The following is a 281,016-nucleotide window of genomic DNA, read 5'->3' on the forward strand; positions in this document are numbered from 1 at the left end:
GTCTCATGGAGCTGCCCCCTACCCACCCTCAAGCATCTTCCTGGGGCCAGTGAAAGAGCCACAGGTGAAGGTGACCCTGATGCAGCCCATTCTTGGAGCACTTGCCTGAGGTCCTCATGTGAGGTCCTCGGTTGGGTCTGGTGGCTCACACCTGCGATTTCAATACTCGGAGGCTGAGGCTAAAGGCCACATGAGACCAAAAGGCAGTGTGGGGAAAAGGTAACAGTAGAGGCGCGTGGCATTTCCTTGTTAGGCTGGATGACCCAGATGTGTAAAGCAAGCCAACAGTACAGGGTCGGTTTCCATGCTTCCACAGACCTTGGAGGAAGCGTTTCAGAGCTGGGGAGATGGTGGAGGGGGTGGATGAAATGTTGCCCTGCAGGTGTGAGACTAGGAGTTTGGAGACCCAGAACCTGGATAAAGCCGGGTGTGACCTGACGCCTGGGGCGAGATGGGATGCAGAGTCAGGAAAATCCTGGGGGCTCCAGGGCCCAGCCTGCGTGCAAAGCAGCGAGCAGGAGAGCCCGACTCAGAAAGCAAGGCGCAGGGCAAGCTCTAACACCTGAAGTTGCCCTCCGACTTCCACGTGAGCACCGTGGCACACATGCTTTCACACGCGTGAATACGTTGTACACACAGTGCACACGTACCATATACATATACATCATACACTTGTCATATACACACATCACACACATCACACACACATATCGCATACATGAACTTCACACATGCTATATACACACATCACACCTGATGGATACACATACCATACACACACACTATATACACAAACATCACACACATACCATATACACACATCATACACATACTAAACACACATACCATATACACACATAACACACACATACCACACGCACATACCATATACACAAACATCACATACATACCATATGTACATGCCATCCACACATACCATGTACACACACATCGCACACACATAACGGAAACCAGGTCTGCATGAGATCACAACAGCAGACTAGAACTTCCCTAAGGAAGAGGGGGAGGAGAGGGTGGCCGTGACCTGCGCATGACCTGCTCACCTTGGCTGGGAGACACAGCAAAAGCCAAACTTGTGGATCTGCAGAGGGAAAGCCCGTTCTGAGAGATGTAATTGCTACCTCAAGTAGAGGCGATAGCGTTTAAAACCCAGAATTAGAGAAATTAAATGGAGCCCGTAGGATGGGAAAAGCTGCCGTCCCAAACGTAGTTGAAAAAGTAAGAAAATGGCATCAGGATTACAAATCAAAACCTTTTGAAATGTTTGCAAAGAACAGCAAAAACTTGAAAAATCAAGCACGTGGCTGTAATGTAACCGTCACAGAAAACTCTGCGTTTGGGTGACGTGGCGAGGCTCAGTTTGTAGAGAAACACCTATTTGACCACACACCAAAATTCCTCCTATGAAGTCATTTTTCAGTTGGGTGTGGTGGCACATGCCTGCCATCCCGGCATTCAGGAGGCCGAGGTAGGAGGACCCATGGCCCAAGGCCAGCTCAAAAACCAAGAGTCCTCCTCCACCAGCCTTTCTCCCCTCCCTCACTCTTGAAGACCCAAGGGGGCCGCTGGGTTTGTGGGTGCTCCCGCAGTCTCCACTATTAGGAAGCTGAGGCTGGAATGTCAGTGGGGTTCAGAAATTCAGGTCCAGCCTGGACACCATGGCAGCGAGCTTTCCAGAGAGAAAGGGCAAACCTAAGACAGGCAAATTTCAAACTGCAGCAAGCCAGCAAGCCAGCATTTTAGGACAACTTTTGAGGTTTTTTTTTTTTTGTTTTTTTTAATGGTATCTCGTAGAATTCTTCATATGGAATAAGACACAGTTACTAAGAGACTAGATATATTTTTGTCTCAATAATAAAAGATCAAAAGACGTATTAGTATTCATAACCACACATTTTGTGAGTATCTTCAGCGGGCATAACGTAAGTCTTAAGATTTCAAATGACATAACAGCTTGTTTATAATACTGACTTGATTTAAATTCATTTAGTTTCCTCTTTTGGATTTATTAGCTTCCTTTTCTGTGTGAGTGTTTGCTTGCACTGGTGCCCGAGGCGGTCAAAGGTGGGCATCGGATCCCCTGTGCCTGGAGTTACTAGTGCATGTCATGGCTGTGAGCTGCCATGTGCGGCTGGGAACAGAACCCGGGTCTTCCGGGAGAACGGCAAGTGCCCTTAACTTAGGAGCCATCGCTCCCGCCACCCTCACCTTCATCTCGACACCGCTGCAGTCAAACCCCAGGATTGCCCCCACCGCAAACCTTTGCCCCGCTGCTCGGTCCCATCTCAGGTGAGCTTAGGAGTTCGTTTTTCAGGCGCTCGCATCTTAGCTAGGACAGGCTGAACGGCGCAGGAAACAGAAACTCTCCCCGCACCCCTGCAATTTGGCATTTTAGCAGCGGATCTGTCTATTTATTCGTGAAGTGTGTTGGGCACAACAACAAAAGCTTTAAGGCTGTTTTCTCAGGAGTTATCTGCTGTGGTCAGCCTTTCCTGGTCTGAGTGGCCGACGAAGCAGGTTCTGTTTTGATGAGCAGCGGGAATTTCATCTTTTGCTCTGAGTTCAAGGTTTTGACCTGTTGGCTCGGGGTGCTTGACTCTCATAAGCACCTGTCTTGCTCGTCCCTGTGGAGACTGTCAGTCTGGTAATTAACTGTTCCTCGCTCTAACCAGTCGTTAGCCAGGAAGGCCTAAGTTTACAGTTGCAAAAGGGATGACTCTGCTGTTGGGTGCCCCGAAGCTGCTGCGATTGGCAAAGCCGTTAATTACAAGATTAGAGGGCCTCTCTTTTCTTATCTTGGCTGGAAAAAGTCTAGGTGAAAAACTTCGAAGTAGATTCTGAAATTAGCAGTAATATATATATATATATATATATATATATATATATATTCTTGAGTGTTGGGATTGAAGTCATGTGCCATCACAGAAAGTCTTTGATTTAAAGAATATGTAGGAGCCAAGCATGGTAGAGACACTTACCTTCAGTCCAGTACCTGAGAGGCAGAGACAGGAGGATCACCGCAAGTTTGGAACTGGCTTAGGCTTCATACTGACATTCTGGCCAGGCAGGGTCACATAAAGAGACCCTACCTCAAAAAAAAAAAAAAGTATGCACTCCAGCTTGGTTAGTGGCATGCATTTGTAATCCCGGCAACTCAGGAAGCTGAGGCAGGCGGATTACACTGAGTGACACAGTGATGTCTGTACCAGCTCAGCTCAGAAGAGCAGCATGCATTCCTCACTGCTGTGTCATCTCTCTAGCCCTACTCAAAAAAAATATTATATCTATCTCTATATCTATATATAAATTAAAAAAAATTTTATTGGAGGGAGTACTTGTAGCCAAAGAACTATTCATTCTAACTTAAAATTCCCAAGTTGTGTGTGTGTGTGTTTGTGTGTGTGTGAACCTGGCACAGTGCATACAACTTTCGAGGGGGTTCTCCTTCCCCCAGGAGTCCAAGGATCTAGCTCAGGCCATTGATTTGGCTCTCACCCAGCGCTCTCACCCACGGCTGCCTGTCTGAGCAGAATGGCCACTGACGTGGGGCATTCAGCTGTGCCAGCTTGCAAATGATCATCCCAGCCAGCCTTGTCCCCTCACAGATGAGGGGGTCTCGGGCCCTCATCCAGCTGCCCCCCACTCTGCCCTAACAGTGGGGCCTGGAGTGTATAGGCCAATGAAGAGCAGGGGAGGGGGTCCATCTATGTGGATGGCGGGTAGAGGCTTTCCTATTTGGCCTGTGGGGGTGCAGGGGATACCCACACTTTAGTAAGTAACGCTCACCTGTGCTCCGTAGGGGAGCACTGCAGACTCACTGTTACTCGGCCGTAAACTGTGGTGGAGTTGTACCTCTGTTCGTCATCGGGATGGACCGTTAGGAGGAGGAGAGGCTGCCTATGGCTCCTCCGGGGAAGGAATTTTAGCAATAACCACTGAGACGCGTTGTCCTGCCCATCTCGTCATTGTAACAGGGTCTCATGCGGCATGGGCTGGCCTTGAACTCCGCACCGCGATGGGATTGCCTAGCTATGACACGATGCCTGGCTTGTACCTGGTGTGCTCATCTCACTGTGACCACAGCACCAGACAGAAAATACCCGAAGTTTCACTTCTGCCTCAGAGTTTCAGTCCGCTGTGGTGGGAGGAGGGCGTGAGGGCAATCGTGACGGCAGGAGAGCATGGCGCCTTGTATCGCATCGTGGAGGACAAGGCTGCTTGTATCCCAGCAAACCAGGGAGCAGGAAGGAGTTTAGAAGCAGAGGTCAGTCCATCGCCCTCAGAGGCCGGCCCTGCACAGCGGCCTGTTGCTATCAGCGAGGCGGCGTCTTTAAAGGTCTACACAGCCTCTCAACATGCCACCACCGGACAGGGACAAGGCTTCAAAGCCTGAGCCTGTGGGACTGCAGAAACCACTGCCTTGTTGCCGTGACAAAACAACCTGGCCTTGCTCTGCAGTCAGTCAGCAGAGAGCAGAGCCCAGTGGGACCCCAGCCCCCGGGAGGGGGTGCATAGTGAGACTCTGTCTCGAAAGCAAACAGCACCTTGCTGCTCCCTTTCTTCTTCTCCAGTCTAGGACGGAAGCCCAGGGGATGGTCCCACCCATATCTAGGACAGATTTTCTCGCCTCAGCTGGCTTAAGCTACAAAATTTCTCACATCCACGCCCAGAGCTCCGTTTCCATGGTGATGCTGAAGCCCAACAACTAGATAATCAAAATGAACCCTCGTAGGCACTTTTCAGGTTTAAACCATAGTAATCCCCCCCCCCCCCCGCCCAGGGTCCCAGAGGGCTGCCAGCCATTGCCATTGGTAATGCAAAATGCATTTATTCTGTCTCTGAGAGCCCTCATGGTCTTAGCTATGAACCTCTGTGAGGTGAAAGGTGCAAGCTTCCAACAAGCTGGTGCTGTAATGTAAACATGCCACTCCAAAGGTGAGGAGCAGGGGGAAGACAGCAGAGCAAAGCCAGCGTGACAAACACCAAGCTCTGTAGCTCTGTGTCCAGCATCTGGGACCTGTGGTGACATCATCTGGACTCTAATGGCTTGGGCACTCCTCGTGTTGCATTGCTGTTGAGTTCTTGCATGGCAGGGTCATTGCGCACAGCTGAGCAGGGAGGCGGGGTCATTGCATGCAGCTGAGCAGGGAGGCGTAGTTTATGTTTCTACAGCTGAATCAGGAGGCAGGTTTGGCTCATCTAGGTAGGAGCAGCCTCTGGAGGGAAGCTGTCTTGAGGCCATAACCATCCATGGGAGAAAGCTGCAGTGGAAGGTTTCTGTATGCACTGTTAACGTTCACACTCAGACCCCTGAGAAAGATGCTGCTGTTCCTCTGAGCCGATCTTGGCTTTGCCAACTCCCATGGGGCTGTGCTCGGTGCTGGAGTCCTTGACGCTGCCCACGTCAACAGCACACATCAGTCAGTGCTTGATTCACTCAGGAATCGCTGTATGCCCCCCAGAGCTGGCTCTCACCCTGCTTGCAGATCACCCCAGCGAACTCTCCATGTTCCTGCTCCAGGAACTGTGGGTGCTAGCGACCAAATCCGTGTCCTCTGGGAGAGAGGCTGGTGCTCTTCGCCCCTGAGCCAGCTCTCCAGCCACGGAGTCCTTTAAAAGCACTGATCTCTTGAGCAAATACCTCTTTGTCTGTAACTTTGAGTGTGTTCCTTTTCTGCCCACACTGCATGTTTTCACACCTTTCTGTTCTGCCTTTTCTTTTTTTTTAAATCTTACTTCTCAACATAAACTTTGTTAAAGCAGCTAGCAGTAGCCATGGCAGGCTTTTGAATTTAGCGCCACCCAAATGCTCACGACATGGATGAGTCATAAACAAGTGCTTTGCCGGAATGTAACGTGAACGACCTCTGGCCCAGTTTCCTTCTGAAACCTCATGAGATCAGCCTTTCCCCTCTGCACTTCTCTCGGTAGTTCCAGTCTCCAGAGCTTACCGGAATTGCCCATTACGCTCTGCTGACCGTATTCTGTGCTCTTCTAGCCTGTGTATGCAGGCTTTCCTAAAGTCTTCCACAAAGGCGCATGGAAGCCGTAGGTTAACCATAGCAGTGACCCACCTAACTTTTGGTACCAGTTATCTAGCTGAGTGACTTTTGTGTTTCTGTGACATCAGTGTCTGACAGAAACAATTTACGGGAGTCATTCGGACTTACGGTTTCAGCCCATCATTTCAGGGAAGGTGAGGCATGGCAGAGTCACAGATGGCCGTGAGAGCCTGTGGTGGAATCTGCTCACATGGCTGAGCAGGAAGCAGGAGAATGGTAACAGCCATGAACTGTAAAGGGCCCTGGTGGCTTACAGAGCATGCCCAAATAGTGCCATGAGCTGAAGAGCAAGCATTTAAAACATGAGCCTGGCTGGGTATAGCAGCTTACACCTGTAATTTTGTCACTTGGGATGCTGAGACAGGAGACTTGCTATAAGTGAATTGCTGAACAGGGAGTTCCCGGTTAGTTGGGTTATAGTGTGAGACTGTCTTAAAACACAAACAGGGCTGGGCGCTGGTGGCACATGTCTTTAATCCCAGCACTCAGGAGGCAGAGACAGAGTTTGAGGCCAACCTGGTCTACAGAGTAAGTTCCCAGGACAGCCAGGACTACACGGACCCTGGATTGGAAAAAAAACCACACACACACACACACACACACAAACACACACAAAACACAAAACAACACAAACACAAAAACCTAAGCCACCTTGTGCAGGGGGCAGAATTTCATATTCAAACCATGGCGTTACCAGTGCCAGCTGGGTAGAAGTCTCAGATCCCTGAGGAAAGATCTTTTGGGGACTCCCTCCTGTTCCCTGTGTTAGAAACTGTCACCTGCTAGGTTACAACTGTTTTTAGTCATTGATCGGAGTTGCTGGCACATGCTGTGAAACACCACTGAACCTGATTGCTTTAACCTGAGCGAGCTAGACAGACGTGAGCGTGAGCTGTCTCAGATTCTCCGAAATGCTGCACTTTTTAGTCCTGAGGAGGTGGGGTGTCTCAGGTCTGCCCTGGGGGAGGGTTGGACCACAACCTCATATTTTGCAAGTGTGGGGTCCCTTTCTCTGAGGTTATTTGGGAGGGCACCCAGAAACCGATCGCGTCGTCCTTTGGCCTTCACCAGGGTTAACCCAGAGAGGTTAACATACCCTGCCCAGGTTAGCAGGTAACTGAGGTCAGGCCTTTTGGGCTGGTCAGATAGGACATTTCCTCTAAGCCAGGAAGATCTGTCAGATGGCTCTGAAGCAACTCACTCGTTCTAGGACAGACGTTTCCCTGTCCCTTTGTGTAAGTAACCCTTTGGGGGACAACTTTCCCGACTGGTAAGGGATGGACACCCTCTCGTCCAAAGATAAGTTCACGATGTAGGTGGAAGCCCCTGGCATTTTAGAGGCCATTCTCTAATTTTCATCAATAAAGATTTACAGTCATGTTTACACAGATCAGATTCATCAAGGTGTCCCCAGGCTTTTGATAAATAATGGGGAGGGGGTGGATTTATTTGTGTTTTGAACCCAAAGTGCACTGTTGTGAAACGTTCTCATGGGGTGACACTGTTGCCAGGAGAGGCCCAGGAGGCAGAGGCCCACCAAGGTGGCCCTCTGGGCTCCCCCACTGATACGTGAGGTGATCAGTTTTTCTCTTGCTTCCCAATTCCCTGGCGGTGCTCCAGCATCCTGGGGGGCGGGAAGGCGGGGAGAACCCCTTGCTCTGTTCCCTGTGATGGCAGGAAAAGCTGGCCGAATCTCTGCACTGGGAACTTGGCCAAGCCAGGTGTTTCCGTGGCCCCTCCCCCGGCTCGCCCTCCCCCACCGGCTGATCTATCGCCAGCGCATTTTTCTCCCCGTCCAGGCCCCCATCTCCAAGGATTGCTTTACCCAGGCCTCTGCCTTTGGCTGGAGAGAGGCCAGGGGTCTGATTTTCACCTTCATTTCTTCGAGGCTTGATAGTCCAGGGTCTCTCCCATCCCCCTTCCCCTCTCTACCCTGTCACTCTCAAAGCAAGCCCAGGACCTGTGAAGCGACCTCTCTCAGGGCCCGGAAGCTGGAGGGTTGACGATGTTCCCTTCACCGTGAGGCCCCTGAGCCATAGAGGGAACCACGGGAAAGCAGTGTACAGATCATGGCGGTCGGGGATGGGGGTGAACCTGGAGCTGGCTCCCAGCCATCCAGCCACCTAGTCCTGGGAGTCTTAGTTACATAAAAGCTGGGCGCCTAGGAGTTGCTGGGTAACTGTTTGAATCAATGAAGCTAAGGATAGAAGGAGTCTACCAAAGAGGATTTCCATTCCGAGGGATGAAAAGGACATGTTTTGAATAAGAACAAACATTCCAGCCTTGTTTACAAGGCTGTGCTATGGAGTGGCAGAACTTGTATGTTTAAGGGACCCTTTGCTTACAAACAAGGACCCAAAGAATGTTCCTCCCCCAGGAGACCTCCCTGATATCTCGGGCTTGTCCTGGACTAATGTCACGGTACTTAGTACAAGATGATTCATGAGGGGGCTTTTAATGCTTCCTCCTCCTTCAGCCAGAGTCAGGAAGCCAGAATCTGTGGAACAGTTACAATGACTAGGCCCCAGACTCATCAGAATTAAACCTTCATGTCATCACTCGCCCATGAGGCCAGGTAGCCCCATTTTACAGACGAGAAAAATACTAGAAGACAAATAACCTAGGGCCGTCTGTCTTCAGGGCCCCCCCAAACAAAGGGCCACTAGGTCCCCTGTCCTCTGTGGCCTCATGGTTCTCCTCAGGACACTGTAAAGTCAGGTGTTTCCCCGTCCTCTCACAAACACTGCGGGGGATGGTGACAGAACCTGAGGGTGTAGGACACAGTCCAAAGTGGCAACTTCAGCTGGGAATATCACTGGGCTTTTTATTTCACAATGTATGGTTTGTATCGTTACTTTATTTTGGTAAAATACATACATCATAAGCCTTACCATCTTAACCAGAGTGCGTGTGCGTGCATGTGTGTGAATGCGTATGCTTGTGTGCACACGTGTGCATGTTACTGTGGACTGAACTCAGGGTTTCATACACAAGAGGCGAGTGCTGTACCATCAAGCTATATCTCCAGCGTGGTGCTTTTTTAAACTATTCATAATATATATATATATTTTATATATAAATGTGTGTGTGCGTGTAGCCTCTGCCTCCCAGAGTGCTGGGATTAAAGGTGTGCACCATCACACCCAGCATTCTGTTTGTATTTTGAGACAGGGTTTCACCCTGTAGCCACAGCTGGCCTGGAACTTACCATGTAGACCAGGCTGGCCTCGAAATCACAGAAATCGTCCTGCCTCTGCAGGACGTTGGGAGTGCTGGGCCAGACAGTATTTCCATTCCACTAGGAATGTTACATAGCATGGAGTTTTAATGGCTCCCGAAATCTGAAAACGTCTCAGCCTTTGGCCCCAAGAGTTTCATTAAGAGACTGGGACAAAGATGCTGAAACTTCCCTTTCTCAAGGGGAACACGTGTCAAGATCCCCCAAAACTGTCAGAAATTATAGCTAATTCCAAATGCTGTAGACTATGATTTTCTTTATGCATTTATACCTAGGATACAAACGTGTAAGCACAACAGAGCATAAACATAATAACATAACATAAACAAATCTTCAAAGTGAACAAAATATGTAAATAATGAAGATACAGCAGTGGTTGGGGTGAAGATAGTGGTAGAGCAATTATCTAGAATGCTCAGGGACTAACGTTTGATCTCCAGCACTGCAAATAAATAAATGTGTAAGTGGATACACACAGTAGAGTTCAAGATAACAGGTTCCAGTGGTGTTGGGCTATATAATGTTTATTATTTGCCTTATGACTATTACGGCGGTATTATTTCACCCCCCCCATCACAGTTAATAAGGCATAGACACCTGTTAAATTTCATAATTTCCTTAAAGCCTTGGGCTGGGCAGATATTATCCCCCTGCTATCTCAATCACCACCTCCCAGGCCCCATCCAATGCCATCTGCCTTAGCCATTTCTAGCTGGGCTACCTTCCATCCATAATATTACAAATACTTGCTTATATTTGGTGTTTTTTCCATCCACACCATCCTTGGGTTCCTTCCTCCCCGCCCATGTGGTTTCTTCTCCACGCTAACCCGTCACGGTGTCCTCCTTCCTCCTCTCTGCCCATCTGTGCTTTTCCCATGATTCTTCTGTTCTCAAAAGCCCGAGATCCTTAGCCAAGCCTTTCCCATTCTGCCCTGTCCAGGTATAGGCTGTTTAATCAGTCAGTCATGTAGGTTTACACCAGAAGGATAGATGTATCTAGGCAGTAACCAAATCTTGAGGGCCAGTAATTAACGTTAAGATACAAGCATCAGACCAACTCCCAACCCCCACAACACTAGGTAGGAGAAAAAGGTTAGAGGGGAAAGGAGGCATGGATATTGTTAGACTATTTCTGCCAATTAGAGGCGTCAGGTTCCTTAGGGCAGGTTTGATCTTCATAGTCAGGGTATCTCCAACCAGCAACCAGTAAGTAGCAATCTAGCAAACAGCAGCTGACAGGAACTAGCAGCAGCAGGAGCCCAGGCAGCAGCTGCCAGCCTCCACAACCCTTCAGGGTTTATCTTACTCATTCAGAAACCATCCGCAGCTGGCAAAATCACAACCCTGATGGAGGGTGAGGTAAGTCATAGTCAGCTGCCCTGACTATGCTTCACAAGGTGAAACAGCACCAATGCCCCGCGCTGACATCGAGACAAAAACATTCTCATAACATTTCTGTGTGTGTGGGGGAGGGGGGTTGTTTGTTTTGTTTTAAACAAAACTTCAAGGCCTCATAGCCTGAGTTCGATCCCTGGGACCTGCTGGAACACGGCCCAAGAGTGGAGTGCAGGGAGAATTCTCAGTGCTTGCGAGCAAACTTCAAGAAACCAAGACAAGAGTCTGGTGAACTCAGTTTCTTCAAACACGTGGGGTGTGCGCTGTGCCCCTCCCAGGCGTAGCACATGGGAGTATTCATTACAGCTGGCTAGTGTTACTTGTTTATATACCTTTATGAAAAAAAAAAAAACAAAAAACCTTTTTTCTTGTCACTTTCAACAAACTGAAGCCACGAGAGCTTTACTCAGGGGATGGTTCTTAACCCTCAGGGTGTAAATTGTCTGACGCTCTGAAGGAAGCCGGGTGTTGTGTGAGACTTTAGTCTGTCTCATCTTCGGCTGTTTTCCCCGGTCCAACCACCTCTAGAGCCTAACCAGGGACCCACACGGTAGAAGGATGAGAACCGAGTCCTCAGAGCTGGCCTCTGACCTCCACATGCCGTGACGCACATACAGTGAATGGATTTTTTTAAAAAAGCTGACAGTAAAATGCCTCCGTCACACTTATCTGTGGGCCTTAACGGAATGGGATGAATGGAACGCGCTGCCTTGGACATCACTGGTGTTGAGACAGACACTCCTTAAGGGACTTACATGCGCACAAGCTTAAGTAAACAAGAATCCGGCACAAAGCAAAGGCAGAGCTCCAGGCTTTTGTCCTGTACGTAGGTACAGATAGGTAAGTCCTTATCAAAAGCATTTCCTGAGCGTTTGTCGTATTGTCACTGAAGGAGGGGACTTGTGCCCACCTTAACACACGGGGCATCTCACCCGCTCTGGCTGCCTCTCAGGGCTGAGTGCCTACTGCAGCTCCAGGCTACCCTGCCCGGACAGAGGGGCCCTGCTGTTGCCAAGGAGAGGCCTGATGTAGGTGCCATGGGAGGTATCGGGTTAAGGTATTAGCAGGGACCTTTTGTAGTACCCACCAAGCTCCCAGATAATGACACAGAGATCTATTAGATTTACTCATCAGGCCTTAAGCTCCATAACTGGGCAGACAGCCTTCGGTTCTAACCCAGTTGTGCTAGCCTGGCTGCCTCCTGCAGGTAATGGGGTTTGGTTATACAAGGAACGAGAGAAGGACATTTTCTTACAATGCCCTTGGCTCGTTTAACATGGTGGGGGGGGGGCTTTACAATTTCTCCTGGAGCCTTTCTCCTTTGGTACGTGCTGTACAAGTGTGTGCAGATGTGTGTGAAGGCCAGGGCTCAGCCTCAAGCTCTCTTCCTTACACAGTTCCTTACCGCCTCCTCATCTGAGATGGCTTCTCTTACTGAACACAGAGCTCTCCACTGAGACTAGACTGGCTTGGCCAGTGAGCTCCCAGGATCCTCCAGTGCTGGAGTTTCATGGCCAGCTTCTGTATGGGGTCCTGGGGGTTTGAACTCGGGTTCCCATGCAGCCATCTCCCCAGATCTTTTTTTTTTTTTTCCTATGCGACTATGCTTGCACCAGTTAACTCCAGGTTGAGCACTGTGCTCTCCAGGTGTTTGTGAGCCCAGCAGATCAGTTCTGGTCTACAACAGTGGTTGATGGGAGAGGCCTGCTCCTTGACTCCGCTCTGCACAGGTTCTGCCTTCTCGTCACCAGAGCTCTCTAACCCACCAGAGACGAGGACTAAGAATTCGGATCTGGGTATGTGGTGGCAGCCGCAGCAAAGCCCTTTGGCGCCAGGTCTCACACCATTTTGTTGGTACAAGCTACCAAGGGGCCAGAAAGGCAGAACGCACATGGACTATGAATGTGCGAGTGGATGCAGGAGAGGTGTCTGTAAAACGTGTGAAGAACACCTAAGGGCAATGAATCCCTACAGCCCCTCCGCCACACCTGGTTTCAGTCAGTTGTTTGATTTTATTGGCGATCTGGCAGGTCTCAGCGGTCCTGTTCACTCAGCCGATACACAGACTGCATCAAAGAGAAGATCCTCGTGCTCCTCCGTCGACAGGCCCAACAGGCTGGGAAGCAGGAGAGCTGGAAGCACTGGGGGCTGGGCTGGGCTTGGAACAGGTGCATACAGTGTGCTGTAATGAACATTTTGTATGATAGTAATCCCGTTTCCACTTTGTTACACTAGAGCCAAGACTGAATGTAAGACATGAAACGTGAATGATCTTTTCATTCTGAAACCGCCATTGCCCCTCTTCGCCTTTTCTTTTTCTTTTTTTTAACTAAACGTTTTTTTTGATAATTCAAATAGAAAGTGTTTTTGCCCATTTAAGCTTGCTTCCGGTCCTTGAAACTGTTCGTACCTGCTTTATAGCAATGAGTGCACTAACCCTCCGTGGAGGGTGGGGTGGTGACAAGGTTAGTGATGTCCTCTGGGAAAGTCTTAGAGAAAAATAAAGAAATGGCCAGGTGTAGTGGTGCACACCTTTAATCCCAGCACTCAGGGAGGCAGAGGCAGGTGGATCGCTGTGAGTTTGAGGCCAGCCTGGTCTACAAAATGAGTCCAGGACAGCCAAGGCTACAGAGAAACCTGTCTTGAAAAACAAACAAAAGAAAAGAAAAAAAATGAAAGAAAAAAGAAAAATAAATGTTTTGAAGTGGCGTGCTGGCTGGTTTTCGGTCAACTTTATGCAAGCTACAGTCATCGAGAGGGGGTAGCCTCAACTGAGAAAATGCCTTCAATAAGATCATGCTTCAGACAAGCCTGTTGGGAATTTTCTTAATCAGTGACAGATGGCTCAGCCCATTGTGGGTGGTGCCATCCCTGGGCTGTTGGTCCTGGGTTCTATAAGAAAGCAGGCAGAGCAAACCATGGGGAGCAAGCCAGAAAGCAGCACCCCTCCATGACCTCTGCATCAGCTCCTGCCTCTGGGTTCCTGCCCTGATTTCCTTCGATGATGAACCCCGATACGGAAGTGTAAGCCAAATAAATTCTTTCCTGCTGGGTTATGGTGGCGGTGGCAAACATCCTTCATCCCAGCACTCCAGAGGCAGAGGCAAGAGGACCTCTCAGTTTGAGGCCAGCCTGGTCTACAGATGGAGTTCTAAGACAGCCAGGGAGAGCTACACAGAGAAACCCTGTCTTAGAAACCAACCAACAAACCCTTTCCTTTCTGATTTGCTTTTCGTCATGGCGTTTCATCACAGCAGGTAGTAACCCTGACTAAGACTAATAGTTAAAATAGAGAGAGAGAGAGACAGAGAAAGTATCCAGATCTGGGCTGGGTGTGGTCAGTTGGTAGACTGCTTGTCCGGCACGTATTTACGCTGTCCATATAAACTGCCGGTCTGTAACACCAGCCGTCAGGATTATCCTCAGCTACACAGTGAGGCCAGCCTGGGCTGCAGGAGATCCCACCTGAAAACAGAACAAAACAAAAGGACCCAAGGCACCAGGCACCTTGGTGGACTGGGGAAAACAAGCCCACCAGAATGGTTGCTTTTCGGTGCCCCCAGCCTTCAGGAGTGAGAGAAACCTTTGCCTCCCACTTCACAAGGACCTTTGAGCAAGTTCAGAAAGGTCCTGGATGGTGGGATGGGGGGTGGGGTTAAAGAAGAGCCCCTTTCCTTTTCTGGGGAGATCGAAGTAATTGCACTGCCTTTGCTGCCAAGCTTTATCTTTGCCCAAGAATCCCCACATCCCTGGGACCCTGAAACCAGGCTTCTGTCCCGCTCTGCTGGGGACGGTCTGAAGAGCCTCAGTCTAGCCCGAACACTCACCCAGCTTTGAAGAAGGCTGAGATGGCTGTTGGAAACTGCTCTGCCTAAGGCCCATGCCGAAGCGGCCATGTCAGGGCCAGCAAGGAGCCTCTGTGGCCTCCACAGACCCAGGGCCGGGACATTTTTTTTCTAGGGAGGAGTGAACTCTCTTAAGTTTTCAGAAAAGGAATGGCTAGCAAGGAACCTTTATTTTTTTCTGCCTTCGGTACAGGATAGGGTGAGGGGGACAGGTAAGGAAAAAGCAGGAAGGATATTAAAGTCACCACAAGTGGATGCGGTTAAGCACCTCCATGCTAGCTGGTGCCCAGGGCCACGGCCGCAGCCCTCAGGCAGACCTTATTCGGCTGCAATTGACAGCTGATTTGGGGTGAAATTTTTACCGTGATGCTCCACTAGACTGCAGCCACTGTGGTGGAGTGGGGAGGCAGGCTTCGGAAGGTGACATGTTTTGAGGGATGCGTAGAAGCAGAAAAGGTTGCGTGGTGTGTGTGTGTGTGTGTGTGTGTGTGTGTGTGTGTAAACTGATTGTGGCCAAAGTATAGAATTCAGAAGGTGGCTGTACGCCCCAGTGTGTCTGTGTGGGATAGGTGTGGTGAGAAGGGGTTTTGACAAAACTCTGGAGGGCTTGGGCAAGGGGAAGTGGGACTGAGAAGGTGGCTGGCTCAGACCCAAGACCCGGAGCCCACAGAGCTCAGAAGCAAAGCCTTGGCAGGAACCCAAGAGGAGGAGGCACGGGGCAATGCCGGGCACCCGGGGCCTCTCGGTGGGGGGTACTGTGCTCCTTCAGGGATTGGAGGTGGGTGTCAGCAGACTGGGTGAGGGAAGGTGGGGCGGGGAGGAAGCCAGCCAGCGGCGGGAAGAGAAATCCAACCTCTCCCTGCTTTCGTAGGTCCTGGCGAGGTTGACCAGGGCTGGGCACCGACGGGGCGGCTCCCGGACTTCGAGAGAGACAGGTAGGAAGGCAAGCAGGCGTCTTGGGCAGGGCACGCACGCCCCGGGGAATCTGTAGGCATCTGCCCCGCCTGGCTCGTGTAGGTCTCGGTGGTCTGGAAGGGAGAGGCCCACGGGGGATGCCGTCTCTGGCTGTGGGCACTGAGGAGGGTCTCAGCTCTGCAGCTCTAGCCTGGGGTGGGGGGTGGCCTGTATCAGGTACCCCACCCTCTCCTCTCCTGGAACAGCTCCTCCCCTCCCAGGCACAGCCCAGCTGAAGCCTGCAGACCCAGAGCACCCCCTGGGGACATGCCAGGCCACAGCCAGAACCCGCCAGGCATTCGGGGCCTCTGTGGGAACCGCCCCTTGGTGCCTCTAGGGTCACGCAGCGCCACCCGGTGGGGGGGAGGGACGTGAGGGTTGGAGGAGTCTTCCTGACTCAGGGGTGCTTTGGGGACTTGGGAATCGCAGGGATGAGGTCGTAGTGGGTGGGGCTCTTCCGTCCTCTCTTCAGTCTCGCTCTGGTCCAGCTCGCCATCTGGACTAGTCCAGCAGGGAACCCTCACGCCCCTCCCCGCCCCTGATCGCGGCCGCACCCGCATCCCTACATCCTCTCCCGAGTGCGCTCCCGCCCCACCTCCCTCCTCTGTGGGGCAAACTGCAGAGCGTGACTTTTGAACGCTGTGCCCCGAAAGCCACGTTTGATTCTGAGGGAATTCAGAACGTCGGGCTGAATTACAGACTTTAATAGGAAACTTACCTGTCGGCGCTTGCTTAAGGCTCTGCCCTCGAACTGCGCGCTGCCTACGTGTCTCCGTGACGGGGGCGTGTGTGCACACGCGCGAGCACCCCGCGCTGCTCGCCCCACCACCGCGACCTCGGATGCACACGGGCCCACCTTGCACATGACTCTGGGTTCAAGGGTGCACGCGCTCGTTATGAAGACTGGGAAGGCGGCTTTCCTGTGTGGGCAAGGGTGGGCTTTTGCTTGTGTGTGTGTGTGTGTGTGTGTGTGTGTGTGTGTGTGTGTGTGAGAGAGAGAGAGAGAGAGAGAGAGAGAGAGAGAGAGAGAGAGAGAACAAGAGTGGGTGCTGGGTCTCAGCACAGTTAAGAGGAGCCACACCCTGGGCTTTAAAAGCAGTTGAATTCGGAGTGGGCCTCTTGGCCCAGACCGGCCTTGAACTCCTGGGTTCTTGTGGTATTCCTGCCTCAACTTCCCGCCAGCTGGAGCTGCAGGGTACCCAGCCCCCCTAGCACACCTGGACAAGTAACTGAAATTTTAAACTATTCTTAAACACAGTTCCCCCTGCCCCACCCCCGCCCCGTATTTATTTGGAGGGGCTGGGAGGGTAACTGTCAGGAAAATGCTGTTGCTGTGCAAGCTCACGGGGCTCTAAAAACTCGGGTAAAGCTGCAGCAGCAGCAGCAGCAGCAGTGGCGTGAGGTGTAACCCCAGCCCTGGGGGGTGGGGGGGAAGGGAGGCGGGTCCCTCCTGCCCATTGGCCAGCCAGCCTAGTAGAAAAAGCTGAGCCACGAGTTCAAAGAGAGACACTGTCTCAAAAAATACGGTGGCGAGTGCCCGGCCGAGGAAGACACCCATGATCAACCTCGGGGCTTCACAGGCCTGCACACACGCAGACACCACACGCTCCCACACACACAGACACACACCCTTCCTTATTTTGGGTAATGAAAGCTGACTGCGAATCTATTTTTGCCAGTTGTCTTTACATGGGACGAAATGGACTTTTAAATTCTTACTGAGTTTGGCAGTCTGTTTTTGTTTTTGTTTTATTTTTTTAATTGTTTTTTAAATTGTAAACTGGGTTCTCCAACAACATAGCAGGATTTTTAGTCACTCTTTTCCCCCTCTGGAATCCCAAAACAAGTCGTCCTGGTTCTTCTGCCCGCTGTGGCTCCCCTCCGGTGTGAGTTGCCTGGCACGGGGTGGGGGTGGGAGGGGAGACCCCATCGGTCTCCGTGGGAGGGGCATCCCTCTCCCCGAGCAGGAACCACCACTCTGGGTAGCCAGCCGTGGTGTCCCCTCTGGCTCTAACCGGTGGCTTCTCCTGCAGACAGATGCAGCTGTTCCTTCTCACGTTCCTGCTGCTGCTGCTGCTGCTGCTGGCCTCCACTCCTGGGTCTTGGGTGAGTGCGGAGGGCCGGTGGGGAGGCCTGGGAGGTTCCTTCGGGAGAGGCGGGGGAGGGGCGGCCGGAAGACTGAGATGAGAAGAGTCGGGCCTGAGGGGGCTCCCTGGAGGTCGGACCTCCAGTGTCAGGCTGCTTCCTTAACTGGACGCAGGGCAGTTTGCAAAAAACGACATTGTCCCTCCTTAGCCCTCCTACCTGAAGGTGCTGGCTACAGTCCCCTGGGCCCAGGCTAGTGCCACAGACCGATTATCATGACTCCTCCCCTTTAAAGAGAAAAGACCCATAGATGGACGTCCGGAGCCAGAGCTCCAGCACATCAAACTCCTGCCTGAAGGAGATGGCTGGGATGCTCCCTCACTCTCTGAAGTCCAGCAGGCGGCCACTAGGCCTGTGTGTTTACTGGACTCCTGAAACGTGGCTTGACTTGAGCTTAATTTGCACTACGGGTGGCTGTCAGGATGACCGGTGAGCAGGTAGCTCACGTGGGGCTCCAGGGACAGGGCTCCTCGGAGTCATAAGGATAAGCAGGGGACCCCAAAGGGGACAGAGGGTCTGCAGAACTGGGTGATGAGCAGAACAGAGAGCACTGGTTCCATTCTGCCCTGAAAAACCTCCCCACAAGGGAGACCACAGGCTGCCCATCCCCAGGGAAGGCCCCAAATGAGAGAGGGAGGACTTAAGGGGCAAGAGGGGACAGGGCTGCCTCTGTGGTCAAAGGAGTGGGAGGTGAGAAGGGAAGGCAGGAGTGGGTGACAGTGGTTGGAAGCCACCGTCCCCCCCAAACTCATATTCTGACACACAGGCATGCCAGGCAGCTGGCGGGCTGCAGACCCTCCTCCTTTCCTTTCCGCATGCCACCTGTGCCAGCCTATAGCCCTTGTTCCCTGGTCTCCATGCCAGCATCGAATCCCCCGGATGAAAGCCCAGAGCCACTCCATAACAGCTGCTCAACTCTAGCCCATTCTCCTGGGGTTTGGCTGGTCTAATGTCCACAGCATAGGCCATCACATGGATGAACCAATGATTATGGAGCACACTGGGTCCTATGAGGTCCCTTCTCCCATGAAGGGAGCACACTGAGTGGCCTGCTGCCTTACCTTCTCCTCCCTTCTCCCCAGCATGAAAGGCCCAGACGAGGCTGGCTTCTTTCCCTATCCTCTGTCTGGTAGAGAGATGTGGTCCAGGTTCACTGCTCTACTGCTCAGCCTACGGGTAGCGGGGTCCACCATGGGGTCCCTGTCAGGGTTGACCTGTCAGCTTAACAAAATGGCTGGCTGGATGACCAAAGGCGTGGCTGTGAGTCCCTTCACCTGCCTCTGGTCCCTGTCTCCTTCCCACACTCATCCTGGTGTCCAGCAGGCAGCCGAGTGTTCTGGAAACAGACAGAAAAAAGGGGACTCCTGAGCTGGGAGCTGGAGCTGGAGGAAGGGTGGGGTGCTGGGAGCAGCATGAAGCAGGTGGGGACAGGCCCAGAGCAGGGTTGGGCCACACCAGCTCCTGGCTTCCTACCTCCACACAGCTTGGGGTTTAGATAATTATGGAGAACAAAATGTGCTCACGCTGCTCATGACCTGATGTGTGCAGAAAGGTGCAGGGACCCTGATTCAGTTTCACACAGACCAGGGCTCCCACGAGTGCTGGCAGAAGGCCTCTACCTTACAGGTGCTGGTCGCAGGAAGCAAAGAATGTCCTTAAGGGACACCTGGTGGGAATGTGGCCTCTAGAGAACCCTAAGTTGAGACCACTGCCCTCCCCGTCAGACATCCTAGAATGCCTTCCTGGCCAGAGCATCCCTATGGACACACGAGTTGGCTCTACCTTGCCTCAGGAAGGGTTGGATTTCTGGGGGCGGTTGTACAAGGAGTATAGACGAGTGTCCAGCAGGAACCCCGGGCAGCCAGCGAGGCGTGTGATCTCCACATCCTAGCAAGGCTTGAGGGTCACAGGAGCAGGAATCCCAGCCTGGAGAGTTACCCCCACCTGACAAGTAGCTCCCCGCTTCAAAATAGAAGCTCAAGCCGAATGAAAGCAGTTTGCATTTCATTGTCAGCGTACCTGGCTCCCTGCTTTGGAAAGCTTGGAGGTTCTGTTCTAGCAAGACCCAGAGGAACAGATAATTTGACAGTGAGAGGCGCGGCCTTTGGTCGGGCTGGTCTATATGTGCTTGGCTTTGTGTGGCTAGCGGGTTTAGTGTGGTTTGCTCTGCTTCCCAGTTGTGGTCTATAAAACAAGAGTAATGAGATATCCGGTGTTGAACAAATAGCGAACTTTCCCTTCTCACCTCAGGCTGGCTGACTGTGAGGCTCCAAGATGGGGAAGGGCTTGTTTTTCTTTGTTCACACTTGGCCTCCTTCTAAGTGATGCGAGTTATAGTTCCTGAAGGTTTGTCTGGCAACAGCTCAAAATTAAGTCCCCTTTCAGCACACGGGATCCGTTTGCAGTGTGTCCCCTGCCTCTCGGCACCCTTGTCCAGCTCCTTAGGATCCAGGGTATCACTTGGCTGCCTGTTCCCTCAGGCAGGTGGGAACACAGCCCCAGGCTGAGCGCCAAGGCCTGGAGTGTGTGGCGCCTTGCTCTTTTCTGCTTGTCACTTTCCTTGGGCCATGAGGATTAGAGGAGAGATGGCGGGTACCACGTGGTCACGTGATGCTGGCTGCAAGATATCGCATCCTCACGGACATTTCCGTTGTGTAAATGCAAGAAGGCAGGTTAGAGCTACCTCTCACACAAACGCCCAGGGGTCAGAAGTTCAGGCCTGTTTCATTTCACAAAGCCCTCACAGTCCGAGGCCTTCATTCCCAAGGCAGTTCCGGGTCGAAAGGGCAGTTCCACTCGAGCCATTACAACGGGTTTCCCAGCAAAAAGGAGTGTGGGAGGAAGAGGACGACAAATGCCCATTTATGCTCTTTCCCCAGAGTACTATAGCCTGCCCCCAAGCGCTTGGGTTTATTGCCATCGATAAGAATGTAGGGATGGGGCTTGAAAGACGGAGGAAACTTGAATATCAAGTTTCCAGCAAGTAATCCAGTTTTCGGGTTCTCTCGTCAGAGGCAGGGGAAATGGGCATTGGGGTTCCCCTAGGAGTCTCGGCCACAGATTAGCAGGAATTCCGTTGTCCCCTCTAACCTACACACAGGCTCTAGTTTAATAGACCAGGACCATAGAAGTTTCTGGAACTGAACTCACTCACATCCAGAGCAGGAGAGGTACAATAAGGCTCAGGTGGCCTTCTCCGGGGACTCCTACTGAAGTTCTGTCCTGTCTTGGGGTTACACTCTCTAAATAGGTAGAGCCCGCCCTCCCCCACCCAAGGACTTGCCGTGATCTGCCCCATCCCCTAAAGGCCTCTCTTGAAAGGGTGGGTCTGCAGACCCACACAGGCTCTGTGCAGGGGACACCAAGCCAGGCTCCAAACTGGCCTAGTCAGGGGAGAAAGCCTCTTCCCCACCACCTCTGGCAGACAGACACCCAGAACGCGAGGCTATCTGGATGAGTCGACCATAGCGGAGTTAGTTAGCTAACAGGCCCAAAGCAGCACATCGCGGTGCCCTTGTCCTAGCCCCCGCCTTTAAGATCCCCTCTTCCACATTACAGTAGACCCACAAATACCTGCACTGGGTGCCGGGCCCCCTCCCCGAGGGTTCCCCGAACAGCAGGCTCTTCCCAGCTGACTGAGCCCAGTCACACCTAAACGGCCCTCCCTCCCGCTACTTAAGACATTTCGGTGTTTCTGCGTCCTAAACAGGCAGTGTAGGAAGCCTCCAGCTCTTTGAACTAGTTGGGGAGCGGCTTGAGCAGAGGGCCCTGTGCGGGGGCTCTAGCCTTAAGTCCCAAGGGCAGGGAGGTGTGACGGATGCTGAGTCACACAGCCAGGGCCTGTCTTTCCCAGGCTCGAAATGTGAGGCGCCAGAGTGACAGCTGGGGCGCCTGGGGCGACTGGAGCCCCTGCAGCCGGACCTGTGGAGGAGGCATCAGCTTCCGGGAGCGCCCCTGCTACTCCCAGAGGTAGGGAGGGGAGGTCTAGAAGCAGCCAGTGGAGAAGGGCCGGCTGCCGGGTGGGAACCCGACCTCAGGGCCATTATGTGACAAACTCATTGCGGAAGAGTGATGGTGCGGACAGGAGAACAAATATTTCCCGTGCGTGCACCTTGGATTTCAACACCGAGACTGGCGCCCTGAGCCTCCTTGGCGCCAGCATCGAGGCGGTGGTGATGGTGGTGGTGGTGGTGGTGAGTTTCATTTTCAGGGTTAATGAAGAGCATCAGCCCGCAGTTCCTGGTTGCTGCGGTTTCTTTGCCCTCGCTTCTTCTCAAGCTCAGAGGACCCTCTCCTGACAAGTGACTTAAAGAATTTACTGTGCTGGGCTCTGCTGGGCTCTGCAGGGAGGGGGTCGGGGACGAAGGAAAGGTGAGGAGGCGCCTCCTGCTGGTGGATTCGCGAACAGGTTCCTGAGAAGCCGTGGGGGCGTGGCACAGTTCTGCAATCTTTAGCGCTTGGAAAGTTCAAGGTCATCCTCAGCTACAGAGTCAACCTGGGACTTTGTCTCACAAAATATAAATAGATTATTTAAATTTCTTTAATTTAAAAAAATTTCAGCGAGAGCGATGGTGGCTCACGCCTTCAATCCGAGCATTTAAGAGGCACAGGGAGGCAGATCTCTGAGTTCGAGGCCAGGCTGGTGTACAAAGCGAGTCCAGGGCAGCCAAGGCTACACAGAGAAACCCTGTCTAAAAAAGAAACAAAACAAACAGCCTCCCCCAGCATCAATAACAAAAAACCCGAAAACCCCCAAGACTTCTAACATCCTGGAGTATTTATTACTAAGCTGCGGATTGAATCCACAGGTTCCCGGTGTAGTACGTGAAGTTCAAGGCCCTTGTAGCCAGGAGTCAGGTCAAGGGTAGGGACAGTCAGCCTAAGAATGATGCAAACACAGTCTGGTTACACCCACTCAAGGGATCTGGGTCCAAGGACACCCCCTCCTCATCTCGCCTTGGACTCTGGTCCAGCCTTGCCCACCAGGGAACCCCGCAGAGAGGCCCAGGAGAGCCCCGGAAAGGGTGGGGACCTTGGGGTCTTCCCAGTGCGCTCTCAACCCGCAGGAGAGATGGAGGCACCAGCTGCGTGGGCCCCACGCGCAGCCACCGCACCTGCCACACCGAGGTAAAGCCTGCGTGCCCCCCCCCCCGTCCTCTCCCCCCCCAACCCCCCCCCCCCCGCTAACCACCTCCCCTCCTTGGAGCCGAATCCTCTACCAGGCACCAAGGGAGAGTGAGAGGCCCCTCCTGGATGGGTGGCGGTGGGGTGGGGAGTGGGTGGGGCAGAGGGGCAGGAGCCCAGGGCTCCAGGACACAGAACGTGGGTAGGGGAGGACCGCAGCCCCCCTCGCCAGGGCTCACGCGGGCACCCATGTTCCGGTGCAGAGCTGCCCGGACGGCACGCGGGACTTCCGGGCTGAGCAGTGCGCAGAGTTTGACGGCACGGACTTCCAGGGCCGGCGCTACCGGTGGCTGCCCTACTACGCAGGTAAGCGCCGCCATCCTGCTCTGCAGGACACACGCGCTGACTCCCAGGTCTTAAGAGCCCCCTAGGGATGCCTTGACACTGGTCCTTCGCACGCCCACTGCAACCCGGGGAAGGGGGTGATGCGAGCTCTTCCCGGCCCCTTCTCCTCAATGTGCCTTTTCAAAAGCAAAGCCCTAGCGTGCCCGTCTCCAGTCCCGCGTCTTTCAGCTCTGAACCCCTACCGCTGTGCCACAGAGGTGCGTGAAGTGAGGGGCCACTGGGAGGTGTGGTGGGGCCAACAGTGCCAAAGGCTGAAAGCGGCTTCGGTCCAGCTGTATCCCATCCCTCCATGTGGCCTGGGGAACACCGGGTAGGGTTCAGGAAAAGGGCTCCGCTGTGTGTGCAGCTGAGCCATTTTGGAGTTGCCAGAAGACCTCTTAGGAGCTAGAATGTAGCTCCATGGTGGAGCCTGTGCCTCGCGTGTGCAAGGCAGAACCAAAACTTAAAACAAACAAAACGGTACCTGTAAAATACCAGCCCTTGCGTAAGGGGATTAAGCTAGTCTGGGAATGCATGGGGAGTTCCGGGAGGCCTCAGGTCAGCCTGAGCTGCTTGGCGATAGATAGCTGCTCTAAAAAGAAAATACACTTAAAAAGCCAGCCTCCTGGGAAGCCTGGGGCATTGCTTTTCTCTGCAGATGGTCCCTAAACACAGCACACTCTGGTTGCCAGCATTAAACATTTTCCCCTTCTTGGCATCAGTATCACCGCAGCCAGAGAAGTGCCCCCCACAGCTCTTTGGCATGCGCTACTCCTGAGGTGTATGTTAAAAATTACTTTCACGTGGGGCTGGAGAGATGTCTCAGCAGGTAAGAACACTAGCCACTCTCCCAGAGGACACGAGTTCGGCCCCCAGTCACCCACGTTAGGCAGAATACAACCATCTATAATTCTAGTTCCAAGGAATCAGATACCCTCTTCTGGCCTCCCACCCTTATATGGCTTATTCTCTCTGTCTGTCTGTCTGTCTGTCTCTCTCACACATACACATCTCAAGAAAACTTTAATGCAATAGACTTGGAATAAGGAGTAAAAGCTAAAAAGAATAGGGAGGAAGGGGCTGGCGAGACGGCTCAGCAGGTAAAAGCTACACAAGCCACATGACTCAGGGGTCTCGGAACCCACAGTGGAAGGAGGACGGATCTGAGTCCTGAAATTTGTCCTCGGACCACTACACCCACAGACGTGCATGCACGCACGCACGCACACTAACGTACAGTAATGGCGATGATGGTAATGTTGGGAGGCGGTGCTGGAAAGGTGGGTAGTTAAAAGCGCTTGCTCTTAGCTTACAGAGGATCTGGGTTTGGTTCCCAGCATGAATGTCAGGTGGCTCGTGACCACGTGTAATCCCAGCTCCAGGGGATCGTACGCCCTCTTCTGGCCTCTATGGCACCTGCATTCACATGTACACGAATGCACACGTGTAAATAGTTAACTTTTATTTTTCAATCTTAAAGTATTATAGGGCTCAGCTGCCTTCTTGTGGTGGACATAAAGATGATCTTGCTAGTACCTTGGGGCTGTGTAAGGTCGTTCTTAGCCATAAAGGGAATTTAAGGCCAGCCTGGCTTGTGATTTTTTTGGGGGGAGGGAGTGGGGAGGGACAGGATCTTGCTATGTATCTGGCTTTCTTGGAACTCACTATATAGACCAGGTTAGTTTCCAACTCTGATCCACGTGCCTCTGCCTATTGGTGCTGGGATTAAAGGCATGCGCCGCCACACAGGGCAGGTGATGCTCACCTCTCATCCCAGCACTCAGGAGGCAGAGGCAGGCGGATCTCTGTGAGTTTGAGGCCAGCCTGGTCTACAGAGCAAGTCCAGGACAGCCAAGGCTACACAGAGAAACCCTGTATTGAAAACAAAACAGAAAGGTGTGCATCACCATGCCCAGCCCTTAAGGCTGGCCTGGCGTGGAGACCTCACCTCAAAATAATACAGCAAGGAGCAGGGTTTTACTCCTTGCAGAGGCTGCGGTTTGACTTGGTCTCCCAAGATGCACCGACATTCACAGAGAACATCCCTTCTTCCCGGGAGTCTGTGCTGTTTTGGGGATGGGGGAGCTGCTACTGTAAAGCCTTCTCTCCTGGCAAGATTGCGCTTCTGGCTGCCGCCCTTGCCTCCCTTGGGGGTTCTTACAGGCCTCATTCTGGGATCTCAGCTCCCCCACACGCACCCCTGTTTTGCCTACCCAGCCCCCACGGATGTTCAGGCGTTAGTTACTTTTTGTTGCTGTAGTAAAACACCATGAAAGGTAGCTTGTAAAGGGAGTTTATTGGGGATTATGATTCCAGAGGGAGAGTCCATAACGGCTGCTGGCTGGAGTGGGAATCCGGTTGATCCTATTTCAACCGCACACGATAAGAGAGTGCAAGCTGGAAGTGGGGCGAGGCTGTAAGCTTCGAAAGCGCCTCCTCCCCCCTCAGCGAACTATTTCCTCAAAGGACCACAACCTTCCCGGACAGAACCACTAACTGGAGACCAAGTGTTTACACACATGAGTTTATGGGGGGGGGCAACAGGACATTTTTCATTCAGACCATCACAGGTTTGTGTCAGGATGTCAGCTTTCTCCTCTTGCCTACACAGCCCCAAACAAATGTGAACTGAACTGCATCCCCAAGGGGGAGAGCTTCTACTACAGACACAGGGAGGCTGTGGTGGACGGGACGCCCTGTGAGCCTGGCAAGCGGGACATCTGTGTGGACGGCATCTGCCGAGTGAGTTATGCCCCTGCCCGCCTGTGAGCTGGCTGCCACTATTAGGGCTGCTGTCCTGCACCAGCAGGACCAGGGGGCTGTCAGGAGCTTGGTACCTTAAGCCACTAGCTCCCAGAGTGCAACGTGGTCATCGCAGGTGTTCTGAGCACCTCAGCTGTGCCCTCCCTCGAGAACATTAACCTCATCGAAGAAGCGCTCTGAGTGGCTGACCCTGACCTCAACCAAATGTAACCAAATGTGGAAGGGATGGCCGTGGCTGACGGAAAGATGCTAGAAATTTTTCTCTCCACCCCTTGTTTTCTCCTCCTCCGAGTCAGCTTCAGGCTCATGCAGGTTCTTCTCAGGAGCCTAAGACAGGATGGCAGCCCCAAGCCGATACCACACCAGCCTGACAGCTCCTGTGGGGTGGGGAAGGAGGGTCCCCCTCGCTTCCATCTTGGCCTCACTTCCCTCTGCCTCCCTGCAGGTCGTGGGCTGCGATCACAAGCTAGACTCGACCAAGCAGGAGGACAAGTGTCTACAGTGCGGGGGTGACGGCTCAACCTGCTACCCTGTCACGGGAACCTTTGATGCCGATGACCTCAGCAGAGGTGGGATCGTACAGGGGGCTCTGAGGGGTCTGTTGCCTGTCTGCCTTGGCTTGCCTTCCCTGCCCGAGGCCGAAGGCCAAGCCATGCTCACAACACTCTCAGGTCTGGCTCAGGTCACATGGCTGCAGAGTACAGGATGGGCCTTTCACAGAACCCTTCTCACGTGCCCACCTTGGTTGGGACGCTCACCCACTTAATGCAGCCTGATCTCACTGTGGATGCCTGCCCTCAGCTCTCCCGACCCCCATCCTTGTCCCGGTGCTGTTCCTTTTCCCTCCCAAGCCATCCTGGTACCCCGAGCCTGTTCCCTGCCCCCGCCCCCACCAGGAGCAAACCAGCACCCGCGTCACCCAAATCTTGTCCCAATCAGGCTACAACCAAATCTTCATCATTCCTGCTGGGGCCACGAGTATCCGCATCGAGGAAGCTGCTGCCAGCAGGAATTTCCTGGGTGAGAGAGGTTTGGGCGGCCTGGGGGCTCAGAGAGCCGACTCGCCGTCCCACGCCCCCTGACCAGTAGGGTGTCCACAGCCGTGAAGAGCGTCCGCGGCGAGTACTACCTCAACGGGCGCTGGACCATCGAGGCCGCCCAGGCTCTGCCGGTGGCCAGCACGGTCCTGCATTACGAACGGGGTGTGGAGGGGGACCCAGCCCCAGAGAGGCTGCAAGCACGGGGCCCGACCTCGGAGCCCCTCGTCATCGAGGTGAGTGGGCCGCAGAGGGAGGTGCCCTGGGCAGGTTGGGCTGCCCCGGCTACCGCAGGGAAACTTGAGCGAAGACGCCCTCCGCAGCTCATCAGTCAGGAGGCCAACCCCGGGGTACACTACGAGTACTACCTGCCACGGAACGACCCTGGCCGAGGCTTCAGCTGGAGCCACGGCTCCTGGAGTGACTGCAGCGCCGAGTGTGGCGGAGGTGACTGCTGGGGTCTGGAGGAGGGCAGATAGGTGACACGGGCTGGCGGGCTACGGCCCTGTGTTCAAGGCAGTGCTCCCGGGGAGGGACAACTGCATGAATGGAAGAAGTTAGAGGTCCCCATGCAGGGCTGTAACCCACACGAGGATGAGGGGATCTAAGAGAAGCGGCCCCCGGTGGTCGGCGCCCAGGCCTGGGGCTCATGCCCAAGGTCTGTCACACCTAAGACGCTTTGAGCCCCAATTTCCTCCTCTGTCAGCTGGGGGGTGATGGTGGTTCCTGGAACCCATGGGTGAGCTGTGGCCCAGCCCAGAAGGGTGCCTAACTAGTGAGTCCACTTGGAGAGCGGCTTCGTGTGACCCTGCCTCTGACAGGTCACCAGACCCGCCTGGTATTCTGCACCATTGACAACGAGGCCTACCCGGACCACATGTGCCAACACCAGCCCCGGCCAGCCCACCGCCGGTCCTGCAACCCTCACCCTTGCCCGAAGACCAAGCGGTGAGGCCTTGCCCCCGCCCCCTCCACCTGTGGTGGAGCCCGGGAACTTGGGTGGGAAGGGAGGGCAAGTCCCTGAACTGTTGTAGGCATAGTCTGAAGAGGTTGGGGGGCTGGGCAGAGCCCTTCAGCTCCCGGTGGCAGCTATCACTGAGGGAGGCAGGGAACGGACCTGAGCCTGAGCATGAGACCCAGGACCAGCGGTTTCCTCATGGTGTTCAGAACGCCCAGGCTGGGAGCAGGAGAATTTGGGGACAGTGGTGGTGGTCCCTGTCTGAGGCCACAGGCAGCTCGAGCAGACGCCTAGGGGGTCAGGCAGGAATTTGGCCAAAGGGCCGGTAGACTTTGGCAAACACCTTTGTTCGTACACAAAGGATCTCTTTCCTGCACCGGCCTGGAGCGTGGCGCCATGCTGGGGCCCAGCATGTGTGTGGGAACAGGTAATCCGGTGGGCCAGGGGGTTCCTGCAGGGCTGGTGTTGGTCCCCTCATCCCCCTGGCCTGGTGAGCTGGATGGTGGTGGGCTTGGCTTTGCATGGTGTGTTTGGGGCTTCTCTCCTTTGGTCCTTGTACCCCCAGCCAGGCAGGGCTTCTCTGCACAGGGGGAACACAGCCTTTCTGGAGACCCTCATCCTCACCCCCACACAGGATAGCAACGGATGGAGTCTGGCTGGGATGCCAGGACCCAGTGAGAAAGGGAAAGGGAGAATCAGGGCACAGATAGGAAGGCTGAGGGGCTGGCTTCAGGCAGGCCCTCAGTTATAGAGCCCCTTCAGGGGCCAGTGAGCCATAGGGGATGCCTAGGAGGCCTGGCTGGTGGGCTCTACAGAGTTCTTGGGGGAGGGTTGGAATGGGCCCTCAATTCTCTGCGCTGGGGAGCTGTAGCCTCCTGGGCCAGTCTTAACTGTCCCCATTTTTTTTTTCCTTTTGTCAGCTGGAAGGTCGGCCAGTGGACACCCTGCTCAGCCTCCTGTGGGGGTGGATTCCAGTCTCGCCCCGTCTACTGTGTGTCCTCAGATGGGGCTGGTGGCCAGGAAGCTGCTGAGGAGAGCCAGTGCGCTGGTCTCCCAGGGAAGCCCCCTGCCTCGCAGGCCTGCAACCTGCAGCACTGTGCAGTCTGGAGTGTGGCACCCTGGGGAGAGGTAAGGCCCTGCCTTGGAGTACGGAGCTGTGCCTCAGGCCTGGGCAGCAGTGGGACTGGGCTAGCAAGGCTTGTCTTCTGCCATGGAAGGAAGCTGTGGCCCTCAGAGGGTAAGGGACCTAGCCGGCCATCTTGGAAGATGTAGCCAAAGATGGGATGAAACGTAACTTCTAGACTCTGCTCCAAGGATCTCCTAGCATCCCAGGGCCAGATGGCAAAGGGTTTGCCTTAGCCAGGAGATAAAGCTGGATGTGTTGGGGGCTGAGGAAAGCATTTCATTGTGCAACCCACACGCATTCAAGTTGCAAATACAGGGCAAGGAGGCTAGAGGGACAGCCCAGCAGCTAAGAACACTTAATGATCTTCCAGAAGGACCTGAGTTTGATTCCTGGCACCCAGGTCTGGTTTTTCCACAGCTGTCTATAACTCCAGCTCCACGGGGATCAGCTCCTGGTCTCACAGACACCCACACACAAGTGGCACGCAGACAGAGAGACACACATATGCACATAAATAAAAACAGGAGTGTGACAAGTACTATTGCTGGAGCCTGTGTGACCTCAGAGCAGTGACTTGGCCTCTCGGGGGCTTAGGAGTGGGAAAAGGAGAGTAGAGTGCCCTCTAAGCCCGGCTGGTAGGCTTCCAGCTGTCCCAGCTGCCCTGGCTTCCCAGGGCTGGGGGGCCTTCCTACTGATAGCCTGTCCTTACAGTGTTCAGTCACCTGTGGAGCCGGCATCCGGAAGAGGAGCGTTACCTGCCGGGGGGATGGGGAGTCTCCCGTCCCTGCCACAGCATGTTCCTTGATGGACAAGCCAACCGTCACGGAGCCCTGTGTGCAAGAGGCCTGTCCTGTGTTCCGAGGCCAGGCCTGGCACGTTGGCACGTGGAGCCTCGTAAGTGTCTGTCCCCTTCGATGCCTGCCATCCAGCCCTGGTTCCTGGGGCCCTGGAGAGATGCTGAGAGGAGCATTCACCCTCCTTCTTCCTGGGTGTCCCTGGCCTCAGGGTCTCTTTCTCTCTCTCCCTCTCTCTCCACTCTCACCCCGGGGCCTCAGTGCTCTAAAAGCTGTGGTTCAGGCACTCGGAGGCGACAGGTCATCTGTACCATTGGGCCACCTGGTCACTGTATGGACCTGCAGTCATCCAAGCCTGCCGAGGTGGAACCCTGCAACAGACAGCCCTGCCATCTTCCACAGGGTGAGGAGGGGGCAGGGAGGATGGCACCCCTTCCCCCCTCCCCCCGGCTGCCAGTTTCGTGCCCTCCTGCCTGGGGCCTTTCCCACATCTCTGGCCATTGCTGCCTCTGCTGTTGCCAAATCCATCTACAGAATGCTGTGAACCTCAAACTCGCCCAACGTGTCGTCTTATGCCACCTTGATATTGTCCAATATGGCTTCTTAGACCTGCTAGCTCTGAGCTTCCTGAGGGCTTCCTGACTTTGAAGTCTTCCCCAGTGTACCAAAGTATGCAGGAGGTGCTCAACAACCCCTTGCTGAATGGCTGAATGATGGGAGAGAGAAAGCATGCCCATCTGCCCTTCCCTCCACCCCCACCTGGGGAAGAAGACCTCTCAGAGGGAAGGGTGCAGAGGCTGGGGTGTGCTTGGTGTGTGGACACGGACTTGAAGAAAGTCAGAGCCATGACTAAGCTGGGCTGGGAGGGCATGTAGCCTCTGATCCTGAAAAAAGTAGGTTTGTCCTTGAAATGCTGGTTTTTGTGGGAACCCACCTCTGGGTTGGGGACAACAGGATTCCAGGGGAGGGATGTGGCAGGTGTCAGAGCAGCATCGGACTTGGCTGAGTGCAGCAGCTTACTGACCACAGTGTGGCCCGGGGCAAGTGTGGCTCCTGCCACCTGGACACTGGGCAGCAAGGGTTCTGGTCCAGCCTTGAGGCTGTCACCGGGCTCTGTGTGTCCAGCATATGGAGCCCGTGGGAGAGCGTGGAAGCCATTTATGGTTCTAGAGGTAGAGAGACAAGGTTAGCCCGCACCCAGGGAGCTATCTGAAGTAGAGGTGAGAGACGGGAGCTCCAGGAAGCAGAAGGCAGGAATCATGAGCTAAAAACGTTGGCACCTAATGTGTGTGGTGCCCTGGACACTGGGAAAGGAGACACAGCGATGCTTTATTATTACCATTATTGGTTTGTTGAGACAGGGTATAATGTAGCCTAGGCTAGTCTCAAACTCACTATGTAGCTAAGGATGATTGAACTCCTGAAGGGTCTGTCTCCACCTATAAGTGCTGGGATTACAGGAGCACACCACCGCACCAGACCTAGGAATGTCTTTTTAAAATTACGTTTAAATTTTTGTTTTATCTTATGTGTATGGTACATTGCTTGGGTGTACATCTGTGCACCTGGTGCCTGAACCGAGGCCAGAAGAAGGCCTTGGTTCCCCGGAAGCTACAGATGTTTGTGGGCCGCCACGTGGGTCCAGGGACTTGAACCCCAGCCCTCTGGAAGAGCTCATGCTCTTAGCTGCTCAGCAATCTCTCCAGCCTCCCCACAATTGTATTCTAATTAACTCTCCTTCGGCTGATTCTCGCTGTGGCCCTGGCTGGCCTGGAACCCTGAGATCACTTTTTGTGGGTTTTGGGACTCCAGCCCTCACATCGGCCTAACACTGTCTCCACAGACCCGCTTCCCACTGCAGTGTTCTTAAGTCTTCTGTTAGTTTTATTTTTTTTAATTAATTTATTTATTTACTTATGTATATGCCAGAAGAGAGGGCACCAGATCTAATTTTAGATGGTTGTGAACCACCATGTGGTTGCTGGGAATTGAACTCAGGACCTCTGGAAGAGCAGCCAGTGCTCGTAACCTCTGAGCCATCTCTCCAGCCCCACCAACACTGCGCTTATCATGAAAGAGCAAGAAAGCTCCCTACCCCCACTGAGACTGTTGATGCTTTCAAGAGTCTTTCTTCTTCTGTCAATTTCTCTGACATTTTATGATAAAAAAAAAAAAATCTAGCAACCTTCTTAAGACTATTAACTACGAAATGCTGTAAACTATTTTTGCTCTTTGGGGGTGATGGTGTTAAGGCTCAGAGCCAGGACTTGGTTCATGCTAGGCAAGTGCCCTACCAGTTCAGCTGCCCGTGGCCTTCAAGTCTAGCAGGACAATGACTTAATCTTACTAGGTTGGACAAGATGAAAAAAACAATTCATAAATGTAGAAAAGCTGAAGGAAATCTTTGAACATGCCTGCAATCCGTACACTTAAGATGCTGAGGCAGGAGGATTCTTGTGAGTTTAAGGCCATTATAGTCACTAAGTCTCTGCTGCTTGTGTTTTATGGGGTTGGGATGTTGGGTTTTTTCCCCCCTCTGGTGTTGCTTTTTTCATCTGGTTCTGCCCTCCATGGCTGTTATTTGGCTCCCTACAGAGGTCCCTAGCATTCAGGGCTCACGGAACCACCCCTCAGACCCTAGGATGCATTCAGGCCCGCGAGTGTCTCCAGTCTCAGGTGAGAAGTCGTGTCCCTGCCCCAGGACCCAATCACCTGTGAGTCTGGGCGGCCTGGAGGGCCTGGAGACCTTGGAGAGTGGTTTGAAGGCAGATGTGGGGTGAAGGCAAGAGGCCTATGGGGCATCACAGTGGTCTTTCTTTCTCACACATAGATGCTAGAGACCAGCGGTGGGCTGCCCAGGAGAGACCCAGGGCCCAGAGTAACCCCAGGCAGGGGCAGGACCCCCACCTGTCACCTGCAGGCCGGGCCCCCACTCTGCAGCACCCTCTACACCGGCCACCCCCGAGGCCTAGCTCAGGGCCCCAGGACTGCAGACACAGCCCCCACGGGTGCTGCCCTGATGGCCACACACCATCTCTTGGGCCCCAGTGGCAAGGCTGTCCCCTGGCTGGGGCCTCATGTCTTCAGAGCAGGTGGGTTAGGATTGCTCTTCCTCCTCAGTAGGTGGGGGGGGGAAGGTGGGGCTGGATGTTTTGCTGGTGACTTCTCTGCCCCTGGCTTTCTCTTCTGAGAGCCAGGAGCAAAGGCTGCTGCCGAGGGAGGCTCCCCTCTTCCTTCACCTTGTTTTGTATGCTCTGGTTGGCGGGAGATAAGTGATGGACTGGCATTTTCCCCCGGAGCTCCTGGAAGGGTGATGTTTGCATCAGCTTAGATACAGCCCCTTCCTTCCCGGGCAGCTGCTGGGTGGCAGCGGGAGTGAGCAGAGCCTGGGGCACGAAGAACGGTATGCCCTCACAGGAGCAGGCTCTCCCTGACAGGTCTTTATCCCGACAGTCCCCTGACATAAGCAGCCCCGGAGCCTGGTCCCTCCCTGGAAGTTTAGGCATCGGGGTTCATGGGAGGGCAGTGAGGGTGGCTATGTATGTCTTCCCAGGTACGGGTGCTGCCCCGATGGGGTGTCTGCAGCTGAGGGGCCCCAGCAGGCTGGCTGTGCCAGGTCTCACAGCAGTGACAATACCGGGAACAGGCCAGGGTCCAGGGCAGTGGCTTCCAAGGTAAGTGGCTCCCATGGAGGAACATGGCTCAGTGATACCGGGGTCTTTGCAACTTTCAGCCTTGGGAAAAGGAGGACCCTCCAGACCTGGAGACTCAGGCCATCTTTTCAAAGACCAGAGCTTCAGAGATGGTCTCTGATCTCCCCCCTATCCCCGAGCCTGGGTGGGGTTCTCTGTCAATGACTCATAGCTGTGTCTCTTGCCTTTTCCTGTCACCCTCTCTCTGGTCATCCCAAGCTCACTCCCTGCTGGAAACAAGACTTATTCCTAATTTCCCAACCTCTGGCGTCTGTCCTCTCCAGGTCCCCAAGATCCACCAACCCCAGGCCCAGGAGGGCGAGCCCAGCGACTGCCGAAGCTCCCAGTTTGGCTGTTGCTACGACAACATGGCTTCTGCAGCCGGTCCGCTGGGGGAGGGCTGCGTGGGCCAGCCCAGCTATGGTGAGAGGGTCCCCCTTCTCATCCTTCCTGATGAATAGTCTGTGATATCTCCCTGGCTCCTCGTCCCCCTCCCGCAGCCAAAGGACCTCATTGATCGATAATTTCCCAGTGCCTGAGCACACCCTAGATACCAGGCCAGAGGTTTCTGATGCATGCTCCTGTATCTAAGATGTTTGTACTCTGCTGGGGAGGGTTATAAACGGAGCCGCCAGGGCTGTGGGTGTGGCTCAGTTGGCAGAGTGCTTGCCCGGCAAACAGGGAACCCTGGCTTCAATCCTCCCTGCTACGTAAATTCGATATGGTGGTGCAGGTCTGAAATCCCAGCACTTGAGGGTTAGAGGCAGGATGGCCAGAAGTTCAAGGCCATTGTCAGCTAAATACCACATTCAAGGCCAGCCTGAGACACATATAAAACAAAGCTCCTATTTTGTCTGGAGTCAGGCTCCTCCCAAAGGAAAGGCAGGGCAAGGTGGGCGTGTTGGCAGGGCTTGCCCATTCTCGAGATGGGGTGTGTGTTGCAGGGGGTGCAAGTTTTGGAGAGAGGGTGGGCACAGGGCGGTCAATGGGTGGTGCTTCCAGGCTCTGCCATGGGAATCTGCACCTAAAGTCAGACAGGCTGGCACCTGGGCCTCTGCAGAAAGACGGGTGCCACGTCAGGCAGCCATGGCCACTCGGAACACAGAGAGATAGAGCACACCAGCCATGGCCAGCAGGGCTGTGAGGACAAGCAGGCTAGAGGCTGGGAGAGGATCCCGGGGATGAGGACAAGGGTGGGCCTCTTCCTGGGCATGCTCATAACCCCTCAGGGGTGGGGAGGCCCAGGCTGGAAGGGACACGAGAGAGCTCGCTCAGGGAGCCCCGGTCTTTTCTTCCTGGGGGCCCTAGTTTGGTATAGGTGTGAGCTAGCCTGAGGAAGTTTAGGACAGATCCCGAGAGTGTCCCAGGCTCCTAGGAGAGGTCAAGGGTCCTGCCAAGTGTGAGGCTGTGCTCCATAAATCAGGACAGGCATGCTTCTTGCGGCGGAGGGGAGAGGGCAGTGTTCTCACTGGCCATCCACGTGACATGTTCCATCCCCAATCCACAGCCTACCCAGTGCGGTGTCTGCTGCCTAGTGCTCCTGGGTCATGTGGAGACTGGGCTGCCCGCTGGTACTTTGTGCCATCAGTGGGCCGCTGTAACCGCTTTTGGTATGGCGGCTGCCATGGCAATGCCAATAACTTCGCATCGGAGCAGGAGTGCATGAACAGCTGCCAGGAGCACCCTGGGCCCCGCCGTCCTGAGGTGGGGGCCTCCGGCCATCGAGTCCACATGGATGGTGGCCAGCGTGGTCCTGGAAGGCAGCAGGAAGCTGACTGGCACAGGATAGGAGCCACAGTCCCGAGACTGCCCTCGCCTTCTGGAAGCCCGTGGCGGAGGGAAGAGGAGGCTGGGCCGTGGGAAGCCCCCCACACCCCAGCCCATGGAAAACGGCCCGGAGGCCAGGAGCTCCGGCCCAGAGTCCCGGCACTGGGTAGAGACGCCAGACCACCAGTGCCACCCACACGAAGCTCCTATAGGTGAGGCCTGCTCCCCAGGCCAGGACATAGGGTGCCTGGGCCAGGGCCAAGCCCCCTCCCTACTCTATTTCTTTCTTTTTTTTTTTTAAAAGATTTTATTTATTATGTATACATCAGATCTTATTATGCCCCAGAACTCATTATAGATGGCTGTGAGCCACCATGTGGTTGCTGGGAATTGAACTCAGGACCTTTGGAAGAGCAATCAGTGCTCTTAACCTCTTAACCTTCCGAATTCTATCTCTGATCTAGCTACTGTACCAAGGTCTGTACCTAGCTAGAAATGCTTGCTCCGAGCTCCCATTTCTTTTTTTTTTTTTTAAGTTTTTTTTTGTTTGTTTGTTTGTTTTATGTATACAATGTTCTGCCTGCATGTACACCTGAGCGCCAGAAGAGGGCACTAGACCTCATTATAGATGGTGTGAGCCACCATGTGGTTGCTGGGAATTGAACTCAGGACCTCTGGAAAAGCAGACAGTGCCTTAACCTCTGAGCCATCTCTCTAGCCCCCCGAGCTCCCATTTCTTGACTTGTAAAATGGTGATAATATTTCACTCCCTGAATATATCATGGGTTTTAATATGGGCTCTTATTTATCATTCTTGTCCCATTGTGTTGATAAGGGGTTGGGGGAAACAGAATTAAGAAACCAAAGCACATGCTCTGAAGGTCGAGCATGTTAGGTTGGTCGGCTCCTCAATCACGCTGTGATGTGTGGCCTTTCTGGGCCTCCCCCTACTCCCTTGGGCTGTCTGCCTTGCTCTGGGGCAATGCCTAGGGGTGTGGCTGGAGGTTGGGAAGGCTGGGGTCTCCCACGGGACTCTAGCCCTACAAATGCCTACGAGAGACAGTTTCCCCGGCCCTGTTCCTGCGCCAGGAGGCAGAGCCAAACTTCCCATCTCTCCAGGATCAGCTTGGCAGGCCCAGAGCCTTCCCTGGTACAGGCAGCTGCAGGGCAGGCGGTACAGCTCTTTTGCCCTGAAAACACCCAACGGGAATTCCAGGCAGGATGGCAGAAAGAAGGCCGGCCCGTTTCTTCCGTCAGGTGCGTGCAAAACCGTGGTCCTATCTGCTGTGTGAGAGGTTCACTGGGGGATCGTGGTGAGCTGGGGCTGGGGAGATGTTTCAGGGCTGGGAGCGCTGGCTGCTCCTCCAAGAGGACCTGGGTTCAATACCCACACCTACATGGCAACTCTTACGTGTAACTCTAGTTCTGGGGGGGGTGTGTATTCATGCAGGGAAAATACCCATCATTTAAAGGGGTGGGGCTGGAGAGATGGCTCAGTGGTTAAGAGCACTGTCTGCTCTTCCAAAGAACTCAGGTTCAATTCCCAGCAACCACATGGCAGCTCACAACTGTCTGTAACACAGATTCCAAGGGGTCTGACACCTTCACACTAATGCATGTAAAATAAAATTAAATATTTTTTGAAAAAAGAGAGAGAAGGGGAATAGTAGCTACTTTCCATCTCCTGTATGTGCAGTGTCTGGCATCCCCCTCTGGCATTCGTTGGGAGCGTGAGGAGGCTCAGAGCGCCATGGGGAAATATGGTTTTCTCTGGGAGCATGGGAGCCACAGGACTCTACTGCCCTCAGGAGCCCAAGAGACATGTCTCTCCTCCCTCTCTTCAGGCACCAGCTCCAGTCAGACGGCTCCCTCATCATCAGCCCCTTGAGGCCAGAGGACGCTGGCGTCTATAGCTGTGGCAGCCACAGGCCAGGCCACGACCTCCAGGAGATCCAGCTTCGAGTCACAGGTTCCTGCCCCATCCCACCTACCCCCAGGATCTCGCAGAATACAGGGTGGGACTGAGGGAGGGAGGGAGGGAGGAGAATGTGGCAGGACTGACTCGCCCTAGAAAGGCCCAAGTTCTTCCTTGGGTCACTTCCTGCTGAGGCAGGAACTACATCCTGTTGTCCTCTGTTTCTCCACACATCCTTGCTGCTCACAGGTCCTTTCCTTCATTCCCTTCACAAAGCTCAGACCTTGCTTCTTTTGGCCTCGTTGACAGGGGGTGACATAGCAGTGTTGTCTGAGGTCCAGCCGAGCCATTTCCCTCAGACCAGGAACCCAGACCCTGGCCATGGGCCTCGGAACCCTGGAACGGGAACAAGAGCTGGGAACCACCGCAGGCCTGCCACCAGGTAATAACGCAGCACGCCCCAGTGCTCTCAGCCTCATGGTTCCTGGTCTCAGTAAGGGAAGGTTGGTGCTGTGATTGGGTTTTGCCACCCGGTGCCCTGGGCTCCAAGAGGTGACAATTAGAAAAGCCCAGCTCCTTGATCTGGCCTCGAGGACGGTTCCATCTCAGAGGACCTGGCAGAGGCAGGACCCTGGAGGCGGGCGGAGACTGGGTGTGTTCAGTCAGCCAAGGTGACGGCCGGCCCAAGCCTTTGAGACCTTATCCCCAGTTTTGGTTTTTTTTAGTGAGACGGGGTTTCTCTGAGTAACCTTGGCTGTCCTGGGCTCACTTTGTAGACTAAGCTGGCCTCGAACTCACAGCGACATCCCCAGTTCTTAACAGCAATGTTGGTGTTCTAAATTGAACTAAGGGTAATTTTAGGGAGCCAACACTGACCAGAGATGGAAAAAGGGCTCAGGCAGAGGACTCTGTTGTAGAGAGAAGCAGCAGCCAGGGCCTCTTAGCTGTGCACAATTTGTTTTGTAGGCTACGGCTGGACCGGACTCAGCCTGGGGTGGTGGATGCCAGTCCTGGCCAGCGGATCCGGCTTGCCTGCCGTGCTGAAGGCTTTCCGGTCCCCACCATTGAGTGGCAAAGAGATGGACAGCTGGTCTCTTCTCCCAGGTTCATTCAGCCCCTCTCCTGCTGTCCTGTCTCTAGCCACACCCCATCCTATGGAGGCCAGAGTGGGACTCTGGGTTCTGGAGAAAGGGGGTTGGAACACAGGGCTTCCGGGCCTTTGCAGAGTACGGCTGATGAAAATGAGGTCTGCCGAGGGCAGAGCAGAGTTTGCATGCCCCTGACTGGCCCCATTGCTGATGTTTATACCGACTTTGCTATGCCGCCCGTTCACTTTTGTGTAAGCTGCCGGGAGCCACACTGAAGCGTGTGCTTCTTGCCAGCGCTTTCCACACAGGAGCTCAGGATCACAGCTCACTACAGAATCAGGATCTGAGTCTGCTTGCATATGGCAAATAGTATCCATCTCAGCCTTTAACCCCAGCATGCTGGAGGCAGAGGGAACGTGCATTTCTGTGAGTTGAGGCCCGGCTGGTCTTCATATCAGGTTCCAGGCCAGCCAGAGCTACAAAGTGAGACACTCTCAAAATAAAATAAAACAAGCTAGAAATCTAATTTAAAATTGTGTGCATGCTCATATATGCATATCTGTATACAGGCCAGAAAGTCAGCTTTAGGCACTGAAAGGAAAAGCATTGGCTCAGGAGCCCTCCCCCCCCCCAAAAAAAAAGACCAAGTTCTAAGCATAAAGGACATTTATTTGCCTCAGAGGCACAGAGGCTAGGGAATAAGAGACAAAGACAGGAGATAGAGGATAAAGGAAAAGGGGAAGGGAACAAGAGATGGGGGCAGGGATATTTGTCCCACACTGGGACAAAGGATTGCCCTTGGATAGAAAGGAGGCAGACATGGCCCGTAGGAAGATGACAGTTTACAAAGATACAAGGGGAAGCCATGTGTTAGGATGAGGTGCTTAATTTCAATTGGGCATGCTAGTTAGGTGAGCCAAAGGGGTTGCTGGACTTTAATACTTTGATAGCTGGAACTTAGTAGTCAGCCTCAGGAGAAGGAAGTGGCCAAATAAGGGAACAGACCTTGGTGGCTATCTTTAGGAGTATGAGCTAATGGTTTTTAGGAAGGCAGAGGGAAAGGGTAAGAAGGCAAGTCCTGCCTGGGCCATGTTTGCCAAGTCCGCTAGAATCCTTCAGGCATCATTCCTTAGGGACCATCCACCTTGTTTCTTTGAGACAGAGTCTCTCTCATTGGTCTGAAGCTTGCCAAGTAGATTAGCCTGCTTGGCCAACCCAGGAATACTCTCTGCTTTCCCAGTACTGGTATTACAAGTGTGCCCCACCGTGCCTGCATGCCTGCCTCTTTCCCTTCCCCCTCCCCCCACTTTTAAATATGGATTTTGGGGGTTGAACCCTGTCCTCATGTTTGTAAGGAGTCCCTCCCTCATGTGTGTGTCTGTGTGTCTGTTTCTCTGTGTTGTCCTGGCTGACCTGGACTTGCTCTGTAGACCATGCTCGCCTTCAACTCAGACATCCAACTGCCTCTGCTTCCCAAGTGCTGGATTAAAGGCGTGCACCTCTACCACCTGGCTTTTCCCTTCTCTTTTTTTTTTGACATAGGGTATCACACTGTAGTTCAGGCTGGTATCAGAAACTCATGGCAACGCTCCTGCTTTCCCAGGTCCTGAGTGCTGGGGCTGCAGGCCACCACACCTGGCTGCAAATAGTTTTTAATTCAGAAAACAGAAAATGATTTGTTATTGAATTTTAAAAGCCAGGTATTATCAAGTGAATTAAGGTGCTGCCAGCTGGACTGTGAGGGGCTTGTCCGCAGCTCTTTGGCTGGACAATTTGAACAGTAGGGGCCCTGCTTAGCTCTCTTCCCAACTCCTGCCTCTCTCGATCCCTGCTCACTGGTTGTTTGGTTCCCAGGCACCAGGTGCAGCCCGATGGCTCTCTGGTCATCAGCAGAGTGTCTGTGGAGGACGGCGGCTTCTACAGCTGTGTTGCTTTCAATGGGCAGGACCGAGACCAGCGCTGGGTCCAGCTCAGAGTTCTGGGTAAGGAGGAAGTCCTGAGTGGGGTCAAAGGCCATTATGGCCAAGTGGTGTGCGGCTGGGGAGTGGTCTGTGGTAGCCACTGACGATGTCTTCTCATGCCTAGGGGAGCTGACAATCACAGGCCTGCCTCCTGCTGTGACTGTGCCAGAGGGTGACACGGCCAGGCTGCTGTGTGTGGTGCCTGGAGAAAGCGTGAACATTAGGTGGTCCAGGTAAAGTCAGCTATGCTAATCAGTGTACATCCTTACAGTCTCCTCTGTCAGAAATGTCACTGTCCCCACTGTCCTTATGCTGCTGTCCTCTGAGGCCTGGTGCCAGGGTTGGAGGCTGAAGCATCCTCCTCCTATACTATGAAGCTCCAGAGGACAGTTTTCTTCTGGCTGGGCTAGTTTCGTTTCTTTTCTTTTCTTCCTTTCTTTTTTTTTTTTTTTTTTTTTTTTTTTTGGTATTACCAAGACAGGGTCACACTATGTAGCTCTGGCTGGCCTGGAACTCACTCTGTAGACAGGACTGGCTTTGTACTCCAAGATCTGCCTACCTCTGCCTCCCAAGTGTTGGGATTAAAGATGTGTGCCACTACACCCAGCAACTAGTTTCTTAATGTTAGCACCACTCAACTGTTGGCCCAGACAAGCTTGCTGTTTCAGGCCTGTTCATGGCAGGGTATCTAGCAGCACCCAGAACATCCACTTGCTAAAGCCAGTAGCCGTCTCCCTGCCCAGGTTAAGACCGTGGACACCATTTCCAGACATGGCTCTGAGACATGGCTCTGTTTCTTCCATCCTGAGACCCACAGGGCTGTGGAGTAGCTCTGGAGACTTCAATGATTTTTTTTTTCAAATGTACTTAAGCATATGAATGTTTTTCTTGCACGTGCATGTGTGTATATACAGCGTGTGGAGGTCAGAAAGAGGAAGGGGGTAGGATCTCCAAGCAGAGTCGTAGATGGTTGTGAGCCACCACACAGTTCCTGGAAACTGAGTCTTGGTCCCCTGCATGAACAAGCTCTTGCCTGCTGAGCCATCCCTCCAGCCTCAGCTTCAGGGAACGGATCCCAGATGGGCTAGTCTTTTGAAATTCAGCAACTACTGTGTCTCCGCTTCTTTAGACTATATCAGAACTCAGGTCAGTGTCTTGAGAGCTGAGAGGCAGCCTTGGCCCAGGCTTCCCCCAAGTGCTGACTGTGCACAAAGGAAAGTGAGGCTTTGGATTGGGAGAGTCAGGAAAGAGTCCAGGGAGGTAAGGAGAGGGAAGGATGCTTTTGGGGGAGCGGTCAAAGGCAAGTATTTTCTGGCGGGGAAGGCGGGGGTATAAAATGAACTTTTATCCATCTGGTTCAGTTGTCTCAAGGTTTACTGCCTCTGTCTGCTAGCTAAGGCCTAGTCCTGGAAGCGTCTAGCCTCCATGAAATCTAACCTAGGCAGCCTCTGAGACTTACTGAATAAGCTTGTTCTTACTGGGCTCTGGGCTGGCTGGCTCAACTCGGCTGTTCTGGCTCAAACTCCTTTTCCAGCTGATTTACTTAATCTGGCTCCTTCTCATTCTCTGGCTCATCCTGCCTTCATCCTGTCTCCCTTGTTCTCTCATTCAACCTCTCTGTAACACTCTCCCAGTAAAACTCTCTCTCTCTGTGCATTGTCCATTAAGTAGCTTCTCCTCGAGAGTTCTGTCAAGTCTTTCTCTGACTGTCTTTTCGATATTTCTGCCACTCAATTAGACAACCCTTTTAAACATGGGTGCTTCCTTTTACAAACTAACTTTACCTTCACTGCTTGGGATTAAAGGTGTGTACCACCATGCCTGGACCTAAGCTTTTCTTTACCTGAAACTTGCTCTATACCAGGCTGGCCTTGAACTCAGATCTTCTTGCCTTTGTCTCCCAGATTAAAAGCATGTCTGTATTGCAGCCGGTCACACAGTCCTAGGTCTTTGGATGTGATCTCTTGCCAGAGCAGCCATGCTCCGAATTAAAATTCCTCTAGAGGGGATGCACAGGTCAGGGGTGATGGTGGCTATGGAGGTCAGCTGCCTCTTAGGCAGTCTTGAAGCCACGGGTTTCAGTGCTCACCGCCTTCACAGCATGGCTGTACATCCTGCTATCTCTAGTGATCACTGCTCTTCCTATCCAGCCCCTGCTCCTTGAACCAGCGAGGTCAGCAATCACGTCCCTGCCCCTTCCACCTCTGGACGGTATCAGTCCTGACCTCATCTGTGGTGGCATCCTGCTGGCTGCTTGCTCTTTTGCACAATACTCTCTTCCCATGGCTTCCCTAGTGTCCTTAGAGCTGTAGCCTTGGACAGCTTTGGAGCTGTACCTTCCTGAGGTGCATCTGGGTCTGGACTTTGCAGCTTCAGGTCTCAGACTTGACATCTCGCAGGCAGGCGCCTCAGGTTCAAAGCATCACCTCACTGTTCATTCTTCTCCATGTAGAGGGCACCAGTGAGCTGAGACCTGAACACTTATTTGTCCTCATGGGGAGGGAAGGCTGGCCTAGAATCACCATCACCCAGTTTAAGTCTCTCCACCTCCCAGATCTGACCTTCACCCATGTCTACTTCAGTGCCCTATATCTTCCCCATGCACACGACGAAACAACTTCCAGGCCAACCCGGCCACTCCCAGCTCCACTCAAGTCCCTGATAGCCCCAGCCTGCCTAAACACTTGCTGGGAGCCCAGGAGAGTCCTGACAGGCTCCCTCCCGCCTCTTCCTGCTCTGCCTGTGACAGCTTGTCCCTAAATTCCCAAATCCCCATTGTTTCCTCTTCTGTTGGCCAGCCTGCTGCTTCCCCCCCTCCCCGCCTTAGGTCAGCCATCCTCTTGTGGAAGGCTCCCTAGACACTGGCACCCTCTCCTTTGCCATGAAGGTGCTGTGTACCTTTCCCCCAACACAGGGCCTGGAGTCTGTCAATGACAAGATGGAGTAGGTTCCGTTGTGGATTGAGGGCAAACTGATAACTGATGAAGAGTGCATAGTTGTACCACTTTGTCTTTGCTAATGCCCTTCTACCAATTTAGTGTACCCGTCCCCACTTCCCTGAGGTGCCGTCTATCTGCCCTCGTGGCGAGAGAAGGCTGGCTCTAGAATAGCCTTGGCTAACGTCTTCCCCATCTCCCAGGCCTCTCTAGGCATGTCTCCAGCAGCCCTGGATGGCTCTCCCAATGTCCTCTCCCCTCCAGGAATGGACTGCCAGTCCAGGCTGACGGCCACCGTGTGCACCAGTCCCCAGATGGCACACTGCTGATCCACAACTTGCGGCCCAGGGACGAGGGATCTTACACCTGCAGTGCCTACCGTGGGAGCCAGGCTGTGAGCCGCAGCACCGAGGTGAAGGTGGCCCTGCCAGGTGAGAAAAACTCATGCTGGGCTTTGCTGTCACGAGGGCCAGCCGAGCACTGAAGGTCACAAGGCTCCACGAGGCTCTAGTTTTCATCTGTGCTCACGTTCTAGCATCTGGCATCGTAACTGGGGCAGATGCTTCTTACGGCCCCAGAGCCCCACTGTCCTGGGGCTACCCCACTACCTGAAGGTGAGGTAAAGATGTAGGAAAGAGTTCAGGGCTCTACCACTCAGACTTAACAGTTTTAGTCTTAAAAATAAGTTTGGCTGGGATAATGTTTAAGATGGATGGACTGCTCAATCCTATCCATTCTAATCAGGGTGGCAGAAGGCCCTGTGGGGCTGGGGATGTGGCTCAGTGCAGAGTTCTTGCCAAATGTATGAGGCAAACCCAGGCTTTTTTGACTCCTGGTTTTACTTATTTACTTATGTAGCCCGGGCTGGCCTTGAACTTGCTATGTAGGCCAAGACTGGTCTCAACTTCAATCTCCTTGCCTCTGCTTCCTAGATGCTACCATGCCTGTTTTGCTAAGTTACATCTCAGAACTGGTGAAACAGGCCATGTTCAGACTCACAGGAGCTCTGTGGTTGAGTGACACACCCACTCATTCTGCTCTCCAGGTCTTAAGTGTTTCAGGGAGTGACTGACCAACAGGTCAGAGCCTCCAGCCAAGCAGCCGGTTCTCACAGACCCAAGGTGGATCCTGGAGCAGGGTCCTGGGCTTGGAGGTAACAGGGCACCAGCTGCCTGGTCTGTATTTATGACAAGTGGCATTGCAGTGCCACCGGAGGAGGGCTGGCCCACTTGGGGCAGGCCAGGCTGTCTTCCTGGCTGCTGAGTGTGGGAACTGGCCAGAGGGTGAAGGTGTGTGCTGAAACGTTGCTTTGTGAGACTGACGGACACTCGGGCTTCTGGCTGTGTGCTCCCTAAGCAGTGCCTGGGACCCCTGGGCTCAGCCCAGAGCTCTGCAACACTGGAACTCAGAGCTGGCAGCTCAGGGTGTACACCATGACACCTTTGATGTTTCTGGAAAATCCATGCAGGTTTACTGCATTGTGGAGAGCAGTCATTATGAGGACTGAGCATCTGGGCATGGTGACCCCTATGAATCCTAGCACTTGGCTTGCAGAGGCAGGAGGACTGCCAGTTTGAGAGGCCAGTGAGTGACATACCCTGAGTTAAAACAAAAGCCAAACTAACAAAACCTACCACAAAAAACAACTCAAGGGGATCCGGACGTTCACATTGTGATCAGCTGTAGACGTGAGACGGGATGATAATCAGAAGCTTGTCTAGTGGGCTAGCGGAGTCGTGTGGCTGCCAGGCTGAACTCTTAGACCCCACCCATGGCCGCAGCGAGGCCTCTCTTGTTCTCTGATGGATGCTGCCAACCTTTACCTATTTTGGAGGCATCGCTCCAGAATTCTAGCTGCCCCTTCTTCCTGCCTGCCTTTCTTCCATTGACCAGGCTGCAGATCTATGCCATCACTGGTTGGTTTGGAGTCACAGCGACTGTCTCATGCTCCCCCAAGTCATGGCTTGGTGGCACTGGGGTTAATGTTAGCACAGGGTGACGGCTTGGGCTTCTTTCACACTGTGGTAAGGAGGGCACCTGAATTCTTTTGTCCCTTAGGGTTGAGTGAAGGACAGGAAATGCTGTACGGACGTAAGATGGTCTGTCACACGTTCTGTCCCTGCCATACTTTTGGAGGGCAAACACAGCCGTGGGGTCAAGACAGCACTCAAGTTTTTGCCATGGTTATTACATGCCTTGGTTGCTGCTCTAAGTGGTTTGTGTGTGTGACGCCCTCTATGACTGAACTATACCCGTTTGCCTCTTTTTAGTACTTTTAGCCTGAGATAAGGTCTCACTGAATTGCCTCGGCTGGCCTCGAAGCTGTGGTCTGCCTCAGCCTCCTGAGATTACAGGCCTATGCTGCCAGCCCAGCTGTTTTAAACCGATGCACCGTATCTCAGCAGAGTCCTTAGAATGCCCCCTCGAGGCAGATGCTTTCATTCTCTCCATTTCAGAGAAGGAAACAGAGGCTCCAAGAGTTGAGAAATTTGCCCAATGGGACCACCACCGATAGCCCGGGGCTGCAACAGCTACTAGTTGAAATCAAAGTCAGAGTTTGAGAAAAACAGCATGCACATGTGGATTGGCTACCCCACGTGTGCAGGGAGCCAGTCCTCTGGTGATGCTGGTGAGAATGCCAAACCTTTCAGAGGCCACTCGGGTGGTCTGGTCTTTTCATGGTGTCTTCTGAAGGAATAGAGAAATTATACTTAGCCCTGTATGCCTGGCTGTAGGGACAGTGGGGACAGAGGCTAACCGTGCGATGAGGCAGAGGAATGAAACTGACAATAGCCTTAGAGTGACGGGTAATAGAACTTTGAAGATTCGATACTTTCTCAGGTGCAAACCGGGTAAGACAGGGAACAAAGGCAGGCCGGGAGGCTGGAGGAACCCAATGGCAACAGGGAGACAATGGCTCTAGCTGACTTCCAGCTTTCCTAAGACTTGACCCTACCTACCCTTCTTCCCAATCTGAGCCAACACAGCTGTCACGTGGCTCTTAAGCTCTGGACAGTAGGGCAGGGAGTCTGGGAAAGGCTGTGTACTGGGCTGAGGCCACAGGTAAGGCTCACAGGAGGACTGCTGGTGAGGCAGCAGTGAATGGGTGATGGGTGGAAGCCATCGTCCCTTCTCGCGTGGTTAAGCATGAGAAGCCGCAGCAGGACGGCTGCCTCAGCCCTTTTTTCTCCTGTCGTTCTGCAGCACCAGCGGCTCAGTCCGGGGACCTGGGCAGGGAGTGCGTTGACCAGCCGGAGCTGGCCAACTGTGCCTTGATTCTGCAGGCCCAGCTCTGTGGCAATGAATACTACTCCAGCTTTTGCTGCGCCAGCTGCTCCCGCGTCCAGCCCAATGCTCAGCCTGCCTGGCAGCAGGGATGAAGCCTAGCAGAGGCGGGGAGAGGGATGGTAAGACATGGCCCTCTCAGAAATGCAGAGTTAAGCCCCAGCAGCTGCCATGCCAGCCTCCCCTATAGTCCTCAGCAGGGTCTGTCTGTTAAGACTCCAGGCTGCTGTGAAGAGGAGGAAACTGCCTACACAGAACTGCTCCTTTATGCCTCCCCTCTACAGTTTCTGCTGTGTTGAGGACCCTTTCTCTGAAACGCCTAGGACCAAAGTACTTTTAAACTTTTAAGTATTTGTAGACTTTACTAATTGAGCATCTCTTACCTAAAATTCAAGTGCTCTGAAGCCTGAAACATCTAAATGCCATGCCAGCCTTCAAAAATGTCTGGGTTTCAAAGCACGTTTGATTTTGGTGAGGGATGCTCAATTTTACAGAGGATCCACTCGGCACACTACAGATCAGGCTGGGTGGGAGGTGTGTGCCAGTGAGGGGAGTGGTAACTACTCGGTCAGACGAACTCTGTGTGAGCCCAGTGTCCCTGGGTCAGAGGGTGATCTGTCATTCAGGCCTTTTCATCGTTCCACACTGTGTGTGGAACGCACAGTGTGATGCTTGGGAAAGCCCTCGGCAAGGTGGAATACAACCATACGGCCTCAGTGCAGGGGCATGGGGTGAAAAAGCCAGATAGCCTTACAATCTGAGTGTGAGAAAACTGAGTAAGACCTACAGTGCAGGGGTGCTACCTCCTGGGGCCGCCCTACAAAGCAGGCTGGGAAGGTTCACTCCTTTACACAGCCCACTGGCCCACTCTGAGCAGCAAAGAGCCATGTTTCCTATGGGAATCTGTGGAGAAGAATATTTGCTGCTAGAGAAAAGTCAGACTATGCTGAGAACAGCAGCTGGGGGCTGGTGAGATGGCGCCGTGGTAGAGGCACTCCATGCCAAACCTGATGCCCTGAGTGTGTCCCCTGCAACCACACTGGTGGAAGGCAGAACTTGTGTACACACACACACACACAACTTTAAGAGTCTACAGTTAAACAGTAGCTGGGAGTGGTGGTGCATGCCTGTAATGCCAATGCTTGGAAGGCTAAAACAGGAATGCCACACTGGGAGCCAGCTTGGGCCACAGAGTGAAACCCTGTCTCAAAGTAAACAGCCCACCCACCCCAGCATGGGTAGGATGTGGGTGCAACAGTGACAATCGGGGGAGTGATTTTAGTAGTAGGCATCCTTCATCTTTCAGAACCTCTGATTTCTTAATGATGGAGGAAGAGGCCTGGATTTAGTGAGCTCTCAGGGCTCTCCATTTTAACTCCTCTAGAAGACGGTCCTAGTACCAAAGGAAACTAGGAAACCACAGTCCTGACATAGGCTGAAAAACAAAGCAGCATGTGTAGGTGGCACCTCAAGCTACCTTGCTCAAAAAAGAAAGAGGCTGAGAGCTGAGAAACCTCTTGGTACCAGCTGTTTGCAGGCAGAAGCAGAGGGCTAAGTCGAGGGTAAGGTGTGAGCTACTCCAGACCAGGGTATTTAACCTTATTCCATACAGAGTAAATAAACTCTTCAAAATCTAAAGCACAACCTGGGATCCTCCCCACTGAAATTTTGATTTTTGGCCCATGAACAGGCTGGGTATTAGATGGCTTGTGTGCATGTGTGTGGGATCTCACGCATGCTCAGTACACTGTTCCACTGAGCTACTCCTCAGGGAATTTGAATATTAATCCAAAGCTCTGTCAGGCTTGGTGGTGCAAGCCCTTAATTCCAGCGATTGGAAGACAGCGGTAGGTGGACCTCTGAGTTGAAGGCCAGCCAGGGCTACTTCGTGAGACCCTGTCTCTATGCACACAGCACCAGTCCACCCCTGGGCTGGGACCAGGGGTCTCCAGCTTCTCTGCTGTGGCTGCAGATCAGGAGCCAAGGTGCACCCGTGAAACTTACGGATATACTTGTCCCAATAAAACTTTACAGTCACAAGCTAGGAATCAGCAGGAGAGAGAATTAGATCAAAAAAAAAAAAAAAAAAAAAAACAAAAAACTGTAGACTCATTTACAAATAAGAACAGCCCTTCATGGGCAAAAGCTTCTACCACGAACATTTATTTTTGTTAAAGCAGATTATAAATTCTCATCAGTACAAATATATATATGTATATATAACTTACATTTGATTGTAAGGCCAACGTTCAAAAGTAAAAATGGGATGGGATCTCACGTTGTTACCCGAGGTCAAGTAGCTGCAACTGGCATGGGATGTTCTGTTCCCAGCGGGGCTGAAGGGGACACGGACACACAGAACGCATAAAATCAGGATCCTCATCCCTGTAAAACTTACGGGAACAAAACTTCAAGGACAGAACCTACTAAGACCCACACTACAAACCAACACAACAGCCTGCATTCCCTTCTCTGGATAGGAGTATGTCATTGTCACCTTAATGCTAAAGTATAACATAAGGAAACTGCAATGATACATGAAAGATAATACACATTCTCTAGAGCGTAGATTGACTCCATTAGGGTAATGACATCAGAATTTCACCGTAGGTTTAAAACCAGGACAACACTTCTTTTACTTAAAACTACAACCTAGTGACTGACTGGTCATCAGTGTGATTGTTGTTGCAATATGCTAGGTACGATGAGCGATCGCGAACAAGCCAGGGCTCCTGCCTACAACTGCCAACCCTTCCTCTTTTTCACTTCAACAGGCATCAATGATAGATCAATCTTATGTACAATTTCTTACAACTAACCCGCTCACTTTTGGCAAGATTACTTACAACTCATATTTTTAATATTCAGAACTATTTAAAATATTCTAGGTGCATAAAAATAAAGATTTTGGCTTTTTGATATATATATATATTTATAATATTTATTCTGTTACTCAAATGGAAGCTCAGCGTTCTCCCATAATACGGCTGTGCTGGGCTGCTGCTGATGTGGTCTCCTGTGAGCCCAGCGGCACAGCCTGCCGTGCTTCCCAGCCTGAGCGCAAGCCACACTGTTCTCCGGGCTAAGACCGGCCAGTACTGGGAGGGACAGGTGCCTGGCCCGAAAAAGAAAGGGAGATTGTTTTGCTTCCTGTTATGCTTTATATTCCAGTAAATGTGCTTTGAATACATATTCCTCTTCAGATACTCCTGCCTCTCTGTGCCAGAGATTTGTAAGGTAGGAGAGGGGAGGGGCCAGTGTGCTCTTGACTCTCTAGCCTAGCTGCAGGGCAGTCCTCTCGGGAACACTTTCCTCACTTCTGTGGACATCACCCCTCACCTGCTCTGTGCTTGGACTTGCTCCTTGGGACCTTTGGGATTAGTGAAAAGTGTACTGATCAGGAAAGCAAAGTCCCTTTGCTCCTCTGCCCTCCACCCCCTGCCCTCGCCTAAGTACATAAAAACACATGTCACAGAGATTGCCTAAAGTTCTATTTCAAACGTCTTCTGTAAGTCACTGGAGAAAGGGTTGGTAGGGGAGGGATTGGTACGCTGCTTGGACTTGCTTTCTAATGCAGCCCACTGGGCTTCAAAAGGATCCACTGGGCAGGTGCCTGGAAGGACCTCTGCATGCCTGCTTCCTGAGGCCAGCTTGCCATCGTCTACACCATTGAAAGCTGCAGAACCGTTGAGGTGCTGAGCAGGAGGCTTAAAGAAGGGGCTGGTGGTAGCACTACTTGCGTCATATTGAGGGAATGTCTGCTGCTTGACCAGGCTTGGTGACTGATGGGGATGAGTGACCTGAGGATGGCCTGCAGTGCCGAACACATTGGCTACCATCTGGGAAGGGGTGATGCCCACTACAGGCACATTAGAGGCTGGATAGGGCATCCCATTGGCCACAGGGTAGGACTGGGCAGGGACAAAGGCTGGTTGCAGAGGTGGGACCACACCCACTGGCACAGGCTGAGAGGTGAGGAATGCATTTCCTTGGAAAGGCGGTGCTGGAGGGGCGATGGCAGTGGGTGGAGGAGGCTGGAGAACAGGCTGCAGAGGGGCAGCTGAGGCCTGTGGCTGCTGGGCCCGGACACTCTTTGACACTTCTTCCAACCAACGGTCAGCCTCAGAGGGAGTGCGTCTGTGGCCAGCCTGGAAGAGACCTGGAGAGGCAGCGCCAGAAGACTGAGTCCACTCAGCCCCTAGAACCAAGAAGACAGAGACGGGCGAGAGTTAGAGGCCTTTCTCACTTGATAACCTTGGTTAAGCGAATGATCCTAAAACGTGGAATAAGGCCCCATGATGGGACACTGTGGTTCTGGTAGAGGGACTGATGCGTCACCAGCTTAGGAGCTCTGTTTCTGGTGACAAGTAGAACCTGTCAGAACATGCTGTTATCTTAAGGCATGCTGAGGCTCAAATGCCCTGAACCGAGGCAGCTGACTGGTGTCAGAACCCGTCCTGTTGCCACAGTGCAGCCACAGTAGAGAAATTGGCTTCTGACACTCTGGGTCAAGGAGCTGAACAATGGTGCATGCCTACATTCCCAGAACAATGAGTCTGAGGCGGGTGGACCAAGAGTTTACACAACACTTGCCTACAGAACAAGGATCTGTCTTAAAAACCTAAAACTAAAACCATGTAGAATTAAAAACAAAAAAAACAAAAGACATAAGCTGGCAGTGGTGGTGCACACCTTTAATCCCACCACTTAGAAGCAGAGGCAGGCAGGAGGTCTGAGTTCAAGTCCAGCCTGGTCTACAGAGTGAATTTCCGTGACAGTTATTTGATGAGACTACGTCTCAAAATACCCCAGAAAATCTAGTTTAAAAAAAAAAAAAGTGTTCTTTGTGGCACTTTTGATGGACTTGCCATGCAGGTCCATTTATAGGCAGCTGTGTTACTGCTAAAATCCAGTAAAAAGGTTCTCTGGGGTGGGGCAGGAAATGGTGGCTTATTAAAATTCTACAGTAGCTAGGTTCCACAGTCCTTAGAATGTCCATCTACTTCTTTCGTTCCCAAAAGTTTTATAGCCTTTTTTTTTTCACAGCCACTTGTGTCTAGAAAGGAATATATTTTTCGTAGTCCTCACTTAGGTAACAGGCTGATTGTAGAACCTGCTTCCAGAGTCTACATCTGTGGCCACCTTACCCGGATGTACGGCTGCAATTTCCTTGTTAGCAGCATCAGGGGCATGGGCCCAAGGGTTGGTTTCACGCACAGGCATTGCTACAGGTGCTAGGGCAGTATTGGCTGGCTTAGCAGTAAGCACATGGAAGGCTGAGTCAGTGCCATTAGCTACAATGGGAGCAAACAACATTGATGGAGTTAATTCATGCAGGGTGTCCAAGCTACCCATGGAGATGGGTCAGTCAGGCCAGTGCACAAAACTGGTGGAAGAGACAAGACAGATCAGTCGGTGCTGGGTGATCATGCTATCTTGCAGTGCGCACATGTACCTTCTGACAAAAAGACACTGTCAAATGACTGCTCTACGAAAATATGTACACGAGAGAGGAAATGAAACCTAATAAATACAATTTCAAATTAAATTGAGCATGGCTATTCATGTAACTAGGCTTTGGCTTAATTACATAAAGTATTTCGGTCTACAATTTTCCAGAAGATCAAATGAGGCCAACAATAATAATGGGTTATGCATAATAGATTCTTACTATGTTCTGGGCACCAAGCTAAAAGTATTTTACATCTCCAAATTTAATTCTCTCAAAAGTCTCATAAGCTTGGGGTTAGGGGATAAGTTTCCAGATGTTCTACAGATGCCTAAAACCAGATAGTAGCAAACCCTGAATAATACTGTGTTTTTACCTATACACTTGAACCTAGGATAAAGTTTAATTTATAAGCTAGGCACACTGAGGGGTTAATAACAATTATTCTAAGAATATATGGTAATAAAGTTATTTAAAACTTATAAATTTTTTATTTCTGGAATTTTCTATTTAATATCTTGAGATGATAGAAATTTCAGAAACAGAGACCATGGATAATAAGGAGGTCCACAGTATGCCTATACAACAGGTTATGAATCAAATTGTATGTGTTTTCATTTACTTTATTACATTTGTCATTTACTAAAAAATTAGTATTATGTCTCTTTCCCCATGTAATATTCATAATATCCAGAGTGCTGGCCTTTCTTTCCTCATTTCCTTTTACTCAGAGCTCCTAACTCTTGTCCCTTTCAGTCCTTTATCAGTTTCTAGAAGTCTGTCCTCCAGCTTCCATCATATTTAGCATGGACTCTGCCTCTTCAGGACTGGACAGCCACACTTCGGGTGATGGTATTGTTTACCTGGGGCTATCAAACAACAACACAAAATACCTCAGCTGTAGATGGGAAGCCCCTTAAAGACAAAGGACTGTGCTCTTTGGGTTTTCTACCTGGTGCCCTGTAAGCAGACAGGGCCAGGGGGATGGAACTGGACCCGAATTTAAATCCAGCTGTACAGCTTGTGCAATCCACTTAGGCTCTTTGAGCTTCCTTCTTCTTTTCTGTAATGGCTGCCTCAGAGAGCTATTTGAGGATTAAATAAAACAACACGTGAGCATTTTCCACTGGGGCAGGCACTGTTAGGTGCTCCATATATGAAGCCTATTTTTTCTTATTCTATAAATGTCTGGTAGATGAAAAGCTGTGTGATCATATAAAGCACACGATTATAAGCATTTACGTTTAAAGAGACCGAGATTGAGACCTAGAACCAAAACTAAGGTGGACAGAAGCTTCTTCCAGAGGTTACAGCATTGTCCTGCAGGGCAGCCCTTCTCCTCGCTCTCAAAAGAAATGGGAATGAGCAATAATTGGAGCTTTACGCTAGGGGCCAGTGATATACTGACTTATGAGTTAGGAATTTAATTTAGCATTTTGGTGGAAGGGGGAGATAGATGACTCTAACCCTGCATTAACTCTTGTTGCAAAGGCCAATTTTTGGACACTTGCTATAGACCACAAAATGAACCTCTGAGCCAGAAAAAAAAGCCTTCTACTTTATAAACTTCTCTCAGTAGAGAGATGAGTCCAGGTCTCAATGTTAACACCACTGGCATTTTGGGATGGATAATTCTTTGTTGTGGGTGCTGTTTTGCATGCTGAAAGATGCTTGGCAGTATTTCGGATGCTATAATAACGTCCCCTCCCAAAATATCTCCATCCCAATGAATGCCAAATTTTCCATGAGGTGGCAAAAAATTGTCCTTGGTGGGGAATCACTACCTACATGGCACAGAGCCTGAACCTATCCTGACAGCTGCTCGTTTGTAAAGCTGGCTGGCTGCTCGGACCCTTTAGTCAAGAGAAAATAAAGTAGTGGTCAGAAGCCACAGAAACTCTTACTTGGAGAAGACATGCCAAACGATGACAGTGTAGAAGACAAGAGGCAGAACAAAGCCCGAAGACGTGGCTGCACGGGGAGATGAGGGTAATGGCAAGCTCAGGGTGCCATGCTCCAGCTCACGAGCAGCATGCTAACATGATCAGTTTTAAAGAGAAAAACTGAGGTCAGAGGTCACCAACCTTGTAAGACAGGAGACTGTGGTGCCACCAATGTCACTGGTTTGGTCATTGGGGCAGAGGAGAAGGGGTCCTCGGAGGGTGTGCTGAAGGCACTGGTGATCTGTGAGCACAGGGAGCTGATGCTCTCTGCCTCTCCTTCCACCTCTGGCACTGCAAGGCAAATAGAGTGGTTCTAGACAGAAAGCAGAGAAACCCTGAAATACGACAGAACAGCCTGAGCTGACATTGTTTACTTTATCTCTTTTCCTTGAAGAAGGACAAGTCTCAACTGTCAGGCTACACAATCAGCTTCAGTAAATTAATTGATGAACACATCAATTTTTAGAAAAGGAAGTAGAAAACATCAGTAACTCATGCATTAAGTTAGATTATTGGGAATTTGAGGGGTTTTGTTTATTTTTTAATGTGAGGATGTTTGCTGGGTCTTTCTGGAAGATCTCCGCAACCTATTTGCCTTTCAACATTCCTAGAAACTCTCACCCAATCAAGTTCTAGAGCTGACAACAAGTCTCAGAAAAACAGGGTTAAGTCTAGATACAAAAGCTTTTCCCTGAATGAATTAGGGCACTCAGAACAACTTTCTTTCTTTCTTTCTTTCTTTCTTTCTTTCTTTCTTTCTTTCTTTCTTTCTTTCTTTCTTTCTTTCTTCCTTCCTTCCTTCCTTCCTTCCTTCCTTCCTTCTTTTTTTCTTTCTTCCTCCCCCCTCTTTCTTTCTTTCTCTTTTTTATGGGGGGGGAATGGGTGGGGCAGTTCAAGACAGGGTTTCTCTGTGTAGCCCTGGCTGTCTTGGAACTCACTCTGTAGGCCAAGCTGGCCTCAAACTTAGAGATCACCTGCCTCTGCCTCCCAAGTGCTGGGATTAAAGGCGTGTGCCACCACTGCCCAGTACTCTAATCTTCTTTAAAGTTCCTAGTATATGAACTGTGGTATCAAAGAAACATGAACTGAAAGGTAGGATGGTAGAGACTCTTAATTCTAATTCTGGAAAGACAAGCAGGAAGATTGCTTTTGCCCACAGAGTTTGGGTCCTAACAAGTTGGAGATCCTGTGTGTGTGTGTGTGTGTGTGTGTGTGTGTGTGTGTGTGTAAACTCTGAGAACACTTCCTTATTACTGAGCAAATAAATCATGTGTACTGAACTTCTGCTCACCTGTGAAAAGAAAAAGATTTTAATGTCTCATCTGCTCCAGAGGGAGCCTGCAACAAGGTACCTGTAAGCATCTGGAGTTTCTGTCTTGAGGGTGCTGAAAGCTGAAAAGACTTCCCATGACCACTTAACTCCAACTGTTCTTTAAGCTTAGTTTTATTTGTCTTCTCTGTACTTTCATACTGTTGTCAGTAGGAGTACCTACTGAGCCAGACCTCCCTCCTGTACAGTTGTAGAGATAACATGACGTCTCTGAGGGAAGTATATTTGGGCCAATAAAAGCATCAACCAGATCTAACATTTTAGCTGTAGCGCTTATAGGCTGGCTCAGGGCACACAGAGGTTACTAATAAATGCTAGCAACCTCCTGCTTCTGATGAACAATAGACCTTAGCTTGTATAGGAGAAACATCTAGAGTTTCTTCCCTATGAAGCCAACCTCCCACAAACATAAGAACACTTACCAAATTGTTCCCTTGACAGTGCTGCCATTAGCCTGTAAATGTCGCTAAAATCTATTTTAATTTTCCAGGAACCTATGCAGCATAGTAAGAATAGAAATCTGGAACCCTAGCCATTTGGAAATAGGCTGGCACACCATAGACCTTGTGGCTCAGGTTAGAAATTCCATTGTGGCTCTGTTAACTACTTATGGAAGAGAAATTAATTATTCATGGCCCTGCTTGGTCTCATATGAAATGACACACACTAGAACAGCTTCAGAGAGACAGGGTGACTCACTCAGGACTTGAGCACATTACCTGCATTTTTTATTGGGAAATCAGTCTTCCTCTGCATGGTGGAAGGCAGCTCATTGATCCGTAGGGAGAGCTGGCGTTTAAAGGGTGACATCTTCTGGCTGAGAGCAGGAAATCCCCGGAAGGAGCCTTGGCGAGCAAGCTGTTCAATTGGTGCATGGCGGCGTGGGATTGCGTGAGGATTGTTCATCTCTAAAGAGGCAGTGGCATCCAGGGTAGGAGAGGTGGGAGAGGATGGGGATGGAGCAGTGTTGCCAGGAGCCACTGATGGACCAACAACTGTCTTGTCTGTCTCAGCTTGAGAAAACCAAAGAAAAAGACCTTAGATCTCAACAGTGACCTTCAAATATCCTGAGCTAACAAAGCCAAGAGCTCAGAAATTCTCTTATTTCCCATGTTCAAATCTAACACACTCTGACAGATAAAGGTTTAACAACACCCTGGTTACTTTATCCTCTACTAAGACACAAATATTAGATTTTTCCTTGGATCATTTTTTATTCCTATGTAGTGATTTGTAAATTAAGAATGAACACACAGGGCTGGAGAGATGGCTCAGTAGTTAAGAGTACCAGCTGTCTTCCAGAGGGTGCAGGTTCAATTCCCAGCAGCCATCTGGCAACTCACAACAAACAATAACTCTAGTCCCATGGGATCCAATGCCCTCTTGTGGTGTGCAGACATACAAACAGAAAAATACCCACACAGTAAGTAAATGGTTTTTGTTTTGTTTTGTTTTGAGCGAGGGTTTCTCTGTATAACCTTAGCTGTCTTGGAACTCACTCTATAGACTAGGCTGGCCTCAGACTCAGAGATCTCCTGTCTCTGACTTCCCAGCATAAATAAATAATCTTAAAAGGGCTTAGGGCTTTTTTTTTTTTTTTTTGAAAAGATTGTGCTGAAAGGATGATGGCCTGGGAACTATTGAGATGACACAGTGGTTAAGAGTCTTTGCTGCTTTTCCAGAGGACCTAGGTTCAATTCCAAGCACCCCCATGGTGGCTTAGAGCTATCTGTAACTCCAGCTCTAGGGAATCTAATAGGTTTTCTGGCCTCTGAAGGCACCAGACACACATATGGTGCACAGAAATACAGGCAGGCAAAACCTTCAGACACAGAATCTAAAATTTAAAAAGAGACTCTTGAGGTTGGCCTTGGGCTTCTGCTCACTCTCACACATTGAGTATTCATACAAATGTAAAAACATAAACATTTAAGTGCTCACGTCACACACACAAAGACACATGCAACATCCCCAAAGCCATAGGCTTTTGTGACTAAAGCACTCAGGATTATACTAGCTCTAACCAGCACTGCATCATTAACTCTCAGCAAGCATCACAGCCAGTGTTCCTTTTGGATCCCTAAACCCTGGGACTCATGCTTCTTATCAGATGATAAGTCTGATGGTATTTGTGACAGAAGCATCCTGTTCCAGGATGGGCAGAGAGCAAAGGGATGTTCCTCTGCAGCTTCTTGAACTGCTCTCTCACCTTCCCCAGAGGAAGTTACTATAATGGAAAGCATACATGGAAAGCACTTTTGTAAGATTTTTAGTTTTGTCCTTAAGGTCTTCATGTGTTGCTAAGGGAGCTCTCCTTGAGTGTATGGTGTGGGTGGGGCACGGGGGTAGTGAAAGCAGAGTCCAGGACCCTGCACATGTTAGGAATGCAATCCCAAGGGTTCCTTTTGTCTGGAGCAAACCTGTCTCTGACAGCTTCAAATATAAACCTGTTGGGAAAACCTGCATTAACGAACACACCACAGTAGAACGCACTGCACCTTTCTTGGCATCTTGCAACTGTTTCATGATTTCCTCTCTCTCTGCTTGTTCAGTGGCAGTTGTGACACGGAATGATCCTTCTCTTGTAAAAGTGGTTCTACTGGCATCAAAAGTAGCAGTGACTCCACACTCCTTCTCCCGCTTCTGTTTGCGCTCTAAACAGGCCGCAAAAGCACAGCCCACGGCATGGCTCAGTCTTTCCCCCTGCAGAGAGGAGGTTTGAAAGCTCTGTGAGAGGTACAGCACAACTACAGACAAATTCAGCTGTTGCAATTCCAGTTTAAGTTAACATGCCAAAGTGTCTTTACAGTCAAGCCTCCAACTTCCCTTCCATTTTTTAGTGCGTGTGCATGTGTGTGGGTGTGTGTGTATGAACACAGGCACTCTCAGAGGCCAGAGGTGTTGGACCCCCTGGAGCTGAAGTTTCAGGAGGTTGTGAGGTGCTCAGGGTGGGTGCTGGGGACAACTCTGGGGTTCTCTGCAGAAACAATGCTCGCTGTTCACCCCTGAGCCCCCGTTGCTTCTTAACAGGGAACAGGAACACCTGCCGGACACTTCTAAGAAACCACTGGGGAGGCAGGGATTTCAGGAGCTCGACTACACGCTAACATGGGGTGGAGGACTGACAGATTTTAAAACAACTCTGGATTCAAAGGGACTCAAGTGCTGGGCCCAGTGCCGCATGGCTTTCATCCTAGCACTTGGAGGGCAGAGGCAAGCAGATCTCTGTGAGTTTGAGGCTAGCCTAGTCTAGAGAGTGAGTTCCGACAGCTTAAGCTACACAGAGAAACCCTGTCTCAGAAACAAACAGACAGAAAGACAAAAACAGGACTCAAGTGAAGGAGTTTTGCTCTGGTCTCTCTTTTCTAATGCTGGCAGCAGTAGCCTTTCTTTCATGCCTTCTCTATCTTCTAGCTCTTTCACAGTTACCCCTCCCAACCACACAGGTAAAAGTGCAAACAAGTTTTCATTTATGCTCTACTTAGAAATGAAACTGATTTGCTTGTGTGTGGCAAGAGAATGGAGCTTACATAAATCAATCATTATTTTATAGATACATTCAACTGGCAAGTTAAGCAATCCAAATGCTTAATGTGAAGAGTCAGGGCTACTCTTCACATCCTTACTGTAGAATAAAAAAGCTAAGAACTGGTATAAAACTATTGATATCGTTCATAGTGAGAAGAGTTCTTTGGGAACAGAGGTTTTTGTGGCATTCTCAAAATCGTACTATGTAGGCAGCTGTGAACAAGCCAGTTCACTGGATTTTATATTAGCTATGGAAAGGGGAAGTGATGTCTAAAATGTTCATTGTATGTAAGATATTACATAACCATGGACCTCTTGCTGCACATTTAAAGACTGGCAGATTTACTCTACCTCTAGGGTGTAAGGTCAGGGTGTGAAATCATGAAAAAGGAGAACAACTAGGGTGGGTGGACACTGAAGCTCTTAGGCCCATGTGTATCCACGCAGAGCTGTTATAAGGGCAAAGATGCTCTCAGATCCTTCCATCTCTTCTCAGTATGTTTATTACTTTTATGGTCTCAGAGAAACTTCTGTTTGTTTGCTTTTTGTTTTTCTAGACAGTGTTTCTTTGTGTAGTTTTGGCTATTCTGGAATGCACTCTATAGACCAGGCTAGTCTTGATTTCACAGAGATCTGCCTGCCTCTGCCTCCGAGTGCTGGGATCAATGATATGAGATACAACTACCCATCTATAAACTCAATTCTTTAAAAAAACAAAAACAAAGAAAAACCTCAAAACCTGCAAATCCTTTACTGATGAAAAGCTCCAACTAAAGCGTAGTAACATGGTGACATGCTGTGGCCCCCAACCCTACTTCGTCCTTTGGTTTCTTCTTTTTTTGTGGTGCTGGGGAATGAACCAGGGTATCATCCAACGAGCTCACTAGGGCATCTCTTCATCACTTTAATGACTCTGGATCTTAGCCAATTGTTTTGCTTTGTGATTTCCCGATCACAGGCTCAGACTAAGAGTGAGAATTACTTAAATAAAATCTTATAAAGAAGGGACTTGTATGAACAGCCCTTGCATCACGTACAAAAACGTAGTGGAAACTGCTTTGCTAATACTAGCCGAAAGCAGCTCGGCTAGAATCCTCATGTCAGCATTTTGGACTTACCGTGTCTTTGACAGCCATGAAGCAATGACAGATCCAGCGCCGAGTGGTGCCATCACGACATATGTAAGAAAAGGCTCTATCAAAGTTCCTATCAGGGGCGCAGAAAGAAACTTTTTCTATTGTCTGGTCAACTATGAGGTCCTAGAAAATGGAAGCACAAAGAGAAGGCTTATGAGGTTATCTGGTCTCTTTGGAAGCAGCATGGGATGTTTCGCAAGGCAAAATCCCTCCACAGGTTGCAGCCTGACTAGGAAGCAGCACTTTGGTCACATGGTTCCCTCACTTCATCGCCACACTCTAAAGTACGTGTGTCAGTTGGTCCTAGTTTGGAGCTCTTCTACAGTTGTTACCATCTGACAGCAGGCTTACATAAGTCAATGTTTAATACTCTTGCTTTATTTGCTAATACAGTCAAGACATATGATATGTGACTCCTCACTATCTTTGTTACGTAAGTTAGAATGGTAACACGTATTGTTCTGTACTTTCCCCCTTTCAACCAAGTCAATCGCCATCCAGTGGCAATTTTTCAGTTCAAGTATTTTCAGTTTAAGTATTGTGTTTTCAGATGTAGAATTTTCTCTTTTTCTTTCCTTTTTTGTAATTTTTTTTTTTTTTTTTAATATTGAGATAATGTCTTACTGTGTAGCTACAGCTGTCCTGGAACTCACTTTGTAGACCAGGCTGACCTTGAACTCACAGAGATCCTTTTGGGATTAATGGTGTGTGCCACCATGCCAGGCCTTAGAATTTTTATTTGCTTTTTCATAATTTCTGAGATTATCTAGTTGTTTATTCAATAGTAGCATCTTTCCTTTCACATAGCTCAGTGCAGTTACATAATGCCTGTTTTACAAGTTTTTTCTGCTTCTTCTATATTATTTTTGGGGTGGGATCTCTGCTTTCTCTGTGAGAATGAATCATATTTCTATTTCTATTTCTAATGGAATCATTCTATTTCTCTGTATGCTAGAGATTCATGCATCATTGTGGGGCAATATAGTTTCTTGTTCAAAGAAAGGTTAGGACCTAAAGTTCAGACTTCTATATCTATATTATTTTGTGCAAATCATGGCATGGTCTTGTCATAAGCACTAATTCCAACACTGTATTAGTCCCTGACAATAGGTGAAATATAAAGATAGGAAAATGGATCCAATAGTGACAAGCTGCCAATTGCAGTATGCATGTCCGCTCATGCCTGCAATCCCAGTGCTTGGGAGGCTAGGACAAGAGAACTAATGGAAATTCAAGGCCAAACTGGGCTGCTGCATAGTGATTTCCAGATGCGACTGGGCTATATAGAGAGAACTTGTCTTCACCTGACTGACCAACCGACTAACCAACCAACCAACCAATTCACCAGTTACTATTAACAGTGGAAAGAACAAAATTCACAAATGCAGGTGCTACAAGTAGCGTAGCCACCAGAGGACAAATCAATTTCCAACTACAGTGAAAAGCATCAGCTTTCTCATTATAGATGGTCGTGAGCCACCATGTGGTTGCTGGGATTGAACTCAGGACCTCTGGAAGCGCAGCCAGTGCTCTTAACCACTGAGCCATCTCTCCTGGCCAGGGTCACTGTCTTAAATACGAGATGCTACCCAGAATATTGTTTAAATCCTAAAGTAAAATCTTACCTCTAGTGCTTTTTAAACTGTCACTTCATTTGGGCTTTCAGTTGGCTAATTTATTTATCACTTTCTAAAATGTGATTTTTTAAAAAAAGATTTTATTTATTTATTTACACATATGAATGTTCTATCTGCATGCACCAGAAGAAGGCATCAGATCCCAGTGTAGATGGTTGTGAGCCACCATATAGTTGTTGGGAATTGAACTCAGGACCTCTGGAAGAGCAGACAGTACTCTTAACCTCTGAGCCATCTCTCCAGCCCTGATTTTTTTTTAAGCAACAAATTTTTTAAAGGGCAAATTTAAGATGTGGTCTATCAATCTAAAAAAATTAGTAAAAGAAACATCACTTTCTATATTCAAGGATCTGAAAAAAATTAAACAGAACAAAAATAGAACTCATATCTTAGCATTAAACATTAATGCTGGGTTACGTGAAATATGCTACATCATGTAGAACAAAATATTGAGAGATTTTTTTTTTTCATAAAGTAAATGAGTCACTAAATTAGTTTCCTGGACATTAAAACAGTCTCTCAAAGGGCTGTACTTTGGACACTGTAGCAGGATATTATAGAGCTACTACAACAGCTTAATGACATGAGAAGTAACATATAAACTCACAAAACTCTTACCTTAGTTTTTTCATCCACAACTCTGAGCCCATCTGCCGATACCCACAGAACAGCCTTCACTGCTTTCTTTCCCGTCTTTTAAAAGATAAGGGGGAGGGAGGAGACACATACACACATAATGTTAAAAAAAAAAAACAAAACTCATCTTCTTCAGAAAATACTGATTTCTGTCTTCCAAACAGTCACAAGGAGAGAGGAAGTCCAAGTTCAGAATGGATGCTCACAGCCAGATACTCAACCAAACTGCAGAGACATTCAGGAAAAAACAAGCCAAAGCTATTACTTCAGAGACACAGAACAAAACCATAAGATAAATTAAGTCAGGAAGAAGGGGCAGATAAAACTAAAAAAAAAAGGTAACACATTCCAAAAAGGGCAAAGAATTTACAACTAGATTCTTCACCCATTAAAAAAAAAAAAATCAGTGGAGAAAATGAAGAGTCAGATAATATTAAAGACATAAGGAGTTACACCACAAAAAGCTTCTACAGGTATGGAGGGTAACAGATAAATCTCAGTCAGTATGCTGACCATTCTGTTATCCTCTGAAAACTGGTATGACCCTTGGTTACCTGAAATTTTCAGTTAAAAATGGCAAGAAACCATTATTCTATGAACAATCCTTTAAAAACCCTCAAGATTTATCTCCTCAAGATTTAGCTTAATTTTTATTTAGTTAATTATTTTTTAAGACAGGTTTTCTCTGTGTTAACAGCCCTGGCTGTTCTGGACTCACTCTGTAGACCAGGCTGGCCCTGAACTCACAGAAATCCACTTGCCTCTGCCTCTCAAGTGCTGGGACTAAAGGCAGGTACCACCATATCCAGTCTTTAAAAAAATTATTTACAGATTTTATGTATAGATGTTTTGTCTGCACACCAGGCGGCTGTGAACGGTTTATGTGAGTGCAGTGAACTGAACTCAGTAACTGCTGAGCCATTGCTCCAGCCCCGATTTAGCTTACTTTTAATTTGACATTAAACACATGGAAACATTTTGAGGGCATAGAATGATTTAAATACTACAATGAAGATAAGGGTTGGTTTTATTTGTTTGTTTTTGTTTTTTGAGACAGGGTTTCTCTGTGTAGCCCTGAATGTCCTGGAACTTACTCTGTAGACCAGGCTGGCCTCTAACTCACAGAGAGCCACCTGCCTCTGCCTCCTGAGTGCTGGAATTAAAAGCGTGCACCACCATCACCAGCTTTTTTCTCTTCTTTTTTTTTTTAAAGATTTATTTATTTATTATGTATACAATGTTGTGTTTTGCATGTACACCTGCACACCAGAAGAAGGCGACAGATTCATTATAGATGGTTGTGAGCCACCATGTGGTTGCTGGGAATTGAACTCAGGACCTCTGGAAGAGCAGCCAGTGCTCTTAACCTCTGAGCCATCTCTCCAGCCCCTTTTCTCTTCTTTTTAAGTGGCTAGAAAAAGACCTTTCTTTTGAGTGGTAAACAAGAGCACTGAGAACTTACTTCCTCTGTGAGGGAATGTAACCCTACTTAATGTCCTTTCTTGCTTATGGAGATAAGCAAACTAAAACAATACACAAAGGCTGAAAGTGGCTATCAGATTGTCATAGAGGTACAGACAAAATGGAATCTGATGCTAAACTTGGAGCAGCAGCTTTTAGGACGGGAATAACAGAACTGCCATTCCCCTCTCCATATCCCCAAGCGCAGGAATCCTGGTTGTGGAAGCACACTCTCAGTTAAACGAGCTGCTGGACCCACTCTGTGCTCACCACCTCCACTGCTACCACCACATGCCAGGTGAGTGTCTGCAAGTTTTTAGCCACTGCAAATACAAGAAGACCTCACAGACCACTGAAAAGCGATACTCAAGAAAACATAAATAATACAATAATAAGTGCTAGAGAGGAGTGGAAAACAAGATACAATGATGCAGAGAGAGACAGTCACATCTATTTGTGGGACTGTGGAAAGCTATACCAAAAAGATAAAACTAAGTCCTGAGATAGTTCTTCTAGATGCCCTTAGGTAGGGTTAGGGAGGCAGAGCAATGGCATAGACATGCCAAATGGAAGAGAGTAGTCCAAGACATCCAGGCAAATGGTACAAAGGTCTGGGACACTGAAAATATTTCAGTACAGGTTGAAAGTAGACTGGCCAAGAAACAGCAGGGGAAAAACAGGACAAAAGGCCTCATCATGCAGGGCCTTGTAAGTCTTCTAGGGAACTGGATCTTAATTCTGTGAGCAACTGAAAGCTACTGAAAGAATTAAACACAACAAAATTGGTTTGCTTTTCTGGCCTTATTTATCACATTTCATTGTGTGCGTACTGTCAGAGAGCAACTTGCCAGAGTCAGTTCTTCCCTTCGACTTGGGGGAAACTGGAGATTAAACTCAGGTCACCAGGCTTGGCAGCAAGGGCCTTTACCCACTGAGCTATTTCACCAGATTTGCATTTTAAAAAATAATCCTTATTTTTAATTCCACCTATATGTCTGTGCATGGGTCTGTGGATGTCGGGAGGTGGTACTGGATCCTCTGAGCTGCAGTTACAGGTGGCTGTGAACTGCCTGATGTAGGTTCTAAGGGCTCAACTTGGTTCCTGTGGAAGAGCAGCAAATGTTTTTAACTACTGAGTCATCTCTCCAGTCCCTAGATTTGCATTCTGAAACATCACTTTGGAGCAGTGTACATGAAGCCAGAAAGAGACCAAGGTGGGGGAAAACCAGGGTTGAGCTACCCTGGCTGAGCTAGAAAAGGAGACTTTACATAGTATAGGGAGGGGATGGGCTCCTCTCCGGCCTCACAGTGACAAAGTAACTCTAGCTGAGCTAGAGAAGAGACACAAAACACAGTTTAGAGATTTCAAGAAGTCTAAGGTATGCATGTTAAGCGTCCAGCTAGGTGGGGTTGAGCCGACAACTGAATACACAGGAATTCTTTCTTTTTGGGAGTTGGGGGCGGGGAAAGTCTTTTATATAGCCCTGGCTGTCCTTGAATTCACAGAGATACTCCTCTCTCTGCTTCCCAAGTGCTTGGATTAAAGAAGTATGCCATCACACTTGGCAAAAGATAATGCTGTTTCTTTTTAAGAGTTATTTCTGTATCTCATGTGTATGCGTGTTTTGTCCAAGGGTACATCTGTTCAACAGAAGAGGGCACTGGATCCCAGGGGACGGCAGTTAGGAGTCACACACTTTGTAAATCTTGTTTGTCTGTTTTGGAGACAGAGACTCCTTTGGTCTTGCTGCCCTTGAACTCTCTATGCAGCAGTTGGCACTGATCCTTTGATTTTCCTGCCTTAACATCCTGGGATTACAGGAGGGTGCTACTATGCCTGGTGTATGCTGTATGGGAATGAACCTTATGCACACCACTCTGGCACTCTGCAAACTGAGCTATATCCCTAACCCTTCAGAGTGACTAAGCAGGAATAACTTTAAAATAAAGTGAAAACCAATGAACACAACAGGCTGGTCTTTGTAGACTAGAGGAGCCTTCCATTGCTCTCATCTTACACACTGATGCTAAGCTAGAAGAGATGAGTTACATTTCCAGGAATATGTTTTTTAGTTGCTTAAGTCAAGGACTGGCACTTTTTCTGTGAAGGGCCACAGAGCAAATAATTTGGGCACTGTCAGCCGTATAATCTGCATAGCAACTACTCAACTATCACCATAGCACAAAAGAAGCCACAAGTGAACAAATGGGCACAGTCTTGTTCTAATAAAACTTGATTTTAAAAGACAAATATGGTGGGCTATTCTCTGAAGATTTTTCTAGAGCGTAATCATTAACTGAATCTTTTGAAAGATCATTCATTATTATGTCTATAACCTATCCAATATTTTAGACTGTGATTCACATCTTGGGGTTTTGTCTAAATCTAAAATTTAGTGATTCCCAAGATGACTAATGAGATAAAAACTCACATTGCCATAAACAAAACTGATATTTAGATACATGATGGTTTGGGTAGCATATGACAGCTAACAGTAAAAAGAGTAAGCAGACATTCTCAAGTAAGTCAAAGTAAAGAAATGCCAAGGCCAGGGCAGCAAACGTGGCACTGCGAGGTTCCCAAAGCTGTACCTCCACCCACATATACTCAATCAGCAAAGAGTAATAGTGGCATACTGGCCAGGCAATCATGATGCAGTGTGCCTTGCAAGAAATGAGACCATTTCTTCCCACAGGAAACTTGGATTCAGTTGTTTTAAGTTTTATGTAAAATTTCAAGAGAAAGGCCTTGAAGTCCACAGCTCAGTATCTGAATTTGGGGAAAATGGCATGCTGAATAAGTATGTGTCTAATCTTCAAAATGATAAAGGGATAGAAAGACCCCCTCCACCCAGATTTGAGGTTGGATCTATGTCTAATGGTTGTTTCATTAAAAGTTCTTTTTGTTTTGTTTTTTGAGACAGGGTTTCTCTATGTAGCCTTGGCTGTCCTGGACTTGCTTTGTAGACCAGGCTGGCATCGAACTCACATAGATTCACCTGCCTTTGCCTCCCAGAGTGCCATTTGCCCAGCTTAAAAGTTTCTATTCTTTGCCAACTTAATTAACCAAAACTGAGTTTGAAATCTTGGCCTAGGTGTTATCTCCAGAAAGTTTTCATTATAATTTCTCACACTCAAATTTCCTTTCTGTCTTAGCAGCATTTGTTACTGTTAACAATTTGGTAATGTTTCATTAATTATAATTAATTAATACTATTATCTCATTAATTAATATTGGCTTGTTCTTTGTACTATAGAGTGAACTTGAGAGTATATATATATATGATATATATATGATATATATATATCATTTATTCATTCACTAAACTTGAATACTGTAGACTACAAATTAAAGACCACCTCGTACTCTAGGCACTAAGATTCTCACCACAAACTTAGTGAAGATCTGTGTCTCCAGAGAACTTGTTATAAAGAGACATATAAACACATAAGTAAAATGTAATGACTAATGAGATAATAGAAAGATAAAGCTAGAAAAGATAAAGGAAGTATGTGTACAGACAATGGGGGTGGATTTTAAGACAGCTGTAAATAAATGCCTTATTTAGATGAGACTTTTGAGCAAAGAATAAGGGGAATTGGGGCATGCATATATATGTCGGGATGGCATGTGTTCCACGTGAGTTATAGTAAATACGAAGGCCCTGACATAGGTGCATTCCTGTTGTCTTTAAGGAATTATTAATAAAGAAGTAGGATAAGATAAGAGGAACAAGGACAATCAATGTACATGACCTACAAAGTCCAAAATATTCTTTGGTAGAGACATTCCTGCTGAGGTAGGTGCTTACCACAAAGCCTCTAAGTCCCCGGGGCAGAATTAAATAGACGTGGCTCCAGATCCTGCCTTTGATTCCTACGCTAGAGCACTTCTGTGACAGAAACACCAGCACACCCCAACACTGGGTGCCTCATTTAGGGAGAGCTGCATGAAGAGAAGACTCCACAGTAAGAAGTGTTTCGGCAGAGAGAAGGAAAGTTGTTAGTGTACGATCCGCTATACTCTAGATGAACAACATCTCAAGGACAGTCAGACTGGGCCAAATGCGGAGAACTGTCTGGGCACAGGGTGATGGACTCGCTGCAACCATGTGAAAGACTTGAAAGAAGCAGTTTAGTGAAAAGCCAGAGGCCAAGGCATTGATAGTTATTAAACGGGATCCACAAAACCCAGGGTGGCAGAACTGAAGACATCAAGAAGCTTTTCTAAAAAATAGATCTTATCTTTAGGACAATCCACTAAAGAAAGAAAACTACTGAGGAAAGGGATGTGGAGTAAGAGCTGAAATGGTAAGAAACTAAAGGAAGCTGGGTATGGAGGAGCATGCCTGACAATCCCAGCATCCAGGAGGCAGAGGCAAGAGGATTCAAGAGGTCAGCTAGCCCTACCCGCAGAAGTCCTGTTTCATAACCAAACCGAACCAAAAGGAAGGAAAGAAGAACATGCGGGCTCAGATTACAGGCTGGCAAGTAAAGGAGACCCTGAGCCTGAAACCAGAACCTCGCTCCTGTTGGCAAATGCTCTGCTATGAAGTTACAAGCTTCAGCCCTTCCGGGTCAGTTTTATTTTCCCAGAAAACTGGGAAGCACGTTAAACAAAACAAAACAAACAAGAAGAATAGAATACGAAATTCTGAAGTGGTTGTTCTGTTGTGGTGGTATTTATTTTTACTTTATCATTATTTATATCTATCTATCTATCTATCTATCTATCTATCTATCTATCTATCTATCTATCTATCTATCTATCTATCTATTTTGAGACAGTGTTTCACTATGTAGCTTTTTAGCTATCCTGGAACTCAGTATGTAAACCATTGTGGCCTCAAACCCACAGAGATCTACCTGCCTCTGCCTCTCAAACACTGAGAAATCCTAAAAGTTTAAGGAAAAAAGTATAAAAGTTATCTAAAAACAAGGGACTAGCCTCTATGAAAATCAAGACATCTTATTCATCTTTGACTAGGGGTAGATGGTACACTCCCTAACATGCTTATATGCTAATGGTGACTTGAGAACTACTGAGATGCTATGAATACAGTGTGTATATGTGAGGCCTTCTGAAAAGTAACAATTTACCTAGCAACTTGATAACCTAGACAATCTAGAAAATGTCAGTGATGAAGACTTTTAAAAGACCAACTGATCTCTGCATAAGAAAAAAAAAAAAAAGACACAGAAGGTGCATAAAAAAAAAAACTTTAGTTACTCTTGCTTTTTTTTTCCCCTTCTTTTCTCAAGGATTTGTCTTAATGTGTGTGTGTGTGTGTGTGTGTGTGTGTGTGTGTGTGTTTGCATGCATGTGTGCGTGTGTGTGTGTGTGTGTGTGTGTGTGTGTGTGTGTGTGTGTGCAGGTGCCCACACAACTTTCAGGTCCTCAGAAACACGTCTACTTCCTTTGACAAGGTCTCTCACTGCTCTGGAACACAGCCCACGATTAGGTCAGCGAGCCCCAGGGATCCTTTTGTTTCTGCCTCTTCAGCACTGCTGTTAATGTCTGTGCTACCCAACCTGGGCCAACACTTCCATGAGTGCTGGGGTTCAAACTCAGATCCTCATGCTTGCTTGCCTGACTAAGCTATCTTCCCAGTCCCTGAAATGATCTAAGAAGAAACAGAATATAAAATTAACGTAAGGAAAAGTTCAGAATTTAAAAAGCAAAAGGAAGAGAACCCAGAGGTTGGGGAGACAGCTCATGCCTAACTAAAAACTAACTACTCTATTCTTAGTAATTTTTGCAGGTCAGAACAAATGACACAATAGCCTAGATAGGTTCACAAACATAGATTTCTACAAGGGGCTGTAATGAGGCAGGCCAAGGGCACAGTTGCTCAGCTCAAGCTTCCTTTTGCGAAGAACACACGCTGTTTCCTCTGCGACAACCTGGCTTTTATGTTAGAGTACGCAGCCTCTGCGATGTCTCCAAGGGCTGCAAACCATGTCTGTGGATCTATTCGTAGCCTTGAGCTATCTAGTGTTCTCCGTGTTACATCCTCCTCCATTCATTATAATTACATTAGACCTAGAGAAAGCAGGTCAGTGCTTTTGAATGAGATGACATCAACACGGGCCAGGTCAAAGATATCTGCACAAAGTTTTAGAAAAACATTTGACTTTTGCATATTGGAAATATGCTAAGTAGGCCACCTCTTAAGCTTGTCTTCATGTGTTGGTAAAATGCAGTCTCATGAGCTACCAGTCAATCTACACAACTGCTGTGGATAGCAAACTCGAAAGCTGGCCAGGGTATGTCATAAGCTCTAAAGCTCAAAGCAACTATTGATAAATGGCTTAATTAACAAGAGATCTAAGGTGTGACCTATGAGTTTTCATCTATAGAGTTGGTTTTCTCATAAAATGAGAATAGAGACTATTCTCGTGAGTTTTCTCAAATCTGGTAATACTGTAAACGTCTTTGAAATGTTTAAGTGGTATGTAGCTACTTCATCATAAAGTAGTTGTTGAAATGGCAGATACACTAACAGAGGAGCATACAGTAATCTCTCAATAGCTGAGTGTATTATGGACTGCAGAGAGCAATTAGTTAGTCTGGAAAAGTTAAGGCTCAGGTCTGGCTTCCCCTCCTTTTCTTTTTAGGCATTCATAGGGTAATTCTGCAACCAATCAGATATCTATGATTTTTATTACTGGAATTTCTGGAAATACCACTATCATCATGGAGGTAAGCAAGAGTACTTGAGTCATGAAGTGAAATTCAGGAAGAAGGCAGCTTCCTGACTATGACTAATGAATATGATACCAAGACTAACTTCTTTTACTTTTATGTAAAAGTGTGTGGTAGAAAAAGTTACTGTTGTTCTCTTTACCATGAGCCACTAAACCATCCAGGCTCAAAGACCAAACAGCATCATAATTTATGAGGGGCTGTACTAATAAAAACTCCTTATCATTTGTATTTTGATTTTTGAGACAGGGGCTATGTAGCCCAGGCTCACCTCAAACTGAGTATGTAGATGAGCCTTGAGCTCCTGATTCTTCTACTTCCAGGAACCTCCATGTGCTAGAATTGAAGATGTAAATACACTACTATCCCTCCTGCCATTGTGTCTGTGTCTGTGTCTGTTCTTGGGGATTGAACCCGAGGCCTTACACAGGCTGGGCAGGTACTCTACCACTGGGCCATTCCCACTGCCCATTTCCACTTTTAGACTGAGTCAAGGTCTTGCTAAAATGCCAAATTTTGAAATCATTCTACCTCAGTCTCCTAAACAGAAGGTGCCCACATGCGTGGCCCATCAAATATTACTTATGAGTCTTCACTGTTAGGGCCAGTGAGATGGTTTAGCAGATTAAGGCACTTGCTGCTAAGGCTGATGATCTGAGTTCCATTTCTGGGGCCGACATGGTGGAAGAACCATTCTCTGATGCCATATGTGCACTATGTCAAATCACACACACACACTACATGTAATAAAAAAGTTAAAGACATTCATTTTCAGCTTTCATTAAACAATAGCTCAGCTAGCAAACTCATCACATCAATTCTTTTCCTCCTGTTTCTTAAAGATTAATAATGTAGGGAAGAAAAGAATGGTAACAACTGTAAAGCCCAAAAGGCTCAAAATTAAAGAAAAGTTTTTAATAAAGCACCTTCCTGATAGCTGGGCATAGTGTCATACACCTTTAATCCCAGCACTCAGGGAGGCAGAGGCAGGCAGATTGCTGTGAGTTCGAGGCCAGCCTGGTCTAGGACAGCCAAGGTCACAGAGAGAAACCCTGTCTTGAAAAAAACAAAAACAAAAAAAATTGTTTTGCTATAAAACACCCCCTCCCTATAACTTAAAATTGTTTGTTTCTTTATTATATAACTTTGGCTCTCCTAGAACTTGCCACGTAGACCAGGATGGCCTCGAAAATCACTAAAAAACTTCCATTTGTTCGTCTTATTTTTGAAGCTGTGCCTTGCTATTGTAGTGCTAGGTAGTCCAGAGCTCACTACACGGCCCAGGCTTGACTTAAGCTTAGGCAATTATCCTGCCTCAGCTTCTCAAGTGTGAGAATTACAGGTGTGCACAACAACTGGTTGTTTACGATTAAACAAAAATCTCCAAATAAGCTGAGTGTGATGACACAATGTCTTTAATCCCAGAACTCAGCAGCAGGTGGATCTCTGTGAGTTCAAGGCCAGCCTGAACTACATAGCAAGTTCCAGGACAGCCAGGGCTACATAACAGAGACCCTTTGTCAATAAACAAACAAATAAAAATCTCTAAGTTAAAATGAAGTGTTAGGGCCCAACATGCTGATGTGCAGAAGAAGGCAGGAGAGTAGGCTCTGAGGAATTTAAGCACTGCCTGATTAACAAGATGCTGTCTCAGACAGAGGGAGGGGAAGGTGGGAGAGAGGCAGAGAGGATTATAGCTCAAGCTCAATGGAACAAGTACTTGCCTACTATGTGCTAGGCCCTGGATTCCATGACCTAGTTTAAACCACTGGGGAAAAAATTGTTCTTGAAAAACTATAATAAAAAAGAAGTAATTTAGTAGAAATAAAATCCAAAGACAACCATTACTCTTTAAAATGTAGCTCAGTTGGCTGAGTGCTTGCCTAACATGTATGACATCTGGTTTTTGCAGTACTAGGCATAGTGTACACTGTAAGTCCAGCACTCCCAGAGGCAGGAGAATTAGAGGTTCGAGATCCTCAGGTGCAAAGCAAGTTCTAGGCCATCCTAGGATGCATGAGACCCTGTTTCAAAAACCCAAAATAGAAGCCTCCCTACTCCTCCCACCCCTGAGAATGGAACCTTGGTAGCACAGGCCTCTAATCCCAGCTATTTAGAGGCTGAGGTAGGAGGATCACCACATTCAAGGCCAGCAAATTAAAGAGATCATGCCTCTAAACAGAAGGCAGAAAGAAAGAAAGAAGGAAAGGAAAAAAAAAAAAAAAAGCCATGGATCTAGTTATTAAAGCACTGCCCTGGTATGTGCAACCCCCAATACTGCAAAAGAAAAATAGAAAAACAAAAGTGATTGTACAGCACAGTGTTTAAAGGTATAGACTCTGGAGACAGATTATCTAGGTTCAAATCCAAGTTCCTATCACTTATTGTATCTGAGATTAAAGAGGCCACTTGACCTCTGAAAGCTCAACTTCCTCACTATATAAAGGACAGTAATTCCATGTTAAAGATTAAAAGGATTCATAATTTTTCCATAGATCATATAAATCTGCCATTGTCATCACTGGAATCTGAAATCACAGAGGAAGGGAGTCTAATTGAGGGTTGTCTAGATTAGGTTGGCCTATGGACATTGTGAGCCTCAGAAGTAGGTGCTGGGAAATGAACTCTGATCCCCTACAAGAGCAGCAAGCGCTCTTTGCCACTGGGCCATCTCTCTAGCCTCTTTCATTGTGTTCTAGTGTTGAAGGTGGAACCGTGGACCTAATGCATGCTAATGCTGGGCAAGCGCTGTCCTACTGAGGGACAACCAGGCCCTGGTACTTCTGAAGATCTGAACGGTGATCAAGCACTACTAAAAAAGGAGCAGAGTGACTATATAGATGGTGTCAATGCAGCAGATTTTGGAAGGCTATTAATTACAAGAGATTTTTTTAGGTCAGCAATACAGGTTAACGACCACAGTAGAATCTTCAAAGGTAAGTTTATGTACTTTCACTTATTCCACTTACATTTTTTTTTTAAAGTAATAGTATTGAATGTAAATTTTGGGGTACCTTAAATTTTTTCCTGAATTTAATACTTATTTTTCTGTCAGCCTTGGGCCCTAACTAAAACTTACTGGTTAAAAATATAGTTAATACACTAACAAAACAGTTTTGAAAGATAAAATAGAGTTTCTCTAACAGCAGGTGCTAAAGAGATCATCAAAAAAACTTACTTGATTCATTTATTGGGCTTTCCTAGATATTTGATATTTAGTATCAAAAGAAAAACAGGTAATACCACAGACAGAAACTAATTCATTAATTTTCATATATAGTCAAGTCTATCTCTGTTTTGTATAGAAATCAAGGTTTGATTCTTTTAGCATGTCAGTGCTATACTGGGGTGTAACTCCTTATATGAATAAGCACAATCATGGCATCAAACTTACTTTTCCAAAGAAGCCTTTGAAGAACTTCCTTTCCTGGAGGAACAGGGGGACAAGTCGAGTGCTATTATTGTATAGGCTAAATGTCCCAGTTTCATATCAATTAAGCACATACAGAAGTAGAAGAGAAGGAGAAGTGGGAAAAGGGGAGGGGCTGAGAATTTTAAAGAGTTATCCATACCAGGAGTGACAGGGAAAAAGGAGAGGTGCGTGAAAATGCAGGAAAACACACTGTACGACCTAAGAATCCATGGAAAAGAGATATTCAGAGCCTACATTCATGCAGTGCAAGTACATAATTTAGTAATCTGTATTTCTCCAACAGAGATTATCCAAATTTGGCAGCAGAGAAGATTAGGACATACTAGTTAGGCATGATTCTGCATTTAAAATACCTAATAGAAACAAATAAAAGCTAAATTTTACATAGATTTTTTTACTTAAAATCAATGGTAGTCAAATGTGGTGGAGTGTGCCCATCAGCCTAGCTCCTTATGAGGCTGAGGCAGGAGTGCCTGAGCCCAGGAATTCAGGGTCAGTCTTGATGTCATCGGGAAAGCCTGCCTCTTCAAGAAATGCAAACACAACAGGAGTCAGAGAAATTACTCCAAGTCAGCCTGGCCTTCATAGTGAGATTCCAGATCAAAAGCAAACAACCAACTTGTTGGTAAAGCATGCTTCCCCACTGTGTGAGGCCGAGTTTGATGCCCTGGCACTGCAAAACATAACAAAACACAACAAAAATGGCAACCCATAAAGTTAAATCCTAAGCATACACCAAGAATTCTTGCCACACCTTTTCTAAATCTGGAAGCTGTGTCTCAGGTGGCCCACATCTATCAGTATCAGTCTGTATATGTGTGTGCTCATCAATTCCACACAAAAAGAGAAATAGTAGGACTAGGTCAGAATAGATCATTTATGAAGGATATCATTTATGAAGGATACACTTGGGCATAGAAAAAAATAGTTAAGAACCACATTATGTTCATGGGTCACAAATGGAATTTAAGAAACAGGTTTTGTTTTTTTAACTGTTCTTTTTTTCCCATTTTTATATTTTTAATAACTTTCCGATTAAAAAATGATTATGTATACAATGTTCTGTATGTACATCTGCATGCCAGAAGAGGGCACCAGACTCACTATAAATGGTTGGGAGTCATGACGTGGTTGCTGGGAATTGAACTCAGGACTTCCAGAAGAGCAGCCAGTGCTCTTAACCTCTGAGCCATCTCTCCAGTCCTTAACTGTTCTTTTAAAGTAAAGCATCTTGCACTGATATAAAGACAAAATTATCAACTATTAGGATAAAGAAGTCATAACAATGTATGATCCTACCATCACTTTGTTTTGTTTTGTTGAGACAGGGTCTTGTATGTAGCCCAGAACTTAACTCTGGAGACCAGGCTGGCCGGAAACTCAGAGATCTGCCTCTGCCTTCTGAGCGCTGGAACTGGAGGGTTCACCACCACAACTAGCTCTACCATCAAATTTTAAGCACCATTTATACAAGTTGATTATTAAGTAAAACCTGAAGAGCTTATAAAAAGGAGATAGGTTCTAATTCTCCCAACGCAGCTTTACATCTGCCTCCCATGCTTGAACTCTACTTTTAATCCGTTACTTTTTATAAGCAATGTTTGTTGCTGCACGAATGTCTAGTAAAGACAAGTCTGATTAAATATGTGTCTCCTGGCTTATGAATGCATTCTGTGCTTTTAAGCACTAGAACATTTCCCCCTCAGTTTTGAAAGTCACAAATGGCATCAAATATTTCCACAAGATACTCTACTGAAGCTAGCTGTTGCAGCAAGACTAACATTATTTCTGCTGCCAAGTTTGGCGGCCCTAGTTTTGTTAGACTATGAGTAACAATTAGCTTTCAAGGATGCAGCCAAAGTTACAGATCACCATTCTCAAAGGGTCAGGAGGTGACAGTTAATATTTAATCAGCTCCTAGAAAAGCTCTTGTTAAAGACAGGTTTTCTTTTCCTTACAAAAGACCCCAGGTTAATGAAAAAAGGTGGCATGCAAAATGCATAAAAGACAGGTATTGGATTAGAGTATATTAACGTTCTTTTAAAAACAAATTATGATTCTTTTACCTGCTAAAATAAGAACATATATTAAAACAAATATATCAAATAGTAAATAAAAAACCCCCAACATACTAGAAACTAGTTATATAATGAAATGAATCTAAAACTAAGGTAGAGAAAGAGAGACATTCAGAAGACAATGGAATGAAATAACTATCTACAATGAAAGGCATTTTGGATCACAGTCAAGCAAAGCCAACCCTGATACCATCGTTATAGAACTTACTGCTGATTGGAGAATAGTCATCACCCTATAACATATAGGCAACACAACAAAAGCAACAGCCATTTCTAAAATTTAATCTATGAAATCTAAGTTCTGTAATAGCTAATTAGTGAATTACATCACAAAACAGATGAGTTAAAATAATTGTTATTTTATATACATAAGGGTAAGAAGTAAGTCTGAGGAACACATTTAAAAACTATCCCAATGCTGCTTTATTCACTTGAGGATGTCAACTTTGCTAATGACTTCTAATGGAAGTTAAAATAATTTTAAATTACAAGGGACCATGTAGGGGAAGGTCTCCATATAACTATATTTGCAAATCATTTTGAATTTCTCACAAGGTTAAAACTACTAGCGATAAATTTTTTTTTAGTTTATAAGTCATATAATTTCTGTTTTGCTGCTTAACTGGTATCTGAGCTATGTAATTTTTTTATATTTTGAAGCTGTGGCATGTAAAGTATTTTATTAATTCTCTGTAGCTTTATACACTCCTATAACTTGTTTCCATCTACTTAAAATTCTTTCAGAAAACTTTAGGCTAACAACAAAAAAATATACTAGTGACATAGCATTTGGTACTAGTAAGAATAGGGCACAGCATGTTATAGATCCTAGATAGATATCTGTTAAAAGAATATTATCAAACCAAAAAATGTACCTAATATTTCTACTATGAAAATACGAAAGTAAGACAAAAACAAAATCACAGAGCTTTGTGGACTCACGAGAAAATATCCCGAAGACTCTCTGCTTACTGCAAGGGTCTCAGAACAATCAAGTTCTTGTTTGTTTGGTTGGTTTTGGTTTTTAGAGACTGGGTCTCTCTGTGTGGCCCTGGCTGTCCTAGAACTGGCTCTGCAGAACAGAATGTCCTTGAACTCAAAAGATACGCCTGCCTCTGCCTCCTGAGTGGTGGGTTTCATGTGCCACTACCAACTGGCTTAGGACAGTGACATTTTACTCCAAATCCAACTTGATTTTTTAGCACATTTGCCAATGTAAGTCTATGTCCTAAATTCCTGGATATGCCGGAGGCTGATGTAGCGCTCCTCAGCTGTTCCTTTATCTTTTGAGTGAACCTGGAGTGCACTAGATCACCTAGATTGGCTGGCCAGTGAGCCTGAGAGAGCGTTGTCTTCACTTCCCCAGCTCCGGGATTAGAGCCTTATGTTTTGTAACTAGCTATTTTGTTTTGTTTTCGTTTTTAACATAGGTGCTGGGGAAGCTAAACTGAGGTCTCCACCCTGGTATGGCAAACACTTCACCAACTAAGCATGTCCCTGGCCCTGCAGAACTACAATTTTTAAAATGAAAATTTAGGTTTTATTTATGATGAATATAAAAAGCACAGTAAATGTTATCTAAACAGTCCTAGGCCTCAAACAGTAATCTTGTTTTAAAAGTAAAAGGTGAAATATACTCAACAAAAAACTAGATTTAAAGGAGGTGGTGAGCAGAGTGGACAGGCTTGTGCCTGCACTTTGCACACATGGGAGGTGGACGCCAGAGGAGTCAGAGTTTGAGGCTCTGTCTCAAAAGGCCAAAACCCCAACAGAAGCAGCACAGAAGCTAGGCATTTAAATATGGCAACATCTGGAATTGGAAGAGACCTTGCTTTATTTAATAAATATTTTAAAAATTAATTAATTTATTTCCTGTGCATGGCTGTTCTGCCTGCATGTGTGTCTATTCTCTTGGAAGCCAGAAGAGGGTGTCAAATCCCCTGGAACTGGAGTTACAGATGATTGGGTACCACCATGTGGTTGCTGGGAAATGAACCTTGGTCCTTCAGAAGAGCAGACAGTGTTCTTAACCACTGAGCCATCTTTCTATCCCCTACTTGTAAATCTTAGGTTCATTTGTAGTTTATACAATAAACATATTTTCCTACACAATAAAGAGATGTTTTAATTTTTCAGAGAAGTTAAGATCCAGATGAAGTATCACCTGCCTATAACCCTGGCACCTTGGAAGCTGAGGAGGATAATGGGCTGGGAGTTGAGACTTTCTCAAAAACGCAAATAAAACAGACAGACACCAAAGTTTAAGAACAAGATTGGACAGTAGTGCTAGCAGTGTGGCTTGTGCAGTCATGTGAGGCCCTATGTTTAACCCTCAGCATGGAAAAAGAGGACTGTTGCTAAATTAAATGATTACCTAAAGGCTAATTCCACCTATAACAAGCAGTGAGGGGCCTTATCACCCTAAGTAATGTAAACGTTTGGAATAACTAGTTTGTTTCAGGATAATCTAATCTGTTTGCCAGATTTTAAATTAAGATTTACTTTTATTTTAAATTATGTGTGTTTCTGAGTATAGGTCTGTGCTCATGTGTGTTGTGAGTTAAGCTGAGAGCCACCTTAAGAGAGTACTGGGAACTGAATTTTAGTCCTCTACAAGAGCAGCAAGCCCCTTTAACTGCTGAACCATCTCTCTTGCTGCCTGTCTTCCCCTTTCCTGGTTTGCCTGTTGTTTTCCATGTAATACAGTGCTATAAAATATTCTTTGCTTGGGCTACCTACTGAGCTATACAAAGAAAATATCTCAAAAAACAGAAAAGAAAGAAAGGAAGGAAGAAAGAAAAACATTCTTTAAAAAAGTTAAATATTTCTATAGTATCATTAGTTTATCATTATTCTAGAGGAATGTAGACTTTTATAAGAAAAAAATTAAAAGTTTTATTTCTCTTTTAAACTGAGTGGAAAACTAAATTACCTGAGTATTTATCTAGTTATTCACCAAACTACTTATGTATGTATGTATGTATGTATGTATGTATGTATGTATGTATGATTTTTGAGATAGGGTTTCTCTGCATAGCCTTGGCTGTCTTGGACCTGTCTTTGTAGACCAGGCTGGCCTTGAACTCACAGAGATCTGCCTGCCTCTACCTCCCCGACTGCTAGGATTAGAGGTGTGCAACATCATGCCCAGCTGAACCTGTATTTAATTAGGGAATAGCCATATAAGAGAGCAAATCTGCAAAACTAGTTTCGTGGACTACGGAACATAGACTTAAGTCCTCTTAAAATGATGGATTCAAGGAAACTTCCTGGGCTTCTATCATTTAAGAATTTAAACGTCCAAAATCTACGATAAGGGGTTGTACATATAGCTGAATGTACACGCGCCATTTGTACAGAGTTGCCATGTTTTGTGTTCTACAATTACTTATTTTCTACTTTTCTTTCTACAACAGATTCAGACATTTGTTCCAAAATAAAAACTAGCTCTTTGATATACTTTCACATTTTACATGCTTTATAATTGAGGGAATATATAAAGGTAACATAAACTATATCAATAAAGCAGAAAAGTTTTGGTTATTAAGCAAATTGAGAAATAAAAAGCACTCATTAGTAGCCAAACTTATACTAGCAAACCCAAAGGAACATGAATATAACGCTGTTTGGGGACAGGCACATGCAGAAGTGATGCTGCCAGCTTCCACAGCATCGTGGGCAATGGCTATACACCGAAGAGAAGGAGCTCTGAAGAGGGCTTCAAGAGTCATGGGACAGTCCTTAGGCACACTGAAAATAGGAAATTAACGCTCCAGTCTGAGTCTTTGTCAACTGCAAATAGTTATTCTCCCTTACTAAATACACAAGTGTGAATGTAGGATGTATTTTATGGTGTAACAGGCAAAGAAAGCATTATTTATCCTGAAAAGGAGTTATACATTTCAAGTTTATGCAAAAGGAAGAGAAAGTAGGTTGTTTGTGTCAGAGGGACATGAAAAGATAGATGTGGGAGTCAAGACGAGAAGTCAGACCTTAAACAGGTCTTTTCTACTTCTGTCCTGGGAAAGCTGTTTCTTGCAGATTTAAAATCAATAGTGTAGAATCCAGGTACCACAAGCTGTTAACTGTAACATTTCTGAGCTGGTTTTAGAATATCATTTTCTATCAGATTTCGTATTACTTGTTTCTTATGAGCATGTTTTTGAAAATGTAGGAGAAAAAGGTTGATCTTTCTAATCTTGTACTTTTAAATAGAGAAAAGATATTCTCCTCCCCCCCCCCCCCCACTAAGCCCACATCTTTTGCCTTGGGAGAACACACTGTTCTTACTGGATACTGGGGAGCTAAAATTCAATGAGCACAATCTTGTAATAGAACATTGACAGCAGATAGATCAGTACTAGCAACTAGCAAATACATACAGCTTTCAGTCTTTTCACAGCATCTTCACAGATGTGCATTCCTCTTGACTCATCAACTTCTACATGGCCGAGGTACTGTGGAGAGAAGGAAAGGAGTCAGCTCCACTGATGTGTTTTGAGAAGCTATTACCTAGTAGATAGCTGACAATAGAAAATTCAACTCCTGCATTTAAGAAACTCATGGCTACTGTAGAAAAGTGAAGCCGTATGTTCATAGAAATAAAATTTAGAATACTTCAGACTTGTTAGGGGAATAAATGAAAAAATACATGGTAAGTAGCTAAAAGTTACACCAATCTGTGGGATCACTAGCATACTAACCTAAGTGAAACACAATTCCTCTATCTCCACACATGAAAACAATCCTAAGACAAAGAATGTACACCTAGAAATAAAAAGTACAAACAAGATCAGCACGATGGCTCAGCTGGTAAGTGCTTGCTGCCAACCTTGATGACCTGAGTTCAATCCCTAGAACCCATATGGAGGAAAGAGAGAACCAAAGTCCACAAACTGTCTCTGACCTCTACACATGTAACATAGCATGCATGCAACACAGGGAGGGAGGGAGAAAGGGAGAGAGGGAAGGGTAAATTTTGAGAAATAAGAAATTCTAACTTTGCGAAATAAATTATCGTGGGCTGAGAGAAGTATACAAACAATTGCATATCATAGGATAACTAAATGCCAGGAAGTTTCCCTGTTGCCTGGAATATGAGCTATAAGAGCTTGGAAATTTTGGGTACTGAAATGAGCCTGTACTTGATCCTAGAGACAATAGGAATCTAAGAATAAAATTTTTAAAGGTATTTTTGATTCAAACTAAACCTTGTTATAGAACTAGTGTCAGGTCAGAACAGAAGGGATGGTGGCAATATGCTCCTGATCTCACGTTCTAAGGGTTCCCTCCCTCTCTAACTGACAAGACCTTACAATCTTGTATGCACGCCAGGCTGGCCTTGAACTCTCAATCTTCCTATTCAGCCTCTGGAGTGGCTAGGAGTACAGATGTACACCATCATCCATGACCCATAGGTGCTTTCCTAAAAGGCAATTCAGAATCTGGTTCCAGGTGAGACAGAGAACACTTAATACACACACCCTAAGCCTCCCACCAAATGAAACCATAAAATCTGGATAGCATGCATTGGAGCAGCTGCTGAGTTTCTGAAAACAGTAAAGAAGAAACAGAGAACACTGTAATTCAAGGTGTCACTAACTTCCAAGTTTCCTTTTCCTACTTACTTCTTTGGAACCTTCAGCATAAAAAAATATAGCCAGAACAGCATTGTTCTTACACAAAATCTCAAAACGTTTGGGCTGAAAGCCTATTAGCTTAGAGAGACAGAGAAAGCACCCGGGTGACTTTACTCCTCAGCCAACATCCCAAAAGGAAAGGCCATCTCTCCTTCTCCAATATTGTCTTAATAACTCCTTCAAACCAAATGTCCCTCCTTTCTATTTTCTGTGAGTTTGTCTATCCATCCTTAAGGCTTCCTCTCACTCTCTAAGTTTTTTCCTATGTTCATTCCCTGTCAACTGGTTGCTTACTCCGCATCTTGACCTATGGTTGACTTTAGTTAATCCTGTTTACAAAAAGCTCTTGGATTAAAGGTGTGTGCTAGGGCTGAGCCATACCACAGGTTTTTGCCGTGTGTGTGTGTGTGTGTGTGTGTGTGTGTGTAATATTGGGGTTCACAGTGTGATCAAATATCCTGCAACAGAACAGTGAGATGGGGCACAAGGAAAATTCTGGTAAAAGTACTTTGGTCCGACTTGAGGACTAGGAATGCAAACTCCTAACTCAGAGAACAGTTAGGGGCTGCAGGAAGCCTAGTGGTAATCTGAAAACACTGAAGCAATAAAAATAGCAAAACTGAAAACACCTTAAATTCAGGGTATCCTCTCCTAAAAGAAGAAGAAAAGAACCAGAGGATGAGATAGGAGACATCCAAGAAGCAAAAAGATTTTAAGGAACACAAAAGCTTGAAAACTGATCCCAGAGACTTGTTTTTGAAGTCTTACAATGCAATATTCAGCTGGCATATGGCAAAATCATGAATTTAATCCATCTCAGGGGAAAAATAATCCATGGTTACCAACACAAAGACTTTAAAGCAGTTATTTAAAAAAAATTCTAAGAAGCAATGGTGAATTGTCTTGAAATAAATGCAAAGTTGAAGGTCTCAACAACAAAAGTAGAATAAAGAAATATATATATATAATTGAAATCTTTTAACTTAGTAAGGAGAGTGGGGACAGTAACCTCTGAACCTAAAAGACAATCAACTGTAAATGAACTTCATACCCAGTATCATACATAGTCATGAGAAACCACATGCCTGGACCTTGATATGAAAATGCCCTAACTTCTTAGGTTTTCATATGAATTTGAAGAGTATATTGCTAGGTCATGCGGTAATCATATGTCTGGCTTTATAAGTTTCTTATAGAGTGAGCATTTTAAGAGCTCCACATTTTGGCCAGCAACTGGTAGTGTCTGTTTCACTAGAAGGTCATCCTAGCAAACATGTACTGGATGGATTATTTTGTTGGCTTTTGTTTGTTTGTTTGAGACAGGATCCCACTATGCAGCCCTAGCTGGTCTAGAACTAGATATACAGACCAGGATACTCAATCCACCTCTACTTCCTGAGTGCTGGTACTAAAGGCTTGTGCCACCACACCAGGCTCTTTTGTAAGTTTATCCTTAGCTACAGGGCATTTTATCAATGCTAGCTTGACTTTTGTCTGTTTCTTTCCTATCCCCTCAACACACACTGTTTGTTTTGAAACAGGGTTTTTACTTTAGAGGCCAGGCTGGCATTGACTTCTGGATCCTTTTGCTCCTGCCCCTCAAGAGCTAGAGTTATAGGCATGGACCACCATGCTTGGCTTTTCTATCAGGTTTAAAGTATTCTTGAAGTTCAAGTCTCTTTTAGACATGATTTGTAAATATGTACAGCTTGTTTTTTCTATTGTTTTTATTTTTTGTGTTTAAGATGAGTCTTTCTTTTTCTGTGGCCTAGGCTGTACATCCTATGTAGCACAGGTGGCCTCAAACTTACGTTCTTCATACCTCATCCTCTTGAGTGCTGTACATCTCAGCACTCAAGAGTACAGACCATGCCTGGCCCATTATCAGAATTTTTTTTTAAAGGTTGTTCTTTATTTTATGTATATTCGTGTTTTGCCTTCATATTACATATGTGCACCATACATGTCTGGTGCTGTAGAGCCCAAAGGGGGCACTGAATCTTCTACAAGTTACAGATGGTTGTGAGGTATAGTCTTGGCTGTCCTGGACTCACAGAGACCCGCCTGCCTCTACCTCCCTGAGTGCTGAGATCACAGGCGTGCGCCACCACAGCCAGCTGTAGCAAGTACTCTTAGCCACTGGGCCACATCTTTAACCCTCATCCAAATTAACAATGTAGACATTTTAAAAATATTTAATATTATTTAAATTTTTATGTGCACAAGTGTTTGCCTGCATGATATATGCGCACCACTTGTATGGCTAGTGACCATAGAAAGGACACTGGAACCCCTGGAACTGGACTTACGCACGATTGTGAGCTGCCGTTTGGGTGTTGAGATCTGAACCTGGGTTGTCTGAAAGAGCAAGCAAGCACAGCACTCTTAACCACTTGAGTAATCTCTTCAGATTCAGTTTAGCAATTTTTAAAAAAAGAATTTATTTTCAAAAATTTTATGTACTTTGGTGTTTTGGCTGTATGTATGATGAACAGGAATTAGACAGCTGTGAGCTGCCATGTAGATACTGGGAATTGAACACAGGTCCTCTGGAAGTGTGCCCAGTGCGCTTAACTACTGAGCCATCTCTCCAGCCCATTATAGCAATTTTAGAGAGTATAATTCAGAGGCGAGCAAGATGGCACAATGGGTAAAGGTGCATGCAGCCACCTTAAGAGCTGAACTTGACCCCTGAGACGCACATGGTAACCCACATGTGCAGACCTTGAGGCAGACACTCTGTGTACACAGGCATGCTTGTGTGCACACAGTAAATGGTTAAAAAAATTAAAAGCACAATTCAGTAGCATTATTATATTTAAAATGCTATTGTTCAGATTTACCTATTTCCTTAACCTTTTTAGATTATTCCACACACAAACTCCTCACTGTCAAGCAACGACTCCTCCCTTTTCCCTGTCTCCCAATTCACAGTAATTTCTGATGTACTTCCTGTCTTTATGCGTTGGCTAACGTGGGTATGTCACGTAAGTGAGAGCCTGCAGTGCTGCTCTCATGTCTGGCTTATTTTCCTTGGCTTGCTCAGCTACGTGGTAGTACACACCTGAGCTGGATCCCCTTCAATCCCAACCAACAAGCCGTCGCACGCCTCGCGCTATGCTTAGTCCTGACAACCAGCACCTGGCTGGCTCCCATATTTTGGTCACTGTGAATAAGAGTGCAGTCAACACTGGTGTGTGAAGATCTGTATGAATTCTTGGCTTTCATTCCTTTGGGTATCTGTCCAGAAATGGAAATTGTCAGGTGAGTTTTGTTTTACTATTAAGGAAGTGACGACTGTCTTTTACAGCCACATTGCTGGATGCTCCCAACAGTGATGGGAGTTTTCACGTTCTTAGAAAATTTTTCTTTTTCTTGTTTTTGTTTTAAATTGTGGCCACCTTACTAGGTATGAAGCTGTACCTCACTGTTAGGAGTTTTGGGGCAGGATTTTGCTACATAGCCCAGGTTAGCTTTGGCCTCACTATGCCTGGCTTCCAAACTGTCTCAGTCTCCTGTGTGCTAGGAAAAAAGAATAAACAATTATGCCTAGTTCACTGGCTTTGATTTGCATGTTCCTAATGATGTTAATTCTCCTCATTTTTGTGTAAATTAGTCAGTTGTATACCATCTTTGGGGGCGTTTCAATACTTCCTCCTGTGTACCGTCTTAGTCAGGTTGCACACCTTTACAGAGCTCTTTACACATCTGACACCAAACATTTGTAAGGTAAATGATTTCACAATGTCTTCTTCTAGTCTGTACTTTACTCTCTTAATAGCCTTTGGTGCACCAAAATTTATTTGTTTTTAAACAGGACATGTCACTCTAGCTCACGTCATATTCCAACCTGTGATCACCCTGTCTCGGCTTCCCAAGCACGTAAGTGCACAGGCGTGCACCGCCATTCCTGGCTCCTCTGTCAATTCTGTTAAGCTGTACTTTGTACTTCCATATAGTTTAGATCCCATTTGACTTTTTTTGTGTGTGACTGGTTTTCATATTTATTTACAAAGTCTCACTGGTTTATAGTTTCTTGTTTGCTTCTGTGATATCTTTATTAGGCTGATAAGTATTTTGTTAATTCCATTAACATATAAAACTGTCCATGTTTTCTACTTATTTCAATAAATTTAAATACTATAGATATTCTTATAGGGTTTGGAAACACTGGTCCACAGACTGTCTCTACTCAGTCCTTTAGAGAAGTATCACTTTTTATAAACAACTTTCTCCTTTTACCAACTATTCAACTTTTTTCTTTTCTTTTTTCGCTTTAGTCAATTTTAATAATGTATAAATCTAGGGCATTCTTACCTCATTAAAATTTTAAAACCATCAGCAAAGGTACAAAATGCTTACATAACTTATTTTCTCTGGGCCTGTGGTAGCAGCTCCTCACATTTTTATCTTTAACATGCATGTACACATTATATACATCTGTGCTAGCGTATGTATACATATTTATGCCCATACACACTTGTATTTTTTTCTTAAGGCTAATTTTTATTACTGCCTCCAAGTTATTCAATGTCTGTTTCCATTTTATGTAAAAAATGAGAGAGTAGATAGACCTTTATATGAGTTACCTTTAGGCTCTAGAAATAAGAACAAGATTTTCTAATCATTTTCATTCTACCATGTAATTCAGTCAATTCAACTAGCCACATGTGACTGTTCACGCCAGTAATAACAATGAAAGAAGACTTGGTAGAAAACAAAGAACAAAAATTTTTATATTTCTGCTGACTCGTTACCCATCTAGAAATATGAAAATAGAAAGCAGGCCCGAGTCTCAGCAGACTGAGGAAAACATGCCCATTGACATAAACACCATTTCAAAGGTCTCTTTTCTTCTCTGAGACACTATCTCACTGAAAAACTGCAGCTGACTTATGCTTTAATGGCTAAAATATTTGACACTGTAACTTTTGTTTATGCCTTTTCCAAACTGAGTAAGAGACTTTTATTCATAAAAATGTGTATTAGAAAAACTACTATGTGAAACTGCATTCTTCGTGAATTAAATAATTTTTTCCTTTCTTGAAAAACATTAAAAGAGCTCCCCTGCCCCAGTTTGGTAATGTTCTCCATGAAGAGGCCTGGAGCCTGATGTGAGAGACTACACAGGGAGTGGTTCCCAGCAGGAGCGAGAAGCGGCGCAGTGGCCGCACATTCGTAACAAGCTACGAACAATTTCATCATGCCTATCTAGATTATATGTTCATACAGCAAACATAGTATGCAAACGTACAGGAAACAGTATAAAAAATTCTGTCTTTAACCCATCCAAATTAAAATATTCTCATCTGAAGCATCATTCCATCTGAGTAAGTCATGACATAATCAGATTAAATATGATTGTGGGAATTCGGTACTGGAAAGAAGTTAAGAGATCCAAACTTTTCCTTTAACTAAGTGTCAATAAGCTAAGCGAGAAGAGTGAGTCATATTAGCTGTTAAAGAGCCAAGAAGAGAAACCAGACCTCTTGTTTTCTCGGTCTTTTCCAATTAGCTGACTCTACCTCTCTGAACTGTTTAAGCAACGGTTCATAGCTTACTGCTCTCACAGGCATTTACTTAATGTCACTCTTCAAAACAAAGTGGGCAATCAGACAGAGCAGTCTTCCATTTTTGTAACCCTGCTTATGGTGCAAGTAGGGTTTAAGTTCAGCATTTCCCTCACTATTGTCTTTGTCATACCTTTTTTTTTTTTTAAGATTTATTTATTTTATGTATGAGTGCTCTATCTGCATGTACACCTGCATACCAGAAGAGGGCATCAGATCTCATTATAGATGGTTGTGAGCCACCATGTGGTTGCTGGAAATTGAGCTCAGGACCTCTGGAAGAGCAGACAATGCCCTTAACCACTGAGATAGCTCTCCAGCCCTTGTCATACCTTTCTAATTAAACTATATCTAATTAAGATTAGATACAGGGAAGTGTACAGATGCTACATAGACCATAAGTGAAGATGGGACAGAAGAACTGGAGCAGCAGGCAGGTATAGTATTATTTCAAAGTATTAAACTAGATAATCTTTTTTACTTACCTGCTTTTATGGCTATCTGCTGCTCTGGTTCTGTACACAATGGTTTTCTTTGTACCTCTTGCTATGCCAGGAATCTTCCACTGAAGAGCCATTCCCTTGTCTACATCCTGTTTCCTTAGATTTTTTTTTTCCCTCAATTTCTTTGGGTGTTTTCTCAAACAACATTTTCCTCCCTAATGAGGACTTCTATAACCAACATATTTTAAACTGTATCTACTGCCATTTAGTCCCTTCATACACAATTCCTTTCTGGGATCTCAGACATTGTGTGTCTGGTACATCAGAATTCTAGTGTATTTTAATACACACTACCATGAGAACACTATGCAGAGATTTTGTCTGTGCTGTTCATTGTATACTCAGTACCTAGAATACTACCTGGCAGGCAGCAAATAGTCAGCAATTATCTGTCAAACATAGCAATGAATCAATAGTTCCAAAGAGGAGAAGTTGTAGCACATTCCTTAGATTTGCATGAAATTTAATAGCTAAGAATGAAAACTTTCAGAAAAAAAATCAATATATAGGAGATTTAATTGATATCTATAGAAGAGAACTGTAAACATTAGTGAACTGATATACCCTGATATAAACTTGAAAACAAGGGAAAGTAGCTTCATTTTTTATGATGAACATCAAGATAAATCATCTAGCATTAATGGAACAAGAAATTATAAATACAGGAAACCAAGAGTAGAACTAAAGTAATCTAATGACAGATGATGGGGGGGGGAGAGTTTACAAGTAAAGACAGAAAGAATACAAGGCTAAACCATGATAAAAGTGAATAAACTAAGACTAGACAAAAAATTACATTAGCTAAAGAAATTACAACATTATTAATTTAGCCCTTACTGGGAGTGGGAAGGAATGGTGTTTTGCTTTTCTTTTTTGGGGGGTCGTGCTGAAAATAAACCCCACACCCCTTGCCTAGCCAGTTGATAAACATATCTAACTGAAAATAATTTAATTCTTGGTAACTGAGGCTCTTTAGATGTTTTAGCACTTGTGTTCTCATTTATTTGGCCAGATCTGATAGTGCAGGCTTCTGGTAACCTCATCTACTTGGGAGGCTGAAGGAGGAGGATCACAAGTTCAAGGCCTACCAGGGCTACAGAGTAAGTAAAGTCCAAGGACAGCCTGGACAACTTAGAGCGATCCTTTCTCAAATAAGTAAAAAGAGGGCTGGGAATGCAGCTCAGCAGTAGAATGCTTGCCTAGCACACACAAGGCCTGAGAGTCAGTTCCCAGTACCCCCCCCCAAAGTGTCCTTATTTGTACTAATTCCAGACTATGTAACAGTAAATCTTACTGAAATAATTTAAATACAAAAAAGAAAATTCACTATCTGCAATATATTTTTCTGATTTAATTTTATCACTGAAGCAGAATATGAAGAGCTTAATTTTTGGAGGGCTCTTTCAGAATTACCCTGATTCATGGGCTTTCACATCCTATGGGCTATCAGTTTTTTGTCTTTCCCACAGTGAATTTTTTTTTTTTTTTTTACCTTAACTGGGAAGCTACACTTTCCAGTGCGGACTCCTTCTTCGTCCGTCTGCCACTGATGTGGGCGACTTGCTTCTGGGACATAAACATCTTTCTTTCTCCTAAAGCTCTGCCGTAGTTTGTTCATGTTAGCTTTTACAACCTGCAGACATAGTAAAAAAACAAACAAATACACAAACAAACAAAAAAACCGGTGAGGATTATGGCCTGGTACATTAGCATACTTCCTCTCAGAGTGACGGTAGGTTTAAACAGAACTCTCTCATACTTTTTAAAGACAACTACAGTTCCCTCCAATCACAGCTGACAAGCCCTTACCTGGCCTTGGTTCTTCTAAGCTTTTTGCTGACTTACCTTACTGTACTTATTAGAGCCTGGAGCAGCCTCTATTTCCTTAAGAGTGGGCTGCATCCTACTTGTTTAAACAGTAGTTACCCTGCATCCTAACACGGTTCCTGTCATGTACCACATATGAGAAATCTGAATAAACAAGAGACCTCCATCAAAGCAGAGGCTACTTAAGTAACATAACACTACACAATGACCAGAGAATCATCAGTGTTGGAAAAGACTACAGATGTAACAGTCCACCAATAAAAGACGACTACTTCTGCTAGCAGAATTTATTAACTTTCTAGGCACAGATGTACTAATGTAGCATTCTGGTTAGTGAAGAACAGAATGAAAATGTCAAAAACAATTTGGTGTTAATGTCTTACCACTGTCAGTACTCAAATGGTTTGCTATCAGCATTTCTGCCATGGGATATATATATATATATATATATATATATTTTTTTTTTTTTTTTTTTTTTGAGACAGGGTGTTTCTCTGTGTACCCTAGGCTGTCCTTTCTTGCTATGCCCACCATTGTAAACCTGTGTCACATACTTTGTTTAACTCCAATCAGTTCAGGACCTTGAGGGACTTGTCTTAAAACAAAGCAAGGGACAATGACTTGTCTGTAATTTCAGTGCTTGGACCAAAAGTAAAACAACCGAGATTTAGATTCCATTGGGTGTATTTAAACAATCTAGATTCCATTGGGTGTATTTAAACATGATCATTTAGGGGGCTAGAGAGATGGCTCAGTGGTTAAGAACACTGGCTGCTCTTCCAGAGATCCTGAGTTCAATTCCCAGCACCCATATGGTGGCTCACAATCATCTATAATAGGATATGATGTCCTCTACTAGCTTTCAAGTGTATACACAGACAGAGCATTCATATAAATACATAAATTAAAAATTCATCATTTAATTTCTTTCCTTCAACATGGGGGGCAGGCAGGTAAGCCATGGTTCACATGCAGAGGTCAGAAGACAACCTGCAGGAGTTGGTTCATTCTTCTACCACAGAAGTGAACTCAGGGAGTAAACTAGGTCACCAAGGGTAGTGGTAAGCACTAGATGATCTCACCACCCCTAAAGTTTAATTTCTGAGTCTAGCAGGAGTATTACAACAAGTTCCAGGCTAGCATGAACCACCGTAGTGAGAATTTTGGTTTCTTTAAAGACACAGAAATATTATAATATGTTTTTATTTTAATCCCAAGTATGGGGATATGAGACTGCTTCGCAGCAGCTATGATTAGCAAGCCATGATTTTGCCAGTTGTAGATAGTTTCTGTGATTGTAGGATGTTTGGAATTCTGGGGACTTTTCAGAGGGTATGTAAATGCTAGGGCCCTGAGTGGTGTGGTGGGTTATTGGTTGCTGTTTGTCATGTTTTTGTTTTTGTTTTTTTTGTTTGTTTGTTTTTTTAATTTTAGTTCTTTATATTAATTACAGTTTATTCACTTTGTATCCCAGCTGTAGCCCCTTCCCTCATTCCCTCTCAAACCTACCCTCCCTCCCTCATCTCCTCCTATGCCCCTTCTCCAGTCCACTGATAGCGGAGGTCCTTCTCCCCTTCCATTTGACCCTAGCCTATAGGTCTCACCCAGACTGGCTGCATTGTCTCCCTCTGTGGCCTGGTAAGGCCGCTCCCCTCAGAGGGAGGTGATCAAAGAGCCAGCCACTGAGATCATGTCAGAGACAGTCCTGTTCCCCTTACTAGGGAACCCAGTTGGACACTGAGCTGCCATGGGCTACATCTTTGCAGGGGTTCTAGGTTACCTCCATGAATGATCCTTGGTTGGAATATCAGTCTTTGCAAAGACACCTGTGCCCAGATATTTTGGTTCTGTTGCTCTCCTTGTGCAGCTCCTGTTCCCTCTAGGTCTTTCTATCTCCCCCTTCTTTCATAAGATTCGCTGCACTCTGCCCAAAGTTTGGTTATGAGCCTCAGCATCTGCTTTGATACACTGCTGGGTAGTCTTTCAGAGGCCCTCTGTGTAGGCTCCTGTCCTGTTTCCTGTTTTCTCCCTCTTCCAATTTCGGTCCCATTTGCCTTTCTGAGTGAGGACTGATCATCTTACCGAGGGTCCTCCTTCTTGCTTAGCTTCTTTAGGTATATAGATTTTAGTATATTTATGCTATATTATATGTCTAATATCCACTTGTAAGTGAGTATATACCATGTGTGTCTTTCTGCTTCTGGGATACCTCACTCAGAATGATCTTTTCTAGTTTCCACCATTTGTCTGCAAATTTCATGATTTCCTTGTTTTTAATTGCTGAGTATTCCTTTGTGTAAATGTATCACAATTTCTGTATCCATTCCTCAAATGAGAGGCATCTGTGTTGTTTCCAGGTTCTTGCTATTATGAAAAAAGCTGCTACAAACATGGTTAAGCAAATGTCCTTGTTGTAACTTGAGCATATTTTGGTATGCCTAGCAGTGGTACAGCTGGATCTTGAGGTAGCACTATTCCTAATTGTCTAAGAAACCACCAGATTGATTTCCAAAGTGGTTGTACAAGTTTACATTCACACCCAGCAATGGAGGAGGGCTCCTCTTTCTCTACATCCTCGTCATGGTTGTTAAATAGCGATGTGCAAAGAAGAAATTAGATACCCTGCCAGTGAAGATCAAACTTGCCCCAAAGGAGCTTGATACCCCTAAGCAGCAGGAAGTAGTCTAACAATAATGTTGTCCCCTTTCCTCTCCATCCTTTCTCCTATCTGTTGTTAGAGGGTTGAAAGGGTGGAATAAAAGGGGTGGAGAAGGATGGAAGAAAGAAGAATCCACAAAGTAGTAAAAGTCCAGTTACAGATCATCCATTAAGACCTCTGTCTCAGAAGACTCCTAGAGTTTTCTGGCTGGCCTGACTAGCACACTCAGTGAGCTCCAGATCAATGAGAAACTGTAACTCAAAAAGTAAGGTAGAGAGAGTGATTAAGAAAGACTCCAGACACTGATCTCTTGACTCATATGCATGTACACACACAGTCTCATATCCTCACACACTGCCAACAGACACAGCAACATCAAACAAATCCCAATGAACCAACAGCAAAAACAAAAAAACACCACACAACAAACCTATAAACCCTTTCTTAACTTCCCCTAATAACCAATACTCTGTCAAAGTGGTGTTCTCTCTTGATGCAGTAAATCAAGAAAATTCACTTTTTGACCAACAGGAATTTCTTTGTAGGGAAAGTTGTCTACAGAAATGGAAAAAGAAATCTAACTATGACTATTTTAGGTCTTGGAAACTACATAAGTGGTAAATGCTATATAGAAAAAGATAAGCAGGGGCTGAAGAGATGGCTCAAAGGTTAAGAAAACTGGCTGTTCTTCCAAAGGTCCTGAGTTCGATTCCCAGCAACCACATGGTGGTTATAACCATCTATAATGAGATCTGGTGCCTTCTACTGGCACATGCAGGCAGAATACTGTATAAATGATGAATAAATAAATCTTAAAAAGAAAAGAAAAAGATAAGCAGAATAAAGAGAGGAATTAGAAGTGCCTAGGGACATATAAAGCTTTACATTATAAAACAGAAATTTGAACTAGGGGTGTAACTTAGTGGTAGAGTATTGCCTAACACTTCAAAGCCATGGGTATGATCCAACACAAGTAAACAAATGACATTTAAGCAAGAACTGAAGGAGGTAAAAAGTTAGCCATAGCAGTAGGGTGACAAACAAATAAAGTAGTATTCTAATGAAGTACGCTTGCCTAGGGTGTCTGTGAACCTGCCCTCATGCGAGACACATTTATTGGCACACTGATGTTAAAAGTAAGCCACAGTGTTTTTGCTGTTCTCGTTTGATACTTTTCACAGTATCCCAACACTTCTGCACAAAATCCTCGGAAAATCAGGTAGACACTGAATCCTACTTCCACACAGCCTCTGTTACTTAATAAGAGAAAGCTATGTCAGAGTACACTGTTTGCACTAGAATTTGGAGCCCATCCTCACCTCTGTAGATGCCAAGGTTGAGGGACTTGTTTGCAGGGCTTAAGATTGAGTTGGACAGAAATTACTCAATGCCAAACTCAAAATTAAGCTTTAGGATCCATAATTTTGGACACAACCAAGGGTGATATCTAGATGCCCTCACCTGTTGTTTCACTTTCCCCTTACCCAATCACACAACTGCTTCAAACAGGAAATCATACATATATCAATAAGATGTCAGCTGCATTTTTATGGTTTACATGTGCTAAGTGAGCGCTAAGTGTCAATATGGCAAATTACATGTCCATACCAAATGCATCAGGCACAGTACATGTATGCACATGCACACAACTATGATCATGCCAAAAATCTACTCTCCAAAGAGAGGAATAAAGTAAAGAGATAATAAACACTACTAGCCACTATATGAATAGCACCACAAAAGGCATTTCATGTGCAAGTTTATTGATTGGCAAGATGAAACGTCTCAAAATATAAGACAGCCACATTTTGGAAGAGACTAACTGAAAATCAGTTTCAAAGAACTGTATAACACATAAACAGTCCAGGACAGCCAAAGCTACACAGAGAAATCCTGCCTTAAAAAGCAAACAAACAAACATAAACAAAACATAAAAACATCAACAGTGACAAAATACCAGTCGGGAAAAATAAAACTTGGAAAATGAATGTTGTACTGTAAAAAGACTCAATGAGCAAATAAAGCTTTAGGGATGTGCTCAGATCACCAGCTAAGGAGGTTAGGTTCCTAAACAATGTTCTATGGCAGTTTAGTCACGGCACACCACTAGCCATGGCCTCGCACAACTAACAGAAGATGATGAAAATATGCCTCACATACACATGCTACAAAGCATAAGAAAACTAAAGAGTTGAGGAATTGACATACTGAAGGTATAACCTAACTAACGAGCACCCAGGACGGTGAGATAGGAGTATCAGGAGTTTAAGGTGGTCTACACTTTGAGACCCTGACTTCAAACAGAAACAAAAACAAGCAAAATATTCCAGCAATGACAGAACTGCAATGTGATGTATGCAATTGGCTTTGAACCTGTAGTTATTTTGATGTTAAAAAAAAAAAAAAGGAGGGGTGCCCATGAGGTTCTATCTGTCTAAGGAGTGAGTGATAGGCTTCTGGGAGAGGGTGTCCTATTCCTCAGTCATGCAGCCACTGGTATCTTCCCCCTTGCTCAAATAAATAACACTATTATCCATGATTACCCAGGCAACCCTAACTAAATGAAGTAGGCCACCAAAAGCAAACAAAGACATGAAAGGAGGAAGAGCTGGGCCTGGTGGCGAATGCCTGTAACCCCAGCACTCAGGGAAGCAGAGGAAGGCAGATCTCTGTGAGGCCAGGACAGCCAAGGCTACATAGAGAAATCCTATCTTAGAAGAAAGAGAGAGAGAAGAAAGTAGGGAGGAAGACTTATGGGAGGGAGTGGAAGAGAGATTTGGAACAAGAGAAGATAATGGGTGTAGGAGAGGGAGATATGATCAAAGAACAGTCTATATGGATGAAATTATTAAATATTTTCCATTAAAGTGTTTAATTAACACTTGAATGAAAGCTATTGTTCAAGAACTGTAATTATATAAGGCTGCTTTTCTACCTTGATAATTCACACTGGAGGGGATTACTGAAGGCTCCTGTAAAAGCCTCTAGTTTCAAAAGCACTACTTAAAGGTTCAAGAACTAAATGTTCTACATGCCAAACAAGGTATTAGCTCTCACTGAAGAATTTAGCCTCATCTGAGAAAGGAATGAAGAGCCATCCACTTAAGAATGAGAGGCAAGTTAAGTCATGAGCTGGGAGCCACTGCACGCTGAACAGCTAACCCGAATGTTAATACCTGTCATGGCTTGGATGTGAGTGTTTCCCCCACTAAGAGGTGATTAAATCATGAGGGTACTAACTTTACCAGTTGATTAATTTAATGCTGAGCTCACAATTGCATGAAGCATTAGGAGGTGAAGCCTAGTTGGAGGGACGAGAACACAGGGATATGCTTGTCCCTGAACTCGTCTTCTCTCTGTCCTGCCACCATGAGGTGAACAACTGTGCCCTCCTTGCCAAAGGCCCACAACAATGGGACGAGGGCTACAGGACCAGGGTAAGAAATCTCCGAAGCCATGAAGCAAAATAAATCCTTCAGCCTTTAACTACTGTGTCACAGCAATAAAAATATAACATAGTATCCTCATTTAATGGAGTTTCTATATTAAAAAAATCAGCAAATCAAATATTTATTTAAAACAGCATTAACAGAAAATAGGCAAAATATATGTTTATTAATTTAAAATGAATGAGCTCAGAAAAGATAAATGCTCTTAATAACCAGCAAAATATAAATCAAAACCACTATATATCATCTTACAACTAATGAGTTTGATAAATATTAAAGAGCTAGACCATTAAATACATGAAGTGGAGGAAAAGGCATTCTCATTTGCTCATAAGAGCATAAGTTGGTACAACTAGTTTGGAAACTAATTGGGAAGCATCTAGGAAAGTTTAACATGTATATGCCCTTACAACCAGAAATTCCACTTCTAATAGACCTTAGAGAAATTCTTACACATGTATACAAGGAGTGATAATGATGCCTGTATAACATTACATAGCGTCTCTAATAGTAAATTAACAACAAACCTTACAACCTAAATAATCGCTGACAGAATAGATATATAGAATATTCATGCTAGAGTACTACACAACAGTAAATACATATGACCTAAAGCCCATCCATCATAAACATCATGGTGGGGAGAGGACCAAAGTAGAAGAATACATTATAATATTCTTTCTATAAACATCAAAACAAAGGAATGCAAATAAACATAACTTTAGGAAAAAATAATCGGAACAAAATGCCATGTGTCTGTTAGGCAACTGCTCTCTCAGAGTCTTCTGGAGCTTCTGGTTTGTTCACTTTTGGCTGTACAGATTCACACTTAAATTTTACAACTACAAATGTCTTATTTCTTCCTTTTGTTAGATGCTTTGCAATCGTGTGTACATGTATGTTTGCATTTTTATAAACATCCCATCCATATTCTCAGTTCCAGGAAGAACTTTAAACAACTTATTCTTCACTTAATTTGAAGTAAGAAATCATTAATCTAATGTTTTGTTTATCTGTTTGTTTTTTGAGACAAGGTCTCACTATGTAACCACTGGCTATTCTGGAACTTACTATGTGTACCAGGCAGGCCTTAAACTCACAGAGATCCTCCTGCCTCTGCTTCTTAAGTGCTGGGATTAAAGGCGTGCATATTGGTTTTTAAGACATTTGTCTTTCTGTCTGCTTTGTTCTGTTGTCACAATCACACTTCTAACTTAAGGTGTTTAAATTAGGTAAGATGGGGATATGCTTCAGAAAAAAAAAAAAAAGAAGAAAAAGAAGAAGAAGAAGAAAGAAAGAAAACCCTACAATATACATACAAGAGTAAAACACACACTCTTATCACAGTGACATTTAAAACTTCTTTCCCTGGCCAGGGAGAGGGCTCAGCAGGGAAAGGTGCTTGCCATCAAACCTGATGACCGGAAGTCAACCCCCAGATTGCATACGGTATAAGGAGAGAACCAAATCCTACCAGTTGTCTTCTGACTTCCATAAAAGCACCATGGTGCATGCATGTCCTCCCCCCTCCCAACACACACACACACACACACACACACACACAAAAACAAAATTGATTCCCTGTGAGAGGAAAAAAAATTCTACAGTCAAGTAACCAAAATTATTTTAATTCTTCCATTAGTTGCTTCCAAATGTAACAACACATAAACTAAAATATAAAATCACAGGCTGGAGAGATGGCTCAGCTGTTAAAGGGCTAGGTGCACAACCATGAATAAAATATAAAATCATGGACATCACTCCAAGTACATGAGAAATAAAGTTAACTCTCAAATTTGCTCAGCTAAGCTATTTCAGGAGACTTAGTGTAACACTAGCAGATCATACAATGAGATACAGGCAACCACACAGCTCAAGTTCATGAGTACAGCTGCAGAATGAATCATATAATCTACCTAATTTTATTCTTGTTTTATTACTGTTCTCTCAACAAACATGACTGAATATAAATATGCAGAATTCTTTTGTTTCTTTGCATGTCTATTCCAAAAAATTATAAAGCAAATTATAAGAAAACATCTGCACTGACTATTCAACTGCTCCAAAAGAAAAACATTATTTGTTCACTCACTTAAACCTAAGATAAAATGCCAAATTCAACCAAAAAATACAGACTATTTTACATATTTTTATTTTTCTTTGATTTCCTTTTTTTATCAATAATGAAATGATTTTTATTCTTAAAACTGCATGAATTTTAAAGCCAGGAGGGGTGGCACACACCTGTAATCCTAGCACTCAGGGAGAAAGAGGCAGGCGGATCACTGTGAGTTCAAGACTAGCCTGGTCTACAAAGTGAGTCCAAGATAGCCAAGGCTACATAGAGAAACCCTACCTCAAAAAAAGTAAAATCTGCTTAATAGTTGTCCTTCTTTGATTTCCAGCATTTCTTGTGATTGTTTTTAAGATTTTCAGCCAAGAATTTTTTTTCATTTGATGAAGATAAATAAAAAAATGTAAATACTATTCACTGCTGGCAGGAACATAAACTTGTATGACATCTACAGAAATCAATATGGAGGTTCTTTTTTTTTTTCAGTTTTAAAATCTTTTTTGAAATTACAGGTTATTTACTTGTATCCCAGCTGTAGCCCCCTTCCTCATTCCCTCCCAATCCCACGCGTCTTCCTTCATCTCTTCCCATGCCATCCAGTAGTCCACTGATAGGGAAGGTCCTCCTCCCCTTTCCTCTGATTCTAGCCTATCAGGCCTCATCAGGGGTGACGGCACTGTCCTCCTCTGTGGCCTGGCAAGGCTGCTCCCCCTCAGGAGGAGGTGAATACAAAGGCTCTTCAAACACCCAAGAACACAACCAGCACATGACCCAGCTAGATCTTTCTTGAGTACATCTTGAAGGACTCTTCAATCAACTTACCACAGAGATAACCTGCATCCATGTTTACTGCTGCACACTACTCATAATAGCCAGGAAGCTGAACCAGCCTAGATGCTGGGTAGAGGAATGGTTAAAGATAATGTGGTCCATATACACAATGAAATTTTATGCAGCCATAAAGAAAAATAAGATCATGACATTATCAAGAAAATGAATGCAACTAGAAAATCTATGTTAAGGAAAATAAGCCAGACTTGAAAAGCAAACTAATGACATTTCTTGTATACGAAGAGTCTAAAAGTAAAATTCTATGTGTGGGGGTCATAAAACTAGAAAAAGGATCATGAGAGGTAAGGAAAAGGTCTAAAGGAAAGTGGGAAATAGCATAATAGAACACACTTAAAAGGAAAATAGAAGGGGGTACTGAGGGAAGGGAGGGAACCAGCTGGAGGAGACGAAGGAACAAAGAGGAGGTGAGGGAATGAGATCAAAGTGTGACAATGAGATCAAAATGTAATGACACAAAAATATGAAGATGCTGTAATCAGATCCATTACACTTTGTATACTACACCTAAAATTTAAATTAGAAGCAAGAACTCCTAGATTCATCAAGGCCAAAGGACTATAGATAAGTCAATCTGCCTTCAATTATGACTAAAGATTTTATAAGCAGATTCAGGTAAAGCTACAGAAAGCAAAGGGTTTATTTATTTACTTTGTTTTTTTGTTTTGTTTTGTTTTGTTTTTTGAGATCAAGTCTTATATAGCCCAAACTGGCTTTGAATTCTATGTGTAGCTGAGGATGACCTCAAATTTGGATCCTGTTTCCACTCTCTCAAGCATTAGACTGGAGGTGTATGATAATACAACCAGAGACAACCAGCTTGATCTCTTTCTTCCTTCCTTTCTTTCTGAGTCCTACTTTTCAAAGAAAACATTAATTTAGCTCTCACATAAATTTAGCTTTTGATAAATTTAACTTTGCTATATGTTGGGATACCGTGAAAAATGTATTACTTATGTCAGGAAATTCTTCCACTTACTGCACTTTCAAAGAAAACAATGTAAGAGATTATTCTAATTTTTCAAAATAAAATAAAAATTACTTGCTCCATTAGCTGTTGGATGAGAGATTTTAAGACAAATTAAGCCTTGGCTGTCCTACAGTTGGCACTTAAGAATAAAGCAGTGACAGTGTGACTGTCCCAGTTCTCTACCCACATACTCTGCAGTCCTAGCTACCATTCAGACCACATTCTCAAGCAGTCGTCCATAACACACACCTCTCTCCAGTTCACCAGTCATTTAAAGTTATGTACAAATCTGAAAGTGTTGGGCACTTTTGTGCCAAAAGATTCTTACTTACAAATCAACCCTTGCTTTAATGGTAGTCTGTGATCTGACTTTTATTTTAGGTATCTTTCTTATGTATTTTCACCTTCATACTTACCTTGTTCACAAAATTCTTTGTTTAAATACAGGACTTCACTATTCACCCCTTAAAGATAATAAAGGCCAGACATAATGGCACAAACCTACAATCACTGCACCCAGGAAGCAGAAATAGGCAGATCTCTGTGAATTCAAGACTAGCCTGGTTTACAAAGTAAATTCCAGGTCAGCCAGGCGAAACCCTGTCTTAAAAACCAAAACACAAAACAAAAAGTTGAACCTAGAAATATTTAAGAAAAAAAAAATTTAAGGGCAAGGGTGGAGTGTCACTCAATGATAATGAGAGGGAGGAGGGGCACAAACCCTTTTCTGGGGAACTAGACTGGTATTAAGCATTGTTGAAGCACTATTAAACTCAGTATTATTACTAGGATTGTAATTTTTTAAGAGATTTATTTATTTATTATTTATACAGTATTCTGCCTGCATGCACTCCTGCACATCAGAAGAGGGCGCCAGATCTCACTATAGATGGTTGTAAGCCACCATGTGGTTGCTGGGAATTGAACTCAGGACCTCTGGAAGAGCAGCCAGTGCTCTTGAACTTCTGAGCCATCTCTCCAGGCCCAAGGATTGTCTTTTAACAGACAGTTTAACTACCGATAAGTTAGCACTGGCAGGGAGGGAGGGAGGGAGGGAGGGAGGGAGGGAGGGAGGGAGGGAGGACAGCAGAAAGCAGAGCAGCAGCAATGACAGAAACAGCAGAAGGACAATAGCCATGATAGCTAAGCAGTCAGCAGGTGAAGCTGTCAAAATGGCAGAGTGGCCAGGCACTGACAACTGCTAGGGGTGGGGCTTCAAGACTGGCAGCCGATAGTGGTGGAGATGGTGAAAGATGGACAGTAACTGCCTGCATGGCACTGGCATCAGCCACAATGGCCATAGCATGAAGAGACAGATGAATAGTTCAAGAAGGGAACAGGGCAAGGTGAGGATAGACAACTACAGGCTGAAGAAAATGAAAAGAACAGAAACAGTCAGAGAAGAGAAACTGGAGAAACTGCAGGCTCTGTCCTCCAGAAGAGTTATTAAAAAGAAGAGGAGGAGGAAGAAGGAAGAAGGAGAAGAAAAGAAGGAGGAGGAGGAGGAGGAGGAGGAGAAGATGACGACAACACTGTCAAATGCTGAAACCCCATGCCTGTCTGCCTAGACATGACCTCTAGCACTTGCAGACCTGAGAGCCTCCTTAACTATCTCCTACACACAAGCTATTAACACTAGAGAATATGAGCACTGCCCTAGTCTGCTGGCTGTCACCAAGTGCTACTCTCAAACACCGAGAGACATACAAGCTGTCAAAGGCAGTACCTGAAGAACTCCTCCTGGCCTTCCCTGGATTTCTGGTACTAGCAGAGCACTTGCCTACCAAGCTTGAAGCCCTGGCTTCAATTCCTAGCACTTCAAAAACTCCCAAACCAGCCAAACATGATTCTTCTTGTAATTAGGAAACCATTGTTAAAAGAGCTTACATTATTGTTATTATTGGGTATGTACATATGACATGTGTGACTACTGGTACACAAGCGCCACAGTACACTATGTGGAGATCAGATGTAACTTTAGGGAGTCAGTTCCACTGTGCTCTCCAGGGATCAAACTCAGGCCATCAGGCTTACACAGTAACGCTTTTACCTACTGAGCCATCTTGTGAGGCCCTATTTTTATATTTTAATTGGAAAAAATGAATTTATGATTCATGACTTATCTTAAGTCATGCTAACATTTTATAGATTAAAAAATGCATACATATATGCTCAAAGCAAAACACTACAGTGCTAGCACATCTGTAAGGATGCAATAGAAGGATCATGAGTTCAAAGCCAGCCTAGAATGAACAGGGAGACCTGAAAAAAAAGATATGGCCATCGCAGAATGATTTCATCAGGAACATACTCAGAATTTACTTAAAAACAAAATTTTATTTTGTTCCGATGTAGCAAAAACTGACTTAGCAAGGAACATCTTGGTGAGAAAGGGCAGAGTTCCTGAGAATGATAACCTACTTTTTACATCGACTTTCTTCTCCCCTAAAGCATCTGTCAAGTGTAGGAAGAGGAAAAGGTGCTAAAATCTGGAGACGCAGACTAGAATAAAAATATGCTTGGTTCCAAGAATGAGAAGTGAGAAGAGGGAGAAGAGAAGGAGCAGAAAGAGGCAGGCAGGCGGGGAAAGTGGAAAGCAAGAGGAGGGGAGGGACAGGGTGAAAGGGAAGCAGGGGAGAGGAGAGTATTTCACACACATCCTTCGGCTTTTAACCCACTCTGACCTTACTTTTCCATTTATCACATCCCTGTTCCCTAACCTAAGCTTCCAACAAACACTTCTAAAACATACCTCAATCTGTCCACTGCTCTATCTCCATCACCAGAGCCACCACAGCCCAATTCAACTACTGTAAAGTACAAGCTAGGACTTACTTCTATTGTTCCTCTCTGATCAACCACGCACATGGTAGCCAAAGCTTTATTTAAATTTACTGATTGTAGAAGTCTGTTTTCTCTTTCCAACATGAGGGTCCCAGGGATCAAATTCAGATCATTAAACTTGGTGGCAGGTGCCCTTATCTGCTGAGCCATCTCAAGCCCCCAGAATAATCTTTTAAAAATAGATTATGGCACTGTGTAACCATCCCACTGGCTTCCTAAATGTATTTTCAAATCAAGTTCAAACTAAGCATTTAGTGACTCAGATGCTTAAAACAGCGCCCAGATACAAATGCTCAGTGTATGTTCACATACTAAGGTAGAGCCTCCCCAACTCTGAGCTTGGAGTGGGCACCCTCCTTGAGGAGCTCTTATGACTCTTTTGTTTCCTGAAGCTTATTTGTTTCCAGTTGGGACCTATTGTTTCTTTCTCCTGAAAAAAAAAAAAAATTTTTTTTTCTATAGACTCTTCAAGGGCTTATTTCTTCCTCATACTTCAAGTTTCATCTTTAATGTTACCTCAGTGAGATCTTTTTTTTTTTTTTTTACTTTCTAAATACCTTTCCCTATAATTCATTTTTTGAAAAGATTTATCTACTTAAAAATTTACATTTATTTAAAAACTTCTGCACAAGAGTACCTTGTATGTATATATGTATATGTCATGCATGCCTGGCTCCCACAGATTCCCCTGGAACTGAAGTTACAGATGGTTGTGAGCCTCCATCTGGGTGTCAGAAACTGAATCCAGGTCCTCTGCAAGAGCAGCAAGCACACTTAATCACTGAGCCATCTCTCCTGCCCTTGATAATTCTTTATAAACAACAACAACAACAACAAACCAGGGTATCTCTGTTACATTTCTCTGGCTGTCCTGGAACTTGCTCTGTAGACCAGGCTGTCCTCATAGAGATTCCACCCTCTTCTGTCTCCCAAGTGCTGGGATTAAAGGCTTGGGTTTCCATGCCCAACCCCACTTATTACACAACTTTCATTTCTTTTCTAGTGCTTTACAAATTGTAACTGCTTTATTTACTTTTTGGTTTTATTAATTTGCCTTGTCCTTGAATATTTTCAGCTGCTTCAGAATTCAGGAAGTTCCCTAACTTGCTAGAAAAGTATCTTCTTTTGCCCAAATAGTCTTAACTAAAATATATATTTTTTTCTCACCAAGAAGCTGAGTAATTGGCTACTAACATAGATGTTAAAGTCTGTACTGTGATTCATCAGGCCTGCATACTTACCTTAATTGCTAGTAATACCCTGTGTCCCACAGAATGCTATGCTTGAATGGAAGAAGAGTCAGGATAAGAAGAACCACATCCTCGGGCAGGGGATATGGCACTTGCCTGCCATGGGTGAGACAGAGCTTGGGACAACCACAGTGTGGCTGTGTATGTGTACACATGTATTTCCTCCTTTAAAAGTTTTGGATTTTTTTTTTAAGATTTTATTTGTTCTTTATATATCATTCTGTCTGCGCATCAGATCTCATGATAGATGGTTGTGAGCCACCATGTGGTTGCTGGGAACTGAACTCGGGACCTCTGGAAGAGCAGCCAGTGCTCTTAACCTCTGGGCCATCTCTCCAGCCCAGTTTTGAATGATTTAAGTATAAGGTGACAAGAGGGAAAGGGAACATTTCAAGTAGGGTGAAGTATGTAAAAAGTACGTTTTATCAGAGGTAGTGGCAGCAGTTAGGAGCAATGCAACCCTCATTTGTAGGCAGTTAGTCAGGTTGCAGAGCCAGGGGAAACAGTAATCTATGTCTTGCTGAAACTGGCTGTCAGCACCAAGAACACTAAGATTTTAAAATGAATGACCTAACTGGTGAGCTAAGAAACTAAAACCCAAAAAGCCCTGATGCATCAAGACATGGTTAACTACCAGCCTCTGTTCATACTTGCTGCTTCGTCATTCCCCTACATTGATCTTTGTTTGTTTCCCCCCCATGGTGGGCTTTCCCGAGCCTGTACATGCTCTTCATCTGATCAGGACTCTCCACTTAGATATAAATTAATTGAATAGATGCATCCTGGCTTAATCCTGATTTGCCAAGGGATAGGCCCAAATTGGCCCATTCCCAGAACACGAACATTCTCTGCTCCAAAGATACATCTGGCAACTTGGAGAGCTGTTTCTTTACTTCTCAATAAACTTTGCTTGCCTGTCCCTCTCCTACTGTCCTCGTTCCTCATTCTTCTTGATCATGAGACAGAAAACTTGGCTCTGACTCAACTGGAAAGCAATAACACTAGATACCATCACTGCAAGACGCACCATTAGTTTATATTGCACTAAAAAATGCTGCTGAAAGTGTTAATAAATGCTCATTATGAAAAATCATCAAAAAGAGTGATGCTTCCTAGTCACAGAGATGTTAAAGTCTGTGAAGAAGAGGGGAACAGGTAGAGACAGGAAAAGTAGAGAGAAGGAGAAAGTGAAAACTACCATTCTATCAACGACAATACACGATTTTCCCAGAAAGCACAGTAAGTATGAAGACATGGGTCACTGGTTCTTCAAGCCTCATCAGCATGGGAAGCCACATAGCACCTGCTACTTACTGTCTTCATCGGCCTGCTCATCCTAGATCATTTCCTTGGCCCTAGCCTGTCCACATCACTGTGTTTTAGATGTATCTCTTCTTGTTTTATAATTCAAATTGAGTATGACAAAAAGATAGACATGTATATGTGTATACACACACACAGTAAATGTACCTGAGCAAAGTTTAGGCTACAATTTACATAAGCCAAAATTAAGCTTCAATAAATTAGACCTAGAGGAAAATCACTAATTTGATCAAATTCAGATCTGTGGTGAAGCAGCAAACATAGACAAGTAGGAAAGTCTTACACGCGTTAAATCAGCCAGTGTTCACAGCAATCTCGTCAGGTGAACAAACAGCTCTACCAGTGTTTTACAAAAAGGGAGACTCACATAGAAGAAGTTAAGTAACCTTCCCAGTGTCACACAAGTAAACAGAGAAGTTTAGACATCTCTACCCAGGTCATCTGTCTCCAAAACCCAATCCCTTAGTTACTACACTGTATTGCTTTTCACCATACTTAAAAGAAAAATGAAAAACTTAGAAAGGACATAAACCTCACCATTAAAAATGACCCAAAGTAGTTAAGGAACACTGAAGCAGTATTAATACCAATACAAGTCATCCTAGGTTGGTGCGTCACAGCTATTTCAAAGTGTCTTAGCCTTGATTAGTAGTTGTGAAGTTGGACAGACCTGGCTCTGAATCTTGGCTGTGCCTTTTACAAGCTGTGTGACTTTGGACAAATTTCGTAACTTCACCAAGTGTCAGTTTCCTCATCTGCAAAATGAGAATAATAAATGTCTTACACAATTGTCCTTAGTGACACGAGTACAAAAATAAAAGGGTTTCAATTTTGTCAGAACACGGCTCTACTGTAATGAGAGAATGAAGATTAGCACTCTTGAGATACTGAGCAGCTTCACGATACACACACTGATCAGAAACATAATAATCCCAGATACAAGGCAAGTGGATTAGGGATCTGACTGGGGCTTTGCAAACACACGCTACCACTGAGACACCCCCAAACCCAACCACTGGGCCCTGGAAATTAAACAGAAAAGAAAAGGTCAAGGGACGAAGATCAGCACCAAAAATTCGGGAGATTGTTAGGAAGAAATTTTTATGAGAGAAAAACAGAAAGGGTAGGGAAAGAGATCCAGGGTTGTGGAAGGCAAGGAAAACCTACCCAAAACGACAGAGGTATCTCTATGATTGATTCTAAAGTCATGCCCATTTTTCCCCTTTCCATCTCAACTAACACAATTTTCTTATTTTCTTGCAGCCAACAGAAGCTCTGCTATATGTTAAAAAGTCCTATTTCTTCCAGTGTCATAAAAGTACATGGCTAGTAAAGAATAAATATTATAGAATTATAGTTAAGAACTGGAATTGGATCTTCACAAATGAAACACGGTGAAAAGGAAATCCCTTTTCTAAAATTTTATTTCGATTCATTTCGTTTACTTTACGCGTGAGCAGTTAACCTGTGTATATGTCTGTGCAGCATGTGCTACCCGGTGCTTGCGGAGGTCAGAAGAGGGCACCAGATCAGATCTCCTGGAACTGGAATTACAGATGGTTGTGAGCCAAACTTAGCTCCTCTGCAAGAACAGTAGTCAGTGTTCCCGACCACTGTGCTATCTCTTTAGCTCCAAGAAATCTGTTCTTAAAAATATTAGGGGCTGCAGAGATGGTTCAGCGGTTAAGAGCACCTGCTGCTCTTCTAGAGGACCTGGGTTCAATTCTCAGCAATCACATGGCAGCTCACAGCTGTAACTCCAATTTCGGAGGATCTAGCACCTTTCCACAGACAACATGCAGGCAAAACATCAATGCACATAAAATAAATAAATCTTAAAAATATCTTACTAATTATTAGTGTGTGTGTTTATATGACGTGTGAGAGAAGCAGTTCCCCCCTCCTTCCACCTTTATGGGGTTCCAGTGACTGAACTTGGTCACCAGGTTTGTGCAGCAAGTTCACCTACTCTGACATCCTGCCAGCACTGAAATAAAAATCTTACATTGAAGGCCTTTGGTTTATGAGAACTATTATGCATGCAAAACTAAGCTATAAAGTGTTTCTCTTTCCTCTTTTTTAAAGCTATATTTATTTTTACCTATATGAGTGCCAGAAGAGGGCATAGGATCCCAGTATAGATGGTTAGGAGGCACCACGTGGTGCTGGGAATCAAACTCAGGACCTCTGGAAAAGCAGACAGTGCTCTTACCTGCTGAGCCATCTCTCCAGTCTATAAAGTGGTTTTCAAGACTAAGAACAATTCAGATCAAATATTTATGGGACATCTCTTATGTGCAAGACAATTATAATATTCAGTATCAGGACTACAGAAGATCAGTGATATCACCTCTCATCTCTAGGTTCTCATAATCTAGAAAATATATAAAAATAATAACCTATCTGACACTAAAATGTGTTTAGAGAGAAACAAATTGCTACCTGATTCAAAGGAAGATTAACATTACTGAGATAGAGAAAAATGAAGAAAGGTCTCTTCAATGATAAAACATTGAAAATTGGATAACCCTAGCTTCTGAATATAAGAAATTTGAATACAAAAGTTATCCTTTGGTCAAAAAGGTACATACAGACTACCAGTTACTATTAAGTACAAGAAGAGTGGGAAATAAAAATGTACTAAATAAATCTAAAAGAATATTTTTGAAAAGATGATTAACAGGGCCAGAGAGATGGCTCAGAGGTTAAGAGCACTGGCTGCTCTTCCAGAGGTCCTGAATTCAATTCCCAGCAACCACATGGTGGCTCATAACCATCTATAGTGAGATCTGGTGCCCTCTTCTGGTGTGCAGGCAATAATAATCAATGTTGTTAAATTTCCATTTACTTCAACTACCTTAAAATTTTATATTAAGAAACTTGTAAGACTAACAGAAAGCACATTTGAAATAACAGGCTACTCATTTACTTTTACTATTTTAGGAATTTCTTTAAAAAAAAATAACAAACCCTTATGAGCTAGGCCTGCCTCTACTGTCCACACCTCTCTTGGCATTCCTGTCTTTCATACTCCCACAAGAATGCCCATTACGCTCTGCTCAGAACACTCTAGCCTGGAGATCTACATTCCTCCTGCAAATGATACAAAAATCATGTGGTGAGGTTTATTGTGGGAGCCTACTCCTTGATAGCAATTTTCTGTACGAGTTTATTCTCTCACTGTTCTGACAAAAAACAACAAAAGCCACTTAAGGAAGGATTTATTTTGGCTTACAGTATGAGAGTACAGTCCATGGAGGAAGGAAAGCCTAATGTGGCCAGTCACATGAAACAGAGGAAGACGAATGGAATGTGTGCCTTCTTTTGCTTCCTCCTTTCTTTTTATTCAGTCAGGGACAGCAGTCAAATTATAGCATTACACCCATATAAGATGGGTCTTCCCTCCTCAATGATGTCACTACCCTCCCAAGGACACATGCAGAAATGTGTCATGTAGGGGACTTTAAATCCAGCCAAATTGATAATCAAGATTCCAGGGTTTACAAGGATTTAAAAAGATTTATTTATTTTATTCTCTGTCTGGGGGGTATTTTAGTTGCATCCATAAATATGTGTACCATGTGCATGCCTAATGCCATGAACCCCTGGAACTGGAGCCACAGACAGTTGTGAGGTGCCATGTGGGTGCTGAGCAGTGAACCCGGGTCCTCTACAGGAGTGCCCAGTGCTTCCAACCACTGAGCCATTTCTCAGCCAGTTTTTAACTTTTAAAAACCAAATGATGAAAAAAACTGGGCATGGTGGGACTCACCTTTGATCTCAGCACTCAGGAATCAGAGGCAGGAAGATCTCTGTAAGTTCAAGGCTAGCCTGGTCTACAAAGCTAGTCCAGAACAGCCAGGGCTATACAGAGAAGCCCTGTCTCAGGAAAAAAAGAGAGAGAAGAGAAAAAAGAGAAGAGAGAAACAGAGAAAGAGAGAGAGAGAGAGAGAGAAAAGAGATGGAGACAAATCTGAATTTGAATCCCAATGTCCATAGTAGCAAATATCAGATAACTAGAATTTTAACTCTTCACTATAAAAAAATAAAAAGATTATATAGTTGTGCCAGACATAGTGGTACATCCCTTTAATACTCATGTTAGGGTAAAACGGTACAGTGTCTGCAATTCACTTTCACTTAGTTTTAAAAAACAAATTCTAGGACTCAGGAGGCAGAGACAGGCTGATCTCTTGTAAGCTCAAGGACAGCCTGGCTACACAGTGAGCTCCAGATGACCTAAGGCTAAGTAGTGAGACTCCCCCACAAAAAAAAAAGGTATAAAGTTGTGATGTTTAAATAAAAAAGTCAATGTACAGTATTTGATATCCAATATGTGCCAAACTGAGAATTAAGTGTCCTCCTCAAAGTGAAGCTGTGTTGCCAGTAATCTCACAGCCCTTTTCCTCCACCCATTTGCTTCCCTTTGCCTTTCTGCCCTTGTCACACGTAACACACTCAAATCCTCTTTCTTGTTCAAGTTTGTCTCCCACCACTCAAACTATATTTATGTTACTTAACATTTTCTCTGTGTAAGCATGTCTCAACTACCTGCTTGAAAGATTGGATCTCATTCATTTTCATTCCTCTTTCTATATAAACCAAGTTTTACACATGGTAAGCTCCCAAATACTTGATAAATGGTAGTATTCAAGATTTCTCATTACAACTGCATATCATGTGCAACCCTTTCTGGCATCTTTTATAGATAAAAAGTTAAACTGTCACTATTGCTGTCTTCAGAATCTCAATTCTTCAGTAAGTAGAAACATTATATCTTACTTGTTTTTTTGTTTGGGGGCAGTTTTAAATGTAGTCTTCCCTGACCTCCTACTCACAATCCTCCTGAGTTCAAGGGTTACTAACATGTGTCACCAAGTCTCCGCTTAAAATTTTAAAAATAAATTCACAGAATTATTTGTGTAAAACAAAGGCCACCCTCCCCCCTTAAAAAAACAAAAACAAAAACAAAAAAACAATACAAAGTGTTCTTTGGTAAGAAAGCATATTAGTTAAATAGGAAATGTTTACAAAATCTTCAAAATACCTGTTTTATAAATATTTGGTGCAAAATATAAAACACAAGGTCCTTGAGGCAAAAACAGAACAACAAACAAAACATTCAGGTCTGTCTGTTCTTTTATTACTAATTTGGAATTTTCCTACATGATTGGTAATTCCTAGAACACTATTTTCTTTAAGTAATGAGAACAAATTTTTTCTTTTTAAAAATTAATTACAGGGGATGGAAAGATGGCTCAGAGGTTAAGAGCACTGGCTGCTCTTCCAGGGGTCCTGGGTTCAATTCCCAGCAACCACACTGCGGCTCACAACCATCTATAATGAGATCTGGTGCCCTCTTCTGGCCTGCAGGTATACACACAGACAGAGCACTGTGTAAGTAATAAGTAAATAGATCTTTAAAACAAACAAACAATTTTTGTATCCATTCCTCCGTTGAGGGACATTTAGGCTGTTTCCAGATTCTGGCTATTATGAATAGAGCTGCTATGAATATGGTTGAGCAAATGTCCTTGTTGTAACGCTGAACATATTTTGGATATATGCCTAGGAGTGGTATAGCTGGATCTTGAGGAAGCGCTATTCCTGATTTTCTGAGAACTTGCTCTGTAGATGAGGCTGGTCTAGATCCAGAGAGATCCTCCTGCCTCTGCCTCCCCAGTGCTGGGATTACAGTTGCTGACCACCACCCCCCAGCAATTTAGGAGTTTTAAGATAAACTTTTAGTTTTACATAACTTCAAAGTAGAAGAAAATTTATAAAACACTGTATTTTGTCCTATCTGCTTTATCACTGTGTGTGACACTTTATTTTTCTCCCTTGTGTTAGAGTGCCACTATGTATCCCTGGCTGGCCTTGAACTCACAAGAGATTCTTCTGCATCTGTCTCCTGAATGCTGGGATTAATTTCACACTTAAAAAAACAAAACTGTTGGGGGCTGGTCTGATGCTTGTATTTTGATGCTAATTACTGGCCCTCAAGACCTGGTTACTGCCTAGTTCGCCTATCCTTGGTATGTGAACCTACCTAAGACATTCCTAATTGGTTAATTAAAAGGCCTGTACTTGGGCAGGGCAGAAGGAGGTAGGCATGGCTAAGGTTCCCGGGCTCTGGGGACAGGAGGATCACAGGAAGAAGACAGACAAGAGAGGAGAGACGAAGAAGCTACAACGACTTATAGTTGAAAAGAACTACGTGGTCTGGGAGAAAGGACATGGAGATGTCATGAAAAGGAGTGATCCAGATGAAGGATAAGCAAGCATTTATAATAATATGGATGGGAGATAGGCCAGATAAGGTAGGTTAAGGCAGAGAGCATTGGATAGGGGCTGGGAGGTGGGTGGTGAGGTTATTGATATAGCATAGGGAGAATTATTTGCCCAGCTCAAAGTGTTATAAGGCAATTATAAAATCTAACAGGTGTATGTGTCTTATTGACTATGATAGTGGTTGGATAATACTGCTGTAATAATCATAGGGCTAATAATAACCATTTATTTACAGCAACATAAAACAAACAAAAACAACACATGACAGTGAATTGCAGACACTTAGCCTTAAGCATTTCACTGTATTTTTCTAGGAATGAGGATAGTTGCTTAGATAACCACAGTACAGCTAAACAAATCCATATTATTTGCCTTAGAATTATTTATTTCCCTGGTTCAGGGTATAATTCAGAATCATGGATTACAACTGTCAGGTCTCTTTAGGATCTAATCTTCTAAAACAGTTCTTCAGGCTTTCTGTGCCTTTTTGACTGAGATTTTTCAACAATGCAGACCAGTTATTTTGCAGAGTAACACTTCACTTAAGTTTGTTATTTCAGATTAAAAGAAACTACAGACTGAAAATCATGGCGTTACTTTCCATTCTGGTCCACAGGCAGAGAGACAGATACTGGGCCTGCTGTGGGCTTTTAAAACCTCAAGCCCAGACCCCCGTGACACACTTCCTCCAACAGGGCCATACTTTCTAGTCCTTCCCAAATAGTTCCACTAACTTGACTAAGCACTGAACCTACAGGGGCCATTTTACCAACCACTACAAGAAGGAAATCATTTATGGGGCTAAAAGGTTGTAAGAATGCTGTAACTTTTTTTTTCAGCCTTTTGTGTTTGAGTGTTCTGTGCATGTGTTATGTCTCGGATCCCCTAAAGCTGGACTCACAGACAGCTGTGAGCTGCTATATGGATACTAAGAATTGAACCCAAGTCTTTTGGAAGAACAGCAAGTGCTCTTAACCTTGAGCCAACACTCCAGCCCCATGTAAGTTGAGAAAGCTCTATATGTTATCTCTTGGGCAATACTTGGTAAATGATAAATCTCTCTCTAACAAAAATAATGAATGGAAAGTTACTGCCCACCTTTCCTTACTATATTCCTGTTCATGAATAAAGTAAAGCATCTACTGATTTGTGACAGAGATGGCTGACTCTCCATCCATATTTCTTGTACTGTTAGTATAGTTGTGTGCAGGGGTCATGTTGTTTCAGGTAAAAAGACATTGTTGTTTCCTAAGCTAATTATAAAGAAGCATGTGGATTACCTATTGCTGTTGGAGATAATTAAGCACAGTCCTTGTATCCCTACACAGCAAAAAGTTACCTTCTCACAATATGTTGGACCCCTAGAGCACCTATAATCACCATTATTATTTGACAGGGTTTATGTGTACATGAAATTCATGATCATATGCTTCCCCGGTTTTTCCTATTTGATGTTGGTCTGTTACAAGTTGCATGGTAGACCGTCTTCACATAGTGTGGTAATCCACTCTGTCTATCATTTATTCACATTGCAAATGTCTCCTATTATCGAAAAACTATAAAGGCCAGAGGACTGGGAAGAGTGCTGTACAACAGTGTCTGTACATGACACAGAAGACACACACTCATGAATGCACAGAAGCTCTGGGTACCTACTGAAAGCTGCAAAGACCAAAATTCTAGTATGGATGGCGAGGGCCTACCAAGGCCATAACCTAGACGAGGAGCTGATGGAAGCTGATGGCTGCTGGGGGAAACGAGAATCTTTCTTCTTTGGGGTGCTGGCTACTGATAAATTGTTCAACATCCAGTGAATGGTCCCACACCCATACTCATACAGGCAGCATTAGCTGGGTTTAACGGATTATTTAAAAAAAAAAATAGGACAAGAATTTGGAAGGGATTTGTATTAGGAGGAATCTGGGAAGAGTTACCAAGGAAAAAGATAGTGTATGATCTTATTTTATACATGTATAAAATTCTCAAAGAATAAATTTTAAAACTTAAAAAATAAAAACCATTTATTGATACCAATAAAAAGAAAAAAGAAAATCATGGAGTTACACTTAACATCAAACTCAGTTGATTCTAAAGCAACTATTTAGGCTAAGGACATGGTTATGTATGAGACTCTGGTTCGAGACCCAACATTGCAGAAAATCCATATTTTCTTCAATCTACAATAGTACCGAATTGGGGCTGGTGAAATGGCTCAGAGGTTAAGAGCGCTAGCTGCTCTTACAAAGGTCCCGAGTTCTATTCCCAGCAACCACATGGTGGCTACCAACCATCTATAGGGAGATGTGGTGCCCCTCTTCTGGTGAGCAGGCACACCTGCAGGCAGGATGCTGTATAAATAATAAATAAATCTTAAAAAAAAAGTACCAAATTTACCTTATCAATTAAAGATACGTAATATAATTCTATAGAATAAAGAAGTCTGTCTTGGACAGAGAAGACTAATGAAAAAGTAGAGTCAGATTAATGATTAGATTAGAGCTGGAAGGAAAAGGAAAACTATAAGAAAAAGCCTTACTATGGCTTACAAAGTTCAGCATGATTTAGCCTTTCCCTATCAGGCCAACCATTCCAGCCTTCTTTGAAGCTTTAAACCTTCCACGATTCTTATCTCAAAGTCTGCAATCCATAGCTCTCACAGGCCATTACTTTTCCTGAAATTAATCTGTATATCCTTCAGAGCTCTGCTCAAGTACCACTTCTTCAAAGTAGCTGCCCTTAACCACCTTGACACAGTAACCAAGCCAGCTACCTCTATAGTTCATAATACCATGACCTCCCTTTAATGTTTAATAAAAGTTAAATAAATGAGTATTCAATAACTGTTTTCCCTACAAGAATATAAGTTGTACGAGGGCAGGATGCTCATACAGCAAATGATCAACATATGTTTTAAACTGGTTACTTGATTAAAGTCGTGTACCACCAAGGGGCTGGCCACTGAGGGTCTGACCATGTTCCAATAAGTATATGGGCAACACAAATTGGACCTGAGTTTGTTTGCCCCCTCCCCTTTGGGATGGGGGTCACAAAGGTTGGAGGTGGACCCAGGAGGCCTGGGAAGTGAGTGTGATCAGGGTGCTTTATGTGAAAATTCCCAAATAATCAATAAAAATATTATGTTGGAAAAAAATAAAAAGAAAAAAAAAATTCCAGTAGGTCATGGGGGCTCACATGTAATAGGAAAGAAGTAACACTACAAATAAGAAACATGGGTAGAACTAGCCATGGATTATCTAAAATAACAATGAAATCAAAACAAGAAAGACTATAGGGACAAGCGGAATAAAAGGAAAGGATGTCAGGCACAGAAAATAACAGTAAACTGTGTGCAAAACTGGCCACAGTAATTCTTTACAGTGTAGCTTTGCTATTCCTTAAGAGATGGAATCTATCACTACTCCTTGAGAATTTTTGCTTGGTTGTGCTGACTTGCTATAGCCACTGAAACATTAGAAAATGTGATACAGTTGAGAATTGAAAAGCATTTACACAACTGAATTTGTGTCACCTGCTACTTCCAGAACTCAAACCATCAGGCAGATGAACTAGCCTGTTGGAGGACTCACACAGAAAGAGGAAAGTACTTCCTTACATGTACACTGGTCAAAAAAATCTACCAACCAGCAGACAAACGAGCCTCACTTTATTTCATCTGGCTTCAACCAGACTACCAGCAGATGAGAGATCAGCACATTCACACCGCACGCTAGACCATCAACTGTGAATGATCAGCCACTAAGCTTTAATGCAACAAAAGCGACAGAACTTAAATGTGTACTTACTGTGCTTGAATGTAGACCAGTGACCCTTAAACAGGGCCAACTGGGCTCCCCTACAGGTGCCTGGTCACTACAGTCTGGATCTTAAGTGTCTCTCAAAGGCTTAAGTGTCTCTTAAAAGCTTGTTCCACTTTTTTTTTTTTTTTTAATTTGATAAGAGTTTGAAACCCAGGGTCTAGCACATGTTAGGCAAATGCAACTGAAGCTGTGGGACTATGAGAAATTTTCTGATCACTGAAGCGGGTCCTGTAAGTGGATGACATACCAGCTCCTTCCTCTTCCTCTTTTATTTCCTTCCCAGCCAGAAAACAGGTGGAGGTACCATGCACAACCACCAAGATATTATTGCCTCATGCAACAGCTAATATTGACTGTCAACTTGACAGGATCTAAAATCATCAAAGAAAGAAGCCTTTGTACAGGGCTATGAGGGGTTATCTAGATCAGTTTAGCAGAGGTGGCAGAACCAAAGAAGAAAACAGAAGAGCATTCATTGCTCTCTGCTTCCTGACTATGGACACGCATGACCAGATACCTCAAGCTCCGGCTACCATGACTTCCCACTATGATGGACAGTATCCTCAAACTGTGAGCCAAAATTAATCCTTTTTCCCTTTAGTTGCTTTTGTTGGGTATTTTATCATAACAATAGTAATTAGAAAGGTAACTAATGTAGAAAACACAGAAGTGAGGTCATTATTGTACTAAATCTGACCTTGTGGTTTTCAGGCCGTTGGAAGCAGTTTGCAGAGAGTATGAAACTTGACTGAAAGCCCTTGAATACCTTAAGCAGAGCTTAACAGGCTATTCTGGTGGGAGCCTGGGAAGAGGAGACTGCTTAGAGAAGAGAAACAAGACAGTAGCAACCAGGCTCAGGAAGTTTCAGAAGGGAAATACTGCCCCATTCACGTGACACTCTGAAAAACGCTGCTGCATTCTGCTCTTGAATATTTGAATTTAAAAGCACTGGACTAATTTCTTCGGCAGACGGTAGCACAGTTACAGCTCTTACTCAGATCTACGGTGACAGAGCAAATAACCAAATGAGAAATTTGGTAAAGAAAGTTTCCGTAAGCAAGTTTAAAATTGCACATAAGGAGGCTGCCTACAACAAAGTGTGCTGGCCCGTTTAATGTCAACTCAACACGAGCTAAAGTCATCTGAGAGGAGGGAACCTCAACTGAGAAACGACCTCTGTAAGAGGGTGGGCAAGCAGGTAGGGCATTTTCTTAATTAGTGATTGACACTGGAGGTGTTAGCCCACTGTGGGTGGGACCACCCTGAGATGGCACTTTATGAGAAAGAAAGCAGGCTGAGAAAGTCATGAGGAACAAACCAATAAGCAGCACCTCTCCACCACCCCTGCTTCAGCTCCTGCCTCCAGTTTCCTGCCCTGAAGGACTGTTAACGTGAAGTGTAAACAAAATAAAAGCTTTTCCTTTCCAAGTTGCTGTTGGTCCTGATAGTTCAGGACCAAAGTCCCAACAAGTTCTGAGAGACGACTGTGTGAAGTTACAAAAGTGATGCCTAAACCAGGAATTATAATGAATGCCTTTAATCCTAGCAACACTCAGAAGGAAAAGGGCAAGGCCTCTGTGAGTTCAAGGACAGCCTGTCCTACAAAGTGAGTTCCAAAATAGTCAGGGCAGAGAATCCTTGTCTGGAAACAACATCAACAACAAACCAACCAAACAGACACAAAAGCCTGAGTTGCACTGGAGACCCCGTATATGGAGAAGCTAAAATAATGGAATGTCTGCTGGGGAAGCGCCAGGCATAGAACAGCGCTGGCTCAAAGGAGGGGCTGCTGCACCACCGTACAGGCGGCATGGGAGAGCAGGTCTAGACCCAGCTTTCTGAGGCCCAGATGATTCCATCACAAGTTCCAGATGGCAGACATGAACTCCATGATACAGTGTTTTCCTTGCTGAGTTTGGATCTTGCTTTGTTCTCATCTTTCCTTGCAACACCCTCATTTCCTTCCTTTTGAAATGAGAATGTTTACTTGGTATCACTGTATGTTGGAGTATGTAATTTGTGTTTTGTTGTTCAAGAACTCACAGTTAAGAGATTGCCTGAGTTTCTGTACAAAAGGTGTTGGAACTGCTAAAGAATATGAGGTCTTTTAAAGTTAGAGAATGTATTTTTGCATTGTGAGATAGCCATGATCCTATAGAGACAAGGAGGGGAAGGCTATGGCTAAAAGTGATGTGTTTGAGTTCAAAAGGGTTAGCGTTGTAATAGTAATGATTCTGCACTGACAGAATCTAAAAACAAGGAGACAAGACTCTAGATTCCTCTGCTGCATTATCTGATTAGGTTAACTGATGTAGAAAGACCCACTTTCTATGTGGGTGAGCCCATTTCAGGGGTTCAGACTCCAGACCGCAGGAATGAAGGAAAAGTTGTTTATAGTAGGCAACAAAGAATGCAGAAACTAACAACTGGTCAAAGTGCAGAGAACAGGACCTAATAAGTAGACTACTTCCGCCCTGGTGCAGGGGCAGTCACTGAAAAGAAAGAGAAAGAATGGAAGTGCCAAACAACAAGGAAGAGTAATATGAAATCCTGTGTTCTGGATGTGACACAGCCGTAACGCTCATAAAGTAACACCTGTGGCTACCTAAATAAGAGCGCACAAGATGGGGTATGGAGGGTCGGGAGTGCTATTTTAAATGTTCAGTGATGCAGCCAGTAGTAACTGGTCTATAGTCCCTCAAGCTCAGGCAAGCACTCAGTGGGTCACCAAACCAAAACCAAAACCTTATCAGTAAGAGGGAAACTTGTTGGGAAGGAGTTGAATCAGAGTAGAAAGGAGATGAGCAAGGATAACAGACAATTTACTTGAGCAAAGTTTAGTCTTCAATATACAAAAACCAAAATTAAACTTGAAGAATGCTAAGACTGAAGGAGTTATGGATTCTTTCTCTGCAATTACAGAACATTCATCACTTTGCTTTCTGACTTTGGATACAATATACCAACTGCTTGTCTCTTAGTGCCTGCAGCTATAACTTTCCCATCATATGGACTGTGCTCTCAAACTATAAGCTAAAATAAATCCTTTCTTCCTTAACTTACTTTTGTCAGTTCATTCTTGTTATGAACTTGTTAACAAGAAAAAAAAAATGACCAATAAACCTTACTACAGGCCAAACAAGGCCAACCGATCACAGACTTAACTATCCACAACTTTTAGCTAAAACCAAACCTTTTGTCTTTATTAGATCATCTTAGACAGCTGTTATCGTAACACGAAGGTTACTGGCTCAATGACCATTTCTGGAGACATTTCAGGTCTTCATGGCCATGAGCATTCTACTACTTGACTGTGGGCAGGCCAGAGACATGCTGTTAAACATCCTACAGAAACAGGCCTCCACAACAAAGAATTATTTGGCCTAAAATGAAAACAATAACAACAACAAATCCCTAAAATAAGGTAAAATGAGGAGCCTTCAGAACAATCTTATCTGACAGCTACTTCTGCAATTACAAACATGTGTATTTGTGTGAATATGGTAACAACTAGTTAGTGAACACCTGAGATATATCTAGCTGGTTTGACTGAGGTGCTAGAGTTTAATTTTACTCGGCTTTAACTAATTTAAACTTAGGTAGCCACATATGGCTAACAGCTTCTGTACTCAGCATGACTCTAAAACATTAACAGATACCAGTAATGCTGATATTAGTTTTAAAAATTAGTTAGGCCATGCATAGTGGTGCACATCTTTAATCTCAGCATTTGGGAGACAGAGTCAGGAGATCTCTGTTGAGTTTGAGGCCAGTCTGTTATACCTAGTAAGTCACAGAAGAGCCAGGGCTACACAGTGAGACCCTGTCTTGAAAAACAAACAAAAAAACCCAATAAATAAATAAATTAGCTGGACAACAAGTGAGTCAGTGTGATAAAACTCAGTCATTGGCCGTATAGAATTATTCAAATAATTTTTTTTGTTCAGTATCTATAAATTTTGAAGTGCAAAAATCAAGCAATAGACTGAAAGAATTTTAAAAAATAAAGGTAATATACTATGTAATAAGTAACTGTGGAATCTAGCTAAAATACACTTAGCTAAACAAAATCTAGCTAAAATACAATTAGTGTTTTAGCTAGATTTTTTAAAATACAACTAGTGCTTTTCTAGATTTTTACAATGAAAACATTATAGGAATCACCTATGCCCCTTTAATGTGATTTGGAAACTGCTGTTTTGGAGGCTTTCAAATAATACTTAATGAATAGCTTTGCTCAAATTAACTGTAGGTAATTAAATATCCATTTACTGTATTACTTAAACCTTTATAGCAATTCAGTATCCTTTCTCATCCTCTTCTACTTCTGCCCTATCCACCTCCAGAGAAGGAGAAGTTTGATCCAATGCTCTAATGCTGCTAATAATTTCATAGGTTTAGAACAAAAGCAGCAGCAGTAGCAACAACAAAAGCTCATCAGCATTAAGCAGGTCAGTCTTCTGCTCCAGTGGGTGTTTTGGCAATAAGTTCTCTTACTAAAATACAGTGGCTGCTCTGTCTGGTAAGCACATACACAGGAAAAAGGATTTTGAATAACTCACTTTTAGGCTGCCTGGACTCTAGAAGAAAATCCCTTAGTCTTAACTGAGTACTTCCAGAAAATTCTGACAGAAAGATGAAAACAGAAATAAAGAACTCCAATAAAACATATGTAGTCACGCTAAAGACTTCAAAGGTTCTCAGCATTTACCCACAAAGATTTTGCTGAGAATCTGGAAGTACTCAGCCTAGTTCCAATCACTGAGACTTTAAGAAATCAAGTAAAGGATAGAAAACTACTATCCAGTTCCAAAGGATCTGATGCCTTCTGACCGCCTTTGGTACTGGACATACACATGGTGTAATTTATGCATGCATGTGGAGTACTTGCACACAAAAAATAAAATAAATAATTCTAAAAAAAAGCGTCTAATCTCGGCGTGGTATCTCACACCTTCAATCCCAGCACTTGTTAAGCAAAGAGAGGTGGATTTTTTTTTGGGGGGAAAAAAAACAGAAAAAAAACTTGCCACTAAAACTAACACCCCCCCCCAAAAAAAAAATCCCTTCCTTGTGAAATGCACATTCAGAAACACTACCTGGACTCTGTAAATTATTATAGAAAGTAAAAGAGGATATACAGGTAGGAGGGAAGAGTATTGGTGAGGTTCAGGCAGAGTAGGAGGGGGATTTGGGATTGGACATGATCAAGATCCACTTTATACCCGAATAAAATTGTCAAGGAATAAATAAAAGTCGGGGAGATGACTAGGGCTCACTGTACAAGCATAAAGGCTGGAGCTCAATTCCCAGTGTTCACACTGAAACTGAGTGCAGCACTGTAAGCCCGAAAGCTTGTGCTTCGGGGGAGGGGAGGAGCAGAGATCCTGGGGACGAGGAGGAGGAGATAAATCTCCTAAGAAAGGGGAAGCAGAATATAGTACTTATGAAGAGAAAAGGGAAACTAGAATAGGAGAATAAAATAGACAGGAATGAAAAAGAAGGGTAAAAGAGGGAATACAGAGAGGGACAACTAACACTAAAGTTTCCAAAACTATACAAAAACCTCCTATGCACATAACACACACACGAAGCCTCTACAGTATTTATACACACACATACGTGTGTACGTGTGTACGTGTGTGTGTGTGTGTGTATATGAAGTCTCTACAGTAGTAGGTTTCATATATATGAAAGAAATCTAAACAGAATCACCACATACATAAGAGGGGAGACAATGCTCCAATTAGGCATCTTATGTCATGAAGTAAAACCTCCAGTGCCAGGAATGGGTTTTATCTTGTTGAGTTGTTGCCCAAAGGAGCCCCACAGAAACCTCCAAACATCATGGGCAATTGCCAAGGCTTTTGGTTGTTCCTCACAGTCTGGCAGTAAGGCCCTATTGCTGAAGACAGCACTTACTTAGGTCATCCAACACAGAGCAGTTGAGTTGGAGAGTACTCTGCAAGTTACCAGAGGGAAAAGGGAATTACCGGTATCTTCCAGCTACAGACCCTGTGACCTGAACGGTGATCTGCCTCCGAGATACACAGCAGGACAGTAGCACGAATGTTATGGAGTAAACTACTTTTCTAAAAATGGGGTTTAAGCACACTCCATGAGATGGAGCCCACACCTGACACTGCTAAAGAGGCCAAGGACCTGAGAACTAGAGAGAGCACAAGCCTAGGGAAAAACCCAATTGTTCTGCTAAAGAAACACAGCAGTAAAATGACTACTGATGGCATATTGCCGTGTCCATAGATCAGTGCCTCCCTCAACCCACACTTAAGGAGTTTCTTCTTCTAGCAGAATGAACAGACTTCAAATGAACAGTGCGGAGTCAGAGACTTTTGAAGACTCAGTCCCGCAGTGAGAGTTTGGGTGTCTTTGAAAACCCAGTTATACATGTAAACATGTTTTCCTTTTAATCCCAGGTGTGGGTTACGGGGCTGCTTCAACTGTCCACAGCAGCAGAGTATTTGTCTCATGCAGGCTCTGGCAAGGGGGTGATTCTGCCAGCTGAAGACACGTTAATTCTGGAGATTCTAGAGAGGGTATAAAAAGACCAGAGCCTCAAGAGAGGAGGCATGGCTGGCCCTCCTGCTGGTTCCTACTCCTGCTGTTGCTAGTTTGTCAGGTGATCGTGAGAAAAGAGACAATAAGCAATTGGAGACACCCAGACAAGCTGAAGATCGGACTTGCACCAAGGAACTCAACGCCCCTAATCAGCAGGAAGTAGTTTAAAAAGATCTCAGTGGCCCCTCTCCCCGCTAACATGCTTACTTTCCTACCTAGTATTGACAGTTGAAAGGAATTTGGATAGAATAAGAATTAAAAGGAAGGTCTATGTATAAGAACCAAATAAAATAGATTTAAAAAAATATGCCAACACAGTCCTTAATGGAATCTCCACTAGACAAAAATTCAAATTCTTACCAAATGTTCATCTTTTTCGTTTGTTATAGTTCATTTATTATGCATTTCCCCTTTGGTTTTTGAAAATAAATTTTTATTTTTTTGTTTATTTTTTAAATAAAAAAAATTGATGTTATAATTACATGACTTCTCCCCTTTCTTTCCTCCTTTCATCCTTTCTTTCCTCCAACTCTTTCCATGCTACCCATTGGCTCTCTCTCTAAATGTACTGTGTGCGTGTGTATTCCTAAATACAACCTGCTCAGGAAGTATGATGATGCTTGTATGTCTATAATCTTAGGGTCCTTGGTTACTGGATAAACAGAGGCTCTTCCAGGAAGACAATTTATATTCCCAGCCTCAGCATTCCCCAGTTACCTGTGATTCTTTGTCTAGACTTGAGGCCCCAAAGCTTTCCCCTGTTTGGTTTGTTGGTTTCTTTGTTTGTTTTCGAGACAAGATTTCTATATGTAGCCCTGGCTGTCCTGGAACTCACTCTATAGAGCAGAGTGTACCTGAACTTAGAAATCCACCTTTCTTTGCTTAACAAGTGCTGGGATTGAAGGTGTGAGATACCACGCCGAGATTAGACGCTTTTTTTAGAATTATTTATTTTATTTTTTGTGTGCAAGTACTCCACATGCATGCATAAATTACACCATGTGTATGTCCAGTACCAAAGGCGGTCAGAAGGCATCAGATCCTTTGGAACTGGAATTACAAATCGTTATAAGCCACTAAATAGGTGTTGGGAACCAAACCTGAGTCCTCTGCAAGAGTAACAAAGGCTCTCAACCACAGGGCCATCTCTCCAGCCCCAATGCTTTGGTGTTTTGAGATGGGGGTCATTCTCTGTAGGCAGGCAGGCTGACCTTAAACTCTCAATCCTCCTTTCTCAGCCTCCGAAGTGTTGGGATTCTAAGTACGTACAACACTTGGAGCATGCCTACATACAAACATATTTTGAGACAAGGTCTTGCTACGTAGTCCTGGCAGATCTAGAATTCACTATGCATGCAGAGTAGCCTCAAACTTGTAGCAATCTGCATGCTTCTGCCTCCCAAGTGCTGAGATTACAGTGTGTGCCACCATATCTGTACAGCTACAAGCAGTGCTGGGAATCAAATCCAAGGCCTCATGCACTGTATCATTTATCTGTGCCCGTAAGATGGCTCAGTGGGAAAAGGTGCAAGTTGCCAAACCTGACAACGTGAGCTCAACCCAAAGGGTCCCTATGGTGGAAGGAGAGAACTGAGTCCCCTAAGTTGTTCTCTGACTTCTGCATATGTGCTGGGGCACTTGCACACTCCACACACTAAATAATATAACCTTCAAATATAAACTCTAACATCAGATCCTCAAAAGGTGACTAGAGCAACTGACTCCTTTTGAAATGCTCTTACAATATGATGCTGACAGTCCTACCTTCAAGAGGTGGGTGTTTTGGCCACTAACTTACATGGACTTTTATAACTTCTCAAAAACAGAATGAAGTAATACTATCTGACTTCCAAGCTAAGTCAAGAAAGTCATGTGCCTTCACCCTCCTCTCTTGGGATGTTCTTTCTTAAATCTTGTAACCACACTGTGAGAAAGCCAAGCAGTCACAAGGAGAAGTGTAGTGTAGGTGTTCTGGCTACCAGCCCAGGCTGAGGACTCAGCCAAGTCAGCATTCACCACCAGACACAGGAGTGAGCAAGCATTCAAATGATTCCAGTTCTTAACTCCTAGTCACACTCCTAGTTACCCCACTTCAAACCACGTTAATGAAGACAAGCAAACCCAACAAGAATCTTAATCAAATTGCAGATATGTAAGCAAAACAGACATGCCTTAGTGACACACACCCATTATCCCAGCACTCAAGAGGCAGAGGCAGTGAGTGAAACGCTATGTGAGTTTAAGGCCATAATGGACCACAGAGCAAATTGTAGGCCAGTCAGGGCTACAGAGTAAGACCCTATCTCAAAACAAAATAAACAGATAATGCTTTAAGAGCTACTAAATATACAGTAATTTGTAATAAAATCAATAATTGTCACACGAGTTCATAAACACAACTTGAAAATGCAAAAGAAGGAAACAAAATTACCCTAAGTTTTACCACTAGTATCTTGACAAATATTTTATAATAAAGAAAATGTATTACCCACTACCTAAGATTTGGGGTGTTTCATTTTTACCCAGAAAAAGGGTTAAAAAATTAACGACAGTAACTAGTTAATCTAACCGAAAGCAGGAAGGGTGCTAGAGAGATGGTCCGGCTACTGAGAATACTTGGCTGCTCTTCCAAATTCAGGTATGATTCCCAACACCCACATGGTAGCTCAAAATAATCTGTAACTCCAGTTCCAGGAGATCCATTACACTCTTCTGGCCTTCTCAGGCACCAGGCATGTATATGGTACACAGACATACAGGGAACACAGACATACATGCAGGCAAAACATCCATACACATAAAATAAAATTTAGAACAACCAGGAATGAAGGACTTTTCCAGCAACTGCTGGAATGATATTAATAGGCCACTTTTCCATTCCCCACTGTCATTCACCTACCTGTCTTAAGAAGGTATCTGAGGACTGTGGCCCACCAGTGTTCCAGTCTGTGGCTATGTATCAAGATCTTGGTTGACAAAGTGGCTGGACTGGCAGTCTCCCCTGAAAAATGTTCCTTAGGCTCCAAAATCTGAAAATTGCAAGGAAAGGAAATTCTAAATGTAGATACCTCTTTTCAATTTCAATCCCTTATAATCTACCTCTATAAACTAAAAAGGCAGCTGGCAAGATGGCTCAGTGGCAAAAGTGCAAGCCTGGTGACTGACTGAGTTTAATCCCTGGAATCCACAGTAGAATTCGAATCAATTCTCCATAAAGTTTTCCACTGTCTTCTATATGAACACCTCCTATCAAGGGCGTGCACACACGTGCATACATGCGATAGACAGATAAAACTGTATAGGATGAAAGAAAACTAACAAGTCTCTTAAGGTACACAGAAAACAAGTTCCACTAAAAATGGGGTCAGATTATACAAAAACAGAAGTGGGTGCTATAGGTTCAAGTTCGAGCTTTACTTTTTTTTCTGAAGCTAGTCTCCCTATGAACTAGGCCAGTATAAAACTTGTGCTTCAAGTACTAGGATTAAAGGTGTGCTTGTCGTACCCGGCTCCACCTCTATCTTCTTTTTTTTTTTTTATTTTTTTTATAATTTATTAACTTATTTTATTTGCACTGGTGTTTTGCCTGCATATGTCTGTGTGAGGGTATCGGATCCCTGGAACTGGAGTTACAGACAATTGTATGCCATGTGGGTGCTGGGAATTGAACCCAGGTCCTCTGGAAGAGCAGGCAGTGCTCTTAAACACTGAGCCATCTCTCCAGCCCCCACCTCTATCTCAAGAGCTACTACTGATCCTAATTAAGTCATGGATTCCCTGTGCCTGATTCTTTATAACACAAATTCTCATGTGGTAGACTGAGGGGATATGATCACAACTTGGGGGATCTGGGCCTAGACTCAGTTGTTATTCTACTCTGCTGTAAGAGCTCTATAGACCCCTAGGCAAAGTCCTGTCTCTAAAAGGGGAGATTAAATTAGCAATTACTGAAATCCAGTCTTAAACAGGTGCCAGGCATGAGAAGACAATATGTATAACTGTGCTTAATATGAGATTGCCTTTCCTGTTTTTTTTTTTTTTTGAGGTTAGATTCTTTTTTTATTATAGTATGACAGACAACATAGATTCTTTTTTTATTATAGTATGACAGACAACATAGTACTTGTTTTTTCTAAATGTGTGACAGAGTCAAACACAGTCTCCATTGCTGTGATTATAGGCGTGAGATACCATACCCAGGCACTGGGGGACAGCTAGTCTGGACATCATAGCATGTTATAAGCCAGCCTGAGCTAGAGTGAGAACCTGTTTTAAAACAACAACAAAAAGAAAACCAAAATGCTGCATGCCTATAATCCCAGCACAATGGAGATGGAGGCAGGAGATTCACAAGTTCAAAGTCATCCTCAACTCCATAGTAATTCAAAGCCAGCCTAGGCTACAGGAGACCTTGTCTCAAAACAAAACAACAGAAGTTATGATTCCTATCTTAGAATTTCTATTGCTGTGATAAGACACCATGACCAAAAACCAACTTCGGCCTGTAGAAACCATCTGAGAAAGTGAGGGCAAGAACTCAAGGCAGGAATGGGGAGACAGGAATTGAAGCAGAGTTTATGAAGGAACACGAGGCTTGCTTCCCATGGCTTGTTCAATACCATGTCTTATACCATACAGGAACACTGACCCAGGGTGGCACCACCTGTATTAGGCTGGACGCTCCCACATCAGTCATTAATCAAGAAAATGCGCTGTGCACAGGCTTGCTCACAGGGCAATCTGGTGGAAAGATTTTCTCTACTGAGGTTCCCGCTTCTCAAACAACTCCGGCTGGTTTCAAGTTGACAAAACACTAGCCAGTAAAGAATCTGAAAGTAAAACATTCTTAGGGCTTTTTTTACTTAACAGTAAATTCTAGTGTATAGTCTAATTAGCCAAATACTGGAATAAAAATATGCCTGTTTTAAGAAGCAATACAAGCCTGGCAGTGGTGGCACACACCTTTAATCCCAGCATTCCGGAGGCAGAGGCAGGAGGAGCTCTGAGTTCCAGGCCAGCCTGGTCTACAGAGCTAGTTCTAGTACAGCCAATGCTACACACACACACACACACACACACACACACAAAACAAAAACTGTCTCAAAAAAAAACCAACCAACCAAACAAACAAACACAATACAAATTCACAATAAATGATATAAGGGTGCTATTTCTGAATAAAAAGATTGGCAGCAGCTAAAGTTTATTGAGTACTAGTTGCCAGTTTCTCCTAGGCAATGTTTGTTTGTTGTCATTTAATCCTAATGGCTCATAAAATGAGTTATTAATATTGTTATTTTGCAACTAGGAAAACTGAGGTACAGTGAAAGTTTCAAGGTCACAAAATTACTAAACTATGGGGCTAAGGTTGTTTTTATTTATTTATTTTCTAGATGTCTATTTTTTTCCTAATGACAGAGAACAAGAAAGGGTATGGATTTGGGTAGGTGGAAAGGATCTAGGAAGGTTTGGGGGAGGGGAAACTAATCAATATATTGTATGAAAAAAAACCTATTTTCAATTTTAAAAAATCAGTTGTTTGATCTTAAGAAAATAAATAAAACAAATCAGGATACCTGACTCTAAGTCCTTTTTTGAAAAAACTGACTTTGCTTATAAAATTCAGATTTTATGGAAAATTGAAACATTTGTTACAAATAACTTTGCTAACAGAACAAAAAGGTTTTCTTTTTTAGCCCAGGGTAAACAGAAATACACAGCGCAGCCCTTGCCCTTCAAAGACCCTGTAAGGTGGCACCGAGCACTAAACCTACACTCGAATTCAGCGGTGGAGCATTTGTCTGGCATCTACAAAGCCCTGGGTTTGTTCCCCAGTTCTGCAAAATACCAATGATGATGATGATGGGTTCATTTGTAATTTTCTCCACTCTGCAACCCTTTTGGGTACTGAGAACTGAATCTAGGACCTACCACTGCACTGTGTCCCAGCTCTCTTTTATTACCTTGTGTTTGGGGAGGTAAATAGGAAGGGCTTTTATGGCCTTAAAAGTTGAACAAACAGCATTAACTTGTTTAGCACAGCAATCTACTCTCAGATAATGAGAGTAGATTAAAAAAAAAAAAAAAAAAAAAAACAAAAAAAACCCAGAAAAACAACAGCTGAATTTCATTCCAATAGATGCACTACCAAAGCAACTTCAGATGTAATTTGCAAATCAGTTTTAGCCAACAATGTGTTTCAGTTCATTTTTTCATTGACCTAATTCTTGAACAGACTGTAATGTTTTTGATATTTTACTTTCAATTTTAATGGATGCATTATAAAAGAGACCAAATAGTAGCAAAACACAGAGAAATGGCAATAGGTTGACAATTGCTTTTCAGACATATAAGAAAACACATTACAAGTGAAAATACCTGGCATGTATTTAACCAAACTTAATACCAAAAGTAGTCATTTAGAGTTCTAGGATAAATCTCACATTCTTCTGGACAACATTTTCCATCTCTCTGCTTCCGTAACAGCAAAATAAATAAAGCCTCTCTGCTCTTTTGTAGCTATTTTCAAAAAAAGTTACTATCCCAACACTAGTCAAGGAGAGTGAAAGCCAGGCAGAGTGAAACAGGCCTGAAATCCCAGAGCTCAGACAATTCAAGGAGGACCAAATGCTGGAGGCCCTGTCTCAAAAGACACACATGCTCACATGCATGCACATGTATACACATGCAAACACACACACACACACACACACACACACAAAATATCTGGCATTTTAGGATTAGAATAGGTTTGATGTTATATTTAAAAGAAAATACAAAAGTGGATTACTCCTAAAAACAGTATTAAAAGGGAAAAAATCTAAATTTGCAAAATCACAATCAGAAACACTGTGTGGTTAGTTTTAATCAACTTAACACAATGTAAAAGCACGTGGGAAAGTGGCCTCAACAAGAAACAGTTTAGCTTAAACTGGCCTGAGCTCATACCTATGAGAGATTTTCATAACTAAGTTAATAGATGTGGGAAAACCCACCCTGAAGCTGGATGGCACATTTCATGGTCTGAATGAGAAGGGAGAGCAAGCTGAACCCTGTCAAGCATGCGCACATTTATTTGGCTCCATGCTTGATGGTGGATTTGACCAGCTGTTTCAAATTTCTGTAGCTTCGGCTTTCCTGCTATGATAGGCTGTAACCTGGAGCTGTGGTCTAAAACACACTTTATGGTGTTGTTTGTTTGTTTGTTTGTTTGTTTTGGGGGAGTCAGATGATTTTATCATAGTAGCAGAAATTAACTGGAAGATACTGGCAATGTGGATTCTTAGGACACAACTAATCAGTGACTGTTGGCTCTAAGATTCGGCTTGCCAAAATCTCCCATGTATTAAAAGCTCCACTGTAAAATTTTTTACACTCCTCCAAGACCTAGGTGTGCTGGCACACACCTTTAATCCTAGTACTCACAGAGCTGAGCCAGTAGGCCCAACAGTCTCAAGCCTACATGGGTCACACAGCCAGTCTAAACTACAGTGAGACCTTACCTCAAAAAACAACAGTCTTTTAACTCTCTAAAAGTTAAGTGGACACCAAGACTGCTTAAATTCCTGGTAGGTCCGTTCTAGAAATAGCAGAGAGAAGAGTGACCTCAGTCTATGACTTAAATTAGAATCACTCTGTAGTAGGTAGGTACTGAGAGAGTTCCCGTCTCAAAAATGAAGGTGGAAAAGCCCAGCATGCTGATGAGCGTCTGTAATCCCAGCACTCTGGGAGGCAGAGGCAGGTGGATCTCTGTGAGTTTGAGGCCAGCCTGGACTCAACAAAATGAGTCCAGGACAGACAGGGCTACACAGAGAAACCCTGCCTCAAAAAACAAAACAAAAAAATTAAAGAAATAAGGTGGAACGACACCTAGAATCAACCTCTGATGGCCACATGCATCTGCACACACCTACATGTACACTCATGAACACACATATACATATAAAGAAGACCTTTAGCTAAGATTGCATAAACCTCACAATTTTCTTTTACTAAAAAATAAATTATAAATGTCCTAACTCCAGAAACTTAATTTATTTTCAAAATGAAAATAGAACCAGTCAAATTATGTAGAGGGTCTGGACAAATGGCCCAGTCAGTAAAGTGTCTACATGAGATCTGAATTCAGATCCTAAGCACATCCACAAAAGGAAAGGAAAGGAAAAGTATTAACAGGAGACAGGTAACGTCAGAGTGCTTGACCACCACCTGTGAAAGTGGAGGGAGGGAAAAAGGAGAGAGCAGGAACACAAAAAGTGTACATAAACGAGTATTTTATTTAGATACTAGAAAAGGGCAAAGCAACTGGTACCACAAAATTACCAATCAAAATAACCACTTTGAGCCTTTAAGACAAATACAAAAAAATTAGAACAAACAAATATTTCCCATCTACCACATCCTACATACCTAAAATTAACCTAGAATGAGGAAGTAAGAGCCCTAATATTTAGCTATCCATAAAAAGCCAAGTATGGAAAATTTTACATTAAAAAAAACCAGGCACCAGAGGCAGGGATGAGTGCTTAGCTAGCATGCAGGTAGCCCTGGGTTCAAGCCCCAGCATCACATACACACCTGGTGTTTAAGTGAGGAGTAGGGGCGTGGTAGCACAGACCTTTAATCCCAGCACTCTGGGGGCAGGGGCAGGTGGATCTCTGTGAGTTCCAGGACAGCCAAGCTGCACAGAGAAAATGTGAGTCTCAGAAAAACAAAAACAAAAGAAAGAGAAAAAGCAAAGGTAAGGACTGGTGAATCAGAAATTCAAGGTAACCTTGACTACACAGTGAGTTAGAGGCACGGGAGCAATGCTCCAGCCTACTCTGGCATGCCCTCTCTGGGGTGCTGCCCTCTAACACCCTACAAAGGAAAGGAATGCTAATTCAATGCTCTCTCTTCAAAGAGTATCAGGACATCTACCTTCAACTAATAAAATCAACTGTAACAGCTTTTTAAAAATTAGACAGTCACATGAGAGGAGTCATGGAAGAAGAAGAAATAGAAAAAAAACCAGTGCATTCTACGTGCATGAATGAATGATTTACAGTTTCTTATAACTCTATGAGAAAAGAAATCAGTCAAAAATATTTACAACTTATAATTCAACTTACTACAGTGGATTTCAGACAGCCAAGAAAAGAAAGTCACAAGTCTGAGGGCAGCCTAGTACTATATAGACAATCCTGTCTCAAAAAATACTGTTTAAAATGTACTGCAGAAGATAAATTTGTGTCCATGTTCCCCTGAGACATAAGAAAAGTATGTAATAACAACCAAATATTTTTAAAATTCCACTTTTAGGAGAATAAACTGAAGTAGTTAGACAATGCATCTCTCTGAAAAAAATAACTACAGCTACATATATCATATAGACTTAAAAAAACTTTTTTGAAACAAGGTCTCACGTACCAGGCTAGCCTCCAATTCACCATGTAGTCAAAGATGACCTTGAATTCCTGATCATCCTGCCTCTTCCTTTTGAGTGCTGGGATCATAGGTCTGTGCTCCTCTACCCAGTTTATATAGTACTGGGGATTGAACCCAGAGTTTCAAGAATGCATTCTCCCAACAGAGATATACTTCTAGCCCAATATAAAAGAATCTTAAAAACAATACTGACTAGAGCAAAGCAAACAAAAATATGTGAGTATATATACTATAAAAACAGCAAAAAGAGAGGCTGGAGAGATGGCTCAGTGTTTACAAGTATGATGTGCTCTTTCAGAGGACTCAAGTCCAGTTTCCAACACCAACATCTCAGGACACACAGCCATCTATAACTAAGTCTCCAAGGTATCTGGCAGCCTCTTCTGGCCTCCACAGTCACCTGCACTTAAGTGCACAGATGCACTCTTTTTTTTTTTTTTAACTACAAAATTAAATAAATTTTCTGAAGGAAAAAGGGGTTGATGAACAAAAACTAAAATACAATTCTGAATACCTTCACCTCTAGTGGTTGAGTGGAAATCAGGAGAAATATACCAAATTCACTAGCACTGTTGTTTAAGCTGGGCAACAGACAGGTTCATAGAGAGTATACACTTTTATTTATGCTTTATTACTTCTATATACATGCCATATTTTTGTTAATATAGTAAACAAGTAGGAAAAAGAAATGAGAGGGAAGGAAAGGGAAGGAGGAAAATGGACAGGCTCTTATTAATGCAGGAGGATCTCTTACTCCTTTTTCAAAAGGTAACCTAGACTGCACTATGACTATAAAAATACAGTTTAGTACATGTTTCTCCTACCAAGGGCATAAAGCAGAAATATTATACAAGCAGAAAATCCATCTGTCTGCATTATTTTTAACTTTTACTTATTTGTTCATTTCTTATTTTTTTTCAAGACAAGGTTTTCTCTGTGTAGCCCTAGCTGTCCTGGCACTTGGTCTGTATCACTCCTATACCTGCCTGCCTCTGCCTCCTGCTGGGATTAAAGGCTTGCACCACCTTGCTGAAGTTTTATTTTTATGTGAATGGTGTATGTCTGTGTGGGAGCATGTGCATGTTGAGAACAGGTGCCTGCAGAGGACAGAGGCATGGAATGCCCCTGGCGCGGGGGTTGCCTGTGCCTGTGAGCTACATGGTGTTGGAAACCAAACTGGATCCTCTGCAAGAGCTGTATATGCTCGTAGCTGCTGAGCCTTCATCTCTCCAGCCTCCCATCCTCAATTTTTAAGGATTAACATAAGGCGCAATGGCATGCGCCTGTGCTTCCCAGGTGCCATGAAAGGTGCAGCAGGAAGCCTGAAGATCATGAACTTGGGAAGGAAGCATGGTGAGACTTCATTGCAAAACAATGAAAAATGGATATAACACCTAATATCACATAAGAAGAAATGGAAAGTAATCGCCATCTCAATTTTAATATGTAAGTGCTCAAGTATAATCATCTAGTGTTTGCATTATTAAGGAAATAAACACTTTCACTTGTATATCAAAGTGCCATGAGTATACACGATAGCTAAAATTGCAGAGTAAGACAAATGAGTTAATGGGACAATCAAAACAGGCCATTGAGAATAAGATTTCCTAAGAAGCAAACAACTCTTGTAAAGCCCTTAACAAAACAAGGAACAGGTTGTCCTCAGTTTGCTCAGTAGTTGCATTCTCAGAAAATTCAGTGTTATTAAAATCATGTTTAAGAATCCCTTTGTGTTTAAATATTTTAAAAAATTGAGATCCTAATCAAGTGAGTATAAACAGATTTTCACTAAATAAAACCTGCAGGAATGTTTAAGATAAAAACTCACACATAGTTGCATCAGACCTTACATGGTGTCTGAGGTTTCTGGTTCCTTCCTGCCCACTGAATGCCAAAGCTTACCCTAATACCAAAGCTATCCTAATCATTACAGCGGCAAAAATCAGCCCCTCAAAGGTCTAATACTAGCAGTACTGTCTCCATTACAAATTAGGCTCATGCCAGACATATAATCCCACCACGGAGACAGTAGAGGTAGGGAGATCCTGAGTCATGCATGGTCAGCCTGGTCTACATCGATTCTGTCAAAACAACAACAACAAAATAAAGGCCTTGGGAAAACTGAGGTCTCATTGTGACCTCCAGACTAGGCTTGTTTTCATGACACCATGAACCTAAATGTGATAATAAAAACCCTTATAAATTTTAACTCTGACAAGCATAAATCCTTATACAGTGAAAAAGATATTAGGGTAGATAAAACTTAAGGATAGTCACTCCAATGCCTGCAATGCAAGCATGAGGAACTGAGTTTGGATCCCTGCCATGCACACTTTAAAAAGCTGGGAGGGAGGCCTGTAACCCAAGTGCTGGCTGGAACAGAGAGAAGATGGCCGCTGGAGCTTGCTGACCAGCTAGTGTTGCCAAATTGGTAAGCTCCAGGGTGACTAAAAGATCTTGTCTCAAAATACAAAAGAGTGACAGAAGACGACACATACATCGCGGACCCATCTTCCACAAGCATGAGCACTCCTGTACAGAAATACACATATGTGCACACATAAACATACATACATAAATTAATTGTTAAAGAAAGTAATATAAGCCGGGCAGTGGTGGTGCACGCCTTTGATCCCAGCACTCGGGAGGCAGAGACAAGCAGATCTCTGAGTTCAAGGCCAGGCTGGGTTCCAGGAAAGCTAGGAAGAAACTGTCTCAAAAAATGAAAAACAAAGAAAACACATCAAATCAAAAGCTAGCAGTCTTTTTACCTATGCAGTGAAAAATTTGAAGACATTGCTAATTTTGTTAAATTACATACGTGTAAAATAAAGTTATATTCAAAGATGTTAACAGTTTACACAGTATTCTGTTTACATTTAATACAGTAATCAAACAAGAAAAACTCACTATTCATGTTCTTTATATGAAATGCAATCTCCAAAAGTCAAGGTCACAGAACTATTACATCACAGAGAAGGGCATTAAGCCCCCCGATTTTTGATGCTGTGTTGTTTCGGAGACTACGTGTCTTCACTGTGTTTTCCAGTACGACAACACAGATAAAAAGAAACTTATCATTCTATACAATGAATGTGCTAGTGGCAAAAGGACTGTAAAAGCTTTCATCTGTTTTGAAACATGACAGATTGTCTTGTATGTGTCAGTTTTTTCTCAAAATAAGTAAAATTTTAAAGCTAGTACCATCTTCAGTGCCAGGGCCACTTTTAAAATACAATCTCTTGCCTTTAAAAAATAAATAAAACAGCTGAGGCAGTGGGGATGCATGCCTTTAATCCCAGAACTCAGGAGGCAGAGGCAGGCCAAGCACTCTGAGTTCAAAGCCAGCCTGGTCTACATAATGAATTCCAAAACAGCCAGGGCTATGTAGAGAGAGACCCTGTCTAAAAAACAAAGAAAACAGGTTGGGGAGCTAGCTCAGAGAAATGGATGCCACACTAAGATGAGGCGCTGAGCTCAACTGCAATGCCTAAGACCCACGTAAAAGGCCAAGCATGCTAGTGCATGCCTACAATCCCAGTGCTAAGCAGGCGGAGACAGGCATATTCTACCTCCTGGGACTCACTGGCCAGCAGCCTAGCCTAGAGTGACAATTTTGGAATTTTTGACACAAAAATATTGTAAGAATGTTTTTGTTTTAATCCCAGGTCGGGGGGAGATGGGGCTGCTTCACAACAGCTGACTATGATCTGCCTCATGCTCCAGCAGAGGCATGGTTTTGCCAGCTGCAGATAGTTCCTGCAGTTGTGTGACATTTGGGATTCTGAGGACTTTTCAAAGGACATATAAATGCTAGGGGCCCGAGTGGTGTGGTGGGTTATTGGCTGTTGGTTTCTGTTTGTTAAGTAGTCATGCACAAAGAAGAAACAACAAGAACAACAAGGACTTAGATGTCCTGGCAGTAAAGATCAAATTTGTCCCAAAGGAGCTTGACACCCACCTGTAATCAGCAGGAAGCAGTCTAATGATAATGTAACCCCTTTCTGACCCGATTTTATTCAGGGATCTCTTTCTTTTCCTCTCTATCCTTTTTCTCTCATATCTAGTGTTAGGGGGCTGAAAGGGAAGAAGAAAAGGGGTGGAAAAGGGTGGAAGAAAGAATCCACAAAGCAGTAAAGCCGGGCTACACTAGCCTGCCTGGTAAGCTCCAGATCCTAGTGAGATCTTATGTTTGAGATCCCTGTCTCACACACAAGGTGGATGGCTCTTTACGAACAGAGGTCAACCCAAGCTGACCTCTGACCTTCACATTTAATACACACACAAATACGACAGACAAAGTGTTCTAAACAGCTAGGCCATCTCTCTAACCCCAAAGTGCCTCTTACAAAGTCATTCCCCTCTGAGAAACACTTGCGGTTCATATTTTTCTAAGAATGAATATATAAGGCAGCATACTGAAGTAGTTTTTGTTCATGACTGACCGATTATCTTCAACTTCTAAAAAGTATTATCCTGTATTTCTGACTTGATACAAACACCCTCATGGTTCCAAAGCACTTATATGCACATACAGCTTACAGCATAAAACAAAAATAAAGCCAAGAGCCTGATGTCTTATTATCTCAGCTGAAGGAATAAGGAAGCAGGATAATTCATCAGCTCTAGATAATAGATTCATCAGTACTAGATAATAGATTAAAAGATTCACCCCTCCTCATTCAAACCCATACATTTAGGAAAAAAGAATAGGCAACTTAACTGATATATCTGATAATGCAAAAAAAAAAAAACCTTTCATTCCAGCCATTGTTGTGCATACCTGTACCTCAGCCCTTGGCTTACTCAGAGGTGAAGGATCAAGCCAGCTGGGAAGCACAGTGAGTTCCAGCTCAGCCTAAGCTACCTCCTGACACCATGGGTCTCAAATCATGTCTATCAACATAATAAAATAAAAGCTTCTGAATTCAAGGGGAAGTTTTCATTGCTCCTGTTTGTTTTTCAGTAACAACCATGGTTGGCTAAGCTGTGGTATGTCCAAGGTATGTCCAAGGTACCACACCTCCTACCCTGTTTCACGCACACTCTCCTGTGCCTTTCTCCTAATTCATTCCATTATAACTTTTATAATGATTTTCTGTGACATCTGTACAAATTTCAGTTACGTCAATGGGAGACGGGCAACATAGTTTAAAAGATTATCAGTTACTTATTTCGTAAAATACTACTGTAAATACAAGAATAAGGCAAATTGGTAGTTATACTTTTAAAATTTGCAATTTATCATGGCAAGTGTCTAATTTAAGATTGCTAGGGTATAAACTAAAATTAAACTTAACTGTGTCACCCAAATGTGTCAAAGCATGCCATAAATCTCAGACATGCTGGCGGAAACTATGAATATCAATGAATGAGTATTTTGGAGTTACTATACAGCCATCTAAACAGAAAACCAATAAGGAACTACAGAACCCACTTGAAAATATATGGGGCAGCACAGTGGCACACGCCTGTAATCCCAGCACTCAGGAGACAGAGCCTGTGAGTTTGAGGACACCCTGATCTAAAAAGTGAGTCCAGGACAGCCAAGGCTATACAGAGAAACCTTGAGGGGGGAAAATGAGAGAGAAAAAGAAAATATAAGAGGTATCATTGTATTCATTGTATGTATGTGTATGTACAACACAATAAGCACTGTTATAAAAATGTATAACTGTGTGTATGTACATGCTTTCATAGTACTAAGAGATAGGGACTGCTTCTGGTTTTCAGATGTGGATCTGAAAGATTATACAGGCTTCCAGTCAAGATTGCACAGTAAAATTTCCCAAACAACAACTATAGTTTTTTCTTTTCTTTTCTTTCTTTGTTTGTTTTTTCAGAACAGGGTTTCTCTGTGGCCCTGGCTGTCCTGGAACTCTCTCTGTAGACCAGGCTGAAATCAAACTAAGTGCTGGGATTAAAGATATGTGCCACCATGCCCAGAAACAATTATATTTTAAAATGTCTCAAGTAAAGAAGGTACAGCTGACTGAAAACGTACTATACGCACCCTTTAGGTAGCGATGGGAATATGGAGACAGCATTGCTGAAGCCAGGAACCCATGGGGCAGAAGCAGGCAGTGGCAGTGGGAGTTTGGCTTCTTCGGGGAACAGAAACAATGTTCCACATAAAAATAGAAAATCTACAAAAGCTGGGGTAGGACACCGTATAAAAGCCTGAGGAGCAGGATATGGTGGCATACAACTATATGCCCAGACTAAGAAGACATGGTCTTAAAAACCAAAACCAAACCAAACAAACAAACAAATCAACACTGCCTAAGCTATGGCTTAAAAGAAGCAACTTGGAGAGCGGGGATTGGGGGAGGATGCACAAAAAGAATACCCGCTGCCATACATACCTATTTCTATCCCTGAGACCTATATGGTAGTGAGCGAGAACTGACTCTCATATGCTGTCCTCGCCCTCCAAGTGCGCCCACACTCACACACAAAATAAATAAGGGTTAAGAAAAATAGTAAAAGTAGTCCCAGAAATCCTGGAGAACACAACAAAGCTTCCAAATCAAAGGATTTGTAGTTACAGAGCTAGCAGGTGGCTAGCAGGTGGCCAGCTCTGTAACTACAAGGCAATAGCTACAAAATCATCAGTGTCTCTGCAGTGAAGGAAGGCTAAGGCTGGTTCTAGAGTCAGGGTTCAGAGGCAACTATAAAACTGCTACACAACAGGTGCCCCAGAGGACAATGAAATCTGAGTCTCAAAAGCAGAAGACCTAAAGCTGCTGTTATATCCTGAATGACTCCTTTCTCCATTTCTTGACTCTAGGACTACTAAAGACGGTTTCCACAATCCATCATCCTTCTCAGTATTTATGAAAAGCCTCATCACTTCAGATAACCACAAAGAACCTAGCAAATTCAAATTCTCTCTCTCCTGCAAATAAACCTCATTAAATGCAACAAAATTAAAAATAAAACAAAAACAGATTTTAATGGTAGTATGTAATAACTTAAAAAATAACCATCCAAAAAAAAAAAAACCATCCAAATTTCACTCAGCTAAAAATGTATCCTAATTTGTTGGCTCTGAGTAAACTATGTGACATGGGATTTCTCCTATTTAGCCCTCCTACCATCCAGACACAGGGCTTTGCTACCACGTAGGGAGTGGTTTCCACTTTCAGGATGACACAACTGAAAAGTTCTAAAAAGAAATGAAAACACAGTCTCCACAGAAAACAACTAGAAATAAAAGTTCCAAGTGAATGCTCAAATAAACACCAATTCACCATTCTGTAATTTACAATCTCACTTCTGCCACTCATTAGCCATTCAACTTTAGGTATCTGCCTCGTTCTAAACCTAGAAATAAGAATATACTGAAGGTCTTTCTCAGTCTCTTCTAACATGTTTGGATGGAATATCTTTAAAGTCTAGCTGTCCTTGAACTCAGAGAGATCCACGTTTGTCTGCCCCTGCCTTCTCTGCCTGCAGGAATTAGAGGCATACACCACCACACATCCTCTGTAGCACCTTTTTAAAGACATGCTAGCATAAAGACATGTAACGTTTGCATAATGTTCTCAAGAACTTCAGATTTGCTGGGTGTGGTGGGGCATGCCTTTAATTCCAAGCACTCAGGAGGCAGAGATAGGTGGATCTCTGTGAAGATTGAAGCCTGGTCTACAAAGTGAGTCCAGCACAGGACAGCCAGGGCTCTGTTATACAGAGAAACCCTGTCTTGAAAAATAAAACAAAACACACACACACACAAAAAGAACTTCAGATTTTTTTTTTCAGTGCTAATGAAACCTATTACCACATTCTTCTTAAAGTGACACAGCTGAGTCTAAAAGCAGTTTGAAATATGTTTCTGAGAGACTGTTGAAATAATTTTGTTTGAGGCCAGGCTGGTCTACAGAGTGAATTCCAGGACAGCCAAGGCTGCCTCTAAAAATAAACAAACAAAACAAATAAATTAGTTGTGTTTTTTTTTTTTTTTTTTTCCCTTTTGAAACAAAGTCTCTATGCAAGCCCAGCTGGCCTGGAAGTTGTCATGCAGCTCAAATTGGCGTTTAACCTGTGGAGAATTTCCTGTCTCTGCCTCCCAAACACTGAAATTACAGATGTGTGCCACCATGCCTAGCTTCAAAATATTTTAAAGTATTTTATGAACCAGAACTGTAACTTATATTACTAAACCCCATCTTTTTACTGTACATTTCTGAATCTGAATATGCATAGTCAGGTAGCCTTTATAGCAGTCATGATAAAATATATAGAATATTCAAAAAAAATTCCCACCATGCCCTGTGCAATCAAACCCTCCTTCAATGCCTGGAAACCACCAGACAGCTCTCTGTCCCTGCAGCTTCACCTGCTTTAAAATATCATACAAAGGAACTGTCGAGATGGCTTAAAGGGCTTGCTGTCCCTCCAGAGGACCCAAATTTAAAATATCATAAAAAGGAACTGTAGAGATGGCTTACTAGTTAAAGGGCTTGCTGTCCCTCCAGAGGACCCAAATTTGGACCCCAGCACCCATGACAGAAAGCTCACAACTTCCTGTAGCTCAAACTCTAGGAAATCTGACACCCTCTTCTGTAGACAAACACACAAATAAAAATAAAAATAAATACATCTAAAAATGTTTTAGTGGAATCATGCATAGCTTTAACAGTCTGACTCCTTTCACTTAGCATAAAACATTCATTCATATTGGGAAAAAAATACAAAAACTTATTTCACTGTATGGAGGTACCAAAGTTTCCTAGTTAAAAATACATCAGGATAATTTTTGGTTTGAGGCAATTAAGGCACTAAGCAGATAAGCTTCCGTGTGACTGTACGTTTTCATTTCACTTGCATACATAGCTAGAAGTAGTACTGTTAGATCATTACGGTAAACATACACTTAGCTGTGTATGAAAACCTGACAAACTATGTTAAAAAGAATAAATACCAACAAAAAATATGAGTTTTTGAATCGCTTTAAGGAAAAATAAGCTTAGACCTTATGGTGGTTCAAATGAGAATGATCCCAAAGGCTCATATACTTGACTGCTTTGTTCCCAGATGGTGGACTGTTGGGAACGATTAGGAGGTGTGCCCTTGTTAGAGTAGGTGTTGGAGTAGACCTTCTTGGAGGAGGTCTGTCACTGGGTATGGGCTATGAGGTTTCAAAAACCTATACCAGGCTCAGTGTGTGTGTGTGTGTGTGTGTGTCTGCTGCCTACAGTAAATGTAAAGCTCTCAGCTACTGCTCCACCACCATGCCTGCCTGCTTCCAGCCATGATGACAATGGACTAATCCTCTAAAACTTTAAGCAAGCCTCAATTAAGTGCTTTCCTTTATAAGTGTTGCTTTGGTCGTGGTGTCTCTTCACAGGTATAGAACAATGGTTAAGACAGACCTTATGCCATAAACTTCCCAAATATATCCAGACATTTATCAAAGGAGTTATTTTTCTTGTGACCAATTTAAAGGAAGTAAACGTTAACAAGGAAGTTGGTTAACTCTTACGTTTCCCAAATAGATGAAGATGTCTAAGACTTCAGTATAGCATGCTTGAGATCACACAATAATCCCTATCCACTGGGTGCAGGGGTGCATGCTCAATCCACTGGCTACAATGTGGGTTTAAATTATCTTATGGCTGTACAAATAAGATATTCTATTTATTTTGGATGTATATAAGAAAACAAAGAGCTGGAGAGATGGCTCAGAGGTTAAGTAAGAACACTCACTAATCTTCCAAAGGTCCTGAATTCAATTCCCAGCAACCACATGGTGGGCTCACAACCCATCTATAATGAGATCTGGTGTGCAGGCAGAATGTTGTATAAATAATAAATCTTAAAAAAAAAAAGGAAGAAAACAGAAAGACAGTTGATATTCCAACTCACTTGTTCATCTAGGCTCTCAGAAGTAGTTCTTTGTTTTTAATGAGATAAAATTATGAACTCTCCACTTTCTTTCTATCAGTCCCCTAGTTTCATTTCCTTTCTTTATCCAACTTAGATTTCATAGCTCATCAATACAATTATTCCTGTCCCTCAACTCAATGTCTCTTTTGTCTCTCCCCTTCAAATTTTCTTAGCAAAACTGCAAATAACCTTCCATCTGAACAGATTATTATCATAAATTTACAATCAACCTCAAACACAACATTACCCTACAATCTCCTCTATTGAGAAGTTTTCTTCATTTTTTAACTATCTAACACTCCTTTCAACTAAGACACTTTTTGGCCACTGACAATGGTACAGCAGGTAAAGGTGTTTACTGCCGGGACTAACAACCTAAGTTCAGTCACCAGAACCCACATGGTGGAAAGAAGAGACCCAACTCCCACAATTTGACTTCTGAATCTGCATGCACAGCATGGCACACATGTGCATACAAGTATTTGATCACCAGCACCACAAAAGTTACTTTTCCTTCTTCACACCACACTAAGTTCTAACCATCAACCAGCTCCTTCTCCTCCATCAATGTGTTGGCTCCTTCTACACCTTTCTGACAATTCAAATGTCAGTCTTAGGCATGGCCTTCAACAAGACCAAAACGGGTTCTCCTGTTGTCTCATCTGCATATTCTCGCGTATGCTTGAGTACCTATGTATGCAGGTGCACTCACAACTGTGTGCAAACAGTCGCCAGAGCTTGACAACGGGTGGCCTTCTCACTTGCCTTCCACCTTACTTTTTGAGACAGGGTCTCTCACTTGAACCTGAAGCTCATCATTTTGGCTAGACGTGAAGAACTCCAGGATCTGCCTGTCTGTAACCACCAGCACTAGGGTCATAGGAACACAACACCATAAAACTTTTTACATGAGTGTTGAAGATCTGAACTTAAGTCTTTACTCTTGTACAACAAGCACTATGCCCAATAAGCCATCTCCCCATCCCTCACTGTATTTTCTTAAATAACATCTTAAATTTAAGCCATCACTATCACAAGATGGTATGTTCTAAAAGGAAGGCAAAATTGAATTAAAACCATTTGAAACTAAAAGTTAAGATCTGAGGCCAAATGGCCAAACAATGGCTGGTTGTGAGCCTAGCCTTCAAGGGCAGAACCATCTCTCCAGCCTGCACTATCATGCCTTACATGCAGATTAAATACAAAAATGTTCCAAGCAACCACGAGACTTCAATGTTCCTAAACCAATGAACGATTCTATATACAAAACTCAAAAAAAGTAATTCTATAATACACAGCCTTAATAGTATGCATTGTCATTTAAGTTATCAAAGCTCCCAATGATCAACAGCAAATGTTTAAGTCCAAAATTCAATAAATTATAACTATAGCATAAAACTTTGAAAAGTCATTTACTTGGAATAATTGTTTTTCATTTTATTTTTAATTACAAATTAGCCTTTGCTCTTACAGTAAATAAGTCTAGATATAGAGTAATAAAATATACTTGCTAAAATATTTAGGGCCTTGGGAAATGGCTTAGTCACAGTAGGGTTTAGCTCTCTAGCACCCACATAAAAAGCAGAGGATGGCAGTAAGAGACCATGTCTCAAAAAAAAAATGTGGGTGTGGAAGGGATGGAGCTGGATGGGGATCAGTGATTAAGAGTACTGGCTGCTCTTTCAGAGGACCCAGGTTCAGTTCCCAGAACCTAGATAATGACTCACAACTATATGTAACTCCAGTTTCAGGAAATCTGACACTCTTCTGTCCTCCACAGGCACCAGGCATGCATGTGGCACATAGACATACATGCAAGCAAAATACCCATATGCACAAAATAAAACAAAAAAATTAAAAAAAATTAAAAAATTTAAAAAATAAAATAAAAAAATAAATTTAAAAACTGCTTAAATACAGTGCAGAATAGCTGAGGATATACCCAACATTGACGTATGACCTTCACGTATGCATGCACACCCACTTTCCATAATGATCCCTGAGCTTCCAATGCAGGAGCTGTGTTATACATACATTAGTTGGAACAGGGCTCCACAACTCTGCATTTTGACCGGTTGTGTTTTTCTGTAATTACTCTGCTGCAAAGAGAAATGTCCTTGATGAGGTGTGAAGACTACACTTGTCTGTGGGTATAAGGATAAATATTTAGACTGTAATTACAGATTATACTGATTTAGCACAAGAGTGGTTGTTGCTATACTAAGCCAGTAAATGCTGGTTTAGCAAAATGGCAATATATTTCTCCTCCATGAAAAAGAGTATTTATAAGCCAGGAAAAAAAAAAATCATGAAACAATTTTCTACTGATTATTTGTGTTCCCTGAAAAGCTCCTGAGTTTCACTGTTAATGAAAATGCAAACTGGCACCATCTCCAGAAAGGAACCGTGCAGTGCTTTTTCCAAGCCTGAAAGTCTGTTAATACACTCTGAGTTAACAGTTCTACTTACAAGAATCTATTCTGAGAATACAGAAATATGAACAAAGATTTATAGTTAACAGGGTTCTCTGGGAACAGTGCTCTCAGTGGCTTAGAGCACCAGCTGTTCTTCCGGAAGCTATAGGTTCAATTCCCAGCACCCACATGGCAGCTCACAACTCTAACTCTGGCTCCGGGGAACTCTTTCTACCTCCACAGGCACCAGGTGTGCATGTGGTGTACTTACATACATATAGGCAACGCACCCACAGGCATAAAATACATTTTTAAAAAATGTTCACTCGAGTTTTATTTGCAGTTTGAAATTAAACAATCTAAATGTTAGTGCTATGAAAACTGACTGCACAAAGGCTATACCAATTAATGAAAGTCCAAAGCAGTTGTAAACTATTTTCAAATACTTATCATGTTAAAATGCATATTATATATTTAAAAGAGGGGAGAGGAACAGAATCAATTAAAACCAAGTATGTATGAAAATGCTGTAAGAAAATATTTTACTTTGTATGCTAATTAAAAACTAAAGTTCCAAAAAATAAAATTAAATTAAATTAAAAAAAAAAAAAAAAAAACTAAAGTTCCTCACTATACTCAGATACAGTGGTACAAACCTGGAATACTACACCTGGGAGGTTGACGCATAGGGATTCTGAGTTTGATGCCAAGTCTGGGCTTCACAGTGAGTCCCTATCTCAAAGAGGGAGAGGAGGAAAGCAGGTTCAAAAATGAGGTAGAGGGCCAGGCAGGGGACAAAACTCCAATTTTACAAAACAACAAAAGAAAGGAAAAGCGGCAAAATCAAGCCAGCAACGTGCTTTCCCAGAAAATCAGTTCATATCTGGCAAAAAAAAAAAAAAAAAAAAAAAATGGCCTCATATTCTGAAACAGAACCCTACAAATAGAAAGGAGACCATAAAACTCAAATACAAAATACATATGTATATATGTAGAGATAAAAGATAGATATATGGTTAGGTATTTCCCATTGCTTTTAAGACATCCATAAGAGATAAAGGCCTGTTAAAACTGTGAGAAGGGACTGGAGAGATAGCTCAGCACTGGCTGCTCTTTCAGAGGATCCCAGTTTGATTCCCAGCATCCACATGGCAGCTCACAACTGGTTGCAACTCCAATTTCAGGAGACTTGACACTCTCCTTGATCCTCTGCAGGCACTGCATGCACATGGTGCAAAATCATACATATAAACACACACCCACTTATGTAAACAATCAATTTTCAAAAAAATCATAAGGAAAACACTAAAACCCCAATTTAGTGGTGAGGATGTTGTTCAACAGTAGACTACCTGCCAAAACTGTAAAAGGTCCTGGGTCCCTCAGCACTGAAAAAAACAAACAAAAACAAACAAACAAACAAACAAAAACGTGTGCGTATACATTTTTAGTAACATTATATATATATGTATATTTTAACTCTAACTCAAGAAAAGAGTTCTATAAGTAAGTTTCTTCAAAATGCCAAATAATTCTCATAAGTTGAAAGATACTTATTTTTTCTTTTCTTGGTAATACTAAAGATCAAACCTTGTGCCTCATGAACACTAGAAAAGTACTCTACCAATGAAGAGCTGTATCCTCAGTTCACATATTACTTAAAAACAACCAAAAACATTACTATTACTGTTTGTATATGACTGTGTGAGAGCATATGTCATGACATGCATATAAAGATCAGAGGATAGCTTGATGAAGTGAGTTCTCTCTTTCCACCTTTACGTGAGGTTCCTGGGTTCAAACAGACTGTCAGGCTTCCAGTGCAAGCGTCATAATCCACTGTCATCTACCAGCCCATGGAAGCCAGAGAGCACATCAGTCCCTGGAGCTAATGTGGGCAGTTTTGAATTGCCCAAGAACAGAAATCTGGAAGCATAGCAAGTACTTAAAAATAAATAAATAAATAGATAAGAAGATTTATTTATTATTCGTATTTACGTGTGTGTCTGTGTGTGAGTGTCTGTGCGCCATATGCAGGCAGGTGACAGAGACGGAGGGCGCTGGACTCCTAGAACTGGCAACACACAGTTGTGAACACCTAGTGGCGGGAACCAGACCTGGGTCCTCTGCAAGGCCCTCAAGGTTCTTAACCACTGAGCCATCCCTCCAGTCCTGAGTGGTAAGTACTTTAACAAGAAGCCATGTCTTCAGCGACCACATATGAATTTTGTGTGGACACATATTTTTCTTTCTATTGGATATGTATCTAGTAGTGGTATTGTTGGGTTAGTGTGTGTGTAGAATTGGTTGTCTACTGGAAACCTTTGTGTGGGTGCAGGGATCGAACTTAGCTGTTCAGACTTGTGTGGCAAGTGCTTTTACCCATTGAGCCATATTTACATTTCCACAGGCAGTAAGGACAGAAATTTCAATTTCTTTCTTCCGTTTTCTTTTCCTTTTGATATTTTGAGACAGGGCATCATGTAGCCCAGGCTGACCTTCTACTATGTTGCAGTGGTTGACTATGAATTCCTTGTCCTTCTCCCTCCACCTCCCAAGTGTGGGATTGTGAGTGTGCCAGATCACACCAGGCTAAGGGCCTGGATTCTTCATACTCTCGTGTGCACCTGCTCTCGTGTCTGCCCATCCCCACGTGCTGGGATCCATACAAGGGACCACCACCGAGTGTTACACTCCCCAGGACTTATTTTTTATTTGTTTTAATACAGGTTATACTATATCGCCCAGGCTAAACTTAAATTTATAGTTCTCCTGCCCCAGCCTCCCTGGAACTGAGATTACAAGCAGGTGTGTACCATCATGATAAAACTACTTACAGCCTTTCTAATAAATCTAATAAATGCAAGTAGACTTGCATTTCTCTGATGGCTAATGATGTTGAGAATTTGTGTGTGCTTATTGGCCTTTTGTATCTTTGAAGAAACGTCTATTCAGATCTTCTATCAATAGTCATTATATTTTAAAAATTAATTATCTTTTCATTGTTATGAATGAAAAGTTATGAATTTGTTATAGGTAAGTCTATAACACGATTTGAAAATCTCTACTATCTATAAATAATTTTCTACATATTTTCTGTATTATGTACTGACATGTATAACATAGTCTCTCATGTTATATATTTCCATATTTTCTACCAATTATGAGCTATTTTGAGGTAAATTTTGTATATAGGTGTGGAAGGAACCCAGCTCAACTTTTTGTATTTATTTATCTAATTGTCCCAAAACTTGGGATGCTGAGAGAGGAGATGTGCTATGAGTTCAAGAGCAGCCTGGACTAAACAGCAAGCACCACAGTAAGAGCCTGTTTAAAACAAACAAACAAAAAGGATTAATAGTAGCATTAAATTAAATCATCCAATAAAAGAAATGATGTTAATTTAAAAAAAAAAGTTTATTTTCCTTCCCACTTGGCAAAAACTTACTTACTTGAAACAGGTTCCAGTTATATGCTAGACACAGCCGTTAACTACACAATAGAATACTGGTTTTTAGTCCCAGTCAACAAGCTAAAACAACAAAACCAAAAATAGTTAACTGCTTTAAAATGTAACTTCTTTCTCTACCTTTTATTTTTTTGGTTTTTTGAGACAGGGTTTCTCTGTGTAGCCTTGGCTTTATAGATCAAGCTGGCCTCAAACTCACAGCAATCTACCTGCCTCTGCTTCCCTGAGTGCTGGAATTAAATGCATGCAATACCATGCCCGGTTTAATTTTCATTTTTAAAAAGATTTCATTTTTATTTATGTTGGTGTTTGTTTTGTATTTACTTACATATGTGTTTGTCTGTTGTGGGGGTTATACATGGGCACAGCACCACAGAGGCCAAAAGAGGGGGCTGGATGCCTTGGAGCTAGAATTACAGGAGATGATGAGCTACCTGACATGGGTGCCAGGGACCAAACTCTGGTCTTCTACAAGGGCAGTATGTATTTTTTTTTTAATTAAATTTTTGCTTTTTATATTAATTACAGTTTATTCACTTTGTATCCCAACTGTAGCCCCTTCCCTCCTCCCCTTCCAATCCTCCCCTTTCTTATCTCCTCCTATGCCCCTCTCCAAATCCAAGGAAAGGAGTAGTCCTCCTATCCTATCAGGTCTCATCAGAACTGGCTGCATTGTCCTCCTCTGTGGCCTGGCAAGGCTGCACCCCATAGGGGGAGGTGCTGTATGTGCTCTTAGCCATGTCTCCAGCCTCATATGTAAAATGTTAAAAGACCACTTTTTTCCTAACTGCCAAATAGCATATAATTACAATATTTGGGGTATTAGCCCGTCTTACAAGGAGAACTCTCTCAGTCTAAAGTTGTTTTAATTATAACATAACAATTTACCCATATCATATACTGAATGTATACTACAAACAAGGCAATTACAAAATGCTTTTATTTATCATTATCAAATTTGTAATGACATAGATTTAATTTTATAGATGAAAAAACTGAGTGTTAGACAATAAACTGTCCAATCCATAAATAAGATAAAGAGAATTCGTTCATACAATTATAAAACTTGGGTTTTGTCCATTTTATCATGCTTCCTCTAGACATAATCACGTCTTTTCCCATTTATTATATGACAGGTTCAGCTATGTCTCTGTAATAATCAGGTTTCCCTGTGGCTCCAGATTTCTACGACTCTAGATTTGTCTTTTTGTTTTAAAAAGAGAAAAGGATTTATTTTAATGAAGGAATACCAAGAGCTAAAATAATTATGGTTTAGATTCATTGCCCACTGGCTCGTATGTCAACACCTGGTAACTAGATGGTGGCACCGTCTGGGGACAGGGTTCAACCTTTAGAAGATGGGGTCTAACTGGGGTCTAGCAGGTTTCTAGGGGCAGGCTTTTAGAGTTATAGCTTGGCTTCATTTCCAGCCCAAGTTTTCTATTTTCCGGCCTGCCTCAATGCAACAAGCCATGCTGAAAGTGCCAACTACTAAGGACAGAGCCACGGCGGCCACGCTTTCTCTGACAAGATGGACTATATTCCTACTAAACCACGACTCAAAACAAACCTCTCCTACCTTAGTTTGCCAGGGTGACAAAGGTTATCTATTACTGACAATTAGTAGCAGGAATGTGGCTGCTGCTGTAATACGCCTGACTGTGTGGTTCACAGGCCTTTGGAACTAATTTGTGGAAAGAATGTGGAAGAGTTTGGATGAGCAAGCTAAACAAGTCTTAGAACACTGTAAACAGAGCTTAACAGGCCATTCTGGTGGAAGTCTGGAAGAACAGAATGCAATTCAACATTCAGACTTACTCATGAAGCTTTGAGAGAGAGAAAGACTTAATAGGAATGAGCTAGCCCAATTCATGTTATATTCTGGGGGTGGGGAGAATCTGGCTATATTCTATATCCTTATAATTTGAGTGTGGTCGAATTCAAAATGAATTAACTACCTGGCAGAGAAAATTCCAATACAGCACAGCATCTAGGAGGTGGCATGTTTATTGCTGGCTGCCTTCAACTAGGTTTTCAATGAAAATTCTAGGGCAAACTGGAGCAGAAAGACATGAAAAAAATGTGCAGTTTGTCAAGGAAAAAACATAAGAACATTTCAAGTTGCATACAAGGTGAATGTGGACAGATGCCCATATTCAGTTATTAAACCAACTATACTGAAGAAAAGCCATACACTTTGAAAGACCCCACCCATGTTCTAGGGTATAACAATGCAAACTCTGGAAAACCTTCAATTAAAAAGACAGTGCCTTCGGAGGGAGAGTGTTTGAACGGAGAGTGCCAGAGCGGTGGCGCCCTGATCCAACAGGACCACCTAGGATTCACCCACCCAGGTACTCAGACACTTGCTACAGCTACAATGTGGGAATAAGCTACATGATAAGCTGGCAACAGAACCTGGCACCGTCCAGGTGGTGCTGATTTTGGAGGCATACTTGTGCCAATGTTGCAGAAGAAAGCCAATGAGGCCTTGCAATATGTAAACAGAGAAGGCTCAACAAAGGAGGCCCTGAGAAGGTGATGTGTGCTGCTTTTGAGGGGGAAGCCTAAGTTGCAATGGAAACCCAGCATGCTGGAGATACTAGGAACAAGAGCAGTCTGCTGAAAAAGCTACAGGTACTGAGAGGGACCAGTCCTAGAGAAAGGCCACATGTGCTACTTGTGACAGTACTAAGGCAGATCTCCAGTCCACTGAAGTATGCAGTATCACCATAAACCCAGAAGCCAGATACAGAGTTACAGGAGCCACCTTCAGAGTTATAGGATTTGTTGTCTGCCCTGAGTTTTAGTCTGGCTTCAGCCAATTTCTCCTTGCTAACCTCATTCTTCCACCATGCAATGGAAGTATGCTACCTGCTTTTATTTTATAAGTAATCAGCTAAGAGTCTGCCTTAAGTATCAGAAGAGACTTTGGGCTTTGAACTTTAGTAACTGTTGGTATTGCCACAGTTATGTGGACTCTTGAAGTTGAACTAAGTGTATTTCACATACTGAGATGGTACCTGAGCCCATGAGGGACAAGAACAGAGAAAAGTTTTGGTTTGAATGTAAAATATCCACTACAACTCTGGTGTTTCAACACTTGGCATCCAAGTCATGCTATTCTGGGGAAGTTGTGGAACCTTTAGAAGCTGCCCAGTGGGAGGAAGTGGGTCTCCAGGCAGTAGGTCTTAAGGACTCTAGAGCTCAGCTCCAGTTCTAGTCCAAGCTCTCTGCTTCATAGTCTACCAGGACATAAGAAGCTACAACCCAAGTTCCTCCTGCTACAGATGAGCCCCAGCCGCATGCTATCCCTGTCTTTAAGCTACAAGCTGAAAGTGAGCCCTTCCTCCCTTCAGCTGCTTCCTTCTGGAAATGTCACAGTGATGAGGAAAGCAACTAACACATTCTTATACTACAAAGCAATAATAAGGGAAGCCTGAGAGACGGATCAGCAGTTAAGAGCACTTGCTGCTCTTCTAGACGCCCCAGGTTCAATTCCCAGTACCCACATGGTAACTCACAACCATCTATAACTCCAGTTTCAGGGGCTCTGATGCCCTCTTCTGACCTCTGAGAGTACCAGGCATGCACAGCGCACATACCTTTATGCAGGAACACACATACAAATAAAAATATGAAAATAAAAACAAAAATTTTAAAAACTAGTAATGTTATCCACAATACAACTAAAATGTATAAAGATATATGTATGCACATCTTTCCAAAGCAAAAGATAATCAAGATCAATCTTGAATAAAGTTAAAATTTTACTGAGTTTCTAAGTTCTTCATTTCTCTCACTTTGCCTTCATTCAATTGCTATACTCATTTCAATCCCCCTTCTTCTCTACAAAAGGGGAGGCAAATTCCATTCTGACACAATACCTATAATTCAGGACTCTAGAGGTGAAGACAGAAACACCAGGAGTTCAAACTACATTATAAGTCTGAGGTCAGTCTAAGGCACAGAAAACCTGCATGAAAAAATGCATAACAAACACACACACAAACATACACACACACACACAAAAAAAAAAAAACCTAGGAAAAAAAGCTAATAGTCATTTTCTGAATTAATACATAAACAACATAATAATCAAGTTACCATAATTAAGCTTTTGGTGTCTAGTAAGATAATTCAAGACTCTGATAACTAGTTTAAAGAATGTAAGGGCTAGACATTATGTCTTGGTACATACCTGAATGTCCAGTACTCAGATCACCGAGGTTAAAGGATCATGAGTTTAAATATATCTGGCTGCATAACAAATTACTGACCAGACTGAACTACGGATTGAAACCCTACTTCCAAATAAAATTATCCTAGGTATTCTTAAGGCTGAAACGAAAACTCAGTATTTCAATACTTGCCTAGCACATTCAAAGCCATGAATCTGAGTTCCAGCATCTCAAAATTAACTAAATAAGAAAAAGAACTAAAAGCATAAGGTAGCAACAAACAAGTATCAAGAGACTAGGGGTGCAGCCCAATGGTCAAATACTTGCTTAGCAAGCATAAGGTCCTGGTTTTGATCCCCAGAACTTCAAAAGCAAAACAGAGCCAATGAGGTGGCTCAGCCAGTTAGGAACTTGTTGCCAAGTCTGACTCCTGTACATGTGTGTGCGTGTGTGTGTGTGTGCGCGCGCACGCGTGCGTGTGCACATACACGTCACTTAAAGCTGCAACAATAAATGAAAAGAAACAGTGGCAAGAGAAGGGGAAGTCACTGAACATTAATGGCTAACAGCTCCTTGGCTAATCTAAGATTTCTTATAAACCCACAGGGCTGAGGCAAGGCTGAGCTCAGTGGCGGAGTGCTGCCTAGCATACACGCAGCCCGGGGTCAGATCGCCAGCACTAAGCTGGGGGAGGCATGAACCCAGACACCCCTGCCTATCCTCTCATCCTCCTGAATGCACAAACCTCAGTCTATTTACTTGCATTCTAGCATTATTTCCTGAGTGGAAGAAAACAAAAGTTATGGGAAGCAGCAGAAACTGTAGAGAACTAAGAATAAGTCCAGAAAGTTGCAAATAGGATAGTCCTCCTTTACATATGTCACTCCAGGAAAACTGCCAAGAACAGCTCACTCCTCTAGCCACATTTCCTGCAGATCCTCCAGACTCCTCCTTAAGCATGTCAGTATTCTCCTCATTCTCTCTTAATTTCAAACCTCCTTTTGCATCAAGATTTCAAAGTGCATAGTTTGTTCTCTCCAAAATTCCCCTGTACCCATGTCCTACTTCTGAATATGTGTCCTAAAGCCTTGTACAGTATTTCTACCTCTAATGATGAAATTCACAGTATGTTATAAGACCACAATTTCTTTCTAACTAAGTATTTATCATAATACCAAGGTTAAAAAAATAGAGCTTCTCAAGTATTTTACTAAATAAAGTATTTTTTTAAAAGGTGGTAAGTTTACTATGGGATCTTTTCTGACAAAAGAATACTTGAAGTAAAAGTAAAAACCACACAGAGGGAGCCTATGCTTTTACAGACTGGATTCCTAGGCACCAGCATTTTCAAGGATTTACTGTATGAGCAGAAAGAGTTGAGCAGAAGCCGTTATAATGGAAAGAGAGAGCTTCCCGAAACAAAAATTAAATTAACTATTACTAATTAAAATTTCACTTAAAAATCACTTATCTAATAAACCCTGATAAGTGAAAGTGAGTCCAAAGTCCAGTTAGGAAAGGTTTATTTGGGATTTAGAAACTATCATTTATTCAACTACAGATTAATAAATTTCATTGTAAAAGGAGCTGAGCAAGCAAAGCTATTTATAGGTAAGTATGATTAAACTATGGGTGAATAATACATTAACCGAATAAAGTCCAGTTATTAAAGCAAGTAATCTAACTGCTGAATAGCCAACATGATGAGGAATGAACTTTTACATTTTTCTCCATACTTATGATTTTAATTCTCCCATCCCTTAGTGCAGAACTAATGATCTATATAAACATACAAAGACTTAAAGAGCCATCACACTAGTGGTAGGAATACTGCATTTAATTCAATGTAAAAAACTGAAAATTTACATTTGTGGAAGGTTCATCCACCCCAACCCCCAAATAGTGAATTTATTTTGTGAAAAGACTACTGAAATCAAACATAAAATGATTATATGTTTTTTTGGCCTTACATTTGATATTTTATTTTGGAAGCAAAATTCTGTTTCATTTGGAACCATCTGAAACAGAATTAAGAAGATGTGAAAAAACTAAAAAATACTGATGCAAAACCACAGCAGTATTTCCTCGCATTTCATAAAAACATTAATGAAAGGTTACATAATTCCCTAGATTAAAAATTTTCAGAGAGAACTGCAAGAGTCGTCTTTTTCAGTTTTTAGTACTGATTTCTTTACTCTTAAATCCATAAAAATAAATCTAAATCAATTCCATCTAGTTTTCAGTTTTGGTTTTTGCTGTGTTGTTGCTGTTTGAGGGCGTCACCAAGAGTGGTGTTGCACCTCTTTCCTCCCAGCACTTGGGAGACAGCAGCAGGTGATCTCTTGAGTTCCAGGTTGGCCTGGTCTACAACAGAGCCAGTTCCAGGACAGCCTGGGCTACACAGAGAAACCCTGTCTCAAAAAGACAAAAAACAAACAGTAAAAGAGAAAGAGAAAAAGGGCTTGAAATCTATGTAACCAAGGCTAGCCTACAACCAACATCAATCCCCCTGCTTCATGCTCCCAAGTGTCTGAATTATAATTGTGCACCATCATGCCTAGCAGCCATCTGGTTTTCAAGAGAAAAAAAAAAAAACACACTAATCCGAGAGTAAGACAAAACACTCAGATCCAGTCTTATTGTCTTATTGCAGCTTTAAATATACTGTAAATTTCATTTAGGTTCCTCAGACAAGTTTTTATAAGATACACAGAACCCAGTTTGCTCTCAGGGCAAAAAAACCCCACCAAAACAAAAGCTCCTTCACAACCCACCAGTATCTCTGTGGCTAAGCCTCTACCCCATCAGCACTTTTCTCTCTCCTCCTCCCTCTCCCCTTTTGTCGTTTGAAGACCGGTCTCATTCTCTAGCCCAGGCTGGCCAAGCTCTTCCAGCAATCCTCCTGCCTCAGATGTCACAGTGCTGAAATCAGTCTCTGAACAGAGCTTTCTTTTTATTTTTTTTCTTTCTTGAAATGTACATTCTGTGTGTGTTTAGCTTTCATACATGAAATATCCTAAACCAGTTCAATTTCAAGAGAGCGGCTTGATGTTAATCTATCCGTACATGTGTCTTTTACAGTACAGTGAACAGAAGAAAAACTGGTAACTATGAGGGCACGAGGGCACGTGTGAAACAAAAGTGGGCCATCTGAGAAACACCACTATTTGTCTCAGATTCCTCTTAAGGACTCATGCCAGATTCTCAATATCCAAAAAGATTCTCCAGGATCAGAGGCACAATGCAGTATGTAATAAGATCAAACTGATGAATCCTAATGGAGTATATCACCACCTGCAAACTACTACAAAGTAAAGATCAATAACTTAATCCCTTAATATTGAAGGAACACTTCTGCCATATTGCATGACTCAAAAAAAGTTTGTCAAACTTTGCTGACTGCAAGACATATATTTTATATTGTGACCTAAAGCATGTATATAAGACATTTCCCTAAACAATTTTTCTTCATTAAGTCTTTAGTGTATTGTTTTACTTTCAATAATCCAGTTGTTTGTTTTTTTAAGATACTAAAAAAAATATTCTTGGGTTAGGGGAGTAGAACTCAGTGGTAGGGCCCATGCCTAGCACATGTGAGATACTGAGTATCATCCACAGTACTGGTGTGGGGGATACCCTAATAAGATGTGTTCTCTCTCTTTTTCTCTCTCTCTCATAATTTGCTTCTATCTCTTCAGCAAGATGGGCAGGTATTCTGGTATTTTAAGGTGGCCGATTGCTACTGTTTTTCATTAAAGCAAGGTGTTCTCAGAATAAGATCCCTTGAAGAACATTAAGCATCACTTGAGATAAATTCTTGGACCCCACCCTAGGCCCTCTCAAGTCAGAAACCTCAGGTGGAGCCAACCAATCTGTAAGAAGCCAGAGAGCAACTGTGTTTACAATCGTTACATGGATCTTTCCATGTAACGACCCAGTACTGAGTTCCATGCCAGTCACCACTCCAAAAACTCTAGGAATATATAATTTCTTTTTGAAACACCTGTAATCTCAGCACTCAGGAGACCACAGCAGAGGGATTTCTCTGAGTTCAAGGCGAGCTTGGTATATACAGAAACCAGCCAGGGCTGCAGAGTAATACTCTTTCTCAGAAACACATGGATGGATACATACATACATACATACATACAATTTAATGGGAAAAAATACCATTAAGTAAAAACTATTAGTATTGCCAGATACGTGCTGGTCCAAGAATTCTAAGTCCTTTTCAATTTAACAGGGCATGTCATGAATATCCTCTTTCTGATCAAGTCACAGTTTCACCCCTTTAGTTCAGCTACTCCTCCCCTTTTCCTCTCAAATTTCCCATCCTGCTGATGTCCTTATTTTCCAGTATTTTCGCTGTCATCCTAAAACTAATTTCTAAAGCCCTAGCCTCCAAGACACTTTAACCTTGCTTTTAAGGACAGCGTCTCTGGTCCAACTTGGCATATTAGTAATAATTAAGTTTCTCCTCTTTCCGGAAGCCCTCGCTGACACCCCTGTTCAATTCTCCGTATCAACTGTCCTGACCACTCACCTACTCCGGGGCAAGTTTTCCCAGATCTTTCAAACTCCCTTCCTCCGGGGAAATTACTCTTTTCTCCCCTCTTACCTCCATCCCATTTTGCTTGGGGGAACTTCCACTTTCTCGCTGAACCCTTACCCTAGTCTCAAGTCCCAACTCCCAGAGCTCCAAGCCTTCACCCTGAGGGTCTTCAAGTCCCGACTGCAGCCCCAGACCTGCTGTGGTGGGGGGTGGGGGGAGAGGACAGGACAGGACGCCGCAGCCCCTCCCCCGAGCAGTTAGTTCAAGGTCCCCACCCCGCAGACCCTTCCTCCTCCGGCCGCTGCCCTGGGCTCGGGGGGGGGGGGTTCGCACCCTCCCGGGTGCCTTTCCCTACGCTCCCTGTCACCCCAGACCCCCGGCCGCCCTCGGTCTCCCCAGCCTCCCGGCGATCCCCGACGGGGGGCCACTCCCAGTTCGCTGAGTCGCCCGCGGCTCCCAGCGCACCCGGACCTCCCGGGCTCATCTCTCCGGCCCCCGGGGCGGCTCGCTCCAGGACGGCCCCATCGGCAGACGCCGGCGGCTCGGGGGGTCTCCTCGCCAGGAAGCCGCGCACCCACCGGAGGGCCTTCCCGTCGCTGTCCCCCGGGCCGAGGCGCTCGGACTGCCCGGGGAGGGGACCTCGCTTCCCGGCCTGCCCCGCCGGGGTCCCGCGCCAGCCTACCTTCCCGGCGCGAACTCCGCCGGCAGGGACCCGGCCGTTCTCCCGCCGCGTCGCGCCCGGCCCCGACGCGCCCCGGCCCGCAGCCCGCGCGCGGCCTCCGCCTCCCGAGCGCAAAGCTACAGTTTCCGGCCCGCCACCGCCTCCGCACCTCGGGCCCGCCTCGCCCTCACTCACCTGCCGCCGGCCCTGCACAACTCCGGCGCCCCAGACTCTACCTCCGCCGCCAGCAGCCACCAAGCGCCACCACCTCCCCCATGACAACAGGCCCGCCCCCTACCAGGCTTCCAACTTGCCCATTGGCTGGAGGGGCGGCGGCCCTCTGCTACGATTGGCTGGCTGCTCCTGCCCGTCATCGTGTCTCTCCCGCCCCTTTTCCTGGACCCGGTCTCGCCCCCGCCCGGACCTGGCCCGGCCTAGATGAAGCTTTAGTTGTAATTGGTGGAGCACTGGGCAGTTCGAAGTTATGATAGGCTACCGATAGTGTCTGTTGCCTTAACTGGCAAGGGGTGTGATGGCCACGGTTGGTGCAAGCCCTGTGCACAGTTTGGTTGCGCAGTAGAAAGCGGAGAGGGGGCAGACGCTCACGTCCGAGGTTACCGGGAAGGGTTAACTCTTTGTTGTGAGGCTAGTGCCGCAAACTCTCCCTTCTCCGGTTCCCTTCCTACGAGGGGGAGACGGTTCTGCCAGCTTATGGAGGTAACGCTTGCAAAGCACCGACTTCAGGGGTTGTAGTTTAAGGACGGTCTGATTCATCGGCAGAAAGGTGTCTCCTGCGTCGAATTTTCCCTCGGGTTTTCCTGAAGTTTCCTTGAAGTTCTTTCCGGTAGTCTCCATGCTTTAGGTTAGGGCAAAGCGCAGCTGTTTGGAAAGCAGCAGTCTGCTTCCGTTGCAGTTATAAATATCGTCAAGAAGCTGAAGTGGCTGTCATACTAAGAGTTCTCCAGCTTCCAGACCCGCTCCTCTGGGTCTGCCGAGTGACCAAACAGCCATCAGCAAGTTTGGAAAAAAAAAAAAAAAAACGGGCAGCGATTTACCCATATGGTGCTTTGGAGATGAGAATTCCAATTCGCCGCCGCCCCACCCCCACCCCGCGCGTCCCCATCACCACCACACTTCCCAACAGTACTTGGCTTTTAAGTTCAGCAGTTCTTAAATAGCATTACTAGATGTCTGGCAGATACTAACGTCTGCCTTCTCTCTCCCCCTTCCTCTTTCTTTCTCCCCCTCCCTCCCTCCCTTCTTCCCCCCTTTCCTCTCTCTCCCTTCCTCCTTTCCTATCTCTCCCTTTCTACCTCTCTCCTATTCCTAGCAGTCTAAATTAGTACCATTGAATGAATTGCAGGGGTTCCCTCCCCCCGTCTTTTGGTACAATACATGAGAATAAATGATTGCGTTTCTTATTCATTTGGGTACAAATCCCAGTAGGCATTTTTGAGAAATCAGGAGTTGCTATAAAAACTCTCTGCTCCTAGAAATGCATTCATCATTAGCTTTCTCTGCTTTTCTTTTTTATTCCTGCCGCTTTCCCTGCTCCTAAATAAGAAAACGCTGGCCTGATTACTCTTTCAATTCCTAAGTCAATTTCAAATATAGCTTCTCCACAACTCCACCTGGAATGTGCAAACCTGTGGTGATAAACTTTAAGGAGGCTCTCAAACACAAGGCCTTTTGATGAAGGCACTCCTGTGGAACCAGGAGTGGACTTTGGAAATTTTACACTTTGACCCTGCCTTTTTGCTGTAACTCGGTGTCCCGTATCTCTTCTATTTATTAACCTCTGCCCTTTGCAAAGCAAGCTATAGAATCTAAAACTGTGCAGCTTGTTATTTGGGGGTGGGGGAAAAGCTGTCTATTTTCTAAGCTGTATTTTTAGTTGAGTTTAAATAAACTGCACACTTCCATCATCAAACTAAGCGGAAATCATTCCTCCAGCAACTATACATAACAATAAGGTGGGCTTTTTTTTTTTTCCTAGTTATCTTCCGGAACCTTCTTCCCCTTTCTCTCATCCTCACCTTCCAATTTAGAAATAACCTCCCATTCAATTCAGTGACTCACAGAAAATCCATAAAAGGAAAGTGGAAAAGCCAAAATAACTTCAGAGATGTCTGAATCATTTCACTGAAGGGAAAACTGTGCACTGACCACGATAAGATGGAAGTCAAGACATAAGGCGTGAGAGCTGACATCTTATGTGAAGTAACGTGCAGATAGGAAGCTGCCCAGTGAAAATGCAGCATCCAAGCATCCTTTTACACAGCCTTTCACTGTTGCCAGCAGCCCCCTTCTCTCTAGCCTTGGCGGTGTGCCGTACTACCATTTTTAGAGCAAGTTAGAAGGCAATTAATGTCCTAGCAGATAGGAAACAGTAACGTCATGGGAAGGCATGGCCATTATTATGGTACTTTGGGTAATAATGGCTCTCGCATAGCCACGGTGACTAGGTGCCATACAGAACATAGAATTAGGCCAGTCTCACTGAGGGGATTCGCCATCTAAGTTTAGGAGCTCAAATTGCTATCACAAAAGTTGGTGGATAATTGCCACAAAGATCAGCCACTCATTATTTCAACCACTAAAAACAAGGTCTTCCTGGGTGCTTTTGGCTATTCCTACGCATCTACTTCCTATCATCCCCCTTTGCAAAATAAGAGAAAATTTAAAATAAATGTATTCAAACAGCAAGAAGAGGGAAAACTCGAAAGAAGGGAGGATTTAGGACTCATACTAACAGAGGCTGTTGTGTTGTGAAAACTATGCAGCTCTGGGGAGATTCTTGTTTGAACCCTGCGCTTTGATTTTGTACTCACAAGGTAACCCTGTAACATAAATACCCCTTCAGCTTTGCGTTTCCTCCCTGTGCTGTGTACTTTTCCAGCCCCCACTCCCCCTCTTAGAAAGCTAGAGAGCCCTGGAGCCTAGTTGTCTGCAGCTCTGTGTGGTGTGACTGCTTGTGGAGGTTGGGGCAGATGCTATCTGTTCAGAACCTCTTGATTCAGACCATGATGAGAGGTATAGTAGGAGCAAATGTAACGCTTATAAATACCAATGGAGTGGAAAATGAAGGACTAGGTGTAGCACCCCAATATCTGAGGAGTACAGCAATATGCCCAGGCCTTCTGTCTTCTTTTTACAGAGTCGTATTTACAGAGTCGTATTTGTTTCTTTTGTTGTTTGTTTGTTTGTTTGTTTTGGTCTAAAGGAACAAAGCCCCACCCCCTGTGATAAGCTCCATTTCTTGCCTGTGGAATTCTTCAACTCTCTCAACCCCATTTCTAGACACAATTCCAATTCCAAATGGGTTTGGAGAAGTAAATCACCCTGAGAGCAGACAAGGGCCAGAGCCACCTGCCACCAGCCATTGGAGGCAAGCCAAGATTACTTGATAAGAGGTGGTTTCCTGAGCTAGGGATCCCAGAAAGTAGAGGCTAACAAGGGGGAAGGGATTAGAAAGAAAAGAGGGACCTGGGGGAAGGAGAAAGAGGGAGGAAAGAAGAGAAAGCAAGACCTGAAAGGAAAAGGTAAGGAAAGCCGGAACACAGTCCAGAAGCCCCTGAGAGTGCTGAGCCAGCTGGGCAACCTGCCCCTGCCTGTGCTGCCTGTGGACTTTAGACAGGCTTGTGTCAAGGCCTCAATAAAACTCAGTGCCTGCCACCGGTTAAAGGAAAAGTGCCTGCCCGGGAAGCAGCCTATAGTACTTTTGTTCCATAACCTCTTGGAAATCCTCCCCACATTCAAGCCTGCTGCTCTGGCAGTGAGTCAGAGCTGACAAAGGAAGGACCAAGGTATGAAGCCAGCCCAAGAACATGTCTTCATAAAGTTACGCTCTGGCTGAACACAAGGGAAAAGATGATTTTACCATCTCAAGCTAAAGAGCTTCTAATAGATGGAAGTTCCTAGCTGTTTTCCATGCTGGAACCAGGCACTCTGGTTTCAAAGTTTAAGACTGTCAATAAGAAGGGAGAGGGAGGAGTCTCTAGAAGGGACTATTCTCACAGGCAGAACCATTTTTTTTTTTTTTTTGTTCCAGAGTGCCTGTGATTTTTTTTTTAATATCATACCATGCCTTAACAACAAATATTCATTTCATACTCAGGAAAAATTATGTGCCTCCTCTACCTATCTGCATGTTATAAATGAAAGAGTGTGCTTATTTATAAAATTGATGATGTCTTAGCTCATAGTGCTGCCATTGTGCTGTTGAAAGGAGGCCCTAGTTACTATCACCAAATCTATGGGTGGACCAGCCATTCTTCTGCAGCAGGGAGTGGGCCAAGCAAAGTACTTAGCTCCATTTAAACTTTTGTCCATCCCTGTTTTACATGCATACAGGGAGTTTCCTGGAAACATGGCTGTTTTCCAGAGGTTTCTCAGAGCAGAATGCCTTCTAGAACTCTCGTGTCCCAGTCACACAGAACCTGACAGGAAAGTACATTTAAACTTGGACTCTTCCCTGCTTTGTTTTAAGACCTGGTCTCACTGCGTACGTAGCCCTGGCTGTCCTCAAAGCTAATGGCGCTCAAGTACTAGGACTGCAGGTACTCACCACTTGAACTAACACTCCCTTGAGTCCTACACTCACACACACCATATTACGTTGATAATTTTGATTCTGCCATTTACAAACTATCACTGTAACTTCGGCAAAGTTGGTTCACCTCCCTAAGCTTCAGGTTCTCGTATGCAAAATGAAATGTGTATTCACTATCTTTTGCCGTGTAACAAACCACCCTACAATTCAGTAGCTTAAAAACAACAACATTTCTTCTTTCATAGTATCTCTGGGTTCAAAATCCTGGTGCGGCTTTGCTGCGTCCTCTGGCCCTGGATCTCTCCTAACGTTGTGGTCACTTCATGCATCTGCTTACATGGTCTTCGGCAGGATTAAGTTCCTCGCAGAATTCACCTTAAAGCCTTAGTTCCTAAGGAGCTGCAGACAGCAGGCCTCCATCAGGGCCTTGTCTGGAGCCTTTTTACAGATCATGAAATAACAGGGCCGCTCACTTCCTCAGAGCCAGCAAGAAGGCAAGAGACAAGGCCAAACAGAGAGTGACTGCAAGAGAGAGGTTCAACGGTCTTTTGCACTCCAATCAAAGAAGTGATGTCCCGTCACTTTTGCAAACTTCTTTCAGTTAGTTGTGTGCTCTTAGGCTCTGCCTACATTGAAGGGGTGGAGCTTCCTCAGTATATAAACATCAGCAGGAGGCTCATTATAAGGAACTACTTTAGAAGGAGGCAACTTTAGGGTAATGATAAGTCTTATCTGTAGGGCTCATTTAAAATTGAGATGAGAGAATACATTGCAATGCAGGTCCAGCAAAGATAGTGCAATGTGCAATGCAATATGAATATAACTATTATTACTATTAATGCTATTATTTAGAGTATATAATGATTGGTTTTCTCTCCTGGCTACTGAAAGGAAACCTTTTATGAGAAAATAAATGAGATCATATACATCATCCAATCCTGGCACGTCGTTGTAACTATTTAATAGTTACTAGTTATTATTAATGTGAGATACCTAGTTGTCTCTTCAGGCTATTATTACAAGGAAATAATATCGACTAATGACTTTTACAAGGTGATCTAATTTCCATATGTTGTGTTCCATTTTTCACTGAGTAGCCCACCCCTGCTGGAGCCCAATTCTAGGTTTAGGTTTCATAAAATATGTCCAACAAAATCATAACCTTGTCTAATTTCCTGTGTTCCTTCTACTGAAGAGGATATGCTCGAAACCTGTAAGACAGGCTAATCATGAGAGCTCTTCCAATTCAAGGACACGTGTGCATCTGGCTTTCTCCAGGTCCTGTTGAAGGCAGAATGTGCCAGGAAGTATAAGCAATGTCCTAGAGCTGTGGTCTTTGCGCTCCCGAAAGAAGCTGGTTGCTGGATTGTGTTGAGTCAATCCTCAGCTGAGGACCTGAGAGAAAGAGGAAGCTTCATGTCTCCGCAAAAAGGATAAGGGAACCTCCCCCACCCCCATACCCCCGGTCGGTGGTGCTGGGAACCATGAGATGAGACTGGATAATAAATAGCAATTTTATAGTTAGAAAATTCTAAGAAGAGAGTCTGGTGAGCAGTTTAAAACCTGCTCACTAGGAGGTCAGGGTGATCCAGCAGGGCTGGGTTGACTCGGGCTTCCTCATGGGGGAGGAAGATATTGAGGCTTGGCCTGTAGCCAGAGAAAGGAGGAACTATAATCAAGGAAACCCCATTATTTTGGCTTTGAGTCATTTCTCAAGGTTCACCCGTGACTATTATACAAGAAGACGTTGGGAGGAAGATAAAATTTTCGAAGGATAAATGGTTCTTAAACTAAAACTAATGTTCCAGCCCCAGCCTGAGCTACTTAGCAAAAACTGCCTCAAAAAATAAACAAGTAGGGCCAGTGAGATGGCTTAGCCTGTGAAAGCACTTGCCAGACAAGCCTGGACCCGAGTTCAGAGCTCACATAAGGGTGGAAGGAGAAAATTGGCTCCTGCGCCTTGTCCTCTGACCTTCACATACAGGAGAGCATGTGCTTGCACACATATACACATAAATTAAAAATTTTAAAAACCTGTAGATCAGTGGTTCTCAACCTTCCTAATGCCCTTTAATACAGTTCATGTTGTGGTGACCCCAACCATAAAATTATTTTGTCGCTACTTCATAACTGTAATTTTGCTACTGCTATGAGTCATAATGTAAACATCTGGTATGCGTGATAACTGATGTGGAAAAGCTGTGGGGGTCAGGACCCACAGGTTGAGAACCTGTGCTGTAGACAGCCCACAAGTCCAAATCTTTACAATTCATTCCGTCTCATCTTTTCAGGCCAGAATAGCTATTCGACGCCCATCTCCCTCTCTCCCTCCATCCCACCTCTCTCCTCTACCATCTATATTTTCACATGTCCTATTCACATGTCGCTCCATTCTCCCCACAAGCCAGCACTTTAGGAACCTTTAGACTGGAGCTGGCTCCAAATCCAGGCTCATCTCTAGCAACGTCTGCCGGGCAGTGCACCTTAAAGCTCAGTAAATAGTCCTAGGTGATGCTGGTGTACACTTCTGCCTCAGAACCGAGTCACCAGAGGAGCGAGGGATGGAGTTGAGTCAAGAGCTGGCTGCCTAGCACACACAAAGCTCTGCACGTAATCAGGTGTGGTGGTGACCCCAGAGGCAGAGGATCAGAAGTTCAAGTTCATCTTCATCTGCATACTAAGTTGAAGGCCAGCCTGGACTGGGTTGAGAGCTTGTTTTTATTTGTTTGTTGTTGTTGTTGTTGTTTTGTTTACAGGGCTCTTTGCTTGTTAAATCCCACAGATTTTCCTGAGCCCCACTAACCCTGGCTGCTTCTTGTCCTGACACACATCCTACGTTGGTACACCGAAAGAGTCAAAGCAGAAGTTGCTGGGAATGGTCTAACAGGGTAAAAGGAAGGTATGTAACAATGTCAAGTTCCCCTTCTGGTGACTCTTATCTTCTTTTCTTTGGATTCTTTGTTTTCCTCTGTTTGAGACAGAAGAAATTAGTGAGTTTCAACGCCTCCTAATTTCTGGAGAAAACCTCCGTCCACCGCTTAGTAGACTGGTCAGTTTCAGAGGGGAGAGAAGACTGACTGCACGCAGTGATGCTGTGTTTATTTATTCAGCCCTTTCCTACGCCGCAGCGTGAGCTGCGGCCGCTTGGCCGCTTGGTTTCGCCCTCAGGAAGTGTAGTTAGTGCTAGGCTTTCTTTCTTTTCCTGTTAGTTTCCTGCGAAAGGACATCGTTGTCTTTTATCAGCAAGCGATAAAAAGGATGTTGTCACTCAAGCAGAGACAGACAAACATATTTCCCATCCCAGACACAGACCGTCCCAACGGCTTAGAGAATTGGTTCTGATTTTAGAAATAACAGCAGAGGCTGTTTGGCTGTTTTCTTCTTCTTCTTCTTCTTCTTCTTCTTCTTCTTCTTCTTCTTCTTCTTCTTCTTCTTCTTCTTCTTCTTCGTGTGTGGATATGTGAGCGTGAGCTGTGTGTTCATGTGCACGTGTGTTCGGAAACCAAAAGTTTGACAGTGGGTATCTCCTCACCTTATTTATTTTTCTTAGAATTATTTCATCTGTATGAATGTTTCACCTGTGTGTTTGTATGTGCACTTCACGAATGTCTGTTGCCTGTGAAGGTCAGAAGAGGGTGCTGAAACAGGAGGTCCAGAGTTAAGGATAAGTGTGAGACAGCCACCAGGTGGGTGCTGGGAGCAGAACCTGGGTCCTCTGGAGAAGCAGTAAGTGCTCTTAACTTCTGAGCCATTGCTCCAGCCCTTCCATGTTATTTTTCTGAGACAAACCCCCTCAGTATCCCAGAGCTCACAGGCTTGGCTAGATGGTTTGGCTAGCATGTTCCTGTTCTGTGTCCCCAGAGCTGCCTTTACTGACATGCGTCTTGCGTGCCTGACTTTTTAAATGGGTGCTGAGGCTCTGAGCTCAGGTTCTCAGGCTTGCACAGCGTATTCGTTACTAGCTGTGCCATGTCCTCGGCCCTCAGGAGATGATCTTCATGTCTGTCTCCCTGAGGCTGTCCTCAGTCATCCTCCTGCAGTTCCCAGTCTAGCCCCCTCTCCCTGTCAATATAATAATTACATCTTCCCCTTGAATACAATTTCACAGTTCCCCCAAGTGGCTTCACCTTGCGGTAGAAAACCTGGAGACCTGGAATTGGCATAGCCTAGCAGTTATATTGGAGCATGAGGAGGCGCGCTTTAAACTTTGCATTTCCTGGAACTCTTACAAATCACACAGCTCTTACCCAGAGTTGGGTTTCAGTTGCTAGTTCCCACTCACCCAGCAGGCGGTCTTCAAAGATGCTGTCCCAGGTGGGCCCTGACATCCCCCCTCAGCCACCACTGGACTGTGTGTTTCTCCTGTGATGTGGGGCTTTGCTGGATTAGGTTGAAGTCTGACGTCTCTCAGTCCATGATGGTAGATTCCCTTTGCTCACCGAGATTCTGAAGGCCCGATCTTGATCTGGGTGACCCCAGATTTTGTAAGGAGCATCACATAGCCCTCAGCGAAGATCACAGGCCAAACTCTTTCCTGATAAGGAAACAGGATCGCTAACAGGGTTCAGTTAGCTATCTATTCCTGGAGATACACACCCTATGCTAATATGCCTTAGTGCCTCAACCTTGACCTGGGGATTTTCCTCCTACCGATAGGATAGTTAAGTATTGTGTTCTCCTTCTTGTGATAGGACCATGCTACTGCACGGAAAATGAGACACTGTATCACTTCATGTAAATAAAGTATCTCTGAACCCCGTGAATCAAACACATTCAACCCTCGAAATCCCTCCCACTGCCCAAGGTTTATAAATTCCCGATTTCAAATAAAGGGGCCACTGGCGTTGCGTGCTGCGTGATGCCAACCAACAGCCTTCCACCATGGCAGTCTGAAATTCGTCATTAATCTCCGTAGGGCCTTGTCTCACTGGTCTGCCCTCCAGCCCTCTAAGCCTGGATCTTGCCATGCTTGGCTCTCAGCTACAAGCTGACCAGGCATGGGCTTCTGCCCACAATTCTGCTGTGAGCACGGCAGCTTAACCAAGAGCTGTAACGCTGTAACCAAGAGCTGTATTTGTCATAGGCTTTTGGGCCTGGTGATCTCATGCTAAAAGAGCTAAACTGTAACACTCTGTTTACCCTTTAGCTTTTCTAGGCCTCTCTAGCTGCCCCTGAGAGAAATGGAACCTTGTTCTTTGTTTGGAAGCCAGTTCCAGGACCCCGCTGAATGGAGAAGGGCACTGTGGGTAAATTGCTCAGTTCCTCTCCATCCACCAATGTGTCAGCTCTGTGAAATTAAGGATCACCTCCTCCCTACTCGTGACTGCCTCACTCAGGGTCTAGCCATCAGTAGATCACTAAGTATTTAGTGAATGAATGAGTGAGTCAGAAACTGTCTCTAGGAGCAGCCTGGCCACAGTCATTTATTTTGGGGTCGTATAAAAAAAAAATAAAAAGAAAGCATGTACTAATTATCATATCATGATCACTGTTGCTTATAGTAATTAGTAGGTAAAAGGACAGTGGTGGAGAATGACTAAATAAAGCTCCCCACTAACTATATGTGTGGGCCATTCCAACACTGAATTTGGGATCCGGCTGCCCGCTTCTGTTGGGCTCCTGTAGACAGAGCCACTCCTTTGGGAAACTGTGGAGTTGCCTACTGCCCTCTGTGTTGCCAACACCAGGAACAGGCAGAACTCCGTTTCCTCTAACTCAGCAAAACCTTTCTGGTCTGAAATTAAAGATCCAAGCCTTTCTGCGGCTTTCCCTTTCAGGCTTTGAGCGGATTTCCCCATCTTAGGTCTGGGCTGAGTCACCTCTCCTCCGACAAAAACAAGTTAACTCCCTTAGGATAGGTGATGGACATGGAGGCTCAGCCTTCTAATCTCCAACTGCATCCTTTCAGGCCAAGGTTCCTCACCTAGGTTCCTCTATGGGAACAAAGGGGCAAGTCAGAGAAAAAGGAACAACAACAATAAAAAACCTTGCAGTCCTGTTTCTCCCCTCCTCCCCAGCTCATGGTCTTTCTTTTGCCATCTGTCCTGAAGAAGGAGGATGGAGAAGAAGAGAAGGAAAATTAAGTCCGAGGACACAGTACTTTGATGGAAGGGGGATAGTATACCAGGTCAAGGGGGAGATAAATTGGGATGAGGGATAATGAGACATGAAGAACCCCTGGAGAGTCTTCAACACTTCTCACATCCAGGACAGCTGAGGCACAGCCTAGTTGCCAGGACACCAGGGAACCCAAAAATGCAGTCAGTGGGAGGTGATGACAGCTGAGAGGCTGGCAGATCTCATGCAGGGCCCCTATAAAAGCTGGGCCCTGTCGGAGCATCACGAACTGCCAGAGATTGGGTAGGCAAGAGAGGGAGCAGGCGCTCAGTGTGAGACCTGGGATCAGGAGGCCTACTCTATTTCCAGCTCACTAGACAATTTATGGGGAGGACCCGAAAGCAAAAGATGAAGGGCAGTGATGTGGCTTAATCAGCTCCCTCGGGGGTTGGGCGATGTTTTCAGAATGCTTTGAATTTCTAGATGAAAGCAAGTGCTAGGAAAAGCTATCATTACTTCCAGTTCTGATCATAGAGGAACCAGGGCGTTTTTTGAGTTCCTATATTGGAATCAGAGACTGAAGTATTTTCATCTTGGGTAGATTCCAAGAGCTTTTTTTTTTTCTTTTTTTTTTTTTTTCCTAATGATATCAATTGACTACAGGATCAATAGCAAGGTCCCTAAAGAACACAAGCAGATAGGTTAGAGAGCTGGCTTAGTGGGTTAAGAATGGCTTGCAAAGCCTGCAGTTTGGATCCCAGCAGCTCTGGGTTCAGTAAGAGACCCTGTCTCAAAGGAAGAAGGTAGACAGTAGGATACCAATGTTTTTCTCTGGCCTGGACTCTCTGCATGAACACAGGTGTGCATACCCATGTACACACATGCACATACATGACACAAACACATGAACATAGACCATATTTGTGCACGTGTGTGTGACTACACACACACACGTGCATGCAAAAAAGAAAGAAGATAGAAGATAGAAGCTGAACTTTATCAATGGAATATAGCAATTTCCAAATTCAAACAAGTTTTCCAAGCAGACTGATTCTTACCAGGCCAGACTGACTTATAGGTTTTGACCATTCTCCCTCTCTCTTAGAGTTTTACACATATGTAAAGGCTGCTTGAAAACTAGGACTTGGGCTAGATCTAGTAACATATGGGTCTCTGGAAGCTGAGGCAGGAGGATTGCTTGAGGACAGAATTATTACATATTAGAGGCCAACCAGGACCACACCAAAAGGTTCTGTCTCAAAGAAATAAACAATAACAGCAGAAGTCACTTTGATTCACTGAAGGATGCCCGAAGATTCCAGAATGTTGATGCCAAGTGTGGCTTTTGCCAAATAGCCTAAATAAATAAACAAATGAGAACAAGGTGACATGTGTAAACCAGATGCTTGCACTTGATGTGTCTATGAGTTTGGTGTTTTCTTCCTTCGTTCATTTCATCCCTTTATGCTTGGTCATAAATACTCCCATCATATCCCCTCTTTTCTCTGTTACCTGAAGCTTCCAGAATGTTGCTCCAAAGGGACACCTGTCTTACAGAGCCCTCCAGTGAAATGGTATTCCCTTCCTGACAGGCTGACCAGACTCAAAACAGACCTTTAATCCCGACCTGGGACAAGCTCACACTTGTCGGGATCCACCTAAGAAGCAGTCACTTCATGTAATAGTCACCTTAGGGACAGGTGCGAGTCTTCTGCTCTTGCTGAAAGTAGGCAGAGGTCATCTTGCTGATGCTCCTTGTAAACTAAAAAGTTCTCGAGACCAAGCGTGTGGCACAGGCTCTCAGGAGATTGGAGCTAAATCTCAGGACCATAAACACCACGGACAAAATGACGTGGTGAATGTGGGTGCATCTTTAAACCTCAAGTCTCAGGATTTTAGCATTTTAAGCTCCAATAGAGTTTGGGTTAGGATATATATGTATGTACATACATAAACAGACAGATGACAGAGAATACTACTTTAAACTGTGGGTAATAAACAGCATAGAAGTCATTACCCCGGAAGAAGACATAACCAGAATTGAGAACATATCTGAGAAAATTTATGAATTATAAAACCGTGAAAGAGCGAGGTTGTGTGGATCATTAAGGAGATTCTTTGCAACACTGAGAACCCCAGGCTCCTCTCCTAGTTCTAGGGATTTCTATGTAGTTGGTTAAACTAGGGTTCAGGGATCTAATTATGACCTGAATAACCTGTCCTCCGAGGTGAAAAACAAAAACCACTGGATGGACCATAGATCTGCCCCAACCTGCTAGTCATTGTAGGCAACTACGTGGTTGGTAAGTGACAATTCAGAGACAGAAAGAGCTGGTGACCTGGGAACAAGCTCGAGAGCGGCCATTAGGTTCTGAATCTGTAGGTCAAATGAGGCAGTGTCATTGTCTTCCGCTCCCTGGCTCAGATAGGGCCTTCCTTTAAGCTCTGTGAGCCCCTCCCACCCCTGGCATAAGTCAAGGGGCTTGGAGAACAAGAGCTGCTACTTTTGGAAGAGAGTTTTCAGAGCTGCTTACTCAAAAAAGGCACACACTTCTCCGTACACTCCCTCAAGGCCCCTTTTGTACAGTTTAAGAGGCATTCTTTTATTCAGGAACTATTTCTTGACTAAGAATTACATACATTCTTAGGTGTCAAGGTGGGTCAAAGCTCTTGCCTGACCACAAGCCTGACAGTCTGACTCCTATCCCCAGGTCTGACAGTTGAAGGAGAGAACTGACTCCCAAAAGTTGTCCTCTAGCTCTTCGCCAGATCGCCGCCATCATGGACACGAGTCACGTGCAGCCTATCCAGCTGGCCAGGGTAACCGAAATGCTGGGCAGAACCGGTTCGCAGGGACAGTGCACGCAGGTGCGTGTGGAATTTATGGATGACACCAGCCGCTCTATCATCCGAAATGTCAAAGGCCTGGGTCGAGAGGGTGATGTGCTCACCCTGTTGGAGTTAGAAAGAGAGGCTCGGAGATTGCGCTGATCTTGCTGGGTCCTGGATATCCACCACTTGACTCAGGGGATGACCTGCAACTGTTCAATAAAGCATGTTGTTTTAACTCTTGAAAAAAAAAAAAAAAGTTGTCGTCTGACCACCTGCGCGCACACACACACACACACACACACACAGATTAATAAAAATATTTTAAATTAAGTATATTCTCTAGGCTAATGTTTTCTTGCTAAGGATATAAATAAATAAATTAAATACTGGTAAAACATCAGAATAAAAGATTTCCAGTCTCTTAGCAATCTAGAAGGCAAACAAACAAACAAACAAACAAAAAACAAAGTGTTTTTGGACTAGAGAGATGGTTCTGCTGTTAAGAGCACTTGATGCTCTTGCAGAGGACCTGGGTTCAGTTCCCAGCACCCACATAACATTTGCAGTCATTCATAGCTCCAGTTCCAGAGGATCTGATACCTCCAGGCATGCATTACTGTAAGCTGTACACACGTGCATGCAGAAAAAATGCTCATGCAAAATACAGTAAATACATCTTTTTAAAAAAAATTCAAACTAGGCCAGGTGCAGTGGTACACATGCCTGTAATCCCAGCATTAGGGGAGGCAGAGGCAGGCAGATCTCTGTGAGTTTTACAGAGCGAGTCCAGGACAGCCAAGGCTTCCCTGAGAAACCCTGTCTTGAAAGACCAAACCAGCAACAAAAAACACCAACAAGAAGAAACTGTGTTTTGTTCTAGTGGCTGAAGTTAGTGAAGCAGCTATCTCAGGGAATTGTTAAAAAGTCATTTTTCATTCCTTTAGGAACACAGCATTTCTGTTCTTTCAAACGTGAGGCCAAAAACAGCCGTGCAAGATTGCGCACACCTTCCCCTCTCAATTCACCTAGATGTGAAAGATGCAAATGCTCAGAGGACGAGAACTATGTGCATAGTGCTGACCAGACCGAATGACCTTGGCAGAAGTCATTCCTGGTCACACCATCACAGGAACAAGTGGGATTGTTCTGTGGCTACACAGAATCTTGTCCACGCCAAGGGTTTGTGCTTCATTCAAAATCAGTTCATGAATGAAGCTTGAATTACAGGAGTCACTTCCTATTCTCTTGTAAAAGTTTGTTTGTATGTGTGTATATATCTTTGTTTGTTTGTGTGTATATATGATTGTGTTTATATGTTTGGGGGGAGGGTGCAGAGGTCATTGTCAGGTGTCTTCTTGATTGCTTTTGACCTTTTATTTTTAAAAAAACAAAAACAAAAACAAAATTGAGGTCTCACATAGAGATCTGGCTGGCCTTTCACTTGCAAAGATCCTCCTGCCTCTGCCTGTGCTGGGTTTAAAAATGCATACCAACAAGCCTGTTGTGTTAGTTAGGGCTGCTGCTGCTGTGACGAAGCACCATGATGAAACACAGCTTGAGGAGGAAAGGGTTTATTTCACTCACATTTCCATATAACAGGTCACCATCAGGTGGAATGAAGGCAGAAACTCAGGCATGGCAGGAACCCAGAGGCAGGAGCTGATGCAGAGGCCGTGGAGGGGTGCTGCTCACTAGCTTGCTTCTCACGGCTTGCGCAGCCTTCCTTATAGAACCCAGGACCACCAGCCCAAGAATGGCATCACCCACAATGGGCTGGGCCCTTCTAGATCAATCATTAATTAAGAAAATGCTCTACAGCCTGACCTAGTGGAGACATTTTATTTTCTCAATTGAGTCTCCTTTCCACTCTGCTGACAGCAGCTTGTGTCAAGTTGACATAAAACTAGCCAGCACACCTGGACAGGCTCAAGGGGCTCTCCATTAGCTTGGAGCTCATGAGACTGTGACTGGCCTGCAAGCCCCGGATCCTCCTGTCTTTACAGCTGCAATACTGGGACCACAGATGCCTTGCCCAGCTTTTCCTTGGATGCTGGGAACTGAACTCAGATCCTCAAGCACTTTACTTACAGAGCCATCTCTCCAAGTTTGTTTTGTTGTTGTTGTTTGAGAAGAAATCTAAGCAGCTCAGGCTGACTTTCACCGTGCGGCATAGGCCACTCTAGTCTCTAACTTGGGCTCTTATTGCGTCAGCCTGCTGCGTGCTAAGGTTGCAGATAGGCACCAGCAACACGCCTGGCATGTCATAGAATCTTTGACCCTCGCCTTCGGAGAGATTACGACAGCACATACTTCGCTTGCTCATGAAACAACTAGAAGTCACGTTTTAAGAGTCCCTGGAGCTGTGCCTGACATACTGTAGGTTGATGGGATTTAGTTGTTACCCTAAGAACAGACAACCAGAAGCTATCAGGAACTGACTTATATGGGCAAACTGACATCTAGTGGTGTGTTTTCATAACATGGGCCAGAAGTATAGTTAAATGCTGGCTTAAAATTGAATTGGGGGGGGGGAGATCACTAGGCAGAAACACAGCACCTGCTTTTATGTAAGGAACACGATTTAACTCCCATCGGTGATTTTCAAACTTGGCTGTGTATTAGAATGACTTGTGAAGCGCATGCAACTTTAATCTAAGCACTCCAGAGGCAGAGGCAGGTGGATCTGTAAGTTCAAAGCCAGCCTGGTCTAAATAGTGAGCTCCAGGCTAGCCAAGGCTTCATAGTGAGACCCTGCCTTAAAACGAACAAGGGTTGGAGAGGTGGCTCAGTGGTGAAGTGGTGAGGTCTGTTCCCAGCAACCACTTAGTGACTCATCAGCCATCTATAGTAGGATATGATGCCCTCTTCTGGCATCTGGGTGTGTATGCAGATAAAGCACTCATACACAAGTAAATAAATAAATCTTTTAAAACAAACAAACTATAAAAGAGAACCATGCCGATGTCTGGATCTCACCTTCTGAGACATTCTGCTTTAACTTGCAGGAGGTATAGCTCCTGCAAGTGTCTGCCTCTCCCATCACAATTAAAAAAAAATAGCGGTGGCTTTTTTTTTTGGGGGGGGGGGTTGGTTCAAGACAGGGTTTTCTATGTAGCCTTGGCTGTCCTGGAACTCGCTCTGTAGACCAGGCCAGCCTCGAACTCAAAGCAATCCAGCTGTCGGTGGCTCCCTGAGTACTGGGATTAAAGGCATGCAACACCACAGCCCGGCGTATCAGTGCCATTTTAAAAAGTGATTTTAGGGCTGGAGAGATGGCTCAGAGGTTAAGAACACTGGCTGTTCTACCAAAGGTCCTGACTTCAATTCCCAGCAACCACATGGTGGCTCACAACCATCTATAATGAGATCTGGTGCCCTCTCCTGGTGTACAGGCACACGTGCAGGCAGAATGCTGTATACATAATGAATAAGTAAATAATTTTTAAAAAGTGATTTTAGTATATAACCAGATGCTGGACATGGTGTTGGTAGCTGTGATTCCAGCACTTGAAAATAAAATCAAAAGTTCAAGGCCATCCTGAGCTACAGGAGACCCTCTCTCAACACACATGCATCATATCATACATACAGATACATCATATCCACATTCATATCACACAGACACGTCACACACATGCTCATACATATATGGAACCAGGTTAAGAAGTACCACAGTGGCCCATGAGGTAATTATTTATTATTCTCTTAATTATTATTCTATGATTGAAGAATATAAAACCCAGAGGGTAAGGTGATTGCTGCAAAGTCACAGAGCAGGAAGAGAGAATTTGAGCTGGAGTCTCCCATATCCCCCAGATCTGATGCTGACTTTGCATAGGTCTTTAGAAGTCCGATATTCCCCAAATCGCTTCTGCATACAGGAGTCTAAGTAAGGGTCAGTAAGGATTTGCCGCCCGGGCTGTGAGCTGAAGCTCTGCAAAGACCTTGGGGTTGGCGGGATTGCATGGTCTAAGGAAGGCCCCGACTTCCTGATCCTCTCTCTAAACTCATGAGTTTGAACTTCATGAGTTTTAAACTCTGTTATTCTATTAATGGTTAAATTAGTAGTGTAAGGTTAATTGTGAATCAGATTACTACAAGATAAACATTACACTTCTGTGTATGTGTGTGTGTGTGAGAGAGAGATCAGGAATATATTAGAGACAACACAGATTAAATGAACCACTGAGGCCCAGGAAAGAGTAGACTATGCTAACACTTATTTATCTGAGGCACACTTATCTGCTAGGCACTGGGGAGCAGGGACAAACGGATCCAAACACTGAGATCTGAGTCCTTTGGCTAACTTAGCCTCCCGCAGCGTTCCTCAGAGGATGAATGATCTTGAAAGGACAGAAAGAGGAGCAAGGATTTGTTCCATTCCCATCCGGTACAAACTGAAGCTCATTTCAGACACAGGAAATGAACAGGGCCTTTCTGGGTCAGGAAGGGAGGCTGCATCTCTTAATGACACATAGAGACCAGGCCAGAGCCTGCCAACGCCACGCTCAAGTAATTGCTAGGACGATTTCCCCGAATTTTATGGTGAATGCGTCTTTGATTGGTTCTTGGCAGTATGTGAGAGCAGGTTGAGGAAACCAAGGTTCAGCCAAGTGAGCAGTAGTCTAGAAACTCATCCAATGAAAAGGCTATATCGGGGGTCACAAACTCATCCAGAGGACTGAACTTGGCCCACAGATATTTTTGGCTCAGTGCTAGTTGGCAGTGCTTTCAATATTTTTCAATTAATTGCCAACATTCAGCTCCGGGAAAATTTCACACAAAAAATGATTTTTGTCATGAAATATACTTTGTGTGTGTGTGTGTGTGTGTGTGTACGTCTACAGATTGAACCTAGGGTCTCATACATGCTAGGCAAGAGCTCTACCGTTGAGCTACGCCCACCATGCCTCAATATAGAATTTTTGTTCTTGAGACAGGATCTTATGTACGTCAGGATGGCCTAGAACTCACTATGAAGTGCCGTTGGATGAGGCTGTGCAGCTGAGGAGGACTTTAAGCTTCTGATCTTCCTGCCTTCACCTGCTGAGCGCTGGGATTACAGGTGAACGCCACCACACCCATTTCATGCAACGCTGGGGAGCAAACCTAGGGCTTCATGCATGCTAGCCAAGCACTCTACTGACTGAGCTTCATCCTCAGCCCATCTTCTACCTCCTGGCATAGCCATGGTGTCTTCGTGAGGGTTTTATTGCTGTGGAGAGACCCCATGACCACGGAAACTCTTATAAAGGACATTTAATTGGGACTGGCTTAGAGTTTCAGAAGTTTAGTCCATTATCATAATGGTGGAGAAACCCAGCAGTGTGTAGGCAGACATGGTGCTGGGGGAGGAGCTGAGAGTTCCACATCTTGATCCAAAGGCAGCAGAAGGAGACTGTGTGTCACAATGGGCAGAGCTTGAGCACTGGAGACTTCAGAGCCCCCCCCCCACAGTGACACACTTCCTCTAACAAGGCCACACCTCTTAAGAGTGACACTCCCTGTGGCCAAGGATTCATGAGTTTATGGGCGCCATTCCTATTCAAGCCACCACACATGATGACTACTAGCCCGTGTAGTTAGTAAATGTTTACTGATAACGTAGCTCATTAAGAAACAATGGTGGGAGCTGGAGAGATGGCTCAGCAGTTAAGAGTACTGGCTGCTCTACCAGACAATCCAGGTTCAATTCCCAGCACCTACATTGTAGCTCACAACTCAAGTTCCTGGAGATCCGACACCAATACACATTTAAAAAAAAATTACAAATAAAAATAACTAAAAGGGAGCTGGTGAGATGGTTAAGAACACTGTCTGCCCTTCCAGAGGTCCTGAGTTCAATTCCCAGCAACCTCATGGTGGCTCATGACCATCTATAAAGGGATCTGATGCCCTCTTCTGCCATGTAGGTGTACATGCGGACAGAGCATTCCTACATAAAAAAGGCAAGTGCATATAAAAAAAAAAAAAAGCCACAGAGGAGCCAGGCAGTGGTGGCACCACACCTTTAATCCCAGCACTCAGGCGAGAGAGGCAGTTGGGTGTCACTGAATTCAAGACACCCTGGTCTACAGAGCGAGTTCCAGGACAGTCAGGGCTACACAGAGAACTCCTGTTTTGAAACCCTCCCCCTCAAAAAAAAAAGCAGCAATGGTGGGGGCCAGTTAGATGACTTATTTGGGAAAGGTGCCCGCTGCCAAGCTCGATGACCTGAGTTTGATCCCTGGGACTCACACATGGTTTGGAGGAGAGAACTGACTTTCAAAAGTTGTCCCTCTGACCACCACACCTGTGTCATGACACTTATCCAATACATGCACACACACACACACACACACACACACACACACACACACACAAACACACACACAAAATAAATTAATGTACTAATCACACAACAATGATTTAAAAAATGGGTCAGAGTGGGTAGCTGTTGCTGTTTGCATGCTGAGCCAAACAGAAGCCTCCTTTTTATGTCAGGGTAGGGATAAGCCACTGACCTAGTCAATCAGTGAGTTCATGAAAAGGAAGAAAGGGAGAGGATGGATGAAAAGGAGACAGCAGAGACATTCTATAAGAAAAGAAAGTCAGCCGGCCAGGAGAGGTAGGCCCTTTATGAATGGTCCTGGCATTCTGTGCTGTTTTATCATTCCAACATTTTGTCAGTATGAAGAGATAAGCAAAGCCACGAGGGTTAGGCAAAGGGACGCTAGGTCCTCTGCTGCAAAGATACAAGTGAACTTTGGAAGCCAGAGGAGAGAAAAGAGGCTGCCGTTGGCTTCTGCCGGCCACATTCCTCCTCTAGCCTTTTCTTTCATCTTTCCCCTCACCTGGAAGGTCCTCTGCCTGTCTGCACAGTCTCAGATCTGATAAAAGTTCCCAGGCTCTCAGGATCTCCCCAGATCCCTCCTCCCCTGAGCTCCTCTAGCACATCTGCTTTGTGCCACACAAGCACCACCATATTGTCCTGAAAGAATCTTGTATGTGCCTATTATAAAAACCCCTTGTAAACTCCTCGGGAACAAGAGCTGTTTCTTCTGTTCCTGCTTCATCTCCCATACTGCTGATGGCCTAAGAGACCCTCTGTATGGCCTTGCTGCCTTGCTGACTGGAGAGTACAGTTCAGCTCTCAAGGTCTTGCCAGCAACACAAAGACTTTACACAATAAAGTCCTTTCACTATTAAACGACAGACAGAGGGGATGAGAAAGTACACGCACAGAATCACTCATTGTCTCCAATCTCTCCTGGGAGCCAGAGCTTGGGATCCTCAGGTTAGATGTAGAAATAGCTTTGATATGGTACATCTTAGGTTAGCATTTCATTTAGATGGAATGTATAAACTAGCAGATAAAAACACGGAACTGGGAACGTTAGTCAGCTTTTCCTTATCATGCTCAGGGTCTGGAGTTTGATCTCAGCACTACAAAAATAATAATAAATAAAAAGTGTTTGGGTTGCATCAAAGGTTCAAAGGAAGCAAAGATTTTCTTGTATGTAGTTAATTGCTATTTCCCAAGTCTCTCCCAAGTCAAGAGTTCATGGGGGAACATTGTTTTTTCATATTTTAATGCTAATAATGCTACCAGAAGAGAAAATGTGTCTGTTAGGGGAGTGGATTGTCTCACACTGCTATTATTTCCTTCCTTCCCCCATCTGTCCCTTCTTCCCTCTCTCCTCTACCTTTCTTTTTGAGTCAGGACCTCAATATGCAGCCCTAGCTGGCCTTGAGCTCACGAAGATCTGCCTGCCTCTGCCTCTGCCTCTCAAATGCTAGAATTAAAGACATGGGCCTCCATGCCTAGCCATACCGCCATTATTCGCATTGCTGATGTTCCAGTGCTTCTTAGAGTATAAATAACAATCACTATTTAGGGAAGAGCTATTATTCACAGCTTTTCTATATATGGAGTTTCTCCTTTTCCATGGCTACTTTGGGTATCAGCTGTACTTACAGAATCACATCTTCTGACACAGATACAGATTTCAGCTGCTCCTCCATGCCTAAATCTTTAAAGCATTACATATATTGAAGTGCATGAGATTGCTAACTGGCCTGGGGAAGTTCTGGAGTTGTGTCCTAGGGAACTAATCATGTTTACACCCAGCAGTGCAGTGTGAAGAGGTTGTGTTGGCATATTTTTACTTTTAGTAATGGTCCTGTAATAATACCTTTATATTGCCCAGTGAGCTGCCATTAAGGAACGTTCTGTAGAACGAAACTAGACATGAAGACATACACACACAGACCAGACACACACACACACACACACACACACACACACACACACACACGCACGCACAGATGTCAGATGTTTCTTTCTTAAACACACAAGATTCTAGTTTGGGTTTCAGAGAGCAATTTATTCTTGTGAACAATTCTGAGTCTTTCATACTTCTACTCTTGTAAGATTTGTAGACCTGACATGTATTTAGGATGTGACCTTTCAGGAATGTGGAAAAATACACCCTGTCACTTAGTGTGGAGCCAATGTTCTTTAATCCTGTGTAAACAGAGCACAAGAAATCGAGCAGACAGCCAGGCCTGGTGGCACAGATCTGTAATCCCAGCTATTAGGGAGGCCAAGACAAAAATGTGCCTGGATTACAGAGTGAGGTCAACAGTGCCAGGCTGGACAATGGAATAAACACTGTCTCAAAACTTCAAAAGTTAAAAAGGATCAGGTATGATGGTGCATGTCTTTAATCCTAGCACTTGGGAGACAGAGGCAGGTAGATCTTTATGAGATTGTGGCCAGCCCGGTCTACATTGAGAATTCCAGGTCAGCCAAGATGATATAGTAAGACCCCCATCTTAAATGGAGAGAGAGAGGTATGGGGGAGGAGGCTAGGCTTGTAGTTTAGTGGTAGAGAACTGGCCTCTAATGTGTGAGGCCCTTTATTGAATCTCTAGTAACCTTCCCCCACCCCATACAAGAAAAGGAAACTAGAGTAATCAGGCATGCTGGCACACACCTGTAGTGTCATCCTTTGGAGGCTGAGGCAGGAGGATTGCAAGTTTGTATTTAACTGGGACTGTATAGTAAATTCCATGCCAGCCTGGGCTATACAGCAAGACCTGATTTCAAATAATAATGATAATGATAATAATAATAATAATAATAATAATAATAATAATAATAAAATAATACACTTGGCAGGATGACACATGCCCACTTTAATCCCAGCACTTGGGAGGCAGAGGCAGGTGGATCTTTTGAGTCTGAGGCCAGCCTGGCTTACAGAGTAAGTTCCAGGGCAGCCAGAGCGACTGTCTCAAAACAAACCAAACCAAACCAAACAAAAAACCTAAACAACAACAACAATAGTAAAGATGTTGATAAACAGTTTATCTTTGCAAGCATAGCGAGAACATTGTACAGTCAATGGAAGAGACAGAACATGGCCTGTCTATTGCAGGAGAGCCAGGCAGCCTAGACAGGAGCAGCTTCCTCCACATGGGCGGAGAGAAGACTTGGTGTTGACAGTCTTCTCTGAGGAATTCGTCCAGCTAGAGCTCGGAGTCGGATCCAAAGGGCCCTCTTTCAATCCTTTTCTCCCGGATAGTCCGAAGATCCTTGAAATACGGTGAGCGACTTTTGTTTGTGTGGAATTTTATGACAGGACTCTGCAGCCAGGCATGTGGCACCCGGGGCATCACAGACTGCAGAGAAATATTAACACAGTCTCACGTGAGCAAGCAGGCCAAGGGGAAGCCTCCTTAACCAGGTTATTAGAGTAGGTGGAAGCTGTTAAATTCAGTAAGAATTGGGAAACCTGTATCCCTTGACTCTGGCCAGCCTAACTTGGAGAAGAGGCCTGAACCGCTCACTTAAAGTTTGGCCGTTTGCATGGTGATTTGAAGGGCTAGCTTGCCTGCTTATTGTTTGGTCCCCAGGACCCACACGGTGGAGAGAGAGAACTGACTTCTGTAAGTTGCCCTCTGACCTCTACATGCCTGCTTGTCCTGGCTAGCTTTATGTCAACTTGACATAAGCTTGTCATCCGAGAGGAGGGAACCTCAGTGGAGAAAAGTTCAGCTGGGCAGTGGCAGCACACATCTTTAATCCCAGCACTCAGGAGGCAGAGGCAGACAGATCTCTGAGTTGCAGGCCAGCCTGGTCTATAGAGGGAGTTCCAGGACAGCGAGGGCTACACAGACAAACCTGGTATCAAAATAAATAAATAAATAAATGAATAAATAAAATAAAAAAGACTGGACTGTCTCTTGATAGGCAGTTTTGAAACCATGAACAGTGAGCATTCACGTAGTATATTTGTGCATGTGAGATTTTTCTTTTCCTTTTGAGACAGAATCTCACTATTTTGCCCAGGTGGGTCTGGAACCTGTGGACTCATATGATCCTCCAACTTCAGCCTCCCAAATAATTGGAACTACAGATGCACAACACAGAAATAATTTTTTACATTTTTCTTCCTTAATTTGTTTAAGCTATATTTTGTTATCTCTGTGTATATGTGTGTGTGTGTGTGTGTGTGTGTGTGTCTGTGTGACTCTGGGGACCAGGAGAGTCTGTCAGGTATCTGGGAGCTGGAGTTATAGGCTGAGCTACCTACATGAGTGCTGGATGCCAAACTCCGGTCCCCTGAAAGAGCAACGGTTCATTCTTCACTGCTGAGCCATCTCTCTAGCCCCTGGGTGAATGTTTTGAAAGGATTAATTGTTGGAAGTAGAACTAACCGAGGAAACCCAATAGTGACTTCTGATAATGGTGGCTTATCCTCCACAGTTTATACTAGAATTCACCAATAATAATCACTGTTAGATTGCCACAGTATAACAGTATAACAATTTCCCCTACTTTTCCATATTATGTACAGATTAGTATACGCATATAATACTGGCACATGTAAACCCTAGACAAATCCTGATGTCGTTCTTCTTTTGCCTGGTTTCCCTCTCTCTAATCTCATTCATAAAAATATTACAGAGACAGAGATGGTGCCTCTTGCCTGCATCTCAGCACTGGGAAGGCTGAGGTAAAAGGACCGCCATGGATTTGAGGACAGCCTGGCTACAGAGTGAATTCCAAGCCACAATGGGCTACAGAATGAGAGAGCCTATGCCACAGCAGCAACCTCCCCAATGGATTAAGGACGTTATTTCAAGTCACTCAGTGAAACACACGTATGGAAATGGTTATTAATAGCTCCTTCTGTAGTGAGAACCAAGCAGAGCCACAGGAAAAGTGATGAAATTAAAGATAAGTCAGATCCCAAAAGGCAACTCCCAGTTACAGGGGAAATGAGAAGACAGAGATAGCAGCAAGACTCTTTATTTAAGGAAATCACAACGTGTTCAAAAAAAGAAAGGGATGAGGTCACAGGAAAGACTGGGAGGAGAAGATATTTGTACAGCTTGGGGAAATGACAAACTTATTAGAGTTTTCTAGGAGCTGAGCAGAGTCCTCGGCCTTGCAGGCAGAGAAGCCTGGTGCATCTCCAAGTTCCCTACAGGCTGTGCACTGTCCCCCGGAAACCACTCTTTTAAGTCAAACGACCAAATACGTTAAGTATGACCTGCCTTCTGCCTGCATCTACCCAGGGGATCTAATACCAGGGTTCTTGCAGTGTACACAGCTCTCAGGGCTAGGGAGGTGGCTCAGTCATCGCTAACTGCTCTTTCAAAGGACCTGGGTTCGACGGCAAGCACCCTAGTTTTAACTCGGCAGCTCAAAACTAGCTATGCTCCAGGTCCAAGGGGGATCTGGTGCCCTCTTCAAGACACATGTGGTACATAGACACATCCGCAGGTGAAAACACCCGCCCCCCCCACACAAAGGGAATCTCAAAAAAAAAAAATTAAATTAAATTTAAGAGCAACAATAGTGGTTGTTAAAGGGGAAGGCTAGTCCTCCTGAGGCCTCCTTCCAGGCCTGCAGCCTTCTACTGGGGCACAGGACTCGGGAGGACGCTGGCTGCTTTAAGACCCTACTCCTCTGCCAAGCAGCCCCTTCACAAGCCTCTCAGGATGGCTTTGTCTGACAGGGCCCTAGATTAGTTTTTATTATTATTATTTATTTTTTTTTTAACAGCAATTTTCTCCTTTCTGTGCCAAAAATACCTGAAAAGAAGGATTTATGCGGACTTACATTCCATCACGATTGAAAAGCACGGTTACAAGAGCAGGAAGCAGCCAATCACACTTCATCCAGCCCCAGTCAGGGGCAGAGAATAATGACTGTTGTGCTGTGTGGAATGCTTGCTTTTCTTCTCTTACCCAATCCAGGACCCCGGCCGTGGGATGGCACCACTGCCTTAGCGTGGATCTTCCTACTCTAACCTAATGTAAATACTCCCTCTCAGAGGTACCCTAAGGCTTGCCTCTTCAGTGATTCTACATTGTGTCAAGTTGACGATCAATATTAACCACCACGGGTCCCAGGCAATTTATTTAAGCAACTTAACTCCCTGAGTAACCCAGACGCAAGAACTCTGTTCTGCCAGGCATGGTGGTACACACACGTCTCACACACACACACACACACACACACACACACACACACACGCACAAAATCTCTCCCCTCTCTCCTCCCTTCTCTGACCCCCCTCCTCCCCTTTTTAAAAAAATGCCAAGAAGCTTGAAGAAGAGGAGGAGGAGAAACAGAAACAACCTCCTACTGGACACGCCTGCGGTCCCAGACTGAGGCAAGTCCAGGAGTTTGAGGCTAAGATGGACTAGGTAGCAAAAACACTGTTAAACAAACAAAAGCAGAAAAGTCCGTAACTTCCTTTCCTGAGAAAGAATGCTGATCACAAGGGTCTCCCCCATGTAACCTCAGCCTTCCAAGTGCTGGATTACCGGCATGAACCACCACACTTGGCAAGGATTTGTAACGGAGGAAAGAAAGAGAGAAATGAAACGGAGAACGGCTTAACAAAGTTTTTTTTTTTTTCCTTCCTGCGGTGAAGAGAATTGTAAGAACTGTGATTCATACAGAGTATCAAACTTTGGCTTCACTCATTCTACCTGGAAACCGTTTAGGAAGAAAAATACCTGCCACACACATGAGAAAAGCAGATTGAAAAAGAGGAAGTCTTGTGTGGTAAGGCGCACACCGCTAATCTCAGCACTCCGGAGGAGGCAGAGGCCAGAGGATCTCTGAGCTCAAGGCCAGCCTGGTCTACACAGCAAGTTCTAGGACTATGTATTTAGGGCTACTGTAGATAGATCCTGTCTCAAAAAACAGACCAAAAAATAGGGGGCGGGAGGGATGAACTTGTTTATCTAGAAGGGAGTTTCCTCTTTCCAGTGTGTACCACGTGGAGCACTGGCTGCTCTTCCAGAGGACCCCGGTTCAATTCCCAGCACTCACATGGCAGCTCACAACTGTTTGTAAACGCCTGTCCCAGGGGATCCGACAGCCTCACACAAACATACATGCAATCAAAATCAACGTACATGAAATAAAGATAAATAAGTTATTTAAATTTTAAAAAAAAGGTCACTAAGCGGGCCAGTCGTAGGACCCACGACGGCGGCAGGCGTGGCCTACTGGAGGACCCGCCCCCTTCCCAGAAAGCAGCACGGCTGCGGGAACGCCCCGTCCGCCCCGCTCTTCCGGGTGCTGTGCCGCCGCGCCATGGACGAGCTTTGGAGCAGCGCGGCGCTGCTGAGGCGAGGGCGGGGAAGGCGCCGGCGCCAGCCGCAGCCCCTCGGCGGCTCGGTCTTGGCCCTGCCCTTGCGACCCCGGAAGATCCGAAGGCACCGGAAAAGCGCGGCGTCCCGCGTGGCCGCGCCGAGGGCCCGCGCGCCGCCCAGCGAGGACCCGGACTCGAAGGTGGAGTCGGCCGCGGGCGAGCGGGAGGGGCCTGCCGAGCGGAGGGAGGCGGGGCCGAGGCCGGTGCCGGTGCCGGTGCCGGTGCCGGTGCCCGTGCCCCCGCCCCCGAGACCGGCCTTGGCGTCCGTGCCGCGCCGGGTGGAGGGCCGGGCCTTTTGTCCCCGCGATCTGGGGACCCCCGCTTCGCCGCCGAGCCCGCACGTGGACGGCCCCGAGCAGCCCTGGGATTCGCCGCTGCTGCAGGTGTTGGCGGAGCTGGACGGCATCCCCAGCAGCCGGAGGCGCGCCGCCCGCCTCTTCGAGTGGCTCCTGGCGCCGCTGCCACCGGACCACTTCTACCGGCGGCTGTGGGAGCGGGAGGCGGTGCTGGTGCGGCGGGAGGACCGCAGCTACTACAAAGGCCTGTTTTCTACCTCCGACCTGGACTCCATGCTGCGCCACGAGGACGTGCAGTTCGGGCAGCATCTGGATGCGGCGCGCTATGTCGACGGGCGGCGGGAGACCTTGAACCCACCGGGCCGTGCTCTTCCCGCCGCTGCCTGGTCCCTGTACCGGGCCGGCTGCTCTCTGCGCCTTCTCTGCCCGCAGGCTTTCTCGCCCACCGTGTGGAAGTTTTTGGCTGTGCTCCAGGAACAGTTTGGGAGCATGGCAGGCTCCAACGTATACCTCACGCCCCCCGACTCGCAGGGCTTTGCTCCCCACTACGACGACATTGAGGCTTTCGTGTTGCAGCTGGAAGGTCGGAAACTCTGGCGGGTCTACCGACCTCGGGACCCAAGTGAGGAGCTGCCCTTGACATCTAGCCCCAATTTCAGCCAGGAGGACCTGGGTGAGCCCATACTGCAGACGGTGCTAGAACCTGGAGACCTGCTCTATTTTCCTCGAGGCTTCATTCATCAAGCTGAATGTCAGGATGGAGTCCACTCTCTGCACCTCACCTTGTCCACCTACCAGCGCAATACGTGGGGTGACTTCCTGGAGGCTGTGCTGCCTCTGGCAGTGCAGGCAGCGGTAGAAGAAAACGTGGAGTTCCGCAGGGGCCTGCCTCGAGACTTCATGGATTATATGGGGGCCCAGCATTCAGATTTGAAGGATCCCAGGCGAACGGCTTTCATGGAGAAGGTGCGGGTCTTGGTTGCCCGCCTGGGACACTTTGCTCCTGTCGATGCTGTGGCTGACCAGAGGGCCAAAGACTTCATCCACGACTCCCTGCCCCCTGTGTTGACTGAGAGGGAAAGGGCACTAAGTGTTCATGGGCTCCCGGTTCGCTGGGAGGCCGGACAACCTGTGAATGTGGGGGCCGAGTTGACAACAGAAACAGAAGTCCATATGCTTCAGGATGGCATAGCTCGGCTGGTGGGCGAAGGAGGCCGTTTGTTTCTGTATTACACGGTGGAAAACTCCCGTGTTTATCACCTGGAAGAACCCAAGTGCTTGGAAATCTACCCCCAGCAAGCTGATGCCATGGAACTCTTGCTTCGCTCCTACCCAGAGTTTGTGAGAGTCGGGGACCTGCCCTGTGACAGTGTGCAGGACCAGCTTTCCTTGGCAACCATGTTGTTTGATAAGGGCTTGCTGCTTACCAAGACTCCTCTAGTTCTGAATTAGTTTCTTGAGGATGGCTGGAAAGGACGCAGTCATGATTCTTCCACTGCCACTGCCGCCTTTTTTTTTTTTTTTTTTTTTTTTTTAAGACAGGGTATCTGTGTAGCCCTGGCTGTCCAGGACACCTGGCTCAGCCTTTTGTTTTCTTTTTTCAAGAAGTCCTGCTTTTACCCTGCTTACGTGTCAGTGTGGTTGCGTTTACTTACCTTTAGTATTGCTTCAGTGTCACAAACCTCAGACCTCTTTCTTCTAGGATGAACCTCTTCATCTAGGTACAAAAGTAAACACAAGTTGAAGCCGGGGCCAGGGAGTTCTTTTTGCAGAAGTAACCTATCTCCATCATTTGAGAACACCAAGTTCATTCCCTGCAGGCTCAGTGTATTGTGGAGCATTGGCTGTGCTGTTCTACCTGAGACATAAGTGATTTTGATACCAAAGTTGCCTCCCTGAGAGGTTTTTTTTCAGTTGGTGGGGTGGAGTGGGGTGGGGTGGTATCCTGTGTGTTAAGTTTGTATGATCATTAGATTTATTAAAAAGTGCCAAAGACCATTCCTCTTTTCTAGATTTTTGGAGGTTGATTTGAAGAAGTGTGGGACAAGGAAGAAGATAAAACATGGCCGAGGTGAAAGGCAGTGGGTGGTGTAGGATGTCAAAGGCGTGTATTCACTTTTTAAAGAAGAGAGCTGGGGTAGATCAAGTGTTGGCCTGGTGTTTGCAATGCCTTGGCTTCATCCCCAGCATCACACTAAGTTGGGGCCAATTATTAGCTTTTGAGGTAATTTGCTCATTGCAGTTATGCTACTTGAACTCTACACAGAACCATCCTAGCAGAAGAACCTTCACTAGCAGAGTCAGCTTTAAAGTATATATCGTGTTTGCTCAGTGCTTGGTTTAGGTTGGTGACTGACTGGCACTGCTCCCAAAAGCAGCGTCATGTCACCTGGTTGTGCTTCCATAGGCCTTAAGTCACCCAGATTTTCTCAAGCTGGCCACAGGAATGATTGGTGTTCAAGTTGCTTTCTACTCTCGTTTTTTTCCCCTGGCAGTTGGACCAAACTTCCCCAAATCTGGCAAGTGCATATTCTCGTGATTGGTGGAAGAGAGCCTAGTGCACCAGAAAGAGCACTTGGAACCAGAAGACCTGGGTCTGGGGTGGTGGCTGGCAGGCAGCTGGCTGAATGACTCAAGTCTGCTGCCTACAGATGTTGTAAGTATATTCTGGTACAGTTTGGCTTCTGCAGGCTCGTCATGTAGAGTGTGTCTAGGCTTCTTAAGGGCCTATCATCCTGACCAATAGTTTCAGTCTTGAAGGTTTAGAACTTGGGGGAATCATTGTGAATGGAAACCGAGAAGGGAAATAAGTAACTTTCCTGACTTAAATCATACAGGGCTCCCAATAAAGTCTCCAAATGCCTAGGTCCTGGGATAGTCTTAGGAGAAGAGTCAAGTGCATGGGTTTATCCCCAAGAAACCTACTCTCAAAAATTTCTTGAAGAAAAGTTTCCAGTTCCAGTGGTCGTTGGCCTTCTTTGGGTTCTGAGTAAATCCATCTAGCTTTTTTTTTCTCATTTCTCATGGCTGTTTCCAGCTTGAATATTTTCTCTGTCAGCAAGTCCTTTTCGTTTAATGTTTGAATCTAAGGGGAAAAAAATTTAAAAAGCAAGCAATCAACTGTATTACGGAGGAAAAAGCATTAAGTAATTTGATTATGCCAAGTGTGGTACTACTTGCTTGTTAATATGGCACTTGGGAGTCCGAGGCAAGAAGATCCCAACTTTGAGGTTATTTTGAACTACATAATAAAACTTTAAAAAAACTAAAACAAAAAAAGATAAAATAATTGATTACATCATGCTTATTAGTAAACCTTGAAGCCCTGGATTTCCTCTTGAAAACACAGTTTGTATTTATGTACCCTGTTCTTGATCTCCTGAAGCATTTCTTGATTGTCTTCATTTTCTAAGTTGAGTATCGACATTGCCTGGTAAATTTCCCTGAAAGATATGAAAGATTGTTTGACCCCCATTTTAAAAAGAAAGCATAGTGTAGGACTTGGAATTAGGCAAGAACCATAAATGCCACTTACTAACAGTTTAATTGTAGTTTAATTGAGTGCTCTATCTGCATGTACACCTGCATACCAGAACAGGGCATCAGATCTCATTATAGATGGCTGTGAGCCACCATGTGGTTGCTGGAAGTTGAACTCAAGACCTCTGGAAGAGCAGACCACTCTTAACCACTGTGCCATGTCTTCAGCAAATCTGCTTTTTCTAAAGGCAGGTCTTATTTATTTATGTATTTATTTTAATGTGATAATTTACAGAGCTATTGGACAGTTTCAGAAGTGATACATGTGACACTAGTAACACCTTTATGAAAGATGCTAAACGTCATTTCACTATTGTCACCACAGCCTTATAATGTAGTCTTTCTTCTGCATTGGAGGATTGAGACAAAGGGCCGAGGGGAGGCGCATTGTGGCCAAGTGCCTTCTCCAGGTTCACTAGCTATTGCATTGAAAGTCTGGTATTATTGAGTGTAGTCTGTTGCTCAGTAAGTACTGGATAGCTGTTGAATATATGAATAACTTAAAACTTCCTGGAAGAAGAGCAGCACACAATGAACTATGGGAGCTGTGACAATCTAATTACTTCAGGGTTTCTGTTACCCTCTTACATAAATAGTTAAATGGGAGCCTGGAGAGGCACAGCATGTTTAGTGATCAAGGACTGAAGAGTTGGCAGTCCAGGAGATCATGGCAGAAACAAGAGGTTTGGTGCTTACTTGAGAACGGCCTCATGGCTCTCCAGGAGCAACACGTCTAGAAAGGTGTCCTTGACCTGCTTTCCGTCAAGCTTGAGGGCTATGATGCTGCGGCAGGCTTCCAGTCGCACGCCTGGGGAGTCTTCGTAGTGGATGGACCAGAGCAGAAGGTCTTTCAGCTCAGGACTCACTAGTCCAATCTCTCCCAAAGCTGCAGAGGTGTGAAAACAAGTGTCTTCACTGCCACTGAAGGCTAAATTGACGACATCCTAGCATTCAGAGGGAACGGGAGCATTGCAGACAGTATCTCTGGGGTGGCAGTTAATCATCATTACATAGGAGTGAAAAGCAAAAGTATTCTAAGGTAGCAAAATTTAGAAAGGAACTTTAAAGAACTAGCAAAGCTTTGCTTATCACGTGTAAGTTTTGATGCCTAGCTTTGGGGCAGGGACTTGCTATGTAGCCCTGGCTGGCCTCACATTTTCAGTGATCCTCCTGCCTTTGCTTCCTGAGGGCTAGAATTACAGGTGTGCACCACCATGTCCAGCTCTGTTGGGATATTTCTTGGAAAGGACTCCTAAGAGGGTAGTGTTTCATTCTGTTCTTGCCTGCTGGAATGTAAACAGACTAGTTTACCTATTCAGGAGTTAGATACGGAACAAATACAGTCTGGAAGAGCAGTGTAGTTAAGATGGAGAAAGGCACAATTATGTCTCAGATTTAACTAGGTCTGGTTCTACTGGGATCTACCAAAGATCATTTCGAAAAGAGAAGGAATACAGAGGTCCTAGGGAGAAAAACCTGGTTTGACTCTTCCCAAGTGCTGTAGTTACAATCTCCAGGGAAAGCAAGATGTAGCAACAGTGGAGACCTATTAGAAACCTAATGCTGTTGATAGGGACAGTCATCGGTCCTTTGCTTAGACAAGTTTAAATAGATCCAGACTTAGGATCCTTAACTAGAAATTTAAAAGAAAATCTTTCTTTCTCAGCCCAGAGGCTTCTGAGAAGCTAAGACAGTTCCCTTCACTATACCCTAGCTGCCTTACTAGAGTTTCTGGGAATTGGCTCTATTAGCATGGAGAATGTATTTCAAGCCTAGGTCTTGGAGCTATTGTCTCTGAAATACCTCGAATGGCAAAAGCCTTGATTTTCCAGTAAGGATCTCTGTGCATCAGATCCAGGAGGCATTCAAACACCTGCAGTGGACAAAGGGAAAAGATGAGTGGAAGAACCAGAATAAGAAGGGGCCAGAAAGCCGGGCACAGTGCCTCACACCTGTAATCCCTGCCCCTGGAGAGGCAGAGGCAGCTAGATCTGTGAGTTCGAGGCCATCCTGGTCTACAAAACGAGTCCAGGACAGTCAAGGATCACAGAGAAAGCCTGTATTGAAAAACCAAAAAATAAAAAAATGGACAGGAACAGAGACCCCACTTATTTCTAGTGACACTTTAACAGGAAAAATCAGCAACAGCCTCAAGTATCAGCCTGTATAATAACTAACTGAATTTTCTTCTTTCTATGTGTTTCTCTCAGCACACAGTTCTGTTGCCATGTATATACTAACTACATGCTCTACCACTGACAGTACCCCTAGTCCCGTACTCCCCAGTCTCACTTTTCCTCCCATTCTCTCCTTTTGGAGACCATCATTATGTAGCTTAGGTTCCCCTCAAATGCCTTCTAATGTGTAGGGGTTTTGCCTGCATGTGTCTGTTATACAACAGACTGTGCACTCGGGCTGGAAGGGAGGTATCATTGGATCCATTGGAGCTAGAGTTAGATATGGTAGTGAGCTGTCATGTGGGTGCTAGGGATCAAAGCTAGTTCCCTGGAAGAAGAGCCAGTGCTGTTGACTGCTGAGCCATTTCTTCAGCCTCTCACCTCAAGTCCTTGAACCTCCTGCCTCTTGCCTTATCTCCCAAGTGCTAGGATTACCCCTTGCTTCACTTAGACTTCTTTTGAATGCCCATGCTCAGTTTCTCCCTAAGAATGAGGGAGCATAAACCCTAAAGCCTGTGGGCGGCCAGGTCTTAGGAAGCTAGTGAACTGAGACAAGAACAGAAGTGAGAGGGTAGCTTGCTCTATCTTGAAGTTTGGGCTCGCTAAGAGCTAAATGCCCCTGACCGAATGGTGATGTGGCCTGTGTCTCACCTTCCTGCCTGCCTGCTCATGCCATGTTCCCACAGAATAGTGAGTATACCATGCACCACAGAGCTAATGAAGCTCTCCTAAAGTTCATCAAATAAGATGACAACATGCTTCCTTGACTTACCATCTTGTTGCGGATCTTCAGGGCACCTGCAGCCAAGCAAGCTGCCTGTCGAATGACTATGAACTCATCAGAGAAGCAGCTCAGGAAGCTTGGGAGAAGCTTGGCTGTCATGAGCTTGAGCCCGCGGATCAGGGAGAGGGCCTCAATTCGCTCCTGGGAATTTCCTTGACTCAGCTTAGTCCTGTAAAACATAAGTGGCTTCTATTTCCCTTAAACCTGTCTGTGCCTTGTTCTCATCCACCATGCCCTGAGGATAGAATTCTGGTTTTGTGGGCCCAGTTACGTAGCCATACCCTTTTCTAGTCAGCTTATAGCCATTACATTTTGACTGGGTTCAGGCCTCAGGTGTCGTATTTTCTTGAACCCCTATTATCCAGCATGCTGTAGAAATGCGGATGTATTGAATCACCAAATAAAGGGAACTTGCAGCTTCTAACCGTATTGGTCTGCTTACGAATGCAGTGCTCATTTTGGCAGCTGTCTGCCAGCCTGGATCAGCTCGTTCCCTGAAACTTGGCCTCACTCCTCCAGCCCACATTGAGCACCCCATTTTCTATAGCAGTTCGGCATAAGCCGCTGTTCTAATTCAGTACTTTTTGCAGTGGGACCTAGTGCAATGCTGGTCATGCGCGGAGCTCAGCAGATGCTGGCTGGATCCCAGGTCACCCAGGCACTGTAAGATGCATCTTACCTGATCATGTCATGGACCTCTTTCCCCAAGTTCATCTGCCCCAGTGCTAAGGCAGCTGCTTTCCTCACTTCCTTGTTCCAGTCTTTCCACAGCAGCTCGATTATTTTCTGTTTCATATTCTATAAAGAGGGTGAGAATTGGCTAATTAATTTCGTACTTGATATCAGTTTTTTCCTCTATCCTTTAATCGCTCAAACCAGATAGGCAGATGGCATTTTTATGTTCAGATGACTCAATGTAGGTGTTGTTTAACTTGCCCACGGATAATCTGGTAAGTGCTTATGCCTGATTTCAGATCCAGGTTCATTTTCCAAACTCATCTCTTATACTCCTGCATCATGTTGAAGCCAACATAATTTGAAAGTGTTAAATAATGATGTAACCTCCTCATTCCAGATTGCCTGAGACTTCTAATTTTAATACTAAAAGTCCATGTCGTATACAAATCAGGGCAGGGGATTTCTCTCTTACAGGGAGGGAAAACATTGCTACAGTTGTAGCTGATGAAACTGTGTGAACTAGTTTCCTCTACCTCCATCTGGTACCAGGTATTTTCCTCTTTAGGACTTAGCTCAGAAGGCATCTCCTCTGCCCCCCTGTAAGCATAGGAAACCCTACAGTGTCTTAACAACCACTTTTGTTACAGTTTGCTCAAGCATTACCAAGGGAGGTGGTCTCTCTGTTCCACTAATGCCTCCATCATGCCTACCAGTGTAGAGAGGATGTGGTTGCTTGCTTACTGAGGGAATGAAAGAACTCAGGCACACTGCCCTTTTAAATTCCTGCAGTACATCATGAAGTCCTTCATCTGTACCTCGTCCACAGCTAGAGTCTCAGCAGCAGCGAATTAAAGCACGTGAGAAGGAATTACCCTGTTCTCAGACCTCTGCAGGTTATTCTGAATGGCCAGATAATCTTTACAAAATGTGAGGGTTGAAGAATGGAGGGGCCGCTTCTGCAAGGAATAGCCTGTTAAGTGCTGTACTGACAGTACCCAGTGTGATAAAATGATGGAGCAGCACAAAGGAGGAAAGGACCGATTCCGCAATTAGAGTGGAATAGTAAGAGTCAGGTTTCACTGCTCAGAATTCCTTCTTCAGTTGTAGCCCAGTTCCATACCTTCAAGTTCTGTGCACACTAGGCTCCTGAAAGTTTCAAGGGAGCACCTTAGGTTCACGCTGCTCTCATGTGAGAGCAGTGTAAAAAGCTGTGAACTGTGGATGGGGCAGAGTACAGAACGTTCTTCCCACAAGGAGGCCTTTTGGAAAGAATTGTGTGAGCTATGATGAGTGAATGCACTAGAAAGCAGGGACGTGAGGGGAGTGCCCTGGCACGTCCACGTTGTCTCTGCGGGAAAAGCAAAGGCCTGGGAAGAATAATGGCTCTTTTCACACAGCCAAAGATGATAAGAAGTAACACCAGGTGTACTCCCTCATTGTATTTGCTCAAGCTAACTGTAAGCATTACCTCATGCTGTGTTTGCTTTAATAATAAAGATGGAGTGCGTTGTTTGCACTACTCTTGAGTTCGACCACTTAGAGTCCCCTAGTACTCCATGAAGATAGTATTCAATCCAAGGAGTCAGCCTTGCTGGCCACAGGGCAGGTCACCAATCATTTGCATTGTTAGTCTCATTGCTGCACTTGCAGTGCCATTGTTTTTAAAGCAGGGCCATGTTTTTGTATATGTGCACTGAATGTTCAGAGAACCAACACAGGTACTCGTTTAATTAAATTGTTGGGTCTTTTCAGCCTCCTTCGCAAACAAATTAAGGACCAATTTTCAGTGTGGGGTCAGGGAAATGCATCATTGATCAATAATTTTTTATTTTTATTAATTACAGCTTATTCACTTTGTATCCCCCTGTAGCTCCCTCCCTCCTCCCATCCCAATCCCACCCTTCCTCCCCATTCTCCACCTATACCCCTCCCCAAGTCTACTGATAGGGGAGGTCTTCCTCTCCTTCCTTCTGATCCTAACTTATCAGGTCTCATTAGGAGTGGCTACATTGTCTTCCTCTGTGACCTGGTAAGACTGCTCCCCCCTTAGGAGGAGGTGATCAAAGAGCAGGCCAATCAGTTCATGTCAGAGACAGTCCCTGTTCCCATTACTATGGAACCCACTTGGACGCTGAACTGCCATGGGCTACATCTGTGCAGAGGTTCTAGGTTATCTCCATGAATGGGCCTTGGTTGGAGTATCAGTCTCAGAAAAGATCCCTGTGCCCATATTTTTTGGTTCCGTCGCTGTCCTTGTGGAGCTCCAGGTCTTTCTATCTCCCCCTTCTTTCATAAGATTCCCTGCACTCTGCCCAAAGTTTGGCTATAAGTCTCAGCATCTGCCTTGATCCCCTGCAGGGTAGATCCTTTCAGAGGCCCTCTGTGGTAGGTTCCTGTCCTGTTCCCTGTTTTCTTCTTCTGATGTCCATCCTCTTTGCCTTTCTGATGACCGATACTTTTATGATGTCTGCTGATACTGAAACAGTGTCAAATTACTATAAAGTTTCTAAGCTCTGTCTCTTGGTTTGTGTGTATATTTGATAGTGGCTGTGTCAACTTGTGGATTGCCATCCAACTAAGAAGCCCTGGCTTAAGTCAGAGAAGTACATAATACTTAAAGATACTCTACGTTACGAATAAGAGGCAGCAATGAGCTACGAGATAGAAGTGGAAAGTAGGAAGACTCCAGGCCAGCCTTGCCAAGAAGCTTCCTGGAGGCAGAGACAATAAACTTACTATGCAGATCTTTCCACCGATCCGAGAGAAAGTGCGGCAGGCCTTGATTCGGTCTTCCCACTGCCTGCTGTTGAGCTCGACAGCAAGCATGGTGTGGATCAGCGGCTGAGGGAGAGGAAGACTTGCATGGATAGTCTCGCCGTGAGGTGCTAATACTAAAGACTGTATACCCTGACACGGCACCCGGCAGTGTAAATGCCCCCAGGCATGCCATCTTATTAAGGGACAGAGTGGGTTTATAAGATCTCCCCTCTACCCAAGCAATCCGACTTGGGTTATAAATCAGAAAAGAAAACACAGAACCAATAATCTGAGCAGAAAATGAGGACCTTCTCTTCCTGACTATTTTCAGTCCCCAGAATGGTCTGTATCTGCTTCAGTCTGTGTGTCTCAGTGTTTCTACCTGAAGAATTAATGGAGTTGTTGGGTCCTCAGTGATAACCATCCGAGAAGCAGATCTGCACATGACTCACCCTTTTTACTGTTAGGAATGTCTGTTAGCTTCTCACACCTTGTACAGCTCTCCATGTCCAGTTTCCCAGACTTGGTGTGCTTGGCCTATGCTTACCATCCTCAGTCACCTACATTCTCCCCTTATGTGCACTACTCCCTCATTTTCGTCTCCGAAGTGGACACATACCGTCTTTTCACAAAGATGACTCAGGAGCATGCAAGCCTGTTCCTCAGTTGCCTTATTCTTCTTGTTAAAGAGCTGGTGAAGGATTCTCTTAATCACTGGGTAGGTGGCAGTATCTTCCAGAGCCAAGCACTGAGCTGCAGCCCAGCTGTCCACACTGTTACCTGCCCCCGAGGGTGGAAAAACTGTTGAGAACAATGTTTCCTCCTAGAGAGCACCGCCTTTGAATGGGTACCAAGACTGTTGTTTGCCTGAGTGTTCACTTTCCCATATCCCACTGAGTCTGGGACTCTAATCCCTAGTTCAACCATATGGACTATATTAAGGTTTTAAAACAAAAAAAAAAAAAAACTAGAAAAAAGTTATTTTGGGAGCCTAGGTCTAGCCTAGTCTTAAACCCACTGTGTGGCAGAAGATGACCTTCAGCTTCTTTATGGCGAAGAGTACTGGTGATAGAATCCAGGGCGTAGAGCCTGGGAGCAAAGCCCTCACCACCAAGCCACTGCCTCACTCCCGACCTTGTTTCTTGTTGGTTTGGTTTGGTTTTTAGGATGGGTTTCTGTGTAGCCTGGCTGTCCTGGAACTCCATCTGTAAACTAGGCTGGCCTCGAACTCCTAGAGATCCGCCTGCCTCTGCCTCTATTATGCAGGGATTAAAGGCACCACTGACCAGTTCTGACCTTGACACCGCTGCCTCTATCTTTCAAGTACCAGAATTAAAGGTGAATGCCCTAAGGCTTGGCTAACACTTGTGATCTAGCTAAAGAAGTGCAGCTTTTTCTTTCCATGAAGATTGGGAGAGCTACAGGGGACTAGGTAGAAGTCCATTCCTAAAACAGGTGAATTAGGCAGTGGATTATTTATTTACAGAAGGCTAGACTAGTCAGCCAGTTTTCCCATGCTAAGGCAAGAAACACCTCATCTCAAGACAGGTCGGCAGCCTCTTAGGACAGCTTTGTTAGCTCCAACATCCTAATGCCTAGGTGTTACTGTGCGGAAACTGGAAGCACGGTGTGCACGGGTTAATTTTAAAAACTTATAAAATGTACTTAGTACTGTTATTTTATATTTTCAATAATAAAATGTCGCATAGGAGGCCATTGTTGGAATTGCTTTTTGGTCCTAGGAATCCAGTTAAGAGTCTTAATGTGCTGGACGACCATCCTACCATCGATCTAGAAGTGCAACACTAAAATGGAGAGCTAGCACGCATTAACCGCATTATTAACGAGGTGCAGGCTGCTGTCTCAGTGCATGTGCAGCACTGCATTGATGAAGCATTGCATTGCATCTATCCGCTTTCTGCTCCCACCACTAACCTCTGCTAACCACTTTTCTACCTTCAGGTTGAGGTTGATCTTTATATATATATATATCCTTTAATTATAGTTTCCACATAGAGGAGAAAACAGGGAGGGGGGCCCTGTCCCATAATTGTCTTTAGCTTGTTTTAGTTAAGATACTCTCTCTGGTTTCATCCATTTTAAGACATGGTTTATAGACTCCATCCTTGAGAGCTTACACTGCGTACCAGTTCGTTGCACTTGTTTTGTAAGAGTCCCTAGGCAGAACTAGTGTCTCCATGTGCCTATAACAGGTACTCAAACCCAAAGCAGCACACATCCCAGCATTCCAGAGAAACAAACACTGGAAAAGCTGGTAACGAGGGAGCCTCTGCCTCATATCCCTGGTCAGAAGTAGCAGGGCGGTACTCACCCTTCATAAGGGCTGTCTGCACGATTTCTTGGGCAATGGGATTATTTGACCGTAGGGCATACTGGCATATTGCTGCTGCCATCCTCACATTGGGGTTACTGTCAGTCAGAGCTGCCTCTACAGCATGCTGAAGGACCTCTGGTAAATCAGGAATAACTGGTTCTGCAATGAAAAAGATAGAGGTCCTATTTGGTTCCCTCAGACAGCTTCCTTAACAAGGTCTACTTTACATCTATGAATCATAGCTCAGCTGCCAGCCTACAGTGGACATGATTTTAGGCCCACAGGACTCAGGCGCTAACATACAGTTTCCAATCCTTTATCATCTGGTCTCTATTACTGAAGCCAAAACATATTTCCAGCTAGTTCCAGTAACAAAAGCAGCCCATTTACTCCATAATAACAATTATATTTATGTAATGCTTTGCCATTTTGCACATTGTCTAATTCAGTATTTCAACTCTGGTTGAGTTTGTGTGTCACTGTGGAATCCAACAGGGGCTCTGTTAGAGTTTACTGTGAGCACTCATACTTCACGTAAGCATTGTACTTCAGGAGGACAGAAGACCACACGTGTCAGGACAGCAATGGCAGGCATTTCATTTTGCAGGGTTTCTCTTTTTTTAATTGGGGAAAGTGTTTTTTTTTTTTTTTCTTAACCTTTTTTTTTTTTTTTTTAATTTTAGATGTTTTGTCTGCATGTATATCTGTCCATCACATGCATGCCATGCCTGTAGAGACCAGAAAGGGCTTTGGATCCTCTACCCTTTGGGTTCTGGGAATCAAACCTAGGTCCTCTGGAAGAAGAGCCAGTGCCCTTAACCACTGAGCCATCTCTAGGCCCCGTGTGGAGTTGATGGAGCCGTGTGGCATACTGTAGCATTCACTCTGGATGAATTGATATGTCTCCAGCAACTGTGACCCTCTAGCCTAGGGTCACAGAAGGCATGCATCCCACAAGGCATCCGGGGAGGCCCAAAGTGTAGTGTCGGGCAAGCACTTCCACTCATATTCTTTCCAGCTCTGCTGTGACTTGTCAGCTGGGGCTTAATTTTTGTCCTAAGAATTTTGCCTATAAACAGAGGAAAACATTTTAACTCAGTTGCAGAGCACCGGCCGTAAAGGTGCAAGGCTGTGGGATCAAGGCTACAGCATCATCAGTGAAAACAAATCAGAAGCTCAGGAGGGAGATGGGCACTTGGCTGCAGTTTACATTCTTAAGCAGAAGGAAAAAAGGGTTGTTACCTCATTGCCCACAAGTGTCTTCTCAAGAAACAGCAGAGCTGTGACTCTGAATTTTTGTTTTGTTTTTTTCAAGACAGGGTTTCTCTGTATTTAGAGAAACTGACTGTCCTGGAACTCATTCTGTGACTCTGATTTTATTTTGTTTTTGAGGGTCTTAGAACCCAAGCTAATTCCTGATCTTTCTGCCTCTACTTCCCAAGTGCTAGGATTATAGGCATATAATCTCAGTCCCTCTGTCTTTTTTTTTTTTTTTACTTAGGTTGTAGGCCTGTATGCCATCTGTTCCGAATATGTTAGTTGAAGACTCTTGATCTCCAAATCCAAAATCTGAAATGCTCCAAAATACAGACATGACACCACAGTGGGACATTCACACCTGTCCTCATGTGACAGATTCAATAAAAATGTAGACACAGTGTAAGAATTATATGAAATTACCTTCAGGCTGCATATATAAAATACACTTGAAATGCAAATAACTTTCACGTGTAGACTTAAGTCTCATCTCCAAGATAATTCGTGTATATTCAAATACTCCCAAATCGAGAAGTAACCCAGTTTTCCTCTTATCTCAAGCATTGCAGATAAGGGCTAGTTAATCAAGGGACATAGGTAGAAATATGTGCATGTCAAGAGAGCAAATATGGGTCTACCGAGTATTTTAAAGAATAATGTTATTTTCTTTGGTTAAGTAATAAGCTGAGCTCTAGATGTGCAGGACCTGTGAAAGGGCTTACGATTCAGAGGACAAAGGTGTTTTTGTATGTACAGTCATGTGCCAGATTATGTGCCAATGATAAAACATATACCACAGCAGTCCCATAAAATGTGCCTCCTAGTAACACGAGCTGGGCTTCACGTAAGTCTCATTACGTCCGTACAATGGTGAAATTGCATAATGACACATCTCTCAGAACACATACCTGTCAAGTGCCACAGACTCTGCAGCTTTGGGTGTGAGATCATATTAATATCCATTGCCCAAAGAAAGAAGAAAAAATTACAATGGAGTATGTGTAGAAGCATCCGGCGGGACACTGAGTGAATTAAGTCCCAGGCTTCTCGGAGGAAGTCTTTGCTATAGAGCTAAGGGTTGATCAGGTGAAGACAAAGTTTTCCAGCAGAGGGAGCAGCAAACTTAGAAACCCGGAGGAGGCCAGGCAGAGTGCTTGTTGAACATGCATGAAAGTGTGTGCCCCAGTGCCATCAGACGGCAACATCTGGGGAAATGCCCGTGTCTACAAGTCAATAAGTAGGAAGGAAGTGGATGAACCTTTAAAAGCCTGACAAGTGGGAAGAGGTGAAGTGTCCTCCCTACCCTTAGCTGCAGGGGCAGCATAGGTGCAAGCAGACAGTTACAATCCACTGTAGCTATGAGGATAGAGTGAGCTGTCTCCAGCTCAGCAAGTTGGCGCAAGTTTTCAGGTAAATGATTCTGAGAAGGCACATGCAATTCAGAGGAGTGGGTGGGTCGGGGGTTCTGTCTAACATTTCATCATCGGGAGCCTGTACTGTTGAATCATCCTTTGGTAGGTTATCTTTTTGGCTGTAGTCGAAGGGAAGTTTTCTTGCCTGCTGTCAATATTTTCCCTAAGAGATTACAAACCATCTGCAAAAATGGAAAAATTCTTAATTCTTTTTTAAGATGTAAAGTCTATCGATTTCATTTATGTAATTTTTTTTAATGCTTTTTTCTTCCTACCTTTCTTTGCTTGAGACTGGGGCTTTGTGCATGCTGGACCAGCATTTTCTTTCAATGTATGTACATGTGGCACATGTGTGCCTGGCGCCAATAAAGGCCAGAGGAAGACATTAGAGCCCTTAGAACAGACCGTTGTAAGCTGTCATGTGGATACTGGGAACAGAACCTGGGTCTTCTGTAAAAACAACCAGTGGCCATAACCACTGAACCATCTTTCTAGTCCCCAGCCATTAAGTTTTTTACTGCTATGAGATTTCAAGGTGGGAAAATGTGGACTTCATTGCAAGCCACTGAGCAAACAAATGGGATGAGTATATTACAGAAAGCTCTTGGCGTAGAGTGCACGTTTAGCACGCCAGAGGCCCTGAGTGTAACACCAGGGCACTGAACTAGAATCCAGGGACTTCAGTCTTATCTCTGTGCTGTGCGGGCAGGCTCTAGGCCTTGGTTTCCCCATTTGGAATGCAAACTCAAGTAATCTCTAAGGCCCCTCCCCTCCATTGAGAGGTTTCCAAGCAGCTCAGTCTGAGCTCTCACCTGAGCCTTGCTGGTTGGTGGCAATCTGGGGCCTTTCTACAGCAGCGCTAGCACATGTGACGATGGCCTGGATCCTAATGTCATCATACATGTTTACCATGCCCCGTAGTAAGTTCTCCACTGTCTCATGATGCCATTCAATAACTATGTCATGGGAAGAAAAATGAAAAAAGAAGCACCTAGTTAGGGTTAGACGCACAATAAATAGGCAGACAAGAAGTCCCTTTCCCTAGACCAGTGCAAGGAACACTTTAGCTCAGGATATAGGATTTAGAGACAGGCTTCCTTTGGCCAGTAGGTAGTTGCCTTCAATCTCATCTAACATGCTATTACTCTTTGCTCAAGTAACTTTTCATTGAAAATGAATGAGGAGTAAAATACAGTGTTTTACTGTTTATGGGGGCACACAGTTAATGAGTGTCAGTTAGTTAGGCTGAAACAGGAAGATCATGAACTCATGAGTTCTCCCATCACAAAAACAAAACAGGGTGAGGGGTGAGGGGTGAGGTTCTCAGTTGGCAGAGGAATTCAACTTTCTCCTTAAAGTTCTGTGAAGGAAAGTAGATCCATGACAATCCCATTTGCACACCTGAGTTTGTTCTCCAGCCAACTGCAGTTTCTTTCGATAGCCGCATATTTAATGCTAGGGCACTATCTTTCATCTTTCCTGTCATGGATCATTTATCCAGCATGATTCAGACATGGGTAAGACAGATGCCTGGGAAATTTTCTCAGTGTGGCTGTGGTAAGGGCTCCCCAGAGCCAAAGAGAAGAAAAACACTTCTGGCTGGTCAGTGCTCATGAGGAGTGGAACTCCACCACATCTCTCCCATAGCCCCTCTTCCTTCCTTTTTCACCTCAGCTATTTTTTCAGTCTCACTGCCCAGTAATCTAAAGTACCCATCCATTCAGAAGGTAAGCCACCCTGTATGGGAAACAAATGGGTCCAAAAATGTATAAAAAGCTCTGTTCCTGGATGCCCACGGCCCTGCCTTTGAGGAAAATTCCACAGAGACAGTGCTAGGGCGAAATGAGCTGTTTCCTGCCAATGAGCCCAGTGTTCCTTTTCTCTGATGGAATAGCCTGCAACATAGTAAGTTCCCATGTATCACTGAAGTTCTCACATGTACCTGCCGGTGCAAAAAAAAAAAAAAAAAAAAAAAAAAAAAAGAATCCAATGTCGATAATACTGTTCTCTTAACACCTCCTGAACAAAAGGCCCCTTCATGGGGCAACCAGCCTTTTACATTTTATAAGAGAGGGCTGGACTTCTTTCCCAGACTCGGAAATGTCCACTGCGTCGGGCCCCCCATCACTTACTGAGTCCCCACGAAGTCTTCCACTCCTGCAGCATATTCCGCAGGGCCTTCAGCTTCCAGGGCACGTCCTCCTTCAGGGGTTCAATTTTCTTCTTGACTCTCCTCTTCTTGGCAGCCTTGTCCTTCTCGCCCACCTGAAGCAGAAGGCTCTTGACCTGAGTGGGTCTCCCAGTCCAACGCTGTATTCCTTTCTTGTGCTTATAAGCTGTGCAATGAAGGGTCGGGTTTTACCTGACTGTTGACTGTGAAAGCTGGGGACTCGTGCTTGTAAATGCCATGCCCAGTGGTGGTTTGATAAGAGTGTCCCCTATAGGCTCATTTATTTGAAGGCTTAGTCCCCAGAGGATGGCACTATCTGAAAGGATTAGAAGGACTAGGAGGAAGGTCCCTGTTAAAAGTAGGTGTGGCCATGTTGAAGGAACTCTTATCACTGGGGATAGGCTTTGAGGTTTCAAAAGCCCAAACCAGGCCCAGTTTCTTTCTCTCTCTCCCTCCCTTTCTCTCCCTTTTGCTCCCCCTCCGTCCTTCTCTCCCCCTCCTTTTCTCTCTCTCTCTGTGTTTGTCTGCCTATCACTCCCACACCGTCAGCCTGTGGACCAGGGTGTAGCTGTCAGTTACTATTCCAGCACCTTGCCTGCTTCCATGCTCCCTGCCATGTTGGTCATGGACTAACCCTCTGAAATGGCAAGCAAGCTTCCAATTAAATGCTTTCTTTCATGAGCGTGACCATGGTCATGGTATCTCCTTGCAATAATAGCACAGGCATGAAGACATCCAGCTACATGCTCAGTCACAGAGAGCCCATCCGAATAGTGATAGTGCAGAGATTAGTAGGATTTACAGACATGGTCTCTTAGAACATGGGTGCATTTTGTTTTAGGAGCTCATTTCTTGGTCACCTTTGTCTTACAAAATAGTGATATACTTAAAAAAAAAAAAAGCATCAGAAAAATGTCTCAGTGGGTAAAGCGCTTGCTATGCAAATACAAGAACCAAGAACCGGAGTTTGAATGCCCAGCACCCAGATAAAAGCTGGGCATGCATGGCCCCCTGTCTAAAATTCAAATTCTTGAAAAACCAAGACAGGAGATCTTAAAAAAAAAAAAAAAATTCAGGCTAGCCAGACTGACTATACCAATGATATATGGGTTCAGCTGAGACACCTTGGCTCAAGGAGTGAGCTGGCGAGAAAGGAAGACTTCTACTGTCAGTTCACACCTCCACACACGCCCACCCTTGTGTATCCGCACACACAGGTACACACACCACCACATACAAAGACATATCAAGAAAGACAGAAGAAAAAATCAAAAACCCTAAGGCCTGAGCTGAGGAGGAGCTGAGTATGGTGGAAGGCGGAGAGCCAGCCCAGGGACACAGATGTAAGGGACACATCTGATGAGCTTCCTGTGGAAGCACTGAGAACACCCATCTTCTCGGTAATTACCCGTATGTATTTACACCTAAATAATACCAGGTTCCAACTGGTAGCAAGTACTGTACCGCCATCTGACAGTATTTTAGTGTTTTCAGTTGTTAGGAAGGGAGTGCCCTCACTGTGGTGGTGCCCACGGCTTTAAAGAAACAGCCTCAAGCTGGATATGGTGGCACACGCCTTTAATCCCAGCACTTGGGAGGCACAGGCAGGAAGATCTCTGTGAGTTCAAGGCCAGCCTGGTCTAGAGAGTGAGTTCCAGGACAACCAGGGCTACAAAGAAACCCCATCTAGGGAAACAAACAAACAAAAAGAACAACAAAAAACAACAAACATACAAAAAAAAAGCAACAAAACAACAAAAAACCAGCCTCACTTCCATATTGCCCCCATTGTTCACTTTCTTATAATGTCCCTTACGTATTTCAGGAACAGGCTGGAAACTCCACCTTTCTGGGCTTTCAGGGTAGATCGGAGTTAGGTGCTTCTCGTATCGATTGAGGTTTTCCAGGAGAATCTGGTCTCTCTTCCCACCAATCTCATGAACAATCTTCACTCCATCTATGAGGAGAGATGCCATGAATGTCCAGTGCCTTCTTTTTCTCTAATCTAGAAAAGTCACAGCTAGTAGGAGAGCCGGACATGGTGTTTTCCAGTGTTAAAGCAGAAACCAATTTCTAAGTCATGCTAGACACTAAAGAAGGGCTACTCAATTAACACCAACCAGTTACGAATCCATTCCGAGACCTGGCCGATAGCAGTTTAGAAGCAAGATGGAAAAGGTAAAGAAGAAAGCTTGGAGCAAAGCCCTGGGCACATGCCTTTGATCCCAGCACTCGGCAGGCAGATCTCTGAGTTCGAGGCCAGCCTGGTCTACAGAGTTAAGTTTTAGGACAACCAGGGCAACACAGAGAAACCCTATCTACAAGCAAAAACAAAGAAAAGGAAGGAGGGAGGGCCGGAGGGAGAGAAGCAGCTTGGAACATGAAATCCTAGATCACGCTCTGCAGGGCTGGGCACTGAAAGGTTAGCAAGGAAGGAAGGTCACAGGTGGTCACGATGACCCTCTGTGTGCTAAGCGGAAGTTCTGCAGATGCTTTCTTGTCTACTGCACATTGCTTTACAAATAAGTACCGTAGTTAGGCTCGAGGGATTATGTAATTTGCTGAAGACTACTAAAACAGAATCAAGCCAATGTTTAAACAAATCTGCCTGACTCCAAAGCCGGTAGGGTGTTTGGTTTGGTTTAGTTTTTAGAACCTAAAAGGTCCATGAGGGTGAGAGGAGATACCTAAAAGTGATGGAAGGGTAGACAGAGAAGAACAGGGTCCTCCTAAATTCACCTCCACCTCATGTTGCAAGCTCAGCCTCCTCCCTCTCCTTGGTGAGATGGAGAGATAGAAACAGGCAAAAGGAGTGTTTGCCTTCCACTGGACGCCCTGCCACAAATCCCGTACCAGCACCCGCAACTATTCTTGTCCCAAGATGCCCCTGCTCCCACCATAGAGCCCAGCACCATTACCAAAGTAAATTTCCTGCTCAAAGGTGTTGTCTGTAGAGTAAGCGTACTCTCCAGCCTTGGGGTTCACCTGCCGGAAGAGGGTCTGAGCTGGTTGCTGGAGTCTCTTTCTCATTTCTTGGATTTCCTCACTCGTCCTGTTGGTGCCAGGCAGGATTTCACCCGTCGGTACTTGTGGGGAGTAGCCAGGTAACCTTGGCAGAAAGGGGAAAAGCGGAAAGGCTAGAAGGCACGTCCCTCTCCACGGGGCCCATGGCCCACTGTAGCCCACTTAAGCTCTGCTCCTACACAGAAGCATCTGAACAGCTGCGTCTAAGGACCAGCACGCACACCGTGGTTTGGACATGGAGCATCTGGAAGAGCCCGTCTTCAGCCCCCCTGCCCCTGTCCACTGCCTCTCAGTACTGGCTGACACTGTGACAGGGCACTCTCCAATTTCTTCCTTGTCCATGCCCATGAGAAAATTGAGAAAGGGCCTTGCTCCGTAGCTCAGGCTAGCCTAGATTTTAATATGTAGCCCAGTATAGCCTCAAAGTTGTTTTCTTCCTGCTTCTCTGCCTCTCAAGTGCTGGGATTATAGGTGTGTGCCACCATGCCCAATCTGCAGCTTTTTTTTTTTTTTTTTTTTTTTTTGAGACAGGTTTTCTCTATATAACAGCCCTGGCTGGCCTGGAACTTCCTCTGTAGACCAAGCTGACATTGAGTTTACAGAGCTCTGCCATGAATTTACAGAGCCACCATGCCTGGCAGCTGCTCATTTTTTAAAATTAATTTATTTATTATGTATACAATATCTGCATGTATGCCTTCATACCAGAAGAAGGGACCATTATAGATGGTTGTGAGCCACCATGTGGTTACTGGGAATTGAACTCAGGACCTCTGGGAGAGCAGCCAGTGCTCTTAACCTCTGGGCCATCTCTCCAGCCCCCTTAGCTGCTCATTCTTAATACTGGTTCCCTTAGAAGGTGCATGGATTTGGGGAGCGGAAATGGCCTTCTATGTTACCTGGATGAACTGTGGGGAGATTTACCGTCCATTCACTAGGTGGACACATCTACCCTTTCATATTATGTTCCCACCACTCCACAGACTATCTGAAATAACATCAACCAAAAAAAAAAAAAAATCAAACCTATATTTGTCCAATAAATAACTTCATTTCTACATTTACTTCTCTTTTGGATGTAAGGGAGATTATAATGGCTCCTCTCTTCACTCTAGCTGGGAATGAAAAGGAAGTCATCTGAGGATTGTGGGGTCATCTTGTGTCCTTGGATTGCTTGGTTTTCTGCCCTGTGTCTGGTTGCGTTTGGAGTCAGTGAGTCTTATTTGAAGGGAGGCAGACCAAAGTCGTGAGACCCCTGCCCTCCTCACTGTCAACCTGTCTCCATTTCTAGGAGTACTCCTGAGCCAGATCCTCTGCCAGTTACAGAAAGCTAAGAGCGGAATCCTTTAAGACAGTGGCTCCGAGCAGGGTGTGATTTTGTCCTTCAGGGCTCTCTGGCAGTGTCATCCTTGGTTACCACCAATGAGAGGCGAAGACCAGAGATCCTGTGAACATCCTACATAAAACCGCGCAGCAGCTTATAGCGTAGCGTCCGGCCTAGAATGTCGGCAGTGTAGAGGCTTAGAAACCTACCTTTGGGAGACTTCGGAGGGCAGGTGGTGGTGGAAAACAAGAGGCTGACTGGGAAAAGGAATTCTGAAGAGTGTGGGCTGGGGTGTAGCCGGGGCAGTGTTCTTGCCCAGCAAGCGCAAAGGGGTGGGGTTTGATCCTCAGCACTGGAAAACCACGGTGATATCAAATGAGGAGCCTTTGGGGAGGGCCACAGGCTTTGCCCGGTCCACTTGAGGCCGGCCTACCTGTAATAAACCGGAAGCGGCAGCTCCGGCTTCTTTATCTCTTTGGGCGGCAGGACAACAGTTTCGCCCTCGAACTCTGCTATCTCTTCCGCCTCCAGCTTTTTGAGGAGTTCCAGGTCGCTTTCTGAAGTGAGCGCATCCCGAATGTGGCTCCAGTCGTACTGCTGGCGCAGGAAGGCCTGCCACTTGTTGGGGGATTGCCCGGGCCTCAGTGGACGTTTGTTCTGGATCCACCGCGCCGTGCGCTTGTCCAGCTTCTCCAGCACGATGGCCTCCCAGCCTCGAGCCTCCTTCTCACCAGGCGGAAGCCAGGTCTCCCTTTCTTGCAGACTCTCATCCGGAGAAGGTGACAGGTCCAGCATATCTGACTTCGCGCGGACAAAGCGGGGTCGCGGGGAAGATGCTTTCTGGCCCAGTCCTTCCGGCTTTGGTTTCTTCTGCTCTTTAGAAGCCGCAGACGGTTGCATCTCTGGAAGGTCGGTGGTGTCTCCTGCCGGGGCGTGCAGGGCCCTTTTGTACGCAGGTTTCCCAGCATGGTCCTTCCCGGTCTGCCGAGGTGCCACGATGCCATCTGTGTTGTAGATGTGCTTAAAACTGTAGTGGCTGAAAGGCATGCAAGGCAGAGACCGCTCCCACCTCACCTCCTCGGAGAAGGAGAGGTGGGCGGCCGCCCTCTTCACGTAGTGGTTCCTGACTTTCTCACAGTGCCATTGACTGAAGGGGCAGGCTGGTGGCACACTGGAGACGGAGGCACCCTCCGCCTTCTCCGTGGATTTTAAGTGTCGGAGGATCATGTCCCATGCCAGTGGATAGGGTTGTGACTCAGGGTACCCCAAGGGGAAATCCTTTTTCTTTTTGTGCTTGATCATGTCTCCTTTCGAATCCTCCTGTCCGCACTGCTGGTTCACAAGCAGGGCCTGCAGGCACCGGAGAGAGGGACCGTGATCACTCTAGGCTAGGGGCAATTGGAAGCCCGTAGTGGCTTCAAGGAAATCCCTGGAGTGCAGAGAGCAAAATGAAGAAACAGCACAGCAGCCCAAGTGTTTCTGCTATCAGACCCTTGCTTCAGATTCTCATGTTTCTCTTCAAAGCCCAGACCCTCGTGGCCTTATGAGAGATTATGGCTTCTCAACAATACGCCACATTCCCATTAAATTATGAATTTTCGTTTCAGGCTGGTTCAAACCGCCTGTAAAGAGCCGGGTACAGCAGTGCACACCCGGTGTGCTGTCCCAGCTCCTCAGAGGCTGGCGAGGTAACAGGGTGAGCTCAGGGGCTCCATGCAGCCCCAAAGAGTGCAAGCGGTGGGGGATGACTTCGTCCTCTGAGCTTCCTTTTCTCCCTCCCCACAGAGCAGCTTTCTCCCCACCCCCACATCCTCTACACGAAATGCCCTTTTATCCGTCTGGGACATAACCTGACCTGTTCTTTTATGGCCAGCTCAGTCCCTACCTGCCCCCGACACTTTGTCAACACTTGACTTCTCCACCACTCCCATCATTCAGCAGGGGGTCTGGACAACCCCCCCCCAAGTACTTCTCTCTCTCTCACCAACTCTCATCCTTCCTGAACTGCTCCGAGGAGCCAGCAGGCCAGACTCTTCCCTTTGCTCTCTCCCCAGGATCTGACTTCTCACCCTGTCTTCTAAGAATGAGACCTGACCTTATGATGTTTCTGTCTGTCAGGGTCATTTTATCCAGAATGTTAGCTTACAGGCCAGAGTCGATACGTCTCTCAAATTAAGTCACAGAGGATTGTTTTGATGTCCCTCTGGGATTGTATTTTCAGGAAAACATTAGCCTGTTTCGTTTCTTCACAGCCACGAGGCCAACATGGCTGCAAGGGCATTTGATATTTAAATAATTGGACTAGACAAATTAGGGCAAAGTCTGGTCACAAGGAGTTGTTTTTCCTGAAATGGTGCCTGCACTGGCTGGTTGAAAATTAACTATCAGGTGAGAATTAAATTAGCGTTCCCCACCCACCCAAGACAGGGTTTTTCTTTGTAGCCTTGCCTGTCCTGGACTAGCTTTATGGACCAGGCTGGCCTTGAACTCACAGGATCCGCCTGCCTCTGCCTCCCAGAGTGCTGGAATCACAGGGCTGGAATTAGTGCTCTACAGTGAATGTGTTGTTCTAATGAAATATTTCATGTTCACCTTAGTGTGAATCTTGCTCCTGTGTCAGGAAGTATTTTGGCCCTGAGTATTTTATTTTTATTACAGCTATGTAATTAATTTTATTGGGGGACACATGTGCCACGGCACGCTTGTGGGGGCTAAGTTGGGTCCTGTGGGACACAGGTCATCAGCCTTGGAGGCAAGCACCGTTACCCCCTGAGCTATCTCACTTACCCCTAAACACTTCAAAAGCAGGCTGAGGACAGGTTTCCCTCCCACCCATGTAGCGTAACTGAGGCTGTTCCCAGACGTGCCCTTTAGCCTGTGTCGTGAGGAATTCTGTAACACCGTAATCACAAAGAATACCGAACTATCATCACTTTTAAGACATTTTCAAAGAATAGGCAGTACCTGACTAGGAAGAGAGGAGATGTATGGTAGGTCCATTTTAAAAGCTCTAGCCTGCTGCATGGTCTCTCTCCACCTGCCCGTGTTTGTGTGTGTGTGTGTGTGTGTGTGTGTGTGTGTGTGTGTGTCTGTCTGTCTGTCTGTCTCCGTGTCTTCCTTCTTCCCTTTATACTGGACAGAGAACCGATAAGAAGCCTTGCTGTGCTGTGGCTTCAAAGCCCTTCCCCCTCACAGCTTTAAGATGCTCCCACCTAGCCAGGCTCTGTGGTCCACACCTGTAATCCCAGCACTAGGGAGGCAGAGGCAGGCAGATCTCTGTGAGTTTGAGGCCAGCCTGGTCTACAAAGAGTTCAGGCAACCAAGGTTACACAGAGAAACCCTGTCTCAAAAAACAAACAAAAGATGGTCCCATCTGATGCTTGCTCCTTGGCATGTAGCTTAGGCTAGACTAAATTATATGGTATAGAACTTTCTGCTACTCCTTGAAAACCTATAAAAAGAAGGAATTTCCTTTGTTCCTTAGGAACTAGAGGGCCTCTCCCTCCTTTCAGGACTCCTGTCAAGCTTACACTTAGCTGCTATCTCCAAATCCTGTTCCACTGAATGAGGCTCTCTCCAAATATAGCTCCTCTCCCGGTGTTGAAGGGAACGATCTCTCTCTCCGAGTCTCCACCGTGCTCTCTATTATGGTGTTGTATTTCTCCTGTCTACTCTCCCACTTCAAGGCCATATCATCTTTACCCCTCTGGTCCAAGTTACTCTGGATAAAGCTTATTCTAAAGGGTAATTGGTCTTAGCTTCTGCATTAGTTACTTTTCTGGTTATGGCAAACTCATAAAAGGAAACAGTTGGGCTTATGGTTTCAGAGGGTTGGGTCAATCATGGTGGGACATCATGGCAGAGACAGCAGGCATGTTGGCTGAACAGCAGGTGAAAGCTCACTCCTCAAATGGAACGGTATACGCTGGAAGTAGAAAGACACACTGGGGATGTCCACCCCCAGTGACACACCTCCTCCCACAAAGCCACACCTCCAAATCTTTCCCAAACAGTTCCACCAACTGGGGACAAAGTATTCAAGCATATGAACCTACAGTGGGTTACTCTCGTTCAAATCACTACAGCTTCCCTTCCCAAACAAACCATGCTCTCTAACCACCTTCTAACATAGGGTTGCACAGGGGTTTAGGGCATGTCCTTTCCCCGTGAGAGGGGTTTCTGGTGAGATTTGAAGAAAATTGTAGGTTTACAGGTGGGAAGGAAAGGCCTTAACCAGTTGTTACTTGTGTCGGAATTCTTCTCGTTAAGTGAGAAGTTTTGGTGCCTCTGTCCTTGTGTTATTTCCTGTTTCCTGCTTCAGTTATAAGGGAAGCTTGGTTCATGTGGAGAGTGGACTCTGGGAACCCTAGGTTCTTAATCTGACTTGTTCTAAACTGCCTCTCTACCTTCTCTACAGAATTTCCTTCCCTTCTTTCTGAACCTCCGATTTCCACTTCTCACACGATTCACATAGCGATAGCCATCTCCAGCAAGCACACCAGAAAATACTGTGAACAGAAGTTCCTAGAAAGAAGTTCCCTGGTTCACTGAACCTTCTACAAGGCCGATTGATTAGACCCTCAAAAGAGATTTCCTGTAACCCTCCTAGCTTATGTTTCCACCAACGTACTTGAAGTGTCTTGATTTATTACTTTTTTTTTTTTTCCCTATAAAACCTTCATGAAATTGCTACCGATCTGGAACATGGTATTTGGAGAAACCTAAATTCCCGGGTTATGGTCACTAATACTTGACTCCAGAATAAACTACCTCTTTTATTCCTTGGAGGTGGGAGCTGCCTCTTTCATTTACAGTGCCACTAAACAGCCTGCTCTAATGCCTTCAGCTTCCAGATTCCAAATGTTGCCAGCCACAGCAAGATCTCGGGTCTGGTAGACCATCTGTGTGGATCTTTTACCCAACTCCAGGCTCCTCCTTCATCAGCACTGGCTGCTCCTCGAGCAGCCAATGCTGATGAAGGCTTCTGGCTCTAACGTGGCAGTGGTTTGAAATTACCTTCCAAGCGGCACAGTGTCCCACAGTAGTCTTAAAGAGATGTAAGACTCTGCGCCATAAACCTTCCTTGGTTCCGTAGGTTCCAAAGCTGCTTAGCTACTCAGTGGTCCCCAGGCAACCAAGGCTTCAGAACTCCCAGTGCGTCCACAGAAGCAGAGGGTTCAGTGGGGTATCTTCAACTACTTGGTCCATTTCCTTCTTTGTAAACTACGCTCTGAGAAATTCTTTCCTATTTGTTGGCTGGAGCCCGCTGGCCTTCCAGTCCTCTGTTGGAACAAACCCCTCTAGGTCTATAGAGTTCCATATGCCCACTGCCCCACGCCCACTCCAGGAGCTGCTACATCCTGCCAAGAAGAGTTACCCACACAGGGAGGAGTAGCTGGCATTTTCCATATCACCAGGCAGTGGAATCACTGATGAAATAAACCTGTCTCCCAGGTCTTTTCCATTCCCCTCTTATCTCCCCTGCTAAGACCCCTCCCCCAGCTCAGTTCTGCCCCAAGTCCCGGCTGGATGATGAGGTACTGATGCTTGTATTTCAAATAGCTCAGTTTCAAGCCTATGGAAACTCTGGTCTTCAGGCATCTGCTTGGAAGATGAAGTTGTCCCGACAACAGGAAGACTTCTGGGCCCAACACTGTCTATTAGAGTCAGGTTGTGATGTGTATGTATCACCATCCTTCTTCTTCGGTTTTACTTAGGCTTTCTGAATTAGTAGCCTTCATTTAAGACTTAGTGTTTTGTTAAATTATTTGATAAAGCATGCTGTGAATACACATTTTAAAGCCAATCCTTTTGAGTTAGTCAAGCTTTCAGAACAAAAGAAATTAAAATTGCTCTTTTCCTTTTCTTTCTTTATTTTTCATTACTATTTTAAAGACAAGGTCTGTCTCAGTAGTCCTGGCTGTCCTGGCCGTCACTGTGGAGCCCAGGCTGACCTTCAACCTGCATTAATTCTTCAACCTCTGCTGGGATTACAGATATGAGCCATGGTGTCTGGCTTTATTTCGTAGCTGTAATATTTCATTCTAATCCTATAACCTGGCTGCCTACCATGTCATAATAAACACGGTTTGTGACAATGCAATAACAGCATGTTCATGAGTGCTACCTTTACCAGGTAGAATCAGACTAGATGATAACCTGGAAAGTAAGACAAGTTCAAGTGGGCAGAGCTCTCCTGATTGAAGCTCTTCACCTCTACCAAAGGGCTCTGCAGACCATCCACGACATCCAAGACACCATCTTTGGTCATTTTGAAGCGATTTCTCAGAAGAGACACAGGGGGGATAGTCTCATCCTTGTAGTAGATGGTGTTCCCAACAGCAGCCACAGAGCCATTGATGATCACGGCAGCTTTGATGCCCTTCAGGAAGGAGGCCATAGCAAAGCCAAGTTCTCCCCCTTTGGAAGTCCCAAGCAGCCCAATTCCTGGTCCTTTTACCTGACAAAGAAACAAATGAAAAATGGAGGCTTAATCCAGGAACAGTATTGAACAGTATTAACAGTACGTAGGCCCAGCCAAAAAGCACTCTATCTATTTTCGAAACCATCACGGCAGGAATGAAGCCGCTTTGAGAAGACATTTGCGTGTCTCCCTTTGCCGTTAGACTGCTGAGTCAATGGACCCAAGGAAACAAACATCGCCGCCGACTGATCTTGAACCTGACACAAGACTTCCGAAAAACTAAAAGACTGAAACCTTGTTGAACATGCTCAAGAAATAAACAGAATGACTATGTGATCCAATAGTTCTATTCCCAGTTATAGGAGAGAAAGAGAGAGAAAGAGAGTGAGAGAGAGAGAGAGAGAGAGAGAGAGAGAGAGAAAGCAGGCAAAGACTGGGAGGCTCACCTGGGGCCACACAGGCAGACCCTTTTAAAATTTTTTTCAAGCAAAACCAAATATAATATTTAATATCCAGTTTCAAAATACCATGTCTCCTTCTCTAAAACCCTGCTAAAAGGCCCAGGCTGGGAAAGCTGGGACATGTGGCTTAGATGTGGCAGGTCACTCAGGTCCGGGTTGCCCCAGCAAAGGCTCACTGCCAGGCACCCAGCTGTTGAGTGGAGTGGTGGTCAGTCAGCCGTCACAGTTTCTTCAGATTCCTTCAGCTTGCTCTTGGCCTCCTTTGCAATTTTCTTCTTGGCTCGCTCTTTGCCCATTTTCAAAAATTCACCGAAGGCAAGTTCTTTGAACTGCTTCTTGACAGTAAAGAAGGAACCCCCAGGGGAGTGCTTCTCATGATCCCTGCTAGGCTGTCACCCGGTTCCCAGCATTCTAACTCCTTAAAGCAGGAAAAAAAAAAAAAAGGGTCAAGTCCGGCTCATTCTCAGTAGGGCAGTGTATGAAGCCAGCCTTCGCCATCCGCTCTGGGGTGTAGGTGCCAGGTCAGGGGCAGCGCCAGAGCCCTCCCATGAAAGGGTTAGGCTAACTTTGTAACCTATATGTTTTCTAAAGCCTATAGTTTTGAGTTTTAGGTCCAGGTTAAGCTAAAGCCTCTTAGTACCTTTCCAGAGAGTGAAGGAATGTGACCCTATCTGTGAGGACAGATATAAAAAAAGGCAAGCAAGCAATGACCTTCACTCAGCAAAAGAAGGACCAGACCCTTGTCCTTGAGATAGCGTTTCTTAGCAACGAACCTAGACTTCTTCGGAGTAGCTTTTGACCTCCAGCCAAAAGTCTGTAGCCCCTAATCTTCAAGGATGAGCTAACCGCCCCCACCTTAAATTGCAGCTGCATCCACACTTGGCAGGACTGGCCAAGCTTGAGCACCTAAGACTAACCAATTATCTTACTTTATAGCTTCCTCATCCAATCCTAAGTTGCCAAAACTAAAACTTCAAATTTCCCGCAATTTTTCTTCTAAAAACCTAAAGGCCTTTATCTCCCGGTGCCACTCTTTGCTGACCAGCAGGGGTGACCCCATTGTGCAATGGTTAAATTAAACCTCTTGCTTTTGCAACGAGTCTTGGTCTGGGGGAGTTTCTTGGAAGGGCACGATCTTGAACTCCTGAGCTGTGAGACCCCAGGTCTTACACCCACCCCGTGATGCTGCTGCCAGTGGGCTGGGCCCTCCCACATCACCCATCAGTGACACACAGGCCAATATAATAGAGCCATTTCCTCAGCTGAGGTTCCCTGTTTCAAGGTGTTTCTAGTTTGGGCCAAGGAAACAGAAACCAACACGGCAGTAACAAGCACAGCTCATATCGTGTCAGGTGTCTGTAGTAACAAAGATGTGCAGTTATCCTTGTTACTAACCTTCAAGGCCTTGGAAGAAAAACAGATCCATCTGTGGATGGAAACAATAGCTTATGAAACAGTTGGGAAATGTGTAAAGTCTAGGATGAGCAGAAAATAGTGTTTGCCTAGCGGGCCACAAGGAGAGCACGAGATAAAAAGGAATAACTATGACATCATTTGGCTATTTTCACTCGGTATGGAATCCAGGTAAAGGGTCATACAGCACATGAGACACTAAGTCCACTGGAACTGGGACTTACATGTCGGCTAAGCACTCGCAGACAGCACACACACAAACAGAACACCATGGTGCACATTTTTGAAAGAACCGTCCTAAGATTGGTAATGATTAGTCAGTGCCCACTACTCCAGAGAGTGATGAAACCCAATTGCAATCTCACATTCCTGAGTCCGCAACCTTATGAATTTGGCGAACTGGAGGTGGCATGGGACGAGAGGACTTTTAAGAGCGAGCCCTCGTCCAGCCCACTTTTCACGGGGCAAAGAACACCTGAAGAACAATGCTAGGAGGGGGGCTCCGGATATAAGCGACGCCTTAGTCAAAGTCTGTCTTCACTTTTGCATTCCTTGCTTAACAGGCTCTGATCCTCCCAGCTCGGTCTAAGGACACACAGAATGCAGGCGAGCAGCCGGCCGCTAGAGGATCTCTGACTCTAGGATCGCAGAACTGAGGGTTGAAGTCAAGACGCAAAATGGTGGCCTCTTCTCTCGCCGTCCTGCGGGGAAGCAGGCTGTGCCGATTCGGCTGGAAGAGCTGGGCGCCGCTGTCAGGGCCTCTGCCGCTCGGCCCGGGTGGCCGGACGACGTGGGCGCGGGCGAAGGCGACGCTGGTGCTGGAGCCCGCGGGCCGCAGCTGCTGGGACGAGCCGCTGGGCATCTCCGTGCGCGGCCTGGCCCCCGGGCAGCCCGTCACGCTGCGCGCGGCCCTGCGCGACGAGAAGGGCGCGCTCTTCCGCGCCCACGCGCGCTACCGCGCCGATGCCCACGGCCAGCTGGACCTGGCGCGCGCGCCCGCGCTGGGCGGCAGCTTCGCGGGGCTCGAGCCCATGGGGCTGCTCTGGGCCATGCAGCCCGACCGGCCTTTCTGGCGCCTGGTCAAGCGCGACGTGCAGACGCCCTTCGTGCTGGAGCTGGACGTGCTGGACGGACACGAGCCCGACGGCGGGCGGCTGCTGGCCAAGGCGGGGCACGAGCGCCACTTCCTGGCTCCCGGGGTGCGGCGCGTGCCCGTGCGCGAGGGCCGGGTGCGCGCCACGCTCTTCCTGCCCCCAGGTGAGCTGCCCTGACCCTCCCTTTGCTCCAAGAGCCTCTGTGAGTTTAAGTGAAGAAAAAGGCAGCTCCGGATGGCTTGGACTCAGAGGAAAGGAGGCAGAACAGGACGGGAACCACCTGTTACACTGTTTCTTTTCCTGAGGCTGTGCGCTCAGTTCTGCCGCTAAACTAAGAGGCATCTGTAAGAAAAGATAGAGAAGTCCGCAGTGTTACACCCTGCCCCCAATTTTCTTTTAGAATTTCTTCTTTTTTCCCTTGTGGTGGTGTGGGAACTCAAACTAGGCAAACGCTTTACTCCTGAGCCCAAGTCTCCAGTATTTTTGTCTTGGTTTTTAGCTGCGTGTGGAGGTCCCAGCACATCAGGCAGGACAAGCCACAGGACCCTAAAGCAGAGACAGGTGAAACGATCAACTCCCAGGAGAGGCCAATATAGTATCATGACTTTGGGAAAGCCTTTACAGGGTGGCTCTGCTTGGCAGAGTGCTTCCTTGGAGTAGCCCTGGGTCTCATCCCCAGCACAGATAAACTGGGCATGGTGGCAGTCCCAGCACCCACAGGTCAAGGCCGGAAAACCAGAAGCTCTTAGCTGCTTTTTTGGCTACATTAGCAATATTGGGTCATCAAATATTAGATATTTGATGCTTTCCCTCAAAACAAAACAAAAAAGCAAAGTAGGCAAAAATCAAGAAAATATTTAAAACCAGGATGTAAAGTGAATTAAAAAAAAAAAAAAAGAATAGAAAAGAAAACATAGTAGTGCTTACCAATCCATGACGATGCTGAAGACGGAGCCCACCGTGTCTCCTGCCATCTCCATTCGCCTCTGCTCCCCCGCAGGTGCCTGCCGGCTTCCTGTTTTAAATTGGACTTGTGGGAGGAAGCCTCCTTATAGTAATGGTTAAAAAAAAAAATAGGACATGAATTTATGCAGAACGAGCATGCAGCCTTTTGGAGTCTCCCTCCACTGGCTTCGTGGAGTGCCTCTGAGAGGCGTGGGTCTCCTAGCTGTTCGGCCTCTGCTTTTACCCCCTTGCGGGAGTGGAGAGCATGAGTGGAGTTGCTGCAAATGCTTGCATCAAAGTTTGCGTGTGAACAAAGTTTTCACTTCCTTTGGGTAAATCGGTGTGGGGGTGGCTGGGTGGTATGGTAAGAGTAGGTTTGGTTTGTTGTGAGCAACCGCCCACCACGTTCTCCTGCCCACTGCCTTGTACAGGCTACATGGGTTTGCATTCAAGCAGCACTGTGTGATGGGTCTGGTTGCTGCATAGCTTCAGTGGCAGTTGGCACTATCAGTTTTGGATCAGACGGGAAAGGTGTGTGTGTGTGTGTGTGTGTGTAAGCAAGTTTAATATGCTATCCATGCTAGACAGCACTCTAATCCGGCTCTTAGTGCATTTAAATGTACTCTCTTTGTAAAAGCCTGTGGAGCTTTGAGTCTTAGCTATGGAGGTATTTGTGGATGGAGAGGACACTGCAGTTAGCTCAGGCCACTCTGGATGCCTGAAGACAGGAGGGCTTTCAGCATCTTCACAATCAGCCGAAAATGTGCTCATCCTGAAGTAAGCAACAAATGCTCTCGATGCCACTGTGAGAAACTTCAGTAATGTTTACTTTTGTTTTTGTTTTGTTTCTTCCCCAGAACCTGGCCCCTTTCCTGGGATCGTGGACCTTTTCGGAGTTGGAGGTGGCCTCCTGGAGTATCGGGCCAGTCTGCTGGCTGGGAAGGGCTTTGCCGTGATGGCTCTGGCTTATTATAACTACGACGACCTGCCCAAGAGCATGGAAACCATGCGCATAGAGTACTTTGAAGAAGCCGTGAACTACCTGCGTAGCCACCCCAAGGTTAGACCACCCTCCTTTTATTGGCCCCTTGTCAGATCTCCTCATCATGTTCTCCATTTCATAGAATGAGCCCTCTTCTGGCAGCCCCTCTCTCCTTCAGTACCCGCCGCCTTTGCAATGCTGTAGGAGTACTTGTATTTGCTGCTTGCTAGTACTCTGGAACTCCGAGGTCTGGTATAGTGCAGTGTTTCATAGAGAACACCAACAGGTTTGAGAACCCAGGTTGGACCCAAGAAATAAAGAGAAAAAAGGTAGGGCCGCCCCCAGCCAGTGCTCTCTCCTGCCTGTGTCCCTATGTCCCTGTGTCCCTGTGGGAGCGGAGATAGAAACACAGGGTGAATTGTGAAAGAGGAACTTGACAATCAGTAGCAGGAGGCCAGGGTGCTCTGAGCCTTCTAGAGTCAGCATAGGCCAGGCTGGGGTGGAAACCCTTGCTTGTTTTATAACTTCATCACCAGAACTTGATGTGGCTGGAAGCAATGGTGCTCTTGGGGAAGTGGAGCCAGACTAGGATGCTTCTAGAGAGAAGCTTGAGAACAGATTTTTTCCTTTTTTAAAAAAAATTATTGAGTTTGTGTGTGTGTGTGCATGTATGTGTGTATGTGTGTATGTACAAGAACATATGTGCTTATGAGTGTGTGGAGGTCTGAGGACACCTTTGTGGAGTCAGTTCTGTCCTTCCACTCAGGTCATCAGGCTTATGCAGGAAATGCTTTACCCATTGAACCATCTCACCAACCCTGATTTCACCAATTTCCAACTCTATGACTTTGGGACCTCTGTTCTTCCTTTAATAAGTAGGGCAATTACCACATCACTTAATTCCTAGTATTTCAGTGAAGAATAATGTTATAGAAGCCACAAGAGAAGGAAAAAAGACTTCTGTGAGAGGTCAGGTAAAAAGCCTTTTGCTCATAGCCCAGAGGACACTGGGTTTCAGGGCAGGAGCAGTCCTCGTGGGTCGTGCCAACTCAAACCACCCAGAAGGCACCAAATAGGGAATGGATGAAAGGAAAGTTCAACAAAAATCTCCCCACGGGTTTTGTAGGGAACCAGGGCAGAGAACAAAGTCATAACTAGCATGGCTCAGGGCACAGGGCTATGAGAAAACAGGAGGGACCCGAGGACGACCAGCAGAGAGGAGCTTACAGGAGAGGAGGCCGGAAGTAAGTGTGGGAGGCCGTCCCTGCAGAAAGATGGTGGACTGCACCCCAAACACGACTAGAGGGTGTCTGCTGAGCTCACGTGGGGCATCTGAGAGCTGGAGCTGCCATGGGAACAGGGAGACTGTGGAGGGGAAAAATGAGACATTGCTGCCACGGCTTCTGCTTTCTCACTGTTGTATGAAGAGCTGAAGGCAGAGCAGCATGTGGGCCCAAGAGGCTGAGGTGGTAGGAGAGGCTGAGGAGGTCCCTGGAGAAGGGGAAAGCAAAGCCCTGGCGATGTGTGGCAGGGCTGATGGCCACATCAGTGCTCCTGTCAAGTGCAAGATCAGTCGGCGGCGATGTTTGTTTCCTTGGGTCCATTGACTGAGCAGTCTAAGGGCAAAGGGAGATGCACAAATGTCTTCTCAAAGTGGCTTCATTCCTGCCGTGATGGTTTCGAAAATAGATAGAGTGCTTTTTGGCTGGGCCTACTCACTGTTAATACTGTTCCTGGATTAAGCCTCCATGTTTCATTTGTTTCTTTGTCAGGTAAAAGGACCAGGAATTGGGCTGCTTGGGATTTCCAAAGGGGGAGAACTTAGCCTTGCTATGGCCTCCTTCCTGAAGGGCATCAAAGCTGCCGTGATCATCAATGGCTCTGTGGCTGCTGTTGGGAACACCATCTACTACAAGGATGAGACTATCCCCCCTGTGTCTCTTCTGAGAAATCGCATCAAAATGACCAAAGATGGCCTCAAGGATGTCGTAGATGCTCTGCAGAGCCCTTTGGTAGAGGAAAAGAGCTTCATCCCCGTGGAGAGGTCTGACACGACCTTCCTGTTCCTAGTAGGGCAGGATGACCACAACTGGAAGAGCGAGTTCTATGCGGAAGAGATCTCTAAACGCTTACAGGCCCACGGGAAGGAGAAGCCCCAGATCATCTGCTACCCGGAAGCTGGCCATTACCTTGAGCCCCCTTACTTCCCACTGTTCAAAGCTGGCATGCACCAACTGGTGGGCACTAATATCCTCTTTGGAGGGGAACCTAAGCCCCACGCCATGGCCCAGGTGGACGCATGGCAACAGCTCCAGACTTTCTTCCACAAACAGTTGGGTAGTAAGAGTTAGGGGGCCTCCTAACATGCAACCCCTTATCTGCTGGTTTTGGAGAACCTCAAATACAGTATCAGAATGTCAGTTCAGGTTAGTTTATCTGAACATATTCTAATTCTTCTAAGTCTTTCTTTCTTTCTTGCCTTTTTTGTTTTGTTTTGTTTTTTGAGACAGTTTCTCTGTGTAGCCCAGGCTGGCCTCGAACCCTCGTAGATCTGCCTGCCACTGTCTCCCATGTGCTGGGACTAAAGTAAAGTTGGGTACCACCAGACCCAGCTTAAGTTCTTCTTCTTTTTTTTTTTTAATATAATAAAATAAGTGCCTGTAAAGGACTGAGGAGAGAGCTTAGTGGTAACAGATTTGCCCTTCTTTCATGGTGCCCTGAGTTCACTTCCCACTGCTGTAAGACAACAAGGAAATTAAGACTTTGCTGTAAAAATAGTGCCTATTGAGCTGGTGAGATCGCACAGTGAGTAAGTGTGCTTTCTGCCAACCCTGACAACTTGGGATTTTTCCCCTCCTCAGGATCCACATGGTGGAAGGACGGAACCAACTCTGACAAGTTGTCCACATACAGACACACACACCCAAATACAATGTGATTTAAAGATAGTGCCTATCTAAAAAAGAGTTCTTTTATATCCTGAATCAAAAGGCAGCCATAATTATAAACATTCTTATTAAAATAAAAATTAAATAATTCTAGACAAAACTATGGTGTCCTTTCAATTCTTGAGCCAGTGTTGCGACTATCATCTTCCATCAAACAGTGGCTTTGGGGTAACATGGGGCCTCTTTTCAGATGCTTACTACATGCATAGACATCAGTGAAAAGAAAGGTTTTTTTTTTCTACACATATCCACCAAGAACATGAGTTTTTTAAATTTTTTTTATTATTGTTTATTATTATTAGTTAAATTTTATTAACTCTGTATCCCAGCTGTATCCTGCTCCCTTATTCCCTCCCAATCCCACCCTCCCTCCCTCAGCTTCTCCCTGCCCCTTTCCAAGTCCACGGATTCCGGAGGATCTCCTCCCCTTTCGTCTGGCCCTGTTTTATCAGGTATCTTCAGGACTGGCTGCAAAGTCCTCCTCTGTGGCCTAGCAGGACTGCTCCTCCCTTGGGGCGTGGGGAGGTCAAAGAGCCTGCCGTTGAGTTCCTGTCAGAGATAGTCTCTGTTTCCCTTACTATGGGAAACCAATTGGTTATTGAGCTAAAAATATGGAATGCTTCACGAATTTGCATGTCGTCCTTGCGCAGGGGCCATGCTAATCTTCTCTGTATCGTTCCAATTTTAGTATATGTGCTGCCGAAGCGAGCACAAGAACATGAATTTTACAAACAATGTTTTTTTTTCTCCCCCACACGTATCTAACAAGAACATCAATTTTACAAAGCAAACCAAGGATGGGAAAGAGCCCTCTTCATGTGATGCGCTCTGTGTCACAGTGACACATGAGGATGATGAGCATTTAGTCTGGGAAGCAACAGCATTTAGTCTGGGGAAGGAAACAAAGTTTTCAGGAATCCCATGTTGTATCAACCTTCAAACCTGACTGTGAGGCAAGGAAGAGAAAGCGTGAGGAAACGCTCTCATCCCCACACTGGCCGCAGCAATCTGCCGGTCAGCTATTGCTCATATGGGCACAGGAGGAAGGACTTCTTTGCCCATTGCCAGGGTCATGGCTGAGCCCCTGTAACACAAGACAGACAGTTAAGACAAAGCCATAGAAACCTATTCAGATTTTTTTTTTTTTTTACAGTCACACGTGTGTCTGTGTGTGTCTGTGTCGGTGTCCACCAAGGCCAGAAGATTTCAGCTCTCCTGGAGCTGCCGTCACGGGGAATCCTGAGTCACCCAACACGGGTGCTGGGAACTAAACTTGGGTCCTCTGTGAGAGCAGCGCATGCTCTTAACTGCTGATCTCTCCAGCCTCAGAAACTCGTTTAATGAGACGATTGGGTGGGAAAAGGTACTGGCGACTTAAGCCTGAAAACCGAGTTCAACCTCTGGAGCCCACACGGTGTAGGAGGGCACTGACTCCTACAATTTGTCCTTTGACCTCCAAATGCGCGTCCCGGCACACACCTGCCCTCCAATATATAAATAAATAATTTAAAAAATTTGCAAGTGTGGAGTGGCACGAGAGCCTTCAGAAATTAAGACCCGGGCGTGGAGGCATGGCTCGGTTAAGAGAGCACCGAGCATGCGCCGGAGTCCAGGCAGAGCGTGAGTTACCACGCAGCCGTCCACTGTGCATTCTGCTTCCGGGTCCTGCCCTGAGTTCCTGCTTCTGGGTCCTGCCTTGAGTTCCTGTTCTGACTTTCCTCCGTGCTGAACTGTGGCCTGGAAATGTCACCTAAAGAAAGTCTTTCCCGGCTGAGTTGTTTTTCAGTCATAGTAGTTGTCACAGTGACAAAATAAAACTAGAACATTAGTTGCCAGAAGCTGGGAAGGTTAGTGGGGGAAGGGCATGCGGAGGCCCTGCTTATGGGAACTGTAATATAGGAAGTCTAGATTCTTGGAGTCTGTAGCACAGTGGAGTGACAATAGTTTATTGCACAGATGCTCTTTTTTTTTTTTTTTTCCTTTTTTGGTGCTGGAGATAACATTTTTGTTCTTTTATGTGTATGGATGTTTTGCCTGCATGTATGTCTGTGTACCAGCCCCATGCCTGGGTACCTGTGAAGGGCAGAAAGGGCGTTGAGTCCCCTGGAACTTGACTTACAGATGATGGTAAGCTGCAGTGTGGTTGCTGGGAATTGATCCTCTGGGAGAGCAGCCAGTGTACTTAACCACTGAGCCATCTCTCTATCCCTTATGCTGGAGACCAAACCCAACCCAAGCAAAGCACAGAATCTACCATCATACCCCTGCGGTGGTTTGAATAAGAATGGCCTCCACATGCTCATAAATTTGAATGCTTAGTCATCAGAGTGGCACTGCTTGAGAAGGATTAGGAGGTGTGGCCTTGTCAGGGGAAGTGTGTCACTGGGGTTGGGCTTTGTGGTTTTAAAAGCTCAAGCCAGGCCCTGTGCCTCTTCTCATCTTCCTGCTGCTTGAAGTTCCAGGTGTGTAACTCTCAGCTACTTCTCCAGCACCACATCTGCCTGCGTGCCATGATGATAATGGAATAAGCCTCTGGAACCGTAAGCCCCAATTAAACGTGTTCTATAAGAACTGCTGTAAGCCCCAATTAAACGTGATCTAAGAATTGCTGTGGTCAGGGTGTCTCTTCACAGCAATAGAACCCTGACTAAGACAGTCCCTAAACCCTACCGTGATTTCAAAACAGTTACAAGAAAGGATTTTGAATATTTTCTCTTTTCTTTCTTTGTGAAGGGGTTCTACATTTTATTGTGGGACAAACCATCCCCACCCCCCAACTTAAACATGACCAGTGTCCGGGATAAAAAATGTTGCACTTTTCTGGTGCGATTGTTCGATGACCGTGATTCAGTGTAACTCTCAGTCTTGCCATCATGTGGACCCTTACAGTCCCAGCTTCGTTCTCCTATGGTGCCTTCTCTTGGAGTTGTTTGTACCTGATTCTGTTATCAGTTCTCACCTGAATCCAGTCGGGAGTAGGACCATTTTGCTTCTGTTTCTTGGCCAAGAATCGCTGATTCTGAAAGTCTATGAGAGGCCAAGTCCGGAGTATGATGTGCAGTGGCAGAGACCCCAGCGGGAAGAACACGAGTAGAAGGATTTTGAATACTTTCAACACAGAGAAATGATAAATACTTGCAGTAAAATAAAGTAACAATTACATTACAGACACTGCGGATATGTAGCTCGTAAATAAGCAGAGGCATTACGTAGAAAAAGAATGCAAATCCAGCGGGTGGGATGGTGCATGCCTTTAATCTCTGCCCCTGAGCAGGCATGGTGGCTCACACCTTAATACCAGCACTGGGGAGGTAGAGGCAGGTGGGTCTCTGTTAGTTTGAGACCAGCCTGGTCTACAAATTGAGTTCCAGGACAGCCAGGACTATGTAGAGATAGACTGTCTCAAAAAAAAAAAAAAAAAAAATTTAAAGAGAAAAGAACGTAGGCCTAAGTTAATTTAATTAAATTTGTGGGTTCATCAGTGAAGGAATCAGGAACAATCAGTGTAACTCCTTCATAGATGACGAGAGATAGGAGCAGAATGAGAAACTGAGGAAAGCTAAGTGGATGTCTGTGTCTCACTGGTCATACAAGTGCCAGATACTTCATGATTTCTCAGTTGAAGGATATTACAAATCCTCAATGTCACAGCAGCAGAGTTGGGAAACGTAAGAAAGGGCGGCTCCTGTACCCACGTGTTCGAATAACCACGAGTGCTCCAGCCCAAGACACACATACACACACACAAACAAAATACATCTTAAAAAAAAAAAAAAAGTCTGAGTTCTGAAAAGCAGTGGAATGTGTCACCTTCAGTCAGATGACTGGGCAGGGAGGGGGGAGGAGAGAGGGAGGGGGAAACTGCCCTTTCTAGAAAAAAAGAATCTGTCTAGGGACATATTATTAAGTTTCGGTAACTTGCACTCACTGATTGATAACAATAAGTTAGTCGGTTTTGAGGCCTGGGAGAAAATAAAGGTGTTTTTTTCTTGCTGTTTTGCTTTTTAATTTATTTCTGCCCAGGCAGGTGGACCTGGCCATGCTCTTAGGTGTCTAACCCGAAAGGCTCACATGAAAGGACAGTTTTGTGCTAACACTAGTTAGGAAACCTCGACAGACACTTCCTCTTTTCCTTTCTTCATTTGCATCGGATGCTCAGAAGCCGTTCTGAGGCAGCATACCTTGACGAGACGATCTGAAAGTTCAGCTTTGTCTGTTTGGTGGGAAAAGATGAGAGGCGTCTCTCAGTGGAGCCTCTAGACTGAAATCCGTTCTCTGCTAGTGCCGAACGGGGCGTGGGGTCTTTCCCCAAAGACTGACTAAACTGGAAAGGTGTGTTCCCGGGCTGCCGGTTCAAGCAGAACTTCGTACTGCATGACTGCCGAAGGAGCCTCATCTAAATGCGAGAAGAGAAGTGAGCTTTGGCAAGGCAAGCGCAGATCCAAATCTTTCTCCACCAGCCCCGAAGGCAGAGGGCTTGGGATGGTAGAACCCCGGTAATGTTAGAGAAGATCTACCTGAGGAGAATATGTAGAGCTAACGAGAGAGCTGAGGAGATACTGGACGAGCGCACTGTGTTTCCTGACCGCTCTTCTGGCTTTACAGAAAGAACAGGGGAAGGGGGGACACAGGCTCTGAGCATCAGTGAGCCTCATCCACACTGCATCCATCAGCTCTCTACTCCCACAGGAAGCAGAAGGGCACGTTTGTTTAGTCCCTCTCCATTAGTCACCTCAGAGTGACAAGGAGGAGGGAACATGCAGGTGGAGGCTCCCAGAGCAGCTGAGGGGCAGGTGCGCTGGGAAGCGGCCCAGTGGCCATATTGGATGTCCAGGGCCACACACAGCCTGACTCTGGAATGCTAGGCTGCACGAACCATCAGGGTGAAGGCAGAAGGACAGACTGATGAGACTGAGTTGGGAGGGAGAGTCTTACAGGGGCTCTTCTGGAGTGGGGACTAAGAGCCTGACTTTCATCTGATGGCCAGGGAGGTCACCAGGGCCCTGGTTCTAGGAGCTGTGGGAACAGCTGCAGTGCAGGGACAGGAGTGACCAAGGGAGGCCTTTAAATCAGCGTGAGGGGGGCTGTCCCATCGCCCAGCTTTCCTCCTCACTAATGAAAAGAACGGGCACTCCACTTCCTCCCCCAGTGTCTGAATGCTTGGAGCAGAGTGGCTGCTGGAGAGGGTGGTGGTCTCAGTGAGCGCAGAGCTTGTGTAAGCCAATGTCCCACTGTGGTCTGTAACCAACACCTGACCCCATCATCTGGTCAGGATCCTCATGATTTCATAACATCACATCAGTGAAAAAAGTCACCGGAGGAGCACCTGATTAGCGTTCCTCTCCCAACTGTTGGGGGTGAGTTGGAACTAGGGTAAAGTTCATGGCGAGCTCTCAACTGGGTAACTAGTGTTTCAAAGTTCTGGGCAGTGAGCCAACACCAGGATCCGCAGGATAATGTCTTTGTACCCAGGCAGCCAGCGTCTGTGTGGAAAACCAAACCCTCCATTTAAGCTAACCTCTCTGAATGGAGGCGTCCTCCTTGAAGGACAAAGGATGAGAGAGAGAGAGAGAGAGAGACAGGATTTCAGTGTCCTCAACAGAGGAGTGCTTACTTCTCCTGTTCCAAGCCTTAGCTGTCAGCCCATTCCCAGGGAGGACAGCGATGAGGAGTCTGAGGTCCTAGGCAGACATCCTCAGCTGTTACAACAGCAGGGAGCAAACCCGGGTCTGCTAACACCACAGGTCCTGTGTGTGGGTTACCTCAGCGCACTGTCAGATCGCTCATTTCTAGAGACAAGGGATAAAAGCCGTGGAAGAGGAGTATACAACATGGAGTGATTTTATTTTATTTATTTATTATTATTATTATATATATATATTTTTTACTGGTTGTGTCTGTTTTGGCGTCCTCTACCTGGGGACCTCTGTCTTTCCTAAGCGTTGAGGATTTTTTCCCCGTGTTGTTTTGTTGAGTTGATTTTCTATGACCTCAGCCTTTCATTCTTCCTTGGGTAAGCCAAAGTCAGACATTTATTTGACCATTTCAATTTTTTTTTACTCATAATTTTTGTGCATATATGTGCAGGGCGTGTGTGTATCATTTGGGCATGCATGCCATGGCAATGGTATGAAGGTCAGAAGACAGTGTTTGGGAGTTTGTTTTCTCCTTTCTCCGTGGGATTCAGGGATTGAAGTCTGGACACCAGACTTTGTACAGGAAGTGCTTTACCTCAGCCATCTAGCCAGCGCTATTTGTTTGTTTATTTAATTTTGGTTTTTCAAGACAAGACTTCTCTGCATAGCCTTAGATGTCCTGAAACTCGCTCTGTAGACCAGGCTGGTCTCAGAGTCACAGAGATCTGCCCGCCTCTGCCTCCCTAGAGCTGGGATTAAAGGCGTGCACCACCACCGCCCAACTAATTATAAAAATTACTCTTAAATTTGTAGTAGGACGAAAGTTTATAATAATGAGTGCCTATGGGGGAAAGGGAGAGGGAGGTGAGAGGGAGGAAAAAGGGAGGATGGAGGGAAGGAGGAGTGTTCAAATAAATAACCTAATTACACAACTAAATGTCTTAGAAAGTGAGCACAGCTGGGCATGATGCCACACTTAACAATCCCAGAATTTGTGAGGTAGAGGTGGGAGGATGAGAAATTCAAGGTCATCCTTGGCTACACGGTAAATTTTAAGAAAGCCTGGGCTACGTGAAACTCTGCCCCTTGAAAAAAGACCAAGCAAACACAGACTCACAGAGAAATGTAACCAAGGACAAAGTAAACTCAAAATTAGTGAAAGGGAAGAAATAATTAGATCAGAGCAGAAATAAAGAAGAAAAACTAAAAAAAAAAAAAAAAATCGGTAAAAGGATTGACAGAACAAAAGGTTGGCTCATGAGAAGATAAACAAAATGGACAAACAAAATGGGGGCAGTGGAAGGAGAAATGGCCCTAATATACAAAGCTAGAGGTGAAAACAATGCATTATAACTGGCACCACAGAAATTAGAGGCTTTATTAGAAAATATTTTTAAGAGCGACATGCCAGTAAGTTAGAAAACCTAGAAGAAATGGGAAAATTTCTGGACCCATATGACCTACCAAAATTAAACAAAGAGGCTATAAAACCTAATAGTCAGATAACAAGTAATGAGATCGAATTGGTCTTTCACCAAAGAGAAGCTGGGTAGTGTGGCTTCCATGATGAATGGTTCCAAAATTTAAAGGAAGAACTAATGTCTATCCTAGTTCATCACACAAAGCAGCATTTTGCTGCTTACAAACCTGAAAAGACAGAAATAAGAGAGAGAGAGCACTACAAATTAGGATACTGAGTCTTTGACCTTTCTCAAACTGTGACCCACTTCTACCCTCAGAAGGGCTTTTCTCCCCTCAATAAACTATGTCAGGGGCACAAGGAGATGGAAAAAGTGGAGGAGAGGAGAGGAAGGAAAAAAAAAAACAAAGTCACAAACTAATATCCATGATAAACGCAGATACATACAAAAATCCTCAACAAAATACTTGCAAATCAAATTCAATAGCATATTAAAAAGATCATATATTGGGGGCTGGAGAGAAATTGTTCAGAGATTAAGAGCACTGGCTGCTGTCCTAAGTTTGATTCCCAGGAACCACATGGTGGTTCACAACCATCTACAATGAGATCTGGTGCCCTCTTCTGGCGTGCAGGTGTACATGCAGGCAGAACAATGCAGACAAAACACTGTATATATAATAAATAAATAAATCTTAAGGGGGAAAAAAAGGAAGGTCGGGCTAGAGAGATGGCTCAGAGGTTAAGAACATTGGCTGTTCTTCTGAAGGTCCTGAGTTCAATTCCTAGCAACCACATGGTGGCTCAACGATCTATAGTGAGATCTGGTGCCCTCCTCTGGTGTGCTATATAAATAATAAATAAATCAATTTGGAAGGAAGGAAGGAAGGAAGGGAGGGAGGGAGGGAGGGAAGGAGGGAGGGAGGGAGGAAGGAAGAAAGGAAGAGAGGAAGGAAGGAAGAGAGGAAGGAAGGAAGGAAGGAAGGAAGGAAGGAAGGAAGGAAGGAAGAAAAGGTCATATATCAGCCCAGTAGTGGTGCACACCTTTAATCCCAGCTCCCAGGAGGCAGAGGCAAGTGGATCTCTGAGTTTGAGGCCAGCCTGGTCTACAGAGCAAGTTCCAGGAAAGCCAGGGCTACACAGGAAAACCATGTCTTGAGAACAAAAACCAAAAGTAACCAACTAAACAAAAGATCATGTATCATTATCAGCTGGATTTCATTCCCAGGATGCAAGGATGGTCAAACGCATACCAATTATTGTATAGAAGGCGGCACAAAAATAGACAGCATCACACTGGATGCAGAATCCGTGAAAGAGAGGTTTGTCCCCTCATCCTGTTCTTATCTAGCAGAGAAGTTGGAATCTTAGCCTGAGCAGTTGGCCAGAAGAAAGACTGGGATACAAGCGTGAGAGGGAGAGTCACACCATCTTTTGGGGCACATAATGCAATTCGATTCTGTGCTTCGAAAGTCCTAAGGACTCTACTGCCAGACTCTCAAACCAATAAGCAAATTCAGCAGAACAGCAAAAATAGAGAACCAAAGTGCAAAAAATCAGTACTGTTTCTTTTTTGAGACAAGGTCTCAAACGGGTAGCCCAGGCTGGCCCCACACTCTGAGTCTTCCCGCCTCCTCTCCTTGACGTTGTGATGACAGCTGCGTTCCATCCTGCCCGACAGTCGGTAGCTTTTTCCTACACCAACAATGAGCCTCCTGGGAGAAAAAATTAGGAAACAGTTCCATTCATAAAAGTGTGAGACTCAGCCAGGCATAGAGTTAAGCTGGAAGAGAGAAGACTTCTACAAGAAACATTACCAAACACACCGAAGATAGACGTTAAGGTCACGTGGTGATAAAAAAAACACAGGGGTTGGGAGAATTAATGTTGCTATAACAGCCTACTCCAGAATGGGTCCTCCAGACTCAGTGCCATCGGTATCAAAGTGACAGTAACACTATTCAGACGACTGGAAAAAAAAATTCTCAAATTCATATAGAAGCACAACGGTTCCGTATAACCAAAGCAATCGTGAACAAAAGAAATCGTGGCAGTAACACAATACAAGATTATAAGGCATGCCACAGAGGGGCTCAGAAGAGACGGCTCTGAGGCCAAGAGCACCAGATTCTCTTCCTGAGGACCTGGGTTCGACTCCCAGCACCCAAAGCTCATAACCACCTGTAACCCCAGCCGTGGAGGATCTGAAGCCTTCTTCTAGCCTCCTTGGTCACCATGCATACAGGTGGTATACAGACATACGTGCAGACAAAACACCCACATCAAAAAACAGACAAAAAGCAAACAAACAGAAGTCATCCAAACACACAAAATACATTTTTAATAGACATACAAGCGCTGGGTGTTGGTATCGAAGACCTTTGACCCCAGCACTCAGGGAGGCAGAGGCGGTTGGATCTCTGTGAGGCCAGCCTGGTTTACAGAGTTCTAGGACAGCCAAGGCTACACAGAGGAACCCTGTCTCAAAACAAACAAACAGAAAAAAAATAAATCAATCAAAATTAATTAATTAATTAACTAGTTCATTAACTAATAGACACACTGTGGTGTCACAGTAACAGCATGGTGCTGGCACACAGCAGACACACAGGCCAATGGGGCAGGGTCTAAGGCAGATGCTCGTCCAGAAAACAGACTCCTGTCATTTCAATCTAACCTCTCCACTTGCTGCTGGCGCGTTCTTTCTGCTCCGCCTATGGCTGCGACAACAGCAGTCTGCCTCCCTTGGCAGGCAGCCATTTACCTTAAAGTTTTGCCTCGAGAGATTTCAGCTCTCTGCCAGGTACGGCAGCACAACCCTGCGATCTCAGTAGGTGAGGGGTGAAGGCTGCAGGGTCTGGAATCCAAGGCTGTGTTGGCATGCATACCGGGCAGCCCTAGATACGTGAGAGAGACAGAAACCGGGGGGAGAAGCAGAGATAGGGAGATGCTGAGTTCAGGTCTCCTCACTCTGGTCACAGTCTGGGCAAGCGAGATACAAGCACGTCTCCAACCCAGTCCACCATTGGTATGGGGCTGACCCAGAGGCCCCAATTTCTGTAGTTGAACATTTCATATTGAACTCGGAACTGAAAGCCAGTGTCGTTAATCATGGACAAATTCAGGGGACCTCAGAGGGAAGTCTGTCAGGGAGTGTCCTTAACCTGAGATGGCCAGAGAAATTCAGTGCTGGATTAGGGGAGGGCCTTTATCTTCCCATGAAATCCTTGCCCTGGGGGGGGGACAGAAAACACTGCTTCAGTTCAGTCCTGGAGACAGCTGGTCATGTAGCTGGGTACTGAGCGCAGCTACTTCCAGTCAGCGAACAACGCTGGACGTTTTGTTGTTGTTACGGTTTTGTTTTGGAGACAGGGTTTCTCAGTGTAGCCGTGGTTGTCCTGGATTTGCTTTGTAGTCCAGGCTGGCCTTGAACTCACATTGAGCAGCCTGCTTCTGTCTCCTTGAGTGCTGGGATCACAGGCATGTGTCACCACAGCCTACACTTACTTTCTGTAGTTTTACTGACCTCTCATGGGCACAGAGAACCTTGGTGGCAGCCCACTTCCTTTCAGATATGGCACTCTTGACACTAGGCCTTTGAAGCAACTACGTCTTCCAGCTTTTAGGAACAGAACATCCCAGGGAGGTTGCTCTCATAGCCAGTCTCAGGTCACCGCCTTGGGGTCTTTCCCCTCTGGAGAGAATCTGTATGTCTCTTCACACCCTCTGGAGCATCATGGGAAGGAAAGAAAATGGGCTCTTCTTCATTCTGCCTGCACATTTCCATGTCTGGGTTGGCAGTTGGGGGTCAGGAGTAGCCAGGTAAGGTCCATGCCCCGCCCCCCAGCAAGCTGAGCAGTCCCAGAATGAGAGGCCACTGCCACTTAGAAACAGGTATCCGAAATAGCTGTTGTCATCATTTTCCAGAATGGGGAGAAAGGTCACTAACACCTGAACCTGGGGTCCAGCCTGATAACCGCTTCAGTTTGCAAACATTTATCCAGCTTCTGTTTGTCGGATGCTCTCCATGGGCAAAACCCTATTCTCCACTCTACTCACTCTTCAGCTCTGCCTAGCTGAGCTGCAGAGGTGGGTTCGGCCAAGGGGGGGGGGCACTGGCAAGACACTACCAACTAAAGGAGAGTGAAAACAAGGCATTCGTTCCTCTGAGCCATCTAAGGTCACTTGCCCCTGGCCCAGAAGGCTGCAGTTCCTGTCAGGCCGCCCTCCTCCCTTTAGGTCGGAGATAACAGTTTTTGTAACAAACACGGCTGTATCTCTTTGTTCCAGATCGTCCCACTGTTAAAAACAAACAAACAAACAAACAAATAAAATCCTGTCCCTTTGTGAAACATTAAAGTTTGTGTAGACCACTTGCTTCCGGCCAGAACTCAGACTGGAAAAAAAACCTCATAGTAGATACCAAACGGACAAGGACTTGTCGGTAGATACAAGAGCATTCGGGGGCGGGGGGGGGGGGGGAGGACAGGACACTCCTTCCCCCAGGCGAAGCACAGGCTATCAGCTTCTTATTTAATAGTCCCAGCAAGCCTTTCAGATAAGGGAGAGGCGTGCAGAAGAACGGTGTGGCTCTGTAAAGGTCCTCAGTATCTAAGAAGCACAGCCAAACTGCAAGGAGCTCCTCAGACTCCATAAACACTGGGAGGAGAGAGACCAAGAAACTCTTGCTCAAAGAATGAGGGGTTAAGAGCAAACCGAGCCATGCACGTTTCTCGGGAACCGCTTGGATTTCAGTGTGGAACTGTAGCTTCTAATCCTTTCATCGTTGGCTGTCGCTGTACTGCGATTTAGACACACTGTGTTGATGTCCGTGGGAGTCTTTGCTGCTCGCAAACCTTTTCCTTGTTCAGTTGGGAAACCGGCTTTGCACGAGTCTCAGAGTTGGTGGGATGTGTCGGAGGCGCCAACCAATGGGAATGCAGCGAGCGGTCCCACCCGCGACTACTACCCCAGTCGGCTCGGTCCACCTGCCCCTTCTTGTCCAGCTTGAGATGGAGGCGACGCTGGTGCTGGAGCCCGCGGGCCGCAGCTGCTGGGACGAGCCGCTGGGCATCTCCGTGCGCGGCCTGGCCCCCGGGCAGCCCGTCACGCTGCGCGCGGCCCTGCGCGACGAGAAGGGCGCGCTCTTCCGCGCCCACGCGCGCTACCGCGCCGATGCCCACGGCCAGCTGGACCTGGCGCGCGCGCCCGCGCTGGGCGGCAGCTTCGCGGGGCTCGAGCCCATGGGGCTGCTCTGGGCCATGCAGCCCGACCGGCCTTTCTGGCGCCTGGTCAAGCGCGACGTGCAGACGCCCTTCGTGCTGGAGCTGGACGTGCTGGACGGACACGAGCCCGACGGCGGGCGGCTGCTGGCCAAGGCGGGGCACGAGCGCCACTTCCTGGCTCCCGGGGTGCGGCGCGTGCCCGTGCGCGAGGGCCGGGTGCGCCCCACGCTCTTCCTGCCCCCAGGTGAGCTGCCCTGACCCTCCCTTTGCTCCAAGAGCCTCTGTGAGTTTAAGTGAAGAAAAAGGCAGCTCCGGATGGCTTGGACTCAGAGGAAAGGAGACAGAACGGGACGGGAAGAGGCCTGTTACAGTGCTGGTATTTCTCTGAAGCTGGTCCTTCAATTCCACTGCTCAATTACAAGACTAATTTTACTAAGTTACTTCCTAAGTTTTAAGGAAAGGGATACGACACGTGTAATAATAAAACGAAAACTGTTGATGATACACTGGGCATAGTGGCACACACCTTTAATCCCAGCACTCAGGAGGGAGAGGCAGGAGGTTCTCTGAGTTTGAGGCCAGCCTGGCCTACAGAGTGAGTTCAAGGTCAGCCGGGTCTACACTGAGAAAGTAGGATGGAGCCTTTTTCTGTTGACTGGCGGTCTGAGGTCATTGCATAGTCCTACATCAAAGGATGCTCGCTCAGCCTCTTTAGTAGCCAAAAACGCAAAATAAAACTACAGAATACATTGCACAGCTTCACGGGGGACAAAACTTTCAAAGCCTAACATTTCCAGTTATGCCTGTAATCCCAGCACTCAGGGAGGCTGAGGCAGGCGGATCTCTGTGAGTTTGAGGCCAGTCTGGTCTACAAAGTGAATCCAGGACAGCCAAGGCTTTACAGAGAAATCTTGTTTTGGAAAAACAAACAAACAAACAAAACAAAACAAATCCAATTAATGACAAATACACAGCTAGAGAGGGTGAAAGTGTTCATACAGTTGTCTGGAAAGCAATTGGGTTTTAGGAGGTAGAAGAAAATGTATTTTTACCCTTTTTGTGATTCGTGTGCACCAGAAAGCTTGGAAATAGTCCAAATGGCCCCCAGCACTGGGGCCGATGAATAAATGGAGGTGCGTTTCTAGAAGCCAAAGTAATTGAGCCACAGCTGTCAGTGTCTTGCGCTCGACACAAATTGAAATTGTAAGTGGGTAAAGGCTGCACTCGCTGATCATTCCCCGTAGTGCTCAGGAGCACGGAGCCACAGCAAGGGGAGGCAGGCGCAGCAGTTGGTGGTCTTCTCGTGCCACGGTCCTGCTGGTCTTTGGTATTAGGTCCCTCAGCTTCTGTCCAAGGCCAGCGTTTCATCCGAGACCCTAAACATCTTCACAATTGACAGTCTTCAGGTGACCAGCACTCCCTTCAAGCTCTCAGTTTTCTTTAGTCTGAGCTCACTGCTCTCTCTTGCCATCTCTCTATTTCCACTTTTCGTCTTCCCTCCCTGGCTACTCTTGAATTGTTTGGTTGTGTCTTCAGTCAGCTGCCTGAACCGTTTCACAGCTCAGTGACTGCTGCCATGACAACCTGGGAAGCCTGTTCCTTGCCGGGACTATGCTCAGAAAAGGAGTTCCAGGCTGACAGACTTGCCAGCTGCTTGGAAGCTGGGATGTCCATTCAGGAACTGGGTCCGTCAAGTGCTGAGCTGTCATGGCGGCTGCCCCTGCTCTGCCAGCTCTGGCTTGCTGCTCCCTCCTGTCTGTATGTTACCAGCTTAGCCTACACCAAAAGTAGGCAAGAAAAGACGACTCGAGAGAAGCCTTTTCCTAAAGTTGCACACTGGTGTGTGTGTGTGTGTGCGCGCGCACATTAAAAAAAAAAGTGTCTCCCAGAGGGCTTGCTTTCATAGTTAGAGAAGGGTCATTTAGTCAATCACAGCCTAGCCTCTTTAGCACCAATCATAATCACTGAGATTTGTGTTTTAAACCAAACACAGGTTTGCCCACAGGTACAACTGCTAGAAGAGCAGGGGGAATGCCCCTCAGCTTACGAGATAACCACCACGCACACACACAGCCCAGGGTAGAAACGTTATAAGAAAAAGTCTGGTGCAAGTTGTTGCGGTCACAGTACAGTCTGCTTGTGTTCTCGCCCTTCCACCATATGGGTCCCAGGGATTGAACTCAGATCATCCGGTTTGACAGTGGGGGCCTTGTTAGCCCAAACCAAAATATATAAGGCATACATTTAAGCGGTGGCGATGCCGAGGGGCACTGGTACATAAAGTCACAATCGTGCAGAAGAGCAAACAGGCGAAAGAGAGGCTTTCTGTTGCCTGAGAGTCCAAGTCAGAGTTCTCTGGAGCAACAGAATGGACAGGATACATATTGTGAAGGCCTTTATTGGATTAGCTACGGACTGTGTGGTGCATCAATGGCTGTTTGCACTCGAGGCCGAGAACATAGTCGTTGCTCCATAGACCCCACTGGATGCCTCTGCCATCCCAATGTGATGATGAAGGTCTTTGGGATTCCTAGACAGCCATGTTGGAAGACCAAAGAATCTGGGTTTCCAGGGTCAGGCATGGTGCCAGCAACAGGTAGATCCGCTTACCAGCAAAACAAAGAAAAAAAGAACAAACAAAACAGGACTGCCTTTTCCTCAGACTGCTTGGTGTCTGGACTGCCAGCAGAAGGCACTGCCCGCCTTGGATGGTGTGTGTGTGTGGGGCGGGGGGAAGGCATCTTTTCTCCGCATTTAATCCTTCCTGGAAATGCCCAGAGGTGTGCCTTACTGATTCTAGATCCAATCAATTTGAAATCATGATTAACCATAACACTGAGTTATTGTTTCAATTGGACGTGCAAAAGACAAACCTTCTTAGATCAGCGGTGAACACACTCAGGACCCCAAAACACGCAGAATGAGCCTGCAGCCTTTGTGTCTCTGTCCATTCACTTAGCAAAAGGCATTTGAGAGTCACGGGGTCTCCTGTCCAGCAGGCCTTCCTGTTTCATCATGACATACCATTCTATGGAGGTTGCTCAGCCTGGACCTCTTCACCAGCTGAAGGATGTCGGGTTTGCTCGCAGTCTGGAGATTGGGAATAGAGCTGCTACAAACGCTTGTTTGTCATTTCGTTTCTTGCTCTTGCTTCAAAGGACTGGTTTATCTGGCTTTGATGGCGACTGCCCAGCCTGCTGGTTCCTACAGACTGCACTGTTGGTTTTATATTACACCAGCATTATGCCATAGTTCTGGTGGCTGCACATCTTCTGCGGCACTTGGCGTTGTCCAGTTTGGGGGACAGGAAGGGACAGTGCTTTTGTTGTCATTGTAAAGGTTGTTTGTGTGTGTGTGTGCCTGTGCATGCGTGTGTGTGTGTGTGTGTGTGTGTGTCCTCAGCCATGCATGCTAGGCACATGCTTTTCCCTGTCTTCTAAATGTCCCCTCGATGTCTTTGTAAATGCTTGTGGAGCTTCGAGGCTTTGGGTAAGGAAGGGGATATGGATTTAGCCCAGGCTGCTCTCCAGGTGCTTAAAGGTAGGAGGTCCTGCAGTATTTTCCACTATCGGTTGAAAACCTTGTGGTCCTCACATAAGCAAGAAATGCCTTTGGTGCCACTGAAAACAGTTTTTAGTAATATTTAGTTTTGTTTTTCCCCAGAACCTGGGCCCTATCCTGGGATCGTGGACCTTTTCGGAGTTGGAGGTGGCCTCCTGGAGTATCGGGCCAGTCTGCTGGCTGGGAAGGGCTTTGCCGTGATGGCTCTGGCTTATTATAACTACGACGACCTCCCCAAGAGCATGGAAACCATGCGCATAGAGTACTTTGAAGAAGCCGTGAACTACCTGCGTAGCCACCCCGAGGTTAGATCACCCTCCTTTTTTTGCCCCTTTGTCAGATCTCCTCATCATGTGCTCCATTTCACAGAACAAGTGAACTGATGACAGCCAGCCTCAACTTCCCTTAGTTCACAAAGAGTCCAAGCCCATTTGAGATCCCTGGGTTTGAAAGAAGTAGAGAGAAAGGAAAAGGAAGGGTCTGCTGAGGATGGTGGTTCATGCCTGTGATCCCAGCACTCAGGAGGCAGAGGCAGGCAGATCTCTGTGAGTCTGAGGCCAGCTGGGTCTACAAAGCAAGTCCAAGATAGCCAAGGCTACACAGAGAAACCCTGTCTCAAAAAAGCAAAACAAACAAACAAACAAAAACAAAACAAAAGAAAGAGAGAGAAAGGAAGGAAGGAAGGAAGGAAGGAAGGAAGGAAGGAAGAAAGAAAGAAAGAAAGAAAGAAAGAAAGAAAGAAAGAAGGAAAGAAAGTAGGGCCTCTCCCAGCCAGTGCTCTCTCTTGCCTGTGTCCCTGTGTCCCTATGTCCCTGTGTCCCTGTGGGAGCGGAGATAGAAACACAGGGTGAGTTGTGAAAGAGGAACTTTACAATCACTAGCAGGAGGCCAGGGTGCTCTGAGCCTTCTAGATTCAGCATAGGCCAGGCTGGGGTGGAAACCCTTGCTTGTTTTATAACTTTATCACCAGAACTTGATGTGGCTGGAAGCAATGGTGCTCTTGGGGAAGTGGAGCCAGACTAGGATGCTTCTAGAGAGAAGCTTGGGAACAGATTTTGCCAATTTCCCACTCCATGACTCTGGCACTTCTGTTTTCTTCTTTGATAAGTAGATATCCGAGTTTCATCTTTGTTGCTGTGATTAAAAATAAAAATAACCAGTCAGGCATGGTGGCACATACCTTTGATCCCAGCATTCTGGGAGGCAGAGGCAGGTAGATCTCTGTGAGTTCAAGGCCAACCTGGTCTACAAAGGGAGTCCAGGTCAGCCAAGGCTACCACAAAGAAACACTGTCTCGAAAAACCAACCAACCAAACAAACAAAATAAAAACAAACAACAACAAAAGCAACCTATGGAGAAAAGGTGTATTTTAACCACGGTTCCGGCATTCAGTCCATCAGAGAAGGAAGTCACAGAGGCAGACTGTGAATCACGTCACACTCAGGATTGGCTTGGAGAGCCAGATCCATGCATTCTAATTCTCAACTTCTCTTTTTCTGGCTTTATACCACCTAGGACTTGGCCCAAGGAATAGTACCACCTACAGTCCTGGTACATTCCCACCTCAATTAGTGAAATTTAGAATCCCCTGGAAAGCATATCTAGGTCAACACAGCCTAGGTTCCTCACTGGAACTCCCTTCCCAGGAAAGTCTACACTGTGTCACGCTGACAAGGAAAACTTTCATAGTAGGGTAGTTAAAGCATTATTTGACCTCGTAAGTATTAGTACTTAAATGAGGAGCAACATTTAAGTAAACGTTTAAAAGTGGTCAAGAGTACCAAAGGGAAGGGGTGAGGGGTGAGGGGAAGGGAAATTGGGAGGGAGGAGGAAGAGGGACAGGGAGAGAGAGAGAGAGAGAGAGAGAGAGAATGATTTCTGTGAGAGGTCAGCCAAAAGGCCCTTGCTTATAGCTCAGAGGACAGTGGGTTTCAGGGCAGGAGCGAGCAGTCCTCGTGGGTAATGCCAATTCAAACCATTCGGAAGGGTTTCTATCGCTGCGACGAAACACCAAGACTGAAAAGCAAGTTGGGGAGGAAAGGGTTTATTCGGCTCACACTTCCACATGGCTGTTCATCACTGCAGGAAGTCAAGACAGGAACCCAAGCAGGGCAGGAATTGATGCAGAGGTCATGGAGGGGTGCGGCCTATGGGTTTGCTCCATGGCTTGCTCAGACTGCTTTCTTACATAACCCACAATGAGCTGGGCCCTCCCCCACTGATTACTAATTAAGAAAACGCCCTACAGTTGGATCTCATGGAGTTATTTCCTCACCTAAGGCTCCTTCCTCTCTGATGACTCCTGCTTGTGTCAAGCTGACCCATAAAACCAGCCAGTACAAACCTCCCCACAGCTTTCGCAGGGAAAGAGAACAAAGTCATAACTAGCCATGGCTCGGGGCACAGGGCCGTGAGAAAACAGGAAGGACCCGAGGACGACCAGCAGAGAGGAGCTTACAGGAGAGGAGGCCGGAAGTAAGTGTGGGAGGCCGTCCCTGCAGAAAGATGGTGGACTGCACCCCAAACACGACTAGAGGGTGTCTGCTGAGCTTACGTGGGGCATCTGAGAGCTGGAGCTGCCATGGGAACAGGGAGACTGTGGAGGGGAAAAATGAGACATTGCTGCCACGGCTTCTGCTTTCTCACTGTTGTATGAAGAGCTAAAGGCAGAGCAGCATGTGGGCCCAAGAGGCTGAGGTGGTAGGAGAGGCTGTGAGGAGGTTCCTGGAGAAGGGGAAAGCAAAGCCCTGGCGATGTGTGGCAGGGCTGATGGCCACATCAGTGCTCCTGTCAAGTGCAAGATCAGGGGGCAGCAATGTTTGTTTCCTTGGGTCCATTGACTGAGCAGTCTAAGGGCAAAGGGAGACGCACAAATGTCTTCTCAAAGCGGCTTCATTCCTGCCGTGATGGTTTCGAAAATGGATAGAGTGCTTTTTGGCTGGGCCTACTCACTGTTAATACTGTTCCTGGATTAAGCCTCCATGTTTCATTTGTTTCTTTGTCAGGTAAAAGGACCAGGAATTGGGCTGCTTGGGATTTCCAAAGGGGGAGAACTTGGCCTTGCTATGGCCTCCTTCCTGAAGGGCATCAAAGCTGCCGTGATCATCAATGGCTCTGTGGCTGCTGTTGGGAACACCATCTACTACAAGGATGAGACTATCCCCCCTGTGACTATCCTGAGAAATCGCGTCAAAATGACCAAAGATGGCCTCAAGGATGTCATAGATGCTCTGCAGAGCCCTTTGGTAGAGGAGAAGAGCTTCATCCCCGTGGAGAGGTCTGACACGACCTTCCTGTTCCTAGTAGGGCAGGATGACCACAACTGGAAGAGCGAGTTCTATGCGGAAGAGATCTCTAAACGCTTACAGGCCCACGGGAAGGAGAAGCCCCAGATCATCTGCTACCCGGAAGCTGGCCATTACCTTGAGCCCCCTTACTTCCCCCTCTTCAAAGCTGGCATGCACCAACTGGTGGGCACTAATATCCTCTTTGGAGGGGAACCTAAGCCCCACGCCATGGCTCAGGTGGACTCATGGCAGCAGCTCCAGACTTTCTTCCACAAACAGTTGGGTAGTAAGAGTTAGGGGGCCTCCTAACATGCAACCCCTCATCTGATATTCTGGGGGGGGGGGGGTCAAATACAGTGTATGAAGATCAGGTCTGATTACATCATCTGAACATATAACTCCTTTAGGTTTACATTTTTAAAGTTAGTATTACTATCAAAACGTGCTTATCCAAGGGCTAGAGAGTCTTTGACTGGCTTGTGCAAGTCCCTGGGTTCAATCCAACGTTCTGTAAGAAAACAAGCAAATATTATATAGGAACTGTACAACTTCAAGGAACAGTGCTCAGAATAAAAAGGAAACCATGAGTTACCACACTGTGTATCAGGAAACCTTTTTTTTTTCGAGATAGGGTTTCTCTGTGTAGCCTTGGCTGTCCTGGACTGGCTTTGAAACCCAGACAATGCAGCCAGTCCTGATGAGACCTGATAGGCTAGGGTCAGATGGAAGGGGAGGAGGACCACCCCTATCAGTGGACTTGGAGAGGGGCAGGGGAGGAGATGAGGGGAGGGCAGGATTGGAAGGGGATGAGGGAGGGGGCTACAGCTGGGATACAAGTGAATAAACTGTAATTAAAATAAAAAATAAAAATGTAATCTATTACCAATAAGAAAAAGAAACCCAGGCTGGCCTTGAACTCCTAAACTTGAAACTCTTGAAACTCTCCTTGCCTCTACCTCCCTGAGTGTTGGGATTGCAGGTGTGCTCCAGCATGCCAGCTGTCCTTCAATTCTTGGGCCAGTGTTTCCACTCTCATCTTCCTTCAAGAAGTGCTTTGAGGTGACTTGGGGCCTCTTTTTTGATCCTTAACACATGCATAGGCAGCAGTGCAAAGACGGTTTTTGCTTTGTTTTGTTTTTGTTTTTTTTGTTTGTTTTGTTTTTTGTTTTTTACACACATAGCCAACAAGATCCTTGGAAGCAACCAAGATGTCCTCCAATAAACCAATAGGTGTTGGTTACTTCCCCCATTTTGTACCTGTCAATCAGTCCCTGTTTTAAACTTGTGTACTTGGGGAATAATGCACCAGAAACCAGAAAGGGATCAGCGTTCTTTTACCCCAGAATGAGCAAGTGACCTCATGTGGAAGTGTCTTGACTAAAATCTGCTCTCTGCCAGTGGTCAGTGTGGGGCCAGATCCTTCCTCCACAAACTGACAAGACTGGAAAGATGCCACTGGCTTTGTGTTTCTTGGCCGCCGTTTCAAGGTGAAACCTTCATGGCGTTATTGCCAAAGGGGCCTCTAAAGGTGAGGCTAGACGAAGTAAGCGTTCCCCAGGCAAATGCACACATCCGAATGGTTATACCTCAGCCTGGAAGGAGCCGGGTCTGGCCTAGCCGAGGACGATGATAATGCCAGATGACCGTCTCTCTGAAGAGAAGACTTAGAGGTTAAAGCTTGGGATGGGAAGATGAGGGAAGACACCACTGTACCTCCTGGCTGTTTGACATGGCTTTCCTGAAAGAAACTAGGACACATAGGGAGCATTCAATACGCAGTTCCCATACCACATTGTGGGAGCTCTCTACTCCCACAGGAAGCAGAAGGGCACGTTTGTTTAGTCCCTCTCCGTAAGTCACCTCAGAGTGACAAGGAGGAGGGAACATGCAGGTGGAGGCTCCCAGAGCAGCTGAGGGGCAGGTGCGCTTGGAAGCGGCCCAGTGGCCATGTGGGATGTCCAGGGCCACACACAGCCTGACTCTGGAATGCTAGGCTGCACGAACCATCAGGGTGAAGGCAGAAGGACAGACTGATGAGACTGAGTTGGGAGGGAGAGTCTTACAGGGGCTCTTCTGGAGTGGGGACTAAGAGCCTGACTTTCATCTGATGGCCAGGGAGGTCACCAGGGCCCTGGTTCTAGGAGCTGTGGGAACAGCTGCAGTGCAGGGACAGGAGTGACCAAGGGAGGCCTTTAAATCAGCATGAGGGGGGGCTGTCCCATCGCCCAGCTTTCCTCTTCACTAATGAAAAGAACGGGCACTCCACTTCCTCCCCCAGTGTCTAAATGCTTGGAGCAGAGTGGCTGCTGGAGAGGGTGGTGGTCTCAGTGAGCGCAGAGCTTGTGTAAGCCAATGTCCCACTGTGGTCTGTAACCAATACCTGACCCCGTCACCTGGTCAGGATCCTCATGATTTCATAACATCACATCAGTAAAAAAAAAAAAAAGTCAACTGGTGTTGGAGCTAGTTGGAACTAGGGTAAAGTTCATGGTGAGCTCTCAACTGGGTAACTAGTGTTCAAAGCTCTGGGCAGTGAGCCAATACCAGGATCAGCAGGATAATGTATCCAGGCAGCCAGTGGCTGTGTGGAAAACCAAAACCTTCATTTAAGCTAACCTCTCTGAATGGAGGCGTCCTCCTTGAAGGACAAAGGATGTGGCTATGTAAAGAGAGAGAGACTCAGGATTTCAGTTTTCTGTTTCCAGACCAGATTCCCCAGAAGCCACTGGCTGCCCAAGTCCAGAAGCTTTTGACAGAAACAGTCGTGAACTTCAGGGTAATTGGGACAGTGTAAACCCTCGGGAACCACAATCCATTGGACAGGTCTGAGACTGAGGCTCTGAGGGGAACAGGTCCTATCCACCCTGCTGCATGGACAGAGAGTGCCCAAATTCCCCTGTGATGTCTTTAATCCTAGAGTTCAGTTACTCATTTTTTTTTCTAAACTTTTTTACTTTGAGATAATTTTATACTTACATAAATCTTGAAAAAAAAAAAAAAGACCTCAGAGGCTGAGACATCTTTCTCACAAGCTTCTGCTCCTCACAACCAACAGTCCCAGTATGGTGGATCAGCTGGTAAAGACAGCTGCCATCAATGCTGAAGAGTCCCATCCCTAGGACCCTCTGATCTCCACCTGGTGTTGTGGTGCCTGCATGCCCACACACAAAATAAAACACTCTATGTCTCTCATTTTGTGCCTTTTCTCTCATCCTCTCAGTACGTTTAGGTTTGTGTAAATGAGCAATTATAATAGGAGAGAGACAATTAGGTATTCTTTTTTTTAAGATTTATTTCTTTATTATTTATATAATACTCTCCCTGCATGTATTCCTACCCACCAGAAGAGGGCACCAGATCTCATCATAGATGGTTATGAGCCACTATGTGGTTGCTGGGAATTGAACTCAGGACCTTTGGAAGAGCAGCCAGTACCCTTAACCGAAGAGCCATCTCTCCAGCCCTTAGGTATTCTTATATGAAGAGCTGGTGGCTGATTAGGGGTGGTGGTTACTTATTTAGCCTCTGTAGTGATCAAAGAATTATGAAATAAAAGTGCAAAGTTCATCAGAACATCAAGAATGAAAAAATTCAGACATCTAATCTTACCATTTGTTGTTGAAGCCTGGAAGAAAAAACAGAGGGCATTAAAGGATTCAGTTGGTCTGGGAAGTGGTTAGTTTTTACTTAGATGAATATGGGATTCTGTTTGTTCACGGTACAGGAGGCCTATTGTTTGGTAGCAGCCCAGAAAGTCCACCTGCAACTGAGCGGAATAAAGGGAGGTGCATTCCCAGCAGTCTAAGGAATTGAACCATAGCTGTGAGAATCAACACAAGGCACTGGCAAAGCTGTTGGAGGAAAAAGTCACACCCCAAGACAGCAGTCCAATATCATCCATTGTGATAAAATTCACAATGTAGGGTGCCGGCACTGGCAAAGCCCAACAGTACCTGAGTGGGGAGTGAGGATTGGAATAAACAACACAAGTCACAAGGGATCAGCTCAAGAGGACTGTCAGTAAAAACTGCAGCTGCCAGTTTATTCCACAATCCCTTTTTATAGGAAAAGCCAGACAAGTCCCATCAATACAAAAAAAAAAGAAATTCATGAAACTGTCAAACCTGTTTTCTTAAACCACTTCCCTGTAGCAGATATGGTCCAAGGTCACACAAACACATTTAAGGAACTTGGTGGTACATTCTGCTCTTCTCTGCCTCAAGGTGAAGGGCAGGGTGAAAACATGTTTTTCACTGAATACTCAATAACAAAGCAGCTGGACAAACAAGCAGCTCTCCACAGTAGGGAAGGAAAGTGTTTAATGTATGCTTGTAAATAGTGTTAGGATAAAGAAAGCCAAGCGATGTCCACACACACTCTTGTTGGGGCTGAGGGTACAGGAACCCAGTGGCAGCTTGTCTGGTACTGACTATTCCTTAGCAGAGTGCTCTCTGTCTGGCCTTTATGGGCCATTCTTTAAATTGGTTGAAGTCAAACTTTGCTAAAGATGTGGGTGAAGGATAGGTAGTGGTGGTGCACACTTTGATCCCAGCACTTGGGAAGCAGAGGCAGAAGGATTCCTTACTTTGAGGCCAGCCTGGTCTATAGAGTGAGTTCCACAACAACTAGGGCTACACAGAGAAACTCTGGCTCCAGAAACCCAAACAAAAACAAGCAAATAAATAAAGTAAGAAACCAAACCAAATCAACAAAACTTGTGTTCACTCAAAATCTTGTCTTCAAGTGTTTGTAGCAACTTTCTTCATAATATCCAGGCTGCAAACAAACAAAAGTCCTCCTTGGTGAATGGATACAAACTGTGCTACATCTATAGGATGGGACATTTTGAGGAAACAGAAAGGCCCAATGGGTAAAAGAGCCCCTGAGCAGTTTCAAATGCATTCTTCTAGGGAGTGAGCCCCGACCTCAAAGGCTACATGTTTGTTCTTCATGGCATTCTGTATTAGAGATTTTTCTCCACATCTTTTTGTTTGTTTGTTTTTGTTTTTTGAGACAGGGTTTTTCTCTGTAGCCCAGGATGCCCTGGAACTTGCTCTCTAGAGCAGGCTGGCCTCAAACTAAGAGTTCTACTTGCCTCTGCCTCTCAAGTACTGGGATGAAAGACACGTGCCACCACACCCAGCTGTGTGAACACAGCTTTTCTTTTCTGTGGGGTAAATACCTCACCAGAGACAGCTGAGTCATATGTTAAGAAGAGGTTTGACTTTGTGACCCTACTGCCCTCTGGTTTCTCTAGACTGCATGGTTTTGCAATACACCAGCATGGTGTGATGTTTCTGTTGATCGTTTCCGGTTCCTGTGCATCCTTAGTGACAGCCAGCATTGTCCTGTTTCAGGGGCAGGAGAGGACAGTTTTGCTGTGATGGTTCATTTGTAAAATATTTTCAATGTCAAAAAACACCAAGCGTTCTCTGTAAATATCCATGAAGAAGCCAGGTTTGGAGGCGCATGCCTGTGATGCCAACACTCAGGGAGGTAGAAGCAGGCAGATTCCTGTGAGTCTGAGGCCAGCCTGCTACAGATGAAAAGGAAAATGCTGTAATTGGATATTATCCCCCCCCCAAGGTGGACCATAAGTAAAGCAGAAAGGTAGGTAGCGATCAGGGTCCTACTCAGTGAGCTCTCTCGGCTGTGTGGGAGGGGGACCTTAAATTTCTCCTTGGAGTGCTTTGCAACATTTCGACTGTTCATGGTAAGGACTGAGTTCTGATATGCCAGAGGACACATTTAACCTTTCTACTTTAGGATAAGAGCACGTAGGAGAGAAGCAGATTGTATCAATGATGCTGAATTGGAGACAAAGGTCTTAAGTTGAACAGCCACCTTCCAATGTGACTGTAAGAATTAGACGCTATATTATATGTCTGTTTGCTGAGCATGGCTATTTCCATGACTTAAATTATGTGATGGATAATAACTACCAAAAGGACTCAACTTTTCATTAAAACATAGAGAAAATGGTAACAGTATCTCCCCGAAGATTTACATCAAAATCCTCCCCATCCAAATGGTTCGAGGCAGAATTATCATAGAGAACTAGATGATACTGTCAATGTGTAGACTGAGTAGGTGAACCATTTATTTTATATTCTGTTTCTACAGCAGCTGTTTGGCCAAGCAATCTGGTCCTAATTGGTATTCTAACAAAATTACAAAAGTAATCAATGGACTAGCCCTCGGCGCTCAGACTTCCAAGTATCGGCTGTAAGTGGGGTAAAAGTCAGGGCAAGCGCTCAGCTAGGTGATCTGTACAGTTCAAGGGCTACCGGAGCTCCTGTTGTACCCAGCAAGTGACTACTCTAAAAACCATGCCTTCCACGTGAGCCAACTTACTTACATGTAGAGAGCCTTTCTTTAAGATGAGGCCAGATACCATTAAATTCATGTATGAGGTATTGGTCACTTTACTGAATAAGTTTTATTGGTCAATACGCATATTACGGACATAGCACATGCATGTGTATCCTATGTGGACCCTTTGATCCCCAGGATTCCCCTGTTCACGTCTGGAAGCAAACAGCGCCTCGACTGGCCTACAGGAGAAATGCATGCGCCTGTCCCTTTCCCACCCAGCAGCCTGGCAGCTGAGCCTAGGGACAGCCCAGACTACAGAGGGACTCAGAACGACATATATATGTATATATATTATAGAACATTGTAAAGGTTTTTTTTTTTTTAAAGCATCCCTGCTTTTATGCTTTCTAAATTTGGAGGGGTTGTTGTACTTGTTAGGTTCTGTTTCGCTTTATTATTTTTTAGTGAAGGGTTTGACTCACAGGTTTTCTTTTTGCCTGCATGGATGCCTGTCCCAGGGAGGCTGGAAAAGGCTGTTGGGTCCCCTGTAACTGGGATTATGAGCCCCCACGTGCATGCTGGGAATTGAGCATGGGTCCTCTGGAAGAGCAATCGGCGCTCTTACCGTGAGCCATCTCTCCAGCCCTTTACGGATGAGTTTTTAAGGTGGAAACTTCTTTTTCCACGGTGAGAGAACAATCGTCTAATGCTCCAACTATTGACGACAGGGTAAAATATCTGCCGAAGTGCGAGAAGGGTTGCTATGAGGAAAGCCAGGTGAGCTTTCTATTACAGAAGATAAGTGACCTTTGAGAGGACGAGTTTGAAGCCTCTGTCTCTAGAACAGTTAAGTAAAGTCCTTACCTTCCATAAATGACCATGCTCTCCTTTCTGTCTTACCCCCTGCTTGAGATCAGACCTTGAGAAATCACAGCAGGACAATATGATTGGGAAATTGTCCCTCACCTCCCTCAACATCATCTCTGTGCAGCACCGTGCAAATCTCCCAGAAGAGGTGTGTCTGAAAGTTTGACGTCAGAGACACTGTGATGGCTAATGTTGTCAACTCAACCGCATCCGGAATGAGCTAAAACTCCTAGCAGCTGGGCAAGCTTGTGGAGGACTTTCTTGATCGGATCTTTGGAAGCGGGAAGGCCCACCCTACTTCTGGAGGCTGCCCACATAGGAGGACATGGGAGAAGAAGCGTTGTCTTCTGGCTGCTTATCCTCTCTCTCGCTGGCAAATTCATCTGCCCCGCTGCTGCGGCATCCCTCGCTGGTGTTGGAAGCTGACTCCATTAAGACTGCAGTGCAGGCTGAAGAACCAGCAGCTCCCTGGGACTTCCCTGGGACTTCAGCATCAGAATGGGATTGTACTCACCCTGTCTTGTGAACTGAACAGCTTCTAAATTATCGGATTTTGGTCAGGGACAGCCATTGCTGGACTGCTTGGACCACAGCCTGTAAACGACTGTCATAAACCCACCTTTAACACATATGTAGATTCATCTCCTTCGGTCACCCGTCACTTCACCCTGACATGAGAACAGACTGGACCAGGACAGGTCCATCCTGCCCCACAAGAGGCAGCTATGTCCTAACCACCAATCATATGGCTGATGAACTTATTTTCATAGAAATAAGCTCCACCAACGGGGGGACACAGGGGTGTGTGGAAGATCTCTGAACCTAGTTGGAGTCGCCTTCATCAATTCTGACTAAATAAATGTGTACAGCCACAGAATCGGACTTCACGAAGAAAAGACTCTCAACTTGAGACTATCCTAAGGGTTGGACAGAACTTTAAGGACTCTGCAACCTCAGGTGAAATAATGCCAGGAGAAACACTATTGCTACCAACGATAATAACCCACCTGCCAACTCTCCATTCAACTTTGGACTGACTCTCCCTCTGACTCCTGCAACCTTTTTTTTTTTTTTTCTATTAGCCTGTGGATCAAAATAATTGTTTCAGATTATCTCTTATAATTCCCCCTAAAAGCTAAAAAGCAATTCTAACCGGGTTCATGGAGGATAGCAGCATTCCCTTCACCTCTGCCAGAGAAAGGCAGAAGCTGCATGAGTGTGTTATTGGGAATGTTAAATATCAAGATTCAGAGCATGGCCGGGTGGTGATGGACAGAGGCAGGCAGAGCTCTGAGTTCGAGGGCATCCTGCTCTACAGAGTGAGTGCCAGGACAGCTGAAACTACACAGAAAACAAAAACAAAAACAAAAAAACCCTGTTTGGAATAACAAAAACCAAAATGATGCGAATCCTGGCAAAGGTCAGGACGGCTGTAGGAGCTCATCTACTGACAAATCCCTGTGTATTCACCATTCTAGGAACTGTGGCCAGTGTGGGGATTTTACCTTGGGATGTCTCTCGTATCAGCCTTTAAGGAAGATAACAAATACTCAGAAACCACAGGAAATATTCAATTATCCTATTTTAATAAAACAATGGCCAGTCTAAACTTGGAAGCAGGCGTTCTTACAGGGCCTTGGATGGTGCCAATACAGCTTTAAAAGACACCTACTATATAACTTGTTATTAATTTGTGGTGCTGGGGTAAAACTCAGGGCCTGGGCTTGCTAGCTAGGGCTCTCCTGATGAGTCACACCCTACCCCTTTAATGTGATATTGTGGTTAGATGCTCCGTTGCTGTGTTTGATGAATATGGATATTTTTTGTACGAAAACCTCCCAGACGATATCATTCTGATATACACGTATACGCAAAAGAGTGCATATATGTGCACTATTTTTTCAAATATTTAAATCTTCCTCTTTCAAGGACAGGCAGCAGCATTGAAGAAAAAGTGTTGGCGGATAGACAGACAGATAGATTAAGACAGTCAGCAAATGCATTTTTCCATGCCAGTGTTTTGTTCTGGCTATATGACAGGTCCTCGGCCCCGATGTACACCAGGTGTTTATTGGCTATCCAGTAAAACTGCGTAAGTAAATCAATGGTCCACGAACCGTTTGATCTCTTAACCTGTATGTCAGTTGCAACAGGGGCAAAGGTCTTGGCAAGCACCCAACTAGGTGACTGAAAGAGCTGGTAAGTGAGCAAACAGGGATCCCATCAGGATAACGACAAGACTTCTGGGAGACTCGGAATGGTGGTTCTGAAAACTGTGCCCTCCGTTTCGTTTAATCGGCCTTCCCTTGCACAGCCCTCCTATTGCGTTTGATGGTTTTGTTCTGTCTTCAGGGCTTGTGTATTTTGCTTTGTGTCTGTGTGTATGTGTACCATGTAAGTGCCTGGTGCTTTGGGGGTTCAGAAGAGGTGTCAGATCCCCTGGACCTGGAGTCACAGATGGTTATGAGCCAACAAATGCTCTCAACCCCAGAGCCGTTTCTCCATCCCTGTACTATGTCTGGCTCTCGTGTCCCCCACAGGTCACGTGCTAAAGGCTTAGGTTCCAGTCTGTGGCACTACTGGAGAGCGGTACAACCTTTAGGAGGTGGGGCCTGATGGAATGAGTGAGGCCACAGGGAGCACGCCCTTTTGGGAGAGTTACACTCTCCAGTCGCCCCCCTTCCCTGCTTTGCTTCCCAGCGGCCATGAAGGTGGCAGCAGCTCTGTTCTGCCACACGTGTTCTGTCTTACCATGTTATACCCAGATCTCAGGGTCCCCAAAGACCACCAGGAGCCGGACCATGAACACAAGAGCAAAGAGCTTTATCTGGGCTTAAGCTTGGTCTCTCCATCATCACCAAGGTAGTGCATCAGAGAGAACCCCGAGCAGCTGCATGGCAGGGCTCTTCTTTGGGGTTCGAGCAAGAACCCGGAATTCCCAGCTTAGCAGTTATACAATTGGGTGACATTCAGCAAGCGCAAGCTTGTTACGGAGTGATTGGCTAACCAACATAACTAACACTGAGTGAGCCGTCTATAGACCTCAGGAACGTTAGGAATGTTCTGTGCCATGAAATGTTCTACTACAAGGTTGGTGGGCTGCCCAGCACAGATGCCCACCCTGAGATAAGCTACCTTCCCACTCTTGTGGTTACCTCCAGGCCATTCCTTGGGTAGGGAGCTCTATGGCCGTGTTCCTGGGACTGAGGACTTTGGAGGCGGGGTGAGGGGAACAGTCTGGTCCTCTCACATGCTAAGGAGATCTTAATCTTAAGCAGTGACCTCAACTGTACTTGGAGATCCCCCCCCACACTACAGGATAATTAAGTATCGTGTTCTCCTTCTTTTGATAGGACCATGCTACTGCATGGAAAATGAGGCACTGTACCATTACATGTAAATCAAGTCTCCCTAAATCCCTGACTCAGTGAACCAAACACATTCACCCTGAAAATCCCTCCCACTGCCCAAGATTTCAAATGAAAGTGCCGACTGACCACATGATACTAATCAGCCTTCCACCATGGCCATCTGGGATTTGAGATTTGTCATTTATCCCCGGCAGGCTGTGCCTCACTGGGCCGGGGCTTTGCCAGGGTCTTGGCTACAGCTTGACCAGGCGTGAGCTTCCACCGTCACCTCTGCCGCGCTCAGCACAGCAGCTTACCCAAGAGCTGTCGCACCTGGGTATCGCCACAGGCTTTGGAACGGCCCAAATTTCCACTGCCACAGGCGATCTCGTTCTAAAATGAGCTCCACTGTCACACTCTGTAGAAAACCTTTTCCACACCCTGGCTTAGTGCCCTCGCGGGCCTCACCGCAAGGTGCTCCAGCCACTCCTGAGGGAGACAGAACCCCTGTTCTCCATCCAGAAGCCGAGTTCCAGGACCCCGCCTAATGGAGACTGACAGACGAGGAGTCTCACAGGAAAAGACCCGAGCAAACAGGTGCACCACCAGCTTGTTCTGGAGAAATTGTATGTCCAGGAGCTTGGGCCTAGGAACTTCTTTTTAAAAGCTGTGTTTGAGAATACAGAAAAGGATCTGAGACAGGCAGGTTATCCTACTCCTACAAGTTGGGCACATGGCTCCTTCAGGGCGCCGGTATCACTCTCCGAGGTTATCATGTTTTGCTGTTCTTCTAGCCTCTTTATTTTGACAATATTTTTTCGGCCTCACAAATCTTGCAAATATAGTAGAGATCTCTAACTCTCATCAAACCTCCCGTAGTGCTAAGATCGTACATACCACAGGACACAAATATCCACATCTGGAATCACCATTGACATAGAACAATGGACAGACTGTGAGTCTCTCTGAGATCAGTTCATTGCTCTCTTGAGGAGAACATTTATCCAAGTGGAAGTATACTGGCTACTAAGAAGGAACCATGTTGAGCTCTCTTGCGTCACTAATGCTACAGATATGCAAACCAGGACAAAGCCGTCCCTTGGCTCGTGGCTCTTTTTTTCTCTCAGTTGGCTTATCAGAAACTTCAGATACCTTCCACGTTATATCAGAGTCACAGAAAGTCGGCGGTCTTGAGTTACGAGAGGCCGCCTGGGCAGGGAACGCAGCTCTGTGGATGACGTCCACCTGTGGGAGCTCGGGGGCGGGACTTCAGCTCCCAAGGACTCATGGAAGGCCTGGTGGGTGAGTCAGTCCACTTGGAAGTTCACAACTTCAGAAGCAAAAACGGCAGATCCCCGAGGAAGCTGGCGGCCAGGACCAGTAGAACCCAGACCTCAGGGAACCTCTGTCCGTAAAGAGAGGGGAGAGCCACGTAGGATGACGCTGATACCACCCTCCGGTCTCTGCATAAGAACTCTCAACATCAGCCCTGATGTATCCTTTTTGTCACAGAACAACTTACAACAATTAAAAGCTACAAGTTAGCTTTACTGTGCAGAACCAGGCCACACTTCATTCTTCTGAGTAGACCGTCTAATAAAAGAATGAAAACAGGATTTGTCCTTTCAAAAGTTTTCTTAGTAAGGTAGAGTCAGTGAGATAGAAGAAAAGTAATGGGCGGGTTAACTTCAGGTTACTTAGTGTAAAGGTGCTAAGATTAACCATACGAGGAAAAAGCAATAAAGCTTCATTCGAATACCACAAGATTCCCATTTAGGGACAGGGCCCCCTCTCCCACTAACCCTTTCTCTCTCCTATCTGGTGTCGGGGTGCTGGAAAGGATTGGGGTGGAGGAGGGGAGAAAAAGATAAAAGAAATGTAAATGAAAGAGTGTGTTTGAAGTATGCCAACAGGAATCTCAATGCCCATTTCTACCTCAACCCACGGAAACAAGGACAACTCATGTCTGTATTTAGTTTGGTCTGTCTGTTAGTTCCCAGAGCAGTGACTTGTGTGAAGCAGTGGTTCCCGTTATTTCCATATCAAACCCTATACTTGAACACTCTCCTCTCTCCCAGTCCATTTTCCCACAGGGACAGCACACTGCCCCGGCTGGCAGCCAGGGGCTGACCTTTGCATCCTGGTTTCAGGGTGTTTCAGTTTGAACATCTTATCTAGTGGGATGTCAGCAAGTACTCTAAACCCACGCCAGATGGCTCTGTAATCACTCGTGTATCTGACTATTAAGACTCTGGATGAAACCAGCTTCTCCACAGAAAACTTTCTACAGCACGGCACCCTTGACCCCGCTCAGCCCCTGGGTCTTCCAAGCTGCTCTTAAGAGTACCCTACAGAAAGGAGGGTTCAGGCAACCACCTCCGTGGCCTCTCTTCCTGTCCACGAGAGCCTTTTGTGTCTCATTGAATGTGGGCACTAGGGCAGGGAGGGGAGAGGCTGCTGTGTGCCACACCTGGAATCAACCAAACCCCAAGCGGCTGGGCACACCTGTGAGGGATTGAGTTTTCTCGATTGGATTGTTTGAGGTGGGAGACTCACCCTGAATCCCGTGCTTTTGAGGTCAGAAGACCCACCCTAAACCCGGGCCACACCTCCTGATGGCAGCCCACACAAGGGCAGGGGAGGAGGGGGCTTTTGCTTGTTGCCCGCTTGTCCTCCCTGGCAAGTTCTTTTATCCTGAGCCATCCCTTCACTGTGTTAGAACCTACTTCTCCAGGATTCCAGTGAGGACTGAAAACCCTGCAGCTCTCTAGAGCTTTCCAGATTGGCGCTGCTGAGACACGCGTGCTCCGGGACTGAAAAACTACCAGATCCTTGGCCCTTCCGTGGGAGGCAGCCATTGTTGGCGAACTCGAATCACAACCCTTCAACTGCTGTAATACAATCCCTGTGCGTGTGTCTCCGACTGCGCACGCGTTCATCCTACCACTTTTGCTCATTTAGAGAACGCTAATACAGCGGCCTTTCTCAGTTTGCCTGTACGTTTCAGTTTCTGTCCTGGGGGCCACAGTGTCCACAGAAGGTTTTAGCAAGCGGTTTGAGGTTAAAATGGTAGCGCGGTGGCCTACGTCTCCCCGGGGAAGCAGAGGCAGGCGGATCTCTGAGTTTGAGGCCAGCCTGGTCTACAAAGCGAGTCCAGGACAGCCAAGGCTACACAGAGAAACCCTGTCTTGAAAAGCAAAACAAAACCAAAAACCAAAACAAAACCAAGATTAAAACGGTATAAAGTTTTAGTTTATTACAAGATTCTTGCTGTTGGTTTTGTTTCATCGTTTTAGAAAGCTGCTGAATCCACGGAAGGATCAAATTTTGCCTTGATTTAGTCACTTGGTGCCACCACCGATCACTCTTACAACATCACATGGGAGTGGTAAAAAGAATCCTCTGGCCTAGCTCAACCCCTAAGCCAGTCCTCTGACCTCCTTGCGGCCCAACCTGCTGTCGGACTTTGGTCCCTGTCCCTCCCTTGCCTGGGTCCTAGAGAACACACCCCCCGGGTCGGCTCCACAGCAGGCCAGGCTGCGCTCGGGACTCGCCTGGCGCTTCCCGCGGCCCCCAGCTCCGCCCTGCAGGCCGGGCATGGAGGCGACGCTGGTGCTGGAGCCCGCGGGCCGCAGCTGCTGGGACGAGCCGCTGGGCATCTCCGTGCGCGGCCTGGCCCCCGGGCAGCCCGTCACGCTGCGCGCGGCCCTGCGCGACGAGAAGGGCGCGCTCTTCCGCGCCCACGCGCGCTACCGCGCCGATGCCCACGGCCAGCTGGACCTGGCGCGCGCGCCCGCGCTGGGCGGCAGCTTCGCGGGGCTCGAGCCCATGGGGCTGCTCTGGGCCATGCAGCCCGAGCGGCCTTTCTGGCGCCTGGTCAAGCGCGACGTGCAGACGCCCTTCGTGCTGGAGCTGGACGTGCTGGACGGACACGAGCCCGACGGCGGGCGGCTGCTGGCCAAGGCGGGGCACGAGCGCCACTTCCTGGCTCCCGGGGTGCGGCGCGTGCCCGTGCGCGAGGGCCGGGTGCGCGCCACGCTCTTCCTGCCCCCAGGTAAATGAGATTGTAGAGGATCGTGAACGCGCGGCCTGTGTCTCTAGCCGGGGAGGGGGTGGGAGGGGGCGGGCTTCCTAGGATGTTCAGACAAGCTGCTATTGGCCATTGCAGCGGTCACTCAAACACACCGGTACGTTAGCAGGGCCTTTTGCTTGCATTATCTCATTTACTCTCAACCCCAAAGGGATAGGAGTGTTATTCCGCTGATGAAAAAACAGGTGTCCTTTGCTACAGTCCACCACAGTACAGAGCTCCCTGGGCATCATGGAAAACTGATGGAGGAGACTGCCACGCTGTCCTGGACACACGCGGTCCCTTCTCCACTTTTTCATGTCCATCTTCACTACGGACCAACTTCAGACTCCAGTGACTTCCTTACCAAGGATCAGCACTGTCCCCACCTCCCTCCTCCCCCAGTCAGTAAACACACACACACACACACACACACACGCCCTCAAGGGTTAATGCCACAGTACATCCAGCTGTTCGTCAACTGGTTTTTATTTACTGCTTTAAGTTTAACTTTATGGGAGCTGGAGAGATGGCTAAGTGGTTAAGAGCACTCACTGGCTGCTCTTCCAGAGGACCCGGGTTCAATTCCCAGCACCCCACAACTGTAACTAGTTCCTGGGGATCCGACACCCTCACACAGATAGATATGCAATACGTATTCAAGCAAATACCAACGCATGTAGAATAAAAAAATAAATGAATTTAACTTCATTCTCATGTGTGTATGCTTTGTGTGTGCCGGTGTGGGGTGGGGGTGGGGTGCAGAAGAGGGCACCAGATCCCCCGGAGCTGGAGTTACGGGTGCTTGTGAGCCTCGGTCCTGGGTCCTGGGTCCTCTGCAAGAACAAGGAGGGCTCTCAAGCCCTGGGCCACGCTTCAGCCCCTGCTTCCCATTCTCTGCAGCCCTCCAGCAGAGAAGTCCTCCTACGGCCCATGGGGCCCTGGTTTGGATTCCCCTGGCAGAAGAAATCATCCACGAGATCATTAGATTTTTTTTTTTTCTCTCACTCCAAAGCTCCTGTGTCTCCGTGCAGTAGTGAGACGGGGATCTGTTTAATCGGATTCCCTAAACCATTTAGGGAGCAGGTTTCTAAAAGAGAAACGAATTCTTCGGGTCGCATGATGCGTTTGCCTTGTCGTGTTGCCCTCTGTAGGAGAAGGACCGTTTCCAGGCATCGTGGATGTGTATGGTGTTGGAGGGGGCCTGCCGGAGTACCGAGCCAGCCTTGTGGCGGGCCACGGCTTTGCCACATTAGCTCTGGCTTTTTATGGCTTTGAAGACCTCCCTAAGGAATTGAACGTCATAGAACTGGACTACTTTGAAGAAGCCGTATGCTGCATGCTTCGGCACCCCCAGGTTCTCCTCTTGCTAATCGCTGCCTCTGGGACCATCTACAGAGACGGTCGACTGCTCTGTTCTCTGTTCGTAGAGGGATTTTCTCAGGAAGATTTCCTCGGCTTTGGGCATCTAACATTTCCCCTTTCTCTGTCACATAACTCCATGATGGTGTGGAAATCTTCATCAAAATCGTGGGAAATTTCATCCCTTAAGAGTAAAATTCCTCTTGCTGTAATACTAGTTATCTTAGCATGTTGGCTTTATAACCTTTAATTTTCTTCTCAAATTTAGTCACAAAGGCTAAGAACTGCTCAGTTGGACTTTGAAGTTCTCTCTTTCTATGAAGTTAATCATTTTCTGGTGTTGCTTTGCTGGAGTTGGATGAATGATTCTCACTTTGGACCAGAGCCTAATCCACATGCTTCAACATAAACAGCCAAATGAAGGCCTGGCTCAAGGTCACTGTGACTGAGGTCTTACATGAAGGGCTCCCGTGGCTCAGCATTTATAACCGATTCCTAAGTGTGGCTGCATAGGTTTGTCTGCCGTGAGAGATTTCCTTTTATTTCATGTGCATGGGTATTTTGTCTGCAGTTGTGTCTATGCACCACAGAGGCCAGGAGAGGCCAGGGGAGGCCGACAGATTCCTCGGAATTGGAGTTATGGACAGTTGTTAGCTGCCATGTGGGTTCTGGGAATCAAACCAAGATCCTTTGGAAGAGCAACCAGTGTTCTTAAGCATTGAGCCATCTCTCCAGCCCTTCTATTTGCATTTTTTTTGGGGGGGCACTGAGTAAATTCTTTTTTACGTACGTATGTACGTATGTATGTATGTATGTATGTATGTATGTATGTATGATGTACGTACCACAGCACACAGGCGAAGAGGTCAGCTCTCTTCTTCCACCTTGTGAGTCCCAGGAATTGAATTTGGCAGCAAGCAACTTTACCACCGAGCCATCTCCAGAGCTCTGTCTTTTCATTTCTTTTTTTCCTTTCTCTTCGGTATTTGAAATTGCTTAGCCTGGTCTTGAATTCTCTGTGTAGCTGACTGGCTTTGAACTCCTGCTCCTCCTGCTCCACCTTCGCACGGCTAGACTATAGGCACCTTCCATCACACCTAGTGGGGTATGTTTTTGTCTCTAACCTCTTTCTCCCCTCCCCCCCAGGTAAAAGGCCCAAACGTTGGGCTGCTGGGCCTCTCTCTAGGAGCTGACATCTGTCTCTCCATGGCTGCGTTCTTGAAGAACGTCTCGGCCACAGTTTCCATGAATGGTTCTGCATTCAGTGGGGCCAGACACATCCACTACAAGGACACTGTGATCCCACCATTGGGCCATGACCTGAGGAGAACGAAGGTGGCTTTCTCCGGCATTCTGGACATTGTGGATATACGGAATGATATCACGGGGGGCTGTGAGAACCCCAGCATGATTCCCATAGAGAAGGCCCAGGGGCCCATCCTCTTCATTGCTGGTCAGGATGACCATTGCTGGAGGAGTGAGCTGTACGCTCAGGTAGCCTCAGAACGGCTGCAGGCTCGTGGAAAGGAGAGGCCCCAGATAATCTGTTACCCTGGGACTGGCCATTACATCGAGCCTCCTTACTTCCCAATGTGCCCAGCTTCCCTGCACCAAATAGTGAACCAACCTGTGATTTGGGGAGGGGAAGTCAGGGCTCACTCTAAAGCCCAGATAGATGCGTGGAAGCAAATCCTGTCCTTCTTCGGTAAACACCTGGACTGTACCCAGAACAGAGCTTCCTGTAGGTTGTAGCACGTTTGCCTGTTGCTGGCACGGTAGATTCAAGGTCAAGTCAATTTGATGTTCGTTAACTTTTTGCGATCAGTTTTCTGCTGGATCACATTAAATTCGCGTTAGAGGTTTAGAGGTCACTTTCCTGAATAAGTTATATTAATCGATATGGTATTTTACCAACATGACAAGTGCTTTTTAAAGACACAGATGTGTGTGACTCAACAAATAAAGGTTAAAAACAGCAGCCCCTTATTAAAATGTCTGATTTCCTCTAAGCTCAGGGTTTCAGTGGTAGTGGCTGTTGTTTTTACTTCATTTTATTGGCTTTTGTTTCTTTGTTTGTGTTGTAACCGGACCACATCATGTCGCCCTGGCTGGCCTGGAACTTGCTATGTAGAGGAAGCTGGCCTTGAACTCACAGAGACTGTCCTGACTCTGCCTCCTGAGTGCCGGAATTGAAGGCGTGCACCACCAGGCCTGGCATTCATGTCACTCTTTAGTGAATAATGCTTTGACTCATGGTTTAGTTTTAAAGATGGTGATTGTGCTGAATAGTTTATATCAACTGGACACAGCTAGAGTTATCTGGAAGGAGGGAATCTGATGTTCATGCATAGGCAAATATACCTGGATATACAAGAGTGCAAAGTCCACACTTACACACACACACACACAATGAAAACAAAGCAAAAAAAAAAACCCTGATTTTGCCATCTCAACTGAGTAAAGCAAGCCTTTAGATAATTTTCCAAATAACATTTCTGAAAATGATTCTCACCTGTGTTAAACTAGCAAAGAAACAAAAACTTTTGGCTTTCTATTCAAGGTCACTTGGAGCCTTGTTAAAGTCACTCCCTAAACTTGAGCCTAAAAGAAGGCAATAAGAAAAGGAAAAGATGCTTTTTAGAACTAACTTACTATGGACATTGTTTTAACCTCTGATTACTGTGGAGATTGGTCCACGGCCTTCAGAAGATTATACAGATGCTCATTTGTCTCATTTTGTGCGAAACATAATCAGATTAGTTTTTCTTTCATAAACTCACAGATTTAAGTAGTGTATGTGTGTAGGTGGTCAGAGGACAACTTTTGGGAGTCAGTCCTCTCCTCGAATGGGTCCTAGTGAGGACCTCTGGGTGCTGTAAGACCTGGAGCCTCACTGCTCAGGAGCTCAGGAGCGCGCCCTTCCCAGGAACTCTCACAGACCACAACTCGATGTAAAAGCAAGAGGTTTTATTGCTGTTAAGACCCCTCCAAAGACAGGAGAGGACTCCGAACATGCAAAGCACAGGGTTTTTATACCTGAAAATCAGGTCACTTTTGCTCTATAGTTTACAGCTGGTTGTTTCTCAGAACAGTTCACCCCGCCCTTCAAGAGCTCTCTGCACCTGGCTTCAATTCAAAGAATCACAGTTGTTTCTCATTCCCAGGTGGTCCCTCAGTGCCAGGCTTTCAAGTTTATTGCTTTTGCACACAGTCAACTCATCAGCCCCTCTTGTCTAGTGACTAGAATTCTAAGCTAGAAGCTATAAAATCCTTGGGCATATGTGTTGGTGTGTGCTTTGCGTGTGCTAGAAGCTATAAAATCCTTGGGCATATGTGTTGGTGTGTGCTTTGCGTGTGTACATGTTATATTTTTGTGCCCACATGATAAGAAACAGAGACAGGTAGCTTCTCTGTGAGTTTGAGGCCAACCTGGTCTACAGAGCAAATTCCAGGACAGTCAGGGCTACACAAAGAAATTCTGTCTTAAAAACAAACAAACAAACAAACACATACACAAACAACAAAAAAAGGAAAAAATAAAAAAAGATTACTGCAGTTAACCCAAATCATTTCTATTTCACATGCCTTACATAAACAAGCTTTACGTTAAACAAGCTTTAGCAAAAACGATGTTCTCATAACCGTTAGCATACATTTTTTACAAGTGCAGTTTTTGTTACATTTGTGTGTGTGTGTGTGTAGGTCAGAGGACAATGTGTGGGAGTCAGCTCTTCGACCATGCAGGCTCTGGGATTGAACTCAGGTCATCAGGCTTGGTGGCAGGCAACTCAATCAGTGGAGCCATCTCACAGCTCTCTGTGACCAGAGAGGGTTACATTTATCTGTGTTCTATGTCTATGTTAGCTGCTTTTGCTTCACTGTGACAAAACACCTGATAGAACAATTTGACTTGTGGTTTTACCAGTTTCAACCCAGCATGGAGGGGAAGGCATGGCATTCATGGGAGCAGCAGCTTTGGAGAAAAACTTCTCACTTCAAAAAGCATGGTGGCACATGCCTTTAATCCCTGCAATTGGGAGGTAGAGGCAGGAGGATCTCCGAGTTTGAGGTTATCCTGGTGTACAGAGAGTTTCAGGACAGCCAGGGCTACGCAGAGAAACCCTGTCTCAGAAAACAACAAAAACAACTTCTCACTTCGTGGTAGACCAGAACTCAGAACAAGACCGGCTGGAGCCTGATAGTCTTCCTGCCTGGCCTTCTCCCCTCTTCCTCCTTTTCTTAGGCTGTAGCCTGGGCTGGCCTGCGACTTGCTAGATGGACAAGGCTGGCCTGCAGATATAAGAGCATTTCACCTCAGCCTCCTGAGTGCAGGGATTAAAGGTGTGTCATCACACCATCGGAGCCAGGTTTTCTCAACAAGTTTGTTTTCCCCCTAGGAAAAAAACTGCAAAGGTTTTGCGGTCAGTTATGAGAGTTCTGTTTTGTTTTGGTTATGTTCTTAACAACTTTCCAGCTTCACAGTACCCACTAATTCATCTCCCTCTGTCTGTCTGTCTCTCTCTCTTTCTTATAAGCCCCTTTGAGCTTTCCTCCCTTCTTCTTTGACTCTGATTTTGACTTTACTGTTGTAACAGACACCAAAAATGTTTGTTTTGACAATGTAGATAACTTGAATCTTTACTCATGGCTTTTCTTCCTGCGTTGAATTAGAGGAAAACCACACAATTCCACACACTTGCACCATTTCCAAGAGTCCTGTGTTCAAGGTGCTGGCTTTGTTGTTTCTGTTCTTCCATATCATCATACATGATGAGTATGAACTCATCATTTGCACACAGATTCATATTCAAGCTCCCTTTCAGCAGGTTTGGCTTAGGGGTGTCTGAACTGGCTCCCTCAAACAGAACCAGTGCTGTGGCTGGAAGGTTTTAGTTTTGTTCTCATGTTTTTGGTTTTTGTTTTTTTTTTCCTGCTCTTCTATTGAGTGTTTCATACTTAATTAAAGGGAGCCTAAAATAGTTAAGGACTGTTTTTTTTTTCCAAGCCTTTCAGTAACTTTATAACTATACACCTGATCTCTAGTGGAGGTTGATTGCCAAATGACTATTATTTCGCAATGGTGTCAAATGTTTTAAACAGGTCATCGTTGGCAGACTTCCCCAGGATCAAAGTTCTAAATGAAAACTTCTGGACTTGAACATTTCCCCTTGGGCCCTGGGTGAGCCTTCAAGGATCCTCTCATCTTTCAGATAATGGAGCGATCCAGCTGCTGGTTCTACAGGATCGTGCAGTGGCGACAATGTGTTTCCTCATGTGCTCCCCACATGAATCTAAAGATTACCTGGCACTCGTAAAGTCTGAGCCAGAATCCTCAAAACTCTGTATGCAGTGAAAATAACCAAACTTCCTTGTCAACTGCTAAATTCTCATCAGAATTTCAACCAAGTCGTTTATCATACACAGCCTTGTTTCCAGTAACTCAGGAACTAAATAAACATTTCCAGAACTTTAAAGAAGGAACTGAAGTCATCAAACTGCTACTAAAGATTAAACAGAACAAGAATCATGCAAGGCTGAATAAGCTCATAACATTAGGGGTGGCACCCATTTAAAATTTCTAAAGATATTTATTGTACGTGCATGTGCCTGAGTGTATGACTGTGTGCCGAAAGCATACAGGAGCCTGTGGAGGTCAGAGGAAGGTGTCAGATACCCCTGGAACTGGAGTTACAGATGGTTGTGAGCTGCCATGTGAGTGCTGGGAATAGAACCTAGGTCTTCTGCAAAACAGCCAGTGTTCTTAACCACGGAAGCATCACTTCAGCCCCTGTGTCTTCCTTAATAAAATGTGATATCACTCCCTAACTCATGGTAATTCTCCTGCCTGAACCTCTGAAGTGGAAGGATTTTACAAGCATGTTCCAGTTTGATGTCTCCTATGTAAAGTGTTTCTGGCTCTTTTCTTACAGGTCTCTGTTGTGGAGAACTAAAGAAAGATCTGTGTAAGCCCCCCAAAGCTCGCATCACTTTCATAAAATGTCATTTATAAACAAAGGTGGAAACCCTTATTTTTTCTGCCTTCCTCATTTCTTCAAAGTCTATTCATACTTTTATTTTTATTAATGCAATGCATTTGTTTGGGTAAGTTCAAAAGAATCTTCTCTCTGTATAACACAATTAAAAACATTAGCATATTTCAAAAATCTGTATAATGTCTGCCTACCAAGGTTTCCAGTCTGACAGTGAGAAAAAATATACCTTCAATGAGACTCTGTATTCTCAAGATATCACAGACGCTCAGTGAAAACTCTGTCTACCTCTGTGTAACCTCAGAACTTGGGAGGCTGAAGCGGAAATATTCCAAAGAGACTGGGGCTATCTGGGCTACAGATTGAGAGCCCTGCCTCAAAATAAACAAACACCACCAACAAAACCCCACAAAATAAAACCTGTCTTGGCTTGGCTACCTGAAAAAGTTTCTAAAGCTAAGACTACTGTCTGGTAAACAGATTCTCTGGCTGTACCTCTGTGAATAATTAAGCTGAATCTGATATAAAGAATTGGTTTATAGCAGGGCAAGGTGCCAAACGCCTGTAATCCCGGCACTCAGGGAGGCAGAGGCAGGCAGGTGTCTATAATTTTGAGGCCAGCCTGGTCTACAAAGAGAGTCCAGGACAGCCAAGGCTACAAAAAGGATGCGGGAAGAAAGGAAGAAAGGAAGAAAGGAAGAAAGAAAGAAAGAAAGAAAGAAAGGAAGAAAGAAAGAAAGAAAGAAAGAAAGAAAGGAGAAAGAAAAGAAGAAAAAAGGAAGAAAATTTCTGACTTCACAGAAACAGTTAAATGGACAGCAGGAGGAGGCTCGTTAATTATTTCAAGGTGCGGATCCTGGCAAGAGACAGGGGAGCTACTGAGGAGCTCACCTACCGACAAACCTCTGTGTATTCACTGGGCACAGTGGTGAGGGTGGGAATGTGCTCCTTAGATTTTACCTTGGGTTGTTCCACATCTTAACTTTTAAGGAAGATGGTAAAAACTCAAAAGCCACATGAAATATTCAATTATCCTATTTTAATAAAGCATCCTAGTCTGACCTTGGGAGCGGCGGTTCCGCCAGGATTCTGACTATGACTTTTTTAAGACATGTGTTCTGTTTTACTTATTTCTGGTGCTGGAGACAAAACACACAGCCTGTTCTTGCTCTGCAAACCCTGTGCTGCGGAGGCACTCCCCAGTCCTTCCATCTGACTAGAGTTAGGTGTTCTGTTCTTGTGTTTCATGAAGATGGATATTTTCTTGACCTTAATTATGAGGAGTTGGAGAAAACCCCTGCAGATGATCTCATTTTAGTAAATACAGTAATAATAATAATCAGGGAGTTTGAGGCCAGCATGGTCTATTTGGTCTGTTTGGGGCACTGCTTGCCAAGTTAGGGATGATTGGAGCCCTTCTCTGTCCATCTCTGACTTCTACATTCTTAGCTCTTGACCCTGTCTGTCTGCTGGTAGTTCCAGTCCTGGCCAGTGTTGCTTGGCTCCGACTTTGCAGGGTCTTGCTGGTTCTAAACCCTGGTGGGGTCTGCTAGCCACTTAACCTATGCTTTCTTTGTTTCTAGGGTACGTGGTCAGCTGGCACCTTATAGTGGCCTTTTTCCTTTACTGTCTATGGAGAGTTAAGAGTTATCACGGCTACGAAGACATAGCTGTGGTTTTCCTTGGTTACTTCATTTTTAGCTCATAGTAGGGGCGGTGTGAAATAGGTCATTTTTTAACATTTTATTTTTGGAAGCCACCCTTAAACTTTAGTCAGCTTCCATTAGCTGCATTAGGAACAATAATATACTGTTGGGGAACAATGCCTTGCCTGAGTTCCTCGGGGAAGGCGCCTCAGGGAAGCCAGGCTAGCTCTCATGCCCAGCTGCAAGCCTTTTTAAGTCTCCCTTCCCAGCTTCACAGCGTTAACTCTGACCTACCTTTTGACCTTGGTCTCTGTTTTCACAGGACAGCTACCTATGCTTTTGTAACAAGGTCCGTTTATGAAACCCTTTTAAATAACTCGGTCTGCCTGACCTTTCTCTTGGCTGAGTTGGAAAAACACCAGTTCCCTGCTTGATATCAGCACAGTTGAAACGTGTCAGCCCGCCGAGTCATCCCAGGAAAACGTTTCATTTAAAGACATCGGGAAGGGTGCAGAGTGGTGGTCCAGGCCTGCGATCCCAGCCTTTGGGAGGCGGAGGCAGGAGGTCAGGAGTTCCAGGTCATCCTTAGCAGCGCAAGCTCAAGGTCACCCTGAGCCAGGTGAAACCTTATCTCAGACAACCACCGCAATCGTCAGCTCCGCAGGCACCACTACCTGGAAAATGATTAAGGGGCGGAATCAGCGTGTCTCAGGAGGTTTGATTTCTATGGGCGTGGCTCCAGGTTCCAAAAAGTCTAGAGAGGCTCGGTAAGGGCGCACAGCGGAGTAAGGGAATAAAGCCCTGTTTCCCGTGGGTCCTGGAATTACAACCCCCTGGCAATGCCTTAGCACAATCCAGATTTTTGAAACGGTAGCTTTTCCAGCCTTTCTTTGACACATTATTTCCATGACTCGTTTCCCCGCACCTTAGTAGTAGTTAATAAACGCTAGGGGGCGGGGCACAGCGGCTTCGAAATGAACCCGGAAGGGTTGAAAACCTGTGACAGCAACTCTCCGGAGGCTTAAAAGCATCAAAGCAGAATTTGAAGCAAGGCACTCATTTACCGCCCAGAGCCGGATGGCACCTACGGTGATCCTGGAGCCCGCGGATGGTTGCCTCTGCGACCAGCCAGTGCGCATCTCCGTGCGCGGCCTGGCCCCCGGGCAGCCCGTCACGCTGCGCGCGGCCCTGCGCGACGAGAAGGGCGCGCTCTTCCGCGCCCACGCGCGCTACCGCGCCGATGCCCACGGCCAGCTGGACCTGGCGCGCGCGCCCGCGCTGGGCGGCAGCTTCGCGGGGCTCGAGCCCATGGGGCTGCTCTGGGCCATGCAGCCCGACCGGCCTTTCTGGCGCCTGATTAAGCGCGACGTGCAGACGCCCTTCGTGCTGGAGCTGGACGTGCTGGACGGACACGAGCCCGACGGCGGGCGGCTGCTGGCCAAGGCGGAGCACGAGCGCCACTTCCTGGCTCCCGGGGTGCGGCGCGTGCCCGTGCGCGAGGGCCGGGTGCGCGCCACGCTCTTCCTGCCCCCAGGTGAGCTGCCCTCCCTTCTGGCCTTGCAACCAGGGATGCTTCAGGGGTGCGGCGTCTGGGCCCCTTCTTCCCGGTCTCCCACCCTCTCCACGCGGCTCTTAGAGATCGGGGGCCCCTGGGAAGCGGAGTTGGGTTCATGGCTGGGGGAGTTCAGAACTGAAACTCGCCTCAGGAGCAGAGCCTCAAAGCTCGCCCAGGCCTCGGGAACTGGGGTTTCCAAGATGACCATTGATGACTGGCTGTCACAGAACTTGGGCACACAAACCATCCGTTTCTGAGTTGCAAGGTCCCGAAAAAGATACCGTGTTGCTAAAATAGGAAAAAGACTTCCTCCGAGCCCATGGTTTAGGGACGTCTGGTAGCAGTGGCACCCCAACCTGGTGCTGGCCGCTCAGGACTGCTGCACCTTCAGGAGGTGCTGTTGACCTGAGGCTGCCTGAGTCACCCACAGGAGTGGGTCTAGGCCAGTGAGGGAGGGCTGATCCCCAGTTGGCGTTTTTAGGAAAGGTAACATCCTAGTTCCCCCACTAACAGACCACCCTACAAGGCATATTTTCAAAAACAGAGAAGAGGCTTGGATGTACCACATCTTTCCTCCTGCCCTGGTATATACACCAAAGAATGAGATACCGAGATATTTGGAAACTAAATCTGCAAGGGGTGTTTTTTTTCACCCCCTTTCCAAGGAACTGGCCCCTTTCCTGGGATCGTGGACCTTTTCGGAGTTGGAGGTGGCCTCCTGGAGTATCGGGCCAGTCTGCTTGCTGGGAAGGGCTTTGCCGTGATGGCTCTGGCTTATTATAACTACGACGACCTCCCCAAGAGCATGGACGTCCTTCACCTGGAGTATTTTGAGGAAGCCGTGAACTACCTGCTCAGTCACCCTCAGGTTGGCCATTACAGTATTTCAGTTTAGGTTTTGAGGTCCTAAAAGCCTCCTCGAGCCAAAGCTGGATTTGCTTCCTTGTAGCTTCAGGTTCTATAACAATCAACATTTAGTCTTTTCCAGATCTACAGAGCAAAGTGTATTTAACTGGGATGATCTGGGGGGAGGAGGGGCATGAGAAGGTTGGTGCTCAGAAGTCTGACAGGGTGGCCAACCTTCCCAGGTTGTTGAGGGGAGAAGGTTCCTTCCTGCAGCATCCATTTCTGGCCCAAACGAAGTAGTCAAGACAAAGCATAGGTATTATTTCTAGGAAGAAAACCTTTTCTTTGACGAATAGGCTCTTCCCCAGTGTTTACAGATACACCTTGTCACCTTACAGACAGAATGTCACCTGGGTTTGACTTCCCACCTTTCCAGTTGCCGTGAACTTGTGTGAGTTCAAGGCTCACTGATATATAAGAAGGTACAGGCCTAAACTTTGAACCAATTTCCCGACTTGTTTGAGCGCTTCCTGTGGTATCGTCATGTTCAGAGCTTGTTCCCATTTGAGCCGCAGGTGGACGCTGAGCTTTGAAGATGCCCCATAACCCTCCCAAAGCCGGGATGAGAGAGCCAGAGTCAGGCTCAGGCCACCCAATGTCCAGGAGTGGGTGCTACCTTTCATGTGGGTCCATTCTCCTTCCTTTCTGTCTTTGTCTTTCTCAGGTAAAAGGTCCAGGAGTTGGGGTGCTTGGCATCTCCAAAGGGGGTGAACTTGGCTTTGCCATGGCCTCCTTCCTGAAAAATATCACAGCTGCTGTCATCATCAACGGCTGTATATCCATCGTTGGTGGAACGTTACGGTACAAGGATGAGACTATGCTCCCAGTGGGCATGGACGTCAGACGAATCAAGAGGACCAAAGATGGCCTCAAAGATGTTGTGGATGCCTTGAATAATCCTCTGGAAGGACCTAACCAGAAGAGCATCATCCCCGTAGAGAGGTCTGACACGGCCTTCCTGTTCCTCGTTGGTCTGGATGACCACAACTGGAGGAGCGAGTTCTATGCCAGAGAGGCCTCCAAACGCTTACAGGCCCATGGGAAGGAGGAGCCCCAGATCATCTGCTACCCAGACACAGGGCACAACATTGAGCCCCCTTACTTTCCCTGGTGCAAGGCATCCCAACACAGCCTGGTGGGTGCTCCTGTCATCTGGGGAGGGGAGCCCCGGGCTCACGCCATGGCCCAAGTGGACGCATGGCAGCAGCTCCAGACTTTTTTCCACAAACATTTGGGTGGCAAAGAGAGGACAAACCCATCAAAACTATGATTTTTTTTTTAATTTAAGTTATTTTATTTTATTTGCCATCTCTGATGCTGATCTCTCCTGGGAATACTCTCCACTGTTTGTGTGTGTGTTTCTATTTTCTGCCAGGGTGGAGTCTCCCCCTCACTCAATTTCTTTTTAATTGCAGGCCTTATTGGTATGTCTGAGAGGGCAGTGGTTGTACAGAAAACATAAGGTGTGGCAAAGACTGACCTTTTGCCCTTGGCCAGCCCGCCAAGTTGGCAAGAGCTGCTTGCAGCTCTGAAAAAAGGCTGGGTTACTGGAGTTCCGTACTTTCTAAACGGCTGATTGAAAACAAACGATTACTTACTGTTTAGACAGACGTCAACAGGGGCTAGAAAGGTGGCAACTGCTGTTGCATGTGCTGTTCCTGGAGGACGCAAGCTTGGTTCTCAGCACCGGAACCACCCAGCTCACGAATGACTGCAACTCCAGCTCCCAGAGATCCAGAGGTCTCGACTGACCTCCTCAGGCATCCGATCACACATGATCATACCCCTGCCACACACACACACACACACACACACACACACACACACGAATTAAAATACATGGTTTTGAAAACATAAACAGCCCGGCAGTGGTGGCCGACCTCTTTAATCCCAGCACTCAGGAAGCAGAGGCAGGTGGATCTTGGTGAGTTCCAGGACAGCCAGGGCAACACAGAGAAATCCTACCTTAATAACAAAAACCAAAAAGCAGAAACAGTGGCCCTTCATCATGCGGGCTCCGTCATGTGGATTCTACTGACTGTAGATTTACATATGCAGATCTTCTCATGCCATCATTTCTACTGCGGTTCGAATTTTAAGTAATCTGAAAGTGACTTAAAAGTTACGTGTGTGCTATCTGAAGACACCACTCCCTTGAGACCCGTCAGCCTGCAGAGCCGGTATCTGTAGTGGCCCGAGCACCGGTTCCTCATGAGTCCCAGCGGACAACGTTGACATCAAATGTGTTGTGATGTCGGGTGTGGGTTTCTTGTTTTAGGATGGAATTAACGTCTTAGCCACCAGCCAGTAAGAATCAAAAATTATCAAAGTTCAAGGGAAATTCAGTTTCCATCTTTGTTTTTCTTTTGGGTGATGAAGGATTTTTGTTTTTTCTTTTCTGAGCAAACAAATTGTATTAGGTCCCTGTTTATACATAGGAACGCTTATGATTTGGGTGCTTCAGAAGTTGATAAAACATTGTCTAGCTTAATTACACAAGTAATTTTAACAATGATAAGCATGTATATAAGAATGCTATCACTAGATACAAATAGTTCCAAAACAATAAACGTTTGCTTTTTTTCGTTTGAGACAGGGTTCTCTGCGTGTAGCCCTAGTTGTCCCGTGATCACTCTGTAGACCAGGCTGGCCTCGAACCCACAGTGATCTGCCTGCCTCTGCCTTTCTCCCAAGCGTGCGCCACCACCACCTGGCCTAATCAACATTTCTTAAGCCTTAATTATATTAACAAATACTTAGATGGTTAACGTGTCTTGTTTCCTTAATATTCTTTTAAACTTGTAAATGATTTATCGATTGGGTGAGGGCTGTTTGTTCGTTCATTTCAGAGGTAGAATCTCATTGTGTATTCCAGGCTTGCCTGAAACTTGTTAACTATGTAGCCCAGGCTGTCCTTGAATTTGTGATCATCTTGCTTCAGCCTCCTGAGTGCTGGGATTATAGGCCTATGCCACCATGCCTACCTTCTCCCGTTCCCTTCGCACCCCCATACCAACGATTTTTTTTTTTTTAAATGTGTATGTGTGTGCCTGGTATCCTCAATCAGATACCCTGGAACTGGAGTTACAGGCAGCCAGAAACTGCCCTGTCGGGCCCTTAGCTACTCAGCCATCTCTCCCCTGCCACCTAGTGTTCTTTTTATTTTAGTTTTTTTTTTTTTTTAATGAATGAGGGCTGCACCTACTTGAATGGCTGAGCACCTTTTGAGTTCAGTGCCATTTCTGCTTTAAATCCTCAGAATGCACACTGACTCACCAACATTTTTTTTTTATTATTAAATCATATCAGGAAGCCGAGGGCAAAAAAATGGGTACAAGAAATCAATGATTGCCTTTGCTCAGCAGCCCAGCTTTAGTGAGGAAGGCATGTCAGCTAGTACTAGTCAGGCTGCCCTTGTTCTTGCTCCCTCACCTCAAAAATCCCTCGCTCAACTCTCAGGAGCGTCCTTCTCTGAACTTTAAATTGTACCCCAAGATTTTCTACATCAAAGCCACTGACAAAAACATCTTATCCTAACTATTACTAGATCCTTGAAACCTTCCTAAGGGTGGTGGCCATTCTTAACAATTTGCAGCTCTCAGTCCTTTCTCAGGGTGGTAGATGAGCCGTTCATCTGCTCCAGCAGCAAAGCCTGAAAAAGATCAGTCATTATTATTGTACCAGCAATGACAGTGCCCAGTGAGGGGCTGGAAGGCCCCTGAGAGTTTCCGTACAGCTCGTAGACTAGGACTGCCGTGAGGACAGAGAGGCCAGGAAGCAGAGTGATAGTCCGAGGCAGCACGGAGTCCTCAGGGCCCACTGTTTTTGTGCTAATCGGTGGGCTGCTCTCCATGAGATTTAAAGCCATTTGCTGTTCCTCTGGAACAGGCTGCCACAGGGATCTGCCTGGCTCCTGAGAGCTGGGGCTAAAGGTGTGGACCACAATCCAAGGCTCCTGGTGCTCGTTTTTAAGTGAGCAATTCCTGATGACTTTTCTCCTTAAAACTCAAAAATAGGGCCTGGGGAGGTGGTTTGGCAGTTAAGAGCACTTCCCGCTTTTCCAGATAATTGTAGTTTAGTTCTCAGAACCCATATCGGGGACTCTATCAGTTCGAGGCCAGCCTGATCTACATAGTGATTTCCAGGCTAGCTGGGGCAACATAGAGAGACCCTGTCTGAAAACAAAACAACTCACCACCACCAAAGGGATTGGAAATGGTAGGCTCAGAGACTCTGGTGGGAATACTCAAGTGTGTTCTGATAAGGACTATGACAGATGGCAGATGGCATTAAATTGGTATGAAAATGTATTTAATGGGACAAAAGAGGATAGACCTTCAAGGTTTGTGAGAAAGGGTTGACATAATTTATGCTTGCATTTTAGAAAAACATTATTTTGTAAAGGAGCAAACAAAACCTCCACATGTATACCGCCGAGAGAGCAAAGAACAGTATCAAGAGAGCAGGCCTGGCCCGCTGCTGTCATCTCATGTTACTTTCTAGTCAGACCCAACGTTGTTAAAAAGAAAGTGAATCCCTAATCTTCCATTTGGCCAATAAAGACTCAGGAGCTAGAGGCTGGGGTGAAAACCTACTAGCTCAGAGAGGCAGAGGAAGCACCAGCTGATCTTCCTACTCAGCATGAGAGGACCTGACTAACTCCATTCTGGGACCACATCCAAAGCTGGACCAAAGTTCTTGCCACCTTTCCCCATTTCCTGCTTAATGAGTTCCTGGGGGCGGGGGAGCCATAGGAGATGAGTAGCAAATCAGCAACTGCCTTGACATCTGGCCTGGGGCTGTATGAGATGACTGTTCCTCCCCTGAGGTCAGTACCAATCAGGAATGTACAAGTATCCCTTGCCATGAACCCAACCAATCCTGGTGAGGATTACCTAACAGAGACTGGACATCCCCAAGCTGGCTTTAAAAGGAGCCTTCGAGCTCCTCTGTAGGTAATCATTTTGTCTGAATGGTCGACCCTGCATGCTGGTTGTTTTTTGCAGAATAAACACTCCTAGCTTTTACGTCCTATTTGAGTCTGGGCGTCTTCCTTCAGTGATTCTCAAACCCTTACAAGCAGATGTCCCAGAAGGAAAAAGCCTTTTTTACACAGCTCACATCCCAGAAGGCAAAAGCCAAAAGCTTGCTAGCTCACCTGACAGCCCAGGAGGAAAAGGCTTAAAACCTCATCTTCTTCATGATGTCTTAAATACCCTTCATCTCAAAGTCCCTCCTTTCTGTTAAATCCTTGTCATCTGGTTACTTGCTCCACTGCTTGACCTAGGGTTAACTTTATTAAATCCTGTGTACAGAAAACTCTTGGGTTAAAGGTGTGTGCTAGGGCTGAGCCACACCAAACAAGAAACAGGTTTTTACAGTTCACAATCTGAGGGTTCACAGTTGGATCAAGTATCCTGTAACAACCCAAGATGTGAGGGGAGAAGCAGACCCAGTCCCTACCTGAAAGGCTTTCTTCTGCACAGCTCTTGGGGGCCCACTCTTCATGGGCATGAGGATGGAGCAGCCACTGAACAAACCCAAGGAGACAGGCATCTCTATGAAACGACACTGGTGTGGCCGGTTATGGAAGGGGCCAGAAGAGATTAACTCCCAGTGCACCTTTATTCTCCAGATCTCGTTGTCATCTTGGAGGCTTACTGCCAAATAAGCTCACCCTTTCCAGTTTGTTCTGAATTCTGGCTGTCTGGTTCAACTCAGCTGTTCCGGCTCAAACTCCGCTCCAAGATGACTGATTCAGACTGGCTCCTCTCAGCTTCTGACTGAATTGCTCTGCTTGGCCTCAAACCAACTCTAGCTATCTGTTCTAATCTGAATCCTTGCATGGCTCGTTCTGTCTTCACTTGTGTCTAGCTTTTTCTCTCTTCAATCTGTCTCTGTAAAACTCTCCCAGCAAAGCAACTGCCTCCTCTCTCTCCCTCTCTCTTCTCTCTCTGTGCTGCACTCCTAAGTCACCCCTCTTTCCTCTCTCTTCTCATGAGAGTTGAACATATCCTATTCTGTCAAATCTTTCTCTGATCCATCCCTTTGTCTGCCTCTCAATTAGACATCACCTTCAACCATAGGTGCTCCTTCTACAAACTAACTTTTACCTTCATTATTTGGGATTAAAGGTGTGTACTGAGGGCATGTCTATATTCTAGCCAGATCACACAGACCTAACAGGTCTTTGGATGTGATAAGAGCAGCCATGTTGCTGGATTAAAATTCCTTTGCAGCACCTGCCCTAAAAATCAGTTCTGAGAAATCAGTGAGCACAGCACAGGGCCTTTTGATGTGTGGCAGGTGGATGTTGTCCTGGAGTCATTGTTTGCACAGTCAGCTACTTGATTGAAGCATTTCCTTATTAACAGACCATGCCCACCCCTAGCTGCACAGTAAACAAGAAATTCTATAATACTGAACCAGGTCTATGCTCTGCAGCTTCTCATCTTACAGCTACTGTAATGCACCACTGTGCTGCCAAAAACTAGTGAGTGACAGGGGCTGTGCCAGTTCAGTAGTTCTTGAGTCTAGATGTTCTGACACACTTGGCCGTTTTGTGGTTTCATCACATTTGTTAACAGGTGAAAATGCAAATCTTCATGAAGACCCTGACCAGCAGGACCATCACTCTAGAGGTGGAGCCCAGTGACACCATCAAGATTGTGAAGGCCAAGACCCAGGATAAAAAGGACATCTCCAACCTCTACCTCGGACTGCCAACCAGCAGAGGCTCAGCTTTGCAGGAAAGCAGCCAGAAGATGGCCTCACTCTTTCTGATTACAACATTCAGAAAGAGTCAAGCCTGCACTTGGTCCTCCGTCTGAGGGGTGGCTGTTGATTCTCCAGTCTGCATTCCTTGCGGGCACTGAGGGCAGTTTGCTGCACTGTAGCCATCTGCCCCAACCTAAGTTTAGAAGTTACACGTTTTAGTAACAGTTGAACCACTGTTAAAAATGTTAGTAACAGTTTTGTTGCATGGTAAGCATTAAAACAAAACCTCTAGTTAGCAAAATATGTGAAAACCTTGCCTTTGCCTTGCCAAAAGCCCAGTGTGCAGAACTGAGGAACTAAGGGCCACCCTTTGAACTAAGCAAACTCACCAATTAAATAGTCACTGGATTCCCCATGCATTTACCCCCGTTTCCTTCTCCCTCAGATTAACAAAGGCAATATGATTCAGTGCTCTGAAGATACAATTAAGATTAGAGATAAAGTTATACCACAACAGAATGTACTAGAGCTAAGCACCGTGAAAGGGCTGGGTCTTAAAACAAAACAAACAAACAAACAACAACTCTAACAACAACATGCCCTTCAAAAGATTAGAGTACAGGACAAATGGAAACCTTAAAATTTGGCCACATGCACGAATAAGCTTCATTCATCCCATTTTATTAGAAATACAATGGATTCAGTTGTGTTTTTATAAACTGGCAAGTTTATATTTCTTGATTTCTGATTTTGGCTCATGATTGAATTCTGAGATGAAGCTATACCACTGAGGTACGTTTGTGTTCAAGTGTTATTATCTGCTCACTTGCAGTATGTTGGTTGTGTCCTCATGTCAAAATCCCCTAAAGAGGGCTGGACAGAGAGCACAGTAGCAGCACTTCCAGATGACAAGGTTCAATTCCCAGCTCTCACATGACAACTCATAACTAGTCTGAAACTCCAGTTTTAAGATATCTGGTGCCCTCTTCTGGTCTCTGTGGGCTCTGCATGAAGTGGTATACAGACATATATGTAGACCAAACACCATTACACATAAAATGAATACACATAAAAATACATACGTTTTTTTAATCTCATAAGAAATTCTATTTATAAATAGATGAGCATTCACAGAAATTGAAACTGTTAAGACTATAGTAATTAACCCTAAATTATTTGTAGTTCATATGACTTAAGTAAAACTTTGCTGACATATATTTTTTCCTGGGTTTGCTGTCAAGGTAAGGTTATATTCTTGCAAATGTTAGTGCAATGCTATATCCATTGTTGTTTCATGCTTATCAAGGACAGTAATTTAACTTACAGGTTTTTTTTCTTTTACTTTGACAATGAAAAAACTTGAAAGAATGACCACAGTTGTCAAATATTGCAATTGCCATTGGATGAAGATAAAGTTGTTTAAAAGTAATACATTAGAGAAATGTATGTAAGATAAATCTTTATAAATGAGCTAGAGGTTTTTTTTGTAAAAATAAACATTTTGAATTATGTTAAGTAACAAAATGCATAAAACCTCTGAGTCGTTAGAGTGAGTAACAGTGCTAAGACATCACTTGATAAATGTAAATTCAAGTATGCCTGCCTTCCTAAACTTTATATGAAATTTAGAGTCATAGCTGATTTATCGAATGTCTTCTATACATAAATCTTTCCTTCTATGAAAAAACTTATGAGTCCAGAAACCAAGAAACATGCTTCATTACATTTTGAGCTTATGTCTGCCTGGGTCTTCCTGAAAATGTAAGGTACGAAGGGCTGGAGAGATGTCCCAGGGGTTAGGAGCACTGAATGTCCTTCTGGAGATCTCCAGTTCAACTCCCAGCACCCACAGGGCAGCTCACAACTGTCTGTAACTCCAGTTTGAGGGACTCTGGTGTCCTCTTCTGGCCTTCCTAGGCACCAGGCATGTACCTGGTGTACAAACACACATGCAGGCAAATCACCCATACACATTTTTAAAAAGTAAGAGAGTCAGCAACTCTGATAAACACATAATTCCAAATCCAGAATGAAAACAAATTACAATTTTTGATGCAAAATGAACAAATAACAGAAAACATAAAATCTATTCTTTTTATTGTTCAAGAGTTGCTGCCATATCCATGTAAATTAATTTTCTGTACAAAAATATTCTCCCTAGAATGTGAAAGGCCCAGTTCTAGAACTTGGTGGTGTCTAATAGTAGATTTCATGTTTTTTTTCTCCTGGTCCCAAGCTCCCAAAATGATGACTCATGAGACTCAAGAGATAGTTACAAAAACCTGGGCTACACTGTTCTCTGACTAGCTCATAACTTTAAATAACCCATTTATCCTATCTACATTCTGCTTTGTGGCTGGTTACCTCTGCTCAGGGTCTGTCCTCACATCTTCCCAGGTGAATCTCCCACACCTGGCTCTAACCCAGAAGCCTTCCTGCCTGATGGATGTCTCACCTTCTATTCTACCTTTTCCTATAGGCCATAGTTCTTTTTTAACCGACAGGCAATGCATCCATACAATATACAAGGCATTCTCTGTACAGTGGTGACTACAGCACAGAAGCTGAGGGCCATGGGGCAGAGGAAAGAATCCGGGTCAAGATTTATAACACAAACAGTGCCCACCTTCCCCCTGGTAAGCAGAAACTGGCCTTGTCCACACCAGTGAGGTCCAAAAGAACTGGCCAAGCACACAGGGATAATCAGTCTTCAAGCTGGCAGCAAGCTTAGCATCATGCAAAAGAAGGGTGTGAACTGTGAGGTGGAGCTGCAGAGGCCTAAGTGATCAGACCTGTAGCCTCGCCTGCCCAAGGAGGAAGGTCCAGGATGACAGTGCCAGGAGCTTGTCTTCCAGTGTGGAGAAGACGCTCTTTAACTGAGGAAACGAATAATTTTGTCTACTTCCTTAAAGAATTTTTCAAAATGGAGGCCAGAAAAAAAAAAAAAAAAAGCTCAGGGGGCAAAGTTCAATCCCAGGACCTACAACGGTAGAAGGTGAAAACTGACTCCCAAAAGTTGTCTTACGACCCCCTGTGTTGGGATCACCTTGGCTGGGATAGGTTCTCTCTAGTGGGCACACCAAGTGGGGAGTTCCAGCATCCCGCCAGGGAGACCTATTTTGCTCCAAATCCACCTGAGATCTCCACTTTCTGGCTTTCAGATCCTACCGACGCATCCAACACCGAAAGGATTGGTGAGTTTCCCTTTTGGTCAGCATAAATGTTTCTCGGGGCAAGGGAAGAGTGACCATTGAGAGTCCAGCACCTTCCCACTGCTCTTTGAAGCGGGGAACCCCCAACCACAGCCTTTACTGGCCACGGTTGATCCCTATTGCTAGACCTCCATCTCTATTAGGGCCTCAGTTTCCTCTGGGAGAGCTCTCAGTCACAGACGGTCTCTTCTCCCTCCCTCTTGCTTGTTTGGCTCATTTGCTTACTCACTCGCTCGTGGGAAGACCTAGCTAGGCAGCCGTGTGCTCTCAGCCGTGCCTCCTGGCATTGCACCCCGGTCCCTGGCCAAAAGCTGACCAGCTATTGGATCAGGTAGCACCTCTTGTTAGAGTCGCACCTTCCTTTGGGACGCCTCTGGAAGGTCACCGGCTCTCTCGCCTCCCGATGGGGAACGCCCAGACGATGCCGTCTGTCCCTTCAGTGTCCCCACTGGAGAATTTTAAGACTTTACATTTGGAACCGCAGTTAAAAACTTCCAAACTCATATGCCTCTGTAATAAGACTTGGCCTACAGACTCTTTAGGTAAGGGTCCAAATTGGCCGATTAACAGCATGTTAAATCCCAATATTTTACGGGATCTTCTTAATTACTGTCAGCAATCTGGTAAAAGGAAGGAGGTACCCTACATTCAAGCTTTCTTTCTTCTCCGCTCTAAACCTCCTCTCTGTTCTTCCTGTTCTCCCACTCAACTCCTCCTAACCATAAAATCTCAACCTGAGGAGTTCTCTACCTTTGACCCAGAGGATGAAGCTCCACCCCGCCGCCATCAACCTCCAGTTTCTCCGGAATCCTCACAACCTCCGGCGCCTTCCCCCTCCCCTTCTACTCCCTCCTCTTCTCCTTCAGTTTCTCCAAAACCCTCACTCCCTTCTCCAGCAGTAGACTATCCTAGTCGCCTCACTCTGGCACCCACTTTCACCCCACCAACTATCAGCCCACCCACAACCCGTTCACTCTCTATAGCAAAGTCCGATCCCTCTACTCAACCTAAGCCAGCCTCTATCCTTCCCTTGAGGGAAGTAGCAGGTATAGACGGCTTAATTAGGGTGCATGTTCCCTTCTCATTACCTGAACTTTCTCAAATAGAAAAGAGATTAGGATCCTATACCTCTAATCCTCCACCTTCATTAAAGAATTTCAATTTCTCACTCAATCTTATAGTCTCACCTTCCATGATATTTATATGATCCTTGCCAAAAACCTATTACCTGAGGAATGCAGGCGAGTTTGGGAACAGGCTAGAATGCACGCAGATGAGGTTCATCAAACAAATACTTCACACTCTGTCGGAGCTGAGGCGGCACCCGACCAGGATCCACAGTGGAATTACAATAATCCGGGAGGCATTTTAGCAAGAGATCAGTTTGCAACCTGCCTTCTGGCTGGTCTCCACAAGGCTGCCCTTTAGCCAGTCAAGTATGAAAAGCTCCAGGAGGTCATTCAGGACAAAAATGAAAACTCGTCTCAATTCCTAGAGTGCCTTACAAAGGCCCTCTTACAACACACTAATCAAGATCCCGAAAGTACAGAGGGCAGACAACTCCTGATGACCTATTTCTTCTCCCAAAGTTACCCTGACATCAGGGCTAAGCTTAAATCCTTGCAGAGGGGACCTCTGATTCCGCAGGCAGAAGTCTTAGTGCTGGCCTTTAAGGTGTTGCATGGGAGAGATGAAAAAGTCCACAGACAAAAATACCAAATGCTGGTCCAGGCCATCCAACCTGCCTCAGCCACTACCCAGGCTCCCTTGCCTTCTAAGGCACAAGGACCACCGGGTCCCTGTTTCAAATGTGGTCAAAAAGGTCACTAGGCCAGAGCTTACCCTAACCCCCAAAAGCCACCGGGGCCATGTCCAAAATGCTACCAAGAGGGACATTGGGGCATTGATTGCCACCATTTCTCCCATGATATGGGGGCATCACTCCCAGATTGCTCTCCGGCTGACATCCTAGGCCTGGCTATGGATGACTGAAGGTTCCCTTGACCCGACCACTGTCATCACTAACAGGGAGCCACGGGTAATTATCATGGTATCAGGGTGGGCCATCTCCTTCCTTGTGGACACCAGAGCCACTTACTCAGTCCTAAAGGAGTACTGGGGACCAATCTCTCCTTGCTGTTCCTCTATTGTTGGGGTAGGGGGACAGCCTTGCCAGCCTTGCAGGACTCCACCACTTAATTGTATTTTTAGGGGAGTCCCCTTGACTCATTCCTTTTTAGTAATGCCAGCCTGTCCAGTTCCTCTAAAGGGAAGGGACTATTTAGCTAAAGTAAGAGCCTCTATTTCCTTCACTCCACCCATCCGCTTGACCCCAAGCTCTCCAGCATCCTCTCTCCTCTCCCTAGCCACCTTACTTACCAGCTCTAACACATTGCTTCCCTTACCAGCCTCTCAGGTGGACCCCAAGTCTGGGATATCCAAAACCCCTCTGTGGCTAGGCACCATTCCCCTGTAACCATTCGGCTACGGGACCCACCCGGTATATTGTTCAGGCTCAATACCCTCTTCCTCTTAAGAGTCTTAGGGGACTATTATCTAAGCCTATTATCTCTGACCTTCTAAGAAAAAAAAACTCCTTCGCCCCTCTTCCTCTCCTTTTAACACCCCCATCCTCACAGTTAAAAAGCCCAATGGAACCTATCGCCTGGTTCAAGAGCTCCACCTACTTAATTCTGCAGTCATTCCTCTCCACCCTGTTGTAGCTAACCCTTATACCTTCCTCTCCACTATCCCCTCAGGCGCTTCCCATTTCTCAGTTCTGGATCTCAAGGATGCATTTTTCTCTATTCCTTTAGACACCCAGTCACAAAATATCTTTGCTTTCACCTGGACTGACCCTGACACCCTGATCTCTACTCGGCTTACCTGGACTGTTTTACCCCAGGGGTTCCGGGACAGCCCACATCTTTTTGGCCAGGCCCTAGCCTCTGATCTACTCTCCTTATCTCTCCCTAAATCTAAACTTATACAGTATGTAGATGACCTTCTCCTCTGCAGCCCATCCCTACAAGTTAGCCAAACTAACACTTCTGCTCTTCTAAATTTTCTATCCAGCAGGGGCTATCGGGTCTTACCCTCCAAGGTCCAGTTATCCACTTCTGAGGTCACTTACCTGGAACTAACATTAACTCCATCCCACAAGGGCATCACCCTAGACAGAAAAGACCTAATACGGTCTCTGGCAGTTCCTTCTAATAAAGAAATCCTATCATTTCTGGGAATGGCCAGTTTCTTACGGCCCTGTACCCTCCTTTTCCCTTCTTGCCCGCCCCTTATGAGGCAGCCTTAGGCCCTTTGCATGAACCCCTTCTAAAACCTGTTACTAAGCCCTTTCGAAGGCTCCAACAGGCTCTTCTTGAGGCCCCGGCCTTACATCTTTCAGACTTAACCCATCCCTTCTCCCTTTATGTAACAGAAAAAGAGGGCTATGCCCTTGGAGCCCTGGGCCACCAATTGGGACCCTCCTTTGCACCTGTAGCATATCTATCAAAAAAATTAGACCTGACAATCCAGGGATGGGCCCCCTGTATTCGTGCCCTAGAGGCTGCAGAGTTTCTTATTCAAGAGTCAAAAAAACTAACTTTCGAGTCACCTATTACTGTCTTCTCTTCTCACAATCTGTCTCAACTTTTAACATACAAAGGCTTACAAACTTTACCTCCTTCTGGGGTCCTTTCCCTCCAGGTGGCGCTAATAGAAGATTCTACCCTCACTTTTCAACCATGCCCACCTCTCAATATTTCAAGCCTTCTTCTGCAACCTAACGCTGACTATTTCCCATCTCACTCTTGCACTGAAACTTTAGAGGAACTATTTCCCCACCCCTCACACATACAGGAAGGCACATTGCCTCAGGCTACCTATACCTGGTACAGAGATGGCAGCTCCTTTGTACACAAGGGAGCTCAAAAAGCAGGTTATGCCATAGCGTCGGATACTGAGGTGATTGAGGCACAAGCCCTCCCTGCCCACACCACTAATCAACAGGCCGAACTAATAGCTCTTACCGGAGCTTTCCACTTAGCCCAGGGACAATCCCTTAATATCTATACAGACTCTAAATATGCTTTTCATATTCTTCTCTTCCATACTGCCATCTAGAGAGAGCGTGGATTGCTTAAAGCAAATGGAGGCCAAAAGCTTAAAGCAAATGGAGGCCAAATGCAGTAACCAATGCAGGCCAAATTATGGCCATGCTAGAAGCCTCCCACCTTCCCACAGCCATTGGAATAGTCCACTTCTGGTCCCACAGGAGGGACGATTCCATAGTTTCCAAAGGGAATAGCCAGGCTGAAGAGGTAGCTAAGGCTGCGGCCCTAAAAGGCCTAGATTCCTCCCTCCCACCACAAAATATCCTCACACTACAACCCACATCTCCCCTGCCCTCTCCTGACACCTGTCAGATCCTGTCCTATCTACACCAGCTCTTTCAGCCTAACAGTCAAGCTTTGTCTAACTTCGTCAGAGCTCACCTGCAGCCTACCTCTGAGGACTTGCGCTTCCTAAAGACCATTACTGCTTCTTGTAAGATCTGCCAGACCTCAGATCCTAACTCAGGATATCGTAGCCCCCTTTCCCTACCCACCAGGCTAGAGGCTCTCTCCCCGGGACTGACTGGCAACCTGATTTTACCCACATTCCAGCAGTCAAACGTGTCTGGTACCTCCTGGTCTTGGTGGACACATTCTCGGGATGGGTGGAGGCTTTTCCCACTATTAACAAAAGAGCTCAGACAGTTTCTGATCTCCTTCTCCATGAGATTATCCCACGTTTTGGAATTCCTATCTCCCTTCAGTCAGATAATGGCCCTGAGTTCACTTTTTAGATTTCCCAAACCTTACCTAAAGCCCTTAACATTCCTTGGTATTTTCATATCCTATACCATCCCCAGTCCTCAGGAAAGATAGAACGAACTAATCGATCCCTAAAAAACACTCTTGTTAAACTATCACAAGAGCTGCACCTCGATTGGGTAAAACTCCTCCCCCTGGCTCTTTCCAGGCTGCGAGCTCTCCCCCAAAAAAACCTCTGTCTATTTCACCTTTTGAACTCATGTATGGGAGACTGGTCCTAACTCCTGGTCTTTCAGCTAAATCCTGACCACCTACTTGCTCCCTTACTCTGTCATCTCTGTTCCCTTCTATAGGTCTTTACTGACCACTGTTTACCATGGTCACACACCTCTGTCCATCTCCTATTAACATTGGGGACCAGGTCCTTCTCTTCCCTCCAAACCAAAGTTCCCCAACTCTTTCTCCTAAATGTCAGGGCCCTTTCAAGGTGATTCTTATGACCCCCACAGCTGCTAAGCTTGAGGGCTTCCCTCACTGGACTCATCTATCCTACCTTAAGCCTTTCACCCCCTCTCCTCAAAATAATGCCCCTTCCTACATATCAACTCCAACAGGACCTTGCTCCCTCAAGCTCTAGAAGACGCCAAGATCAACCTCCCTGTCTCCAGTTCCAGAAGAATGAGGCCTCACCACAGGAGCAGTGTTCGACCCTACTGGATTGGAACAACTCTAAAACTGACTGAGACATAAAAAAATGTCTCTAGCCAGAACTCCAACAATACTTGGCCAATAAATCCTTGGCTATAATAACCTCAAAAAATTTATTATGCCATTCTTTTAATTGGCATGGATAAAATTGGCTTACAGTTTAGTTTCATCCTGCACATCTAGACCCTTGGAGATGCTGGATCAAACCTGTCAGAATCCTCCTGCCAGCAGGCTGACATTGACATATCTCTTCCAGCATCTTGCACGTTCCAGCATTCTGCTTGTTCCTGCCTCAACTGCTTCAATTTCTATTTCTCCTCAAAGGCTGCTCCTAAGAGATCTTTGAAGAAAGCTACTAATCTTAATTGGTCCAGCATTTTAGACTGTTTCAAACAGGACTTTTATGAAGCCTGAAATTTCTCGACATTCAAAGACTGGAGCACAAATGTTATTGCTTGCTTAATTAACCAATTTTTCCCAATTTTCTTTGGGCCCCCCTAACAGGATTTCTGCATGTCCAAAATGTCAGCTAGAAGAAATCCATGAGAACAACGTCCAATTTTCCTTAAAGGGGGTTGGGTATGTTTTTGTTTGTTTTCTATGGGCTACAAATTTTAATTGTCATTGGGAGATGTTTATAAATTATTAATGGTCTTATTCAGAGTGAAATAAGGTTATACTCAGAGATTTCTCTCTCTTCCTTTTTCTATCTTTCTTTCTTAGACAAGGAGAAAAGGGGTTAAAAAGAAAGGAGTACACAGGGGTATCTTATAGGAATAAGACAAAAGGTAGATTATTGAATCTTCTCAACTCAGGGTTTTATTTGTTATTCTCAAATAAGGTTAATTTTAACTCTGGTATAGGATTTTACATATTGATGCAAATATAAGTATTTTTTGATACATTGGTATAAGCTTTACTATATTAATACAAATCCAAGGTTATTTCCAATACTTTTAAACCAGTTAGGGTATTAGGTAATGCAAGTTAATTGCTAGTTAATCAACTCATAGTCATGTCAGACACTAGTCTAATTTATCACAGGAGTATACGTCCTAGGTTTAACAGATAGATATGATTTTGTAGACAGATCAATTATATAAAGATAGGTAGTCTTCAAAAACTTCAGAGACCTACAGAATATGGCATTTACAATATCTATTATTGTAAAGATTCTTTGA

At 45.5% G+C, this 281,016-nt stretch overlaps 10 protein-coding genes, 2 long non-coding RNA genes, 1 other non-coding gene and 1 pseudogene across 29 annotated transcripts; 9 read left to right on the forward strand and 5 right to left on the reverse strand.

Annotated features, from left to right (window-relative positions):
- Window positions 1-5,383: 5,383 nt before the first annotated feature.
- Window positions 5,384-13,083, forward strand: LOC132655347 (uncharacterized; annotated as a pseudogene).
- A 2,303-nt stretch (window positions 13,084-15,386) lies between these two features.
- Window positions 15,387-46,856, forward strand: Papln (papilin, proteoglycan like sulfated glycoprotein). 4 transcript variants are annotated; one of them, XM_060387826.1, is made up of 28 exons: window positions 15,387-15,498; window positions 17,551-17,623; window positions 21,516-21,631; window positions 22,729-22,789; window positions 23,050-23,152; window positions 25,782-25,912; window positions 26,379-26,502; window positions 26,873-26,953; window positions 27,034-27,206; window positions 27,294-27,417; window positions 27,792-27,918; window positions 28,290-28,355; window positions 28,849-29,056; window positions 29,766-29,948; window positions 30,110-30,251; window positions 32,444-32,524; window positions 32,679-32,940; window positions 33,402-33,522; window positions 33,825-33,963; window positions 35,048-35,519; window positions 36,427-36,564; window positions 37,152-37,276; window positions 37,532-37,664; window positions 38,189-38,326; window positions 40,165-40,292; window positions 40,396-40,504; window positions 43,472-43,638; window positions 46,412-46,856. In XM_060387826.1, exons 2-28 carry the CDS (start codon window positions 17,555-17,557, stop codon window positions 46,585-46,587), a joined length of 3,897 nt encoding a protein of 1,298 aa, XP_060243809.1. In that variant the 5' UTR covers window positions 15,387-15,498; window positions 17,551-17,554; the 3' UTR covers window positions 46,588-46,856. The 4 variants fall into 4 exon arrangements, with proteins under 4 accessions (XP_060243809.1, XP_060243811.1, XP_060243810.1 ...); XM_021653542.2 differs by lacking the exon at window positions 15,387-15,498 and adding an exon at window positions 16,999-17,403; XM_060387828.1 differs by lacking the exon at window positions 32,444-32,524.
- A 1,783-nt stretch (window positions 46,857-48,639) lies between these two features.
- On the reverse strand, window positions 48,640-156,360 carry Numb (NUMB endocytic adaptor protein). 8 transcript variants are annotated; one of them, XM_021653576.2, is made up of 13 exons: window positions 156,264-156,360; window positions 124,374-124,503; window positions 105,457-105,541; window positions 89,034-89,174; window positions 80,212-80,286; window positions 73,713-73,745; window positions 62,134-62,208; window positions 59,861-60,001; window positions 57,713-57,917; window positions 55,934-56,227; window positions 54,026-54,175; window positions 51,640-51,786; window positions 48,640-50,690 (listed from the first exon to the last, which is right to left on the reverse strand). In XM_021653576.2, the coding sequence occupies exons 4-13, from the start codon at window positions 89,157-89,159 to the stop codon at window positions 49,975-49,977; spliced, it is 1,962 nt and encodes a 653-aa protein (XP_021509251.1). In that variant the 5' UTR covers window positions 89,160-89,174; window positions 105,457-105,541; window positions 124,374-124,503; window positions 156,264-156,360; the 3' UTR covers window positions 48,640-49,974. The 8 variants fall into 8 exon arrangements, with proteins under 8 accessions (XP_021509251.1, XP_021509268.1, XP_060243812.1 ...); XM_021653593.2 differs by lacking the exon at window positions 156,264-156,360 and adding an exon at window positions 156,090-156,223; XM_060387829.1 differs by lacking the exons at window positions 105,457-105,541; window positions 156,264-156,360 and adding an exon at window positions 156,090-156,223.
- On the forward strand, window positions 115,209-117,953 carry LOC132655275 (uncharacterized). Its single transcript, XR_009593027.1, has 2 exons — window positions 115,209-115,465; window positions 115,607-117,953. It is a non-coding gene; the product is annotated as an uncharacterized LOC132655275 (long non-coding RNA).
- A 267-nt stretch (window positions 156,361-156,627) lies between the features above and the next one.
- Window positions 156,628-169,755, forward strand: LOC110558836 (small ribosomal subunit protein eS28-like). The gene is made up of 3 exons (XM_060388450.1): window positions 156,628-156,785; window positions 163,403-163,519; window positions 169,389-169,755. The coding sequence occupies exon 3, from the start codon at window positions 169,459-169,461 to the stop codon at window positions 169,666-169,668; it is 210 nt and encodes a 69-aa protein (XP_060244433.1). The 5' UTR covers window positions 156,628-156,785; window positions 163,403-163,519; window positions 169,389-169,458; the 3' UTR covers window positions 169,669-169,755.
- Window positions 169,756-178,842: 9,087 nt separating this feature from the next.
- On the reverse strand, window positions 178,843-206,309 carry Heatr4 (HEAT repeat containing 4). Its single transcript, XM_060387837.1, has 17 exons — window positions 205,361-206,309; window positions 203,498-203,688; window positions 202,396-202,536; window positions 200,542-200,745; window positions 199,222-199,365; window positions 195,738-195,899; window positions 194,025-194,185; window positions 193,385-193,489; window positions 190,650-190,768; window positions 189,959-190,139; window positions 188,813-188,882; window positions 187,706-187,895; window positions 186,834-186,912; window positions 186,395-186,554; window positions 185,734-185,755; window positions 185,125-185,164; window positions 178,843-179,175 (listed from the first exon to the last, which is right to left on the reverse strand). Exons 1-17 carry the CDS (start codon window positions 206,227-206,229, stop codon window positions 179,023-179,025), a joined length of 2,991 nt encoding a protein of 996 aa, XP_060243820.1. The 5' UTR covers window positions 206,230-206,309; the 3' UTR covers window positions 178,843-179,022.
- Riox1 (ribosomal oxygenase 1) lies at window positions 183,068-195,116 on the forward strand. Of its 2 annotated transcripts, none has more exons than XM_060387835.1 (3): window positions 183,068-185,540; window positions 185,965-186,125; window positions 193,193-195,116. In XM_060387835.1, exon 1 carries the CDS (start codon window positions 183,116-183,118, stop codon window positions 184,919-184,921), a length of 1,806 nt encoding a protein of 601 aa, XP_060243818.1. In that variant the 5' UTR covers window positions 183,068-183,115; the 3' UTR covers window positions 184,922-185,540; window positions 185,965-186,125; window positions 193,193-195,116. The 2 variants fall into 2 exon arrangements, with proteins under 2 accessions (XP_060243818.1, XP_021509190.1); XM_021653515.2 differs by having other exon boundaries at window positions 183,068-185,190.
- Window positions 206,310-210,776: 4,467 nt separating the features above from the next.
- On the reverse strand, window positions 210,777-213,572 carry LOC132655276 (acyl-coenzyme A thioesterase 1-like). Of its 2 annotated transcripts, none has more exons than XR_009593028.1 (2): window positions 213,208-213,508; window positions 210,777-211,387 (listed from the first exon to the last, which is right to left on the reverse strand). XR_009593028.1 is itself a non-coding variant. In XM_060387836.1 (2 exons), exons 1-2 carry the CDS (start codon window positions 213,504-213,506, stop codon window positions 211,070-211,072), a joined length of 375 nt encoding a protein of 124 aa, XP_060243819.1. In that variant the 5' UTR covers window positions 213,507-213,572; the 3' UTR covers window positions 210,777-211,069. The 2 variants fall into 2 exon arrangements, 1 of the variants encoding a protein (XP_060243819.1); XM_060387836.1 differs by having other exon boundaries at window positions 213,450-213,572.
- An 85-nt stretch (window positions 213,573-213,657) lies between these two features.
- Window positions 213,658-219,294, forward strand: LOC110558884 (acyl-coenzyme A thioesterase 1). Its single transcript, XM_021654047.2, has 3 exons — window positions 213,658-214,482; window positions 216,122-216,324; window positions 218,019-219,294. The coding sequence occupies exons 1-3, from the start codon at window positions 213,903-213,905 to the stop codon at window positions 218,595-218,597; spliced, it is 1,362 nt and encodes a 453-aa protein (XP_021509722.2). The 5' UTR covers window positions 213,658-213,902; the 3' UTR covers window positions 218,598-219,294.
- A 505-nt stretch (window positions 219,295-219,799) lies between these two features.
- On the reverse strand, window positions 219,800-219,906 carry LOC132655716 (U6 spliceosomal RNA). Its single transcript, XR_009593500.1, has one exon. It is a non-coding gene; the product is annotated as a U6 spliceosomal RNA (small nuclear RNA).
- Window positions 219,907-230,940: 11,034 nt separating this feature from the next.
- Window positions 230,941-238,920, forward strand: LOC110541320 (acyl-coenzyme A thioesterase 1). Its single transcript, XM_021628089.2, has 3 exons — window positions 230,941-231,719; window positions 235,139-235,341; window positions 238,043-238,920. Exons 1-3 carry the CDS (start codon window positions 231,161-231,163, stop codon window positions 238,619-238,621), a joined length of 1,341 nt encoding a protein of 446 aa, XP_021483764.2. The 5' UTR covers window positions 230,941-231,160; the 3' UTR covers window positions 238,622-238,920.
- A 13,361-nt stretch (window positions 238,921-252,281) lies between these two features.
- LOC110541321 (peroxisomal succinyl-coenzyme A thioesterase) lies at window positions 252,282-256,265 on the forward strand. 5 transcript variants are annotated; one of them, XM_021628091.2, is made up of 3 exons: window positions 252,289-252,910; window positions 254,080-254,347; window positions 255,434-255,571. In XM_021628091.2, exons 1-3 carry the CDS (start codon window positions 252,454-252,456, stop codon window positions 255,435-255,437), a joined length of 729 nt encoding a protein of 242 aa, XP_021483766.2. In that variant the 5' UTR covers window positions 252,289-252,453; the 3' UTR covers window positions 255,438-255,571. The 5 variants fall into 5 exon arrangements, with proteins under 5 accessions (XP_060243823.1, XP_060243821.1, XP_060243822.1 ...); XM_021628090.2 differs by having other exon boundaries at window positions 252,324-252,910; window positions 254,080-254,282; window positions 255,434-256,265; XM_060387840.1 differs by lacking the exons at window positions 254,080-254,347; window positions 255,434-255,571 and adding an exon at window positions 253,098-253,290 and having other exon boundaries at window positions 252,282-252,910.
- A 968-nt stretch (window positions 256,266-257,233) lies between these two features.
- Window positions 257,234-263,121, reverse strand: LOC132655277 (uncharacterized). The gene is made up of 2 exons (XR_009593029.1): window positions 262,988-263,121; window positions 257,234-262,597 (listed from the first exon to the last, which is right to left on the reverse strand). It is a non-coding gene; the product is annotated as an uncharacterized LOC132655277 (long non-coding RNA).
- On the forward strand, window positions 262,592-267,143 carry LOC110541323 (acyl-coenzyme A thioesterase 3). The gene is made up of 3 exons (XM_060387842.1): window positions 262,592-263,457; window positions 264,144-264,346; window positions 265,049-267,143. The coding sequence occupies exons 1-3, from the start codon at window positions 263,001-263,003 to the stop codon at window positions 265,652-265,654; spliced, it is 1,266 nt and encodes a 421-aa protein (XP_060243825.1). The 5' UTR covers window positions 262,592-263,000; the 3' UTR covers window positions 265,655-267,143.
- Window positions 267,144-281,016: the final 13,873 nt, after the last annotated feature.

This window comes from Meriones unguiculatus, chromosome 7 (assembly GCF_030254825.1).
Source record: "Meriones unguiculatus strain TT.TT164.6M chromosome 7, Bangor_MerUng_6.1, whole genome shotgun sequence".
Lineage (NCBI taxonomy): Eukaryota > Metazoa > Chordata > Mammalia > Rodentia > Muridae > Meriones > Meriones unguiculatus.

Bases quoted from the DNA above. Each gene is read 5' to 3' on its own strand.
- Papln (XM_060387826.1), top strand. From the start codon at position 17,555: ATGCAGCTGTTCCTTCTCACGTTCCTGCTGCTGCTGCTGCTGCTGCTG. The intron at 30,252-32,443 runs GTGAGGAGGGGG...GGCTCCCTACAG, and splicing joins GCCCTGCCATCTTCCACAGG to AGGTCCCTAGCATTCAGGGC. The intron at 33,523-33,824 runs GTAAGTGGCTCC...TGTCCTCTCCAG, and splicing joins CCAGGGCAGTGGCTTCCAAG to GTCCCCAAGATCCACCAACC.
- Numb (XM_021653576.2), bottom strand. From the start codon at position 89,159: ATGAACAAACTACGGCAGAGCTTTAGGAGAAAGAAAGATGTTTATGTC. The intron at 51,787-54,025 runs GTTGGTGACCTC...CTCCCATTGTAG, and splicing joins ACAGTCTCCTGTCTTACAAG to CTAATGGCACTGACTCAGCC. The intron at 50,691-51,639 runs GTAAGGTGGCCA...TCTTGGTTCTAG, and splicing joins AATTGCAGCCGTACATCCGG to GGGCTGAGTGGACTCAGTCT.
- LOC110558836 (XM_060388450.1), top strand. From the start codon at position 169,459: ATGGACACGAGTCACGTGCAGCCTATCCAGCTGGCCAGGGTAACCGAA.
- Riox1 (XM_060387835.1), top strand. From the start codon at position 183,116: ATGGACGAGCTTTGGAGCAGCGCGGCGCTGCTGAGGCGAGGGCGGGGA.
- Heatr4 (XM_060387837.1), bottom strand. From the start codon at position 206,229: ATGATCAAGCACAAAAAGAAAAAGGATTTCCCCTTGGGGTACCCTGAG. The intron at 199,366-200,541 runs GTAAGTGATGGG...CCCATGACATAG, and splicing joins GAAGACTTCGTGGGGACTCA to TTATTGAATGGCATCATGAG. The intron at 179,176-185,124 runs GTAAGTAAACGC...ATTTCTCTGCAG, and splicing joins ACACTGAAGCAATACTAAAG to TCTGTGATGCCCCGGGTGCC.
- LOC132655276 (XM_060387836.1), bottom strand. From the start codon at position 213,506: ATGTGCACCATGGTGTTCTGTTTGTGTGTGTGCTGTCTGCGAGTGCTT. The intron at 211,388-213,449 runs GTAAGTCCCAGT...TTTCTTTGTCAG, and splicing joins TGCGAGTGCTTAGCCGACAT to GTAAAAGGACCAGGAATTGG.
- LOC110558884 (XM_021654047.2), top strand. From the start codon at position 213,903: ATGGTGGCCTCTTCTCTCGCCGTCCTGCGGGGAAGCAGGCTGTGCCGA. The intron at 214,483-216,121 runs GTGAGCTGCCCT...TTTCTTCCCCAG, and splicing joins CACGCTCTTCCTGCCCCCAG to AACCTGGCCCCTTTCCTGGG. The intron at 216,325-218,018 runs GTTAGACCACCC...TTTCTTTGTCAG, and splicing joins ACCTGCGTAGCCACCCCAAG to GTAAAAGGACCAGGAATTGG.
- LOC110541320 (XM_021628089.2), top strand. From the start codon at position 231,161: ATGTGTCGGAGGCGCCAACCAATGGGAATGCAGCGAGCGGTCCCACCC. The intron at 231,720-235,138 runs GTGAGCTGCCCT...GTTTTTCCCCAG, and splicing joins CACGCTCTTCCTGCCCCCAG to AACCTGGGCCCTATCCTGGG. The intron at 235,342-238,042 runs GTTAGATCACCC...TTTCTTTGTCAG, and splicing joins ACCTGCGTAGCCACCCCGAG to GTAAAAGGACCAGGAATTGG.
- LOC110541321 (XM_021628090.2), top strand. From the start codon at position 252,454: ATGGAGGCGACGCTGGTGCTGGAGCCCGCGGGCCGCAGCTGCTGGGAC. The intron at 252,911-254,079 runs GTAAATGAGATT...TGCCCTCTGTAG, and splicing joins CACGCTCTTCCTGCCCCCAG to GAGAAGGACCGTTTCCAGGC. The intron at 254,283-255,433 runs GTTCTCCTCTTG...CCTCCCCCCCAG, and splicing joins GCATGCTTCGGCACCCCCAG to GTAAAAGGCCCAAACGTTGG.
- LOC110541323 (XM_060387842.1), top strand. From the start codon at position 263,001: ATGGCACCTACGGTGATCCTGGAGCCCGCGGATGGTTGCCTCTGCGAC. The intron at 263,458-264,143 runs GTGAGCTGCCCT...CCCCTTTCCAAG, and splicing joins CACGCTCTTCCTGCCCCCAG to GAACTGGCCCCTTTCCTGGG. The intron at 264,347-265,048 runs GTTGGCCATTAC...TGTCTTTCTCAG, and splicing joins ACCTGCTCAGTCACCCTCAG to GTAAAAGGTCCAGGAGTTGG.